The sequence below is a fragment of the Delphinus delphis genome, chromosome 7 (assembly GCF_949987515.2).
Source record: "Delphinus delphis chromosome 7, mDelDel1.2, whole genome shotgun sequence".
Classification (NCBI taxonomy): domain Eukaryota; kingdom Metazoa; phylum Chordata; class Mammalia; order Artiodactyla; family Delphinidae; genus Delphinus; species Delphinus delphis.
The window spans coordinates 113983987-114267154 of record NC_082689.1 but is presented as its reverse complement, the minus strand read 5'-3'; the positions used below and the strand labels follow the sequence as shown (position 1 = coordinate 114267154).

Below are 283168 nucleotides of genomic sequence, written 5' to 3'. Positions count from 1 at the left end.
CATTCCCAGACAGTGGAAGAGTTTTTTACAATGAGCGCAGATCACTTTTATAATCCAAAATACAGAAAAAAAAAAAAAATTACTGACCTGAGCAACTGTTTCAGCACCACCCTTTCTAGTTTTTGGTCCATGGGTGGGACCCCAAGGCCCTGGCTGATGCCAGGATGGCTGAAGACAGGTAGACTTCTGCCCCACAGAATGCAATTCGCTCTCATTGCCTTCGCATTTATGTGCTTCACAGAATTTGGGATTTGCAGGAGTTATGGCAGTAATTTCTTAGTCCGACACAGACACAAGATCATAATCATAATAGGTGAGTTTTTATAAAGGATGAGACCGTGTACCAGGCTCTGGGCTGGGCACTGTGTGGGGGGTGGGGGTGGGGTTCCCTCTTTTCACCCTCACAGCCATCCTTTGCAGTAGGTACTGTGATCTGCCCATTTGACAGATGAAGAAGCTGCGGCACAGTGAGATATTGCCACTAAAAGTCTCTGAACTTATTTTTAAAACAAACGAAAGTTGCAAAAGGAAAAAGGAACCTAACACTGCTGGTGGGAATGTAAATTAGTGTAGCCACTATGGAAAACAGTATGGAGGTTCCTCAGAAAACTAAAAATAGAATTACCTTATGACCCAGCAGTCCCACTCCTGGGCACATATCTGTAGAAAACCATAATTGGAAAAGATACATGCACCCCAATGTTCATAGCAGGACTATTTACAACAGCCAAGACATGGAAATAACCTAAATGTCCATCAACAGATGAATGGATAAGGAAGATGTGGCACATATATACAATGGAATACCACTCAGCCATAAAAAAGAATGAAATAATGCCATTTGCAGCAACATGGATGGCCCTAGAGATTATCATACTAAGTGAAGTAAGTCAGACAAAGACAAATATCATATGATATCTCTAATATGTGGAATGTAAAAAAATGACACAAATGGATTTATTTACAAAACAGAAATAGAAGACATAGAAAATAACATGGTTACCAAAGGGGAAAGGGGGAGGGATAAATTAGGGGTTTGCGATTAACATATACACACTACTATATATAAAATAGATGGGGCTTCCCTGGTGGCGCAGTGGTTGAGAATCACCTGCCGATGCAGGGGACACGGGTTCGTGCCCCAGTCCGGGAAGATCCCACATGACGCGGAGCGGCTGGGCCCGTGAGCCATGGCCGCTGAGCCTGCGCATCTGGAGCCTGTGCTCCGCAACGGGAAAGGCCACAACAGCGAGAGGCCCGCGTACCGCCAAAAAAAAAAATAGATGAACAACGAGAACCTACTGTATAGCATAGGAAACTATATTCAATATCTTGTAATAACCTATAATGGAAAAGAATTTGAAAAAGAATATATATTTATGTATAACTGAATCACTTTGCTGTACACCTGAAACTAGCACAACATTGTAAATCAACTGTACTTCAACTTTTTTTAAATGGTTAAAAAAAAACCCTCTAAGCGTAGGTATCAACCAATACGGTATTGATCTGATGCTGAGTACTTAGGATCTGTGTTGATATCTTTTAGTCAGTCATGTGTTTCTTTTGAAAATTGTTTAAGACAATGGTTTTCAAAATGTGGTCCCCAGACAAGCATCACATCATTACTGTCACTAGGGAACTTGGACATGCACATTCTCTGGCCCCGCCCCAGATGGACGGAAGCAGAAACTCTGTGGGTGGCGTCCAGCAAGCTGTGTTTTAACAAGCCCTCCAGGGGATTCGGATGCACCCAAAATTTGAGAACCTTGGTTTAGGCTTGAATTTAAAAGACAGTAAACCGTTCATTGTCCCTGACTGAATTCTCATGGGATCTCTCAGAGCTAAGTAATTCCTCCAGACACTTGGAGCTAGAGATTAGTTCCATGCTTCTCACACTTGAAGATGCACAGAAACCTCTGTGGGGCTAGCTGGGCCCCACCCCCAGAGACTCTGATTCAGCAGGTCTGGGGTGGGGCCTGAGAATTTGCATTCCTGACGAGTTCCCAGGCCCTGCAGGTGCTGCTGATGGGGGGGAGGGGGCAGGGGGAACACCCGGAGGACGACTGAAGGAGTGAGTGCCCAGGGAGGACCTTGGCAAATTCAGACAGATCTCTTTTTACTTTTTTTTTTTTTTTTTTTTTTTTTTTTTTGCGGTACGCGGGCCTCTCAGTGTTGTGGCCTCTCCCGTTGCGGAGCACAGGCTCCGGACGCGCAAGCTCAGCGGCCATGGCTCACGGGCCCAGCCGCTCCGCGGCATGTGGGATCTTCCCGGACCGGGGCACGAACCCGCATCCCCTGCATTGGCAGGCGGACTCTCAACCACTGTGCCACCAGGGAAGCCCCCTTTTTACTTTTTGAATTAAGAAACTGAGATTTCTAACTGTGAGACTGCTGCAAAATAAGATCTGATTCAGGCACATCCAGCTAGAAGTGCATCCGGGACACAAAGTGAAGGGTCGGGAGGTTCCTTCTCTGCAGGCTCCTTTTTGACAGCCCTGCATGTCCCTTTGAGGCTGGCTTCCCTGCCCATCTCAGACTCCCTTGGGGGAGGGAAGGCATATCCGGGAGACTGTTCTCTGGTGCAAAGGGCCGGGGGAAGATGGTTTAGGGGACTGTTGTGGAGCATCTGCGAACAGCCGGGAAATAACAGGTCCACACGGGCCTTCCTAGTCACTCCTGCACACAGACTGCAGCTGAAAAGCAGATAGAAATGCCTCCTTCCTGCAGGAAGGGCCACGCAGGATCCTCCCGTGGGATACAGGAGTGTGCCGAGGACAGCGCCTAAATGACTTGCTAAGATCGCACAGCGGGGCCTGTGCTGAGTAGGCCTAGGAGTCAAGAGAAGAGTGATGTGAAAAGAGAAGAGCCATTCATGGAAGACCTACGAGGTGTTAGATGCTGAGACCTTGGTCCTATCTTTGAGGAAGACCAGAACTGAGGTTGCTGCATGGCTGTGTATCACAGGTGATGGAACAGAGGTCAGCATACAGGAGGGGGTCTAAGGCGGGGGGTGGGCAGTGGGCAGGGGACACAGGCCTCTTGGAAACAACGCAGCTGAGCCTGGTTAGATGAAGAGGACAGAGCAGGGGATGATAAACAGGACAGGTGCCCTGATGGGATCTTGATCCTCTGAGAGGATCACAGCATTTTCCGTGGCTGGAGGAGAGTGGGCGGTGGAGCCACTGGCTCTTGCACTGATGCTGTGGGGCCTGGACCAACACAGGGCTGGGCAGTCCGAGAGGATGGCTGACACAGGAGTGATGCTCATAGAACAGGAGGGAAGGGGGCAGCACAACTTCTAAAAGAATGACATAGCCGTTGATGACATGACAAAGACTAGTTAGAACCAATTAGATCCAAGATGGCGGAGGGTCAGCTTCCAGTAGACCTTGAGCCTCATTATAAGCTCATTGTAATGCATTAGCTAAATGACACACCCACGGGCGCCACGACAGTTCCGAGGCCAAATACAAAGGGCCAAAAAGTGGGCGGTGGCCACATTCCTGGAAATCTCCACCCCTTCCCAAAAATAGCTGGACAAATCCTGCCACGCATTAGCCTATGAAATTACGCAGCCCATAAAAACTAACCACCCTATGGTTTGGGGTCTCTTGCCTTCTGAGATGGCCCACCCTCTGTCTGTGGAGTGTGTTTCTCTCTAAATAAATCCACTTCTTACTATCACTTTGCCTCTCAAGGAATTCTTTCTGTGCTGAGACATAAAGAACCTGAGCTTCAGTAATTTCTGAGACCATGTGTGTGATCTCAATTAAAAGACAGTGGGTTCAAGTTCCAATCTGGGTTGTGTCATTTCACTTAGGGGGAAAAGTCTGAAGGACTTGGGAATTAATTGGATGTGGAGCAGGGAGGAAAGGAGGGGCATCAGGGGAAGTCTTGGATCCACTAATCATTCTGTGTGTACTTATTAAGCTCCTGCTGCATACTAGACCCTGGATGACAGCACTGGATTTCTACACTGGAAGATTCCAGAACTGCAGTCTGGTCCAGGGATGTGGCTAGGGGACTCATCTTCAAGCAAACACAGTTTTATTTGAATATCCTGTTTATTTGGGGTTGGAAAGAGTGCAGGTAACGAAGATAGCAGACGTCTAGACTCTCCCAAATCAACCCAAGTAGGACCTCCACTAGGTCCTAGGGATTCCAAGAAGATTGAAATGTTCTCCCTGCCCTTAACAGCCTCACAGTTTAGTAAGAGAGAAGTACCAACAGATAATTAAAATGTAATGTGTCGAGTATGTCGAAGAGACACACACATCACGGCAGGAGAGTCTGTTGGAGAGTTAGCTAATCCACTGGGAGAGGAAGAGTGATCCAAGAAGACTTCCTGGAGGAAGCGACACTGGAGTTAGTTTTACAGCTTTCTGCTCAGGGCCTCCAGGTGTGGGGCTTGGCTGAGGGTGGGCCATTCACTGAGGTGGAGAATGCCGAAAGAGGAGCAGGTTGGGGAGAAGGGTGTCAAGTTCAGGTACGGACAGGTTGAATCTGAGGCTGCTGTGGAACTCCAAGAAGTGATGCCCAGGAGGTATTGGATACATGGGTCTGGACTGCCACTGTTCCCATTTTATAGATGGGAAAGTTCAGGCTCAGACTGGTTAAGGACACTGCTGACAGTGACACGGCTGGATAATGGCAGACTTGGGCTTCAAATCCAAGCAGAGTGGCGCCGAAGGCCAGGCAGCTGTGCTGTGGCCCTGCGGGGGTCACCCTCGACAAACGCTTGGTGGCCTAATCAGCTGACCCATGGGTCTGGAAAGGCCTTTCAGAGAGTTTCTGAAGATGATCAACAGAAGGGAGAGGAGTTAATTGATCAGAACCAGAGGGCAAAAAAAAATACTCCTATTAGAATGAGCTCACACTCTCTTGTCTGATTTCCTTTCGATGGTGAGATAAGAAGGAAAATGGCAGAATTTCAAGTTCCACCCAAACCACCAGGAATCCTTCCCAGTACCCAGCAGCCACAGCCTTCGCCCCCCACGTCGCCCGCCCACCAGCACTGCACCTTCAGGGCGCCCCCAGCCCCACCCTCTGTGCCGTGAGCGAGAGCCAGCAGCACCTCAGAGAAAGGCCCAGGAGGCTCTCCCAACCAGCTGCACCGGAGGAGGTGGGCGGAGAGCTTTGCGTCGCCCCGTCACTTCCGTTTGGAGGAGAGGGAAACTGAGGCCCGCGTCACGGGGACTTGGGTCCCCAGCCAACATGGCTCCGGTTATGGGCGTATGTGACTGACACATACGCCCATAACTGGAGCCATGCGGTCCAGCGAGAAGGGCGATTCAGGAGGCGGGCGCAGTCTTAGTCAGGACCTTGGCCAGGTCATGTGGACTGAATGATCCCCTCTCAGAGAACGTTTAGCCTCCCCCCAATTAACATTAAATTTCCTTTTTTTTGTTTGTTTTTTGGCCACACCGTGTGGCACGTGGGATCCTCGTTCCCCGACCAGGGATCTAACCCGTACCCCCTGCAGTGGAGGCACAGATTCTTAACCACTGGACCGCCAGGGAAGTCCCGACGTTAAATTTTTAACAAAAACCAAATTGTTCTTTTCCCCACTACCGCACTATGAGATTTTTTTCGCCTCCATTTTTGCTGGTGGTCTCGGTCTTATTAAACAGTAGTGCTCTCAGGGGACCCTGTTTGGGGCTGGCATGTGGGCCACTCACCCCTTGTGTTCAGAAAGGCTGCTTTCTTTACAGGACGCAGCTTTACAGGAAGCTCTTGGGAGCTCCTGCTCTGTGCACTTGCCAAACACAGAGCCCTCATCCTACCACAGTCAGGGCAGGGTGGCCAGCGTCCAGCAACCAGGTTGCAAAGGGAGGGTTGGGGATGAGCAATTGCCTTGACAACGGGAGCCCGTTACCCATGCTCACATCCTCTATCTGACAACGCACGGCATCACCCTGAGCATCCCCAGATCCTGATTCAGAGGCCGGGCAGGGGCTTTGGGTTGGCCCCTGCCCCCCAAGTCCCCAGGGTTATTTTAACGTGCTCCCCTTGGCACCCTCCTGCCCTGTGAGACCAGCCTCCCTTGCTCTCCCCTGTCCCTTAGCTTGGGTTCCTGACCCTGAGATGAAGCTGCAAGTGCAAATACTTTACCTGGCACGTCTAGAAAACACCAGCACGGGGGAGGTTTTCCTATGCCAGAGCTGCCATGACAAAGTACCACAAACTGGGAGGTTAAAACAATAGGAATGTGTGGGCTCACGGTTTTGGAGGCCAGAAGTCCAAAATCAAGGTGTCAGCAGGGTGGGTTCCTTCTGAGGGCTAAGCTTCTGGTGGTTTGCTGGCAGTCTATGGCATCCCTTGGCTTGTGGGAGCATCACCCCCATCTCGGCCTTCACCCTCACATGGTGTTTCTCCTATGTGTGTGTGTGTCTCTGTCCAAATTCCCCCTTTTTATAAAGACACAGTCATATTGGATTAGGGCCCATATAAATGACCTCATCGTAACTAATTACATCTGCAGCGACCCTATTCCAAGTAAGGTCCCATTCTGAGGGACTGGGGGTTGGGACTTCAACATGTGAGTTTTGTGGGGGGAAATAAGTCAGCCCATAACAGGGAAGAAGACGTGAAATGGGGGAGGGAAGGAAGCCGACACAGAGCGTACTGTCCCGCAGTTTTCCACTGTGGGCAGCTAGTAGCCTGTGGGGACTCGGGAGGCGGTGTGGATCCCAGGCGTGCGGGTGCTGAGGGACTCACACACCAGCTCGCATTTATCCTTGGTGGAGGCTGCTCCCAAGGGACAGAATTCCTGGGGGTTTCCGGCTGCTGTGCAAGCAGAGGTCCCCAGTGTCCAGACGGACCCCCAGGCCGAGAGTCAGGGGTGCTGGACATCAGGCTGAGGGGGGCGTGCCGCAGATGGGGAGGGTGAAGGGATGCACTGACATGTCCCCACCCCTGCCCCAACTCCCAAAGCCTTCCCGGTCACCAAGTCCGTGAACACAACTTAGGGGTCTGGACGGTCACACCTGGTCCTCAGCAGCCTCACCAGGATCTGATGCACAGCCACCGTCTACTACGGCCAGAGCCAGTGCTCACATTTCTTCGAGGGAAACCACACCGGGATGTTACGGGGGAGGGGCCGTGGTGAAGGCTGACACCGACTCACCAAGCCTTGTTCTTACTACACGTCAGCCCGGTCCGGCCTCACTCCCTGGACGCCCCATCCTGGCCGCGCCTGCCATGTGCCTCGGGAAGGCAGGCAGGGGAGGCACCGGAGGGGCCCCGTCTTCCAGATGAGGCTCCCCGGGCAGCAGGCAGCGGACCAGGCCCCAGGCCCCGGGGTGCCGCCATCTCATTCGAGCTCCATCCTGGCATCAGCCTGTGCTGGACCCATGCCCACCAGAGCAGAAGCAGGGCGGGGAAACTGAGGCACCGCTGCAGAGACGATCCCGTTCCAGTTCTACCCATTCATTCTAGATGTGGAAACAGAGGCCCTCGGAGAGAAGAAAACTTCTCACACTGACTCCATCGTGAGTTATGAATGCCGTAGCTAATAATCAAACCCTTCAGATCTACTGAACTGGCCCCGGCATATTAAGTGCTCGTTAGAAATGTTCTGATTTTATCATCATGGCAACCCGTAGGTAAGTGTTATTTACTGTCTCTGTGTGACAGATGTGCAAACCGAGGCCCAGATGAACTTGGCCAAGTGTGGCTCTGAGCTTCTGGGGGGATTTCACTCTGCGGACAGGGCCACCCCAGGATGAGCCATGCTGCTCTGGCACGGTGGGGAGCCCCAGACCACGCCGGCTTCCCACATTCCACCTTGGCTCGGACCCAGCAACGGGAACAGACAGGGAGCACCCCGGGGCCTGTCTGCCGCGGGATCAAAGCACCAGGGTGGGAGGCTGCAGGCGCTGGTGTGCAGATCAGAGCAGGGTGGCGGCCTCTGGGCCAGGGAGGCCCCAAAGCGGCTGGCAGAGAGCCTCGCCCACGCCAGGCCCCTATCTCACTCGGTCCCCCAGGAGAGGGCCTGGGAGGAGACAGGGAGGCCACAGCAGGCCTCTTCCAGGAGTTCTGCTTGCCCGGTGGAAACCCAGCTCCCAAGCTTCTAACTGAACCCTGCCCCACGCCCTTCTGGGCGGCCAGCAAAGTGTGGCAGCGCGCACGCATGCGTCCACGAGCAAACGCTGACCTCTCCTTGAAATGGAGCTGCGGGAAACAAAAGCACAGCCGGACACCTGCAGTCAGAGATCACTGGCCCCTCTGGCCTCGCTCTCCCGGTGTCCCCTCACCAACCACACCCCAACAGTCACCTGGTGAAGGAGGCTAGGGGTCTGTGCTTTTCTAAAAACTTTGTTTCATTTTTTCCGAGTTTTATTGAGACACATGACATTGTATTAGTTTCAGGTGTACTACACGCTGATTTGATACATGTAGATGTTGCAAAACTGATCCCCACGATAAGTTTAGCTAACATCCGTCACCTTGCAGAGTCACAGAATAGCTTTTCTTGTGATGAGAACTTTTAAGATCTACTCTCTTATCAACTTTCAAATATACAATACAGTCTTGTTAACTATGGTCACCATGCGGCACTTTACATCCCCTGCTGTACAGGACTTCTTATCTCATAAGTGGAAGTTTGTACCTCTTGACCACCCATCTCACCTGGTCCCCACTGCCCACCTCTGGCAACCACCAATCTGTTCTCTGTTTCCAAGAGTTCACTTTTTTGAGATTCTACATATAAGTGAGATCATGCAGTATTTGTCTTTCTCTGTCTGACTTATTTCACTAAGCATAATGCCCTCAAGATCTATCCATGTTGTCACTAATGGCCGGATTGCCTTTTGATGGCTGAATAATATTCCATTATATCTATAAATATCACATTTATATATGTGAGTATATACATATACACACACATATACATCTAGCACATTTTCATTATCCATTCATCCATCGATGGTCACTTAGGTTGCTTCCATGTCTTGGCTATTGTGAATAGTGCTGCTATGAACACTGGGGTTGTTTCCATGTCTTAACTATTGTGAATAACATGGCAACGAACAGGAGGGTGCAGGCATCTCGTCCACATAGTGTTTTTCTGTTTCCTTAAGATGTATTCCCAGAGATGGGATTGCTGGGTCATATGGTGGTCTGGAATTTTTTGAGGAACCTCCATGGGATCCTCTGCTTCGCAGCAGGGAAAAAACTCTTTCCTCTATAACATTCAGGGCCAATAAAGTACACGTGCCAAACAGAGCGTCAGAGCAGAAGGGGCTAAGAGATTACCCCTGCCCCGAGTGGAAGGAGGGGTCCAAGGCCACATGGACACCCAGTGGTAGAACCAGGTCTGGCCACCATGTCCTGACCCCAGCCCGTACCCTGTCCATGCCTGCATTTGTTTTCTACTACTGCCACGACAAATCGTCACAAACTTAGTTCTTAGAAGGACACAAGTTTATTATCTCACCATTTTGTAGACCAGAAGTCGAGGACAGGTCTCATCAGATGATGGAATTTTTTTTTTTTTTTTGCAGTACACGGGCCTCTCACTGTTGTGGCCTTTCGTGTTGCGGAGCACAGGCTCCGGACGCGCAGGCTCAGCGGCCATGGCTCACGGACCCAGCCACTCCGCGGCATGTGGGTTCTTCCTGGACCAGGGCATGTTTCATCAGATGAAAATCAAAAAGACAGCAGGGTGGCATCCCATCCTGGCAGGTCCAGGGGAGAATCTGTTCGCTGCTCATTCAGGCTGTTGGTGGAACTCAGTTCCTTGTGGTTGTAGGACTAGGGTCCCCGTTTTCCTGCTGGCTGAGAACTGAGAGCAGTTTCTATCAGACTCCTTGCCTCGTGGCACCCTTCCTGTGATTTCACAGCCAGCCACGGCCAGTGGACCCCTGCTCGGTGCATCTCTCTGACCCACTCATTGGCCTCCTCTTCCCCTTGGAAGGACTCACGTGTTGAGGCTGGGGCCACCTGGATAATAATGCAGGGGAATCTCCCCATCTCAAGGCCCTTAACTTAACCATTGCTGCAAAGTCTCTGTTGCCACGTAAGGTGACATAAGCACAGGTCCAGGGTATTAAGTCGTGGATATCTTTGGGGAGGGGCATTATTCTATCTACTGCATCACCCTGCTCACTTTCAAGGGGACCAAAAACATAAAAAAGACGAAAAAAGAGTGGACCGCCAGCCTCGCCAAGCAGTTTCCTGCAGCCACACCGGACAGGCAGAGTACACGGTGGGGGGGCGATGGGGGGGAAAGAGCTGTCACTCAGCCACCCAAGCCAGGCTCCGCCCACATGTGCCCACCCTCCCCACTTTCCCCACCTGCTAGCCTGCTTGCTGTGATCCAGCGAATGGGCTTTTCCATCACGAAAGAACTACATGAGCATGAAAGTTTGGAAAATACAAAACAAGTACAAGAAAAAAAGAAAAAACAGTCCCCCAAATAACCACGGTTAACAAGCTGCTTACTAAGTCCAGCCTTTTATACTAAGCATGGGGTGACACTTTAAGACTAGAGTGATAATCATATTATACAAATAAAATTGTATTTTGCTTTTTTCACACAGCATTCTCTTAGCTGTATCTTTGCCACATTGAAATAAACTATTTGCAAAACCTTTTCCATTGCCTACCTAATATTCCATTATGTGGATGAACAGACTACAGCTTACTTAATGATCCCCCCCAATGTGGGACATTTAGGTTGTGGTCATTATAAATGACATTTTGATGAACATCTTTTGCATAAAGCCTCTCCCAGATCTGAGAAGCATTTTCCAAAAGAAGGGTTGTTGGGTCTGAGAGCATGAGCCCACTTAAATGTTTAAAATGAGCTGGGCTTGGGGAATTCCCTGGCGGTCCAGCGGTTAGGACTGGTGCGCTTTCACTGCCAGGGTCCAGGTTCAATCCCTGGTCCAGGAAATAAGATCCTGCAAGCTGCACGGCACGCCCCCCACCCCCCAAAAAAGAGCTGAGCTGAATTAAACGCCCTCAAATTTTTCTTTTGTTTCTCTCTCCCTCTTCCACAAGCATCGCTGCTAAGCCATATCTCTCCAGTTTTTCTTCACGGGATGGGTTTTCTGAAGCTCAAAAATCGAAGATCACATTTCGCCAGTTTCTTCTCCTTCTTCCAGGGTGGTGAGGTCTTATCTTTTCAAATTCTGATCCTGCATATTTCAATATGTATGTCTAAAATATAAGGACTCTTAAAAAAATAACCCCAATACATTATCACCTCCAAAGAATCAATAATAATTTCTTATATTAATAATTCTAACACCAGGGCTCAAATTTTCCCTATTGTCTTACTTTTAGCCCTTTTGGTTTGATATTAGTTCAAATCAGGGTTCACATAAGGTTCATCATTGCAACTGGATGTTATGTCTCTAAAATCTTTTCTAATTTATAGCTCCTTCTCCAACTGTTTTTTCTTCCTTGCAATTTATTTGTTGAAGAAACTGCATCGTTTGTCCTGCAGTTTCCCGTGGTCTGGATTGCATCTCATTGGTGGTGTTTAGCATGTACCTCTGTCCCCTACATTTCTGCTAAATCACAGTTAGATTCAGACGTTTGATCAGACATAGGTTTGATTTTTTTTTAGCAAGAGTACTTCATAGGTAAGACTGTCTATTTTTTTCAGGAAGTACAAGGTGTTTACTGTTGGGATGTCTTTCTTTTTGCCATGCATCAATTCACTAGGGGGTATGAAATAGTGATATCCTGATTATGCCACTCCTTCCTTGTTTATCAGGCTGGAATGCTCCTAAAAAGAGAAACTTCATATATATATGTATATTCAATCTGTCCTCACATGGAGATATTTGGATTGTTTCCAATATTTTGATATTATGAGTAATGCTGCTAGTAATAGTCTTCTGCATATGCCCTTTTGTACTGTGCCTGAGGTAGATGCCTGAAAGTAAGATGTATAGGTCAAAGGGGTAAACGCATATGAGATTTTGCTAGATATTCCAAATTTCCCTCCGTCAGAGTAGTCCATTTTGCATTTCCATAAGAGTGCCTATTTCTCTACAGTAGAGCCTCACTGACAGAATAAGATGTCAAACTTTGGGTCTTTGTCAGTCTGATAGGTGAGAAACAGTCCCTTGTCTAGTTTTAATTTCTAGTTATCCCAGTACAGCTTATGAGAAAGCACCTCTTTCACCCACTCATTCCTGATGCTACCTTTATCGAAACTGAAATTTCCATACGCAATCAGGTCTGTTTCTGGATTTTGTATTCCATCCCATTGGCTTATCTTTTTATCCACTCATCGATACCAAATTGTTTTAATTATAGATACTTTTTAAAAGTTGAAGTATAGTTGATTTACAATGTCATGTTAGTTTCAGGTGTACAGCATAGTGATTCAGTTATACATATATCTATTCTTTTTCACATTGTTTTCCCTTATAGATTATTACAAAATATTGAGTATAGCTCCCTGTGCTATACACTAGGTCCTTGTTGGTTCTCTATTTTATATATGTTTTATATATATGTTATATATATATAACATATATAAAATATATCTCTCTATATATAGAGATAGAGATAGAGATAATATATATCTCTATTTTATATATGTTTTATATATATGTTAATCCCAAACTCCTAATTTATCTCCTTCCTTTTCTCCTTTGGTAACCATAAGTTTGTTTTCTATGTCTGTGAGTCTCTTTCTGTTTTGTAAATAAGTTCATTTGTAGCTTTTTTCCTTTTAGATTCCACATACAAGTGATATAATATGATATTTGTCTTCGTCTGGCTTACTTCACTTAGTATGATAATCTATAGAGACTTTCCATTATGTTTTAAGGTCTGATAGTTCTGCCTGTACCCCCTCCCATTGCTTTTCATTTTCAGGGTTTTTCCTTGTCTAGGCCTGCTCCCCACACCCGCCAAGGAAAGATGGTATTTTTATTTGGATCGCAGTGACTTATACACTAACCTAGGGAGAACTAACTCCTTTACGATGCTGAATGCTGAATCTTCCTAACCAAGAACACATATCTTTCTGTCTGTTCAAGTCTACTTTCATGCGTTTCAATAGTGCTTGACAGTTTTTCACATACAGGTTTTGAACAGTTCTTTTTACATTTACTCCTAGCCAGTTTATACCTTGTTCCTCTTTGCTATCACAATCTTGCTAGCTTCCGTTTTATTTTCTGACTGGTTTTGCTTATTTATATGAAAACTTTTGACTTGTATGTTAATTTGGGGGGGAAAGACTTGCTATCTCATACACCCTGTGGGTTAGCCTCAGCTACGGACCAACTCGCGCCTGCGCGAGCCAGCTTCCTGCCTCCACTTTGCTGACACCCTCTGCCACGCGGCCTGACCCTGGGTGGCCCCCGAACCATCTCCCTCCTTCTTGGATTGATTCAGAGTCAGTGGGAGCTTGCCTCTCCCCGGCTGACTTCTGACATACGAAGCTCCCCAAGCAACCCAGGCACAAAATAAAACTCTGACACCAAACATTTAAAAAGACAAGTCGAGAGAATTCCCTGGCGGTCCAGTGGTTAGGACACAGCGCTCCCAAGGTAGAGGGCATGGGTTCGATCCCTGGTCAGGGAACTGAGATCCCGCCGCAAGGCCAAAAAAAAAAGACAAGTTGAAACATTGAAAGAAATAATGGATAAAAACAGAGGAGGTATCACCGGGGAGAAATGATGTGTATGCATTTGGGAAGATTTGAGGGTGAATGTTCCCAAATGCATACCATCATTTTTTTTTAGCAGAGGTTTTCTTAGAAGCCCACATGATTTACATTTATTTATCTACTTATTTATTTATGGCTGTGTTGGGTCTTTGTTTCTGTGCGAGGGCTTTCTCTAGTTGCAGCGAGCGGGGGCCACTCTTCATCACGGTGCGCGGGCCTCTCACTATCGCGGCCTCTCTTGTTGCTGAGCACAGGCTCCAGACGCACAGGCTCAGTAGTTGTGGCTCACGGGCCCAGTTGCTCCGCGGCATGTGGGATCTTCCCAGACCAGGACTCGAACCCGTCTCCCCTGCATTAGCAGGCAGATTCTCAACCACTGCGCCACCAGGGAAACCTGTGAACGTTCTTTCACTGAAGCCCATAAGTAACCTACACATCATCTTCTTTCTGCTGGAGAGAATGGAGTGGATGGAACCCCAGGAGGTGGATGCCTTGGAAACCAGCCATCTTCCACACTGAGTTTCCATTGCTTCCTGGTAACTCCTTAGAGAAGCGACTAATTTAAGTTAAATTCAATACACTATGGGCAGGGAGTGCCTATCCTTAAGATCAACGTGTGGGTCAGTCCAGTATCTTGTAAAGATTTCATCACATTTTAATTAGGAGTCTTTAATAATTTCTCTTTTTTACATATAAAATATTTTTTATATACATCCAACAAATCATCACCACAATCAAGATAATGATCTAGATTCACCCACAAGTCTCCTTATGCCCTGCCTCTTTGTTACCCATTCCTCCGTCCCCAATTCCTCTGTCCCTAAGCAGACACTGATCTGATTTTTTTTTTAACTGAAGCATAGTTAATTTACTATGTTGTGTTAGTTTCAGGTGTACAGCACAGTGATTACGTTATACGTATATATATTCTTTTTCAGATTCTTTTCCCTTAAGGCTTATTACAAAATATTGACTATAATTCCCTATGCTACACAGTAAGTCCTTGTTGGTTATCTATTTTATATATAGCAGTCTGCATATGTCAATCCCAACCTCCCAATTTATCCTTTCCCCACCCCTTTCCCTTTTGGTAACCATAAGCTTGTTTTCTATGTCTGTGAGTCTGTTCATGTTTTGTATATAAGTTCATTTGTATCAAATAATTTCTTTTTAAATTGTCTTAAAATAGTGTCTTTCGTTATTATGTGATTGGTGAGGGCTACTGACATTCCTTAGAACCACTGATGTCTGTGAGATGATGCTACCTCTTTCACTTCGGTTAAGAAACCCACAAGGGGACTTCCCTGGTGGCACAGTGGTTAAGAATCCGCCTACCAATGCAGGGGACACGGGTTTGATCCCTGGTCCGGGAAGATCCCACATGCCACGGAGCAACTAAGCCCATGAGCCACAACCACTGAGCCTGCACTCTGGAGCCCGCGGGCCACAACTACTGAAGCCCGCGTGTCTAGAGCCCATGCTCTGCAACAAGAGAAGCCACCGCAATGAGAAGCCTGCGTACCACAATGAAGAGCAGTCCCGGCTCGCCACAACTAGAGAAAGCCCGCGCGCAGCAACGAAGACCCAACGCAGCCAGAAAAGAAAAAAGAAAAAGAAAAAAAAAGAAACCCACAAGGCATCTTGAGAAAAGTTCTTTCAAGGGCTGGCCCTGAGATGGAAGGAAGCCTGACCAACATTTGCTGGATCTCTGAGCCCTGCTGATTTTGCTGCCTGCTCTCCACCCCAATGCCCTTCCATTCTCTCCCCTCCCAGGACGACTGCATCAATGTCCCTTGGTCCCTTTCCCCAGGTCTTTCCTTTCCTAATCTACCCTGCACTTGGAAATCTTTCAGAGCCCTTACTGCTCTGAGGCAACACAGGGGCCAGTGGGAGTACCACCCAGACAGGGATTAGAAGGTAGAAAAAAGCAAGGGCTGTATCTCCTTCATCTTTTCCTCTCTGAAGTTCATGGTACATGGTAGAAGCTCAACAGAGCCGAATGAATGAATACATGTGTGTTCATGAATGTACCCACTAGCCAAAGAGTTTTGGTCCTTCCACACTTGACTCCCTCCCCACTGTGTCCTCTAGGGTAGCCCTAAGAGGGAAAAGGATTTTCGCTGGTTGCTTCTGTGGGAAGGGCTTCCAAACATCTCCCAACTTTGCACAAATCCCCTGTGTGAGTCTCTGTATTGCTTCATCCCACAACGTTGTCTGGGAAGGGGTTGAAGATTTGGGCTATAAATCAGAAATGATTGCTGGTCTTTGGCCCGCCTGGCATCCTCCCTCTGTGTACCTGTCCTCCTATTGGTGCCTCTTCAGGTGCCATCGTTATGTTGCTTAGTTCTCCTATAGAAGCTGGTTCTTTGGAGAAGATCTGGTAAGTTTATTCACCGTGGTAAGGAGTATCCCCTAGCAAGGGTCTGTGTCAGCCCTCTCAGGTGTATCTGCACTGTAATGACAGACACAGCCTAAAGTCATGGGACTCGCTCTTGACTTCACAGTGTCACTGGTCCCAGAGAGCCTGTTGGGAGGTAGACTGGGATGGAAGGAGCGGGCGAGACTGAGGGCCATCTCAGGACCCCTGGAAGAGTAACACAGGATCAATCTCCTTTGGGCATTGGCCCTTGTTCTTCTGACGCCTTCTTAGCCACGGCCCACCCCTCACTTACTAAATCATCTTGTGTCCTTCAGTTGTCGCCAAATCTGCGTGTCTCCTGATGAAAGTGCAGATTCCTTGAGGGTAGGAATTGGGTGTCTCACTTCTTTCTAGTGTGTCAAAGTGCTAGCTCCTGGGCTTTGTGGCCAAGCCACAAAATGACATACCTGGCGGGCTACCTCAGAGCCCTTTTCTAGTCTTTTCTGTCTCTTCTCTGTGTGGCGGATTGTGTGTTTCCAAAAGTAGCCCCAGCACCGTTTCTGCCCCCACATGCTCTTCAGAATCTTGCCTTTTCCCATCGAGAAGCAAAGTCTAGTTTTCCTGCCCTTGCATCTAGGCAGAACTTTGGGTCTCAATGAAAAGCATGCAGCCAAGTGATGCTGGGTGACTTCCAAAGTTTCCTAAAAAGCGATAGGGTTTCTGCCTGGCTATCTTTTGTGATGCCTACCCTGGGAACCCAGCTACCACTACGCTGTGAGGAAGCCCACACTAGTCTCAGTACTGAGACCACATGGAGAGGTCCAGACCAAAAGGAACTGAGGCCCGCAGCCCCCAGCCGGCATGTACAGCAGGCAGTGTGAGGGGGCAAGTCTTCAGATGACCCCAGCGCCAGCCTTGGAGTCTTCCAGCTGAGGTCCCCACACTGTGAAGGGGAGACAAACCGGCCTCATGATGCTCTGTCCAAAACCCTGACCCACAGGATCTTTGTGCATAATTAATGGTTGTTTTACACCGTTGAGTTTGAGGGTGATTTGCTACACAACCCTAGTAACTGGAACACTGTGCAAAGATGCACAAGCCACTTCTCTTTGCGCCTGGCTTTTCTTGTCAACAGGTTTCTTTTATAGAAAGAAAAGAGAGAATCGGAGCACTGCTTCCCCCTCTTCCCTCCCCTCACTGACTCTCCCTCAGCCCTTCTATTCCCGCCCCCCACCCCAGCTTTATTGGGGTAGAATCGGTGTATCAAAATTGTACCTACTTAATGTGTACAATTTGGCGAGTTTGGACATATGCATACACTCATATTGCCATCGCCACGATCCAGATAACAAATATGCCCATCACCCCCCAAGTTTCCTTGTGTCCCTTTCTTTTCTGTGTGGTAAGAACACTTACCAAGGGATCTACACTCTTACACTTTTAAAATAATTAACTAATTAATTTTTGGCCGCGTTGGGTCTTCGTTGCTGTGCGCGGGCTTCTCATTGCGGTGGCTCCTCTTGTTGTGGAGCACAGGCTCTAGGTGCACGGGCTTCAGTAGTTACAGCACACAGGTTCAGTAGTTGTGGCTCGCAGGCTCTAGAGTGCAAGCTCAGTAGTTGTGGCGCATGGGCTTAGTTACTCCACAGCATGCGGGATCCTCCCGGACCAGGGCTCGAACCCGCGTCCGCTGCATTGGCAGGTGGATTCTTAACCATTGTGCCACCAGGGAAGTCCCTTCCTTCTTTTTTAAGGACGTTATTCCATAGTATGTTTACACCACAGTTTCTTTATGCATTTCATCTGATCACGTACATTTGGGTCGTTCCCCTATTTTGATTACTGGGAGTAACGCTGCGATGAACATAGGAGTGCGGATATCTTTTCAAGGTCCTAATTGCAATCTTTTTGGATACATACCCCAAAGTGAGATTGCTGGATCATATTCTATTTTTAATTTTTTGAGAGACCACCATACTATTTTTCATAATGGTTACACTATTTTGTACCATTTTAATTTTACTCAACATTACTTGTGCACTGACATTCCCACTGTCAGCGCACTAGGGTTCCATCTTTTCTACTGCCTCGCCAACACTTGCTAACGTTTGTTTTTTTGATGATAGCCACCCTAACAGGTGTGAGGCGATATCACCTTGTGGGTATTTTTGTTTTTTTTTTCCGGCTGAGCAGCATGTGGGATCTTAGTTCCCTGACCAGGGATCAAACCTGTGGCCCTTGCATTGGAAGCATGAGGAGTCTTCACCACTGGACCACCAGGAGGTCCCTTGCCTTGTGGTTTTGATTTGCATTTCCTGGATGGTGAGTGATGTTGAGCATCTTTTTGTATAACTGTTGGCCATCAGTATGTCTTCTTTGGTGAAATGTATATTCAGGCCCTTTGCCCATTTTTTAATCAGGTTATTTGTATTTTTGCTATTGAGTTTTAGGAGTCCCTTACATATTTTGGAAATGAACTCCTCGTCAGTATATGGTTTGCAAGTATTTTCTCCCATTCCATACGCTGCTTTTCCACACTGTGGATTGCTTCCTTTGCTGTGCAGAAGCTTTTTTGCTTAAAGTAGTGCCATGCATCGATTTTTGGTTTTTTTGATCCTTCAGTCCGTCTTCCTATCAGTGCAGCCTCACTTCCTCAGGGAAGCCTTCTCGGCGCCCCCAACTGCTGCCTCCTGCTAGTTCAGGTCACCCATCGTAAGCTCTTAGAGCACTTGGTATTTTTTCTTTACCCAGTTTGCGATTATGTATTTGTCTGTGGTTATTCATGAAACATTAAGCTCCATGAGGGGAAGGATCTCGTTCATTCCACTCACTGTGAGGTCACATCACTTAGAATGGTACCCGGCACGCAGAAAATTGCTGACTGAACGAACTGGCACTCCCCCAAGGTCATACATTTAGCTCTAGACCTGGGGCCAGGACCTTGTGTCCAGTGTTCACGTCTCTGCTCTGCCAGTTTGCCTCCACTCCAAAACTTGTTGTTTTCGTTCAGTGCCCAGACTTCTGACCATCTAGAGATCAAGGCGTGACGTTTACACTCTCTCCTCAAACCAAAAGATTCCATCTTCTTCTCAACAGCCACCTTCTTGCCAAAATAAGCCAGGAAAGGTTATGAGAGTGCCTGGATTCCAGCAGGAGTGGAGCGGGTCTGAGAAGAAAAACAGAGAAAAGGAACTATCCCCAAATGTCGATTTGTTTAAACTTCTTCGCCAACTTAACAACACAAGGAAACCAACAGAGACAAGCTTGTAATGAAGTAATCAGCCAACGCTGCTAATATTCCAGTAACATGAAATGATTCTGCACATTTCATGGGGTAGATATGAATGGGGTCACTAAAATATGGCCAAGGAAGGGAGGGAGAGTTTACTTTTTCTGTCTCCTTAGTCTGTGTCTGAAAGCTCAGCAGGAATTTAAACAAATAGCATGGAGGAATGGTGAATCTGATCAGATTTAAAGAGAAAGTCCCTTCCAAACTTCTCTTCCCTTTAATAAATACATTGAGTTCTGCAAGTTTTGCTTTTGTAAAAACACTGCAGGTTTTTTTTTCCCCCCAAATCTGGAGAGCCTATTTGAGAAATTGCATCAAATTGTTGTGATAGTGTTCTGCATATATATATATTTCTAGATCAAGAAGAAATTGTTCTGTCATGTAAATGAATGTAAGGAGAATAAAAGGAAGGTAGGTAATAGGGAAGATAATGCTCCCTCTTTGATTAAAAAGTGAAAAATAAAGTTAGAGGAGGGTTAATGGCAAATGGAGAGAGCTACTGAGAAAAAGGGATTACATCAGTAAGATAGGCTGGTGAACGGAGGGTAGAATTGGGCCTCTGAGAACTTGGTCCCCCTGCATTCTAGACAAGATCTAACCGTAGGAAGAAGGGCTGAAGGGAGAGAGCTGCTCTCACCCCCACCCCCTACAGGGTGAATTTAGTTGAGCTAATGGTTCAACTCAACCTACTGAACTCGTGCAAGATGGCAGTTCAGTGCTCTGGCCTTGGACAAGTTCCTTCACTTCTTTAAGCCTCATCCTTCTCACCTGTAAAATGGGGGAGAAGAAAACCTACTTCACAGAGTTTTGTAGGTTAAATAATGTAAAAGAAATATAACGCGTCACCCAGCACATCGTAAGTGCTCCACAGACGTTAGAGAGAAAAACAAAAAACCTCCCTCAGTGAGGCACTCTTTGGGGGAGGACCCTCAGCCCTAGAGAGGCTGGGGGCCAGCGATGGTTGGGGGACGCTTCAGCCAGCTGCCCCCCGCCGCGCTTCTCCAAGAGGGGCAGCTCGGTGCTGGGCTGCGGTGCGGCCTGAGGGCCCAGGGCTCGTCACCTAGTTTGCTTAAGCAAGTTCTTTCACACACACACCCATACACACTTTGGCCCGAAAATTCAGTGAGGTTTTTTCTTCCTTCTTCCTCTGTTGTTGTTGGGTTCTGATTACTTCCATCTGGTTGCGGCAGCTTGACTGGAGTCTCTAAAAACAAAACAAAACAAACAAAAACCCTTCCTACCAAACACACAGGCACCGAACCTAGAAGGCTGCTTCGCTTCTCACCAGCAGGCGCCCAGAGGGCGACTCGCGCAAGTCGCGGCGGGGGGTGCGCAGGCCGCACCCCGGCACCTGCGCTCGCCGCTGGCCGCCAGAGGGTCGGCGCAGAAACAGCCCCCCTAGAGCCAGCCTCCCTCCCCGCCGCCCTCCCGTCCCCCGCTTCCGCCCCGGCGCCCGGAGAAGCGGGCGCACTGGGAACGGCGACCCGGGCATCTCCCGGCAGAGGGGAAGAGGGAGGCGGGGAGGGCGGGGGATTTCAGAGATTGAAAACAGAGCCTTCCCTGCGCCTCGGCTCCGGAGCTCATCTGACTTGAGTTAGCGACGCAACCCCCCCGCCCCCGCCCCCAGCGCCTTAAAAAAAGTGCTGGAGACTGGCGCGCTCCTTCGTTCCCTGCTCGAACTTTCTTCGTAGGTGTGCTCTCTCTCCCAGGCGCTGGGGAGGAGGGTCCTCGGCCGCCCCTCCCCTCCGGGTCCCTCGGGTCCCCTCCGGGCGGGGGCGCGCGGCGCGGGCGGGGGCCCGGCGCCCGGTGTGCTGCGGCCGTGCGCGCGGGGGCGCTGCGCCGTGCGGGCGCGCGGCGGGCTGGAGCGCGGGAGTGCCGCAGCTCGCCAGCCGAGGCAGCAAGGCTCCGCGGACTTTTTTTCAAACTCCCATCAATGAGTCTTCGAGGAGGAGCGGGAGGCGGTGGCGGCGGCGGCGGACGCGAAGGAAGGCGAGGAAGAGCCGGAGGAGCGGGAGGAAGGAGCGCGGGCCGCGCGGCGCGCCGGGGCCTCGGGGAGCTGCTCGCTCGCCGGCGGTAGGGTGGCCCGGCCCCCGCCCGCCTCTCGGTCCCCTCCCCTGCCTGGCCCGCCCCGCCCCGGCCGGACTGAGTCCCGGCACACGGCAGCCCGCGGCGGCTCGCCGCGCCAGCCAAGTTGGGATGGGGGCCCGCAGGCACCGCTCGGCGCCCCGGAGGCCACCTGCGTGCTAGAGGCAAACTTTTGTCTCCCTCGGTAAAGTGGCTTTGGCCTTCTTTTGCTTGCTTTTCGTCGCGAAGTGCCCCCTACTCCGGCCGACCCCGGGCCGAGGGGATGCTGCGCCGTCTCGGAGGGTCCCTCGGCCGGGTATCCGCGCCACGGCATGGGGATCCGGGCACCGGGCTAGCGGGCGGCCCGGGTACGGGTTCCGGCCAAGCCGGGCGGGGACGTAAGGGGGGTCCGGGGAACTCGTGGCCGGGGGGCGATTTTGCATCTCCCTTCCCACCTGGGGGAAAGAGTCAGTCTTCTTGGGGTGCGCAGCGAGCCGGCCTCCACCCCGTCTCCACAGCCCGGGGCTGTTTTCTCGGGAGGTGGGGGTAGCGCCGGAGGCTGGGGTGCGGCTAAGCTCCAGAGGTGGGCGGTGGGAGTGTGTCTCCGGGTAGTGTGCCGGGGGTGGAGGGGCTGCAGCCACAGCCGCTGCGAACTTCTAACTGCACTTCTCGGCGCAGCCCGTCCCGAGCCCTGCCTTTCTTTCTTTCTCGCTCCTTCCTCCCCCTCGTCAGGCCCTGTTGCCCCCTCCCCCTCGGTCAGGCTCTTCCCTCCGGCCTCCCTCCTCGCTTCTCTCCTCCGCCTCTATTGCCCTCCGCCCCGAGAGCCGCTTGACTTCCCGGAGGGATCCGCGCGTAATCCCTCGCCCTTTCCTCGGGTCCCCCCAACCCCGCACTTTCTTCCCCGCCCCCACTCATCTTCCCCCCCCCACCCCCGGCAATCTCTCAACAAGTATATTTGCTGAGGAATTTGAAAAATCCACTACTGCAACTTGATCTGTGTGTGATGGATGGGGAGAGGCGCGGAGAGAGTTGGGCGCCAATCCTATTAAGGGTTTAGAAAGGGGAGCGTTTTCCCCGGACGGGGGCGGGGGGGGCGTGTAGAGGGGGGAGGAGGAAGGGGCGCGTGCTTGTGTGTGTGAGTGTGAGCGCGCCCGCCGCGTCGGGGAGCTGGAAGTCCACCCATCTCGGCGCCGTTTCAGCCCAGCAGTAATTGCTGTCATTTCCTAGGAAACCCGACTTTTTCTGCGCGGGGAGCTCGGGATGGAGCCCGCGCGCTTCACCCCGGGTGACCAGCCGCAGGGACGCTCGTAGGCTTTGGGTCTCCCCCAGGGGGCCTTCCTCCACTCTCCTCTCTTTTGTGTCATTTTGATGTGGTTTTCCGAGTTGATCCCGGCTGGAAAAGTAGACCTTTCCCTGGAGTCTGGTGCCGGGCCCCGGGGGTCCTTCCTGCGCTCCTCTGCCCTCTGGCCCGGGCATCCCGGGCGGTGCTCGGCCTGCAGCGCGGACTTTGCAGCCCAATGGCCGCGGCCGCGTCCTGGGCCCCCGCCCCGCCGCCCCCGCCGGGCGTGTGAAGGTTTAATCCCTACAGCTCCAGATAAAGGAGCAGTTGTAAAACGCTCATATGCTGTTTGCTGACGAGGCTCAGGGGGATGTTGGAGAATTTGAAAGTAAACGTTTCTCTCGCAAGCGGCATAAAATAGTGTTTAAGCAAATATTGTATTGGAGTGCTCAGGGGGCTCGGTGCCAGAAAGGAAAGTAAATAAACGGTGAAATCCAAAATGTACAGCCGTGGAAAGCCACGGAATAGGCGGGCTCGCCACCGGTGCCCCCATGAGACCTGTTTGCTCTAGCCACCTCGCCTGCGAGACCCCTCCCCGCCCATTTCCTTACCTTGCCTGGGGGTTTCCTTCCCTCGGTGGCTTCCCTGTGTGGGCGCCTGGGAGCGGCTTTGCACTTGGCTCTGCCGGGAAAGAAGTCATTGTGTGGCTCCTGGGCTGGTCTCCCCAGGGCCAGGGAGGGCACCCTGACTATGCCTGGCTGCTTTGAGTTTTGGTGCCCTTTAGGCTCTCCCCAACTTCTGGTCCGCCCTGGGGCAGGATTTCTAGACTATAGCCTCTAGGCCACTGCAGCCACATCCCTGCGGAACCTCCCTGGTCCCCTTTCTTCCTTCATCTTTCTTGCTTTCGTTTTCCCAGACTTCGTGCTTCCCCCTTACAGCTGAGGGTTACAGGAAATCATGGAGATGGTCTCCCCCAGATTTTAGGTCCCACTCAAACCTAGACGCATGGAGAGTTGTCACTTGTCAGAGCGTTTCAGAGTTAGTTCAAGTTTGTGATATTTAGGGTGGTTTGTATTTGCCCTTTGCTGGGAGAAATACGCTCATTTCATGAGGTTAGTTAGTGATTCTAGGGGGATTTAAACTAAGACAGTGGAGGTGAGGGGCCCACTCGGCCAGGAAATAGCCCTCAGGTGACCCGGCGGTCTCTTGCTTTGGCATCTGAGTGACAGATTATAGTCAGAGCAGTCTGTTTTCAAAGTCAGTGGGCGAGGATACCAATGGGAGGGAGAGAAACACTTCCAAAGCAGGGCTGAGCTCACCGGAACAAGGCTGGACTGGCTGTTAGGGATGTTTTTTTATCTTCTGTGGGGATTGTTTGGAGGGGAATTTGCACAGGGTTCAGACTACTTCAGCAGGGCCTCCCAGGCTGCTTCCAAATTCACACTGACCCTGCCCGTGGCCTTGGAGGGGACTCTTGGCTTGGCCCACCTTGAAGGGTGTGTGGGGTTAGAGAGGCCCTTCTGGCCGGGCGGCCTTAGAAAGGCGGGCCCGTCCATGTTCTCAGGGATGCTCCAACCCACCTGTGGGGAACAGAGAAAATCCTTTGAGTCGCCTGGTTGGAAGAGGGGCCGCAGGGCCGCTGGTCAGCGACTCCTTGCCCGGCTGCAGGGGCCTTGGGGGCTGTGTACTGTAGCTGGCTTGTTTGCACTGCAGACTGAAAGATACACAAATACTTCATGCTTTGTGTACTCCCACACGTGCCCTGTACACAGTGCAGCCCCTAGGGCTGGATTAGCCAACCCGGGGATTCAGCAGGCAGACTGACAAAATTGAATATTTGCCTAATAAACGCCCTTCTTCCAGCAGGGCCTCTCTTGACCACCCGGGGAAGGGCGGGGGGACCGTCACCCCACAGATGTCAGCGATTCCCTCCAACTGGGACCAGGAGGTTGTCATGCACACTTTGAAAGGCTGTGTGACCCCTACACACCCAGCTGCCTTGTTCAAGCACAAAACCCAAGTCCCACATCCTTGTGGACTCAAGGGGTAGGGCAGCCTGCCTTTTCCTTGGGCAAGTGTGTGTTCAGCCGGGTTTCCTTTCATCTGAATGACGCTCGCTCCTGCTGGTGACGCTGGCTCCGGGGAGGTGGAGCCACCTGCCCTGCTTCTTTAGGATGGGGACGGGTTCTACCTGTGCCTGGGCCTGTTTCCCGGTACGCGGGGACAGCCAGGCCAGGCCAGGTGGACCTAGCTGTGGACCACTGCAGCTGTTCCTGCTGGACCCTTTGAAATGGAACCCTGGGGAAGCAGCTCCCCGTCCCCCTTCTTCTTTTCAGTAAGTGTCAGAGGCTCGCACACGTGAAACACGTGAAGAATGCCAGAGAGAGAAACTGTATTCTCAGATTCCAGAAAATACAGAGGCCGCATGGGTGATTGTACTAGCCACCCGAATAGGCAGCAATTTCAGTGAACAAGGCTCGCTGGCTTCTAAAGAAGGCTCCCGGGAAGGGAGGCTTCTCTGTAATTGTAGCCTCAGGCTTGTTTAAAAGACGCTTTGGGAAGGGGTCCTGTTTGTTGTTAGGCAGTGTCTTTTGGTAAAGAGCAGCAGCTTCGTGGGTTTTAAATAAATACTTGCCACCAGATTCAATACTATTACGTACTCCAAAATGAATTTGAGTGTTTGCTGTGGACTGTAAAGGATTTAAAAAAAAAATCATTGATCATTGTTAGATTTTGAGGGTGACCAAAACATCCTTAACCTACAAAACTATGTTTAACCCCCTGGGAAAATGCAGCAGCGATACCAGCAGACTTTCTGCATGTTTAGTATATTTTCCCCAATTCCTTCGTCAACAAAAGCATCCTCAATGTAGTGGTTTGTGTTTTGATTCTGGCTTCTTAAAAAAAACACACATGGGGGAAAATAACTCACTTAAGATGTGACCAAAGAATTCATATTAAACTGTTGCTGAGATTTTTGGTTTCAAGTGAAAAAGTTAATGTGGTTTTATGTGTGTGTATGTGTGTCGTTTAAAAAAAAAAAAAAGGTTGCTGGGAAGTGTGTTTTAACTGTGAGTGCCCTGTTTCAGGCATTAGCATAAGAAAAAAGTTTTAGTGCATTTCCTATTGTCTTGAATGAAGAGTTTCAGCAAAGGGAGGGGAAGCAGCAAAAGGGTGATGGTGCATTGAGATTCTTCGGCAGCCCGGGCTCGTCATCTGCCCCAGAAATCTGTGATCGGAGAGCACTTTTATCTCACTTTTCCATTCTCCGGCCTTTTTCACACGTTCACTTTTTGTCAAGGTTTATTGATTATGTTTTCTTCTCTGCAAATCTGTGCAAAATTTAATGAACCAAACACAGCAGTGAGATAAAGGGGGCTTTTTATTCATTAGCAAGGGATTGATTTCCCCCCTTGGGCCGAGGGCCCCCTGGCCGCCCTCTAGTGAGTGGAGGGGGTGGGAGGAGGCGGTGGCCCTGCTCCGGGCTGAGGCGGGGCTTCCCCGCAGACCGGCCCCGGCTCAGCCCGGGACTCCCGGCCCCGGCGAACATCAGAAGCTTCCTGATGGGTGTTCCGGGCCAGCCCCAGCCGCTGCCGCTGCAGACGCCGGCCTCGAGCTCGGGGGCCGGGCTCCTCCGCGATCGGGGCTCCCTGGGCTTGGGGGCGGGTGGAGGCGGGGGATACTTGTCTTCCCCACCCTGACAAACCTCTCGAGTGCCTGGGCCTTCCCGGGGACACAGTTAAGTATGGCCCTTCCTCCAGCCCCGACTCTCAGACCTGTAATTAAGCAAAGCCCCTGGTGTGATTATGCTTTGCTGACTCGGCTGGGTTTGGAGCCGCTTCCCTCCACGGAACAGGGTGAACTTTAGCTCTTTGCAGAGGCTTCCTGGGCAGACTGCACATCTGTCTGTCTGTCTGTCTGTCTCCCCTACTCCCCCATCTCCCTTCTTCTCTGCCCGCTTTGTCTTCTTCCCTTCTTTCTTTCCCCCTTTCTTTTCTCTCGCCCCCTCTCTCTCCCGCCCCTCCCCTCCCCGCCCTGGGTCTTCCTTCTCTCCTCCCTCCTGTCTTTTCGCTCTTTCCCTCCCTCTCCTCCCCGCCCATCTCCTCTTTCCTTGGGCATCTTTTTCTTTCGCTCCCCCTCCTCCCCCCTTCCTCGCCCAGCCCCCCTCCAGTTTCTGCCCCGCGGAGGGCTGGCCGGGAGGCCTCCGGGGACGCGGCGTGCCCAGGCCGTGGGGACCGTGTCCGCGTCTGGGGACCCCTCTGCGCTCCGAGAGCCCGCGCGCCGGCCGCGCCGCGTCCCTCCCACCTGCCCGCCCGCCCGGTTTGTGGCGCGCGAACAATGGCCACATTGTCCCGGCCGCGCACCGGCCGCCCCGGCGAGTGGCGGCAGGCGGGACCCTGCTCGTGGCGGCTCGGGAAGAAAGCCAGCGGCCCAGATCCAGATCGGCCGCCTTTGTCGCCGGGTGGGAGACCGCAGCGCCCGGGGGAGCCGGCGCCCACCTGGGGAAGGCGCTTCTCCAAAGGGCGCCCTCCCTGCCCTTGGCCGCTGGTCCTCCCTGCCCCTTCCCCGTGGCTCCCCTCCCCCTTCTCCGAGAAGGGATTCGTTCGACTTTAGGTGACAGTTTGCAGAGTGAATTGAGAGCATTTCGCTAGAGCCAGGAGAAGAGGGGCCATGTTACGGAACTTTTGGCGGCATCCGAAACTTTTTCTGTAAGGAATCTGCGCTGGTGCCGAAGGCCCCCTTTTGCCCTGACCCCCACCTTCCCCACCGAGGCAGGAAAGGAATGGTAGTCTCTCAGAACAGTATCCCCCCCTCAACCCATTCGCCTTGACCTGTAGGGATTCAAGACCTCTTAGCGCTTAGAAAAAGAAGGATCTTTGAATGCTTAGGATGTTAAAAGAGCATCCGTCCCTGCGTCCGAGCAGACGCTTAGCAATGCTCCTTTGTGTGCTGGACAATGCAATAAGTCAGCCCGACTTTTGAGCCACGTTTATAAGGAACTGTAAGGGCCGCTCAAGTACACTTGTGCTAAGTTGAATTGATTGAAATTTAATGGCGGTTAGTGGCGATGAATGGTAATGATTTCCCAGCGTATCTTTGGCATACTTGACATTAATAACAGTGTGTGTGTACCCGCACCGGGAGCCTGCCACACACGTGAGGCGGTAGCATTATTCATTTCCGGAGGTGCCAGTCCTTTGCCTCCTTCCTCTCCTGAAATCCTTTTCCTTCTCACCATAATTCAGTTGTTCAGATGATTTTTTAAAAACAGCAAAGGAAAAGAAGGAAAGAAGAATCTTTCTGCATTGAGTTCGTACATCATTTCAACATAATTTTGTGCTCATGATTTTTTTTCAATTCCTACGTAAATCAGCTTCTCATATACCAAATATGATGAATTTGTTTTAGCTGCCATCATGAATTAATGTTATGCAAATAGAAGCTTTGCAGGTGAAATGATTTACTTAATAATTTCAACTTCTAATATTTAAACTCATTCATTATGTTGGGAGTTTAAAAAAAAACAAGTCCATATTTTTAAACCTGCGTTGGGGGAGATTGCTATGCAAGTATTTGCAGTGTAGGCAGGCCTTGAAGGCCAGAAAATAGCTCTTCATGTGTTGATTCTTTCTTGGAGAACCTATAGTTCACCACGCGGTGGCTTAAGAAGCAGGGGTTAGAAGTCTTAACAAGTGCCGTCTGGGGGTGGGATGACACAAATGCATTGAAATAAATCCACGGTGACCATCACGGTGATATACCCCCAGGACTGAACATGCTCTGCTCTGGGAACTAAGAAGGGCTTCGCTTTTGAACTGGTCTTGACTGAGCCTGGTGGGAAGGGTGAAGGGGCTCCGATGCCCCCTGCCCTCATCTTTGTCATTTGCTGGTTGAGACCATCTTAAGAGCACGTCTTTAATGCCTGCCCATGAAGGTAGCAGAGATATAAAGAGTTGGGCAGAGGACTGCCACTCCCCGCCCCCGAAATGCTAGGAAGACTTTCTTATGTGTGTCATCTTTTCAGGATGCTTTCTTCTGGAAAAAGTTGAGGAAGAGAGTAAAAGGGATGAATACATGCCCTGTGATAAGTAATGAGCCGAGGCCCTTGGGGTTACATCTGGGAGAGTGACACCATCACTCAAGAGCTGGGTGACCCTGTGCCAGTCGGTTGGCCTCTCTGTGGAGGGGGAGGGAGCTAGGCAGATGTGATCTCTCAGATCCTCCGGCTTCACCAGCCTGGGAGCCAGCACACCCGGCCTCTCAAGACGTCAGGCCAGGCGGGGTGGCGGGACCAGGGTCTGGGCAAAGTGGGGGTTCTGGGTCTTTGCCTCTGCTTCTGGGGAGAGTGAAGTGAGGCCCTCTCAAGGAATCTGCCCCCGCTTCCCATCTCCCCCTGTCTGTCACCCTGCCTAGTCAGCTGTAGTGCTCGGGGCAGGTCCTGGATGTGGTCACGGGGGAGCGGGGATAGAGTGGACTAGGGGACGTTGGTGGAGGTGGGGGAAGCACTCGGCAGTGCCTTTTCAGACTCTCCTGAAATATGTCTCGGATCTCTGACTATCGATAAGGGTCGGGTTTTGACTTGCTGTCTCCAAAAATTGAGGTCATCGTGATCGGACGATGGGTTGAAGGTTCATCACTCAGCCGTTTCTGCAGACGGCAGTGGGTTGTGTGCGGTTGATACATTGTGTGTCCAGGCAGCGACAGCGTATTTGGGGCTGGCCCTCGCCGTCTGCGGAGATCAAGGTGAGGGGATGTCGCTGGCGCTCGCTGGCTGAGGGTGCCTCGTTTCTGTAGGGAAAGAAGGAATCTGACTCAGCAGTTACTCAGGAACTGTCAGGTGTGCTGATGGTAGGATGGCAGGCTTTGAATGTAACTCAGATGTCTTCATCTTTAGAAGATGTCACACACGTGATGTCATATGTTACTCACACGCGTGATGTAGTATGTTAGGCTGCTCTTCCAGTTAAGTGTGAATGTGGTGTGTGTGATATCTCTGTTTATGCTGATGGACGTATATACCAGGAAGTCTTTTAACTACCAGGTCTCTTTATGAATTAGATATTTTTCTCCTAAGATGCACTTAAACAAAAAGAGAAATAGCATAAGAGAGTGAAGTCAGAACTGGAAATGAGCTATAGCGGCAAATTTAAGAAAGCCTCCAGCGGGCTTCCAGCCAGGGATTCAGATGGAAAGCTGGGAAAATATGCAGATTCTCGGGCCCCCACGGAGACCCTATTGAATGTGAATTCTTATGGAGGGGACCCTGACATCCGCCTTTTATCAAGACTTTTTAGGGTGTGGTGATGGGAATTTAGTGATTTCTCTCTGTGATGTCCTTCACTTCCTCTGATTTTTGCATTAACAAAGGGAGAACGTTTGCTTCTTTAAGCCTGGATGGATAACTCAGGATTTAGACTTTCCAGCTATTTGCTGGACTGGAGGTTGGGGCACACAAACTAGCTGAGAATTGAGCTGCTTCTCCTCCAGAACAGCACAGAGAAGTGGGCTCTCTTTCTGAGACTGTCAGGTGGCTCTGGCAGTCCCCTGGTTTGCTGTGACCCCAGGAGAAACCACAGAGCAGCGAGCTTATTAAATCAGCACCTTCGTTTCTGTGCCCTGGGTTCTTGGCCGGAGGGTCCCTAGGATCGCTCCTTTGTTTTTTCCTGTATAAGAAACTACCTGTGCATCGTGATGGCTGTCTCACTGCTTCAGTGACCAGAAGTCAGTCCCTCTTTGGGTCCAGTTCTGTGTTGCAGAGTTTTTTCAGATCTTTGGGAAGTGTGACCCCCACTGAGGTTTGACCGAAAGGCTTACCTGTGGTGTCTTTAGGGTTCCTGAGAAGGACAGGAAGGATGAGTGAGGGGCTGGTGCAGGCTGTCATGCCTCCCAGCCGCGATGGCCTCAGGCCTGGAGCTGCAGGAAGTCTGCCTTGAGGAAGAGGGGCTGGTGGAGTGGCCTGATCTCTCCTTTGCCCAGGTCCACCGTGAGGGAAGCTTGTGGCTGAGGTGATCCGCGGTGGTGGCTGGCATCTCGCCCCCCGCTCACAGCATCCGCTGCCTGCATCCTAGCCTTGGCATCAGCATATTTCGAGAACATCCCGTCTCCTCACTAGGACTTGAGTCTCCTTCAGAGTGAGAAGGCAAGAGAGATTCCAGAAGGAGTCTCTGACGAGTACAGGGCAGCTGGGTCATCAGGGAGGGCGTGGCTTCTCAGCTTAGAGTGGGCGTCCTGACAGCTGCCTTCCAGGTGTGTCTTAGTGTGAGACGGGGCTCTGAGTGGGAGCCTGGCGTGGCCCTCGCTCAAGGGCAGGGTCCTGGGGGTGGTGGCCTTTCCTGTCCCTGAGGTCCAACTGGCCTTGGAGACTTGGGCTCTTGGGGGAGCATTGCGATGTGTACTGTCCTAGCCTGCACACTGTTGGCTTTCTGTTAATATTTCAAGTGCACGTGGGCAAGGACTTCAGGAGGGACTGGAAAAGGACCACTTCCACACAATTGAAGCTGGGCCTTGTGGACTCACCCCGTCCACTCTGCCCTGGGTTCCGACTGCGGCCGCTTGGAGGCATTGGGCTGATGGGGAAGTGCGGTCTTCTTTCCACGTTAGCTCAGTTCCTCTGCTCGGTCTAGACCCCCAAGGGCAGATTGAGGGCACACTGCCCGGCGGCACCCCTGGCACTAGGAGCCCAGTGGGAAGTGCAATGAAGGCTGGTGGCATTTCCATCTCCCCTGAATCTCTGGTGTCCAGCATCTGGGTGCCAGATCGGGCCCTCAGTCCCGGGACCCTCGGGCCCCCAGGGCCCAGCCTAGCTGTTTTACCAAGAACAGCTAAGGCCCCACGCTCTAGGGCGGTGCTCCTTCATTGACACCCCTCTTCCCATCCTCCAGGGACCCCCGTTGAGCAGGCGGTCGCTGGTGGGCAGGAAAGATGGAGGTGCCATCAGGCTGAGGGCCCCTTTGGAATCTTTTTTTAAAAAATAAAATTTATTTATTTATTTATTTACTTCTGGCTGCGTTGGGTCTTCGTTGCTGCGTGCGGGCTTTCTCTAGTTGCGGCGAGCGGGGGCTGCTCTTTGTTGCGGTGCGCGAGCTTCTCATTGCGGTGGCTTCTCTTGTTGCAGAGCACGGGCTCTAGGTGCGCGGCTTCAGTAGTTGTGGCACGCGGGCTCAGTAGTTGTGGCTCGCGGGCTCTAGAGTGCAGCCTTGGTAATTGTGGTACACAGGCCCAGTTGCTCCGCGGCATGTGGGATCTTCCTGGACCAGGGCTTGAACCCGTGCCCTTGCATTGGCAGGTGGACTCCCAAGCACTGTGCCACCACAGAAGACCCTATCTCCTCAAGGGTCTTATTTTATTCTCTTTATTACGTTGTTGGGCATTTAGGGTTTTTTCTAGTATTTGTTATTGTAGATAACACTGGAATAGACATCTTTGTGTGTAAATGTTTACCTGAGATTCTAATCATTTCCCTAGAATAGTTTTTTTTTTAAATATTTATTTTAAAATTTATTTTGGTTGCGTCGGGTCTTAGTGCGACAGGCGGGCTCTTGGTTGTGGCATGCATGCGGGATCTAGTTCCCCGACCAGGGATGGAACCCGAGCCCCCTGCGTTGGGAGTGTGGAGTCTTACCCACTGGACCACCAGGGAAGTCCCTAGGATAGATTCCTAAAAGTGGAATAACTTGGTAGAAGTATTTGGACAGCTGTTCTTGAGGCCCTCAGTAGGGTTTAGAGGATTTCCATTAGTAGTTTTCTAGCTTTTGGGGAGAGATGTGAGATGTTAGATTGAGGTTCTCAGAACAGCTATGTAGAAATCAACGTAGAGCAATTAGTTGCGTGCCTTCTGCCTGCCCGGTGACTTGCAAAATATGGCCTCATTCTGCAGATGGGTGAACTGAGTCTCAGAGACATCGGATAATCCCTGCGTTTCCCTGAACAGTGGGAGGAAGAGCCCTGGGCAGAGGCTGGTGCCCCGACCAGGACCCTCTCCCAGAGCTGGCTTCTGAGTGCTTCCCTGACCCACCCTGTGCAAATGCTACGGCACTGATTCTCAGCCATGGCTGTTTGTTCCTCAGGGGATATTCCCCCATGTCTGGAGACGGTTTTTGCTGTCATAACTGGTGGTGGGGGGTTGCTCCTGAGATCTAGTGGGTGGAGGCCAGGGATGCTGCTTAGCGGCCCGCAAGGCACAGGGCATCCCCCGTGACACAGGATGGTCCAGCCCAAATGTGCCGATGCTGCGACTGAGTGACCCTGGGTGGAGGTCACCGGCAAGGCCTGCTGTAGTGTTCCCCTCCAGGGCTGACACAGCAGGATGCTGCGGCCGCGGCTTCGGAGCAGGCAGAGGTGCTTTTTCACACCTCACTCTCTCACCAGGCTAGAAATCTTCAACCTTCTTTTCTGTGCCCTGAATTTGAAACAGTGTGGCAGTTGCCATCAAGAGGAGTTCCTTGTGCAATCCATCAGTCAATCAGCTAGCACTTACTGGAGCATCTGTTACGGGCCTGGCATGTGTTAAGCTCACTGCCATAGGCTCACACCTTGCTAACTTGGTTAGGAGCTGGCGGCCATCGAAATCCCAGCAGATTTCTCCAGTGTGCATCTGTCCTCCTCCTGTATCCTCCATGTCTAGCAGGAGGCTACTTTAGGAGAGCCAAGAATTGGCTGGTGTGACCTCAAAGGCAGTTACCTAGGAATATGAACCGGGAGCAGATACTGCTGTCATCTGAGAGAACCTGTCTGCTTTCCTGGCTTCAGGCTAAGTTTCCTACTTAACAATGAATTTTGTACCGGCTCTTCCTGGCTAGTCAGGGATCATAGAGTCCTGGGTCCTAATAGTGAAAAGCCCAGGGGTGGAGGCCATTGGCAGTGGCTCATTTATTTAACCAAACAGTCGTGCCTGAGTAAGTCCGGGAAGGCTTCCTGTAAGAGGCCAGTGTCACTTGGAGGATGAAGTGTAGGGTGGGGACCCAGCAGGATACAGAGGGGCCCTTTATGAGAGCCTGGGATGCTTTGAGGGGGTGGCTTTGTGATCCCAAGGATGGCTCCACCAACTTATTGTCAGCCGTGGTTTATCTTCATCCAGGACATGAGGTATAAACATGCAGGGGACTCGGGTTCTTTCTGGGACTGGAACATTTGGGATCTGATGTGCAACAAAGTGATTATCACCTTTGCCCTTTCATTTTCCTCCTTTTGGGTTTGGGCCAACTTCATTTCTCAAGTTATTTTTTTTCTAACAGTTAGGCTTTTCCCTCTTTTGTGGAAAAGAGGGAATTCCCAGCAAATATGCACATACCTCTTCTCATCCCACCAACCCTTGCCCATCTGTAGGCAAGGATATGGTGTCTGACCCTGCCTCCACCTATTCTTGACCTGCTCCCTGAAGATAACTCCCGCTCAGGGTCTGTTGGAGGGAGTGATGGTTGGAAAAGGAATGAGAGGGCTTCCCTGGTGGCGCAGTGGTTAAGAATCCATCTGCCAATGCAGGGGATACGGGTTCGAGCCCTGGTCCAGGAAGATCCCACGTGCCGTGGAACAACTAAGCCCATGCGCCACAACTACTGAGCCTGTGATCTAGAGTCCGTGAGCCACAACTACTGAGCCCATGTGCCGCAACTACTGAAGCCTGCGCACCTAGAGCCTGTGCTCCGCAACAAGGGAAGCCACCACAATGAGAAGCCCGTGTACCACAACGAAGAGCAGCCCCTGCTCTCTGCAACTAGAGAAAACCCGCGTGCAGCAATGAAGACCCAATGCAGCCAAAAATAAATAAAATAAATAAATTAAAAAAAAAAAAAAGGATGAGGGCTTCCCTGGTGGCGCAGTGGTTGAGAGTCCGCCCGCTGATGCAGGGGACACGGGTTCGTGCCCCAGTCTGGGAAGATCCCACATGCCGCGGAGCGGCTGGGCCCGTAAGCCATGGCCGCTGAGCCTGCGCGTCCGGAGCCTGTGCTCCGCAACAGGAGAGACCACAACTGTGAGAGGCCCGCGTACAACAACAACAACAACAAAAAAAAGGGATGTAAAGATGAACCTGGTTTTCAGAACGCTCCTGACTATGATCCTCAGGAACACTTTCAGTGATTTAAGAGTAGTAGTTGTCATGCATCCCACCATCCATCCATCCGTCCATCCATCCATCCATCCATCCATCCATCCATCCATCCATCCATCCACCCACCCACCCACCCATCCATCCATCCATTATTTATCATCCACTCGCCCATCCATCTTCCACCCATCCATCTATTGATCTGTCATCATCCATTAGCCATCGACTGTCCATCCTTCATCATACATCCACCCACCCATCCATCCATCCATCATCTGTCCATCCATCCATCACCATCCATCCACCCATCCATTATCCATCATCCATTGATCCATTTATCATACATCTATTCATCCATTGAACCATCTATCTTCTATTCATCCATTATTCATCCAGCCATCATCTTCCACCATCCATCCATCCATCCATTTATCATACATCTGTTCATCCATTCATCCATCCATCTTCTATCCATCCATCATTCATCCATCTTCTGTCCATTCATCCATCCTCTATCCATTCATTCATCCATCCGTCCATCGACTACAGGAATTTTAAAGGCCTTTGCTGTTGGTCCTTGGCATACCCTTCCTCTCCTATCCATGGAGCCAGTAACTCAAGGGTCACATCCTCTGTGGAATCATTCCTGTCTCAGACCTAGGCTTCCGCTTGTCCCTGGGGTTTCCCTTACCTATAACACTCATTGATACTGTCTCGCCATTGCCTTTTATTTGTGCTTAGTAATTGTTTGTTGATCAATGGATTCTAGGAAATTTCTCAATGGGAGAAAATGGCATTTGTTCAGTTTCCTTTGACAACTCTCTAAAGAAATATGAGCCCACCAAGCGGTCTCCAGATCGGCTTCCTTAAGGCAGCAAGAGTGCTTGTTTATAAAATTAGTTTGTAATACGTCAGAGTTGTATTTTATATAATCCAGGCATGTGTTATAGTTCATTTGGGCCCCCTACATAATCTCTGTGTACGATGTTTTTATAATCACTCTGAGGGGTTTTTGGTGGGAGACAGGGTGTTTTAGCGGTTAAGGCGTTGGAAATGTAGTGAGGTAACCGGGGATCTAGTCTGGCTTTGCCTGGAGGGTAATAGGAGACCTTGGGTGAGCCATTGTCGCCCTCTGAGCCTCTCTCGGTTTATTCCTTGTCCATCAAATGAGACGGTTGGAATAGATCATTTCAAGCAACCTTTAAGCCATGATATTCAGGGCCTAGGATCACAGTTTCTCTACTTTAGCAATTAGAGAGGGTTGAATTTGGGGTTTTTAGACTCACGGATGGTCACATCACTGATTTGCTTGAATAAGGAAGCAGCCCTTGGCCTTGACATTCCCATAGGAGGTTCTCCGTCTCTAAGCACCATGATGGTCTCTGGTGGCAGGGCCTTAGAGACCGTGCACTGTTTTAGCCCCGTCACCATGGGTTGTGCTGGGATAACAGCCCCATGCAGTAGGAATCATCATGTGCATTTTAAAGATGCTGTGGAGGTTGTCTGGTTTTACTGGGCTTGCCCGAGGTCCCAAAGCAACAACAGTCAGGGTCAGTTTCCCATTCATGGGGGGCTCTGCCGTATCCTCGGAGGGCAGAGCAGGGCACAGTCTTTGTCTCTGCAGAGACCCCTCTGTCTGGGAGGCCCGTCCGCAGTCCTGATAGTGGGAATATATGCATGGTCCTTTCATCGGTCCCCCCCTGCCTCTTGCATCTCCCGAGCCAAGAGGTGGTCCTTTCTGTGGAGTCCGGCTCGCTGAGCGGGGGCAGTGAGCCTCTTCCCTGGGCTGGTTTTTCCCCAGAGAGCACCCCCTTTCCAGGGCAAGTCTGGGCTCTCCACGTTCCACACGACGCAGCTTGGCATCCCTTTGGTGCCGTGGCCAGCACTCCGGAGGGGGACCGTCCAGATGGGAGCTAGCTGCTCCAGCTGTGGTGCAGCCGTGTGGGGGGGCGGGGGAACGGGTGCATCAGCCCTTAGTCTGGAAGGTTCAGGGGAGCAGGGGCTTCGGATAGGGCACACGAGACAGACTGCGCATCCCAGCTCTGTGGCTCCGTTTTCTCATCTGTAAAGTGAGGATATCTGTGGACCCATATCCTGGGGGTTTAATGAGGACAAAAGGGTTTATATGTATCAAGTCCCTGGTACATAGCATGAAATCTTTTATTTTATTGAAACATAGTTGGTTTATGATGTTGTGTTAGTTTCAGGTGTACAGCGAAGTGACTCAGTTATACATGTATATATGTATATCTCTATTCTTTTTCAGAGTCTTCTCCATTATAGATTCTCATAAGGTATTGAGTATAATTCCCTTTGCTGTACAGTAGGGCCTTGTTGGTTATCTGATTTATATACAGTAGTGTGTATCTGTTAATCCCAAACTCCTAATTTATCCCTCCCCCACCTTCCCCTTTGGTAACCATAAGTTTGTTTTCTATGTCTGTGAGTCTCTTTCCATTTTGTAAATAAGTCCATTTGTATAGTTTATTTTAGATTCCAAGTATCAATATAAGTGACATTAGATGGTATTTGTCTTTCTCTGTCTGACTTAACCTCACTTAGGATGATACTATCTAGAGCCATCCATGTTGCTGCAGATGGCATTATTTCATTGTTTTTTTTAATGGCTGAGTAATATTCCATGGTATATATGTACCACATCTTCTTTATCCATTAATCTGTCCATGGACATTTAGGTTGCTTCCAGGTCTTGGCTGTGAAATCTTGACTACTGTTAAGAAGGCAGTTCAACGGGCACCATATTTTTGGCAGCTACATCCTACTAGCAACTCATTTAAGCTCCAGTCAACCCAGATCCCCGTTCTCATTTGCACGTGCTGCTAGTTTAAACCAGAGCCCCCAGCACAGTTTCTGCTAAAAGACCTCTTGACAGGGGCAGAGCCTGTGCTTACCAGCACCTGGACACTTTTTGTGCCCTTGTTTCTGACTGGGAAAGCAATCAGTTCGTTAGCAGGGGGAGTTTCTGAGAGGTGCCTGGTTGTGTCCTGTCTGAGACCAATGAGGCCCCCCCTGGACCTTACCTTCAGGCCGCCTGAGGGTGATGACGCAGCCCCGCGTCTGTCCTGCCGTGCTCCAGGGAGGTCTTTCCAAAGCAGGGCTCTTGGCCAGATCCCTTCACAAGCCGGGACAGTGGCCATGCTCTTCAGCTGATGGACCTGCTCAAGGTTGCAGGTAGTTGCTGCTCAGAGAACATGTGGCTTCACGAGGCCACTGACCACTGGGCTCCCACAGGGCAGCCAGCCCCCTATGGCCCCTCAGGGGTACTCTGCCCGACAGGACAGCTGGAGTGAGGCTCCCTATAGCCTAAAATAGTCTTCTCCCCGTTCTCACCCCGGCTCAGGGCTCTTGATGGCCCCAATATGAAAACAACAGATTTGTTCTGGATTTATCAAACATTTTGTTTTGCTTTTTGGTCTACTTAATTCTAGTCTGTTTTTCTGTTCCTATCCTTACCTCCCTCAGTATTTTACAGATTTGAGATTGTATGGTTTATAGCAGGGGTCCCCAACCCTTGGGCCAGAGATTGGTACCGGCCCGTGGCCTGTTAGAAAGTGGGCCGCACAGCAGGAGGTGAGCGGCGGGTGAGCCAGCAGCGCTTCGTCTGTACTCACAGCCGCTCCCCATCATTCGCATTACCGCCTGAGCTCTACCTCCTGTCAGCATTATGGTGAGTTGTATAATGATTTCATTACATATTACAATGTAATAATAATAATAGAAATAAAGTGCACAATAAATGAAATGCACTTGAATCATCCTAACCACCCACCCCCCCGCCCCGCCCCGGTCCATGGAAAAATTGTCTTTCATGAAATCGGTCCCTGGAGCCAAAAAGATTGGGGAGTGCTGCTTTATAGTTTTGACCCTGTAATTTTTACTTAATACCTTTTGTAAGCATTTGTTGTAGGCTCTATCAGAGTGTTTGTGCTTGATCCCCCTCTTTTGGGCATAGTTATTTTTTCACTATCATAAGTAACTCTTCTAAAAACACCTTTGTATATAAATGCTCTAAGTTTCTTAGTCTACTTAACTTTCCTTTTAAAAAAACAACACAAATAGATCATTTGTAAACTAATTGTGAAGAAAGATTTAAAAAGAAGGAAGTTGAAGCCACCATGACCTCGGGTTTCTGCTCCCCACATTTCCTGTGGGGACCCCCAGCACCTTGGTGGATGATTTTCAAGACTTTTCTACGTATGTTCACTAATATTTTCTACACTCAGGGAATCACATCACAATGCTGTTTTATCGTGTTTTTTTTTTAATTAATTTATTTTATTTTGGGCGGCATTGGGTTTTTGTTGCTGCGTGCGGGCTTTCTCTAGTTGCGGTGAGCGGGGGCTACTCTTCGTTGCGGTGCGCAGGCTTCTCATTGCGGTGGCTTCTCTTGTTGTGGAGCACGGGCTCTAGGCATGTGGCCTTCAGTAGGTGTGGCACGCAGGCTCAGTAGTTGTGGCGTGTGGGCTCTAGAGCACAGGCTCAGTAGTTGTGGCGCACAGGCTTAGTTGCTCTGCGGCATGTGGGATCTTCCCGGACCAGGGCTCGAACCTGTGTCCCCTGCATTGGCAGGTGGATTCTTAACCACTGCGCCACCAGGGAAGCCCCACACATGTTGTTGTATAATCTAGTTTTTCACTCACCACCACATTTGTGTGTATGTTTTCCTGCAGATGTAAATCTTTGACTGTAACTGATGGCAGTCTTTGGATAAATTTCTAGAGGTAGAATTCCAGATCAGAGGTGAGGTCATATTTAAACTCTTTTCTCCTGTTTTTAGGTAGGTGGTTAAAAAATGTAACTGCCCAGAGGTGGGTTCTTATTTTTTCTTTTCTGATACTAATAAAAGTAATATATATATATTTGTTATTCCGATTCAAAACTATACCAGTAAGAAAAATATCAGTTTTTTCTGATACAAACGTAATACAAATAAAAAAGCTTAAACATTCAGAAGCGTATAATGTGGAGAGAGGAGGTACCCCCAAATCCTATTCCCTAGAGATAACCACCAATTATGGGTATACGTGAGTTTCCAGTGTTTTTCAACTGACATAGACCAATATTTTATTGTCATTAATTTTTACACAAATGGGAACATACTACTAGTAGTGTTCAACCACTTGCTTTCTTTGTACTCACTTAACAATACTCCTTGGTGTTCTTTCTACAACTGTCCGTGATACAATAACCTTACTCATTTTATTTTTTACTAATCATTATTTACACCTATCCATTCATTGAACAGTCGCGTATTCACATGGTTAATAATCTCAAAAGGCATAAAGGGTTATCTATACACATATATAAAGTCTTTCTAGCTCTGCCGTAGCCCCGCCGCCCACATAGGTTTCCCACGGCCAGTCGGTGATCCTGGGTTTTGTGTGTATCCTTCCAGAAATAAGTTTTCTGCAAGTTGCATGTAAATGACTAGATAATCTTTTTCCCCCTTTTTATACCTAAATGGAAGCATAGGATGCGACCTGTACTGTAACCTGCCTTTTCACTCACCACCCAATGTGAGCACGTAAAGAGTTTCCCATTCCTTAGGTTAAGGAGGTATACCTTTTTTTTTTTTTTTAAATCTAGTTCCTGTTGATGGACACTGTAAACAGTGTTATTTTAATTTTATTTTTAAAATTTTTTTATTGATTTATTTATTTTTGCGTTGAGTCTTTGTTGCTGCGCGTGGGCTTTCTCTAGTTGCAGCGAGCAGGGGCTACTCTTCGTTGCGGTGCGTGGGCTTCTCATTGCGGTGGCTCCTCTTGTTGCGGAGCACGGGCTCTAGGCGCACAGCCTTCAGTAGCTGTGGCACACAGGCTTCAGTAGTTGTGGCACGTGGGCTCAGTAGTTGTGGCTCGCGGGCTCTAGAGCGCAGGCTCAGTAGTTGTGGCGCATGGGCTTAGTTGCTCCGCGGCATGTGGGATCTTCTCGGACCAGGGCTTGAACCTGTGTCCCCTGCATTGGCAGGTGGATTCTTAATCACTGCGCCACCAGGGAAGCCCAACAGTGTTATTAATACATTGAATAACCTTATAATAACGTCATTTCACACACATGAGTATATCTTTGTAGATGACTTCCCAGAAATGAAAGTTCTGGGCATAGAGGTGAGAGTATTTGTAACTCAGGTAGATATTGCCAACTCACTTTCCATAGAAGTTTACATTTCCACCAGCAACCAGTGAGTGCATATTTCCCCATATCCACCCCAGTAGAATGTTAGAATCAAACGTTTTGATCTTTGCCAATCTGATAGTTGGAAGAAAAGCTACGTCTCAGTGGAGTTTTTTTAAAATGTAAAATTTGATAAGTTTTGACTTATGTCTGCAAACCACAATCACGATAGCGGCCATATCCATCATCCCCGTAAGTGTCTTCCTGCCCCTTTGTAATCTGTCCCTCCCACCTGCTCTCCTTCCTCGGGCAACCACTGATCTGTGTTTGGTCACTATAGACCTGTTTGCCTTTTCTGGAGTTAAATGGAACTGTACAGGTTGTGTGCTTTTTTTTTTTTTTTGGTGTGTCTCTTTCACTCAGTGCAGTTACTTTGGGATTCATCCATGTTGCACAGCGCAATGGTCCATCCTTTTTATTGCTGAGTAGTCTTCCATCATATGGATGTACCCTAATTTGTTTATCCAGATGCCTGTTGATGGACATTTGGGTTGTTTCCAGTTTTGGGCTATCACACATAAGGCTGCTACGAACATTTTGCACAAGTCATTGTGCGGCCATATGCATTCTTTTCTCTTGGGTAAATCCTGAGGGGTGGGACTTCTGGCTCAGAGGGTAGGTGTGTCATGAGGTAGGTATGACTGACTTTTCAAGAAACAGTAAAACTGTTTAACAGAAAGAATTGTACAATTTTATATTCGCACCAGCAGCATATGAGAATCCCAGTTTTACTGCATCCTTGCCAACTCTTGGAATGGTCAATCTTTTGAATTTTAGCTATTTAAAAAAAAAAACCAAATTGTTTATTTTCACTCACATATAGATAGGCCTCTTTTTTTTAACCATACTATTCAACCATTTAAAGTGTACAATTCGATGGTTTTTTGTATGTTACATTATTTTGTAATTGTAGTAAAATGTATGTAATATAAAATTTGCTACTTTAACCATTTTAAGGGTACAATCCAGTGGCATTAATTACATTCACAATGTTGTGCGATCATCACCACTATCTATTTCCAAAACTCTTTCATCACCCCAAGCAGAAACTCTGTACCCATTAGGCAGTAACTGTCCATTCTGCACCCCCATCCCTGGAACTTCTACCTTTTTTTTTAAATTGAAGTATAGTTGATGTACAGTATTACACAAGTTACAGGGGTACAATATGGTGATTCACAATTTTTTAAGGTTATACTCCAGTTATAGTTATTATAAAATATTGGCTATATTCCCCTTGTACAATATATCCTTGAAGCTTATTTTATACCTAAGAATTTGTACCTTTTAATCCCCTACCCCTATTCTACTTTCTGTCTCTATGAATTGCCTATTCTAGATATCTTATGTAAGCAGAATCATATAATATTTGTCCTTTTGTGTCTGGCTTCTTACACTTAGCATAATGGTTTTTTTTTAATGTTTTTTGTTTTTTTTTTTTAGAAGACGTTGGGATATGAGTTTTATTAATTTATTTATGCTGTGTTGGGTCTTCGTTCCTGTGCGAGGGCTTTCTCTAGCTGTGGCAAGCGGAGGCTACCCTTCATCGTGGTGCGCGGGCCTCTCACTATCGTGGCCTCTCTTGTGGAGCACAGGCTCCAGACGCGCAGAGCATAATGTTTTAAAGGTTCATCCTCATTGTAGCATGTGTCAGAACTTCATTCCTTTTTAAGGCTGAAGAGTATTCCATTGGATTGGATGTATAGACCACATTTCGTTTATCCATTCATCTGTTAATGGACACTTGGGCTGTTTCCAACTTTTGGCTAGTCTGAATACACTGCTGTGAATATTGGGGTACAAGTGAATTTTAGCTATCTTAATGGGTGTGTGGTAGTACCTCATTGTAGTTTTAATTTACATTTTCCTAATGAATGGTGTGCTTTTAAAAAAAATTTATTTATATATTTTTGGCTGTGTTGGGTCTTCGTTGCTGCACACGGGCTTTCTTTAGTTGCGGCGAGCGGGGGCTACTCTTCGTTGCGGTGCACGGGCTTCTCATTGCGGTGGCTTCTCTTGTTGCAGAGCATGGGCTCTAGGCGTGCGGGCTCCAGTAGTTGTGGCACGAGGGCGCAGTAGCTGTGGCTCACGGGCTCTAGAGTGCAGGCTCAGTAGTTGTGGCACATGGGCTTAGGTGCTCCGCGGCGCCTGGGATCTTCCTGGATCAGGGCTGGAACCCGTGTTCCCTGCATTGGCAAGCGGATTCTTAACCACTGCGCCACCAGGGGAGTCCTGGTGTTGTGCTTTGGTGTGCTCTATTGCCATCTGCATTTCTTCTTGGTATAGTATCTGATTTACCCTGGCAGCTCCCTTTTTTTTAAACCTTGGTTTGTTTTTTAATTATTCAGTTTTGAGAGTTCCTTATATATTCTGGCTACCAACTTTCTTATCAGTTTATATGCTTTGCAAATATATTCTCCAAGTCTGTGGCTTATCTTTTCATTCTCTTAACAATGTCTTCTGTAGAGTTAAATATTTTAATTTTGATGAACTCCACTTTATATATAGATCATGCTTTTGGTGTCGTATCCAAAGAATCTTTGCCTAGACCGAAGCCACAAAGGTTTTCTCCTGTGTTTTCCTTTCAGAAGTATTAAAGTTTTAGGTCTGCGATCCGTATTGAGTTCCTATGTATACAGTACGAAGTATGGCCCACAGTTACTGATTTATTTACAGACACATCTCGTTTTACTGTGCTTTGCTTTATTGCACTTCACAAATATTGTGGTTTTTACAAATTGAAGGTTTGTGGTGACCCTGCATCAAGCAAGTCTATTGGTGTCCTTTTTCCAACAGCATTTGCTCACTTTGTGTGTCTGTCACATTTTGGTAATTCTTGAAATATTGCAAACTTTTTCATTATTATTATATTCGTTTGATGCTCTACGATCAGTGATCTGTGATATTACTATTGCAAAAAGAATATGATTTGCTCAAGGTTCAGATGATGGTTACACTTTTTAGCAATAAAGCATTATTATTATTTTTTTTTGCGGTACGCGGGCCTCTCACTGTCGTGGCCTCTCCCGTTGTGGAGCACAGGCTCCGGACGCGCAGGCTCAGCGGCCATGGCTCACGGGCCCAGCCGCTCCGCGGCATGTGGGTTCTTCCCGGACCGGGGCATGAACCCGCGTCCCCTGCATCGGCAGGCGGACTCTCAACCACTGCGCCACCAGGGAAGCCCCAGCAATAAAGTATTTTTTAATTGAGGTATGTATGTTGTTTTTTTAGACAATGCAATTGAACACTTAATAGACTACAGGATAGTGTAGGCATAGCTTTCATATGCACTGGGAAACAGAAAATTTGTGTTGACTTGCTTTATTGCGATATTTGCTTTATTGTGGTGGTCTGGAACCAAACCCGCAAGAGCTCCAAGGTCGGCCTATATATATTTATTTGCAGATGGCTATCTAATTGCTCCAGTACCATTTGTTCAAAAGATTATTCTTTCTGCACGAAGTTGCCTTTGCACCATTATAAAAAAAAATCTGTTTCCCGTATATTTGTGGGCTTATTTCTGGACTTTCTGTTTGGTTACTTTGATCTATTTGTCTGTATTGGCTCCGACACCATACTTTCTTGGTCACTGAGCTTTATAATAAGTCTTGAAATCAGGCAGTTTAGCCCTGCAACTTTGTTCTTCTTTTTTTTAATGTTGTTTTGACTATTTTAGACCCTTTGCATTTTCATGTGAGTTTCTCCAAAAATCCTGCTTTTCAGATTTTGCCTGAGAGTATGATGAATATAGATAAATTTGGAGAAAATAACAATACTGAGTAATCTGACCCATGAACAAGGCGTGTCCCTCCATTAGTTTAGGTCTTTTTTAAATTCAGCAGTGTTTTATAACCTTCAGCGTACAGGCATTGTATGTCTTTTTCAGATTTATCCTGAGATATTTTATGCAATTTGAAGCTGTTACAGTGATATTTTAAAATTTCAATTGGCTAGTATTTAGAGATATAAATGACTTGTGTGTATTGTTCTTTTATCCTCTTTTGTAGATGTTATCAGATTTTGTGCATAAATGATCACATCATCTGCAAATAAACACAGTTGTATTTCTTTCTTTACCATCTGGATGCCTTTTATTTAGTTATTTTGCCCTCTTTTACTGGCTGTAGACCCTCCAGTACAGTGTTGACTAGCGGTGGTAACAGCAGACATCCTTGTCTTCTTTTTTTTTTTTTTGCTGTACGCGGGCCTCTCAGTGTCGTGGCCTCTCCCGTTGTGGAGCACAGGCTCAGGACGCGCAGGCTCAGCGGCCATGGCTCACGGGCCCAGCCACTCCACGGCATGTGGGATCTTCCCGGACCGGGGCACGAACCCGTGTCCCCTGCATCGGCAGGCGGACTCTCAACCACTGCGCCACCAGGGAAGCCCCTTGTCTTGTTTTTGATCTCGGACGGGATAATATGGTGAATCACATTGATTGGCTTTCAAACCAATTCTTTCAGTTTTTACTTCCTGTATTTTGAGGCTCTGTTGTTAGGTGCATACATGTTTAGGATTGTTATTTCCTCTTTATGAGCTCACTCCTTTGTTATTATGAGTGACTTTTTTTTTTTTTATGAATTTTTTTTTTGGCTGCGTTGGGTCTTTGTTGCTGCATGTGGGCCTTCTCCAGTTGCAGCAAGCAGGGGCCACTCTTTGTTGCGATGCACAGCCTTCTCATTGTGGTGGATTTTTTTGTTGTGGATCACAGGATCTAGGGATGCGGGCTTCAGTTATTGTGGCACGTGGGCTTCAGTAGTTGTGGCGCACAGGCTCTAGAGCGCAGGCTCAGTAGTTGTGGCACACCGGCTTAGTTGCGCTGCAGCATGTGGGATCTTCCCGGACCAGGGACCGAACTCATGTCCCCTGTATGGGCAGGCGGATTCTTAACCCCTGTGCCACCAGCAAAGTCCTTAGTGGCTTTCTTTTTTTTTTTTTTTTTTTCTTTTCTGAGTGGCTTTCTTGATCTCAGGTAATAATCTTCACTCTGGCTGTTTCTTTTTTTTTTTCTTTTTTTTTTTCAGTTTTTCTTTGCATTTGTAGTTTTCATCAAATTTGGTACATTCTTAGCCATTATTTCTTCAAATATTTCTTCTTTCCACTCTCTCTTCTCCATTTCTTCTTTGGGGACTCAAATTACACATATATTAGGCAGCTTGAAATTGTCCCATAGACCACATGCTCTTTTCTTTTCTTTTGTAATTCTCTGCTTTTCATATTGGTTAATTTCTATTGCCGTTTCTTCAAGTTCATGAACCTTTTTTGTGCAGTGTCTAATCTGCCACTAATTGCTTCCAGTGTATTTTACATCTCTAGAAGTTGGATTGGGTCTTTTTATATCTTTAGTATCTCAGGTTAACTTTTAGAACATTTGAAATCCAGTTATAATAACTCTTTGAAGGCTCTTGTCTGCAAGTTCTAATGTCTGTGTCTGCTCTGGTTCAGTTTTGATTAATTGATTATTTTCCTCATTATGGGTTGTATTTTTGTGGGTTTTATTTTTCATGCCTGGTTATTTTTTTTAAAAATTTTTATTTATTTTTTTAAAAGCATTAAAAAATTATTTATTTATTTATTTTTGGCTGCTTTGGGTCTTCTTTGCTGCGCACAGGCTTCCTCTAGTTGCGGCGAGCTGGGGCTACTCTTCGTTGTGATGCGGGGGCTTCTCATTGCAGTGGCTTCTTGCGGAGCACGGGCTCTAGGCATGAGGGCTTCAGTAGTTGTGGTGCACGGGCTCACTAGTTGTGGTGCACGGGTTTAGTTGCTCCGCGGCCTGTGGTATCTTCCCCGACCAGGGCACAAACCCGTGTCCCCTGCATTGGCAGGCGGGTTCTTAACCACTGCGCCACCAGGGAAGTCCCCATGCCTGGTTATTTTTGATGGATGCTAGATATTGTAAATTTTATCTTGTTCAGTATTCAATATTTTTGTTGTCCTATAAATATTTTTGAGCTTTCTCTGAGACATGGTTGATTTACTTGGAAGATTTAACCTTGCTTTTAAGATTAGTTAGATGGGACCAGAGCCCAGGGCTAATTATTCCTCGCTATTGAGGCAAAATCCTTCTGAATTCTCCACCCAATACCCTGTGACTTTTGAGGTTCTCCAGTCTGGCTGGTGGGAACAGGCAGTGGCCCTCTGTGTGCTGGGCACTGTCCCTCTCATCCTTTCCTCTGCATCCCTGGCCCTGGGACAGAACTGCATGTGCTGGTTGTATTCTGCAGTGATTCCAGGGGGACCCCTGCCGATCTCTGCGGTTGTCTCTCGGCATTCTGTCGTGCAATCTCTTGCTGCCTTGGTCTCCCTGCATTTCAGCTCTGTCTCCTCAGGTCAGGGGACCCACCAGGTCCGCTTGGGTTCCCTTCCCTGCCCTGCACCCTGGGGCATTCTAGTTAGCGCTCCCCGCCTTGTGTATTTATGGCTCTCAGGACGACTTTCCCTTTGTTGTCTGCTGTTCAGTGTCTTGAAAACCATGGTCTCAAATGTTTTGTCTGGCTATTTGGTGGTTTCGGGTAGGACCCTAAATCTAGTTCCTGTTATTCCATCTTGGCTGGAAGCAGAAAGGTTGATTTGTGTTTTTCTCCCTCGGAGGACCTTTCCCATTTTAAATGGCATAGAGAATTCCACGGCACGGATAATCCTTACCCTGAATATGCTCATGGCCTGACCTGAGAGTCTGGCTTGACCAGAGGGTGGCTGGCGAAGGGCCTGGTGCCGGGAGGGGCAGGGGCACCTCCCTTCTCATCCTGGCCGGTCCCGCCTGGGGCCAGCGAGGCCTCTGAGAACATTTGTGTGGGCCGGAGGCTTGTGTTTCACTGCTAGCACCACACACAATCTCGGCAGCCTGTCCAAGGGCTGTGTGCACAGTTGAGCGTGGGAGCTGCGTCGGGGCAGAAAAACCCCAGAGCGCTCCGGCTAGCCAACAGAGGCTCTCGTTCAAGATGTTGTCATGGGGAGAAAGTAGGGAACGGAAGTGGGAAGGGCCTGGTGTGGACCACGCAGGCTGGGAGGCCTGGCCCTCCCCCGCCCGGGCCTCTCGGGCCTGGCCGCGGCACCTGGGCTGGGCTTCCCCCTCTCCTGTGATGGAGAGCTGATTCCTAGGCACAGAGGTTCGGCCTGGGCCCCTGGCCTGACCGCGCACTCAGGAGATGGGACACTGGGGCCAGGCCCAGGGCGCAGACCCAGGGCCCCCTTGAACATCGGAACTCGGCCGCAGCGGTGATGGAAAATGTCTGCTGGGCCTCAGCCTCGGGCAGGGCGGCCGGAGGAGGCTGTAAATCAGGCAGCCGGCCGTCAGCTGCCTCCACCTTCCTTGGCCTGTGGAGAGGGCCGCGGGCAGGCCCTGGGGAGCCCATCGTCTGAAGGCTGGGCTAGGCCGGCTGTGGCCACTCTGCGGGGCCGGAAGCCCAGAGGGAGGGGCAGAGTGAGGCTGCGGGCCCTGGTCCTGCCACTCTGGTCCTCTCATTGTGCAGAAGGGGAAGCCGAGGCCGGCCATTGGCAGTGGCCTGTCCAGAGACAGCCTGACCCAGGGCTGGGTGCCGCTGGCCTTCCCTCTCCTGTGGAGCAAAGGGAAAGAAAGAGACACAGTGACTCGGGACTGGGCTCTTTCAGGGCCTGATCTCACATGAATCGCCCCATCCCCCACCCCGTGGCAGGTTCCTTCTTTGCTCATCAAGGTGCCATCGCTATGTGCGGCCACGCGGCCAGAGGGTGCGGGCGGAACTGGGCATTCCCGCATCTGCACCGTCGGGTGAGTGGCCCACCGGATGGCACCTTGAGCGAGTGAGGGGCCTCAGTCCTGGGGGCTGCCTCTGGTGATCGCAGAGGCCCTCCGGCAGCCTTCCTTCCTGGGCCCTGTCGGGTCAGCCCCTGAAGGGCAGGGTGATTCATGCTTGCTCTGTGCTTTTGGGCAAGGCCCTTGCCTCTCTGGTCCTCAGTTGTGCATCTGTCAAGCGAAGGGGATATGACCATCTCAGGGCCTACACCAGCTCTCAAACTCTTGGAAGCTCCCTTTGCCCTGGGGTGTGAGCTGTCCTTGGGATGTCCGGCTGGGGAGTAGCCCTGGAGTGGGCTCGGAGGAGGGCCTGAGGCCTCCCAGAGGACATCATTGTGCCTTTGAGGCGGTGCCTGAAAGTCTGGACCTCCAAGGATCAGAAGGGCCGAGGCTTCCCCAGGGTGACCTCTGGAGGCTGTGTTGGGAGATTTGGGGGGATTTTTCCCCTTTGGCACTTGTGTGTGTGTCAGAGGGCTGTCTTCAGGTTATTCTGCGCAGGTGACCACACTTGAATTGTCACCTGTGGTCCTTGGTGACTTGTCCCCGTGAGCCCCTAACAGCCCCCGCTGCCTCCCCGCTAGCTGGGCCAGCCCCCCACCCCGCGATGCCTCAGTCAGCTCTTAGACCACTGCGGAGTCAATCTTTCCTTCTCGGCGCTTTCTCAGACCTCACCTCGGTCTCTTTCTGCTCTGTTCTCATGCCCTGAAGTTGTGTGTTTGCCTCTTTGCAAAAGCAAACCAAAACAAACTGCCCCAATGTTTCCAGGTCCTTCTGGAAACCTGCCAACTCGTTCCTCTTCATGAGACACACTTTCCTCCTCTAAACCCTGTCCTGGGAAGTTCTGACCCCGAATGCCCTGTTGTGCAATCCTGAGGGGCTGGTCCAGCGCAGGGAGAGTGGGGCCGGAGGGGGCGGGGCTGTCTAGACTGGGCTGCACCTTGGCTTTGCTGCAGCCAGTACTGTTGCCAGACATTTCTTCCCATCGATTGCTGGTCTGGATCTTGGTACAGTTTCACAGCTGTTCAAAATAAAGGAGTTGGGTGACAGGAGAAAGGCAGATCCCCAAGCAGGAAGCAGGACTCATGTAGCCATCTTCGGGCTGGAGTCCGCATGAGGTGGGAGAGTCTGGGGACTGACCGGGAGGGAGGATGTCTGGGCTGGGGCTGTAGCGTTGGGCTTGTGGGGCTCTGGAGCCAGGGAGTGGGCATCGGGACCAGCATGTCCTCATCACGAAGCCCTTGTCCCTGGCCACGGTGCCCCATGTGGCCCCAGCTTGGGACGGCTGCCCCCTCCCAGCCGGCTCTAGCCAGGGCCAGTCTGAAACCCAACGGCGAGGGCTGCAGCGGGGTAGAGAGGCTGGAGGGTACGGCAGCACCTGCTCTCAGCTGGGAGCCCCCTCCCCTTCCCCCCAGCCCCCTCCCTTTTTCTTCTCCTTCTCCACCCATTTGTCCGTCCATCCATCCAGTGAACACTATTGAACGCCACTGGGAGCCAGCATTGTGCCCAGCTTTGGGGACGTTGACTTAGACCTGGTTCTTTCCCCCTGGTGGTGAGGCTGGGGTTGGGGAGGACCCTCAGGATGTCAGGGGGCAGAGGCTGTGCTGGTGGGGGCTTCCCATGAGATGAGCTGTCGAGGGCCTGTGGCTGGTCCAGACTCAGCACCGAGCCCAGACCTCCCGGCTCCATCATTGCCCTGTCCCTACCTCAGGGGAGCAGAGCCCAGACCCTCTTGGGCCGTGGGTTCCCCATCTGGAGAGTGAAGGTGGGGGTCAGAGGCACCGAGGGCCCTGGCTCTGACGTGAGGTCCTAAGCTGATGCCGCGGGGCCGGAGGGATCTGAGGAGGAAAGGCTTCCTGAGCTGGGGGCTGGGAAGGGCTTGGGGGCCACGGTTGGAGTTTGACTGGATGGAGAGAAGGGCAGGGCGTTCCAGATGGCAGAGTGCTGGGACAGAGCCCTGGAAGGTTCTGGAGCCTGGCATGGGAGGTCCGGGGTCTGGCCCTGACGCCTTCTCTGGTCTCATGACTCAGTGCACCCAGATGCTAACCTATTGCTCCAACTGGACCGGCCTTGGGATCCGTGGATATACCTGCACCGCTGGCCCAGCTGGCCATGCCCCCCCTGGCGCCTCACCCGCCCGTCCCCCCCCAGGACAGACTCCTATCTGACTGTCACACTTTTGGTTGACTAACTGGGTCTCAGATCTCTGTGTCCCCTTCACCTGGCCAGAGCATTGGCTGTCATCAGCCTCGGCTGAGGGAAGGAAGGAAGGAGTGGGGGGAGGGGAGAGGAGGTGATCATTTTGTAACGTACAGAAACATTCAATCACTGTGTTGTGCACCTGAAACTCACATAGTGCTGTAGGTCAATTATACTTAAATAAATTAACTTTTAAGTAATAAATAAATAAAGTAGACGTTACATCCTGGGGACTACTGCTTACCGTGACAGGCTGTAGTTAACCACAGTGTACTCTACACCTGAAAGATGCTGAGAGAGTATATCTCAAAAAGAAACAAAATATGTAACTATGTGGTGTTTGCTACCTAGACTTCTCGTGATCATTGCACGGTACATACACATACCAAAATCAAATCATTATGTTGTGTACCTTAAGTTAACACAGTGTTATATGTCAGTTATAATATGTCTCCATGAAATGAGAGTGGGGAGGGAGGGAGGGAAGGAGGGAAACATTTGTTGGGTTGAGAGGGTTTGAAGGCCTGGGACCCACTGGGCCAGGGCTGCTGTTAGAAAAAGGCTGAGGGGAAGAAAAGGAACCTTCTCGTTGAGGATCCAGGTTACGAAGGTCGAGGACGGCTTGTCCTGGGCCGGAGTGAGGAGGGGTGCTCAGGGCCGCAAGGCTGGGCATCCCGGGGGCACTCGGGGGTCCCGCTGCTGTCTGGCCCCTGGGGGGGGATGGGGGTGGGGGAGAGAGCCCTCCAGGGAAGAGCCAGGAGGGGCTGGCTCAGAGCGAGGGGACCGCCTTCTGATTACAGCCTCTGGACAGAATGACGAGGGGCCACGCTGTGTCACCGGCATGTGCCATCTTGTCCCCGGAGGAGACTCTGCGGACTTTGGGGCCTGCCTTTGCTCAAGGATCGGAGGCTGGATTTGGCGTGTCAGTCACGTGTCTGTGGGGTATGGCTGCGAGTGGCAAGTTGGGGCCAAAACCCAGAATCGTATTAAAAGGTTTGGGGGCAGGTTCTCTTCTCAGAGGGTTTTGTCAGCAAGGGGGCCTTTTATGTTTTCCCCAGCCGGCCAGGGCTTTGCAAAGCCCGTCTCCTCTGTCCGTGGAGATAATCACAGAGACCTGGGAGGGCATCTTACTCTGAAAACTTTCCTGTCAGGTCCCAAGAAAAGCCACACTGGTGATACAGACCCTGAGTGTCCCCCAGACCTTTCCTGCTGGCTGGAAGTCTCCTGGGGCCTCTTGTGTTGTCACCTGGATGTGTCCACCATCCTCAGAGCTTCAAGGAGGACAGCCCCTGTGTTCTGATGGCACCTGGCACAGAAAGACGTGCAGATGAGGTGCCAGAGCCGGTGTGTGGCTTGCGGTGCCCGGACTTTGGTGTCAGTCAGGTAGGGCAGAGCCTCGGCCGAGGTATGCGGTGGCCGCCCTCCACGATGGCCACCTTCCACGGAGCCACCTAAGGACATGCGAGGAAGGGCTGTCACAGGCTCGGGAGATGCCTGGAGGAGACCCAGGCTGCTCCTCCCAAGTTGTCAAAAGCAGGCTTCTTACCTCCAGAACCCAAGACTGTTAGGTGTGCCCCAGGAATTGGCTGATAACCCAGACATATTACATGTGTTAATGAGAATGTTTACTTTTTTTTTTTTAAGAACTGACACTTTTAGGTTAGCTTTTTCATGACGTCACCCTCATTTACTTGTACCTCCACCCAGATTGGGAGTGAGGGGTGGGTCCCAGCCGGGCATCAGGTGGGCACGAAGCTTCAGGCCCTCCTGGGGAGAGCCCGGCCAGCCTGTTGTGCCCTGGGAGGGGGCAGGGAGAGGCCAGGACGGCTCCCTGGAGTTTGCTTTCTGCGGCTCCCCTTGTGCACAGACTCTGCAGACAGAAAGGGCCATGGCCCTTTTGGAGAAAGTCTGGGAGAAGCCACTTAGTCTGGGGCTTTCCGGGATCTTAAAAGCTCGAGGTGCTATTTTGAAAGCTCTGTGAAGTCCTCCGCTAAAGAAACTTGTTTTATGCTGACCCAGCATTTCTAAAACTCACCGCATGTGGAGCTGTTGTTCCCCTGAGAGGTTTTAGGTGTGTCTCCGATCAGAGGCTTCTGAGTTAGCCCTGGTCTGTCTGCCTTTGTGTCTCTTGAGGCAATGACGCGCTGTCACGTTGATTCATTGCTTCTTGCTGCAGACGCCCAGCGGAAGAGCTGAGGGTCCTCCATCTAGTGTGTGGTGAGCGCTGCCTTGCTTCCAGCACTGAGGCCCCTGCCATCCACAAGGCCCGGGCTAGTGTCCACCCTGCCAGGGGTCTTTCCTTGAACCTTCTTCTGCCCTTGGGACAGAGGGTTCATCTCTGCCAGTCCCACCCTCTTCCCAGACATCCCAGCCTGGGACCACCGGGCCTTTCCCAGGTGCCCTTGGGGTCCAAGGCCCCACTCACACCCTGAACCCAGTCCTGGATGCTGTGGAGTAGGTGACCTTTTGCCTATACCCCTGGGGACAGAGTCCCCTTCACCGCACGGCCCACTGCTGGCTTTTAGCCTTTGAGTGAGGCCTGTCCCAATGGCCGCGTTGAGGTTTTGGGAGTATTTTTATGGTACTTTAGAAAGCTTCAGAATTTGCAGGTTTCGAATCTTGTGGTGGGGCTTGGGGTCATCTTGGAGATAAAAGTGGAGTTTCCTTCAGTGTGGCAATAACGCTGTGACTACCCTACGCTTACAACACCCCTGGTTCCTACCTGCCAAGACTCCTTGTGCTTGGAGACCCAGTGTCAATGCTGCCTCTCCCAGGAAGCCTCCCCTGACAGCCCAGGCTGCTGGCTCCTGCAGTGCCCACTCACCTCTGTGTCTTCCTTTTGCAGGGAATCTGTGAGGCCAGAACATTGAGGACCCCGGGGGGTGGGGGGTGGGGGACCGGCCTGAGTAGCCGCCCGCCCATCGGGGCGGGGGCGGGGGGTGCCTGACCCTTCCCCTCACCTGTGCTGTCAGTGAGCACTCCAGCCGTCCTGCCTCTGTCGGGGCCATCAGGGCTTGTCTGGGGAACACACAGGGGGTTCCGCATGATGAGATGGGTCCGGTTGGCCCAGCGAAGCTCCGGCTGCCTGAGGGGCAGCGTGGAGATGAGTCGGAGTTCACGACGTGTGTCGGATACCACGGTCTCCTTTGTTTTTGAAATTCGCTGCTTGATTTCCTTCTGGCGTGTTCCAGTGCAGGGCATGAGATAGGAGATGTCGGTGCAGAGGGAGAATTGGGAATTGAAAAAGCAGCAGGAAAAAGCCTCCTGGAATCCAGACAGCGTTTGTGTCACAGTGATAACTAACGCCTGTTTTCCAAACAAGAGTCCCTCTGTGGACGAGGCCTCGGGGGTGTCTGGGCCCCCTGCTGAGCGCCTCTCGAGTGGCCGATGGGGGTTTCCTTACATCCCATGTGGAGGGTTCAGAGGTTCACGCTGGCGAGGCCGGGCTGGGGTGAGTTATTCCTTCTGCTCCTCGGCATGTCTGCAGCCGGCCGACCCTTCCCAACCCCGTAGCCTTCAGTCCCGCTGTGGCGCCTCAGTCTGGACCTATCAGCCTCACCGGGAAACGCAGCGGGAGGCATGGCCCTTCCCACCCCCTGGCGGTGTGCGGGCGGCCAGCAGGCCCCCGCCAAGCACGTGCCCACCTGACGGGGATCCCCGGGACCTCACTTGGGGAGGAATGTCCCCCAGCCTGTCAAGAGCGGATTCAGAGAGAAGCCCTGGGGTAGGTAGGAGGGCACGGAGGCTGCCCTCAGCGGAGAAGACAAGACGGTGGTCAGGAGGGACCCCGTCTCAGAAATGGGAGCGAGGGTCCCTTCCCCTGTAGCACACTGTGCTGTGTTCACTGTAAGTCTGAGAAAGCCAAGGAGGTGGCGAGGGCCGTGGAGGAGCGTCTCTGTGCTCGGGCTGGTCTGGTGGGATCCTGGCTCTGCTCTTCAAGACTTCGTGCCTCAGTTTCTGCATCTGTAAAGTGGGGATGTTATAGTGCTTCCCCCACTATAGCACCCGGGCAGGGTGATTTTCACGAGTCACTTAGCGTGACATGACAGAGTCGGTGTCTGAAAAAAAAACAACCAATGTCCATCATCATCGTATTATTATCGGGAAAGATTCCAGCGATATTCCTGGGGCTGATTCTAGGGGCTCCAGTCACAGGAACTCGCCGTGTGAGGCCTGTTCCCAGGTCTGCGGTGTCCCTGGGTGGGAGCTGTGACCGAGAGGCAGGTGCATCCTCCCACGAGAAGGTGGGGGGGGCCGGAGGGAGGCCGGGGCCTTTGGAGTCACACCAAGGCCTCACCCACAGGAACTCGGGCACCTGTCTCCTCACCTGTGTGCAGTGGGGGTACTCATGGGCTTCGGCAAGAGTGAGGTGCGGAAATGGCCGCAAGGCCTGATGAGCATACAGCTGGCTCCAAGTAAGGGCAGCGCATCTTTCCCTCTGTCTGCAGTGGGCCTGGGGCTCTGTGGGAGCTGACTTGCTTGGAGGGGTGCAGACCAGGGCCCCTGAGCACGTACGTGGCTGTGGCCCTGTGGGCTCAGAGCTTTCCCAAGTCAGAGCGGAGTCTGAGGCCAGGACCTTGGGTGCACTGAGCAGGGCGCGGGGCACAGAGGGACGACAGCCTGCACCCCAGCCCCGTCCGGCACCGGGGGCCGGGCACGTTCGGCGGGATGTTTTTATTCCCGATCGGCCTCCGAGGAGACATCTCCCCTCTCCCTGTCTGCTGCTGCAGAGAGGGTCACACAATTATGGGTCTCCTCATTTCCAAACCAACTGGGAAATTAAGTCGCATCTTCGTCAGAGCGCTGTTAGTAATTTCCAAGGAAGGAGTAATTGAAAAGAAACGTTTTAATACCCTCAGCAAACTGGCATGGGGACACGGGAGCCAGGGGGCTTCTCCCCACCTCCCCACGGTCCCCCACCCCCCGCTGGCCTGTTCTCCAGCAGCCCCAGCCTCAGCCCTGGCTCCGTCCAGCAACCTGCCCGACCTTCAAGTTCTTGTCTGTTCCCTGCTTCTTGTTCTCCATCTGGAAAAGGAGGTTGTGCGGGACCGCTCCCCGTGGGCGCCGGGAGGTGACGTCGCTGGAAGCCGGGGCTCCGTCAGGCACGTCCAGAGCCTCCGTGCTCGGTGGGGTGGCTGCGATTCTCCTGTCGGCCCCGGCACCCTGGCTGCCTCCGCGCCTCCAGGCTCAGCCCGTGCCCATCGCCTCCCGACCCTCTCGGAACCCAGACCCACCCAGGCTGTTCTCCACTAAAGTCTTTTTACTTTGATCTGCACCGCGTACTGGCGTATTGTTTTATTAGAAGCTGTGGCACCTCTGGTGATAGAGTGGCAGTAGCGTTCCTAACTCGCGCCTTTCTTGGGCATCCGCTGGGGGCCAGGCTCTGGGCTTGGTGCTCCTGGGCAGTGGGTGCATTTATCCCCATTCTACAGAGGGAGGCACTGAGGTTCAGAGAAGTGAAGTGGCTGGTGGAGCTGGGCTTCCTGGCGAGGCCCACCGAGCTTGGCCTGTGGAGCCTTCTCCCCACGGGAGGGCAGGGAGCTCTCTCTGGTCCTATGTGCGCGTGAGAAGATGCACACGTTCAGACTGCCAGAGGGCAGAGGCCACGAAACCCGCTTCTCTGCTGCTGCTCTGCGCAGATCGTGACTTGAGCTGACTTTGGTGTCAGGCTGACCTGGTCACTTAGTGTGGCCTGAGCATTCTGTGTCCCTCTGTGCTTTCCTGTCCCTGCCTATGGGACAGAGGTCCTTGTTCTTGCCTCATAGGCTTGTCATGAAGATGAAACAACAGTCGGCACTTGGATTGAAGGGTTGGGTGGATGGATCTGTCGATGGAGGAATGAAGGGAAGTCAGGAGAAGCTCCTGGGCCTTTAGACTTGCACTCAGCACTGCCGCTTCCTTGGTAAAGTGGGCGAAAGCCAGCACGCCCCCTACTCATCAGCAAGCCTGCAGCCAATGCTGGGCAGTCGGCACTGCCCGAGTCCAGGGGGCTCTTTCTTCTGCAGAGTGGAAGTTTCCAGGGCTCCCTGGGGCCTGGGGACACCCCCAGAACCTCAGGGCCCTGTGCATTTAGGCCCTTGACTGGGAATTCGTCTCTGCATGAAGCCCCCTCCGGGTCCTAGAGACCTGGGCCGGCCTCTCAGCTAGGCTGGGGGACCGTCTGCACCTGTCCCCCTGCTGCCGAGGCAAGTGCACCCGTGGGGCCGGAACTCCAGAGCTTGCCTTCTAGCAGCGATTTCCCCGAGTTACGGAAGGCAAGCTCAGAGGCTCGCCCCTTGGGGTGCTCCCGTGTGTGTGCACCAAGCGTGTGCCCCGTGTGCTTCTGTGTGAGGGCATGTCTGTTTCATCCGCATGTTGTGTGTGACTGTGGGTATTTATCAATGTGCGAGTGTGTCTGTTATCACGTGTTTTTGTGAGTGCGTCCATTGCAGGTGAGTGCATTTCTGATTGTGCGTGGATTTGGCGTTTGTAGAAGTTTGAGTGCACACAGTGTGTGTGTGTGTGTGTGTGTGTGTGTGTGTGTGTGTGTGTGTGTGCGCGCGCGCGCGCACAGACATAAATGCACAGACCCTAGACGTCATCCCCCGCAGAGGGAGGGAGTGGCCCGGAGCAGTCTGAATTGAAGCCAGCTTGGCCAGGGTGCTGGGTGGTGGTGGGTCTTGGAGAGCTGGCAGGATGGGGCGCGCAGGACTTGGCCTTTGACATCGGATCCGATGCCTGATTTGGGGTGGGGTTGACTGAACCGAGTACTGTGGGGTCTGTGAGTCGCTGGGGCCGGTAAGCCTTGCCTGCGCAGGAGCCCTTCCTACCCTGGGCCGAGAGGCTCTACCGCCCACTCCCAGCCCCGAGTCGCCTGCAGGCAGAGGCCTTTCCAACTCAAGCAGGCTCGGCTCCCAGGCCGAGGCCCCTGGTGGACCCCAGCAGCTCGTTCTGTTTCCCGGTCGGGGCCAAGTTCACACGGACTGCGATGGGTGGTGCTCCCAGGAACTGTGCGACTTTGCAGCCCCACGAGAGGCTCGCCGACCCTCAGCTTCCATCTCCCAGCCCCGCTCCCCTCCGCAGACACACACCCTCTGTGCTGCTGGTCACTGGCTTCCCCGGCCTCCTCCCCTCCTGGCCTTGGCCTGGCCAGCTCCTCCTGCTGGCACGCCTCCCCGCCCCGTCGGCTCCCATCCTGGACATCGCTCTGTCCGGTACTGCTGCTGGGCCGCCGGTCCGTCTCCCCAGCTGGACGAGGGGTGTGCTGAGGGTGGGAGCAGCCCTGTCTGGGTCCTGCCTTGGGTGCCTGGTGCAGATGTAAGGCACTCGGGGGCGTTGGTGAGTGACCAGGCGACCCGGGACAGTGCCCTGCATTTGGGATGTTAGTGCTGGGGGGCGGCTAGGTGCTGCCTGATGGGCAGGTGGTTTGAGGCAGGAGCGATGCGGGGCGGGACCTGGGTGCAAAGTCCTGTGGTCTTGGGACCCTCAGTTTCCTCATCTTGCAAGTGGGCCTGGGAGCCCTCCGAGTGTCGTGTGGATCTGGAAAGGTTGCCAGTGGGAAACGCCCAGCCGTGTGCTGGGTGCCTGCGGGTGGCTCTGATTATAGTAGTGGTAATTGGGGCGCGGCCATCAGCGCTGGCCCCATCTGCCTGACAGATGGAAAGAGACCTCCTCTGTAGGCCCACCACACCCATCCACCTCCCACCTGCTGAGTCTGAGTTAATGTTTGGAGCCCAGGCATTGGTGCTGACATGTATCTCGGCCCTGCTCGCCCAGGCCCAGAGCCTACCAGGAGCCCTCGTCTGGCCCGGCCACCTGGGCTCCCTGGCGGCGAATCAGAGCGTGTCTTTGGAGAGCACGCCCGAGCGAGCCCAAGGGCAGCCGTGCGATCCCAGCGCGGGTGCTGCTTTTGGGTGCTGCCTGAGGCCCGGCTCCCCCACCGGGACTAAGCGTCTCCACATGTGCTCTGCACGAAGGGTGGGCTGGCGCACAGGGTGGCAGCCAGCGGCCCCGGGGCCAGCGCTCAGGCAGGGGGACCAATCCTGCACTGCCCTTCCCCGCATACGTCTGCCGGTCAGGGAATGTTTGGGTGCTCCCTGGGTTCGGCACCCTGCTGGACTCAGGAGAGAGGCCGTGCAGCGGGACACACGAGACTCGGGGCCCTCTCTGGCTTTGGCCCTCGCCTGCTCTGACCTCGGGCAGGCGGCTCCATATATCTGAGCCTGGCCCTCCACATTTGTAAGGTGACCAGGTGAAGCTGGCTGGTTTCCAAGGGCCCTTCCTTCCGACTCAGAGTCCTTGGGTAAATCAAGGGCCATGCCCTTTCTTGAAGACATTTGCAGCCTCCTGAGGAGACAGGACATGTGCCACTGGGGGCCGCATGCTCTGAAAGAGCTGCTTCAGCGAGTGGCTCAGACACTGCGCCGGCTGGGGGGCCGTGAGTCTTCAGGCAGGTGCCCGGGGCTGCCTTGGGGGTCCTTCTGCCCGTCCCAGCGGAGAGCGGCCCGGTGCAGCCCTTCTGTGCGTTCAGCTGCTTGGCCAAGCGCGGGGTCTCTTTCGTTCCAGAGGGCTGAGTTTGCCAGGTCGCCCCAAAGGTAGGAGGAGAGAGGAAGCTGGGCTCAGAGTGGGCGGTGTGGCCCCGTCCCCTACCTCCTCGTCCCCTCCGCATCGCTCGTGGACTGCACACTCCGGGGCTTGCACTCTTACACAGCTGTCTCCGTCTGGGTCTCTCTGCTGCCGGCCTCCCTTGCTTCCTGAGAGACCCGCGTCACTCCCTTCCTTAGAAGCCGCGTTGCCCACTTGCACAGGTGAGGGTTTGTTGCCTGTGCCAGGGCAGTTTGACTGGGGGGCTGTTGGACCCCCTGCAGGAGAAGGACCCCCACCAAGGACTGCTGGGAAAAGTGCTGTGATTGATTAGCAATGTCTGCCTTGGGCCAGGAGCGGGGTTGGCGCTGCCGGTCTTGTTCACACCTTAGTCCGGGATAATGTTCAAACTCTTGGTAACACCCAAGGCTTCCCTCCTCCACTCCTTTCCCAGCTCCCAGAGACTGAGGTTCTTTTCTGCAGTTAATTACTGGTTTCCTTGTTTTTTGCTTCCACTAAGCAAAGCCTTTGGAGGGTACAGACACATTCATTTGGTATCCACGGGGGCTGGTGTGACACCCAGCAGCCAGGGGGCACTCAGTAAATGGCAGGGGCATGTTTTAGTAGAAATGGCTCATTCTCAGTCCCCAGGAACACCCACAGTGGCCAGTTCCAGGCTGAGTGGCTGGAAGGGGCTGCACTGATGCCCTGAGGTTTGGCCGTGGGCTCAGAGGCTCCCAGCTCCGGGGCATCTGTCACCTGGCTCGTGGTGGGGAGAGGAGAGTAATGTCTCTGCTGTGGATAAATGGTCTGGAGTATATTTTTAATAATTATAAATGAACAACCCAGGCTCAAAGTGGAAAGTTCAGGAAAGTATACATGAAGAAGATAAAAGGCCCCTACAGTGCCTTTATTCAGCAGTGACGCGTGGTGACAGATCTGTTTCCTTCCAGAACCTGCCCCCCAACCCCCTGCAGTAGGTGACATCGGTGAAAGCATCCTGCTTCGTGTGCAACTTTGCAGCCCAGGTTTTTTCACTCGGTATTTTAACATAAGCCCTTCTCGCGGCATTAAATAAGTCTGTAAATATGATTTTCAGTGACTAATATTCCATTGTTTGGACATGCTGGGATTACTTAACCAGCCCCTTATTTGGGGCCATTTGGAATTGTCTTCACTGTTTTGGCCTTCTGCATTTTCCTGTGGCAAGCAACTTTGTAGGAAGAGCTGTTGAGGTCTCTCTGTGGGGAGATTAACTCGAAGGGGAACAGGTGGGTCAGAGTGCAGATGCTATGAAGGCCTGAGTGAGATTTTTAGGGTACTTTGGGGGAAAGGGCGAGCGAGAGAAGGTCCTAGAGTGTATGCCCATAGAGTTGGTTCCAGGATTAGTGTAGCGGGGTGCACCGAGGCGGGGCACTGTTCTGAGACTCTGCTTTTCTGGAAAGGGAAGGCAAGGCCTGTAGCTTGAGTGGAGAAGAGTCCCGGCGTCCCTGGCGTTGTGTGGCATCCTGTTGCCTGGGGTCATGGCTTGGGCAGGGTGCCGCCTGTCAGGTGAGAAAGTAGGTGTGTCTCATCCAGGCTGCTAAGCTCCATGTGCTGCCGGATGCCCCGCTGGCCCCTCTGCTTCTCCACCTCCCTCTGCACTCACCCAGGGGGTGCGCTCTGGGCCAGGCACTAGAGAGGGATGTTGATCACCATTCATGCCTTGTGCATACCCTCTGGGAGCCTCTCCTGTCCAGGGCCTGCTCCCAGTTGGCAGGGGGTGGGGCAAGTGGCCGCGTCCGCAGAACTGCAGGTGCCGTGAACACTGTGATGCTGGTGGCGCAGCCTAGGGGCTCAGAGCTGCGCATCCACCTTTGTGGTGGAGAAGCTGAGTTTGGACTGGATGTGGGAGGCTGGGCTCCTGACCAGAGGGGCCTCACCCTGCTCCCTGGCCCCCAGCAGCCACCGCCCTTCCCTGAGGAGCATCCTGATTCCGAGTTGAGGAGGAAGCTCCCTAACACAAGCTGACGATTTAGAAAAGCACCCCAGCCTCCACTGAAGCTGGGGGTGGGGCTGAGGGCGCCGCTGCTGTCTGCCCAGCTCCTGGCCCGGAGACACCCTGTACCAGCAGCCCCTCAAGACATGTCTGAAAGATGAGTGACAGATGCATAGGTGAAAAATCTGGCAGCTGTTGGGTGCATTTGAGGTAAAAACTATACCTCTTTTTTTTTGTAACTGCCTTGTTGAGATATACTTCATCTACCATTCACCCGTTTAAAGCACATAATTCCATAGTTTTTAGCTGTGCACCTGAAACTAACACAACACTGTAAATCAACTACACTTCAATAAAAAAAATTTAAAAGAAAAAATAAAAATGAATAAAAAATTTAAAAAATAGTTCTTAGGTTATTCATAGAGTTGTACAACGATCACCACTATTCATCTTTATGACATTTTCCTCACCCCAAAAAGAAACCCCACACCCAGTGAGTAGTCAGCCCCCCATCCCCTGGCAACCATTAATCTACTTTCGATGATGACACCCTTTGGTGTGTATTTAGGTGCAGGAATTCCTAGATAAGGGGTCAAATACTGATAACCCTTAGGTTAGGCCTTTACTGTGTTTTAAAACTCAGGAAACCTGAACTAAAAATCCTATCCCTCGCTCTGTTGAGAGTCTGGTACCCTGGGCCCTCACCCTCCCATGGGAAGAGTCAGCCAGAGGGGAGCAGCGGTGGTCTGCCCTCCACAGTGGGCCTCCTGTTAGCCACAAGCCTCACCACTCGCTACTGCGTCTTATTTGCCTCTCTGCATGACCCGGTAGGCATGGCAAGCGGGGGAATCCTTGCTCTAGACCCAGGTCCTTGCCAGGCTTAAAATCTCTTTTCCCAAGGGTGGGTCTGTGCAGAAGTTGAAGGAACCACCCTCCACTGCCATCTCTATGCCTGGACACACAGCCCCTCGCCAGGACCGGCGGGCACGGGCGCGGGGTTCTGAGGAGGGACCTTGCTGTCCAGCCCGCCTCACCTTCCATGACGGGCATTCCATGCACTGAATCAAGCCACATGTAGACAGGCGCCTACTCAGCATCTCACGCTGTTTAACCTGCTGTGATGGAAGCTGCGGCAATTACGTTTTAATTGAGATGCACGCTGCTTCAGCAGACTTGAGACAGCTACAGCTATTGCTAATTAATTTTCTTCCGAAATGACAGCATTTAATAATTTTGCTCCGTGACGCTCATGTCATGGATGTAGTTTACCTCTCTGGGTGCCGTCCGGTGGTTTCTACCCAGAGGTGGCTGGGGGCGTTCTCCTGTGCCCACGCGGTGGCTCCAGACGTGAGCAGCCGGTCGTGCCCCACAGGTGGGCAGTTCCTGGTCCTCGGGGCATGGGGGCACCTTGCTCCCCTCACCCCTCAGCACAGAGACCAGGGCCTCTGCCAGCCCCTGATCCTCTGAGGCAGGAGGGCAAAGTGATGGAGTGCCTGGGATCTGGAACGTCCCGTATGTAGACTTGGGTTTTAACTGTGGACTTGGGCAAGTGGCCCTCAGCTGCTTCACCTGTAAACGGGAATAATGGTGCTTCTCCTCGAGGTGACCAGGAGGCTGCACAGACCCCGTGTGAGCCACTGGCCCAGAGCGTGGGCCTTGTGGGCATGGGCTATGGCTCTGGCTGAGACGGGGACACTGCCGACTGTGGAACAGCCGCCTGGAACTCTTCCCATGGGCCCCTGACACTCCTTTTCCCCCGGCACTCGACTCATGGGCCTTTTTTAATGCTGTCGCCTAGGCAGGTACGAATTCTGTCCTGGGCTCAGCTCTGCCTGGGGCCTCAAACTGTCCTGTTAGTGAGACAGGAACCCCGCAAGCCCTCTGAGATGGGACTGAACCAGGTGCTAGCTTTTGTAGTAATGGCAGCTCCTGAGCCCAGGCCAGCACCAGCAGCTGCCAGGCAGGTGGGAGGTGGCACGGTGTGGGGAGAAGGCAATGGCATTGAGCACCTGCTGGGCACCTGTCTTGACACATGTGGACACATTTAATCCTCCCAGTGTGGAGTGGTTTATGTTATACCCAATTTCCAGGTGGGGGAAGCTGAGGCTCCGAGAGGGGTTACGCAGCTGGTGCGAGGTGCTATTATTAGCTTTGGAATCCAGTTCTGTCTGACTCAAGCCTGAGTGTTTCCACTCTGTCACCTGTTAAGGGGAGGCCTGCAGCCTCCAGCCCTGGGAGGGACCGGCTGAGGTCAGGTAGGACAGGTGTTGAGAAGGTAGGACAGGTGTGTGCATGTGAAGGAGGTAGTCAGTGTTTGTGGAACCCAGGGCTCTGGTCTGGGACCATCTCTGGCAGTGGGTCATGGAGACGCTGGTGAAAGCTGGGGTCCCCCTCCCAGCAAACACTCCGGGGCCATCTTCACACCTTGTATTCTAGTTGTGGGGCTCCCCCATCTGCCTCACCAGGCACCCGCTGTGCTGCTGTGTTGCCTGTGCTCTGTGACTCGTCCTGGAGGGCCTGGGGCTGTGTCCTGGGGGCCCCGCTGACACAGGCTGGGTGGTGGGAGGGCTGGGGGATGTGGGAATGGACACCCAGGCACCCCCAGGGCAGGTCAGAGTGGGTGTAGGCCTCCTGGCTCTTTCATTTCCTTGACCCCCACCCCCATCCCAGTCCTGAGCCCTGGATGTGCTGTGAGGGAGGCGCCGCTGCTGGGAGGGGGAGGGGAGTTCTGGGCCGACCCTGCTGTGCAGCACCAGGGAAGTGTCTTCCCCTCTCTGGGCTTGAGATCCCCACCTGGAAGATGAGGGTTTGGTGAGAGGCTCCCCTTCAGCTGGAAAGTACTAGGTAGAGGACTGGGAGTGTGGTATCAAAGATAGCGGAGTCATGGCGGGGGGTGGGGGAGAGGGAGGGGGGCAGAGGCAGATGAAGGAGCTGTAAGCGGAAGTACGTTCTAGAATGGAGGGACCCGGGCATTCCCTTCTTCAGAAAACTCAGAGGAGGCCTCTTCGTGTAATACGTTCTAGAATGGGAGAGACCTGGGCATTCCCTCCTTCAGAAAACTCGAAGGAGGCCTTTTCCATGAGCCCACCCAGCCGAGGGGTCGTGCAAGGGTTCAGAAAGGACCAAGATGCAGTCCTGGCCCCTGGGGGCTGCTCTGGGAGGGCTGGTCCCAGGTTGGTCCTGGAGGCCTGGCTGCTGCCCGCCAGCTGCCCCGGGAAGGCTGCTCACTCGCCCCAGCGTGCAGGTGGCTGGAGTGGGTGGGTCTTTTTTCCCTGTGCTCCCAGCAGACCCCTGGGCCTGCCCCCTGCCCTAGACCTGTGTGCATGGGGTGGGGGTGGGGTCTGATTGGGATGGGGAGCTGCAGCCCAGTGAGTCTTGGGTGGCTGCTGGGTCCTGTGGACGGAGAGTGAGACGCAAGGGGCCTGGCCAAGACCCCAGACTCACCGCTGGGCTCTGATCCCCCGATCCAGCCACCTGTGCGTCAGCAGGAAATGGCCGGCTTGGGGCCGTGGAGGCTGGGGTGGGCGCGTGGTGGGCAGGCATCTTGGTAGCCCTTCTCCCAGAAGGGGCAGAAGGGTTACTGGGGGCGGGAGGGAAGGGTGCTCTGGGGCAGCCCTTGTGCGGCGGGCAGGGGGCCTTGGAGGCCGCACCGGGAGCCCTGAGCAAGGAGGGTCCCTTCTGCCCCAGAACCTGGGGCCTCTCCCACCCAGAAACCCCCTCCTGTCTCAGCTGTGAAGCTTCTTTCTTTAGAGGGACCGCACCTGGCCCCCTCCCCAGCAGTTGCAGAAGCAGTGCTGGCTGGGAGGGCCCGGGGGTCCCACGCTGGGGGCGGCTCTGTCGGGTGTGTCTGTGTGTGAATGTGAATGAGTGTGTGACTGCAGGTCCACGTGCAGGTGTGTATAAGTGCGCCAGCATGAACCAGTGTGTAAGTGTGTGTGACTTTGTGAGTGTGTGTGCTTAAGGATCGTGTGAGTGTGTGTAAGCGTGTGTGAGAGTTGCTGGGGGAGTTTATGAGTCTGTGTGCATGCGTGTGAGTGTGTGCTGGCGGGGCTGGGGGCAGGGGTCCCGTGCCCCCCGCTCTCCGCCCGGGTCCTGGCCCCGTCGCGGCTGTGGGGCTGCTGCATCTCCCGGAGCGTGGGTTGCAGACGGGGGCGGGGCCTGCAGGCCCCCTGAGCCCCGTGGGTCTGCAGGCCCGTGCCCTGCACGGCCAGTGAGGGGCAGGGCAGGGGAGCACAGTGGTGGCTGGAGATACAATGTGGGGTCTCAAGCAGACGTTTCCTCCAAGTGGACCCGCTGTCTGGGGGACGCGGGGGAGTGCATCTGGGCTTCAGCTTGGGGCACCTGAGCCCAGGGTGAGCGGGGCATAGAGCACAGAGACTCTCGGAGGGGGCAGGCAGGCCCACCTGGCTGACTGATGGGTCCCCTCCTGCAGCCTCGCGGCCTCCTGAGCCAGCTGGTCCCCGTCCTCAGAGACCGGGGCTGGCGTGGGCTGTCCTGGCCTCCCCTCCTGGCCTTCTCCCCGTCCTGGCCTCCTCCCTGTCCTGGCCTCCTCTCCATCCTGGCCTCCCTCCTGGCCTCCCCGTCCTGGCCTCCTCCCCTCCTGGCCTCCCCTCCTGGCCTCCTCCCTGTCCTGGCCTCCCCTCCGTCCCGGCCTCCCTCCTGGCCTCCTCTCCATCCTGGCCTCCCTCCTGGCCTCCCCTCCTGGCCTCCTCCCTGTCCTGGCCTCCCCTCCGTCCCGGCCTCCCTCCTGGCCTCCTCCCCATCCTGGCCTCCCCTCCTGGCCTCCTCCCCCGTCGTGGGGCACTGGTTTCAGCCTCCCAGCTTCCTGGCTGTCGTCTCCTGGCCACGTCCCACCCCTCCTGTGACTCAAACTGCTCCCCTGTTTGTCCTGACTCAGTCGCAGGAGCTCATGCTGCCGCCCACACAGCCAGAGAAGATAATTAAGGGAGCGAAGTGGGTTATCTGCCAGGTTCCCAGGGCAGGTGATAGAGGTGGGGGCTGCGCGGAGCCCTGGTCTCCGTGGCCTGTTTCAGGAGAGTGGAGGCAGGGCAGCAACAATAATAATCATCGTTGGCATCTGGCATCTACTGAGGGCTTTCTCTGAGCCAGGGGTACCATGTTATCGAGCTCACTGTGTACAGAGACGTTAGCCAGCTCACCAAGGACACACAGCGAACTAGGGGCAGGGCTGGGGTATGACCCTAACCGCTGGGCTGCATCCCAGACCTGGAACCACCGCCTCTGTTCTCCTGCCCACACCTGTTGGAGCGCAGGTTGGTGCTGTCTGGGGTCAGCGTGTGTTTGTGTGTGTATGTTGTGTCACGGGTGTGTTTGTGTTTAGGCAAGTGGGGAAAGAAAACAACACCCGCATCCTTTCTCAGCCCCGTAGACATCACTGCATGGGGAAGGAATGTGGATTCGGCAAAACATTTATTTCTCCGTAGTACGTAAATATCTTGGGGTTTCTCAGTTCTCAGAAAGGCATCTATTACTCAGGTCTTACTTAGCATCATGAAAGGGGAAGCCTGGTGTGGACACACACACGCGCACACATGCACACACGCACACACCCTTTAGCCGCTGGAAAGCAGACGCTCCTTGGATTTGGATGAGGCAGGCGTGTTGAGACCAAGGTCTAATTGCTGGGCTCCGGCTGGGAGGTTGGCAGCCACCAGCCTTGTGTCATCTTCCGTTCCTTCTTTCTGTTAAGCAGACGGCCGTCTCTACGGACACGCAGGGCCTGGTGGGCTGTCCCATTGCTGGATGGGAAAGAAGGAAGGGTGGGAGAAGAAGGGAGAAAAGAAAGAGGAAAAAAAAGGAATGAAAGAGAGTAAGGAAGATAAGGGAGAGGGATAAAGAGAGAGACAGATTGACTGCTCAAAGCAGACGCTGCAGGTCTTTCCAGGGGCGTGGGGGTGGCTGTCACTCACTCCACCTCTCCAGCAGGAAGATGGATTTCCCCGCAGGCGTGTGTCCCGGGATCCAAGGGGGATGACGAACGCGGAGGCCCTGGTGCCCTAGGAATAGATGGAGTTACTGACGGATACAGATAGGAAACCTCAGCTCGGAGAGGTGAAGCCTCCTGCCGAGGTCCCCCAGCTGGTAGGTGGCAATGCTGGGCCTCATCTGCCTGGCCCTGGCCAAGCTGTCCCCTCCCACTAGGAGGACACTGTTCCCCTGATTCAGATCCCCGTAACCCTCTCCGATGGTCCCTCTCCGGTGAGCCTTCCCCATGCTCTGGGCGGGATGGCCCTGCCCGTCCTTCACCAGGAGTTACCGTGACAGTGACCATGACAGTGACACTCGCTGGTGGACCTGCCCTTCAATCCACCCTCACAACTGGATACCTCCTAAAGGGCTCAGAAACTGCAAGGCCAGGGGCTTGGCCCAGTAGAGGTAAAGTGAAGGGGCTTGTGGGGGACCCAAAGGCCATCTAGAATATGCCATTGGTTGCCAAGTGTCAAGGAGCATTGGTATCAGGATGCAAAGCTTCACCGTATAAACGCATGTTAATCCTGTCTCCCCTTTGCTCAAAGCCTTCAATGACTCCCAGTTCCTTCCGTGTCAAATCCAGACTCTGGCCCCTGTTCTCCTTCTGTGCAGCCTGGTCCCTGGCTGTCCCCTGCCACCTGCACTTCTCAGCACCTGTCTTACCTTTCCTACCTGTTGTGGGTGTTGCCTTGCCGTGAGTGCTCCGAGGATAGGCTTCAGGGCTGGCAGGCTCCAGGGACCCTTTTTCTGTCCCCAGGGCCTGGCCCACAGACCCCAAATATGCCGGGAACAGAGCCAGCAGCCAGACCTTGGCTCTCTCTTAGCTCTTCCCCAGGCCCTGGGAGCTGAGCCCAAGGGGCCGGAGGTCAGGCTCCCCTGCAGGCTTGTCTCTGAGCGCCCCTGATGTCTCCCCATGCCCGCCCTGCTCAGACGCTCCTTCCCTTCCCTCGGTTCCAGCAAGTAAACCCGAGCCCGAGGGGGCTTGGAGGGTGCACGGAAGTACTGGAGATGTGGAAACAGGGGCCTGGAGCGGAATGTGAGTTCTCCAGGCGGTCGTGGCAGAGAGGTTCCCAGGGCCCGGTTCCTCTCTCCCAGTGAAGCACACGGTATCAGGCTCTGGAGGCTTTTCTGACGTGTTTCTGAGCAATGTTACGTCTCCGGAGGCTGGCGAGGTGACCCCCGCACCCCCCCAGCCCACAGCTGTCAGGCTGTCTGCTGACCGCAGCGAGGCATCCTTGCTGTCCGGGCCTGGACCTGGCTCCGCCCCCTCCCGATGCACCCGAGTCCTGAGTGGCTGCAACGTGTCCCCCACACGTCTCTTTACTCCCCATTGGCTCTTGGCAGAAGCCTCTCTCTGCCACGTTTCCTCGTCTGGGAAAGGAGCCACTAGCTGTGCCCACGCCTGGGGCTGTTGGGAGATTGGGGTGGGAGATTAAAAGTCGAGCACCCAGCAGGAGCCAGGCCCTCCCAGCTTCCAGGGCCTGTGTGGAGGGGCCAGGCGTGCGGGACACCACCTGTGGGCGGTGGGTGTGATGAGTTCCCAGGGAAACAGGGCTGAGACTTTGGAGCCAAACCTGACCACACTGGCACTGGCTCTGCAGCTCTGGGCAGTTTACTGTTGACCTCTCTGAACCTCAGTTTACTCATCTCTAAAATGGGGATCAGAACAGAACCCTCGTCGTGGGCGTCAAGACGCAAACCAGCGACGTGGAAGGGGCTCTTATGCGGGAAGGAGCTCAGTAGCTACGAATCCCCCAACTCAGTTTTCCTCTGGATCTCTTAAAGGTGTGGCCATTTTAGCCAAACCTCTTGGAACCGAAAAACAGGACCCAGACAGGTAGCCTCTTGGCGGTGGGATTTCAGACCCTGGGGGTGGGGCGGATCCTGGGGAGTTCAGGAAAGGCGGTACCTGTCAGAAGCAGCAGTCCTGCCTGAACCTGGAGGCCTGGGTCGGAGGCATGATGTCACCCGGGCATGGCGCTGGATCTTTCTGGCAGTTTCTTACCTGTGAAGGAGGCTGACGGCCTCGGCCTTGCTGGTGCCTGGTCGCTATGGATGGGTGGGCGCTTGGCTGCTGGTGGCAAGAAAACGGTTTCATTGTTGGCGGTTCCTCTTTTACCCTTAATGATTCTCTTGTTCTACGAGGAGTGGGCATGCGGCCCCCAAGTCATTATCCCCCTTGGGGTCCCCTCGTCAGGTTTGGGAGATAAGGCATGTCCGGTCCCCTTTGAGGAAGGAAGCTGGGGTTTTTGTATAATATCAGCTCCCGCCGGCTCTTCCCCAAATCTTCTCCACTTGGCTTTTTCTGGATCTCCCGCTCGGTTTCTGGCCCCTTCCACGCCCAGCACTCTGTGGCCATTGTCTCTCCTGGTGGGAAGGTAGGCAGGGGTCCAGAGGGTCCACCTCCACCTCGGAGGGTCTCAGCACAGGCTCCCCCGACCTGGCCGCACTCCAGCCCTCGTGGGGCCTTGGTCACGGGCAAGGATGGTTCAGTGGCTCTGGCTTGGGTGCTCTGGGCCACAGGAGAAGCAAAGCAGTTGGCACAGTTCTGGGCTTTTAAACGTTTCCTTTGGGGATGACTGGAGTGGGCCCTTGGTGGGAGGGGAGCTGCAGGGGAAGACTGAGGTTTTGAAGACCGTTTTCACAGTATTTCTGATAAATTCATCTTGGGGCTGCCCAAGACTTGGGGCCCGCCTGGAGGTTTCCAGCCCAGTTTCCTGGCCTCTGAAGGAGAGGGGCCTCACTTAGGATGGGAAGCCAGACGCCCTGGTGGATGCTGGACCCCGTGGGGGCTGTGAATGGAAAGTGCCGAGACCCCCAGGCTGCGTCTCCTGCCTGGCTTCTCCCTGTCCTAGTGTCTCCTCTGTAAGCGGAAGGTGGTGATGATTCAGAGTGAAGTTGTAGGAAGGGAAGCTTGCTCTGGTGGCCCTTGAAGGGACCTCCTCTCTGCCGGCAGAGGAGCTGGGCGGGCAGACCGTCCTCCTTTGCCCTGCTGCCATCGGGGCACTGGGAGCAGTAGCCCCCTTTCTGAGGCCTGGGAGGCCACGCCTCCTCAAAACTGGTCACTTGCCGAGATTACTCCTACACCCCTATCCTTCGTGGTTAGAAGCAAGGCTAGATTTGTAACGTCTCCCGGCATTTTCTCTATTTTCATTACTAAATAGCATTTTAACGGAAAAAGCAGTATGACTTTACATTAAGGAACATTGCCAGAACCCAGCATGACCCCAAGTCCCATCATCCTAACACAAGAGTTTTTTTCCTATATATTGTCTCCAGTTTATTCTCCAGTTGGAGTTATGGGATACATTCAAGTTTGCTGTATTTTCACCTCCCGCACGATCTCAAACATTTCTGTCTTCATAACAGTGACCTAAAATAGCTGCAACACTCTTCCACTGTGTTGCTAAAATACAATGTATTAGAAACGATCTCCCTCCTGTTAACATGGAGGTGGCTGCCAGGGCTTTGCAAGCGTGGATGGGGGGACATGTTGCACGTGGTCTGGTCCGCGGCAGGCCAGGGGCTTAGCAGATGCTTTCCTGCAGGTGGTGGGCTTTTAGCAGTCAGGCTGGCTGCAGTTCTGCTCCCTGGTACACCCTAAAGCCACACGCCACCCAGCAGGTCTCCTTTGCTTTAAGTGCCTTCTGCTTGTGAGGCGCTGTCTAGATGTTTCGTAGTCGTGAAATCACGATCATTCGTAACAGCCCTGGAACATCAAATTCTTGGCTCCGTTTTCCATCAAGCGATTCTAAAGTAAGGAGGAGCTGGGTCACGTGCCCCCAGTTTCCGGCAAGAGGCCGACCCGGGCTTTGGATCCGGTGCTTCACGGCACTGCCTGTCCTTTGGTGAGCTTCCCACCCCCGGGGGGTGATCTCGCAGAGGCTGGATCATGAAGTGTCTAGAGTACTTTAGATCAGGGTTTCTCTGCCCTGGCTGGGTAATTCTCTGTTGTAGGCGGCTGTCCTGATCACTGCAGGGTGTTTAGCAACATCCCTGGCCTCTACCCACTAGCAGCTAGTAGCACAGTTTGGAAACAACAAAAAATGTCTCTGGGTGTTGCCAGTCATCCCCTGGGGGTCAAATTCACCCCCAGTTTCTCAGCTGCTGGAGAGGATTCCTGAGTCGGATGGGAGGTTGGTGACTGGATCTCTGAGGACCTCTGGGACCTTGTGGGGCTCCCCACATGGTGGGATCCCTTGGTGGACTCTGTCCGCATCTGTAGTGGTTGATTGGAGAGACTGGGTATGGTGACATTGTGGAAGGAGTCGTGGGACCCAGGTTCAGAAGTGCCTCTTCTACGTGTGGACCCAAAGTCCAGACGCAAAGCCTCCCAATCATGCGATGTGCCCTGGGGCGGGTACCCTGCTCCCAGTAATGACGGTGGGTGACAGTCCTGTGACCGGGGGCACCTAACCCTTTACCTTCTCTGTGGCTTCTGGCCATTTTGGAGGACTCGCCTCATTTGAGGAACCTTGCGTGTCACCCTGGTCTCTGACAATGGGCTGGGACGTCCTGGAGCATCTTCCCGGGGGCGGTGCTGTCAGGAGTCCAGAGCCGAGCCCACCCGTGGCACCTCGACTCACACATCAGGCCGGGGTGGGGGGGGCGGCACTGGCAGGGAGACTGTGATTTGCGGGGCTGCGAGTAGACTTGGGCTTTAAAGAGTCCTCTCATTTCCTCTCCGGAAGCCTTCAAAAGGCCCTGGGAACAAAAGGAGCTTGATTGAGTGTCCCTTGGAGAGCTTCATCGAGAGGGGGGGAAGAACAAGCAGCACACACTACAAAGCCACTTCATTCTGCGTATGGTGTCATGCCAAGAAGCACTGAAGTGCGGGGACAAGCAGAGAGGCATGCTCTTTTTATCAAGAGAGTGTGGATTGGCGGTTAGAGCCGAGGACAGCCATCAGCAAACTGTGCAGGGATTTTGGCACCCCTCACTCCTCTCCAGCCTCCTCCCTCCAGCCTGCTCCATTCCTGTTCCCTTCTACTTAGAGACATTAACTTTTTATATGACAGTCACTTAAGGCCTGACCTTATCCCAGGGCACTTTGCATTTCAATAGGCTGTTCTTGAAAAATGGAAAAGCTTCAAATAAGTGAGTCTCTAATGGTAGAATTTCAGGTAGTGAGTAGGAGGTGACTTTTTTTTTTTAGCCAGAGAAGTGACTCTCTAATGGTAGAATTTCAGGCAGTGAGTTCTGTCAGACACCTTCTAGGCTGCATCTTTCTGTCAGACTCTCAGGGACAGTTAAATAACCTTAACAGCCATCGACTGTGTGGCAGGCAGTAGTAGGGGACGGTTTAGAAGACGGCTGACTTCAGAACGCTGGGTTTATTACTCTGATGGCTCCCACTCATTGCATATTTGTAGGACACTGACCATGTGTTGGGCAGTGTGTCAGGGGCTGGGAGCAAATGTCAAAGAGCCAGACCACCCGGAGAGATGGTTAAGCAGACTGGAAGTGTCTCCCGAGCGCTGTGTGATGTGGGAACCCTGGAGGCCCTCCTGGGGGAGGTGGTGCTGGCCTTAGGCTTCAAGGTGTAAATAGGAGTTCATTGGGCAGGGGTGGGGAGAGCATGATCGCAGAGGCTGACAGGCAGTGTCTGGGGGTTGCAGACTTCTGGAAACACCACAGTGTGAAGGACGAGGTCTGAGTTGGTGGGAACAAGGCTGAAGAGGTAGGGAGGGCATGGGCCTTGGGGGTTCCCTGTGCCCAGATGTGCAGTTTTCCACAGGCTCTGAGGGTCAGTACTCACCCTCTGCTGGACACTGGCCTCAGGCTTCCCTCTCGCTGCCCAGACACTGCCCTCCATCTGCTTTAGCAGACCTTTCTGGACCTCGCCTGTCCTCCCTTTAAAGATGCTTATACACCTGTTCCTCCAGCAAGCCCTCCCTGACCTCCCTCAGGTTAGCCCAGGCCCCCTGTGGCCTCCTGAGCTAGTCTATCAGGAAGCGTATTCTCATTGTCACTGTCTGTTTCGTTTCAGCCCTGTCCCCCCTTGGCTGGGCGCTCTGGGAGAGCAGTGCTGTGTTTAATTCACCTTTGCGATCAAGGTCACAGCCCAGGCTTGCCACACAGTGGGCCCTTGGGAAATGGTGATCTCACTCTTGTCCTGAGCCTTGGAGCCCTGGGACTTCCCTGGCCTCCCTGAGTGGGCATGTGCTCAGGCTGCAGCCCACCTACCTAGGGCTGGGTGGGTGTCAGGTTCCAGGCCTGAGGGCCCAGACAACCGGTTAGGGCTGTGATGTGTGACGGCCAGGGGACGGGAAGGCAGTGTGCGGGCATGTGGTCTCCCAGGCGTGCAGGAAGCCCAGGAGAGGTGGGGACTGGCTGGGCAGGGTCCCGGCCCCACCTGGGACAGCTTAGCAGGTGTGCAAAGCTGCCAGCCGAAGGCGGGACACTCCTGTTGGCTTCAGTGGCCAGGGTGGTGCTGGCACAGCCTGGGGAAAACCCGTGGCTGAGTCTGGCAGAGACACCGATGGAAGAGCTGGGTGCGGGCATCGCCTGGGCCATGTGGGGAAGGCCGTGGCCGGGCAAGTCAGAGCAGCGTGCTGCGCAGGCTGAAGCAGGAGATGCCGGCCCACCCACTGGCCTGGTTTCCCCCAGAGCCTTGAGGGCAGAGCAGCTGCCCTAGATCTGCAGCCAGCCCTTCCCAACCTGCTCTGCTCCCTACCCCAGGCCCAGCACCACCTGCAGAGAGGGAGACCTCAGGCCTAGGAGATTGTTGGTGCTCAGTATACAATTGCTGGTCCGTGGATGCAGGTGGCTGCGGTCTGTTTACTTGTGTCCTGTCTGTGCTCCCCACGTGCCCAAATTCCTGTTTCTACCCAATTGTGGCATGACATGACACTCCCCGGGGGGTCCTGCCTGCCCATCTCGCTGGTGGGGCGCTGAGCCCAGAGATGGGGGGACACTTACCCAGAGCTGCACAGCGAGCGAGTCACGGTACTCAGGGGAGTGATGTGGCCAGCTGAGGCCAGCCAGCTGAGGCATGAACTGCTAAGGAGCCTCGTGATAGTTCCTTTGCATCGTTGGCAAGGAAGGGGCTGCTCTGTGTATGAGCTGCCTGGGCAGGGGACGTTACCAGGTGACCTCTGGAGGCTTTTCTTGGTGCTGGACTCTGGGATCAGAGGAAGATGTGCTTTGGGTCCTAGAGGGGCTCCTTGCCTGGCAGCCTCGTGATTCCAAGGGTCCTCAGCAGGCCTAAAGCAGGGAAATCAGACCAAGGTCCTCTCCACCTCTGGACAAGTTTAGCCTCTTCCTGCAGCCAGCCCAGAGCTGCCCCTGCCACCCAGCTGGGGGCCAGCGCGGCCCAGGCCACTGCTCAGGAGAGCCTCTGTGACTTTGGTCGCTTGCGCCGAGATGTTTGGACAGATTTGTCCAGGGTCTGCAACAGCCCCACCCCCGCCATCCCAGACCTGGGCCGAGGCCGGGGTCCCCCTGCACCTAGGGGCCGTGGTTTGGGTTATGATTAGAAGGACATGGGAAAGCCACCCGTACCGTGCCTCTGACTCCAAAATGCCATTCCCCAGCCTACAGTTCCACTGGGAGCAAAGAGCTCCTTGGGATGCGTAACGGCTCAGAAAGCAACTTTTAACCAACAAACACTCAATTTTTTATTTGTCTTGAAAACGGTGTGCGCTTACAGCACAGGAGGTAAGTTTCCATACACTTGGGTCCTCGGCACTGTCCATGGCAAAGCCTTCCCTCCCAAGGGTTTATGCGTTAAGGGAAGGGGTGCAGTTCATATGCCAGTAGCGGTTTTGCCCTCAAGAGCTTTTCCATCACTGAGCTGGCAAACACTGCCTGTGACAGGCATTAGGGGCTGCTGACAGCCCCCCTCCTGGCCTCACAGCCAGCCTGTGCTGTCGTCCACCTCCCCTGTGCTGCTGGGTCCCAAGAGCCCCCCCAGAGCCTTGTGGGCAACGGGGCTTGAGGTGAGGCTAGGAGAAGAGGAAGGTTCTCTCAGTTTGTGTGTTGAGTCGTCATCAAACGTGGAGTAAGCCTTTGTCCGGGGCCGGCATAACGGGCGTGGGCACGGCAGTGGTACTCAGAGTGCAGCCACATTGGGACTTCCCTGGCGGTCTAGTGGTTTAGACTCCACGCTTCCAATGCAGGGGTGCAGGTTCGATCCCTGGTCGGGGAGCTAAGATCCCACAGGCTGCGTGGCCAAAAGAAAAAAAATAAAAGAATACAGTGACGCGGGAGTTTGCCCTTGGGGGGCACAAGGCAGAACTGGCCTGGTGGGGGGCTGGCAGGGCAGGCTCTGGGGAAGTAGCATTGCAGGCAGAGCTGGAAGTGTGTTAAACTGGGCGATTTCGGGGTGGACCTAGGGGGTGGTGAGCCTGGAGGGGTGGACGGGGGCAGATCCCGGAGTGGGGCCTTGGTGCCATGCAGAGTATTTGGACCTTGTTATGCAGCCACTTCCCCGCCTTTCTGGTCCTCTTCCCGCCTCAGAGCCTCCTTTGGGGGGTTTCTCCACTCACTGGGTCTCTGTCCTTGACTCCCGCCCGTCCCCAGGCTCGGATGAAGGGGCCCTGGCAGGGGCCTTGGTGCCGGTGATGCCCGTACGCCAGGCCTGTTCCTGCCGTGCCCTCCACCACCGGGCCCCTGCGGGTGGGCACCTCCCCGGCCTGCAGCCTGCCCAGGGCCGTCTGTTTTTCCTCCTTGGGGCAGAGGCAGAGCTTGTTTCTCCCCCGCCGCCGCTCAGGAATCGCGCCTCAGAAGCACACAATGCAGCTGTTAAAATATCTGGGTCTGGCCTGGCGGCTGCACAGCAAACCCCTTGTTCACCTCGCAGACAGCGCGCCCAGGGGCCGAGCTGGGCCTGCCTCTGCTGGCCGCCTGCTGGGGGGGTGGGGCGGGGAGAGACCCCGGGCCTTGCTCGGGACTTCTGCTGCTTTGGGCCTGTCCACGGAGGAAGGGGACAGACAGCAGCATTTGGAATCGGCAGGACGGCACGTTCCAGAGAGATGCCAGCCTGAGCGTTTGCACGTTAGAGCCCAGAGGCCCAGACACCTGTGGTGGGGCGTCAGGATGGAGAGGAAGGGGGGCCACGGGCTGCCTTGTCCAGTCTCGGACAGGCCTGCTGCCGGTGCCGGGGCTCCTGGGTCAGGTCTTCCTGCCCCAGTTGGCAGACAGGTGGGTGGTCTCGCTGGGGCTGCAGTTAGGATAACGTGGTGGGCATTTGAGTCGGAACCCCTGTATATGCCAGGCCCTGTGTTCTTAATCCTCTCCATGAGGGACACGCCATTGTCATCCCCATTTTACAGATGAGGAAACTGAGGCTTGGGGGGACTCAGTTCTTATTCATCGCTCTAGGTAGCGCTGGAATGCGAACGTGGACCTTTCTCCAGAGTCTGCCCTCCCCGTGTGCCCCCCCCCCCCCCGAAGGTGCCGGCTGCTGCTGACGTGTGCAGGGGGTGTTGTCAAAGTCTCAGAAGCAGCACCAAGAGGTGGGTTGGCTCTGACTAGGGTTCAGGTGGGAGGGCGTTAGGCAGGCTTCCCAAGGTTTAAAGCGTGGCTTCCTTGCGTAGAGCAGGGAGGAGAGAATGTTCTGGGCAGGAAAGCAATGGGACAGAGGCAGGGGGATGGAGATGACCTGGTATTTTCAGGGAGTGAAACCACGTGCAAGGGAGTGGAAGCTGCAATGCCATCTGAAGGGTGAGCTCTTACCCACACCCTTCCGGAAAGAAAAAGCCTCTTGCCCAGCTCTGGGCCCCCTGACGCCCATCTCCCCTTATCTGAGCCTGGCTGCTGCATTTCCCATCGTTGGGGCCTCCCTGGCTGCTGTTCTGGCCCAGCAAGTCAGTGCATTGGGGTCATGATCTGTTTTCCGGCGCACCAGCAAGCCCAGGGGCTGGGCACATGAGGGAGCTTTCCTACTTGGAAAAATACATTCAAGGAACGATAAAGAAGCAGGTGCCCCGCTAGGAGAGTGGTTTCTGCATGGTGCCCGCCTCTGGCCACAGCGGGTAGAGGGGAGGCCTTTGACCTGAAGCTCCTGGAAGCAGCTGGGGTTGTGGCAGCCAGGCTGGCTGGCTGGCGCGGCAGAGGTGTGTCCGAGACTCCAGAGGCACAACTCCTCACTAAACCTCGGTCTCCCCCAATCCTGTCTTCCTTGGAAAAGGGTGCCCACTTGTAGGGGTTCGCCTGCCTGGCCAGCCTTGGGCCAAGCCCCATTGGGGACCCTATGTTTGCAGAGCCACTGCTGCAGGGTGTTCATGGCCCTGCGGGGAAGCTTGACCGCCTTCTTAACCATGCTGAGAGTAGGGAGGATGCTCTGTGTTACAGGGGAGGGGACGGAGGCTCAGAGAGGGAAAGCCGTGTGGCTGGACACACCACTGATGTGGACCGCGCTGGCCCAAGCATCAGCGTCTCTCACTCTGGAGAGGAAAATACACACATTTTAAAAGAAGATTATTTTGTCCCTGGCCGTGAAGGGCAAGCAGAGCGTCCCCAGCTTGGCGCCGTCCTGGGGAGCCCTCCCCTCACCCCCGTCCCGGTCCCTTCAGGATGGGAAAGCGAGTGTCAGTTTGATCCAGGGGGTCTGAGCCGAAGCCCATGTCTGGCTCCCTCATGCCTTCAGCATGACGGGCTAGGACGCCCTTTGCTTTCCCGTGGCTGCCCTGGCACTGTGGTGCTGGACGGCTGTCCCTAGGGTCTGGAGCGCCCTTTAGAATGTCCATTTTCTAGGTGGCAACACTGAGGTGACGGGAGATGGAAAGACTCAGTCATCATCCACTCAGGGAGGATGTTGACGAGTCCTCGGGACCTTGGGGCCATGAGAGAGAGAGTCTGCTGCCATCTTTTTAGTTACAGTGTCGTTATAATTATCATTACCAGAACTTCCCTGGTGGTGCAGTGATTACGAATCCGCCTGCCAATGCAGGGAATACGGGTTCAAGCCCTGGTCCGGGGAGATCCCACATGCCGTGGAGTAACTAAGCCCATGTGCCACAACTACTGAGCCTGCGCTCTAGAGCCCGCAAGCCACAACTACTGAGCCCATGTGCCACAACTACTGAAGCCCGTGCACCTAGAGCCTGTGCTCCGCAACAAGAGAAGCCCCCGCTCGCCGCAACTAGAGAAAGCCCGCGTGCAGCAATGAAGACCCAACGCAGCCAAAAAAAAATAATTAATTAATTTTTAAAAACCCCATTTTTAATTATTACCTTTTATCAGCGTCGCATTGGCGACGCATCTTTCACTCCAGGAACTTTCACGTGTTTTATCTCATTTGATCACAAAAATAAGTCTATGATCAAGGCTGGCCGGGTGTTTATTATGTGTATGTGTATCCAGGGTGTGTGTGTGTGTGTCTGTATCTCTCTACACATACGTGTGTGTGTGTGTGCGTGCATGTGGTGTGTGCATCTGTATGTGACTTTGTGTGCACTTGTGGGTGGCCCTGTATGAACGTGTGACAGTGTGTATATGTGTGCCCACGCTCACACAGGTGACTGTGTACATGGTCGTGGTTGTTGCTGTAGGTTGTGTGTGCTCTTCGTGTGTGCCCACGCGTGTGGGGCCCAGGCAGTGTGCCGCACGGGTGAGATCAGACAGGAGGTGAGAACACCAGGGCCCCGAGGTGGCCAGGATCGCTGGGAAGCGAGGTTTCACCTCTCTCCCAGAGGCTGATTTCGCCTGGGGAAGCTGCTCTCATTCCTGTGACTCGCTCATCAGGAGAGCTCAAAGCAGCCAGGTGGTAGGATTGCAGGGTTCAGAGCGATTTGGTCATTCTCCTCTGATTATCTTTTTTAATTAATTAATTTATTTAATTTATTTATTTTTGGCTGCGTTGGGTCTTTGTTGCCACGCGTGGGCTTTCTATAGTTGTGGTGAGTGGGGGCTACTCTTCGTTGCGGAGCACGGGCTCTAGGCGCTCAGGCTTCAGTAGTTGTGGTGTGTGGTTCAGTAGTTGTGGCTTGCAGGCTCTAGAGCGCAGGCTCAGTAGTCGTGGTGCACAGGCTTAGCTGCTCCGCGGCATATGGGATCTTCCCAGACCAGGGCTCGAACCCGCGTCCCCTGCATTGGCAGGCGGACTCTTAACCACTGAGCCAGCAGGGAAGCCCTCTGATTATTAATTTCTTCTTCAAGCCCGTCCTTTCACTCCAAGTTCTTCATCTTTGCTGTGCTGTGGCCCCCTCCTCAGAATAATGCTGTAAATGCATAGGATAAAATGCATAGGATTGGGAGGGATAAATTAGGAGTTTGGGATTAACATATACACACTACTATATTTACAATAACCAACAAGGACCTACCGAGACCCTGGGCGGCAGGGGTGCTGTGTGCAGCTCCAAATGGAAGGGAGCTTCTCCTGGCTGCAGGTCCGGTGTCCCCCCTTTCCCGGGCAGAAGCCCAGGAGCGTGGCCTCCCGGGTAACGTGGAGGTGTTGACTCTCTCCTTGCCCCGTGGGCGCTGTGCTCTCAGCCCCTCTTGTTCTGGAACCTTTTGTGGAGCCCATGGGCAGTCCCCCAGCATATCCCACAGGCCGCCAGCTGAGGTCTGGGGACCCGAGGCCCCGCTCTGCTGTCCCCAGCTGGGCTTCCTGGGACCCTGGGCGCCTGGTGTTTACCCAGAAATTGTGCTAATTCCGGTAATTCCTGTGACTTACACGCAGCCTCTCGGCTCTGTCTGCTGCTTTCCTCTCCTGGAAGGGAGGGGGAGGGGGAGGGCCGTGGCTGATCTGTGGAAAACGAGGCCTGTGACGCAGTGGTCCCTGCAGGGGACACCCCGCTCCCCGATTGGGTCAGCTCCCCATGGGCGCTCGTGGAAGCCCAGGCACTCCCGGGCCCACTGCTGTCTGAATACATCCCCTCCCTGCTACTCTGTCCACCTGGTCCTGGGGTGGCCTCGCTCTGAGGCTTCGGGCAGCATTCCAGCCAGAGGACCTGGCTCTAGACCTGGGCCCTCTCCCTCCATTGGAGAGTGGCTTTGGGCAGCTCACCTCTTCCTCTGTAAGAATCGGGAGGATGCCATTCCCTCTGACAACGTGGCGGGGGGGGATGCTGGCGTGAGGCAGCTGAACCTCTTTTTGGCCCTGGCATCCCTGATGCTAAAGTTCAAGGATTCTGAGTTGCTGGCCTCAATTTCCCATCTGCCTTCAGGGATGCTTCCCAGCAGCCTGGGTTTGGTCACTTGGGCCGACCCTGTGGGTGCCTTGAGTCCTGTCCTGGTTTCTGGTCCTTCAAGCCTGCTGCCCTCCAGATGCTGGCCTGGTTCCCTGGACCCATCCTGTCCCATCAGCAAGGGGTCTGAGCACGTGCTCAGCTGGACTTGGGGACCCAGGGGCGCGAGGCCTGGCCCTGGCCTGGAGGAGGTCATGGTTGAGCGGGGAGCCAGGTGGGTACATAGCAGGTTTTGGCCAGGCTATGTGAGAGGTGCCAGACCCGGGGGAAGGACACCCAGTTCGTTTGGGGTGGAAGCCAGCTCCCGGCCTTCTGCAGTGTGAGGCACGAAGCTGATTGTCCGTAAAGAATTCTGCAATGAGGAGTTAGGGGAAGAATGTACAATTGCCAACTCCTCCCCCCGCATCCTGGTCAGCCTCAGTGGACGGTGCCACCCGCAGGGGCATGGCGTTGGCAGGCGGTCCTGGACAGAGCCTCAGCTTTTGCCTATCCATCGGCTGGTGGTCCCTGTCCACCAGTCTCGCTTCCTTGGGTGCAGCACTAGGACAGGGCCTGTGTCGAATCCTCCTGGGCTTCTGGCATAGGGTTCCTCACACTCAACAGGCACCTCGATGATGCCAGGGAATTCAGTGCAAATCCCTTTGCACTGCAGGGTCCTCACTCGAAGGACAGCTCTCTGTGATGCTCCAGTGTACAGCTTTGGGGCCAGACAGCCTGGGTTCAAGGTCTGGCACAGCCACTTTTAAGCTGTGTGTCTTTGGACAAGTTATCAACCTCTCTGAGCATTGGTTTCTTCCTATGTAAAGTGTCGTGAGGATTAAATGAACTCACTCTTGCAAAGAGCTTGGCACCTGGTAAATGCTTGTTCAAGGTTTGTCGTTCCAGCTATCATTTTGATTTTTGTCCTTACTTCCAAATTCAAGGTGTGTTTCAAAGTTGAGCCTAAATTCCTTCACCTGAGCTTCTTGGGAAGAAAACCCAGATTGTTCACAAAATCACTCGTATTTCCAAGAGCTGTGATTTCCTGCCTCAGAGGTGCACAGTCCTTGCCCGGCATTCCTGAGCTGTTGCTCCGTGCCAGCCTGAGTGGGGAGCAGCTCCGGACCTGGTGGTGATGATGAATACAGATGGGGGTGGTGGGATGCTGTAGGGATCTGGAAGCAGAAGTGACCTTGATTGGGGAGGAGCTGGGGGGCTTCCCAGAGGAGGTGACGTCTGAGTGGCATCTTGAAGGAAGAGTAGGAGTCCATCACACAGAAAAGGGTGAAGGGTTTCTGTTGGGTGTTCCAGGGTCAGGGCTGGCTGCTTGTGAAGGGTGCGGGGGGGTGGGGGGAGATGAGACTGCAGGTAGACGCAGGAAGGCTTTGCCTGAAGGCCCCAGGGGCTCAGCGAGGCCTTGGCCAGATTTGGTTTGGGGAAGGTGCCTGGCTGTAGGGTAGAGGGGGACCTGGAGGGGGACCAGAGGTGGCGTGAAGGTGCCCAGGACCCAGAAGGGAAGGATGCCTGGCAGAGCAGCCAGCTGGGAGAGGCCCCGCAGGCCAGGTGCTTTGCGGGTGAACTGATGGGAATCGCAGCTGATCAGATGGGGGGGGTGAGGATGGGGTGGGACGGTGGCCCAAAGTGCCGGCCAGGTGGATGGGAGGGTGGCCCCTGCGGCCAGGCTAAGGGGGCAGAGAAGGTGGAGCAGGCGTGGCCCAGGGGCTGTTGCTGGTGGCCGCTCAGCCAGCCAGCCTCTTACAGCGCAGATTATACAAATAGGCTTAAAGGATCAGCTGGCGATCCCGAAATCTCCAAGCCAGAGGAAACCTTATAACTCACCAGAATTCTCAGGGAGATTTCCCTGTCCCTCATCTATCTTGGGTTTTCTGGGCAGGGGTTTTGAAAGACTGGAAACCATACAGTCTGGTGGGTGAGGTAAATCCGGGAGGTCCAGAGCTTGGGCTGTTCGCTTAGCAGGCTGGCCAGGCTGCAGCCACCTCTGGCTTCACACCCATCACTCTGGTATACTCCCGCTTTTTGCTTAGAAAACCATGAGAGTATCGTGCAGACTTTTAAAAGGTGAGGTTCTGGGGCCTGCAGGTGTAAGATTTGCAGCCGCCGGGGATGGAGCTGACCATCGCCTTTGGTTTCTGCCACCCGCGATCCACGGGCTCTGCCCAGAACCGTCTCCTCCCACCAGCGTGCAGACCCACCTGCCTTCCTTCTGAAACAGCAGCTGATCTTCTTTTCATGGCAAAGGTTCCTGATTAAATGTCTGTGCCTCTGTCTCTCCCTGAGCCCACCTGGGCCCTGGTCACCACCGTGCAGCGCCGGGGCCTCTTAGAGCCTGTGATGGAGATAATCCTTCCTGGCATTTCTTGCTTGGGTTGGACTCCTGGCCTCACGCTCTCCTGGTGATTTTACTTTCTCTTCCTTCCTGCTCCTTCATCCCTGCTCACTTCCTTGGCTGGTTTCTCTTCTCCCTCCTGGAAATGTTGGAACGCCCCGTGTCTCGTTCTGGAACTTTCTCTACTTCTTCCCTCCGCCCTCTCCCTTGGAGATCTTGCCCTGTGGCTGCCATATTCCCATCTCTAGCCTCTGCCTCTCCCCAAGCTCTGCCTTGCATTTCCAACAGTCTTGCTTATCTTTAAAAAAAATTTTTTTAAACCTTTTTATTTTCTGTTGGAGGAGAGTTGATTAACAATGTTGTGATAGTTTCAGGTGTACACTAAAGTGATGCAGTTATACATAATACATGTATCTATTCTTTTTCAAATTCTTTTCCTATTTGGGTGGTTATCTAGTATTGAACAGAGTTCCCTGTGCTACACAGTAGGCCTTTGTTGGTGATCCATTTTAAATACAGCCGTGTGTACATGTCAATCCCAAACTCCCTAAGTACCCCTTCCCCCCACCATTCCTCCCTGGTAACCATAGGTTCGTTCTCTACGTCTGTGAGTCTATTTCTGCTTTGTAAATAAGTTCATTTGTATCATTTTATAGATTCCACATATAAGCAATACCTTTCTCTTTACGTGATATTTCTTTTTCTCTGTCTGACTTACTTCACTCACTATGACATTCTCCAGGAATATTACTCAGCCATTAAAAAGAATGAAATAATGCCATTTGCAAACAAGTTTTATTGAAGTATAGTTGATGTACAACATTGTGTTAATTTCTGCTGTACAGCAAAGTTATTCAGTTTTACATATATATTCTTTTCACATTCTTTTCCATTATGGTTTATCACAGGTTATTGAATAGAGTTCCCTGTGCTCTACAGTAGGTCCTTCCTATTTCAGTCTTAATAGGTGTCTCAGACTTAACACGGCCCAGACCCAGCTCCTGGTTTTTGCCCCCGAACCTGCTTCTCACCCACTGTGCTCCATCCCAGCAAACAGCCCCACCGTGCAATCGTCCAAGCGCTCAGCGGAAAATCGGAGCCATCTTTGACACTACCCCCATTCTTTTAAGAAAATTGGCTTTCGGATGTCTGTTCCGTAATATTTGATACAAATTCTGAATTAGCAGCATCTGTCCATGATGAGGCATCAGTTAGTAAAACGCTTGCTTGTGGCCCACTAGCCAGCTGGAGATGGAGCGTTACCTGGGCCCCGCATCCCCCGGGTTCCTCTCTCGTAACCCACGACGACTCCGCTTTCTAGCACACCCCACATCCAGGCCCGAGCAAGGCCTGTGGACTCTGCCTTCAGAGCCACTGTCCTTTTAACTCAGACAACCAATATCTCCCCAGGTCACTGCAGTCGTGCGCCATCCCCCAGATCTGCCCTCCGTACACTGGCAGAGCGACCCCTTTGTACTGTGAGTCCTGTCGCACCCCCCTTCTGCTCAAAACCCTCCAGGGCTGGCACTCACCTTCCTGCTGCTCCTTCAACAAGCCAGCCTCCTCCCTGCCAGGCCCGCGGCTCCCGCCCCTGCCCTCTGGCTGCCGTGGGCTCCCTCAGACCCTCATGTGGCATCTCATCCCTTCCTCAGAGAAGCAGGCCAGCAGCCCCCCTGCCCTTCCCACCCCGCTCTATCCTGCCCCTCTGCTTTCTCTCCTTCTCTCTCACTAATGAGAGACAAAATATACATGTATCTTCCCCCTTTACTTATTATGTCTCCCAAGTAGGATGTAAACTCTGTGGGTTGTATCTTCGGCACCAGGCACAATGCTTGATGCATAACAGGGGCTTGAAGAGCTGTTGACTGAATGTGTGCGAGTGTGTAAATGGTGAAAACTCTGTGGAATGCAGGAATGAACGAATGAATGAAAGAACGAACGAACATACACGTGAGTAAGTGAAAGGTGGAGCCGGTGAGCTGCAAAGAAACGGGAGAGTGAGGGCTTTCCTCTGAGGACCGCCAAGTCGCGGTTTCTGTATTGATTTTTCTCGTCCTGTGAGGCTGAGATGAGGGGCATTGCTTGCTGACCTCATTTCTCAAGGTGGTTCTTGCTAGTCGCCACGCACAGTACTAGGAACTTGTTGCTTAGATTTGAAAAATCGGGGGTAACAGGCAGTGAAAAACGCTCGGCTGTGGTCCGTGAGGTCGTTCAGAAGACCAGATGAATCTCAGAACGAAGAATTCTCAAAATTAATTAAACCCTCCTTCGCAATGATCAGAGAAGGAGCGCGTGGCGGCAGCGGGTGGGAATCTGCGTCGGCGCGTCCCGGCTGGGTCTGGGGGCCGCGTTGGTGAGTGTCTTTGTCTCCTCCTCCAGGGCTGCCACCCAGGACTATGCGTGGCTAGGATGGAGACGTCCGCCTCAGCCACGGCCACGGACAAGAAAGAAGCCAAAAGTGGGATCCTGGAGGGCGTCGCTTTTCCCGACCCCGGCAGGAAGGCCTCGGCCCTCGCGGTGGCCACTGCGGCGGCCGCGGTAGCCACCCAAGGAGGTACTTTCTGTTCTGCATGGTTGGCAGGGGGTGTTTTTCATGAGCCCGTTCGGACTGAATGAGACGGGAGGCCGATGTCATCGGGCAGCCATGCGGGGTTTATGGGGGAGCAAGAGGGCGCCCCAGCTTTGGGGACCCCAGGCACTGGGATGGATGCCTGTGGGTGGATCTCGAAGGTCCAGCCACTCCCAATCGGGGGGTTTGGGCATCTCAGGCTCCAGCAGGAGAAGGGGAGGGGAGGCAAGGGAGGCTCGAGGCTGTGGGGCAGCCCTGGGGTGCGTTCTGTCGGCACAGATGTGCCAAAGAGGCTGCTGGTTGCCTCCGGCCTGCCAAGGGCTATTTTGGAAAGTAATTGTCTCGTGATCCTTTCTGGCTGTAATTAGAGGGTCAGGTACAGAATTTAGCATCCTTAGGTGAATTTCTGGCCAACTTAATTATAACAGAAGGACCCCCCGAGCCACAGCCTCTCATTTTACTGCCCCGAAGAGAAATAGTCTCTGGTTGCCACTGGTCCGTGCCAGCATCCCGTTGGGAAAGCTTGGCGGGAAGACGAGACCTCCCCTTGTGTCTGCGCGGTCCATCTGGAGGCCACAAAACTATTTCTGTCTCCGAGGAATGGAGAGACTTAGATTTCTTTTCTTCCCCTTTTTATTCAAGTGCATTTAGTCATGCCCTGTTGCTCTCGCCGCTGAAGCACAGCTCCCAGAGCAGGGGGGGAAATGCGCCTTCGCCGGGGTGGGGTGTGAGTGCCGGCCGCGCCACTCACATGTTGATGTCTGCAGGTCGCGGGGGGCTTTGTTCAAGTGCAGACCCCCAGTCGGTGAGTCAGGGCGAGGCTGAGTTTCTGAAATTCTGACCAGCGCTCGGATGATGCTGGGACAGCCAGTCCACAGGCCGTGCTGGGTGCAGCTTAGGGCCAGAGTGCAGGGATTCGGAAAGACACTCAGAGCGGGTAGGAGTCATTGTTTCCGAGAGCGAACTGGAGGCCCTCTGGTTCATTGTTACTACACTGTTTCTATTCCCCCCACCACCACCCGTGATTCTCAGTTGGAGGTCATTATGAGGATGTGCGGCCCAAGCCAGGACGGGGCGAGCCCAGGCCAACCTTCGGGTATTAGGACTCCTGCTCTGCGTGACACCCCTTGACCCCCGTCCCTGCTAGGAGCCGGGCTCTCTAGGCCCTCCCTCTGTGAGGGTGGAGGAAGGAGCCAAAGCCCAGGGTGGACCACGTGCAGGTGGTGTCGGGAGTCAGGGGATGGAAGGCCCAGGGTGGGGGTCTGGCGGTGGTCCCAGGGCTGGCTTGTCCCGGGCCTGGCTGGGTCTGCACGTGGTCTGTTCCTTCTCCTGGGTCAGGGCCCACCCTGGCCTGTGGCGACACCTCAAGCCGTCCTTCTGCCTGATGCAGAGGCGCCTGGGCCTCTGAGGCCTGAGTGGCCTCGGTGCCTCTCTGACCCGCCCCCTGGGCCCTCAGCTGTCCCTGCCTCGGCCTCTCGCTAGCCCGGACCCTAACCCTCTCTGGAGCCATCAGTGCATCGTGAGCTGCCACGCAGCCCAATTCACTGCCACGTCCCGTAGCCAAGAGCAGACTCGTGGTCATTAGAGAGAAATGAGGGCATGATTGGGAAGGAAGTCCTCTAGCATCAGACCTGGCTGTCAGCAATGGGGCAGTAATCTCAGATGCTTGAGGGGGTCTTGGTCTGGGGGGGCAGGCCACGGGCCTACAGCTTGGTGTGCAGCCGCTCCCTGGAGGTACCTGACCTCGCTCTACTGGCCCCCCAAGGATGCGGTCCTGCCCACCCCGCAGGCCCCGTCCCCTCCTTGCCCGACCCCAGAGGAGCGCTTGACTGGTGAGGTTCCTACACTGGGTGGATGTGGCCCTCAGCCCAGTCGCCCAGGACAGGTGGCACGTTGTCGTCAGAGCGAGTTAGGTACGTCCCTTGCTCCCTGTAGCACTCTCTGGACAGCTCATTTGGGAAGGGCCGTCCTGCAGTCAGGGCAGAGCAGGTGGCATCTGGAGCGGGTCCCCTGGGGCTGGGGGACCGTGACGTCCGCGTTCTGCGGGTGGGGCAAGGTAGGCCGGTGGTGCAGCCCCGAGTCGCTGGCCTGGGTCCCCGTTCCAGCCCAGGCCCGGTCCCGGTGGGGCAGGCCGTTCCCTCCTCTGGGCCTCGTGTTCCTAATCTGTGTTGTGGGGACGTTTGGCAGATGTGATTCCAAGTCTGTGTGATGTCGTGACGTCGGATCTTACCCCTGGGGGCAGAGGTGCTGTGAGCAAGCCTCCTCTTTTACGCAGCAAACCGGAGTCCCAGACAGCCCCAAGGAGCCTCTGCTGTGGGCCCCTCTGCCCGCAGGGGCGTAGGCCTGTGGACAGGTGCGATGTGGTGCCCGGCAGCACAAGGGGGTTCGTGCATGTCCCCCACACGGAGGTCCTCCCAGGGCCAGGATGTTTGCACTCTGCCCTGGAGCTCAGCACTCGGCACCAGGCCTGGCAGGAGGCAGTGCCTGAGGGTCCCCTGTGGCCCTGAGTGACGTCAGGGGAAGGTGGCCTTGGTAAGGCGCTGGCCAGAGGCGGGGGGAGCTCAGCCCGCCGGCGTGGGGCTGGTGGGAAGGGCAGGGAGGCTGCACAGAGGCCTGGGAGAGGGGCAGTGCTGCCCGGTGCATGCTGGGCTGGGGCAGGGGTGCGGGGAGCTGAGAGCTGCCTGTCCAGGGCCCTGTCCCTGAGTTGTTTCTGGAAAAGATGGGGTAACCGTCCTGGTCTGCGAGGCCTGTTTGCTGAGGCAGGGGCAGGACTGAGCTCATTCCCTGTGGCTGAGCGGGTGACCACTCACTCGGACACCTGGCCCTCCTGACACCCAGTTTATCCCTTCCGAGTCCACAAGATCGTCCCCATGATTCCGCACCGTGGTTTGCAGCTTTCCCGGAAGGAAAGGATGGCTTACGCAAGCTCAGTGTTCCAGGGCCTGTTACACATCTGTCCAGAGTAGGGGGAGTCCTGTCTGAGGATGTCGGGGGCATGTGGTAAGGAATGCAAAAGGGCCAGACCCTGTGAACTGGTGAGGCAGTGATCACCCACCTCTGCAAGGTGCCCAGAGGTGGGAGGTACCCTGTCTTGCAGGCCAGCTTCTGACCCCTCATCTGCCCCCTGCCAAGTGCCACTGGTTCCGGGAGCTTCAATCCCATCCCTGGAATTGTAGGACTTTGGTTCTAAGACTGAGCATACCTTTAGGCAGAAAGATTTCATTTCTACATTATTTGTAACTGTGAACATTTGGAAACAACCGAAGTGTTCAGTGATAGGGGATTGATTAATCAAATCAATTATGGGACGGCTGTTGAATGGAACATTATGTAGACCCTGAAAATGTTAATCAAGACTTTATCATAAGGGGGGATGTGTCTGTATTCTGATATTAAAGTGTGAAAAAGCAGGATGCAAATTATATCTCACCTCTGTTGTTACCAACCAGGGTTCTTGGCCTTCCCCAATCAACTGAAATTGACTAGAGGCCAGACAGGAAATTCAGGCAAGGCTTTATCGGGGCCCTGCTGTAGCAGGGAGCGGGGAGCGAGAAAAAGCAACAGGTTCCCTTGCTTGCTGTGGGGGCGAGCTTGTTCCTTATATGGAGTGAGGGTAGGGGTCTTCCAGGGGTCCGGCTGGGGTGGCTTAGGTGCTCTGCCCACCCCCTTGGTGGTGCTGCGTGCAGGGGGCATGCGCAGGACCCTCCTGCTGCTCCCAGCTCTTCAGAAGGGGCAGTTGGGTTTCTTTGGTCTTTTTGTATCTTGTTGTCCATGATTTGCCCCAGCTGGGCATGCACGCAGTTACTTTTAGTCCCTTACAGTTTCTTTGTATCTGTTGCTCCAGGAGACGTCTGTCCAGGTGCAGGCACTGCAGCAAAGGGTCCCAGGTCCCAGGTCCCAGCCTGTCCATCCCAACTTTATAGTTCACAGAGGTGCCCTTACCAGTGGTTGTCCAGATGTTGGGACTCGGGGTGGTGTACATTGCACATAGGAAACGCATCCCTTTGGTTCCTAAGGACCTTCAGCCTTCTGGAACCCACTATTAGAATGTCAGTGAAGGGAACTGCCTGGCGGTCCGGTGATGAGGGCTCAGCGCTTTCACTGCTGGGGCCCCGGCTTCGATCCCTGGTCAGGGAACTAAGATTCCCCCAAGCCGCGTGGCGTGGCCAAAAAAAAAACAAGTAAGTCTGAGAGGCAGAGGTGCGCCGGACCCAGACTGTGCCGACTTGGGAGAGCCAAGTGTACACTCTCTCCTTCTGTCTCTGCCATCTGTGACCTTAGGTAGGTCACTTGACCTTGCCGTGGTCGGAGTATTTGCACCATGAAAATTGGCAAACCCATGGACATATATACACTACCAAGCATAAAGTGGATAGCTAGTGGGAAGCAGCCGCGTAGCACAGGGAGATCAGCTCGGTGCTTTGTGACCACCTGGAGGGGGGATAGGGAGGGTGGGAGGGAGGGATACGCAGGAGGGAAGAGATATGAGAACATGTGTATATGTATAACTGATTCACTTTGTTATAAAGCAGAAACTAACACACCATTTTAAAGCAATTATGCTCCAATAAAGATGTTAAAAAAAAAAAATTGGCAAACCCTACGCATCAGGGCTGCCTCAGCCCCCTCTCCTCTCCCAGAGCCTGTTGTTAAATTCCCCCCAGCGCATGACCGATCATATCTGGAGACTCACTCAGCTTCCTTGGCCCTGTTTGGAATGAGAAAGGGAGTGAGGGTCCAGAGCGAGGAGGTGGGCGATGAAGGAGGTGGGCGTCCCTGGTGGCAAAGCTTGGAAAGGACACGCAGGGTGTCCTGGGTGTCGGGCTGGGGGGGGGGGGGTGGCCGGCACGTCTAATTCATGGGCGGTCAGAGCCTCTCCGTGTGTAGGTGGGACCGAGATGAGGTGGGGCAGGGACTTGCCCAAGGCCGCCTGCTGCTTCCACAGAGAGCGGGGTCTGGGGCTCAGGGCTCCTGCCTCTCCCACGCTGAGCATCTCCTTCCTGAATCTGCTTTGAGATCATGATTTTAGATTGTTCGTGGGTGATTTGGGTCTTAAAGCCCAGCCTGCCGGTACCGTGTGTGGGCGTCCAGCCTCCGCACCAGCCCTGGACAGGTCTCATCTGTCACCATCCTTGTCATTCCAACAGGCTAAGAGCGCCTGCTCCCCTCCAGCTCTTGGAGGTCTGGGGCTGTGACTTCTTTGCAGGAGGACCTTTTTAAAAGTCTCCTGGCTCGCCCGGCCTCATGAGGCTAGACGTGGTCGGGGCTGGGTGTTTCCACCGAGAGTCCCTACCTACCTGGCCATGATGTGCATCAGAAACACCTTTGCATTGCAGGGCTGTACCCAAGGGACAAACGGTCCTGTGGCCAGACCAGATGGCAGAAGCCTTGGCCGGTGGGGGCTTTCCCAGCCTCTTGAGCTGTTGTGCTAACACTTGGGAGGCCATCAAGCAAACTTTAAAAACACATTTTGACCCAGAGCTATTTTTCCCTTTAATTTTTCACATGGCGTAATTTTAAAGGTAATTTGATTCAGATGTTTCTCATTTTTCTTACACTGAAACTTCCCTAATGCTGTTGTATTTCCCTCTTCAACAGTGGATTTTCTTTCCAAAAATATTTCCGAACCTCTCTGTGTGCTTCAGCTGAGCACAGAGACCAGCCACCCCACGCCTCCAGGGTGGGACCATCAGAGGGGCTGGAGCCATAAAGCTCAGAGCTGTGTCTCACCCCAGTGAGCTTTCCTTGTCCCCGAAGTCAAGACAGGCTTTAGCAGTCCTATGACGCATCTGTGGTGAGTGCCCACCACGTCCTGGCCAGGGTGCTCCCAGGGTGGCCCCTTCATCAGCACCATCAGCATCCTCGGGACTTGGGCCCCACCCCAGACCTCCTGAAGCAGAGCCTGGGAGTGGGGCCTGGTGAGCCTGGGTGATTCTGATCACTCTTAAATGTTGGGCCCTCTGTGCCCTAGCAGTGGGAGGCACGGCAAGTCTTTCTACATGAAAAGTGGGACTTACACGCAGAGCGGCTGTGCAGAAATTACAGGCGACGTACAGCGTGCTCACACCTGCTTGGCATGGGCCTCTGGCGGGTAGGAGCTGCCTCTCTCCTTGTAGACAGTGTGGAGTCATAGTCAGAAGCAGCCCAGCCTCTGGATCCAGACCACCTGCTTAAGGCCCAGCTCTGCTGACCTCAGGCAGGTCTGTGCCTCAGTTTCCACATCTGTAAAATGGGCACAGTAGCGCTACCTGCTTCATAGCATTGTGGGAATTACCTGAGTTAGCACGTGTAAGGTGCCGGGTGCAAAGTGAGCTCCAAGTTACGTGTTTGCTTTATTAACTATCACCAGTTTTCCTTCCCTAGGTCTGCAGGCTCTGCCTGACTTAGAAAGCCTCTCCTTCTCTGGTAACCCTCAGTAGTGGACCTCCTGAGGCCGGGCAGGTGGCGGGAAGCCTAGATTTCTGGTGTCTTCCTACTCGAGAAGGCGGAGGGAGTGCTGGGCTGGAAATCAGATGTGGGTGGTTCCTGTCCTGCTTGGCTCCCGTGGGGGGTCCTGGATCGGTGACCTTAGTGCGTCCCCGGCCTCATGAACTCAGCCTTGTGCACTGGAGGGTAGGACCGGATCAGAGGATGCTGAAGCTTGGCCTCACCGTAGAGTCTTGTGAGGAGACTGTAATAAATGCAGACTCCCAGGCTGCCCAGACCTGCTGAAACAGAACCTCCCGTGCCGGGGCCTGGGCATGTGTATGTTTTACAGGCTTCCCAGGTCATTGGCCATGGCATGGACAAGACCGCTGGAGGTGGTGAACTGGTGGGAGTTGCAGCTGGTAGTCCTGGCAGGGTGGAGCCCTGCATGGCTGTCAGCACGGCCCTCCCTTGCTACCTAAGGCCTCCGTATCACTAAGCTCCCCCTGGCCACCCCTTCGCCTTGTTCCCTGGCTGTTGGCTTCTTGGAAAGTTTCTTCAAAGTACATTTTTGCTCAGAGGGGAGGCATCCACCTCTGTCTCAGAATGCTGTGCAAATGCCAGAATATGGAGATCAGGTGGTGGGTGTTCTCGCTGTGACGCTCAGGCCAGGAAATGCCAAGCCACAAAGCCCCCACCCTGCCCTGTCCTCCTTCAGTATCTCAGTCCCTGGTGAGCCTCCCCCGTCCCCCACCCCGCCCCGATGCCACTGTGGCAGGGTGCTGTTTGTTCACCGCTGCATCCCCAGCAAGGCAGACACACAGTAAGTGATTGCTGAGTGAGGGGAGTGAGGCTGGTGCCGTCACGCCAGCTGTGTGCCCATGGGCTGGGGTGGCCGGCTGCCTCTGCTGCCCTGAGGTCCCCTGGGACGGGGGTCCTTCGGGCCTGGCCTGCTCCTGGGCCCCGGCTCCCCTCCCGAGGCTCCCTGGACGGCAGGGAACTTGCTGTGTGGGCCAAGCCTCCTTGGCCACCTGAGCTGCCCAGCTGGGCCACACACTTGCTTTGGGCCCGAGGATGCACTCACGTGTGACTAAGTGGACAATTACTCTTATTTAAGTGATTTTCAGGATGGCTGTCGGTGCCGCTTCTGAGCTTGTTTTAAAGGCCCAGCCACACGGAACAACCGGTTCCCATAAGGCTTTTCCAGAAAGCGGAGCTCAGTTATCTGTGACAGCTCTGCACAGCCAGGAAGCAGGGTACAGCACAGTCGCCTGGGCATTTTCAGGGTGGGTTCTGAATGACTTTTTGTTTTAAATGGAAGTGTAGTTGACTTACAATACTGTGTTAGTTTCAGCTGTACAGCAAAGTGATGCAGTTATACACATACGTATATATAACTCTTCTCAGATTTTTCTCCACTATAGATTATTACAAGATACTGAATATAGTTCCCTGTGCTACACAGTAGGGCTTTGTGGTTTATCTATTTTGTATACAGTAGTGTGTATCTGTTAATCTCCAATTTCAAACTTATTCCCCCTCCCTCAAAATGACTCTTGATGACGATCTGGACGGTCTCTGGTGCCAGGGGCGTCCTGGAGGGTCGGGGTACCTGGGTAGAGGGTGAGGACTGGAGCTTCCTTCTGGCCACGATGGGGTGAAATGGGACCGCCTTTGAGAGTGGCTGGCAGAGCGCCTGCGTGGAGACCAAGTAAGCGTTGGGGGCGTGGATCGGAACCGGCTTTCCTCTTGCGCACGGTGGCCTCATGCTCGGCACTGAGACCTCGTGCTCTAGAAGCCGTTCAGAGCGGCCGCCACCCCGTGTCAGGCGGGACGCCCGCTTGCCCCGGTGCAGCAGGCTTCTCCACTGCCCCCCACCCCCCCTCTTGCCCTCGGCGTTCGAGGCCGGCCCGGGGTCTGTGCTCTGGCCGCTGCTCCTTGGCTCATGTTCGCACTTCGGACCCGCATCGCTGTGCCGTCTGCTGGCACGTGAGCTGCCCTGGCAGCATGAAGGCGTCCCAGGCACTGCTGTGGCTTCTGGTCTTGTTTGTCCCCGGGACATGGGCCCCGCCTCGAAGACGCAGCTTCATTTCTCCTGGCTTATTTGCATGTTAAACTGTTGCAGGTTTGGGGAAAGCTTCAGAGTCGTTTCCAGCGATGGAGCTGGAAGAAGCTTTAGCGATCATCTGGTTCGAATCCGTTCATTTTACAGATGCGGAGACTGAGGTCCAGACACTTGAAGCACAAAGGGTCAGCAAGGGGCACCATTGGGACTGGAAACCGATTTCCCAGGCGCTGCCTATGGGTTGCGGGGGGAACCCAGCTGCTCCCCAGCCCTGCCCTCCTTCTGGCCGCAACCCCAGCTTCCCAAAAGGACGGTATTTATGTTAGAAACATTCTTCTGATGTTTGGTTCTGTCAAAACTAATTTTAGCATTTCTAAAGCTTGGTGAAAATACAGCCTCATTACTTTGATGTCAGCGCCTAGTTTACTATTAGTATATTCTGGGGTTTATCATTTTAGGCATGTTTAACATGGCTGCACCAGGCACGCACTATTAAATCTGGCTTATTTTACATTCCTGTCCGGAATTATTTATTTGTAACAATTTCCTCTCTATCAGAAGACACAGCTAATGCTGCGTTTTAATGTGTTATTTACACACAAAATAACCTATTTGCAACTCAGTATGTGCCGGAGGGAGGATGGATGGGTCCCGGTTTCCTGCGTTCTGTTATATCGGAGTTTAACAATCTGGTTTGCTAATAGAACCATTTATCACTGGTGTGGGGAGGATAATTTATTTTATGTTTGTGGCCAGGTCTCACGGCATCTGATCTCGGGAACATTTGGAAGAAATGAGGGCAGGCCTGGTGTTCGGGGTGCCTGTGTGACCCCTGGCCTTCCTGAGGTGGCCGGGGGCCTCGGGGTTCCCTCAGCTCACGTGTACCTCCCACGGGTGGTTCTGGAGCTCCGATCAGAAATGTGGTGGCAGAGCCACTGCCTCTGCCCTCTAGGGGCCCCGGGGTGAATCCTGCCCAGGGAGGCTCCTGGGGATGCGGCGTGAGAGCCGGGCCCGTAGGGATGCTCGGGGTTTCTCCAGGTGGGAAGAGGAAAGCGGGGTGGTCGTTGGTGGGGGAGCAGCATCAGAGCGGCTCCTCAGGGGCGCAAGGGCTTGGGGGGTCAGCGAGCTGGCCCACTTGCCTCTACTTTGGGGTGGGTGGCCTGAGCGGGGCTGCAGCCTCGGTGGCAGGTGGAGTGCTTAGACCTCCCTCTGCTCCCCAGGGCATCAGGGAGCCAGCCACAGACGCTGAAGGCAGGTCCCCGCTGTGTCAGATTGGCAGAGCTGGCTCGGAAGCTCAGCCTGCAGTGGGAAGGAGTCTTAGGCAGAGCGGCTGGTGGCAAGGGGTCCAGCAGCCAGGCGTGGCGGGATGGGCAGTGGCATCTGGGGACCAGGCGAGGAGGAGGCCTTCTGGCCACCCTGGCGTTAGACCCAGGGCTGGCCGGGGCACCCAGGTGGGTGTGTGGCCACTGGACCACGCGGGCTGAGGTCCTGTGGCTCCATCAGGGGTGCCCCCCTTTCGGCACACTGATGGGTGAGGGGGGGGAAAGCGGTGCATCTGAATGCGGACACCAGAAGGGGCAGGTGGGGATGGGGTGAGAAGAGTCAAGAAGCAGGAGCCGTAGCGCTTGTCACTAAGAGCTTGGCCCATGGAGAAGCCAGACGCCTCGACTCTCGGCGCTGATGCGGCACTTGCCTGATGCCTGGGTGATCAGGAAAACTGCAGGGAAGGGGAGGCCCTGAAAGGGCCCTGCAGGCTGAGTCGGCCCTGGTAAGGCCACGGCCTGAAGCTGTGTGCCTTGTCTCAGCTGGGGTCCTGCTGGGAGCAGCTGCACACTCAGATCAGATGGCTGGGGAGAGGTTACCAGAGTGGTGTTTGCAAAGTGTGGCGGGGCTTAGAGCCAGCCACGGGGCTGGTGCACGGAGCACATAGCTCTGGGGCGGCCGGCGTGGTTTGGGGCCGAAGCTCAGGCTCGGACAGATGAGGTCTGAATCTCATCTGCTCTGCTGCTTTCCAGTTGGGTATCTTCTGCTGACCTGAACCCTGGTCTCCTCATCTTAAAAACAGACAAAGTACTTATCTTTTGAGGGCTGCAGGACAGATAACCAGTGTAAAGTGCTTAGATAGTACTTGGCATATGGTAGACATTCTGTAGGTAGTAGTTGCTATTAGTGTTTTTATTGCTGTTATTAGGATTATTCTAGAACTATTTCCCAGAGTAGCACGAACGCTTCCAGTAGGTATCTGAGAGTGAAGGGATGAAGGAATGAATGCACCGGTATCTGAGCAGAGTCTTCACAGGAGGGGCAGTTTGCCCGTGATGTGCAAGGGGGATGGCATTCTAGCTGGAGGAATAGCATGTGCAAAGGTCCTGGGGTCTGAGATGGGCTCGGGGTGGCTGGGCCCGGCAGCCCCTTGGGGGAGGGGCTCCCTTCACTCCCCAGCAAAAGTCTCTGCATTGGGGCAGGGAAGCTCTGTGATGCTGTGTCCAGAGGCCCCGGCTCCGTCTGTGTCCTTCAGCTGCTGCATAGCTGTGCGTGGACGCTGGAGATCCAGCCTGGCCTGACCCTGGACCCCCCTCCGGGTTCAGCCAGCCTCTCCTCCAGGGCAGGCAGGGAGGGAGGGGGCCGGAGGGGCTCCATCTTGAGAAACTGCCCTTGGCTCTTTCCCTGTGCCTGTGTGCTGGCTGGCACTGCTCCCAGCAGGCGTGGACCACCGGCTTGTGTTTGTGGGGAGTGGGGCGTCTGAAGCCCTGACACCAGACAGAGCAAGGCTCGTTTCCACATCTGACTTTGCACCCCATTTGAGCAGCCACATTTGAGAGGAGGGTTTGGGTCTGGTGTGGTGCTGGCGGTGGACAGCAGGCTTGAGCTTTGCGATCCCGGCTGTCCTGGAAATGAAGTCTCGTGCGTGCAGAGCAGGTGTGATGGCGGGCAAGGCAGGGTCGCGCCCTCTACTCCCCACCCTTAGTGTCACCTTGCCTCTGGGTTCGTGCAGAGGCCCACGTGGTCATTCATTCTTCTTTGTGACCTAGGTTCCCTGGTGCCAGTATCCTCCCCGGGGACAGCCTGTGGGCACCGGAGTACCAGGGCTGGGGCAGCTGAGTAGGGGTAGAAGAGGGTCATAAAGGGAAGCACAAATTACCAAAGATACACTTTGCTGCCTCTGCGAGTTCTGAGACTGGGCGCAGGTGGGACCTTTGTCCCGTTTCTGGTCCTGAGTCTGCCCATCGGTCACATTTCTCCAGACTGTGTTGGTGCCAAGGAAAACAACAGGTGCCTTCAGTCAGGTATGAGCGTGGGCTGCCCTTGCCTGATGTGTGAAGTGGGGGTGACAGGGCTCACCTGGGTCTGCATGTGGGCGACAGGGGGCTGCTGTCATTATTCTCACGGGATGGTGACCTCACCTGCAGAAACTCCTGGCTGTGCCATTAGCGGCCAGGGCGGTGTGGTGCTTTCCAGCTGACCTCTGCCCACAGTGGTGCCCTTATGCCAGGCCCCCAGCTCTGCCAGCTCTGGGCTAACTATGGGATGGAAAACAGGGAGAGAGGCCCTAGCAGTTCCGCTCCTAGGTATCTACCTAAGAGAATTGTTTTTGTTTTTGTTTTTTTGGTGGTACGTGGGCCTCTCACTGTTGTGGCCTCTCCCGTTGCGGAGCACAGGCTCCGGACGCGCAGGCTCAGCGGCCATGGCTCACGGGCCCAGCCGCTCCGCGGCATGTGGGATCTTCCCGGACCGGGGCACGAACCCGTGTCCCCTGCATCGGCAGGCGGACTCTCAACCACTGCACCACCAGGGAAGCCCTACCCAAGAGAATTGAAAGCATGTGTTCGTACAAACCCTGAGAAAACCATAATGCAAAAGGACACACGTTCCCCAATGTTCATTGCAGCGCTATTTACAATAGCCAGGACAGGGAAACAACCTAAATGTTCAACGACAGATGAATGGATAAAAAAGATGTGGTACATGGAATACAATGGAATATTACTTGGCCATAAAAAGGAACGATATTGTGTCATTTGTAGAGATGTGGATGGACCTAGAGTCTGTCATATAGAGTGAAGTAAGCCAGAAGGAGAAAACCAAACATTGTGTATTAATGAATATATGTGGAATCTAGAAAAATGGTACAGATGAACCTATTTGCAGGGCAGGAATAGAAATGCAGCCATAGAGAACAGACGTGTGGACACTGGGGGAAGGGGAGGGTGGAACGAATTGAGAGATTAAATTTGACATAAATACACTACCATGTGTAAAATAGCTAGCTAATGGGAACCTGCTGTATAGCACAGGGCGCTCAGCTCAGTGCTCGGTGACGAGCTACATGGGCAGGATGTGGGGTGGGGTGGAAGGGAGGTCCAAGAGGGAGGGGATAGGTGTATACACATAGCTGATTCACTTCATTGTACAGCAGAAACTAACACAACATTGTAAAGCAATTGTACTCCAATAAAAAAAAACCTTGCATATAAATGCTTATGGCAACATTATTCGTAACAGCCCAAAATGGACATAAATGTCTGTTAGCTAATGAATGGATAAAATGTTGTCTATCCACACAATGGAATATTATTTGGCCATGAAAAGGAATGAAATACCGATACATGCCTCAACACGGACGAACCTTGCTAATATTGTGCTCAGTGAAAGAAGCCAGATGCAGAAGGCTGGGTATCGTAAGGTTTCCTTTGCGTTAAGTGTTCCGAATGATCAAATCCGTAGAGACGGAAGACAGATGAGTGGGCGCCAAGGGCGGAGGGGAGGAGGGAACGGGAGTGGCTGCTGATGGGTGCGGAGCTCCTTCTGGGGCGACGAGGTGCTCCGGAATTAGAGAGAGGTGAGGGTTGCACAGCACGGTGATTATACTAAAAACCACTGAGCTGTCTGCTTTAAAAGGGTGAATTTTATGGTATGTGAATTACATCTCGGTTTTAAAAGAGAAGGAAGGAAGGAAGGGAGGGAGGAGGTGAGGAAGGAGGTAAAAGGGGGCGAGGGGGGCCTGGGGCACCTGGGACCGACCTTGTTGTGGCCCCGAAGCCCCGGCGTGAGTCCCTGGGCTGCGTGAGCACCGCTGCCCCTCAGGCAGGACCCCGGTTTCCCTGGCCGATGAGCAGCCTCCCCAGCCAATTCTGTAGGCTCCAGAAGCTCTAAAGTCACTGGAGTGGAAGGACGGTGTTTAATGACAAAGTAAATAATTACATTAAGGGGGTGAGTACGGAAGGGAGCTGAGTAAATCACTTTAGAAGGGGTACCAGCCTCCAGCTCACTTCTGGTCCTTTATCACCGCATGACGGCCTCCCTCGGACTCCGGATAATTGACCGTGGCCGGGCTGCGGGCTCTGCAGCAGCGCGGGCCGGGGGCCTGGCGCGGCTGGGAGAGGTGGCTTACCAGCATGCCAGGGTGACCCGGCAGCCCTCCTCCTGCTTTGGGTGGAGGAGCCCCGGGGTCCGTGTCCTGCTGGAGATCAGACGCTTGGCTGGGAAGAGCCAACTTCTTCTGAGCTTCCGAGTGGGAGGGGCTCAGGGGCCACCTGGTCCACTGAGGCCCAGAGTCGGGGAGCGGTCTGGCTGAGGCCACACAGCGAGCACAGGGTGGACCACGGTAAGCTGCCGACCTGGGACCCCCAGGCCAGGATGCTGTCCCTGCCCCAGGGTGGGGCTCCCGGGAGGGGTGGGTGCTCAGTGTGTGGGGTCCCACACCCTCTTCAGGGAAGCACCACAGAGGGCAAGTGCCAGATGTATTGCAGTTGCTGGGAAGCGGGAGGTGTGGCCGGGGTCGGCATGATGAAGGTTCTGGGGTCCAGCACACCCTGCAGCCTCCCCTGGCCTGGCCTGGCACCCCAGTTGGACCCCTCCCTTCACTGTGTTCCCTCTACCCCGTGGCCTCAGTCTGTCCTCAGTGAGTCCCTCCTTCCACTCCCCAGCCCCCTGCCCGCCCCTCAGGCCGGCTCTCAGCCTGGGGCCATGGAAGATGGACGGGAGGCCGGCCTTAATGCTGAGCCCCAACGGGGCCATGTGTGATGTCTGAAGATCTAGGAAATGGCGGTACCCTGGCCTGGAGCGATGACTTCTCCAGTGGGGACCGCATCAGGATGCTTGGTGGCAAGTGACAGAAACCCACTCAGACCCTCCAGAACTAGCTGCGCCTGAGGCCCCAGTGATGTCGCTGGGACACTGGCCCTTTCTCCCCCGGCTCTTGGTGGGATGGATGGACTGGTGTGTGATGGGGTCAGAGCTGTGACTTTTCAGGCAGCAAGTTTCCCGGTCATTCTGTCCGGGACCTCCTCCTGGGGCTGCCCCTGGAGTGACCAGGCCTGTCCCCAGCCCCTCATTGCCCTTTTGAGCCCCCCATGGGGGAATGCAGGGTACCCCTGAGAGTTGCCAGGTGAGAGCCTTAGAGAGGAAAAGCCAGAAGTTTCCGGGGGCGGCATCACTAAGGAGAGGTCCTCCAGGAAGGAGGGGCCTGTGGGGGAGGGCTCCGAGAAGGGGACAAGAGCGGAGGCCTGGGCTGGGGGTGAGATAGCGCACATGGAGGACGGGGACCAGGGTGCCTACTTGCCAGCGGCTTTCACGCGAAGGGGTGGAAGGAGAGATGCAGTTGGCAAGGGAGCTTTGTAAGCTGTGGGGAGCCTTGGAGGTGCCTCAGAGGAATCTGGACTCTGGATAGCAGGGAGCCATTGAAGGCCCTTGAGCAGGGGAGCACGGTTTCGAATAAACTTGCTTTTTTGGCTTGTTAACTTATGTCCTGTGGCTTGAAGCCGGCGCAAGGGAAATGCAGGCGATTGGGCTCGATGTCCCTGCTCTGCAGATCACGCTTCTTCCTTCTTTCCTCTCTCCCTCCCTGCCTTACTCCTGTCTTCCCGCATGCGTTCACTGAGGGCCTAGTGTGTCCCGGACGATGTTATGGTCACTGTATCTCAGCAGAGAACACTCAGGCAAGGTCCACTTTTCCTGGGGGAGACAGTCTAGTTGGGCAAGACAGGCAGGTCCTCCCATGAAAGGCCACACCGCCGAGAACCGGAAATAGGGACCCTGGCTTTGGGGAGGCGGGGGTGGGGGGAGGTGGTGTTTCCCAGGAGGGTTAAGGCCGCCGCCTCTTGCAGGTGAGCTGCTGAGACAGCATGGAGACGGCTTCCTCTGCCGGGGGAGGCCGGGGTGAGAAGAGACTGGGGGGCCGGCTCAGGCTGTCCCCGTGCCGAGGGACAGCGTCTGTCACAGCCGGTCCAGCCATCCCTGCGTTGGGAGCAGGGCTGGAGTGGAGCCCGGGGATCCAGACGCCCTGGGTCCAAGCCGCTGTGGCGTCCCGGTCTTTCACCCGGCAGCGGGCTCGCCCTGCCTGGTGGGGCCGTGGTCAGGACGGGACCCCTCCTCTGGGGACTCTGGAGAGGCTGGCCGCAGTGCCAGCGCGGGGGACCACAGGCTCATCTCTCTGTTTCTGCGGTCACCGTGCCCACAGCGGGTCCTCTGTTCCTTGGCTGTGATGATGCCTCTGGGTGACATCCGTGAGGGGGTTCTGAAGAATTCTTAGTGTGCCGGGAATGGAAGGCGTTAGAACTCTCCCATCAGTGCTTGGAGCAGCCCTGACCAAGTGTCCCGGCAGGGCTGTAGGTGGTCAGAGATGGTTTTTGTGCCCGCATCCCCAAGGAAGAGTCAGAAGCTCCTGGGATCTTAAAAAAAAAAAATAGTAATAAAACAGAAAACAGAGTCGGTGTTTCCCTGTGCTGTGTTCTGGGCGCTCCATTGCTTTGGGGCTGGGGTGGCCTTTGCAAGTTCTTCCCAGAGGAGGTGTGGGCGGGGTGGGCACCACCTGTGGATGCGGCCACAGGTCCTTGAGCTCCGCCGTCCGAGAAACATCCCAGCTGCGCCACAGGGAGCAGCCTGAGCCCCTCAGCTGGCTGTGTCTTGAGAGAACCAAGCCCAGGGGCAGACTGAGACTCTGGGCCCTGCTTGTTGCAAGAACTTAATGGCTGGGTGGCTGCCTGGGGCAGATGGACGCCACCTCGCACGTCTGCTGGACCAGCCTCTTGCCAGTGGCCTTACACGTACAGCTGCATTAGGCCCTTTATCCTCAGCTGCCTCAGGCCCTCCATCCTCAGCTGCATCAGGCCCTCCTTCCTCAGATGCCCCCTCCCCACCCCGGCCCCCACTGCCAGTCTCTTGAGTGCAGGCTTATCCGCACCAGATCGCCAGGCTGTGCCAGCCCCGTAGGCTGCCTCATCCTGAGGAGAAGGTCACCCCGGCCTCCCAAGCCCATCCAGGGAACGTCTCGGGCTGCGCCTCGGGTGTGAGGTCACTTGCATGCATGGCTCTCATCCTCAGAAGCTCTGAGATGGGGTTCCAGTGCACGTGGTTTACTGAGAGGTTAAGGAGGGGCTGGGACGTGAGACAGGACGGGTATGGGGTACCTTAGCCAGCCACTACCACTAGGAACTACTGGGGTTTCATCCCTCAGGGAAACCCCGGGGCCCCTCGTGACCTATCCCACCCAAAGGGAAGGGAGCTGAGGTCTGTTTAAACACCAGCTCCTGTCACTTCCGGCCTCGCGTGCAATGGGGCAAAACGGGCTTTGGAGGTAGAGAAAACACTCAGACGGTTAACTCCAGGGGCTGGTGATGGGAAGCTGGGTGCGTGCATCACAGTGGTAGGAGCGTGGGGACGTGAGTGGGCGGCACAAAGCGTCGGCCACACGGAGACAGAAGTGGTGGGTACTCACAGGTCGTGACTTTTGTGGGGTCAGGAATCCTTTTCCGTGTCCCCCTCTGATTTCACAGAGGTGAATTCTGATGGCTTAGGGATGGATAAGTGTGGAGCTACAGACTCCCCAGGGAGAGGCAGCAGCTGGGCTGTTATCAGACATCAGTGCCTCAGTGGGAATGAGTTTATCAGATTCTGTGTTGAGGGAACAGGGTTTGATGGGGATGAGCCCAGGAGGACAGGAAAGAGGCTGCTGGTCGGAGAAGGGGCCGGAAACGGGCCTGAGGGACCTGAAGGTCCCCCGTGGTGCATCTTTGAGACAAGGCCCTGGGGACCATCAATGCCAGAAGACCAGAGCGCCAGCCTGGCCTGGAATGGAGGGGACCCGAGACCCCAAGCCCCAGGGATGAGCCTGATTTATAACCAGTCACTAAAAATATACACAGTGAAATGAAAACTGCCGCCACTGAGCAGGCTCATGCTGGCCGTTGTAAAGATAAGTAACGGCAGTTATAAGGCCACTTAAACCCTTGCCTTTGGGGTGTGAAGGGGTCTCTGCAGACAGTACATCTTTATCAAGAAACGTTTACTCATAAAAAACCACCAGGAAGCGGGAGAGAAGGTGGCTCAGCCACAGGGCTTTTCTGCCTTTATGGAGCCGCAGCCCATCGGGAACCAGAGCCACAAATCACCGTGTCCAGAGGTGGGGGTGGGAGTGAGTTAACCCTGACCTCAGCCTTCCAGACAGTGACCCAGCCCCCACCTGCATCGGTGCAGGGGACCGCAGTCGTCCGCATTGGCTCCCTGGCACCACGGGCCAAGTGCAAGCTCTGTGGGCACGCATGGCCCCTGCCCACCTCTCCAGCCTTGTAATGTCCTTCCCACATGCCGGCCTCTGTGTGGCTCTCCCTCTTCCCGGATGCCTTCCTCTGCTCATCTGCCAGGGCCTCCTGCTGTCCTTTGCACATGCCTCGTGGTCCCCTAGACACCCACTCCTGTACCAGATGCAGGTGGGTCGGGGAGCAGAGCCGCTGTGAGTGACACAGGACCAGGGCTGTGATGGGACCAGCCCCCACCGAGCTGCAGGAGCCATGGAGTTTCTGGACGGCTCTGGCCTCTGTATCTGGTGCCCGGCCCAAGTTGCTGTAGGTCAGTGGGGTCTGCAGTGGGGAGAACGTGGCTGTGGGGACAGAGCTCATGTCACCTTTTGTGAGCTCCCAGCCTCGGGCTGGACGGATGCAGGGGAGCTGCAGAGGCAGCCTGCCCCTTGCAGCTGTTTCCACATCGGGCCTGGGAGCTGGACCAGCCGTCTCTGCCCACGTCGCCAGGGCAAGCCAAGGATCAGGGTGCGTGCTGCCCTTTATCGTGGGTCCCCAAACTTTTTGATCCCTTAAATATGACTGAGGACCCCAAAGAACTTCTGTGGGTGTGGTTTATATCTCTTGATATTTACCTTGCTAGAAATGTCACATGAGAAAAAATGTGTATATTTTAATTTTTAATTCATTTGAAAATAACAGTGGTAAATCCATTCTTTTTATGAAAAATAACTATTTTCTAAAATTTTAAAAAATTGGTGAGATGAATGGGATGTTTCTTTTGTAAATCTCTTTAATGTCGGGCTTAGTGGAAGACAGCTGGACTCTCACACCTGCTCCTGCGTTTTGTCTGTTGCGACATGTTGTTTTGGTTGAAATGTGAGAGGACATCTGGCCTCACATAAGGCATAGAGTTGGAAAGCGGAGGGATATTTTTAAAGCCTTTTCAGCTAATTGTAGATAGTCTTCTCTGATATTACACCAAAACTTGACACGTGGGTGTTCCTGAAATGTTACTTGCGATGTGGCATCTGAAACCATCTCGAAGCCCTTTCCGTATTCTGTTTGTTAAAGTCCACTGGTCTGCCTTGCACTTGGAAGGGATATTTTTTACCCAGGCATCATTTTGTATCATCACGCTTTCGTCCTTTGGAAATATTGGCTCACGGAGTCGTGAGGCTATCCAAACGTACAGACAGAGATGAGAGAGAAAGACACATCACTTCTTGGTATTATTATGAAAATGCCGTGACTTTGCCCCTGCCCTGAAAGAGGACCACTGCTTTACAGCATCCTTCCTACTAATTTCACGCACGTTTTGCTGTGGCCAGCCCTGAGATGGAGTCACGCTGAGAAGGGAATTCTCGGAAATGAAGTGTCAGCTTAGCGATGCTGCCGCGGGGGTCTCTCCCTGAAGCTCCCCCATGCCCCTTGGTGCCACCTGCCCTCTGGCTGCACCTTCTCTCTTCCCCTTCATTCCTGACTGTCTGTGCTCCCTGGCTAAGCGCATGTCCATCGGGACCTTGCCCCATCTCTCCACCCAGATGGTGCCCAATCCAGTGGGGGGTCTTCATCCCTCCTCTTCTGCTTTCACAGTCTCACCAGCTCCCTCCCCTGGACCCTGGCCCTGGACATCCCTGCCGGTTTTCCTGCCCGCCCCCCCTTGACCCAAGGTCCCAGGGGCGTGTCCTCAGCCTCTCCTCTTGTCATGGGGGGGGTGGTCCCGCCTTTTCAGTCATCTCTGCTCCATGACACCCGCACTCACCCCACTGGCTCCAGACCTGCTTACCACTGGCCCACCCGACATCTCGCCTGTCCTTAGGCCCCGTGTATCCTGGGCTGAATGCGTAATGCTCCCTCTCCACCCACACCTGGACCCCCGCTCCCCCCACTGGGGGAGGCCCCTGCCTGCCCTCCTCTGAGAGTCCAGCATCATTTACTTCTCACTTGTACATGATGGAAAATTAAGGGACCTATGCCCCAGATGGCGCAAGATGCAGCGTGCCGCGGGCCCTACTGCGGATGGACTTTCCTTAAAGCCTCTGTGTCCACTGGGACACAGGAGGCCCAGAGGGGTCCCCAGACTCGCCCACCAGGTCACCACGAGCAAGGGGAAGACTGGAATTTGATGGGGTCCTGAGCCCGGACCCGTGCTCCTCCCCTGCTTCATGCCCTCCCAGGCTTCATATCCTTGGTTCAAGGGACCGCTTGGCTCCGTGCCCGTGCCTGGCAGAGGCCAGAGCTGCCTGAGCCTTAGGGCCCAGCGCCTGGCAGCAAGGAGGCAGCAAGAGCCAGAGAACTCCAAGGAGTGCCAGCATCCTCCCTGGAGCAGCAGTACCTCCTGTGAGGCCGGCAGCGGGTGGTGGAGGTGACAGCACCTGTCCTGAGTCTGGTAACATGGCTGCCACCTGCAGTCAGGATTGTTTTTCTCCATCCGAGAAGACATCTCTAAGAAGAAAATAGCTCTGCAATCCCTGAGCAGACTCCGGGCAGGCGTGTGTAGGTGCCAGGGGCCCAAAGCAGAGATAAGAGTGTGTGCTGACCTTTTCAGCTGGCCGGGTTCTCAGCTGGCGCTCAGTGGGCCCTGACATCAGGTAGGTCCTTACAGGGGAGGGGGTCTCGGCACGTCGGGAGCCAGGGTGTCGCTCTACTGCAAGACCAGCAGGGTCCACTAAGATGCTGTGCCCACCTCTCCCTGCCCCCCCTTACTCCCCCCTGCACCCCCAGCCCAAACACAAAGGCCTTCTGAGCCTCCTGACTTTGGGCTCCCAGGCAAGTCTCTGCAAGGGACCCCTCCCACCTCCCACCCACCCCCAGTGTCTTCCTCTGGGCCACCTGCCTCTCCAGATCTCAAGGCTCTTTCAAGGCCAAGTTCAGTTAGTCCATTCTGTTTAATTCAAAAAGCATTTGGATGTTTACGGAAGGCCTACTGGTTAGCCTGTTGCCAAGGCCACCCGGCTCTTAGGTGGTACAGCCAGGACTTGAACTTGAGTCTGTCTGAGCCCTAAGGGCAGGACTGTCTTCCTTCCCACTGCTGCTGCCCTACTCCTGTCTTCTGCTGATAGCCTGCTTATCTGGAGCAGTCACAACCCCCTGCCCTCTTTAACGTATACCCACTTATGTCTGATGGATGTAAACCTGTTAAATTGTTTCAAGACCAAGAGTCCGGGGCACCGAGGAAGGAAGGGCCTCTTCTGTGGATGAATTATACACTACTTGGCGCAAGGCCTCTGAGGCTTAGGTCTGGGGGCTCAGGGGCTTCTTGTCTCTTTCTGGGCTCCTGGCTGCAGTTGATAGACAGTTGCCCTGAGAGGTGAGTGACCTCCTGATGGGTGCAGTTTGTTCCACACTTAAAAAGTACCGACAGTAGATAATTCAGTGTGACAGAACGCTAGTAATTGGGTCTAGCGTTTGTGTCTTCTCTCCACCCCCTCTATTTTTCCCCCTTTGCCAGTCCTCTGCCAGGGGCTGAACCCCGACGGCAGGCACAGAGAATTCTCCGTGAGCCTCGGCCTCAAGAACAGCAAATCTGAGGGGCTCTGTGACAGGCAGTTTCTTCATCTGGTTGCAGGCATTCATCAGTGTGCAGATACCCCACCATCCAAACCTCAGGGAGCTCACCAGCCAGGAGGAGGGACTCGCAAGCACAGGGCTGGCATCTCAGGATGGTAAGGGCTTCAAGAGAGGTCAGCTCTAGATGCTTCTTCCCGTCCCTGGGGGAAGAGAGGCCGGGAAGGCTTCCTGGAGGTAGGCATGCCTGCGCTGGGCGTTGAGGGATGAATAAGAGTTCCCTAGGCAGAAAAGCAGGGCGTAGAAAAAGAACATGAGCACAGTCAGAGGTTAGGGTGTGAATCCGGGAACCGTTGATGGTTTTGCTGAGGGGACCTTCTTCAGCAGCTTCTCCTGAAGCATCGTACCCTAGAAAGACCAGGGTTGACCAAGGCAGGCGAAGGAAAGATTCCAGGAGGTCCCTTTTGCCTTCTGTCTGGTTTTCTCAGCTGTGTCTGTGTTCCCTCTGGCTCCCTGAGAATCAGGGCAGTGGAATGAGGGGTTTTTGGACCGGTTTCCCTTCCCCTCACCCACCCAGACCCTGCTTTCTCATCTAATGTGAACCCTCAGCTGTTGCCCTCATATTTGCTGAATTCACAGCGCCTGGGCTCTGGGGCCCTGTTAGGGGAACTGTGAGCTTTCATCCTGGTTGGATACCCTGGAAGCCTGAGAGGGTTAAACCGCCAAGCCAGCTGGGGAGCATCAGTCCCCTCTCCTGGCGATAACGTCAGAGGCTGACGCCGGGGACGACAGAGCTGCCTAGAGGCTCTCTCTGGGGTGGACTCCGGCCGGGACCCCGTAGGTAGGCTGGCTGCGGATGTACGGGCCCCTGGACGCCCACGGGGATGGCCAGCATATGGATCCTGGTGGCCTGTGTGTCTGGTTTCTTCTCTGGGAATTCCTTCCACGGTGGCCAAAACTTCAGTGGGGAAGGAGAGGGTGTGGCTGCTGGAGGAGGGGGCTCCTCCTTCTGGCGGGGAGGGACTGGCTTTTCCTTAAACAGACACTCAGCATCCCCTCGGCGAGGGGCCCATGTCTCTTAAGCAGCGGAGAGAAGCAGGGAGGATGGGCTGCCCTGTGGCTCTGGGGACCTGGAGGAGGCGGTGCTCCGTCCGACCCGGCCTGCAGGGGCAGCAGTCCTTCAGTTGGCTGAAGTGCCTGTTTTCTCAATCTGTCTGTGATCGGGAGGCCTTCCGACGGGGCTGCCGGGTACCGACTCAGGGACTAGTGCGTGGCCTCCCCGTGGTTTCATATGCCTCGCCGAGACCCGGGAGCCCACCTCTCCCGGGGAAATGGGAAAAGTGTGTGCGGGGCCCAGAGCACCAGGCCCGGCCATGCCGCCACCAGGATGTGACGGGGACAGCGTTTCCTGGGGGCGCCTGTGCCGGGCAGGCTCCCGCGGATGCAAAGGGGTGGACGCGCCCGGTGGTTCAGTGGCTCCTGGGCTTCGTGGATTGAGTTTCTTCCACCTGGTACGTGATGTGTTTTTCTGCGTTGACTGGAGGTTGGGAAGAAATGTCCAAATTAGGGATGGGCCTGTGGCTTAGCCGAGCAGCAAAGTGAGTGAACTTCCACTGTGGAAGAAATGTCAGATCCCAAGAAGGAAATCCCAGCTTTGGGGAGGGTGTTTGGTCTGGCCTAGGCTGTCAGACCCACAGAGGGGCTGGTAAACTAGGGTCCGGTGGGGCACCCGACCCCAGACCCAGCCTTACAGGTGTGTGGTGGGGCCCACCTGGACACCTGGCTGAGAGCCGGGCATGAGGATGAGCGGGGAAGCTTGGGGGGGCCAGGGAGGGCAGGCACACTCTGGAGGGGATGCCTGGCCCCCTCCGCCTTCCTTCATTCTTCCTTCTTCATTAAGTGCATGGTAGGCTGGCTTGCGTCCCTTTTGTCCGCTCTGTCCCCACCAGCCCTGTACGAGGTTGCCCGAGTCTGTGCAGTGACCCCCAGAGGCAGGTGCAATCCCATTTTACAGACGGGGCAGCCGAGGTTCTTCAGTGTCAGGTGACCTGCCCCCCCGGACAATGCTGGGACGCGGTCAAGCCGAGCCGAGCCTGCGCTGAGCCCCCATCCGCGCGCGGTACCCAGTGGGGTTTTCGGGCTCTGACTCCACGGTTCAGAGGGGAGAGTTGCCTCGGGGAAGTGGGCTGCTGGTCCGTCGGTGTTCGCTGTGTCCCATGCCTCCGACTTGGAGAGGAGGCTGCTGTGGCTCAGACCTGGCCTCGTCCAAGTTCTTTTTTATTTTTTAAAATTCTTTGGCTGTGCCTCGCGGCATGTGGGATCTTAATTGCCTGGCTAGGGGTTGAACGTACGCCCCCTGCAAAGGAAGCGCAGCGTCTTAGCTACCGGACCGCCAGGGAAATCCCTTGTTCAAGTTCTTGCTCTGCTGCTGACCAGCTGGATGGGACTTGGAGCACGTAGCTTCGCCTCTCTGGGCCTCAGGGTCCCACCTGCAAAGCCCCCACCTGCTGGGGGCCCGGATTATCGTAGGCTGTTATCAGCGAAGCAGTTGGAACAGTGCCTGGCAGGCGACACGCTCACAGAAGTGTGTGGGTGAGAACAGCCTTCCAGAGGGAGCACCCTGGTCTCTCATAGATCAGGCCGTGGGCGCAGTGCTAACCCTGCACACAGTAGGTGCTCCGGGCAGTGCCGGGAACAGGCGTGGACTGTGGCTCAGGGCACATGGACAGAATGGATTTGGAAGCATGTTAGCAAGCAGCCTGGTGGGCCGAGGGCTCCAGAACCTCTGTGTCCCCGCCAGCTTCGGAGCCTTGCCCCCTTCATGGGAACTCTTTGCACCCACTTGCCACAATTAATCTGAGAGACATGGCGACCCCCGCCTTCCCTTAGTACATGGCTGAAGGTCATACGGGCAGCACACAGGGCTGCTTCTGCAAATTACATGTTTGCCTTTTTTTTTTTTTTTTTTTTTTGGCTGTGCCTCGCGTCTTGAGGGATCTCAGTTCCCTGATCAGGGATTGAACCTGGGCCCCGGCAGTGGAAGTGCTGTGTCCTAACCACGGGACCGCCAGGGAATTCCCAGACATGTTTACCATTTTTCTGATTATTAAAGCAATCTGAAAATTTGATTAATGCAGAAAAGCACAATGAACGTGATCACACTCTTCCTTGATTCTCCCTCCCTTCACTCAAGTGTTAGCATATTTTTTTCCCAGTTCTTCTCATTTCTTTTTTCAGTGTTAGGTTCAGTGAAGGAAATTTTAAAAACAAGTCCTTGGGCTTTTGGGACTCAAAGCTTCAGAGGAAATGTAGAATGCAACCCAAAGGACGAATTTCCTGTCTGATTTTATTTTCAATAGACACCAAATCCATCTGCCGCCCCTTCTTTTACCCTGGCTCTTCTGCAGGCCCCCCGACTTACCCCCTCGCCCAGTGGGCCTGTCCGCAGAGTGGTCCCCAAGAGACAGCACAAAAGGGTGTTGGGGGAGACACCTGGCAGGTGTGCCCAGCGTTTGCCGTGAGCGGCAGGTGAAGGATGGGCAGGCATCCCTCCTGGGACGCCCGCTTCCGCCCCTGCTGGTGGCCCGTGTTCCCAGGATGAGGCAGCGTTTGGCATGCAGCGGGCTGCACCCCGTCTTTGGTATGCCGTTTTGTCCCTGGACTCAATGAGTTCTGCAGGGACGCGCCACTGTAGCTAAAGATCATTTACCTGAATTGCTTTTTAATTTCTGCCATGGGGAGCTGCCCCTGGCGCAGTATAATTACACGGTAATTTACAGCAATCCCAAATCTATAAATTTGGCCATGCCGGGTTGGGGGAAGGGACCAGAGCTATGTGAGGGCTGGGGGCAGAGGACCGCCCTCCCCCCACCATTGTTAAATTAGCCTCCGTTTCTGGGTGCAGGTTCCAGGTGCTGGGTGAGCATGGAAGAGGCAGAGAGGGATGCTTCTTGCCCAGTAGATGCTGAAGTTTCCTTTAACACCAAGGACGAGTTCGTCTTGCGCCGGCCTGTGGGAGCGGACATGTGTGTGATTTCACCTCTCTTCTGATCTGCCCGCGTGGAGCAGTTTTGCTGCGGGGCCTGGGGAGGTGGGTGGCCGGGGGCCGTCTGTGAAACACATGGCATTGGAAGGCAGGGTTCAGAAGGCTCCCCTGATTCTTTTAGCACAAACCCTCCCCGCATCCCGCCGCCGCAGGCTCAGGAGAGGAGAGATGGTGCTCGGGGCGGGGCGCAGGGGATTCTGGGGGGTCACCCGGACACTCCTCCTGGCTGGGGGCTGATGGAGTTGGTGGCAGCCCTACGAGGGTGGAGGGGACAGTGCCGAGGCCGCAGGAGAAGTGAGGGGCTTTCCTCTCTGCACCCACCTTGTGAGACCCACCTTCTGTGCCCACGGAAGGATGTACACGTGTGGTGGCCCTTAGTTTTCCGTGTCGTCGGGTAATTTGCTCCTTTCCGCTGAAACCACCCACAGAGCAAAATACCCATATTTTCTTTGCACAAAGGCAGTTTGTTAATCAACAGAATTCCATGGTGAATTAACTTTATATAATAAGGAAAAACTAGGCTTTTCTGATTTATTGGTTATAGAAGTCTAAATGTTTGTATCTTGGCTGTTTTATACTGGGATGACGGGTTTTTTTTTTAATTAATTAATTAATTAATTAATTTTTTTGCGGTACGTGGGCCTCTCACTGCTGTGGCCTCTCCCGTTGCGGAGCACAGGCTCCGGACGCGCAGGCTCAGCGGCCATGGCTCACGGGCCCAGCCGCCCCGTGGTATGTGGGATCTTCCCGGACCGGGGCACGAACCCGTGTCCCCTGCATCGGCAGGCGGACTCTCAACCACTGCGCCACCAGCGAAGCCCTGGGATGACGGTTTTTTTTTAATAGCAGTGGGAGGCCATAGCCGTAGCCAAAAAGCCGTGGAGCTTAGGTTCAGAGAGGTTGAGTCACTTACCCCACATCATACAGCTGGTGGGAGGAGATAAGGCATCTGAATAACTCACCTACCCCCAGTTCACTGCCAGGCTGTCCAGTTGGAGCGATGGGAGGAGCAAGGAGCAAACAAGAATTCATCTTTTCCTGGAACCGGAGGCAGGCGGTGGGGGCAGCGGGTAAGTGTCTGTCTTGATGGTTCTCGGCAGAGCTGGTTGTATGGTGGTGCCCCCGGGGTGCCCTCCCCGCAAGGATATGCAGCCCCTGTCTCACACCAGGCGTTGCCCCTCTCCCCCAGGAGGCTGGTGGTCCTCAGGCTTGGCTCTTCTGCCCATGAGCGCTGGGCCTCAGAGGTGGCGGAACCGTGGCTGCGGAGGGACCCTCCAAATACTCCAGCCTGTGCCCCTCACTCTCTCTGGCTGGAAACCCTTTCCTGCCCCCTCGGTCTACACCATCACCTCTGCAGCTAGCCCTGAGGGGGTGTTCTAGTTGCTCTTTGAGGGTCTGAGCCCACCTGGGGGGCTTGGCTGTGAGCTAAGACGTCCCCACGGCATGATGTCCAAACCACAGGGAGTCGTCAGGACTCGAATCCCCCTTGTCAGCGACACCACTGAGAGGGACGTCCCCACGGCGTTTCTCACGGTGGAGCCCACAGGCCTGTGGCCCCATAGTGTGACGCGAGGGTTGGGGGAGAATTAAAGACCCCGCTTAGAGTCGGAGAGAATTTACTGCTTTTGAAGGAGGCTGCTCATCCCTCAGGTTAGAAGCGGAAGCCCACGGGATAGAGCCCCTGACCTGGCCCTGTCCGCCTCTGCAGCCACTCACCTGCAGTAGCGCCCTAAGGCACCCATCCCATCTTTTGCCTGCCGCCTCCTGGAAGCCCTCCCCGATTGCAGCCCTCCCCCACTTGCCCCCTTCCCGGTGCGTCCCTTTGCCCTCAGAGCCCTGTGGTGTCCCCTCCCGCAGGGGTGTGTTCTGGCTGGGAGATGTCTGGATAACCGGGCGGAGGACCACAGGGATGCCCCCTTCCCTTGTCTGCTCTGGTTCACAGCTGTCCCCTGCACGAGCCTGGGCAGCTCAGAGCTTTGCACTCTGGCTGTGGCCCAGCAGTGACCTGGCGACAGCAGGATGAGGGGGCTGAGAAGCCCACGGGCTCTTGTGGTTGGGCACTACAAGAGGCGGCTGCCTTTGTTATGACAGAGCAGGGCCTTGGGCCACGGCCAGCCTCTGTCCAGACAGCTGTGATGCTTATGGCCAGCCCGGCGGGCGGGTTGGGTGGGAGCCCGTGGCCGAGCTGGCTGGGGATGCAGAGACACCGCTGGGGATGCAGGGGGCGTGGTCTCCATCAGGTCACGTCCACTCCCGCCTCCCGATTCAGGAGCTTCTGGGCCACCTCGTACCTCTGTTGTCTGCACGTGGAGTTTTCTTGCGTGGGGGCCTCCGAACTCTGTCAGCTCCCTTGGGGGCTGCTTGCCTGGGGGCAGCGTGTCTCCATACCGAGGAGCCCCCCGAACTGGACTGGTGAGGGGACGAGTCCACCCGCGTGGGGTCATCTTGAGGGTGATTTGGGCTGGTGGAGATTTTTGTCCTGTGTCCAGTCTCTAGCCTCGAGTCCCTGCAAAAGATGGGAATCCCCTGTATTCCTGTTTACACATTACACACCCGAGACCCAGAGAGGGCAGGTGCTCCGGGTCACGTGGGTGGGAGAGGCGAATTTGGACCCAAGCCCGTAGGATTTCAGAGCCCATGGCCCCTCCAGGTCACCCCAGGGAACGATTTGAGAATCGGGCAGTTAATTCTCTCTGTGGTTATGTAATGCCCCAGTGATAACCTTTTGAGCCCATTTCAGATCAGCACCACGCCCCCTCCCCATTCCCCTCCCTCCCTCAGACGCTGGCACGTCCTTCCCCGTGACCTCCTTGGAGCTGTGTCTGCCCACACCTCAGCTTCCAGGACCAGTGGGGTCCCACCATCTCGCTTTCTCATCCTGAGTCCATGAGGGACCCCTGTGTCCCCAGCCTCCAGAACAGTGCCTAGCACTGTGCATGTCCATAAATGTTGTCAGGTTAATCAGTGATCAGATGAGTGCTTCAGGGACTCGTCCAGAGCCAGCCCAGAAATGCAAACCTCTGGCCCTGTTGTCCTGCCCCATCGCCACCCTCTTTCAGGCTGGTGGGATGGCCCACATGCAAGTTTCTGCTGATCCTTCTTCCTCAGTGGTGAACCCAGCCTGCCTGAGCCAGGGCTTCTGCTTGGAGAGGGTGATGGAGAATCGGGGGGGGTCACACTCTCTGGGATGGCCACTCTCAAAACCCAGAAAATATTACAGGTGTTGGCAAGGACATGGAGAGATTGGAACCTTAGTGCATTGCTGGTGGGAATGTAAAATGGTGCAGACACTGTGGAAAACAGTCTGACAGGTCCTCAAAAGATTAAACCTAGGGCTTCCCTGGTGGCGCAGTGGTTGAGAGTCCACCTGGCGATGCAGGGGACACAGGTTCGTGCCCCGGTCCGGGAAGATCCCACATGCCGCGGAGCGGCTGGGCCCGTGAGCCATGGCCGCTGAGCCTGCGCGTCCGGAGCCTGTGCTCCGCAATGGGAGAGGCCACAACAGTGAGAGGCCCGCGTACCGCAAAAAAAAAAAAAAAAAAAAAAAAAAAGAGATTAAACCTAGAATTATATGATCTGGCACTGCCACTCCTGGGTATATACCCAAAAGAAATGTAAGCTCTGTATACCCATGTCCATAGCGGCATTAACCACAGTAGCCAAAAGGTGGAAGCGATCCGGGTGTCTGTAGACAGATGAATAGATCACAGAGTGTGGTCTGTAACATACAATAGAGTATTACTCAGCCTCGAAAAGGGAGGAAACCCTGACACAGTCTACTCTCTGGATGAGCCTTGAGGACATTATGGTGAATGAAATCACGCAGTCACAAGAGGACAGATACTTCATGATTCCACTTATACGAGGTCCCCAGAGGAGTCACATTCACAGAGGCGGAAAGTAAAAGGGTGGGTGCCAGGGGCTGGGGGAGGGGCACCGATGAGTTATTGTTTCATGGGGTAGAGTTGCAGCTTGGGGCTCTGAAAAGAGTTCTAGAGATGGGTGGTGGTGACGGTGGCACAAAGTCAGTGTACTTAACGCCACTGAACTGTACGCCCTGAAAAGCAGTTAAAAGGAGACATTTCGTGCTGTGTGTATGTTAGCACAATTTTCAAAATTAAATAATAATCAAGAGAAACGATGAGTGGGGAGCCAGGTCCGAAGACCCATGGACTTAAAAAGAATTTATTCTACTGAAGCCTAGTTGATTTACAATGTTGTGTTAGTTTCTGCTGTACAGAAAAGTGACTCGTTTATACCTATATGTACATTCTTTTTCATGTTCTTTTCCATTATGGTTCATCATAGGATGTTGAATATAGTTCCCTGTGCTCTAGAGCAGGACCTTGTTGTGTATCTATTCTCTATACAATAGTTTGCATCTGCTCAACCTAAACTCCCACTCCATCCCTCCCTCCCCCACACCCCCCCCCCTTGCCAACCACAAGTCCGTTCCCTACGCAATTCTCAGGGACTTTTAAAGCTGGGGCAAACATGGGGCCCCGATCCACCTACCAACCTTGTTTTACAGACGAGGACAGCCGGCTGGGACCCTGCCCTGGCTTTCCCGAGGAAGTGTTCTTTGGGACTCGAGGCCACTGTTCCAGGAGAGCAGCCCCTGTCTGACACCCCTTGCCTTGAGACTTCCATGACATTGGAGCTCTCAACCCCAGACAGACGACGCTAAGGGCGGGGCCGGTGGAAAATATGTTGGTTTGAGAAATTTAAATCTGATTTTTCTTTTTTTCTTCTCTGTGAAAAGAATTAAAATCCAGAAGAAGCTTATTACAGGCGGGCTGAGGTTATTTTGGGAAGCAGCAATTAACGGTTTTATACTTTTCCTCTCCTTTTTGCCCTTGCTGCCCGCACAGGTCTGGGAAGCTATTAAACCTTCACCCAGCCTGCAGCCCAGAGGAGTCTGTCCTGCCCCGTTTCTCCTCCACGTGCACGCCTTGGGAAAGAAAAGAAAGTTCCATTCCTATTAATTACAGCCTAATCCTCTCAGTAAGCACTTGGTGAATATGTTCGGAGCTGAGGTTTAAAGCCCTCTTCTGAACAGAAGAGTAAAATGAAAGGAAGCATGTATTTGGTCAGACGCTGTAATTTGCCACGTCATCCGCTTCTCTTGTTGCTAAAATGGATGCTCTGCTGAGGCCGCGACTTCCAGCTGCCCCAGGTCACTGTCCACGGTCACACCCTCTCCGGGAGGTCACCTCGCCCCTCCAGGCTGAGGCTGGCTGGGCTTGGGAGAGGCAGGCAGCATACACACACACACACACACACACACACACACACGCACTCACACGGTGTCACATGCGTGTGGATGAGGACAGCAGGGTGGTAGTTCAGTAAACTAGCTCTTTCTATGTGGGCACGTTGTGGGAGTCTCTGAGTGTATTTCTGACCGCGGTTTGTGTCTCTTTTTTTCTGGCCGCGAGGCATGTGGGATCTTAGTTCCCTGACCAGGGATCGAACTTGCGCCCCCTGTTTTGGAAGCGCGGAGTCTTAACCACTGGACCACCAGGGAAGTCCGGTGGTCTGTGTTTTTATGAGGCCAATTGACTCAATGATGCTTCAGTGATTAAGCCCTCAGGCCCGGGAGTTGGACAGACTTGGGTTGAGCCTCAGCCCGTTCGCTTCCTGGCTTTGTTCTGCAAGCAGAACGAGCCCCCAGCCTCAGCTTCCCGTCTGTAAATGGGGATCACAAAGTGTTGACCTCATAGGACGCTTGGTAACTGTCTTCCACGAGGTCTGATCCGTGTCGGTCAATATCATCCTCATTCTCTACACTTGCGTGATGCCCAGGGTCCCATTGCTTCCCTGGGTGCCTCGTGGCTGGGGACGGGGACGAGGGCCTGGGGTGGAGGACGGCCTGCCCCCTCCAGGCTGGCTTCAGGAGGGGGCCGTGTGGGCTGGAGAGCCTGCATTCCGGCCAGGACCCTTTCCTGGGGGGCCTCCTTCCCGGGGGCTTTTGGGTGCCCAGAGGCAAGCGCGGGGCCCTTTGAGCCAGCCCTGTGCTGGGCACTTGGAAGGAAGGGGTGTGGCGGGCGGTAGGCACGTGTGTCGGGGAAGGGCGCGGCGTGCCTGTGTGTGCCCTTGTGCACACTTGCTTACAAGAGGTAGCTTTCGAGCGGAAGTGCTTTGGGTGAAAATTGTGGCAGGTTTGGAGGTCAGTGTTTGCTGTCGCCTGGGGGGAGTCCGGTTGTGGCGGTGGCCTTTCCGATCAGCCACGGACCCTGGGCAGGTCACAAGCCATCTCCATTCTCAGTCCGAGTACCTGCCTGCCATCCAGGAGGACAAGTGTCAGGCTGGCTTCTAGGTGCAGCCACGTGGGCCGTGCAGTGCCACCTCAGGGAGCTGGTGTCGCTCCTGTGTCTCCTGTCTGACTTAATGGCTTAGCTCCCTCTGCCCTTGGAGGGTCCCACCCTGGCCTCTGCCCCGCGCCATGCCTGAGGCCTTGGAAGGTCCCCAGCCCAGGGGTGTTGGATGCGCAGCGCGAGGCCACTCAGCGTGTGTGTGTGTGTGTGTGTGTGTGTGCGCGCACACGAGTTTGGGCTGCAAAGACATATGCAGACTACAGGCACCTGCCAGCCTGCACCCCATCCATGGGGGAGGGCCGCATGGTGCTGGCGACACGTGTGCAGCCCAGCGTGGACCTGGGGGCCCATTTCAACCCAGCAAGGCTGGCCGCGCTCAGGGCAGCCGGGGTGCAGCGGGCTTGTCTCCTGGGGCTCTTGTGGGCCAGGCCAGGGCCGTGTACTGCGGAGGGAACATGAAGGTGGGGGGCAAGTTCTCTCTCCAGGACCCTCCTGGCCAGGCCAGCCTGTGGGGCTGTGTCCTCGTGCCTGTGTGTCCCCATCACACTCTCTGCGTCTCAGGTAGCTGTCCCCACTGTCCTTCTCTGCATGCGTTGCAGTGCCTGCCGCTAGGTCTGCTTGTTTATCTGTGCCTGTCCTGCTGTCATTCTGTTTCTCTCATTCACTTCCTGTCCCTGTACCCCTCTCCATCCCCCGGTTTCACTGCCTCCTCTCTGCCTGTCTTTTCTCCTAGGCAGTCTTTGTTTCTCTCTTATTCCTTTTCTTTCTACCAGTCTCACTTCCTCTCTCACTCTGTTTGTCTCTGGCCCATTAAAAAAAAAATTATTTGTTTCCTTATTTATTTGGCTGTGCCGGATCTTAGCTGCCACATGCATATGGGATCTAGTTCCCTGACTAGGGATGGAACCCGGGCTCCACTCGACTGCCAGGGAAGTCCCTGTCTCTGACCCTTCTCTCCCCACATCTGCCTCTCTCTGCACGCGGAGGTCCGTCCTGAGTGGCGGTGGGCCCCATCACGATGCCTGGCCTTCCCTCCGCTGGGCCTCTCGAGCACACTTGAAGTTCCTTGAGGGCATTCAGTCCAGGCCCCTGGTAACTGTCCTGCTTGGGCAGTTGGCTGGCGCTCCTCCAAGGAGGACCACGGTGCAGTGACCTCACTGTGTTGGGGACGGGTGCCTGCCAGGATGCCAGCCTCGGCCAGGGCAGCCCCTGGATTTTCCTGAGAGACAGGCTGCATGCATCACCGCCCGACAGGCTCACACTCAGGATGGAAAGGCTTGGCTCAGAGTATTTTTAGTCTGTGCTTTTATTTTGGTCGGGGGTGGTATTGAGCAAAATAATAGTTTCCATTCGGAGAGCGTCTTCAGTGTTCCTGAACCCATGGAAAGAGCTTTGTGTGTATTGTCTCTGATTGTCACAGTCCCTGAGGATTCGTGTCACTGTCCTATGTGATGGTGGCAGAGAGAGGGATGGAAAGGAAGGTGGTACACGCGCTGGTGGCTGGGAGCTCAGATTTGAATCCCACTTGGACACTTACGAAGTCCTGAGTCTCCCCAGGCCTCGGCATCTTCATCTGTAAATGGGGTGAGTTGTGATTCTTGCCTCCCAGGGCTGATGTTGGAGGTCCCTGAGGCCATGCTTATAAAGTGCCAGCCTGTAGTAAGGATCCTCTAAATGCTGCCAGCATCGGGGAGATCGGAATATTGTTGCCCGAAGTGTGAGCCAGTGAAGGGACTGGTGGGATGGGCCCCTGCTGGGCCGAGTCCACCACGGTACCTGGGGTTGGATCACAGCCCCTATAGGCACCGCAGTGACTTCTTGTTGACTGGTTCTCCCAACCGACAGTGAAAAACCAGGCCATCCTGTGGCGTTTGCCTGGTGATGAGGGAATCACCGTGGATGGGGCCCCCGTTCGTGTCTGCCCGGTCCAGGGGCTCCAGGCCTCTCCTCCTCCACGGGGCTGATCCAGCCTGCGTGCTAAGGGAGCCAGCTCCAGGTGGCTGGGAGCGCAGACCTCCCTTGCCTTCTCCTCCAGGGCACTCGAGGTTGGACAGCAGCCGTCCCCTGGAATCGTGGCTGTTTGGGGATGGCCTTTGTGTCTGCACCGTGCGTCCACCTCTCAGGCCCCTCGGGCACCGCCCCTGCCTCCGGGGTGCGCCTGGCTGTGACTCTGTGCAGTGTGTTTGGGCAGCTGGAAAGTAAACGACTTGCCACTCTGAAGGGCAGCTCTGCCCCCCCCCCAGCTGTGTGACCTGGACAGGTCACTTCACCGTCTAAGCCTTGGGAGGGGGGACACCTGGGCTGAGTCAGGTGGCGGCTGGCCTGGGGAGAGGGGCCCTCCCTGGGGCAGCAGCCGGTTAGAGGCTCCTGAAGCTCTGTGTCCTAACGTCTGGAAAGATGGGGACAGATAGAAGAGATACCCTCTCCCCGAAGGCACGGTGACAGGACACTGTGTGTTCAGGCGGCAGGTCACAGAGAGGCTTGGGACCGGGAACCTGGGTTTGCAGCCCTGTCTGCTGTTCCATGTTTCCCACTCTGCAGGACCCAGGTCAGGGCTGTCATGAGATTGGCTGGATGTGCAGGTCCCCTCCTGTGTGCTGCTCCCCTCGGAGCCCTTTGCTCCCTGTGGACAGGGGTGTGCAGGCATCTGGCAGCCACTTTGTGCCGTGGAGGTCACCTCCCTCCAGGCTGCTGGTTGCCAGTGGGGAGCTGAGGACTGCCAAGGCCCCTGGGCTAGCAGAATCTTTCGGCTCTCGCTTCCTTCTCACTGGCGGGTAGGGAATATGCAGGCCATTTAGGGACACTCAGCATTTGAATTTCAGATGCTCTTTCAATAGAATCCACAAACCAAGATTTAGAATTCAGTTGGAAACCAATTCTCAGGCCTTCCAAAGCCGTCTTAGTCCTTCAAACTAGCAAGTAGCACGTAAGGGGTCTGTCTCTGGCCTGGCTGAGGTCAGCAGTGTGTTGGCCTACTTCTCGGTCGGATTCAACATGACTGTGAATGCCAGTGCACGGCTCTGGGGGTGCGCCCCCCCTCAGACCATCACACTCCGGGGTCCTCTGCAGAATGTACAATCATGTTCTAAAATGTAGATTTTAGTAAATATTATTCAGGTATGGTGAGGCCACCAGATAGGTAACAATTGTCACTAAAAGATAGTGTTATTCACAAACCAGAAGAGGAGGGGCCCACCGCACCCCACAGGGCCATGTGGGGGAGCACCGAGGCCCAGGGTCAGTCAGGAGGCAGAGGGGGTGGGGAGCTTGGGCAGGAGCCTCTGTGGTGGTGTTCGCGGGAAGGAGTTGGGTGAGGCAGGGTCAGTGGGCTTAGGATGGGCTAGTTTGAATCTCTCCAGTGGGCTCTGGTGTGTAGGGCTATCTCAGCCGTGGGGTACTTGGCTCTGGGGTGATTAGGGCAGAGAATTATTGCCTCCTGGGATGTAAGAACCAGATCCAAGAGGTGGTCTGGAGTATGGGCTCTGGACTGGCTGGCTTGCATATGAAAGGCACACTCCCCTGCCACCTTTGCAGTCTTTAAGAATTGACCAGCCCTGGAAGGGGCAATCTCTCCCCAGTCAGTGAGGCCCCAGATGGCAGAGCATCCGGAACACAGAAAATAAGAGAATATAGTTAACAGAAATAATCAGGAGCCGTGAGACGGGGTCCGGGTCACCACAGACCCCTCTGCTCACAGACCGTTTTCTGGCCTCCGTGGTATGTGGTTTCTGGTGGCTCTGCCCCTTGCCATGTGGTCATTGCTACAGGCGTACGAGTCGCCAGTCTCCTGTGGGGGATCTTTTGCATTGTCCTGGTTTCCTGGACTGGCAGATCGCGTGTGAGGAAGGACCTTGCCGTGCAGCCCTCACGTGGGCCTTTCAGTGACCCTGTGTGCCAGGTTTTCAGTTTACTACGTGTGACTGATCTCATCTTAATTTGCACCCCCTCATTCACATACTGGACATTGTGTTTTCTTCTCCCCAGGTTGGCCCATTCTTCCGTCTCCTTTGTTTAGCTTTCTATTGGATGTCTGCTTTCTTCTTCTTCTTTTTTTTTTAAGAGATACTAATCACTTCTTGTTTAGATGTGTTATAAATAATTTCTTCCAGTCTTTGATTGGCCATTATGTTTGTTTATGGTACGGTTTATCGGGACAAAGGTGTACGTTTTAGCATAGTTGAGTGTATCGTTCTTTTCCTGTGGCATGCGTTCCTATCTTAAGAGGTCTTTCCCTACCTTGAGGTCATAAAGATGTTCTCTGTTATTTTTTCTAAAAATTATGAAATTGTACATTTACATGTAGTTTTAAAAAACTAGCTGGAATAGTTTGGTCTTTGACGTGACATAAAGTATCAAATTTTGTTTTCTTTGTCTATGTGGATGGATAAGCAACTGTTCCAGTAGCAGTTACTGCATTTCCTAATTTGTAAATGCAAAAGCTATCCTGTGTGTTGCCCTTGTATACACGTGTGTCTGTTTCTGGCCTATCCTGTTGCGCTGGCCCATTCACTTCTCCATTTGCCATCCTATACTGTCTTAGTTACTGTAGCTTTATGTTAAGTGTAATATCTCATGGGATGAATCCCCTCATTTGTTCCTCTTTCAAATTGCCTTGGCTCTTCCTTGGCCTTTGTTCTACCATGAGAATTTTAGGATAATCTTTTTTTTAGATTTCCTGAAAAATCCCCATTGGAAATCCCCATTGGGATTTCAACCCCATTGATTGGGGTTGAAATGTTTTGATTGGTATTGAATTGAACCGATTTGATTAATTTGGGGAAGACGGCCATCTTTGTCATATTGAATTTTCCCCACCTAGGATCATAATCTTTACTGTTTCTTTTATAAGAAAGTCTTTTAATTGAGTTTTAGTTGTATCATAAAGCTCTTACATATTTTTTGTTAAGTTTTTTTCCCGAGTACCCTACAGTTTCGTTGCTTTTGTAAATGGTAAACGTATACTTGAAAATGACAGTTTCTGATTGTTTATTGCTGGAGTCTAGGAATGTAGTTGCATTTTGTATATTAATCCTGTTTCCAGCAATCTTGCTGACATCTTATTAAAGGTAAAGGTATCCATATAGATTTTATAGGTATTTTATTTAGTCTTGTTATTCACAAATTATGGAAGTCTTTTCCTTCCTTCCCAATTTTTACACCTTTTATTTCTTTTTTACACCTTACTGTGCTGTCTAGAATATCACTGTCCAACAGAAATACGATGTGAGCCATTTGTTTGATTTAAAAGTTTCTGGTGTCCACATTTTAAAAAGTAAAAAGAAATAGGTGGAATTAATTTTGATCATATATTTCATTTAACCCAATATACCTAAATATTAGCATGTTGACATGCAATCAATATAAAAAATGATTGAGATAGTTTATATTCTTTTTTATCCAAGTCTTCAAAATCCAGTGTGTGCTTTATACTCAGAGGACATCTTAGCTTGGACGAACCACATTTCAAGTGGTCAGTGGTTATTGTCTTGGACCCCAAGGTCTAGAATCTTCACTGTTGAACAGAAGTTTGGTGAGTGGGCATTTTTATCTTGTTTCCGACTTGAAAGAGAATGATTCTGAAGTATTACCATAAGAATAATATTTAATGGTTTTTGGTAGATTTCCTATATTAGGTTTAAAATTTCCTATTTAGTTAAGGCTCCATAATTGTGAAGGGAGGTTGAATTTTATCAATGCTTTTCTACAAATAATGAGACAGTGATAAAATGTCTTCTTTATTCTCTTATTGGATTGACTTTTTTTTTTTTTTTTTTTTTTTTGCGGTATGCGGGCCTCTCACTGTTGTGTTGTGGCCTCTCCCGTTGCGGAGCACAGGCTCCGGACGCGCAGGCTCAGTGGCCATGGCTCACGGGCCCAGCCGCTCCGCGGCATGTGGGATCTTCCCAGACCGGGGCACGAACCCGTGTCCCCTGAATCGGCAGGCGGACTCTCAACCACTGCGCCACCAGGGAAGCCCTGGATTGACTTTTATATTGACACATTTCTATTATTGTAATAGCATTAATTCTAGGGATGAACCCACTGGAGTTTACTTTGTTGGATTTAACTGGTAATATTTTCATTAAGATGTTTGAATCCGTGTTCATCAGTGAGATCAGCCTCTGAATTTACTTTTTTTCTGTTCTTATTTAGTTGAAGTATTCACCAGATTAGCCTTATAACATGCTAAGGACTATGATTCTCTCAAATATTTGTATATGTTAAGGATTTTCTGAATTATTTGTATATGTTAAAGTATTTGTATATATTTGCATATATTCACATTTGTGTATGTCAAATATCGGCTAAGGATTGTCCTCAAATATTTGCATTATGTTAAGGATTGTTCATTCCTGTGAGGTTTGGAAAAACCCAAACTGCAAAACTGCCTGGTTTTGTTGGTCTGTTAAGAGTTGTTTTTTTTTTAAACTGCTGATTCAGTTTGTTTAATGGTTAGAGGTAATTCCCATTTTTAATTTCTTTTTGTTTGTCTTCCATAAAATCAATCAATCCCTCTCTCTTTAGGAATGTGTCAGTTTCTCCTGTTACCAAATTCATTGACAGTGTCTCTAGTTATGTCCCTCCTTTTATTCCTAACGATGTTGATTGCTGCTTCTCTGTGTTTCGATGAACAGAGGTGTGTTGGCTTTATTAATCTTTTCCAGTTGCTCGATTCCCCTTGTTTGTTTTCTGTTTCATTGATTTCTTCTCCTATCCTGTATCCTGTTCCTTCCGTAGCTTTGCATCAGTGTTATTTTCCTAATTCCTGGAGTTGGGCCCCTAGATGACTGACTTTCATTCTTCCTATTTTTCTGCTCTCCCTGACATCAGCATGTATCTAAGTGCTGCTTCAACTCCATCGCAAGAGTTCTGATATGTTGCAATTTTGTTCTTTTCAAATACTTAATTTTTCTTCAGTTTTGGAAACTGTTTCATCCATCGTCTCTTCACATTATGCCTTTCCCACTGTTCTCTCTATTCTTTCCTTCTTGGTATGTTCCATGTGGTATCTGTTGACTCCTGCTTGTGGGTGTGTAGATGTGGTTTGTAATTTTGGATTGTACTCCAAGCCAAAGGAATGAATCTCTAATGGTGGGATTCCAGACTTGGTAGATTGTGAATAGAGATTTATCTGTCGGAAACCTCTGTGGCCTGAGTGAGGCTTTCTCCCTCCAGAGTGGTTTTCTGTCTAACTCTTCCACGTTCCTCAGGGGTGACACAGGAGTGGGATCAACTTTGTATTCTTTTCAGAGCTTGGGGGTTCCTGGATCATGGGGACTTCAGTTGGAGCTATCGCTCAGTAAGAAGGGAGGCAGGTTGTTACTAACACTCAGAGGAGACTTTTAAAATCTGCTGCCCATTTCCCAGGCAGAAGTGCAGGCACCCAGGCAGTCTTGAGGTGTCCCCGTGCTGTTGGGCATTGAAGGGTGTCCATCCCCCCCAAAGCTGTAGCCCTGCCAGTGACTTGACTGCACAGGGGTCTCCCGTCCTCTCCCTGCGAGGGTTGCTAAAACAGGACCAGTGGGTTGCAGAGATGCCCTGGGAACCCCCAGCACCAGCTCACCTGTTCCCGCTTCGGTCTCCAGATTCCCTCTTGGTGTTCTGCCCACCCCGTCCTTGTCCTCCAGCTCAGATGTGCATCTAAATAGATATTCATTATGTTTGTTGAGTTGGAGAGCTTACCTTGTCAAGTCTCTATGCTGTTTTTTTTTCATATGCAAAATGAAATGTAGGGAATGAAGTTGATGGAGAAAGAAACCCATGTTTTGGGAAAGGGCTGTAAATATTATCCACTCCAGGCAAAAGACCCATGAAGTGGTCGGTTTTCAGGAGAGGAAATCCTTGGCGTCTGCCTTATTCCCAAATCCACTGGCTAAGTCCAGGACTGACTAAGCCTTCTTGGACAGGGACCAAGGCCCCTACATGCCACACCATTTCGCTTCCTTGCAACCTCGTGCTGGGTCCTCCTTGCCGCTGCCCTGCTGAGTCATCTTTGCAGGTCACCTGACCGTTCTGTGAGCTTGTCCTTATCTAGAAAAAAATATTTTGGTGACCGTGATTCCCCTGACACTGAATTCACGGGCTTAAGGTGACCTTCAGTGGGATTCGGGGGGAGTATTACTGATTATGACTTCCTGAATTTCTTCCTTGTCTTCATTCATTCATAGAATATTTACTGAGCCCCTGTGTGTTAGGTGCCGTTCTCGGCATGGCACTCTTGAAAACTGCATTACTTTTGGCATGCCAGGGTCTGGAAAGTCAGAGGAGAGCTGGACTTGCCTTCCAAGCTAACCAGAATGTGGTGGGGACAGGGCTGTCCCCAGAGTCCCCGTGCAGAATAGCAAGAGTGCAGACACGGGCCAGCTGGCGTCTCCAGGTACTCAGCGGGGATGGCGTCCGTGATGAAGCCAGTTGGGAGGGAGTGTGAGTGTGAGTGTGTGTGTGTTGGAGTGTGAATGCGTGTGTGTTTGTGTTATTGCTGGGGTCTGGGAAAGATGAATGCAGCCCCTTCCCCTCGCTCCAGTTCACCTTTTATTGGGGACAGTTGGAGGTCTTTGGCTTTTTGTTAAGTTTTTAATTATCTCATTATCAGAAGTAGTGTATCTTTCACAATTCCAAATTCACTTGTTAAAGAAGGGTTTATGGTAAAAAAAAAAAATGTTCCTCTCCACCCTGTCTCCCCACCAGCCAACTGCTTCTGCTCCCTGGAGGCCACCGATGCCACCAGTTTCCCACACGTCCTTTGCGAGATATTCCCGACGTACACGTGTACAGAATACATATATTTGGGAATATTTATATACATGTGCCGATCTATAAATTACACACAGACATACATATATGTTTTTTAATGCAATTGTTGGCATCTAGCTATTTTGGCTTGACAATGTATCTTGGAAATTGGTCCATATCAGGCCTGAAGTGCTTCTTCATTTGTTTTTATGGCTGCTTGGTATTCCATTATATGGACAGACTATAATTTATTTAACAGGTCCCACTCTGATGGATATTTAGATTTCCAATCTTCTGCTGTTTTCGAACAATACTGCAAGAAATCGTCTTGTGCTTCACACATTTGAGAGTATGTGTAGGGTAGAATGCAGCATTACTGACTTTCTGAAGTAATAACCAGAGCTCCAAGTCAAGGCCCCCGGCATGCGGGTGGACTGGCCTTGGCCTCCTGAGCTTCCTATGGGCTGAACCTGCAGTTATAGGAATTTTCCTAAGACCTTCATTCACAGACATGCCAGGTATAGTTTTTGAAGGAGTGAATGACAATACTTACACCTCAGAGAAATTACAGTTAGTAGCAGTCCCAGGAAATAGTTTTGTCACTTTTACAGATTACCCGTGAATGAATTCCAAGAAGGGTATTCTGATTGTATTTCAAATGAAAGCATCGCAGGAGAGCTGCCTAATTAGACATTCCGTGGTCTGGGTAGAAATCTAGCCGAGGAGTCGTTCACTGTTGTAAAAGTCGGCTCGCTAAATTAAAGATGATATAGCCGATGGCATGAAAATAATGTGAGCATCAGATTTGGTGGAAACTTCATTTTTGACCTAACGTAAGACGTTTTTCCATAAGCGACCGTGTGCACCGGGGCAGACCTATAAATAAAGGCCTGGCTTCTGTTCTTCTGGCCCAGGATGTGGTGACCGTGAGTGATACCACTTCAGAAGCTTGTGTTAGGGACCGGCCTCTTTGCTGGGATGCTCTCGTCCCATCCTTCCGACAACCCTGTCGTCATCCCCACTTTACAGACAAACGGCTGTGGCTCAGGGGGTGTTACTACTTTTCTGAGGTCCCACGGCCAGGATTCATGGCCAGGACCCTGGTGGGGCTGTTGAGAGCTGAACCGTTCCCCTTGACTCCCCGGGACCCACCTGAGCTGCGAGGTGGCAGGTTTTGACCAGGATCTGTCTATACTTAGAGCTGTGCTGTCAATCAAAATAATTCTAAACAGGGCATCGGAGGTGCTGTCGAAGGCCATTAAGTCCCCTGTGTCGTCTAGAGAAACGTTTCAAGAAGGAAAACAGGCACCCTCCCTGCATTTGGGGTCCCCGCAGTGAAGTCGCAGGAGAGCTGTGATGCTGCGGGTGCCTTGTCGCCGGCCGAGGGCGTCAGAGGGGCTTCGGTGGGGGGAGGCCGGGCAGCCTGGCCCTGCCGCAGCCTGCAGCGTGGTCCCGGGCTGGGCCTGTGTCGCTGTCTGTTATCGGGGGGCTGGGGTCCGCTCTGATGTCACAGCGGAGCCCCAAGTAACTCCTGGCAGGCGGTGCTTGCGATTCCCCCAGCTCTAGATCCGCAGTCAGTACACTTGGACTGTCAAGGGCCAGAGAGTAAATACCTCAGTGTTTGCAGGCCATACCCACGGTCTCTCTCACAACTCACCCCTGCTGTTGATGGAAGAGCGGCCTGGACAGGCTGTAGCTGATGGAGCAGGACTGGGGTCCAGTCAGACAAGGGCGGGGGTTGATTTGTCCCTCAGGCTGGACTTTGCTAACCCCGCTCCAGGTGACGCATGACATTAGGCTGAATCTACATCGAACGAGAGAATCCAGCCCCACTTGGGTACAAACCCCACTTTCTATGTCTTTGAGGGTGCAGAACAATTTGGAGGGCCTCCGCCCTCTGTCCAGACACTCATGACCAAGTGCAGCGGGAGAGCACTCGCTGGGGGGCCAGAAGACCCATCTCGAATCGGTCGTGCAGCCTGGAGCAGCCTCTGCTGCTCTGAGCGTCACTTTCCCCACCTGCCAAATGGGAAGGTTGTCTGTGATTTCTCAGAGATGCCTGCCAGCTCCAAAATTAATATTCTCTTCCCTGGAAGTTGTAGTTTTAGTTCGTGTCTTTGGTCACCATGAGAAATAGGATAAGGTAATTTTGTGTTGTAACCTGTCCCCCGAAAGGCCCTTAACCTCTGGGGTACCCCATCTTTGCAGACCCTAAACCTTTAGTTGCCAATTGGGAGGGGCCATCCTTGGTGCTTCCTTGGCCCACGTCGTGTCGTGAAAGGAGGCACCTGTAACTTTCTGGTGAGGCATGTGTTAACCCCTCCTCTGCTGTCTACCTGGAATTGCCCCCTGTAGAGCCAGGAGGGATGAGCGAGTGAGACAAACAGGGGAAAAAGATACTTTGGAAGAGCAAACAGTGCCAAACTTTATCCTCGCTACTGCTTGTATTTTGGTTGTTCCGAGGGAAGATGTGCTGTACTAGGAGGGAACCTGCTCGCTTTCGCCCAAGGAGCTGCATCGGTCAGGCCCCATCCTGCGGCCACCGCTCAGCCAGGCCCGGGCACGCCCAAGCTGGCCCCGACCTCAGCTGACGCTCACGCACGAGCACACGGCAGTTGCCAGGTCGGCTGGGTTGGTGCCTCTGGTCTTGTCCTCGGACACCTCCCCCAGCCTTGGTGGCCTGGGGGCTGGAGGAGCGCTCCCTGGGAGAGCTGGAAAGGGAGCCCACAGGCATTGGGAGCTGCATTCACTTCTGGGGCTGACGTCTCTCGTTACACCGCTAATGAACTCGGGCCTTCACTGGGAGCTTCAGTTTCCCGATTCAAATCATGGGATGGGGGGCACCTGCCTGGAGACCTGTTTCCGTGGTAAATATTCATTATTTACTAGGCTCCACGCACTGTGCCAGAATGTATGTGTAACACGATAGATATTACTAGGTTTTCCTAATTGCCGGGCACCAGGCTGAGTATTACCCAGATCAGCTCATTTGGTCTTTACAACAACCTTCTCCATTTCATAGACTGGAAAACTGAGGCTTAGTGGTCTCTGAGGACACAGCTGGATCTGGGCCGGGCTGATTCCAGAGTGAGTGTCATTGGGTGACTCTGCCTTTCCCCGCTGGTCAGCAGCCGGCATCACAGGGCCCCGAGCATAGACTAGACCTGGCCGTGTGCTGTCATTCGAGGGGGGTGTACTGCTTAGATCCTCCCCAGTCAGCGGGTCATTTCTAGCTATGAGCTGTCTGCCTTCCACCTTCCTGAAAGCCCCTCGCCTGGGCGTCATTCTCTGGAGCTCTGGAAGAGCCACACTGTGGCCCTGGGCTCTGGACCCTCCACGCTGTGGCCACTGGAGGAGAAGGATTGGGTTCCGGTGCACAAAGGCTCTCAGAAGGGGTTTCATAAAACCCTCCACAGGCTTCAGCCCTGCCTGGCTGGGTCTGGAGGAGCCCTGGCATGTGCACTGTTAGGGAGGCTGCTCTCCATTGGCTCGTGCCCTTCCGGGCCCCTGGCCTCTGGGTGGCTTGGTGAGGCCACGTACGTTCTGGGTGTTGGCACCATCCTTGTTCTGCGGGGGCCCTGAGGGGCCAGCACCTCTACCAGGCCTTGCCAGCCCCTGTCACCCCAAGGCACCTGTCCTGCCCACTCGTTCCAGGCCCCTTGACCGTGCAAGGTCAGGAGGTGGGAACGGCAGCACCGTCGGACCCCCCCGAAGGGTCTGGCCCTAGCAGAGCCGAGGCCCAGGCTTGGATCCAGGCAGACGCCAGCTTGGACCTCAGCGCCCCTTTCAAAATAACTCCCTTGGGTGAGTCACCGCCTCTCTCTGAGACACGCTTTCCTCACCTAGAAATCGGTGTCGGTAACTCCTTCCCAGAGTTGCTGTGAAGATGGAGGGGTCTGTGTCCTCAGAGGGTGACAGTGGACCACGTGTCCAGCCCAGGCCTTGCATGGAGCCCACTCTCCGGAAGAAGTGTTTGTTCCCAGCTCTGATGCATGGGCCTTGTTCCTTGGAACAGGCCCAGGTTTCAGCTGTGTCTCTCCAGCTCCCAGTAGGGTCCTGACCCATGACAGAGCCCAGCCTGGTTTGGTTTAGTCTCCAGGTTTGGGGCGTGTCATGGTTAGACTGCCTTGTCTTCCTGTGTTTCTGGGGGACTCTGGGCCTGAAACAGAAGGGGCAAGTGGGCCACCCTAGGGCAGGCCGGCCCTGGAGTCAGGCAGGGTCAAGGTTAGCTCCTCTTAGGCCCTGTGGATATGATGCTGAGGGCCCACGATGCTGTTAGGGGCCCTTAAAAAATGTTTCAATTGTTTTTTAAATGAGAAGAGAGTAAATGACTAGAAACGAGTACGGAAGCCTGTGTTATATTCATCTTTAAACTGTACATGTGTAAAATAGAATTTTACAAATGAAGGGGCCCCCAGGGCAATAGTGCTCAGGGCCACGAGGGTAACCCCCTTCCCCGGATCCCTGCCCGGGGCTCTGAGGGTCAGGAGGAAGGGGAGCTGGTCAGAGGGAGAAGGGGGCGCACAGCCACGGGCATCCGGGTGGCGGGGTCCCCCCGGGTTCCAGCCGTGCAGAGGCAGCAACGGCTGCGAGTCTGGGCCCGCCGAGCCCCAGAACTCTGATTGGGAGGCAGCACGTGAGCGGTGAAAATCGCACCCGCCCTCCCGCAGCGAGCCGGGAGATTCTGGTGGTTGGATGCGTCTGCTGCCTGGGGGGCCGGGGTGCGGGTTCCTGTTTGGAGCCCGGGAGTTGATTTAATCCAGCCGAGGCTCAGAATGCGGCTGGCTCCCTGCCAGCGCCCCTCCCCTCAGCGCATGTGGTTCCAGAGCCCAGGAAGGGGGAAGACCCACAGGGGCCACAGCAGATGTCACAGTCCCCCGCAACGCGCTTCTCGTTTATCTTTTACTGACGGCAGGCGCTTAGGCAGGGGAAGAGGGAGAAGGCATGAACCATACAGGCTGCGTCTTGATGGAGCTTGTCGGGCGGCGCTGCAGCCGGCACCGTGCACACCTGAGCCCGTCTTCGACGCTCCTGGCCTCTGAACTTGGGAGGAAAGCTTTTCTCCGCCCTGGATGGCACTTACGGAGCTGCCCCTGGGACAGTCCTGGGAGGGGAGGCCCCGGCCCTGGCCTGTGGTTTGCACCAGCGAGGCCTGGGCCTCCTCCGTGAACAATCCTGTGATGTCTGGGGCTATGCCACCCTACCCCTCATCTCGTCACCCGGGAAACTGGCGTCCGGAGCAGTGATGCTCACATAGTGTGTTCACAGCGGTGTGGTACCCGACCCCCTGACACTGGTCTGGGCTTGTCTCCAGCCTTTCATTTTATTTTTGGGTTGAGACAGGGTATTTGGGACAGAGACGAGAACTTAGGTCTGTTTTTCATTGTTCATTCTATTCTTGGCAACTTTTGCCGAGGGACCTGGCAGAAAAGGGACGTTGGGGAGGGAAGAGTCGAAAGAAAAAGAAGTCTCCTTGGCTCCTTTGCCTTTTCTGCTAAAAATGGTGGCAGTTCTGTGTTTCCACTAAAAATAGCTAGTCCTCTGTCAAGGCCACCCACGCAGAGGATCTGGGGACTAGGGGAAATGAGACACGGGTCCTGGACGTCGCCTACCTGTGTGGAGAGGTCTGGAAGCTCACAGATAGACACGTACATGGGAGACAGGGCAGGATCTGGGAGTGGGCCAGGGTGCTGGCTCTGAAGACCTGAGCTGCACACCTGCCTGTGTGTGACAAGGACAGTACTGTACTGTCGCCAGCTATTCCTCGAAGTTCCTTTAAGAGGAAATGGGTGGCAGATGAACAGATAAACAAACTAGGTACAGACCTACAGCAGAATATTATTCAGCCTTAAAAAGGAAGGAAATTCTGACACATGCTACCTCGTGGACGAGCCTTGAGGACATTATACTAAGCAAAAGAAGCCAGTCATAAAAAGACAGATGTTGTATGATTCCACTTATATGAGTTACCCTAAATAGTCATTCACAGAGACAGAAAGTAGAGTGATGGTTGCCAAGGACCGGGAGGATGGGGGATGGGCAGTTAGTGTGTGATGGGGATGGAGTTTCAGTTCAGGAAGATGGTGGTGATGGTTGCACAAGAATGTGAATGTACTTAACCTCACCAATTGTGCACATAAAAGTTCCTGAAGTGGCAAATTCTATATTATGACGATTTTACAAGATTTTTAAAGAAGATTCAATGGGAGGTGACACCTCTCTTCCTCGTGACCGTCCCCCCCCCATGGAGAATGACTGAGATCGGGTTTTTATCTTTTATGCCAATTATGACTTGATAATTGGCTTCTTCTGCAGAGAAACTAAACTGACTCTCTTGGGTCACCAGGGCAGACGATGTGGGTGGCGAGGCCCAGAGCCGAGCCTCATGCACCCTGGCATTTAGGGATCCCCCAGTGGAATAGTGAAAGCTTCCACTGGACAAGCCCCACTCAGCGTTGTGGAAGTCTCATCTCTAAGAATGAATAGACGTCCAAGGTTTAACCAATATCTGGAGAAAGCCTGCTCCATGAAAGAGCAAAGTCAACATAAACCATGGGCAGAGTATTGTTCCAGGAGAAACAGAATCAAGAAGAAATGAAAATGTAAGTGACAAATAGAGCCTTCTCATTGGTGTTCTCAGAAAAACTGAGAAAGCATTGCATCCATAAAACAAGAACAGGATGCTATGAAATAAGAATTTTTAGAGAGCAGGAAAACAGCTTATTAAAAATTGAAGTATAGTTGATGTACAATGTTGTGATAGTTCCTGTTGTACAGCACAGTGATTTCAGTTATACATATATATATATATATTTTATATTCTCTTCCATTATGGTCTATCACAGGATATTGAATATAGTTCCCTGTGCTATACAGTAGGACTTTGTTGTTTATCCAGTCTATATATACTAGTTTGCATCTACTAACCGCAAACTCCCACTCCATCCCTCCCCCAGAAAAAACAGCTTTAGATGAACAATATGATGGTGGAAATAAAAAGTTCATTAAAGGAATGGACAGTGACTCATGGAAATATCATGGAAAGGAGAATAAACAGGCAAAGGCAAAGAGAAATAAGAGGGGAGTTGGGAAAGCTAGACTATTAAGGCAGGTGATTGAGCATATAACTAATGGAAGTTCCAGAAAGTGGAACAGAAAATGGATGAGAGAAAATTATAAAACAATTAATAGAAGAAAATTCCCCATATCAGAAGGGCAGAAATCCTTACATTAAAATACTCTTTTGTGTGCCTAGCACTTAAAAGAAAAAAAATCCCATTTCGACATGTCTTTGTGAAATTTCAGATAACCAAGAATAAAGAGACTTTCTAAAAATTTCTAGAGAATGGGAAAACAAAAGAACAGAAAGCCCAGGTGATCTACTCAGTTAGGAGGATGGTACCACCCTCTGGACCAGCAGCCTGTGTGGAAAGACCGTGCCTTTGTCCTGGCAGATAGGAGGAACGTTATCAATGAAACTCTCAGCCTACCTGTCACTCAGGGATGAGGGATGTTTTCAGTCATGCAGGAAGGACTCAGAGCTTTTCCCTTCCACACCTCTTTCTTAGACCATTCCTTAAAGATCCTCTGATAAGGGAGTAGGTGAAGGAAGGGAAGGGCTAGGACGCCAGCAGGGAGCCCCCAGAGGGAGTGATGCAAGGTCCACGCTGTGGCCACCTCCTGCATCATTGCAGAAGGGACCGGGGATGGAGGGTCCTGGGGAGCTGGGGAAAGGCATCGGTGGAGTCTACACACTGGAGGGGACTGCAGGTCGAGTCATCGCTCTACTGGGAGGAAAGGGTGGCCTCATCCGGAACGCTGCCTGGTAGGGGTCGGGTTTCCCACGACTCGAGTTGTCCTCCATAGAGATAACTGATCGGTCAGAAACACTGAGCTCGTGGGATAAAGAATCAAGACATGGTGTTTTAATATATTCCTTATAAGGGCCAGGTAACTGTCAGAAGAGGTAAAAGTAGAAAACATTTTAAAAGTTCAAAGTATAATAAATAGACGCCTCCAGACCACGGCGGGTGGAAGGGGGGGGAACGTCGCTGTTCATTATAAACCTTTCTGTGCTATTTGATTTGTTTTTTCATTGCATGCAGAATTGCTTAGATTTTTTTTAAGTTTAAAAAAGAATCGTCAAAATTAAAATGAAGCAATGTCAATGAGCCATGGTTTGCAGCAGGAACTTTCTGGGGTCAACTCAGGGAAGTCCGGACTGGGCTGTGGACCCACCGGCTTGAGCCCGTTGATGAAGCCCGGCTGTGCTTGGATTGAAGTGATCTCTCAAGTGGGGACTTTTCAGTTCTGGTATTTTGCCCTGTTTGGGTTACTCTTTGAGGAAACAAATATGCAGACATACAGCCAGTAGGTCTGGACAAGTTCAGAGGCGGTGGAATGGTAGTGGCCTTGCACTTGGGGAGGCCTAGCAGACACTGTCACCTGTGGCTTGGGCACCCAGCTCCTCTGGAATGCAGGCCTGCCCAGGAAGCCTTTGTCGGGGGCTCTTTAGGTCCTGAGAGGACCCACAGGTGAGGCAGGCCCAGTCCCCACCCTTGGGTGTGAGTCAAGGTGGAGTGGGAGGCCCCACCATGGAGGGCTTCCTGGAGGAGGGTGGCAAGTGCCCACCAGGCAGTGGGCAGTGGGCAAAACCACTGTGGTCCCTGCTTCCACAGAGTTCCTGTGCCCTTGGAGGGTGGGGAGGGTAGACAATACACAGGTAAAACACACATGAGACCATTTCAGCGAGAGCTGCTGGGAAGGAGATACAGAGAGCAGGGCAGGAGAGAGTAATCAGGGAAGGCCTCTCAGAGGAAGTGACATTTGAGAGCAGAGAGCCGTGGTGGAGCCTTAGGAAGACAGTTTGCAGAGAATCCAACTGCGGATGGGCAAGGAGGAACAGAGGCCAAGGGGGAGGGAAGTGGGGGTGTCCGGTTTGGGGGAGGGAAGTGGGGGTATCCGGTTCGGGGGAGGCTGGTCAGGTGGGAGAATATCATCACATCGTGCAGAAATACACGTTCCCACATGGAATCCCGACGGAGAAGGACAGATGGAGTCTGCTGTCCGTATTCCACCCAGGCTGATGTCAGGCAGGGGCAGACATGTGAGAGCCATTTCCTGTGCAGGGAGCATCCTCCTGGGCCCATTCGTGGGGCCAGCTCCGCACTGGGCCTGGCTGGGGCCACTTCAGGCCAGAGGAGGTGCTGAAATCCTACCCTGCCCCCTCCAGGCTGGGGTGCGCTGCCCTACTCCAGCCTTGGATGGCATGCCGTGTGGGCACCAATAAAGTCAACACAGGACGGAGGAATGCCACTGGGAGCCAGGGCCGGCGTTCCAGAGGCAGGGCCGCCCGTAAACGAGGCAGCTTTTCCGTGGTTGGCTTGAGGAAGGCCTCTCTGCCCACAGACATCTCTCCTGCCTGCCCCTCCCCAGCCCACTTGGGACTGAAGCCTGGAATTCCGCCATTAGAGGTTCATTCCTTTGGCTTGGAATACAAACATCCCAGTGAGGAGGTGATCCTTGAGCCATCACTGGTACTGAGCACCTTGTGTGCCTCAGCGGGGCATCAGGGCCTTTGCCATTCCACGGAACAGCTAGCCTGCACCCCCTGTGCCCCGGGGAGCTGTGCACTGTGCTTGTTCTGGGTGTGCAGAAATGCGTCAGTGTCTTGTGAGGGTATCGTGGGTGCTGAGAGAGAGGAGCAGCCAGGAGCAGGGGCAGCAGCCCTCCACCCGTCATGGCTGTGTGTGCCGTTCAGCTCATTAGGGAAAGTCAGTTACGTCACTGTGCTTGTCTGCATTTTACAAAAGGGGGAAATGAGGCTCGGGGAGGTTGTTACTTAAGCACGGCTGCACAACTTGAGCTCAGCCTGGGCTGCTGACTCCAGTGCTGAGCTCTCCCTACCATCCATCCTCACTTCTTTTCTGCCACTTCAGGCCAAGAAGCTTGATGATCGCCCTCCTCCCCCTTTCTGCTCCCTTTGCTTCCTTGGAGCTCCCCTTGTGACACAGCCCATGAGCGTTTGAGGGTGCAGGGATGCCTGCCTCAAGCATCTCAAGTAGATGCCTTTGTGGGCTCTGGCGGCTGTGCCTGGAGTCTGAGCTGTGGTTGTTGCCCAGCTCATCACCCACGGCCGCGCTTTTCCAGCTCCTTCATGCCGGGCCCCAGGTCAGGATTTGGGACACCCATGTGTGGCGGGTTTGGGAAGGCTGTTCCTGAGCCCTGAGGCAGGACGGTCCACAGAAAGTAAGTTGGGCTGGGGAGAGATTTGAACAGTTGGGGCTTCGCTCTGAAATGGACCTGCACCCTCCCTTGGGTCTCTACTGCCTGTAGGCTGTGCAGCGCCTGGCTGGCTTTGGCCTGGGACCAGGTACCGTGAGGGAACTGGCCTGATGGCCCACCGGCCACCCCCACTGCGCCAAGAATCCCCAGGCCTTCTGAGCTCCGGGGTACCGAGTCCCAAGCCCTGCCTGCCCCCCACTCTCCCAGTATTCTGCAGACCAGTGTTTCCTGGCTGCTTCTGTTGGCTTTCTAGTGTATTCCTCATTCTCGGGGGCATTGCAAGAAGCCTTGTGTGGCTAGAATGGGTTACAAATCCAGATAGGCAGGCCCCTGATGGGTGACTGGGACCTTGCCGACCTGGCTTCTTCTCAGGCCCAGAGGGAATGGCTCTCTTTGGGTTGAAATGGACCCAGGGGCCCTTTGATTTATGTCAAGGGGGGAGCTGCCTGGGCAGGCAGAGGTGTGGGCTGGGGGCTTGCGGGAGATGGGGCGGGTGGGGATGCTGAGAGGAAGAGCTCATTCCTCCATGCTTTTTGGCAGTGCTAGTCTGAAGACCAGGGGAATGTCTCATGATGTGTGTGCTCCAATCTGGGTGGGGCTGCGAATCTTGGTCTCTGAAGCCACTGTCCTTCCTCTGTGGGCACCTGCAAAAGATCAGGATCTAAGCTGAGTGGCTATGGAGGAGAGAAAAAAGGAGAGGTGAGGTGGGGTTAAGAGTCAAAGACAGAAAGGAGGAAATGCTCTGATTAGAGAGTTTCCATCCATCCACGTCCCTGTCTGCCCACCCACCCATCCATCCATCCACTCATCCATCCATCCACTCATCCATTCCTTCATCCATCCACTCATCCCTCCATCCCTCCATCCATCCGTCTATCCATTCATCCAGCCAGCCAGCCAGCCATCTACCTACCCCCATCCACCCACCCATCCATCCATCCATCCGCCCATCCCTCCATCCACCCACCCATCCCTCCATCCACCCACCCATCCATCCGTCCATCCATCCATCCATCCACCCATCCATCCATCCACTCATCCATCCACCCATCCCTCCATCCATCCACCCGTCCCTCCATCCATCTACTCATCCATCCGTCCATCCATCCATCCACCCATCCACCCATCCATCCATCCATCCACCCATCCATCCATCCACTCATCCATCCACCCATCCCTCCATCCATCCACCCGTCCCTCCATCCATCTGCTCATCCATCCGTCCATCCATCCATCCATCCATCCACCCATCCATCCATCCATCCACCCATCCATCCATCCACTCATCCATCCACCCATCCCTCCATCCATCCACCCGTCCCTCCATCCATCTACTCATCCATCCGTCCATCCATCCATCCATCCACCCATCCACTCATCCATTCATCCACCCATCCCTCCATCCATCCACCCATCCCTCCATCCATCCACCCATCCATCCATCCACTCATCCATCCACCCATCCCTCCATCCATCCACCCGTCCCTCCATCCATCCACCCATCCCGCCATCTATCCACCCATCCATCCATCCATCCATCCACCCATCCATCCATCCATCCATCCACCCACCCATCCACACATCCCTCCCTCCATCCATCCATCCATCCACCCACCCACCCACTTATCCAGCTCATTTTTATTGATCACCTGCTCTGTTCTGCTCATTTCCATCCAGGTCCCACCTCTCAGTGTAGCCTCCAGTGGACAGCCACCACCTCAGCGGCTTTTTTCAGTCTCTTTTTGCACTTACAACCTGACCATGACCCCTGGCCCTTGCAAGCCCTCCTTACTATTTTCTTATGATTCTCCTTGTTTCTCTTTGTGACCCCCTCAGAGACTGTAAGCCCCTTCACTCAGAGGCACGGTTGCTTCTAATTCTCTTGGCGCTCTCCCTGGAGCAGTCACTCGAAGCATCTTTCGTGGGTTGATGGAAGGGTTACTGCAGACACTTAAATTCCTTGAGATTGGGGTTGCCTGGCATTGGTGTAGAGTGGTGAAGGTGGGAAAGGAGTTCACACTTGCTGGTGCTCAGGGCAGGGGGTGGTACATACAGAGCACAGCATACTTGAGCCAGGGGAGAGTGGGATTGATTCCTGGGGCTGATGACCTCAGGTAAGTCACGTAACGTCCCTGAGGTTCATTGTCTTTATGGTCGAGAAACAAGATGTACACAATCTGTGCAATGAAATGGATGTACTCCACGTGGTACCTGCACGTGGCTGGTGGGTGATGCCTCCCCTCCCCCATGTCCATAGAGCCGAAGACTGATCAAGGCCTCCTTTGACAGCCCCACTCCACCTCGTCGAGTCGGGATGGGCAGAGCCAGACGAAGCTTTCTGAGGGCCCAGGACTCCTGGGCCAGGGCCAAGCTGTGAGCGGAGGTGGGCGGCTTCCCGGCTCCGCCCTCAACTCCTCCCCGGAGTCCCCCGGGCGGGATGGTGAAAGGGACACGCTGTTGAGTGACAGGACGGCTTGGGTTCCGCCTGGCGCCTTGTGTGGGCCCTCGAGCTGGGGCCTCCTGTGCAGCCCGGTGGCCAGCAGGCTGGCTCTTGGTACCTGGGAAGCGGCGGAGGTGAGCTCTGGCTCAGAAGACGTCAAGAAGGGGGGAGGGGGCCTCAGCCTTGGGGAAGGCACGCATTGCTGGGGCCCACAGGTGTTTTACAACCTGAATTCCCTCCGCCTCCTCCCGATTCCACTTATTACCCATTAAATAAGTTCTCATTTAGAAAGCATTTCTTAACGTAGGGCAGACTCCACCCCAAGGTACGGGTTTTGCAGTGGATTGTCGCCAGTGTGTTCCAGGCCCCGGCAGTGCCTCTGCACCAGGCGCAGTGCCTCTGCACCAGGCGCAGTCCCTCTGCACCAGGCACAGTCCCGGCTGGGCTTTGCCAAGGCACAGCAGGGTGGGGCGTCGCCTGCCCGCGCCCCAAGATGACCTGGCTGATAGCCTCGTTACAAACCTGCTCTTCATCCAACTCATAAAGGAGGTCGCCTGGCGCTGGGCAGCCTCCAGTTACTTGCTGTTTTCTGGGACCCTGCCCCTGGGTCCCTCAAACATCTGGCAACATCAGAGATGGGAGGGACCTTTTTCCTTTTTTACAAGCAAGGCCATTCAGGTCCTGGGGGTGCTACCCTGAGGTCATAATTGAGTTGGTTGCAAAAGCAGAAGCCAGGGCCTCCTGCCTGAGAGTCCAGAGTTTTCCCCACTTCATCCTTCCTTGGTCTTGGGATGTCAGGGCACCTGAATGTGGCCCCTTCCACCTCCTGCAGGAAGAAGCTGTTTCCTGAAACATGAGCTGGGAGGCTGTGTGGGATGAGTGAGTGAGTGACGAATGAAGACAGCTAAGCCTCAGAGCAAACAGCCCTATGGATGAGCTCCTTCTTTGTTATTAAAAAGTCATGCCTACTTTCTAGAACATGTGTAAACACTGCCGAAGCCCATACAGAAGTGCATGCCTCGCCGGCTCCCAGAAGTCTCTGCAGTGGCCGGCAGGCACGCGCCCTCCCCTGGCTGCAGGGTGGAGAACGGATGGGCTTGGCGGTGGGGACCCAAGAGGCCTGGGGAGTTGATTGAGGTCCCCCAGATGGATTGGTGGGAATGGACCAGGGCGGCGTCCGCTCTCCTTTCCTGACCTACAGTCCACACACGGCCAGGGATTTCTGGCTCCTTCATACCACAAAATGCCTCAAGGCACAGCTTGGGTCCCAGTGCCGCCGAGGAGCCGTGTGGCTCTCCTCGTCCCACCTTGCCTCACCTGGGCCCCTTCATCTGCACGGTGGGATCCCTCACCCTTTCCCTGCTTTCATCCTGGCCCTCAGATTCACTCAAGCCTCTGGCCCAGGCCCCGGAGCTCCCTGTGCTGGGCCAGCTGTCAGTGTCATGTATAAAAGCTCTAAAGGCTTCCCTTGGACTTGGCCCAAAGTCAGGATTCTGGGAGTGGGACTCGGCAGTGGTCCCCATGACCTGGAGTGGCGAGGGGCCCTTTGGAGAGGTGGCCGACTTGAAGGAGGAAGGGTGGAGCTTGCAGAGGGACCTGGGGCAGGCATTTCCGACAGCCGTCCTGGTGGGTCACAGATGCCGGGGCGGGAGGCCTGGAGGTAACCCGCTGGCCTTGGGAGAAGGTCCTGTGGAAGAGTCCCTCGTGTGCAGGCCGGGGCTCATCGCAGAGCCTGGGCCCAGCCGCACGGTTGACAGGGAGTCGTGGAGGGTCTAGAGCAGTGGAGGTGCCAGGCACCTGGGGAGAAGGAGTCGGGCTCCATAACTCGGTTTCCTGAGAGCTCGGATGAATTACCCCACCTCTAATACTGTGGGGGCTGATATCCCTACCTCACAGGATTGTTGTCAGAATTGGAGCTGATTTAATTACGGCCCCCGATGCAGTGCCCAGAGGCGGGAAGTGTGTAGTGCTGGTGGTGGTGATGTAACCCATGTGAGTGATTATCAAGGTTGGGGGCTGGACCACCAGGCCCTTAAAATCTTGGAGCCCCGAGACCCATGCCCCCAGGAGTAAAACTGTCATTTATTGTTCGGTGGCGGGTGATGGATGCTGGATTAAGGCTCTAAATCCCTCTGCTCTGCGTGCCATCCCAGGGTTGTCCGTGTTCAAGGCGCCGCTATCCTGCCAGGCTCCAAGGCTGCCTGTAAAACACTGCAGTGGGCATAGGCTGCCGTATGTAGTGGGTGCTAAAGTGAGTATAAAACACAAAAAGTACTGGCAGGCTGGCGGGAGAAGCTGGGGGTGCCCTCTGCCGTGTTTCCTTTGCCCGGGGCCTGGCTTCTCTGGGATTCAGCTCAAGGTGAAAAGAGCTGGGAGGTGGTCCTGGTGCCAGGCCGACGGCTGAGGCCAGCCACCCTGTAGCCATCTGGGCTCCTGTCAAGTCCTTTTGTTCACTTCCTTGCTTTTTAAGACCAAAAGGCAGTCTCATGTTTTCGTCTCTAAGCCCGTCCGGGTCTTGGGCCCCTTGGGGGACGTGGATGCAGTGGACTGCTGATACCACGGCGGGACTGATTGACTCTCCACGGCCCCGGTACTACTCTCCTGCCTGCCTGACCTTGGGGCACGGGGGCCTGCTAAGCTGAGCCCCTTTGTTAATACAGATTATAAAAGGCCTTAACCTGCGGGCCCCGCACAGCCCACCCTGGAAAGGTCCTTGGTTGCCCGCACGGTAAGCGCTAAGAGCCTCCTGAGCCGGCCTGTCCACCCTACAGACTCATTAGGGCTGGACCACAGAGGAATCGCAGAGCTAGGCAGGGATTGTGTCTGCAGGCTCCGCAGCTCGGCAGATGTCAGTGAGCTGATCGTTTGTCATTTTTTATTAATGAGTGAATGCCTGATTCATTATACATCTGAGGGGTGAGCCAACCCAGATAGGGGGAGGAACGTGGAGACGCACAGCCACCACGGAAGGGGTGACGTGGCCCCGTGTGTGAGTCTCTTCTTCCTCTTTCTCCCCAAAGGAAACAAGTAAGAAAAGGCGCCTGTCTTGGGCAGGCCAGGTGCGTGATGGCAAAGGGGAGGTGGCCAGATGGGATGGTCCCTTAGCCCAGGGGCTGCGGCTCTTGGGGAGCTCTCTGTGGCCACTTTCCCCTTCTCTCCCATTCAAAGCCCCCCGCTTTCCTGTGCCTTGGGGGTCAAGCAGGGGGAAGCCAGGCCCCCCAGGCCCGGGGCTCTAGATGGAGGAGAGGCTTAGAGAGCCCAGATGTCTGTGCGGGAGCCCTGCGAGGAGACCTGGAATGCACTTCGGGTGAGCTCTGGCCCCAAAGGCATTACTAAATGTTTGTGGGGTGAACACATGCCTGCGTGGAGATGCCTCCTAACAGAAGGATGCAGCTCTCCCGCCGCCCTGCCAGCCCTCACTCTGCGCCAGGTTTCCTGCTGGGTGCTGGGGACACAGCAGTCTTCGCTCTCCGGGAGCTCCTGGGAGTCTTGGGTTCTGTCTGTCCTGCCACCACGCCGGCTGTGGGATCTCAGGCACTCTGGTCTCCTTATCTGTAAGATATGCTGAGCAGTGTCTGCCCGGCTGCCTCTCCCGTGGGGTGGATCGGCCAGAGCTGCGAGAGCTGGAAGCCCTGGGCAGTGGCCCTGGGTCCGCCAGGAGCACCTGGCGTCCAGGTGAGCTAGCCAAGCGCGCCTGGCCCAGCAGGCGCGGACTGAGCTTTTGCTTCTCGGATCTGTGAGGAGATGCGTAGCATCTCACTCATCACTGCTTCACTGGTGCGCGTGCTGAGCGGGCACTCCGTGATTCTGGGCGAACGAGGGGGTCTCCAACAACCCCGGGGAAGTGGGAGGTGGGCCCTGCCCCCATCGGTCGCCCGTGGGTCTGAAGTGTGAGTGCTTCACAGGAGTGGCCACTTTCTAGCTGTTTTCACTGGTGTTTACAGTAGCTGCTTCCTCGGTTGCAAGATGATCAGAGCCCTGGAAACAGCCCTTGCTGCGGCTGGACCACCAGAGGACCTGGCGTAGACTACTCACAACTTGACCTCGTTAAATTTGAGGAAGGCTTCTTGCCCCCGGTCGGCAGGACAGTGAGAAGATAATGTGCCCATCGTGGGGTTGGGAGGGGCCTTGGGAGACCCCGGGAGCACGAGGGCTGCTTTGAGGTCCCCCGAGAAGGGCTGTCACAGACACTTCTGCTGCCCGCTCCACCCCCAGCCCCCAGCTGAGGACTGCCCGCCCCTGCTGCAGCACCCCCAGAGGACCAGCCCTGGCTGTGGAATCCACCCCCGACCATTTCTGCTTTGATGATGCGCCGTCTGCTTTGCTTCAAGCCCTAGGACGCAATAGACATAACAGACAGATCTTTATTCTGTTGTAATCAAATGCTTAATGGCTTTCAGTCGGCTTCATCATGGGGATTGTACTTTCTATTTTTAATTTTTTTAAATTAACTTTTATTGGAGTATAATTGATGTACAACGTTGTGTTAGTTTCAGGTGTGCAGCAAAGTGATTCAGTTATACGTATACGTATATCCACTCTTTATTTAGGTTCTTTTCCCATACAGGTCATTACAGAGTATTGAGTAGAGTTCCCTGTGCTGTACAGTAGGTCCTTCTTAGTTATCTGTTTTAGATATAGTAGTGTGTGTATGTCAATCCCAGTCTCCCAATTTATCCCTCCCCTCTCTTTGCCCTTCGGTAACCGTAAGTCTTTTCTACATCTGTGACTCTATTTCTGTTTTGTAAATAGGTTCATTTGTACCGTTTCTTTAGATTCCACATGTAGGTGATATCATATGACATTTGTCTTTCTCTGGGGATTGTACCTTTTATTTAATTATTAATTAATTAATTTTTTGTGGTACGCGGGCCTCTCACTGTTGTGGCCTCTCCCGCTGTGGAGCACAGGCTCCGGACGCGCAGGCTCAGCGGCCATGCCTCACGGGCCCAGCCGCTCCGCGGTATGTGGGATCCTCCCAGACCGGGGCACGAACCCACGTCTCCTGCATCTGCAGGCGGACTCCCAACCACTGCGCCACCAGGGAAGCCCTGTACTTTTAAAATAGAGGTTTCAGCTGCAGATATGCAGTATCCCAGCACATTGTGGGTTACCTGGAAAACTACTCACATGACATTATTCAGCATGGGAAAAATGCATCTGGGGTCCAAATCATTGATTTGCAAAATGCTGAACCTCAGGAACACAGCTCATTTGTAAGTGGGAACAGCCTGGATTCAGAATAAAATCAAGGGTCTGAGGTATCCTGTCCCACGCAGGCACAGACAAGCCACGAGAGGGCGAGGCCGGGGGAGCCCTGCCAGGAAGGCTCGTGCTCTGAGGAGGTGGGGTTGCGAGGGCCGAGGGCAGGAGGGAGGGTGTTGTGCTGGGACTGCAGGCACAGCGAAAAGGCCCATTCAGCAGCCAAATGGCCGGTTTGTGGGGAGAGCAGAGAAGTAGGCGCTTTCCCAGTGTGGTGACTAGATTTGGCCGTCATCTACTGGGCTTCAGTGGAGCCAGGGTCCAGGGTGAGGGGAACCCATTTCTGAGGCGGAGGCTCCGTGAGGGTGGAGTGGGGACAGGAGGCCAGCTGGGGGCCTGGGAGCTGCAGCAGTCCTCCCGCGGGGCCTGTACAGGCCACACGCCTGGGCAGGGCAGCTGCTTCCAGGGAACGTGGCCCCTGTAGGCGAGGGAGCACAGTGGCCACGGCTGTGGCTTTGTAGCCAGGTTGTTTTCCTCTTGCACTCTCTGGTATGGCTTCCTCGGGGCCAAGACAGCTCAAAATGATCCTCCGGGCCTGTGAGTCCTGTTCTGTGCTGACCCGGCTGTGTCTGTTTGTCTGGGAAAGAGAGGGAGGGGAGTGGTGGGCTTCCTGGAGGAGGGTCCCCTCTCTTACCCCTGAGCCGGGCATTAGACACAGCATGGCGTTCGGCCTCTCTGGGGCTCTTTTCAGTCACAGAAGGACATTTCTTTAAAGCCCTGTTAAGCTTGGTGGGAGAGGACCAGCTCAGAGTCATTGCTGCGTGTGGAAGGTCTGAATAAAGGGTAAGCAAACACCTCGGGAAGGGGTATCTGGGGATGGTTGGGGGCGCGGAGAGCAGCCCCGTCTGTGGGGTGCTATTCACGGTTGGGGCGGGAGCCGTCTCATTCTGGCCCCGGGGGGAAGAGAGGACACTGACGTCCTGCGGTCCTGCCCGCTCAGGCCACCTTGTTTCCGTCTGTGAGGAGCCTTTGAGGTGGGGGTGGGGAGGTGGGGCAGGCTAGGTTAAATCCAGCTTGGGCTTCTAGAATGTTCAGAGGCGGGACTGTAGGGCTTTGGGGCTCCAGAATGGCCACGTGCCCTACGTCAGGAAGCATCTCGCTGGATGAGCTCTGAGCACATAGCTTCTAGGCCAGTTCTCAGCTGTCTGGGGAGGACTGCCTGCCGGCCCTCACCACTGCTGCCGGATGCCGCGTGGTGTTCTCACCACCGGCAGGGAAGTGGCCGCTCTGGGCGAGGGCTCCGTCGGGACAAGGTCCGAGGCTCTGTTCCTTCAGCCTCCCTCCCGCCCCCCACTCCCGGACCTTGTGCTCCCTCGAGGCTGAGGCAACGTTTGGGTCACTTCCCTTGTTTTCTTTTTGTGGGCTTTGTGGTGCCATCTGAGCCCGTACCACCCAAGAAGGGGCCTGCTTTTTCGTTTTGCTGACCAGGAGGTTTGGGGATGAGCTTTCTGTGTAATCGACCGAGACAAACCTCTGACCCTTTGCATCTCCACCAGTCCCATCTGGTTTGGCCGTCTCCTGCACACCCTCCTGTCCCAGGAAGCAGCCTTGACTCAGCACAAGCCCTGCTCCTCGGAGTGTGGAAGAAGCGTGCAGGCCTGGGATCCGGAGGCCCTGGTGATGCCCGGCCTGCGAGGGGAGACCCGTCTGGGTGCGGGGCCTCGCTGGGGGCTCTGTTCCTGGGGCCAGTGGATGGCCATGTGCCCGGGGCAGGTCGGAAGAGGGGCCGGGGTTATGGGCACGTGGGCTGCCTCCAGCCTGCTGCCGTCTGCCCACGGGCAGCGCTGTCTGGACCTTCGTGAGGGATGCACTGGGTGTTTATGGTACGGGACTGACCTCTTCCTCCTTAGACTGAGGGCGATACACACAGTTCCTTCCCGATACCAGGGAGGACCGTGCAGGCCTGGGCTGTCTTCCTACCTTAGGCATGGGTCCCACAGCCTCCGCCTTCTGTGTAGGAATGTGTCTTGCTTTCGGGGCTCACGTATGCTCCTGAAGGCATATGGGGGAGGGCCCGGAGGGCTGGGGCAGGGCTGTAGTTCGGTTACACTCAGCGGGGGTCTCACCTGGCGGTGTGGAGTTGGGGACCTTCTAAAGGGGAGCGGGACCCAAGAGGGTTAGGGCGTGGGGAGGGGGTGGCTGGTTCCGGAGCCTCCCTCCTCCAGGTCAGTTCCTTCCTCCACTCCTTTCCAGTCCTGGGATAAATCTCTAGCCTCTTGTACTTCTGTTAATCCCTTTACTTAAGGCAGGATCTCCCTTTGGGGGACAGAATGGCCGCTTTTCATGATGCCTTGAGATCAAATGGGGGAAAGGGTACAGCATGGCTTTGGGGGTGGAAAGGACTGAAAAAGACAATGATATTGACACCTCCCCCCCAGGGGGCCCCTCCCCGCTGTTAACAGAAAATACAGAATCCTTCCACTGGCTCAGCACCTGGCAAGAGTCGGCAGGGTAGAGGCTTAGCAGGACCAGTGATGCTGGCAGACCTCCCCTGGCAGGTCCACAAGCTGTGTGTGATGGGCACTGCTTGTCCCAAGGTAACTGCCACGTCCCCCCTCCCTGTGGAAGGGAAACGAGGCGGGAGGAGTGAATTTCCGCAGCCTGGAAAGGACTCCACACTCAAAAGACAAACTCTGTTAGTGACATTTTAGCTGCTTGGGGTTGGTGTCATCCTCCCGTGACCTCTGTGTATGAAGGGCCACCCTGCCTGGGGTGGGGTCTCTGCTCCCTGGCTCTGTGGCTCCCAGTGCCCACAGGGAGCCAGGGAACCTTCCAGAGGTGGAAGGGGGACAGTGGCCTGCCGTCCAGTCTTTCACCACCTCGCTGGGCACCTTGGGCAAGTCACCTTCTCTTCCCAGGCCTCCATTTCCCTTCTTACCATCATGCCCTCTGGTCCACATGGACCCCTTAGGTCCCAGCCAGCTCCCTCTCCCTCTCTGGGGGTGGCAGAGTGGGGAGCCTGAGGCATCACAGCCCCCCAGCTCCGGACCCTTGCCCCGGGACAGCCCAGCCCTTGGAGGACCAGCAGGCAGGCAGCTTCTCCCAGCAGGAAGGTGCCTGCAGCTCCCAGGCTGGGAAGGGTCCCTGCAAGGAGGAGTACACGCTGCCCACAGCGGCAGCTGGATCCCCGCGGGCCAGGCAGCCTTTACATTAGCTGCTTTCCTGAACGCTCCCGAGCGCGCCAGCCGCTCGGGTAATCAATGATTCACGCGCCCCGCCTCCCTCCCGGCGGCCGCCTGATGTCCCCTCCCGCGGCTCCGTCCCGCGGCTCCGTCCCGCGGCTCCGTCCCCCCTCCCTCCCGGCCGGGTAAGTTGAAGGAGAAAGGCAGCTCTCCGGCGTCGCTTCAAGTGGAAATGAGGAGACGGCCGCTCTTGTTTGCACAGGCCTGGCCTGCAGCTTTCCCCGGCCCCGCCCTCCCTGGGTCGCCGCCCTCCAAGTTTGAAGCCTGGAGATTGAGCTGAGCCGAGGCCCGGCGAGCTGGCTGGGGGCGGGGAGGGGGGAGGGGGAGGGAATGAAAAGAGCTGGGAGGGGTGGGGGGACGCCCCCCCCCCCATGAGAAAGCAACGCGAAAGTGAAGTGACTCCTGCTTGGGGATGGGGAAGGGCTAGGTTGTCAGGGAGCCGGTGGAAGGGAAATTGACACTGTCAGTTGCCGGATTTCTTCCAGCCGCCCCCCACCCCCCACCCCCCGACAGCCAGCCGCTCAGACTCTCCCGGTGCCAGCGAGAACTCTGAACCCGGAGTTTGTTCTGAGACCTGGCAAAGCTGAGCGTCTGGGAGCTCAGACTCCGCCCCTGCAGTTCCCCGGTGGTCTTAGCAGCAAGGAGGACTCAGAGAAGCATCTTTATTGTCTGCGGAGCAGCTCCGAGTTACTTGGAAAAACATGTGGGTGTTAAAGCTGAGCTTTCCTGGGAAGATGCTGTGTTCGCATGAGGAATGAATTTGGGAAAAGTTGAGCTGAGGAGAGGAGGAAACAAAATTGCATTCAAAGAGAATGTTCTCGAGGCTTGGCAAAATCTGCAAGAGACTTTCTTTCATGGTCCTTTTTTAGCATCCTTTTGATTCTTCCTGCTTTTGGCTTCCTAAGAGTCCGTACTTGGCGTGGCCTTCAGGGCCCCAGGAAAGAGGCCCTCAGGCGTACTGAAACCGGGGGACATGTTCCAGTCGGGGTGACGGTGCCCCTGAGGCCTTGTGAACTGCTCCCTGGTGTAGGGGAACTCAGGGGAGGGACAAGCAGGGACAGAGGCCCCCTCAGCCCCTGTCATTGTGTGGGCTGGTCTCTGGGACATTTGTGTTTTCCCCTTTGCCAGGTGGAAACAAAGTTAGGTAGGGAGGTGAAGCCTTCCTGGTGGCTGCCTTTGGGGGATATGGTGATGCGACCCCATATCAAATCAGAGTGTGATTATGCTAAAGGAGAAGTGTCTGGAAACCCACAGGTAGTGGATAGTAGGGAAACAACCGCTGTCAGCTTGAAAGGTGCTTCTCAGCAGGGGTCCCCAACCCCTGGGCCATGGACCAGTACCCGTACGTGGCCTGTTAGGAAGCAGGCCGCACAGCAGGAGGTGAGCGGCGGGCGAGCCAGCAAAGCTTCGTCTGTATTTACAGCCGCTCCCCATTACGGCCAGAGCTCCACCTCCTGTCAGCATTATGGTGAGTTGTATAATGATTTCATTATATGTTACAATGTAATAATAATAGAAATAAGGTTCAGGGTAACTGTAATGAGTTTGAATCATCTTGACACCATCCCCCCCCACCCTGGTCCGGAAAAATTGTCTCCCACGAAACCCGTCCCTGGTGCCCGAAAGATTGGGGACCGTTGTTGCAGAGGGAGACCCTTCCCGGCAGAGGGAGCAGCATGTGGTCACCCTCCGAGGGGGCAGGAGGAGAGAGGAAAAGTCATCGTCCCTGGAAGGTGGTGAGGGGCCAGGGGAGGATGGAGATGAGGTGGGAGAGGAGATGAGCCCCCTGATGTCACAGCCCATGAGGGTTGGGACCCCGATCCTCAGGGCAGCGGAAGGACGTGCCCGGGTGTAGTGTGGGAACATCCCCCAGACTGCCACGGTGAGGCAGGGCTGGAGGGCCAGCAGCAGAAGGCCTCGGAGGGGACCGAGACAGGGCCTGGGAGAGATGAGGGTGGCCTGGCCTGGAGTTGGGTGGGGAGGGGTGCTTCTTCCTGCCGGCTGTTGGTGAGTCGGGGCAGCCTGCAGTCAGGGGGCTGGGCCCTGTGCATTTGAGTACAAAGTGCCATTCGGTAAAATGGACACAGCTCAGTCTTGCCTGTTTGTGGTTTTTAAACAAATTGTGATCCCTACTTTCCAAACAATTTAGGGTTTTTTTCCTAACCAGCCCCATTGCAAACTTTTGAAGCATGAAATGAATTTTGCTGGACCCCGCCAGTAGGGCCTTTCCCTAGATAATGGGTTTTATGAAATGGCTGTAATCCTCCCAGGTAATGAGCAAAAGCTACACTCCCCAGTTGGAGCCAGCATTCCTCTTCCTGATTTATGATATATTGGTAAAAATAGTAAACTGATAGCAGTCGCAAAATAGTCATCCATCACCAGGCGGTGTTGCTTCAAGTATAGGAAGGTTCCAGAAGGGGGATGCCGGTGAAGGAACAGTTTGGCAATCCCAAAGGCACAAAGCACCGGTGAAATCAAATCTATGCATTTGTACTTTGAAGTCGGAGGAATGGAGTGAAGAAGGAAGGGAATGCAAGCAAGCCCGTTCTCAAAGGTCAAGGGGCGTCCCCTCCTGGGCTCCGGACTGCAGGGCGTAAACGGCTCTCTCTGCTTGGTTTCCCAATTTCTAGTATGTTTAAGGATGTTGGGCTAATGTGTAGTGTTGTGTTTTAAAGCCAAGTCTATCAAAGGTCTAAGTGGCATCTGTGTATTTTTTTTTTTTTTTTTTTTTTTGCGGTACGCGGGCCTCTCACTGTTGTGGCCTCTCCCGTTGCGGAGCACAGGCTCCGGACGCGCAGGCTCAGTGGCCATGGCTCACGGGCCCAGCCGCTCCGCGGCATGTGGGATCTTCCCGGACCGGGACACGAACCCGTGTCCCCTGCATTGGCAAGCGGACTCTCAACCACTGCGCCACCAGGGAAGCCCGGCATCCGTGTATTTTAACTAGGGTTGGGGTACAGAGCCTCCAAGTGTTAGTTGGTGCCTGAGAGACTAATGTTCTTAGGGGAAAAGCTAGGTTTGGTTTGCAGCATTGTTTTCATGAAATTGCCTCTGTCTCAGTGAGTTATTTCATAGCTGTGGATTACTTGTGTCAGTGCAAGAGGAAAACGTGTCCTTCATTGGCTGAGTGAATGAATGGGAGAAATTGTGGGGATCCGTCTAGTGTCTAGGCAACACCTGTCCCCCACCCCGCCGCCCCGCCATTTTATAGCTGAGGAAACTGAGCCCTGGGAGAAGGGAGCAGCTTGGTTTGGGTCTTTTGCTTGAACTGGCGAGAGCGATTGAAGTGGGATGGACCCCGGCCAGGGTGCGATTCTCAGTGACATTGACCCGAACTGGAACTTCACAGGTGACACTGACCCACAGCTGTGTCAGCCTAGTCCCAGCCCCTCACTGGAGGGCAGGGTGTACAGTCGGCAGTACGGGCCCCTGTGCTGAGGCTGCGTGGGTGTCTCTGCCCCTCCCAGCCCCACGTGCCGGCTCCAGACCCTGCATCTGCCGGAGGGCCACCAGCTCCCTGTCGGAGCCCAGTGCCTGGATTCCCAGAGCCTCGCTCCAGAGGGCTACCATCCTCCCACCTTGAGCCTCCCCTTCCTACCGAGCTGGCAGCCAGCAGGCATGCAGTAAATGCCACCCGTGGGCACCTTTCAGTTCAGTGAGCAGCTGTCAGGTGCCAACACTGAAACCCAAGGTTCAGTAAGAGATGGTTGGAAAGGCAGAGGCCACTCGGGATTTGGGACAAGGCTGTCAACCCCTGTCCTTGAGGCCAGGACTCCTGAACTGTAGAAGGCAAATCCCAGGACCTGGAGAAACTGATTGGAAAGAGTGACTCATGGCTGCACTAGTCTTGAACGGGGGAACTAGGAGAACGAGGCAGCCCTACCCTCCGTCCTGTCCTCCAGGCCACGGCCCCTGGGCTGCCGCAGGGGCCCTGACACTGACACCCCTGGGAGCCTTCCTTATCCCAAGGTCATGGCTTTCTCCTCAAAGAGAGAACTGCGTCCCCCTGCATCCCCGGTGCCTGTGCTGAGCTGGCGTGCCCCTGTGAGCATTTGCATTGCGGATGCATGGGAGGGGCTGGTTCCTTGAAAACGGAGGTGAGACCTTCTCTCCGGGGGTCCTTGCAGGGCTGGAGATCCTGGCCCAGGCCTCCCCCACGCCCCCTCCTGCCATCGCCGCTGTGTCCTGACACCCGGCCAGCCACACCTGCCCAGGACAGAAACTTTTCTCTCCCTCTGTGCACCTGGGTTGTCCAAAGGTGAGGACTAATCACGGCCGATCTGTGCTCTTACAGGTGTGGGTTTGTGAAGGACGGCTTTTGTTCTACTAACCTCTAAATCTATTTAATACCTCTTCCTTGGTTGTCCATCATTATGACACATGATTTTCCAAAGGATTTACTATTAGTTAGCAGCACAGGGCTTTCTCCCTGGGGTCGCAGCTACTTGCAGTGAGAAAATGCATGTTCAATGTAGCAATTTGTCTTTATATATATATATATATTTATTGTAAGAGTAAATGAGTTATTGTTGGAGACTTCAATATTATTGCAAATTAGGTGCTGCACATGGTGCCGGGCCCATTTATTATGTTTTTCAACTCCCACGGCAAGCACACCCGTTCAGAAATGAGTGGAGAGTTCGGGCCCTTTCTGGAGGGAGCCCAGAGGGACGAGCAGGGTCTGGGCATGACATGGCACTGTGCCAGGGGTGAAAGAGATGGGGAGCCGCCTGCAGGGGCAGGGAGGGAGCGTGGAGGTCATCCTCATGCCAGGCGGTCGGCAGTGGGTAGCTGATGACCCGGGTCAGCAGACTGGAGCTTCCTCCATGTTGGCGGCAACGTGACCCCAGGCTTGGCGACAACATGACCCCAGGCTGTGACATCTGCCCTATGACCTGCTCCAGGTCCACGTGGGACGGTGGTCAAGGAGCTGAGGTGGAAGGTCTGGGCCCAGGGGGGACCCCTCAGCCGTGACCTCACTTCCGGGCTGGTGGTCCCCGCCGCGGAGGCTGCATCTGGGTTCTGACTTGGGATGAGCTTCTCACGGATGGGGTGGTGGCTTGACCCCTGCTGAGGTGCTGCTGGTGACCCTGTCCAATAGCCACCTGCCTGGTCTAGGGGTGGACACGGGGGCTTCAGGATGCTTAGAAGAGAGCTGGGCCCTTGTCCACCAGAGTTAAGTCCACAGGGCAGCGTGAGAGGGCCACGTGCCGTCACAGCCAAGGAGGGGTGGGCAGAGGCCCTGGTACGCAGCCGCTCCTCGAGGCTGGAGGCCCAGGGGAAGGCCGCCAAGCCAGTGGTCAGGGACACAACCTTCTGGAGACTGACCAGCCCAGATCGGAGTCCTGGCTGTGCGTCACCTCGTGTTTGCGTGACCACGGATCGGATGCTCAATTTTGCTCCAACCTGCAGTTTCTCTGCTGGAAAATGAGGCTGATGACCCATAGGTATCATTGGGATTCGCATCCCTGGACCCTTCAGCGTGGTACCAGCCCAGAGGAAGGCTCAAGATGTACTTGTTCAATTTACTCTTCCCTGGGCTTTTCTGTAAACGGGACGCTAAACCTTAAACATTAATTATTCACTTGATCTGGTTCCTACAGTAGTAACATGTGAACGGCAGACCAGAGGGATCTATCCACACTACCACCCAGACAGAGCCCGTGGTGAAATCTCGGACCACGCGCTTGCCATCTACTTCTGCGTCCACACATTATACACACACATCTGTCTTCTTTTTTACAAAACGGGATCTTGTCGTATTGGCTGCTTTGGAACCTTTTCATGGGCCAGGGCATCCTGCACACTTCATGACCCCTTGTCATTAAAATTCTGCAGCTGCTGTCCTCAAACTTTTTGGTCTCCAGACTCCTTTACGCTCTTAAAAATTGTTGAGAACTCCAAAGAGGTTTTTTGGAGGGGGTTGTATCTATTGATATTTACCATTTTCGAAATTCCAACTGAGAAATTTGAAAGATATTTTCAACTCATCTTAAAATAATAGTCACAAAGCCACTCCATGTTAATGAAAACAAGCCGTTTTCGTGAAAATATTTTCCAAAGCAACAAAAAAATTAGAAGAATGGCATTCTTTCCAATTTATCATACCTCTTAACTGTCTGGCTTAATAGAAGGTAGCTTTCTCTTAGGTTTTCTGCTTTTGATCTGTTCCATGAGCCTCTGGAAGCCGCCACTATCCACTTGTGAGAGAGCAAAAGAGTGAAAAAGATAACATCTTAGTCAAATATAAAACTAGTTTGACTTTGTGGAACCACTGAGAGAGCCTTGGGGTCCTCAGGGATCTTTAGACTGTGCTTTTTAATGCTTACAGAGTGTTTCGACCTTCACGCTTGAGGCTGGGCCGTGAGCATCCCGAGAGCGGTCAAAGGCTCCCTGGACCCCTCCTCTGAGTATTTGGCTGCATCTTTCTCCCCATTGCCTTAAAATGGGACTGACGTAAAACCTTTCTTGTTTGCAGAGTGTGTAACCACTGAGAGCATTTCACGCCTCCTTGGTCACCTTTGGTATAGTTGCCCGGGGTTCTCAGCCGGCCCAGAACCTCGCCCGTGTCGACTGCTGTGTCCAGAGGCTGATCCAGGAAGGAGCTGCTGCCCCCAACATCTGGCCACAGGGGAAGGCCCTCAGCTCCTGCCCATCCTCACCCCAGAGGGCTCCCGGCCTCAGGCTGCCGTCCCAGCTGGCACCCTGAGGGCCAGAGTGACGGCATTGAACCGCACAGGGCCTCTCTTCCAGAACCGCCCCTCAGGCCAACAGAGCCTAGTCTGTGAGGGCTCAGCGGGTCTGTGCGAGGGCCCCTGTTTGCCTTGGCATTTGTCTGATTTCTCGACTGGCCGGCCAGCCCTTTTCAGAAATTGGCTGGCGTGTTCTGAAACTTTATTTTTCGAAGAGAAAAATTCCTGGACCTGGAGCAGGGGGAAAAGAAAAAAAAAGTTAGGATAATAATCAAAATAACCAGTAGCCAAAGTAGAATAGTGAGGGTTTGGAAATACTGAAAGTCATCAGAGAACAGTGTAGCTCACCCATCAGGAGAGAGGCTCGTGGTGGGTGGGTGGGAGACGTGGCCCCCCATTTACGTGGAGCAAGGCTATGCCGACATCTCCCTGCGTCAGCGTTTGGGAAAAGACGGATGTGCCTGGAGGTGGCCGCACTCCTGTCTGTAAGCAGGGTCCACGTCGCACATCTGCAGGTGGCATCCATCATCCATGACCTGTCGCGTTTGTACTGGTGGTTTATGGTCTCTTGGCATGCGTTGTTTTCTCGGGGCTGAAATGTAGCACGCTAATGAGGTATCTCTCTGCTCAGGAGGACGCGGGTGGCTTGAAAGACGCCTAGGCAGCATGCTGCCGAGTTTGTCAACAGCTGCACACCATGGCAGCAGCTGTACCCGCAAAGAAGAAAAGGGAGTGGCGGGGGCAGGGGAAACTGGGAGGAGCTGCAGCGGGGCACAGTGGGGCTGGATGCCCGGGAACCTCAGCTCAGCCAAGGGTCTGCCTGGAGGTGACTTTCATTTGGGATGTTTGGGTCTGGGACCGTCGGCCCTGGGACCAGCGATCACTCGGAGGACTGTGGCTCGGGGGTGCCAGGACGACCTGGGTTTGGGTGCCAGCTTTCTGCCCTTTCAGCCTGAAACAGGCCCATTTCTTCATCCGTCAGGTGGGGAGAGGACACCCCCGTTTTGGGAGTTGGGAGGCTTAGCCGTGGCCTGGGGCTGTGCTGGACCCGTGGAGGCGGGGCCGCTGACTTTGTACTCGCAGGGCCTCCTGATCAGGGACCTGGGCGTGGGCAAGCGCCACCACCGTCAGCACCCAGTGTCTGAGCAGAGTGGAGGCTGCGGCGTCTGCAGCGGGCTACAGGCCCGACAGGCACAGGGTGGGCTCAGGGGCCCGGAGAGGTGGACCAAACCTGGGGGAAGCCTGAGGAAGGACCTCAGGCTGGGTGTCTTAGCCAGGGGACTGGTGCCCTGGGTGCCAGAGTGGCCGAGATGCTTCTCACTTGGAGGGAGGGCACACAGAAGGAAAGTGGCCCAGGCGGGGAAGGGGAGGGGCTTGGGAGGAATTCGAAAACAATTTGCAAGCCAGACAGAGAAAGACAAATATCATATGATATCGCTTTTATGTGAAATCTAAAAGAAAAAAGAAAAGAAAAAGACCCACAAATGAACTATTTCCAAAACAGAAACCGACTCACAGACACAGAAAACAAACTCATGGTTACCAAAGGGGAAGGGGGTGGGGGGATAAATTAGGAGGCTGGGATTGACATATGCACACCACTGTGCATAATGTAGGGAGCCAACAGGGACCTACTGTGTGGCACAGGGAACTGTACTCAATGTTATGTAAAAAACCTGTAAGAGAAGAGAACTTATGTATAATATATATATAAACTGAATCGCTGTGCTGTGCACCTGAAACTTACACAATGTTGTAAATCAACTATACTTCAATAAAAAAATTATTTTAAAAGAGAGACACTGTATCCTTGGACTAGAAGAGCCTTGATAGACGCACCATGTCCTGGGTGAACCCCTCCCTGCTTGTAGCAACAACAGCAATAATAATAATAGCCGCTCCTGTTCATGCACCACTAGCCATGGCCCAAGCCCTCTGCAGACACCGTCTTTTTTCTTGTCCTCACACCCAACCTGTGTTATTACCTATAAATTCTGTGCAGTCACAGTCCACATCCCAGGAGGATTCTAATGGAATTCTGCAAGCTGATTGTAAAATTCACATGGAAGAGGAAATCACCCCAGAGAACCAGGACTGTTCTGTCCAGAAAGACAAAAAAGTATAATTGGGAGTTCAGGCTGTTTTTAACAAGGACGGCTGTTCAAATCAGCAGAGAAGAATGGATTGTTCTGTTGGTAGAATTAAGACAATGGGTTAGAGAGAGAAAACAATTAAATCCGTACCCCCTACTCTTTACAAAAATACATTAAAATGGATTCAAGATATGAATTTGTTTTTAAAAATCCAACTTATGTAAGTGAACTTCTCCATTCACCCCGGCACTTTGGCTGCCATGGGAAGCCTTACACAAGACACAGATGTGAAAGCCGTAAAGGAAAAGATGGATACATCTGACTATATCAAAAATGCGTACCTTTTCCCTGACCTTTTTATTATGAGAATTTTCAAACATTCAACAGTGCTGAAAGAACTTTACATGAAAATCCCAGCCCTAGTTCTGCTGTGAACGTGTTCCTCTCCTGGACCATGTATCTGTCTGTCCATCTGTGCCCCTTTCCTACCTCTGTTCCATCTGATGTTTGAGGCATCTCAAAGTAGATTTCCGCCATCAGTGAAATTGTAAACTTTTGTATGAAAAAGATGCCATAAACAAAGTTAAGAGACGTGGCAGCCTGGGAGAAAACATGCCACACACAATTGAAGGGCAGGAACGTTCCCTTCATGAAACAGAGAAAAAGATGGTCCCACTTTTCTAAAACTTGGATAAAACATAGGGATAGTTAATTACTAGAAGAGGAAATGTCAATGTAATTCGAATAAAAGGAAAACCCCTGAACCTTCTTAGCATTTAGGGAATAGATCTCAAATTGGCAAAGACTTAGAAGTCGGCCAATTTTGAAGGAAGGGCAGGATGCGTGGAAACAGCACTCTCTCCATTGCTGGTACAGTGTCAGCTGGCTGTGGGGCTGGCGGTGTGTGGCAGTGGCTAATGACAGTTTCCCTTCTCAGGGTCTACCCTGGAGGAACAGCTGCCCATGGACCCCATGAGTCCTGCACAGAAAGGTCCCTTATAGCATTGTTTATAGTAACCAAAGATTGCAAACCACCTAAGCAATACAGAAATGGTTAAACAAACGACGGCGTTTCCATTTTGAGGACTCATACACAGCAGTTAAAAGTGAATGAGATCTCTTCCTTCCGACATGGGCTGACCTCCAAGAAGCATTGCTAATTGAACCATAAACAGAATACATCTCTTACTTGTTCAGTGAAAAGGAGAGAAACTTGGAAAGATAACAGCCAACCTTTACTGGGTCCTTGCGGTTTCAGGCTCTTTCTGTCATCTCTGTTCCTCAATATGTCTATGTCGTACTATTCTTCCCATTTTACAGATGAAGACAGTGAGGTGAGGTTTGCCAGGATCACATCTGAACTTGCCTGCCTGCAAAGCTGTTGCTCTTTCTACAGCGCCTTTGCTTTGTCCAGACCTGAAAATATGGTACCTGCACAGAGCAATGGATCAGGAAATTGAATTCCCTCCCCACCCCCAGTTTTCAGACCTTGCTATTCATTCAAATACTGCAATATCTAAAAACCTATACAGCTGCAGATCAGACACAGCATTTAGGTGCCAGCTGGAGAAGGCAGGGGGCACGTCATGGGCAGTACACTTTGCAGAGGGACTAGCGTCTGGGGGCAGTTCCTCCTCCTTCAGGGCTGGCCGGAACTTACCTAGGATGCCTTACCGGCTGAGCAAGCATCTCTGCTGGAGAAAACAAACTCCTCAGGGTGGTGTCATGGAAGGCCACTCCCCCTAGTGTCCCGCAGGGCATGCCCTGACCCGAGGGGCTCACAGAACACCAAGCTGGGTTCAAAGCCTTGATCCCACAGCCAGCCTCTCCCTAAAGCTCATCAGAACACTCCCGCTGCAAAGATGCATGAGATCGAATGTCGTCAGAGGAACATGTTAAAGTCGCTTCACTGGGTTTCAAACATTCACCAGAGAAAGAAGTGAGGGACGACAGATGGGAGGGGGCTTGTCTCCTGAGGGTTTGTAGCAGAGGGATGGCGTGATGGAGGGATGCAGGGGCAGCCCAGCTGGCAGAGGTGGTGCCTTCTCAGGAGTGGCCTTGCCCCGCTCTGTAGGATGGGTCTGGCCAGCTCTGCTGGCCCCAGCTGAGGCAGGCTCTGGAAGGTACCCGGGGGCAGTCGGGGGCAGGCCAGCATCAGGGCAAGCAGCCAGGTTCCAGCAGAGCGGTGACTCGCTCAGCAGAGGCTGATGCTTCAGGGCCCTGTTCGCACGGCCCCCTCCATGGCCTTATGATGAAGCATAGACTCATTATTTGGTCTCTTTCTTAAAGAGCCCCCTCCACCTCAGCTATATAAGCTTCAGACCCCCTGGAGCCTGGACCTGTCACTCACACGGCAGGCAGCAGTGGGTTGAAGGGCAGGAGGTCTGAGAAGCCTGGCAGGAGTGGGCCTGGGGCCTGGGAGGGGCTTGGCCTTGGCCCTGGGTCCGCAGGTGATGCATCTGCCCCAGGCTTGATCCAAGCCCCCCCGGGGTGACCATGGGGGCCGCTTCCCCCGCAGACCCAGAATGGGAGGCCCTTGCTGCCCACTTGTCCATCATACCGTGTTAGTCTGAGCTTCCTGAGACTGGCCTCCAGACCTGGGGGATGTCCGTGTCCTTTATTGGTTTCTCCGGGGCTTGAACGTAGACACCTGAGAAAGCCTTTGAGTAAAACTCCTTTGATGAAGTTTAAAAATGACCACACATCCTTCAAAAGAGTTATGAGGATATAACATACATACAGCAAACAGCACACGTCTCTTTTTTTCTTTTTTTTAAATTGAAGTATAGTTGGTTTACAATGTCATGTTAGCTTCAGATGTACAGCAGAGTGATTCCGTTATACATACATATATATCTATTTTTTTCAGATTCTTTTCCCTTATAGGTTATTATAAAATATTGAGTGTTGTTTCCTGTGCTATACAGTAGGTCCTTGTTGTTTATCTATTTTATATATAGTGGTGTGTATATGTTAATCGCAACCTCCTAATTTATCCCTCCCCCTGCCCCCCTTTCCCCTCAGGTAACCATAAGTTTGTTTTCTGTGTCTGTGAGTCTGTTTCTGTTTTGTAGATAAATTCATTTGCATCATTTTTTTTTTAGATTCCACATATAAGCGATATCATATGATATTTATCTTTCTCTGTTGGGCTTACTTCACTTCGTATGATCCCTTCTATGTCCATTCATGTTGCTGCAAGTGACATTATTTCATTCCTTTTTAGGGCAAAGAGCACACATTTTAAGTGTACAGTGTGGTGAAATTTTGTCATTTGAACACATCTATGTAACCAGCATCCAGATCACAAAACAGAGCAAGCCAGCATCCGGGAGCCCCTGCACCACTCCTAGTCTCTACCCACCGGGGCGACCCTGCTCTTCTCTGCTAGCATCTCTTGGCTCTGCTGGCTTTCGTTCTTTATGTAAATGGAATTATGCACCGTGTGCACTTTTGTGTCTGGCGTCGTCTTTATGTTTGGGGGATTTGTTCATGTTGTTACCTGTCGTTGTGGTTTGTTCATTCTCATTGGCGAATAGTATTGGTTCCTTTTTGGTGAATACAGTTGACATACACTGATCTGTTCCAGTCTCGATGGACATTTGGGTTGTTTCCAATTGGGGGCCGTTCTGTGCTGCGTGTGAACACCCTTGTATGGTCTCGATGGGCGTATGTGTGCATTTCTGCTGGGAACCTACCTAGGAGTAAAACTGGGATCTTAGGTATGTGTGCGGTCAGCTTTAATAATTTTTTTACTGCTGATCTTCCGAAATCGTTGTACCAGCTGCCTCCGTTTTGATACTGGAATTTGCTATTAAAAGGTGGTTGTTGTTTTTTTAAATTATCTGTATTAACATCTAGGAAAAACCGTTCGGATAGAGATGGATCCATTACAGTGTTGGCTGAGCCTGTGAGTCCCTGATGGGAAATTAAAGAATCGTGAACTTCAGAAAATAGAGCTGGGTGAATATTCACTTACACACTGACCCAACCACTCACATCTTTGTTCTTCCCCCAGCCACAAATATTCACTGTGGCCTCCTCCCTCCTAAGAAAGAAAAAAAGAAAGACAGAATCCTTTGTACAGTCAAATGTGTTCGTTATTTCTTGTGGCCAGTAAAGGCTCTGACCAAGTAAGCCCATCTCTTTATACAGTGAGGTCCATGCCGAGCTGCCTAAGCAGAATCATGGGTGCAGTAAAGTCACTTGTAAAGTATTGCAAGACTTGGCTGAATAAAGGGGAAAGTTTAAATAAATTGATGCCCGTCTATGGAACGAGACGGCATGAATCCGCTAAAATGATATTTATGCAGAATCTTAATGATAATATAAAAAACTAAAAGCAGAATATAGTATTATGTACACCATATGAAACATATTTTTAAAACTCATATTCTGTAGCAGAAAGAAAAGAAGCAAACTTGGTTTAATTTTTTTAGTTTTAAAAAAAACTTTCTGGGCTTCCCTGGTGGCGCGGTGGTTGAGAGTCCGCCTGCCGATGCAGGGGACACGGGTTCGTGCCCCGGTCTGGGAGGATCCCACGTGCCGCGGAGTGGCTGGGCCCGTGAGCCATGGCCGCTGAGCCTGCGCATCCGGAGCCTGTGCTCCGCAATGGGAGAGGCCACAGCAGTGAGAGGCCCGCGTACCAAAAAAAAAAAAAAAAAAAAAAAAAAAAACTTTCTTCTACTTGACACCCTCTGAGCTCCCGGATTCTGTATCCTTTCTGCCCTGTCGGCACTGCCGCCGTGTCCGGGTGCATCCACGGAGGGGCTGTGTGCATGCGTGTGCGTGCGTGCACACTGGGCACTGCACCGGGTCGCCTCCTGGATCTCAGCGGTGCATGTGGTTCGTCGCCCAGCCAGGGCAGGAACTTCACTTTCTGTGGCTTCTGTGTGCACCCCGTGCCCGGACCTGTGCCTTTCCACGGCCGGCTTTGGCTTAGGTGAGAGGCCTTTGGCCAGGCATTGCCCAGCCTGGAGGAGTTTGCAGAACAATGGGGGAAACGGATATGGTATTAGGGAATCTCTTAGTGGAAAAGACCAGGTGTCAGGAAGGCCTGGAGGGTCAGTGCAGCCGTGTCTGGAGCGGGGGTGTGCCTGACTCTGGCCGGTGAATGGCAGGAGGTGGTCAGGTGTGCCAGGTGGAGGTGGAGAGAGAGGCCTGTCCGGAGGCTGCCACAGGGTCTCTCCAGGTGGGGTCGATCCAGGGTGAGCCTGGATCCCAGTGTTGTGTGGGGAGAGCTGGCCTAGGAAGGCTGTGTAGACGATGGACAGCACCCCACGTTCACCAGTCTGCCCCAGCTGCAGCCCTGCCACAATCTGGGCTCCTGGGCAGTTCTCAGGCTGGACTCACTTAATGGCCAGGCTGTAACCCTGCAGTAACTGTTACTACTTAGCAACCGCTTAGGAATTACTTGGTTACTCATAATTACTATTTAGGAGTTTGTGGACCAAAACCCGTCGTCGATTGCAATGCAGTGTGTTAAACCCTGTTTGCAGGCTCCTGCTCTAATGAGGAGCTTTGAACCCACCAGAGCCACCCTGCCACGTGACGGGGACCCTTCAGCCAGCAGAGCAAACCAGTAATTTTCTTCAGCATTTAGCTGAACTTCCACAGTTGGCTGTATTTCAGCAGTGAGGATTTTAAATGCCGGTTAAAATGCCCATATGGAGAAATGTGTGTGCATTTCAAATGTGTCAATTTCGTATGCGAATTGTGCAGGAGTCCAAGGCTGGGAGTAAATTGGAGTGTCCAGGGATGCCGTCCAGCACCCCGTGACCTGCCTGCACGCACAGTCTTGATCAGGCAGGATGTGCCTGACTTTCTAACCTTCATCCCACTGGGGGCTCTTACGGGGAAGGAAAGGGTTTCTTTAAGGACCCTGAGCATGAGGGATGGGAAAGCAGAGGGTGTTTTTCTCTGCAGACAGGCAGCACCGAGGGGCTGCCAGCTGAGGGTCCACTGTCCACACGCTTGGTTTCCTCCCAGTGTTTTATATGAATGTCTAGCACCTGGCCACGGGGGTTCTACTTGTTGGGAATTTTAATTAGAGAATTGGACAGACTTAATTACCTTCCATTCAGATCTAAAGCAAGGGGATGGATTCATTCTTCCTCATCTTTCCCAGCCTGGGCAGGGCCACCTTATCCAGGTCCGGTCTCTGCGGCTTTACCCTGTCGTCTCAAATCTCCCCTTCCTGCCCTGGGCCCCCAGCTCCGCCCTCAGGAGGGGAAACCAGGTCACCCTGTGGTTATTAACAAACAAACACAAGCCTTGTTTGGCCCCACTAAAAGGCAGAGCTTGTGGGTTTGTGTCCATGCCCTGGGATACCCCGGACAGCAGGGATCCTCCAGAAAAAGCAGGCGGGCGTTGCGTTAGGACAAGTGAGACGTCTGCATACGAGAGAGATCATCAATGGCTAGATTATGTCTTTCTCGCGCGGAATTTGATTTGTACGGCTTTTGAAAAAAAATTGTTGTTTTTTTTTTTAAATCTAGGGTGCTGAATCATTGTTTTTCGACATCATTGTTGTATGCAAGACCCAGCTCGGCTACCACCTAGGTAGAAATAGAGATGTTTCTACCCCAAGGAGAAAATTTTGAAATGAGTCATTCTGTGTAGCCATCCTTAAAGGGCAGCATCTCTTGGTGGAAAAAGCTACTCGTGTTAACATAGTAACACGGCCTCTCGGAGCCTCCGTTTCTGCATCTGTAAAATGGGGGGTGAGGCACTAACCATATAGGATGTTTAATCCAGTTATCTGCGCGAGCCTCTCTGTGCACAGAGGTCCCATTAATGTTATTACTTTTTCACTGGAGACCTTGCATGTGACGCTTTCAGGAAAAACAGCTCAATTCGGAGCTTCTGGGCCCTACTTCCCAATGCCCGGTCATTTACCCATGCCACACCCAGAAGTGCCGAGGCCGGTACAGTGTCCAGCAAGAGGAAGGCTCGCCCCTCCTCCCACCCCAGGGCACCCCTAGGCATGGGAGGGCAGGTAGGAGGAGAAAGGGAGGGCGGAAGGAGCTGGCAGCACAACCGTGCTGAGTGCTGAGGGAGAGCAGGGCCCCTGACGACCCAGCATCTAAAGAGAGCTCGCAGCGGGCCAGGTCCGTGGAGATGGGTGGTCACGATGGACTGGTAAGTCCCGACATCGTTGGTCGATTCCAGAGGACACTGCTGTTCAAGTACAGGGTGCGGGAAATCAAACAGCTCAACTGACTTCAGGGGTCTTACTTGACTGTGAGTCTACGGCGGTCTCTGGATGGACAGTTTGGCCTGGGGCGGGGGCGGGGGTCACTCACTTCTGGAGGAAGGGGTGTGTGATGGCCCCGGAGCCCGTTGCAGGAGTTTCACTTTCAGAAGCAGCCCAGGGCACGGCGAAGGGTGGGCGAGGTCGGGCATCACGGGGCAGGAGCTCCCCGTGGGTCACCAGGATGCCTCACCCACCAGGAAGGGGCGAGGGTGGCAAAAGCGGAAGCAGGAGAGTGGTGTTCAGGGCGGGGCCACCCAGCTAGCAGGCAAGGTGGGGCCTAGGCTCCGCTCTGGTCTCCTGGTGAAATGCAGGCGGTCCCTGAAATTCCCTTGAAGCTCCGTGAACATGTTAAACACAGTTGGAGGGTTGGAGACAGAGCTGGGCAGAGGGCAGGGGCTGCAGTCCCAGGGCAGAGCTGTCAGGCCCCTGAGGCAAGGCCCGGCCCAGCCGTCCTTGTGGGTGAAGGGTCCGCATACCCCCCGCCTTGTCTGTCATCTCCCTTGGCTGTCTGTCCCTAGTCAGACAGTGGGACATCACCGCCTTCCGAGATGTTCCCTCGTGGGTCCCACAGACGTTCTGGGTGTTACTCTCCACCCTCCAGGACTGACACACCTGGTCTGGCCTCACGCCTGGGCTCACACTTGCTCTTATCTGGGTGTTTACTTTTTCTTTTTCTAAGTCAGGTTTATTAAGGTGTGATTTACATACGGTAGCATTCACCCTTGAGGTGTACAGTTCCATGAATCTTAACAAAGGCATATAGTCATGTAATCCCCAGCACAATCAAGATATACAACAGTTCTCTCCCCCCAGAATGTTTCATCCTGTCCCTTTGCAGTCTCTCCCCTGCCTCACCCACAGCCCCTGGCAACCTCTGTTATGTTTTCTGTCCCTGTAATTTTGCTTTTCCCAGAACATCATGTAAATGGCATCATATAAAGTATGTTTAGCTGGGATTTTGGAGAGAGAATGAACAGGGTCCCTTCAGTCCCTGGAAGGGGGTCAGCCTTCTATCTGCACCTGCTCTAACGAGAACGTGCAGACTCTAGTCAGGCCTACGAGGAGATCACCTGGAAGACCGGCCTCGCTGCAGAGGGAGTTGTGACATTGGCAGAGATTCGTTGAGCATTGGCTACGTTCCCTCCTTAAATCCCCGCAAGAGTCCTAGGAGGATCGGTATCGTTATGACTCGGTATCTAGGAGACAGAGGCTCAGAGAGGTTCAGTAATTCACTAAAGTTGCACAGCTGAGATGTGAGCTCAATTCTGTCATCTTCGCTAGTTTGTGTGGTTCTTGAGCCAAGCCTTGGACAGATGTTACTTACTAGTGACAGGTAAGGCTCTGGCACCTGATGGGTGGTGGTGGGTAGCGAGGCGCCTGGACCCACGTCTCTAGTCCCTGTCTAGGGCCGGGGGGCTTCCTTCCAGGTGAAATAATTTGTGCCTCGGACCCTCCCTAGGAGACGCGCGTGCTGAGGCATGACTTGGGCAGGGGAATTTGCACCCTGCTGCAAGCCCCTCTGTGTTCTGTGTTGTACATTTGCAAGACTGTCGCCTGAGGTTCTGCAGGGGGGAGGGGGTGCCCCAGGGACCATGGGCAGCTCCCAGCAGGCAGCCCCTCGCCGGGCTCGTAGCCACACAGCGCAGATGGGGTCACATTCACCCCCCTGCCCGGGCCCGGCCAGGCCGGGCCGCACCAGACAGGGGAGAGGGTGCCCACCTTGGAGAAGGCAGGGGCCAGGGCTGTGGGAGAGCGAGGTCTCCCGCGCAGATGGCAGCGTGGATGCATACGGTGCCAGAGGCTGCCCCGCTGCACATGCTGGCCAAGGGGAGGGCTCAGGGAAAGGACAATATCGCCGTCCGGGGACCAAGTGCCACTAAACCTTATGGGTAATGGGTTTTCCATCCCCTGGGTAATAGGAGACACCAAACAATGAGGACATTACTTAGTGAGTCCCTCACCTCCGTGGCCCCATTCAGCAGACTCGGAGGAAGGACATTGCCCAGCATTGAGCCGTGTGTGGATTTAATGGGGTTTCCAGCTAAACCTTTCATCAAATTTACGGCTGTGCCTGTCTCCTGACCTTCCCGCTCTCCCACATTCTTTTCGGAAATGAAGCTGTGTGCAGGCTGGGTGGTGTCGCTTCCCCGGCGTCAGAGATATACAGCTGTGGACCTGGGTTGAGATGGTGGATTTAATCAGGTTGGGTCCCACAGTGCACCTGTCCCTAAGCCAGGTGACATTAGAAGAGCCGCCGGGGTTCAGCTGACCTGCACAGAGCCAGCGAGTTCTTACCCTGCCAGCCACACACCCAGGCCCAAACCTGGCCCACCTCCCTGCTGGAGCGAGGCCTGACATCTGCTCACCCCACTGGCCTGGAGGAGGGGTCACTGCACCAGATTCTCCCAAGAACCCCCAGCCTCCAAGTTGCTGCCACTGGCACGGGGCTCCCGGACTCACTTCTTCAGCCCTCCCGTGCTGCTCCTCAGCGCCCTCTCTGCCCATTTCTTCCCCTAAACGCTCCTCCTACCTTTCTGCCCATCCAAATCCGACTGCCCTTCAACTGCCTGCTCAAACATCACCACCTCCAGGAAGCCTTCACTGATTGCCCTTTCCCCAGCAGGAAAGTTCTCCTTTCTGGGAACTGCGGGGGCACCATAGGCACTGCCTCTGTGGGGCACGCTGCCTGTCAGAATCTGCAGCCCCGAGTGGACTGTGGGCCTTGAGGGCAGGCCTGTCTCTCTGTATCCACTTGCCGCTGGGCCTGGTCCACAGAAGGCACCCATTATTGTGGACACCGTCCCTGTCATTGCCATAAGGCCTTATGATCAGACCCCTGCCCCAGAGAGTGGGGATGAGGATGTGGTCGGGCTTTGTGAATGCCCCACCGCGAACGGGGCAGGCGTCAGGCCCGCAGACGGCCCCTCCTCACTGGCGGGGCACCAGCCTCTGTGTGTCTAGACTCTGAAATAACCGGCCCCGCGGGAGGTACCCCTGCACCTGTCTGCTCCAGCCTGGAAACACCGACCAGGCCTCTGACTGGCCTGGCCGCCCTCCCTCCCATCCCTGGACAGGGCAGGCAGCTTTTCCTGCTCCTCTCTGCTCTCTTCGGGGGCAGCGTGTGTTTTCCCGGCCCTTCCCTTTCTGACCCCGTGTTTGTCTGACTGGCTGCCTAAGAGGCCTGTGGCGGAGGCCATAGCAACAGGCAGCGTCCAGCGCCCACTTGGACAAACACAGCACGCGAGGCGGCTGCTGGCACAGGGTGGTGTCTAGCAGGTGGGCAGAGTGACTCAGGCTTGAGGCCTCGGCGGGGGATTCAAAATCAGATCGTCTCCACTCCCTGGAAGCCTAGGGAGCTTTGAGTTGGAAGCACCAAACTCTCCTCGGACATGTGAGGGACGTGCGCGCAGACGTGGGCCGTGGTCGTTACAGTCAAGTAACCTCTGTTAGTACAAAGGACCATGGGTTAAAACTGGACTTTTCTCCCTCTGTAGCTCTAAGAGAAGGAAAAAGGGAAAGCACACCTGTTTACTGAGCACCTATTATATGCCAGATCTTTCTGCGCCCATCAGCCTGTGCTCTTCAGGCCAACCTCACGGAGGGGGAATTCCTGGTCCCATTTTACCAAAGAGTTTAGGAAGGGGAGGGCCACGGTCTGACCTGTACCGGGGAAAGGTCACACTGGCCTTCCTAATGGGCGGGGCAGAGTGCTGAGGCCAGGAGACTGCTTAGGGGAGCTGCGACTTAGACAAGCAATAACGAGGACTGGGGCAGGGCTGGGGTAGGTGACAGATGTGCTGGCCCCGAGCCACGTCCAGTGTGTGGACTCGGGCAGGGAGGAATCCAGGACACCAGCTGAACGGATGGCGGTGCCTTCACCAAGATGGGGGGCCCTGTGAGAGAGGGTGCATGGGGAGGAGATGCCGAGCTCTTTCTTTGTTGGATGTGTCACCTCCACGATGCCCAGGGCTCGTGCGAGGGATGGACAGAGTGATCCCATACTCAGAAGAGAGGTGTGGGCCCAAGATGCAGCTCCAGAAACACATGGTGAGAGACAGGCGCCCAGCACACCAATGTGTTTTCTCTGTAGGTGCCAGGGACCCTCCAGGACAAGGTCCGGCTTCTCAAACGAACCTTGAAGCTGGTCCCAAAGGATCCCTGTGGTCATTGAAATCAGGTGCCTAGAAGCCCTGTCTGAACACTCCTCCATCGCAAGTGGTGGGCAGTGCCGGCCACAGGGGCCCCTGTGCGAGGGAGCATCTGTGAATGCAGCCCAGGGGCAACCTGGGAATATCCACGCATAGTGAATCTGGATTGATGCTCAGCAAGTTAGATCAGTTCCAGCCAGAGCACCAAGCCTGTGGTTATAACCCTCTTAACAGCGTCCTTTTCCTTGCTGCACTGGGTGTTGTCATTCCGAGTGGCTCGTGTGATCAACGGTGGGGAGAGCTGTGCGTGGCCGCTCACGGGTGCTGGCAAAGCCCAGGTCGGCCCGTTTGAGGTTAGCCTTGAGTCAACTTGAGCCATGTACTTGGGAGCCTCTCAAAGGACACGGGTACACACAGATCATTATGAGGCTAATCAGAAGTTTGGGTATTTAGTGGGCTGTGTACACAGCAAACATTGTTGGCAAGGGCCCTTCTCCCACAGAGGCCATTATTCCGGAGCGGGGTGCTGTTTGCCTGGTTTTGTCTGGACCACGATTTGCATCCACTTGATGGATTGTCAGGGTCGGGGGGTCTCTTCCTGGGGAAACAGTGGAGTGGCTGCTGAGTAAACCCTTGAGCGGAAGGGGAGCGTTAATACCAGCGTTTGCCCAGGTCCTCCAGCGGGCTGGGCTCCTGGCGCGGTGCTCCATCAATATGACAGGCGGCTCCGAAGCTTTGGATGTGCGTTCACAAGCCCCTTTTATTGCTCGCTCAGACAGGGACCCAGGAAGTCTACTCCCGGGCAGGGAGAGGCCGGACAGCAGCGGCTCAGACGCAGCGAACAGGACCTGGCCTGCGGGCTCTTGGTGTGTGGACAGCTCTGGGGGCTGCGGCTCAGTTCAAGTTTGCAGAGTGGTCTGGAGTGGCCTTCCTCCAGTCCAGCCCCGTAGGCCCCCCTAAGCCCCTGCCCTGTCACCTGCCTTCATCTGTCTGGCGGGCTGCTGTCAAGAGCCTCCAGAGGGGGGTGGGGCAGGGGTGGGAGCCGGGGGCTTTGCTCACTGTGGGGAAGCCCCCACCCCCGACCCCCCTCCGCCGGGATAAACACTTTCAGTTCCAAAATGCCCTGCCATCCAGCGCTGTGCTGTCTTTTTTGGCGAGGCAAGAGGTGTTAGGGGTTTCATTTTGGGTGTTTTTCTGGGACATCTGTGACGCCTGGTGGTGGTTCGTTCTCCTCTTAATGGGACATCGTGGCCGAGCATTAGGAGTGAGACCCGAAGTTTTATCACTTATTTTTCATTGCCTTTTCTCCTCTTCAGACACAAAAGACTTCGACCCTAAGATTCAGGGCAGGGCGGGCAGCAGACACAGACCACAAGGCCACGCTCCCCTAGGCAGCCTGCTGTTCAATATAGATGTGCCTGCATTTGGGTTTGGTTTGGGTGTGGAGGGTGGTAAGATTTTTTAAATGACAATTTACATTCAGAACCATCAGGGATTTTCTTTCATCACAGTCAGAACTGTGTGATACAAGTTGTTTATCATCAATGATGCCCATTTTCTGGAACGGGCTTCTATTCAGAGTTGCCACTTGTTAGGGGTCCAGCTCAGGGCTACAAGTCACCACTGGAATCTGGGCTCCACTGCGGGGCTCAAGGTGACCCAGACGAGCCAGTAGTAGAGAGCGACCTCGGTAGTGGATCCTTCTTTCCAGAGACCCCAAGCGTTCCTGGGCCTGTCAGTTAGCAGACTTCATGGTCCTCCTTCTCTCCACTTACTGGTAAATGGACGCAGTTGAGCTGCCAGCCCAGCACCAGGTGGGGACCAAGTCTCCTTGTCGCTGGGGTGGGGAGGGTACAGTGAAGAGGGGCCAGGCTAGGTGGCTGTGAGGTCATTAGGTCGGGGCCCCAGGGGAACAGAAGAGCGCAACTTATACCTGTCCCCAGGGGGCCACAAAGAAAATGTCTCTTCTCATGCAGCCCTTTTCTGGTCCTGCCTATCACAAAAGCCTGCTGAGTAAAGACCAAGGTATGTGGGGGCTAGTTTAGCCTGTTACGATGTCCCAAGGGAGTTTAAACGGCTTTTTCTTTGCATCTCATCTGTCCTACCACCTTGTCAGCCACCTGAACCAGTCCTTAGAAGGTGGTCGGCAGGTAGAGGTGGAGAAAGAATACTGCCCACCTCACAGGCTGCAGGTTTCCTCACCCGAGGAGGGAATGAGAAATCAAAACACCACGAGAATGTAAAAGCTAAAACGACAAGACTTTTTGAGAAAAATGGTCTTCAGGATCCAGGCCAGGCACAAGATTTGGAAACCAAAAGCATGACTTGCAAAAGGACAAAAAACAAACAATAAATTGGACCTCACCAAAAATTTAAAAGTTTGCTCTTCAAAAGACCCCGTGAAGAGGATGAAAGCTATGGACGGGGAGAAAATATTTGCAGACCACGTCTCTGACAAAGGACTGTTACCTAGAACATATAAAGTGCTCTCAAAACTCGACAGTAACAAAAGAAACAATCCAATTAGAAACTGGGCAAAAGGCATCTCACCAAAGTGAATGTATATAGATGGCAAATAAGCACGAGGTACGCTAGCTAAGAGCGCAGTGAGATTTCACTGCCCATCTATCAGAACAGTTAAGATAAAAAGTTAGTGACAACCCCAAATGCTGGTGAGGTTTTAGAGCAACTGGATCCACTGCTTGCTGAAGGGAAGGTAAAGTGGTGCAGCCACTCGAGAGGAGGGTCTGGCCGTTTCCTACCAGATTAACCGTGTACATACCATATGATCCAGCCATTGCACGCTTGCGCATTTATCCCAGAGAAGTGAAATTTTAGCTTCATGCAAACACCTGTGTCTGAATGTTTTTAGCAGCTTTATTTGTAATAACGCCAACAAACCAGGTGCCCTTCAGTGGGTGAATCAAGTGTGGTCCATCGTACCATGGAATACTACTCAGCAATCAAAAGGATCACTCTCTTGATATTCACGCTAACTTTGATGAATCTCTGGGAAAGGATGCTGAGTGAAAGAGCCCATCCTCAAAGGTTACAAACTGTACGATTCCATTTAGGCAAAATTTTTGAAATGACAAACTGTTAGTGATGGAGAACAGTCGAGTGGTTGTCAGGGTGAAGGACAGATGTGAGGGTGGGAGGGAGGTGGGCGTGGTTGTAAAAGGGCACATGAATGATCCTTGTGGTATTGGGGCCATTCACCGAGGTGGTGGATACACCAGCCTGTGCGTGTGTGTGTGCACACACACGCAGGAGTACCAGTAAAACTGGGAGAATCAGAAGATGGAGGGATGGTATCATATTCAACATCAGACTCCTGGAATGGGGCCCCCTCTTTCCCCCGCACCCCCATGGATGACCAGCACCAGACCCCACTGAGGCCCCGTCCCCTCCCGACCCTGCAGGACTGTCTTCCTCCTGGCCTCTTGCTTGACTCTGCAAATTCTAGTTACCTCCTTGGACTGCTTAACCCAACAGTCCACGTGGGCGTTTATTAAAGTGTTGTCCTGTTGTGTGTGTCTTCCCCAGCCCACCCCACTGAGGGTTGAGGGGAGGGAAGGGAAGATTTGACCTCTTGACTCTAGTCGCAGTGACCTCAACTTGGCTTTGACCTCTTGAACGTTCTCCTGCCTCACAAGGGGGAAGTTTGTTTCAGGAGAGGTTTCAGCAGGTGGAGGGTGGGCTGGAGCCCCGCCCCCCACCCAGGTCTGGGAGGGCTGAGGTCTGGGTCGTGGACCCACATGGTCCATTCAGTGTTGGTTTTGTGACACAGGGAGCCAGGAGGGCCTTGTGGGGTGTTGGGCAGTGCACAGGCCTCTATTTGCACGTTGGGGAAGTGGGTGCGTGAAGCCTGCTGTGTGCATCGCAGCCAGCAAGGGGACGGCAGGGGGAGGGTTCTAGTGCTGGTCTAGAACTAGACCACTAGTGCTAGCGGCAGCTTCCTACCGCCTCCTGACCTGGGTCCTGGCACCTGAGAGCTTTCTCTTGCTGCTTGCCTGGTGGCAGGCCAGGGCTCCAGGAAGTAACCCCTGAAACCCACAGCTGTGCCTCACGAGTGGCTGTGGCAGAACTGGTGTATCAGTGCCCAGCTCCCTCACCCTCGGTCCCGTCTACACTGCTCCCAGAGCGTCCCTGCCGTGTTAAGCCTGGCTTCCTGGGGGGTAGGGAGTGTGCTGGTGCCCTGGTTAACCTCCTTCCCTTGCTTGTCCCTGGTGTCGTACAGGTGGCCTGTCACCTCCAAAATAAACCCCGTGGACTCACGTCCTTGTCTCTGGGTCGACTTCTGGGGTACCCAGACGAGATGGGGTTGGTACTGCTTCTCCAGCAGGCACTGTGGACTTGAAGCCAGGTGGGGTAGCCCACCACTAACAGTGGGGTGGGCCTATCCGCCATGCCTCGGTCTCTCCTCCTCGTGTGCAAAACGGGGACCATGACCCCTGCCTAGCCCAGCTCCTGCCACCCGCTCACATAGTTGATTTTATTATTATTATTCTTTTGGCTGCGTAGCATGTGGGATCTTAGTTCCTGACCAGGGATTGAACCTGCACCCCTGAAGTGGCAGCGTGGAGTCTTAACCACTGGACCACCAGGGAAGTCCAGTGACTAGTTTTTTAACTAAGGTGTCTTAGAGGGATCGGCTCAGATATCTCAGTAGCCCAGCCTGTCCCCAAGTAGTTTGGGAGGAAGGCTGAGTTGCCACAGCTTCTAGAAGCTTCTTTTTCATGTTTCTATTTTAATTTTTGCTGGTGGACGGAAGTAGGGGGGAAAGGCGGGCTCAAGGCAAATTCAGCCCCCCAAGAAAGGAAGAGTAGTTTTCAAAACGCGGTGGGCCTGCCCCTCGGCTTCCTTGGCCCGCCCGGGGTATGTGTGTGGCTCGGGACAATTAGGGTTCTTGCTGGGTGCCCATAGCCCCCCGCCGCCGCTGCAGCCGCCGGCCGCCGAGCCTGTCTTGAAGGATATTCTGAGAACCAGCTCCTTTCTGGGAGCGTTTATAAGAGATTTCTCATGGCTCAGTTCCCCTATAGAAAAGTGGGGATTGTAAGTCTTGCATAGCTCAAGAAAGAAAGTGAACGGAGTGAGTCAGGGCCAGGCAAGAATAAGTTGACAGTATTCATGGCAGCGTCTTGGGAGGAATTACCCAAAAAAGAAAGAAGAAAAGCTGAACACAAAACCAACCGAAAAGCAAAAAAAAGAAAACTTGCAGCAGACTAAGAAAAGATGGACAGGACACATCCAAACTCCCGGACCCAAGCCGTCGAACAAGGGGGCAGACATTTTTGTGGGTCTCTGGATGCCCTCGGCCTCCTTAGCCCAGGCCTTTGTGGGCCCCGTCTGGGGGAATATTCAGCAAAGCTGTTTCTTTTGCATAAACCCAAGTAATGACTGAGCCTAAGGGGAGAGGAATTGTGTGGGGCTGACAGCAGAGTGATTTAACGAGGGGCCACGTGACCCCCTGCACCTTCCGGCGTCCCCTGCAGAATAAATTCCCGTCCTTGCTCGGCGCTGCCTGCATGTTAATCACCGCAGAAGGCTGAGGCCCGAGGGAGGCCCATTGTGGGGACAGAAGTCTTGAAAGGGGTGGCCGGGGTCCTCCTGGGGCTATGCAACAGCTCGAGCTGAGTTGGGGGCATCACTCAAGTTTCCTTTCTCTTGACCGCTGAAAACCCGACTTGCCAGCAAGGGTGTGGGTCTTACTTTTGAGCTTCATTTGCCCTCCTGGTTCTTCCCGAGCATTTGCTTGCTTCCCACATCTGTGTGCTTTCTTTTTTTATTTATTAAAAAAAATTTTTTTAATCGAAGTATAGCTGATTTACAATGTGTTAATTTCTGCTGTACAGCAAAGTGACTCAGTTATATATTATTTTATTATATATTATATAATATATTATACATATTATATATAATATACATTATATATAATATATGTATTATATACATATATATACATATATATTATATTTATATTATATTATATTATATATTATATTATTTTCCATGATGGTTTATCCCAGGAGATTGGATATAGTTCCCTGTGGTCTACAGTAGGACCTTTTTGTTTATCCGTTCTAAATGCTTTCTTTTCTTTTCTTTTTTTTTTAATTTATTTTTTAAATATATTGGTTTTTGGCTGTGTTGGGTCTTTGTTGCTGTGTGCAGGCTTTCTCTAGTTGCAGAGAGCGGGGGCTACTCTTTGTTGTGGAGCATGGGCTCTATGAGCGCAGGCTTCAGTAGTTGTGGCACGCTGGCTCAGCAGTTGTGGCTCGGGGACTCTAGAGTGCAGGCTCAGTAGTTGTGGTGCATGGGCTTAGTTGCTCCGCGGCATGTGGGATCTTCCCGGACCAGGGCTCAAACCCGTGTCCCCTGCATTAGCAGGCAGATTCTTAACCACTGCCCCACCAGGGGAGTCCCTCTAAACGCTTTCCGATTGCAACTCATTTTCCTTATTTTTTAAATGCAATCTTGGTGGCAGATATCCGGCCTTTTAGGAAGGAGAGCTTCTTGGTGCCCACATGATGGCTGGGTTGGCCAGGGCTAGGTTTTAACTGTGCCCTGGAGGCCTTTACTAGCGCTTAGAAGCACCTGCTCTGTTCCCTCTCCTGCATTCTGTTCCCTTCCCTCTGTTTCTAGAGCACCAGTGCTGCTGGGTCAACCGTTACTGCTAGGGGGTAGGGGCTAGGGGCACCGATCTCCATGGTGCTAACCTATGGATCGGGTAGGGATTGGCGGGGGAGGAATTTCAGCATCATCAAGAGACCGAAAATGAGAGAAGATGGCTAGGGGGCATCAGCTGGTTTCAAGCCCACACAGAGAAATCCACACTCCCTCATTTTGCCTCTTTCCTCCAGAATAAGCCCAGTCCTGCTTTCTCGGCCTCGGTGGGCCCCTCCCTAAGGGCGCGGCTGACAGTCAGGGAGGGACTTCCCGGCAGGGGCTCCGGCCCCTGAGTCTGTGGACCTCTCACAACCCCCACCCGAGGCTGCCCTGGGTCTCTGTCTGCTGCAATGCCCACGGTTCTCTCCTCTTGGGAAACTGGGAGGAAAAGGACAACAGTAACGATGAAAAAAACCCTGGAAACGCAAACTTGGCTATAAATATGGAGCAGAAAAGTTTTGCTTGGACTCGGCACTGAGTGGTCCAGTGTTGGGAGGGGGAGAGGGGAAGTTAAGCATTTTCTTTTCAGAACTGGGATGAAAATCTAATCAAGAAGAAATATGCGTTTCTGACTAAGTGTCCGCGAGACAGGATGGGCCTCAAGGAAGTGGAGGTCTGGGAGGCCAAACACACACCCCTTGCTTTCCTCTTTGTAAAATAAATGATTGGATCCCTCTGTGACTGCTGAGGTTTTCCAACAGTGACTTGTCGATATATGCAAAAGGCTCTGAGGTCAGTACTCCTTGTCTCTCTCCTGGTGGGACAGATGGGGCTCTGCCCTCCTGTGATCCGGATGAGGAAACTGAGGCCAGGAGAGAGCACATGAGCGATGGCAGGAGGCTGAACCGTGGGCAGGTTCTAGGGATGTGGTTCAACCTAAGAACCTAGCTAAGAGTTACAATGTCTGCTTTTTTCCCCGTCTCCACCTCTCCCTCCCTGTGAGAGTCTGGACAGGTGGGTTCCCAGATACACCTGGTCCTGTACCTCTCAGCATCAGCTGTGGCTCAGATTTCTCCCTCCCTTCCTCCCATCCCCCTCCCAGCCCTCCCTCTCCGTCCCCCACTGAGGACCGCCCCCCCCCCCCCCCCCGGAGGCAGCCGCCACCCCACCGCAGACCTAGTCCCAGACCTCATGGAGCTGAGGCGGCTCAGTGGGAGAGTCTCTGGGGAGTCACGGGGCTGTTTGGGGTCCAGAGGGGCCCTGTCTTCCCCACCCGAGCTGGTGTGGGGCGGGCAGGGGAGTCCTGAGAGCGGGAGTGTCAGCCAGGCTGACCAAGTTGGGGCAGGGCGTGTATTTACAGAGGCAAGGGAGGTGGCCTTCCTTTTTGAAGAATGAGACTTTCAGGGCGGGCTTTAAGGTGCCATGGTGACAGCGTCAGTTTCCAGGGCAAAATTGCACTCCAAACCGATGGCATTTTGTCCCCTTCCATCCTAGGTGGCCTGTGATCAGGAGGGAGGGAGCCTGCACCTGGGGGCTGTCCTGTGAGCAGAGGCCCCAGAAACAGGAGACCAGGACTCTCCTCTGTTACGATACCCCCAAACACCCCAAACGAGGGTGCTTCTCCCACAAGCACCTCTCCCACTGGTGCATCCAGAGTTGCTGATCTCGTCAGCCGCAGCCTCAGGGGAGGAAGCTCCCTGAGTTTATTTCCTGGGAGCGGAAATAGGGCTCCATCCTTTCGCTCCTCAATCTTTCTCCCGGCCCGGAATATTTTGGAAAAAACAAACAACAACAACAAAGGAAATGAGCTGTCAGCCTTTGCCATTAGCATCTGTGATCTCTGGAAGGCAGGTGACGGCTGGAAACTTTAGTTTCCCTGTCGATACAGTGAGTGGGTTTGACTGATAATCTCTTAGGTTGAACTGATAATATCTTTGATCCTATACATGTATACTTTGATTTTGTCTTTAGGGTCCTCAAATTTTACGAGGCTTTTCTCACTCAGTTTCATGAAGTCGTCTGGTAATTCCACCCAGTGGAGTGGCATTTTGTCTTCAACGGCAACGTCATATCCAATTAGACTGGTCCTTGTGCTGAGCCTTGGGATTTCTACCTTTCCAGCCTCCGCTGTTCAGAAAAGTAAATGCAGTATTATTTTCCCAATGAGGATCCCTTTACCTGTCGCGTTTTCTTACTGTCAATGCACGATGCACTTCCCGTACACACCCCCTGCTTCCAAATGAGAGTAAAATGGAACGGCATGTTGCACTGCTAGAGTAGATTTAAAAAAAAAAAAGATTATGATAAAGAAAATCATTCCATTCCTGTGAGTTTGGGATTATATTTTCCCTAGACATTTGCCGTGTTTACAGAGGAAAAGAAATGTCTCTGTAAACATAGACTGTATTTACAGTGAAAAATAAATATCGACATAAATGTCAAGCTTTTAAAACTGGAGCACTGGCGGAAGTCCATGCACGTGGATGGACCCGAGGGCTTCCCTGACGCGGGCGATGCGTTCTCAGATTTGCTCTTAACTCTGGGGGGTTTGTCTTCCTTTCCCCAGCGCCAAGCCCGGCTTTAGGGAGGGGAAGATGAACAGTGATGGAGCTTGATATTTCACACAGAGAGCCTCATTTTCTCACCACCCTGGTACTACTACTAGTCTTTAGATGAGGCAGCGGAGGCTTAGAGAGGGAAAGCAACTTGCCCCGAATCACACAGCCAGCAGTCGGTGTAGCCGGCTGTCTCCCCAGCCCAGACGGAAGGGCGAGCGGCCGGACCAGCGCATGCTCGTGCCCTTCTAACCCAGATCCAGGGCAACAGCCAGCTTGCGGCACCTCCAGAGATGGGGCCGAATGGAAGGGTGTGTCTGGTGAGCAGGGCCTCTCTCCGCTCCCTCGGCCTGGGATACCCAGCTGTGTACACGTTTGTATCTTTTCACTGAACTCCGGGGCCTTAACTGGAACCTCTTCCAGCCGGCAGGCCACCTACACACCCCCCGCGACAGCTCTTGCCTGCGGCTCACTGTGAGTGAAATTGCAGCTGGGCCTCATTTGTGCCTTTGAGTTTTACAAGCGGTCATCTTGGTGGGAGATGGGTTTTGCAGATCCCTGTAATACAGAAGCAAACCCCCTGGAATAGGAGGGAAAACACATTTCTCACTTTAGGGGTTTGCTTCTGTTTTTGGAAATGTGTCCTCTCTCTTTCTGACAGACAGACAGACACACACACACATGCACACGCATATGCACACACGCACACGCACACACACTATTCCTCAGGCTGCAGCTGTGGAAGGCAGGCACCAGAGGATGGATTGGTTCCGCCCCCCCTTCCCTGCCCTGAGCATGTTCCTGGCTGGACCAGCGTGGGACCATCACCCTCCTGGGTCCTGGAAGGCCTCTTTGGCTGTGTGACTGCAACTGGCAGTAAACTGAGAGCGATTGTGTGGCCATAGCAGACACAGGGGAGGCTGGGCGCTTGCAGCCCGGGGACCCGCTTTCCGCCCAGGCCCGGCTTGGACCTGGACATAACAGGGCCTCGGTTTCCCATGTGCTCGACAGGAATGCCAGGGCCCATGTTGCCTCTCTCTTGTGGCGGCTGTGAGGGTTAAGTGAGGTCCTGGATGAAAATATGCCTTAGAAATGAGTCTGCCTGGGGAGCATAAATGCAGGCTGTTTTCCTTACTGGTGTCCAGCCCAGGTGTGGGCCCGCAGTGAAAAGTCAGCGCTTCTGGGAGGGCCAGGGACCCTTTGTGGGGTTGGTGCCCCGACTCTGTGTCTGCCTTGTTGAACGCCAGCTGCTGAGCTGCAGCTCCTGATTTCTTGCATCTGGGCTGATGCCCGAGCGTGTGGGGCCACCCTGAGAACTGTGGGCCAAGCGTGCTTCGCTTTGGGTTCCAAGTAGGGCTGGGCAGAAGCTTCTGGGGAGCTGGATGAAGGCGGCCTCTTTGCTGCCCCCGCTGCCACTCGAATCCCTTCCCCCGTGTCCTGCTGCTGCTGCTGCTGACTTTTCCTTTCCTGTCTTTTCTCGCTCCTTCTTTAACTGACTATAACCCTTCACCGGTGCTCTCAGACTTCAGTGTGCAGACGAATCACCCCCAGGATCTTGCTGAATTTAGCTTCTGAATCCGTAGGTCAGCGTGGAGCGCAGGAGGCTTCATTGTCAACACACACCAGCTGACACCACGGCTGCCAGTGCAGTGCGTTGGACCACACCTTGAGGAGCAGGGCCCAAGACAGGCGATTTCCAAGTATTAACGTCACTTCTAATTGGCAAACCCAATCGTCATGGTGTCCGTGAACTCAAAGCAACTCACCCACTAGCTTGGTGACCCTGCACACAGGACCTGAGCGAGCGCAGCCTTGGTCTCCTGTCTGTGCAGTCGGGAGGATCAACCCAGTCCCAGGAGCGTTGTGCGGATGAAACAAGATGAGAGGACATTGCCTACGGCCTTGGAGGCTTTGGATGAAAATTAATTGCTGTCCGTCTTTTGACTCAGCCCCAGGTAGAATAGCCACGAGATATGGGTGGCTATCGTTGTATCAAAAAAGTGGAAGGTGTGTTGGCTGGTTTGCCCAGGATGGTGGAGGAGGCCCCGGGGGAGATCCCCGCACCTGCTGACCCCCAAGTTCAAGTTCAGCATCGTGCCTTGAGAGTGATGAGTAAAGACCCCTCAGAGCATCTGTCTTATCACTCAAATCCCTTTGGACTTTTCTAGAGTTTGAAATCACTTTTACGTTTCTTTTTGAGGTCACAAAAACCCCAGAGGCTTTTTGCCTGACGAATATCCATCTCAGCTTTGGGGGTTTGCACCAGTGAGTTCCTCTTCACACATCCACACGCTTACCCTCACCCCCACTCAAATCTGTAAACAGTTTTTAAATGTGTATTTTCTTTCAAAATAAAGCCACTAAAGCTTTACCAAGATGAGCCGCTGACATGAAATCCACATTTGGCAAACCTCTGTCATCTCTGTTTTACTGAGTGTAGACTATTATAAATTAAGTGAAGTCACTATGGGGTTTTTCCCCCCCAAAATGGTTATGGAAGTTGAGCTGCTCCCAAGTAAAAGATAAATTATGGCTGGATGTAAAGAGACATCATTTAAAAAGTGTCAGGATACAATTGGGTTCTTAAAAACCACGCAGAGCTGCTAAATTCACAGGAAAATTGAGTGGTGAGGGATTGCCCGGGGTGACAGCATCCTTGGCATTGATTTATCCCATCTGTTTGGCCAACCCATTACTTCAGGGCTCAGGTGGAGACGCAGCATCCTCCAGGAGGGTCTTCATGGCCCCAGCCCCCAGCTAGAGCCTCTGCTGAGCACCGGAGAGCAAGGGTCTGCCCAGACCCCCTGGAGGAGGGTAATGTGTGCGGAACCTTACTTCACCCATATTTTGTATTGGAGTCTAGTTGATTGACAAGGTTGTGTTAATTTCTGCTGTACAACAGAGTGACTCAGTTATACATATATGTACATTCTTTTTCATATCCTTTTCCATTATAGCTTATCACAGGATATTGACTATAGTTCCTTGCGCTCTATAGTAGGACCTTTTCGTTTAGCCATCCTATATATAATAGTTTGCCTCTGCTCATCCCAAACCCCCAATCCTTCCCTCCCCCACCCCCTCCCCCTTGGCAACCAAGTCTGTTCTCTGTGTCTGTGAATCTGTTTCTGTTTTATAGATTCATTTGTGTCATATTTTAGATTCCACATATAAGTGATATCATGTGGTATTCATCTTTCTTTTTCTGACTTACTTCACTCTGCATAATGATCTCTAGGTCCATTAATGTTGCTGCAAATGGCGTTATTTCATTCTTTTTTATGGCTGAGTAATATTCCATTGTATATATGTACCACATCTTCTTTATCCATTCATCTGTTGGTGGACATTTAGGTTGTGTCCATGTCTTGGCTACTGTGAATAGTGCTGCTATGAACATGGGGGTGGTGTGTGCACTTATCTTTCTGAATTATACTGTTGTCTGGGTTTATGCCCAGGAGTGGGATTGCTGGATCATGTGGTAACTCTATTTTTAGTTTTTTGAGGAACCTCCATACTGTTCTCCACAGTTGGCTGCACCAGTTTACATTCCCACCAACAGCGAAGGAGGGGAACCCCACTTCAGAAAGGGGACGTCAACCACGAGCATGCCGCTTATTATTTATGATCAAATCCTTGTGGTATCATCTTGAAGGCTGATTTGAGGCCGAATCGAACCACTTCTGCCTCAGTAAACTTTTAGGCTGCCCACAATCATTTGGTATTGTAAGTTCTACCGTGATCAAAATCTCTGTGCCCGCACTTTTCACCACTTAGGTTTTTACCCTGGAGTAGAGGAAAGAGGTGGGGTTGCCTAGTCGAAGGGTACGATTCTTGAGATGTATTTCCAAATTATTTCTAGCAGTCATTTCCAACATAGTGCCTCGAAATGCCCTCTCTAGCGTTGCGTATTCTCATTAAGAAAAAAATCTTGCTAATTATTTTAGGTCGGAAATAGTATTATTTAATTTTCAGGACACCAAGACGTTTTTGTCTTTACTTTTCAAAAACAAAAGAAGAAAGTCCTTGCTTAAGAAAGCTTTGAAGGTTGTAGAGACCCAGCTTGGTGGAGTCTTGCTGGAGCCCGCTCACGCCAGCTCAAGGGAGCCAGTTCTGTACGTTTCCCAACTCCCGGTTCAGTGATCACTCCTTGGTAGCTTGAATTCAGCCACGGTGAGAGCCTTTACACTGCAGAAATTGGCACATGTTGCAAACCAGGCCTCCCCTCACTCCAAGAACTGGTTGCTAACACTATCAGCACTGCAGCCATTTAACATGTGGTTAGAGAGGGCTTGCTGAGAAAACACACGATAGCAAGAAAAGCCTGCTGTCTAGTTAGAGAAGGAGGAGTCTGGTTAATAGCAGTGGACATTCTGCAGTCAAGGCTGGATCTTTGCAGCCCGCCTAGTCCCCACGTGGGAGAGAACGCGTTCCCTTCAGGCTTGAGTATTCAAGGAAGGAAGATTTAGAGCTTAAGCCAGATCTCCGAGAGCCCGCAAAACACGGACGAAGGAGGAGTGACGAGTGAGAGGCGCGGCCTGCTGGAGGGGCTGTCAGGAGGCCCTCATTCCTTGTCATGGGTGAAGGCTCACGTTAAAATCCCAGCTGGTGCCGTGCACCTGGGCTATGACATCAGCCAGGGCCCCTCGAGGGTCCATGCTGCCCACCCTCCAACGTCCCTCTCGGGGCTGGACCTTGGTGACGGGATGCTGTGTGTTTCTCGGTCGTGGCATCTGGTTCCTATTGCGCCAGAGGTTGGGGTTCACCGTCTGTAGTCTGCAGCCCTCATGATTTCAAAGGCAAGGCTTAATTGGTCCCCAGTGCTGGGCTTTTTTCCGTCTCCCAAGGAGAAATGCGTTCTGTTGTCATGATGGATGGAAGAGGACAGGTGCAGCTTGCGAGTATATTTGGAAGTTGCAGAAGGGGTTCATTTTGAGACTCTGTGTGTAAGGCACGGTTCAAGCTGGGGCCCGGGAAAGGAAGTGAGACCCAAGAAATGGACGGCAGAGGAGGGATTTCTTGAGGCCAGCTCTCTGTGGCAGAACTGGGGCCAGACAGCCAGGGGGAAGTATTCACGTTTGGGCTTGGTTTGGTTTAAACAGGCAATTCGGGGTCACTTTAAGCTGGCCCCTGGCCTCTTGGTGCTGGGTGCTGTGTGCTGGCAGCTCTCCCCGTCAGAGGCCTCAGTGATGGAGCTGGGATCCAGCTCTTGGGTCTGGCCGTTCCCAGAATCTTCTGCCCTCGAACCGTTGACTTTGGCCCGGGAAGACAGGTTGGCTGAGGATGGGTCCCCCAGCCCTGGCTGGTCTTTAGGTTCCTTTCCTTTCTTCACGTCTGCACGTTGTCTTCACGGGCAGGGGACGCAGAGTCTGTCCACCCTGGAGAAACCCAGAGCCTGCTCCGTAGAGGCCCCAGAGCTGGCAGTAATGCAGGGGGAGGGGAGACATCCACGGCCCCGTGATGCTCCTGCTTTCTGCCCACTTCTTGCCTATCTGCCCCAAATTTGCTCTTCCCAAAGGGTCCAGAGGGTTTATGACAGAAGAACCCACGGGAGAGGGCAGGAAGGAGACGGGTGTGACCGAGAGGGTGTTGGTGGGCCAGGGAAGCGGGGGCTCGCTGAGTGGGGGCGTCTGTAGGGGTGGTGGGAAGGGAGGGTGGGGAGCATTGGAGGGCAAGGTGCACGGCAGCCTCGACTGTGACACAGGGGCGGGAGGGAGCCGTCCTCCGCCCACCTCAGTGTCGGGGGTGCGTTCACCCGTGAGGAGAGCCATGGGCAACGGGCACAGCTCTGTGAGTGGTGCCAGGAGTGACCATGAGGATGGATGGCGGCCCTGCCTGCCTTGAGATCCGATGCTTCTGGAAAGTGAGCCTTTCAGGAACACCAAGCTCCGTCCCTACCCGGAGGACACCGAGACACCGAGACGGTTGAACGCGCTTCCTGTAGGTGGAAGCCATTCGTCCGTTCGTTCCTCCTCACCCCCTGAACACTGACCTTGCCTTCCACGCAGATGCTTATTTCAAACGCGACCCCTTCAGACTGGAAGGGCAAGGGGCCTGGGCTCTGAGGGCAGGTCCCTTCCTGGCTCTGCTTGTGACCTCGTGACCTCTGGGTTTTGGTTCTCGAACCATCCAGTACAGAACCACACGCCCGCCCAGCACCTCCTGGGTGCAGGACGGGGTGTCGTGTGAAGGTGCACAGCTGTTCTCAAGGCCCACGGCCCCTTGGAATCCCCCGGGGAGCTTTCAAAAATGCTGATGTCTGGGAGCCCGCCCCAGAGGCTCTGTTGGCCAGAGCTGGGCTGGGCACTGGCGTTTATAATTCCCTGGTGTTTCGAATATGCTTGTAGACCCTGCGATCCCCTGAGGCTGAGGAACAGGGGGCAGAGGGGTGATGGCCTCCCTGCTGTCTGCCCCTCTGTCTGGGCCCTGGCCCCGCGGGGAGGGTGGGGTCTGCGGCCGGCCAGGAGGGGGCCCGGGAAGGATGGAAAGTGCCCGCACTGCAGGCTCTCCCTCAGCCATTAAAGTTTATCGTTGTCGCAGACAGTGATTGAAAAAGGCTTTTTGCAGGACTGCAACGTGAGCAATGAAACTTGCCAGCTGATACAGACACAGGGCACTTATCTCATAAAAATATCCTCCGTGTCAAAAGGTTTCAGTAAATGTGGCTGGAAGTATTAGCTGTTGTTTCTGCCAGCCTCAGGCTCCCCCAGGGCCCCCACGAGGGGCTATAAAAGGGGGCTCAGTTCCTGCAAAGGAGGAGGGAGGGAAAGAAGGAGAAGGGGAGGGGAAGCTCAGCCCTGCCTGCTGCTGGCAGGGAAAGCGCCGGCTCCTCGGTAGCCCCGCCGTTTAATCGGGTAGGTGCTCTCTGCTCTCCCTTGTGTATCCTCCAGTTGCCAACTTCGGGGGTGACAGGGCCGCTCCCCCAGGGGCAAGTGTGCTGACAGCCAGCTAGGCCGTGAAGTTCCATTTGTGTGAGCTCGCTGACCTCCCCCAGTGACCCTACACCAGAAGGAAGTTACATAGGCTGAGCCTCCGAGAGGTTAAGCACTTTGCCCAAAGTCACATAGCTAGAAAGTTGCAGAGCTGGGATTAGGAGACCAAAACCCTCCTCTTTTCTGGACACCTAGAGCCAGGGATGAGTTCTCACTCTGTTTGGAAGCTGGGTCACTGCCAGAGGCCCAGGCTGCTCTGGCCAGGACTCTGCCCACCGCCCCGGGGCTGCTCCAGGGCCTGGGCTTGTGGTGCAAATCAGGCTGAGGAAAGATTACCTGTCTGCCTCTGGGGGTCTCTTCGGTGGGAACACAGGTTTTCAAGGCGGGCTCAGGAGAGACCCATCATGATGCTGAACACACTCTGTGGTGTAGGGGCTTGACTCAGGTGTGGCTGTCTCCTGGGGTCACCAGGGACTGCTGAGGAGTGGGCTGCATCCACCCCCATCCCAGTCCGAGTTTCTATCCAGGTGTCAGTGCACCAGCACATTCTGCCCCCCGTCTTCCCCTTGCTGGGCTCCAGTTACCTCCTGAGCCCACTGCTGGCTTGGATGGAGGTGTGCGGTCCAGAGAAGGGCCGGGACTTCTCTCTGAGAAGGCAGCTGCGCTAACCGTGGGCAGGGCCCCTCACCGCCCAGCCTCCCAAATCGGCATCCACTGGGAGCCAGGTCAGGCCCTGGGCTCGGGCAGCACAGAGGCAGCGGGAGAGCCTGGGCGCGTGGGTCCAGTAGGAGGTCAGGGGCTTGGGCATGACGGGGGCTCCTGAGCCCTGACCCAGGGGAGGCGAGGGTCCTGTCTGCATGTGGGTTTTCCTTCTCCTGGCCCGCACCCACGCGTGGGTGATGAGGCCCGCTGGACCCTGGGGTCAGCCCTGCTCCCGGACAGGATGCCAGGCAGGCTGGGTCCAGAGCAGAGCACCCAGGACCCAGGCCAGCAGCTCACAGGCTTGGCTTCAGCGTCAGAAAGCCCGAGGGGCCGGGTGAGCAAGAGACAGCTCGGACAGCCTAGCTTCCGGACTCCGGCTCTGTGCCACCCGACCCCCCCACCCCCGCCGCCTGTCTTTACACACTTGCCTTGTACGACTTTCTCACTGAGGGTTCCAGCCACCACCCAGATCACAGCCTCTTCCAAGAGCTGTCCCCCAGCTCAGGCCTCATTTCTACAACTAGTCCCTGGATGTGCCCTCCCTGCCGTCCTCACGGTCCATGGGCATCTCAAACTCAGCTGGTCGGAAACCACCCATTTTCTGGCTCTCAAAGCAGCCTTTCTCTCCCATGTCTCCTCGCATAGTTGGGGACACCACCACCCATCTCAGCCCCAGGATGCTCGACTGGACCTGTCTCACTCTTCACTCACCCCCGCACCCTGCAGCCTGCACTGGCTGTGACCTGTCCCCTCTCTGCCCCCCGCTGCCATCCCTCCAAGGTTAGGTCTGCTGCTCAGTCCGTCTCCTGGCCTCCGGCATCATCCTATACACAGCCCATCCTCCGCGCCCTTGGATGTCAAATGCAGATCTGACCCCGTGGCTCCCATGAAGAAAACCTCCTGCTGTCTCGCCATGACCAGCAGGCTAATGTCAGTGTCCTTTTTAAAAAAATTTATTTTATTGGAGTATAGTTGATTTACAATGTTGTCTTAGTTTCAAGCGTACAGCACAGTGAATCACATATATATATATATTCTTTTTTAAAAATTCTTTTCTATTATGGTTTATCACAGGATATTGAATATAGTTCCCCGTGCTCTACAGTAGGACCTTGTTGTTTATCCATCCTCTGTATAAGAGTTTGCATCTGCTCACCCCAAACTCTCAGTCCATTCTCCCCACCCCCTCTCCCCCTTGGCAACCACAAGTCTGTTCTTCTATGTCTGTGAGTCAGTTTCTGTTTTGTAGGTAAGTGTCAGAGTTTAGATTCCACATATGTGATATCATATGGTATTTCTCTCTCTCTTTCTGACTTACTTCACTTGCTATGATAATTTCTAGGTCCATCCATGTTGCTACAAATGGCCAAATTTCACTTTTTTATGGCTGAGTAATAGTCCATTGTATATATGTGCCACATTTTCTTTATCCATTCATCTGTCGATGGACATTTAGGTTGTTTCCATGTCTTGGCTGTTGTGAATAGTGCTGCTATGAACATAGGGGTGCATGTATCTTTTTGAATTACAGTTTTCTCCAGATGTACGCCCAGGAGTGGGATTGCAGGATCATATGGCAGCTCTATTTTGAGTTTTTTGAGGAGCCTCCATACTGTTCTCCATAGTGACTGCACCAATTTATAATGCCCAGTGAGTGTCCTTAACATCCTGTAAGGCATGCCATGCCCAGCCCCCCACCACCACCACTCCCCTGCTGTTGATGCTGTGACAACACCAAGCACTCCTGCTGCTTCTCATCTCTGTGCCTTCCTGGTCCCCTCCTCGCTCACCTGTCACCTGTTGCCTTGAATGTCTCCCACTGGCTGGCAGATCCTTGAGATCAGGGCTGCTGCGTTTTCCTTCCCGCATCTCCAGGACAGAGCCTGGGCCCAGGAGCTGAAGACGTGTCATATGGTGGAGAAGACAGAACGGGGAGCTGGACTCCCTCAAGGACTCTGAGTGGACGTGGCCTCCCTTGGGAAGGCCACGGGGAGTGCCTTTTCTGCGGCCAGGGACTTGAGCTTCTCCGTTTGTCCAGCCACACTGTCGTAAGGAAGCAGTCACGACATGGGCAGAGTGCAAGGGTGGCTAAGCCTTAGGCTCTAGAATCGCAGACAGGGGTTGAAATTCTTTCCTGTCTGTGACTCGCTGTGTGATCTTAGACAAGTTATGTACTCTTCAAGCCTCAGTTTTCTCATCTGTAGAATGGGGGCAGTCATAGTGCCCCCTCCCCCACATAGGGTTGATGTAAGGGAAAATAAACATGAATGTCAAGTGCACAGAATTATGCCTGGAGTGGCACTCAAAACTGATTTTGCAAGTGTACGTCATTCAACTGATACTCATTTGAGTTTTTACCACTGGACTTCTGGGCGTGGAAAAACAACATTATTACTACAGTGAACAGTACAGACATGGGGTGCGCGGTGGCCAGAAGGCCGGTGTGGATGGCACGTCGTGGCCTCGTTTCCGTGTGGGACCCCACATGATCACCTGCCCCCCGGCACTGTGGGGTGAGCAGGGACCATCCATAGTGGGCTGTCGCCCCGTGTTGATGAGGGAGGCCCTCAGGTCCTGGTCTGGTGGTCTGTCCACTCAGCTTCGGCCTGAGTGGTTGGCCAAGGGAGCAGGGGTGCCCAGCTCCATGGCATCTGCTCTGGAGCGGTGGTTTGGGGCAAACCAACGTTATCCCTTCTTATCCCGAGCTCCTGGCTCGGGCTGCTGTTGGTCTGGCCTGGAGGTAGATTTGGGGTGGGGGGTTTTGGTCTGAGAATCTTATTTTGCCCGGAAAGGAAGGGGAATCAGCCGCCAGGAAGCTCACTGCAGTGCTCAGCTTATGGCTGGTGGCGCAGACTGCCTGCAGGGGGCGGGGGCTCAGCTTAGTGCCAGAGTGCCCTCCTCCTCTGACCTGAAAGGACATCTCCAACCGGTGGGGGACAGTCGGCTTGTGCTAACAATCTGACCCCCGGCAGAGTGGCTGCGAGGGTCCCCCGGCCCCAGTCCTCTGTGTCTCCACGAACCCCAGGATGTCAGTCCTTATTGGAAATAAACACACCCTCCGCCTTTTGGCCAACTAGGTGATGAGGGTCCCACAGGTAGGTCACCTGGAGGTGCCTCCCAGACTCAGGAAGCCCCCCTGGTGCTCCCAACCCAGCCGGGCCCCCTCGCCTCTGCCCGAACGTGGCCCTGTTGTCCCCCACCCCACTTTAAGCTCCACTTGCCCTCCTAGCTGCCCGGCCGGCCCCGCCCTGTCCGTTGTATCCCTACTGCATGTGGCTCTTCCAGAGCGCCCTCTGGAGAGAGTGTGAAATACCCGAGGGCCCTGGAGAAGGGCTGTGGATTTCACGGCTCCAAGCCTGTGAAGCTGATGCTCAGAAGAGTGAAAACACACACATCCATTCACAGCAGGAGGACGGCTGCTGGGTTGTGCACCTCATTTACACCCACTTTGCGCACGGGGATGCTGGCTCCTCCCAGGCCACCTGCTGGTCCTCATGCTGGTGGGCAGCAGCAGTTGATGGAAGAGCTCCCAGCTGTAGCCATAGCGACAGCTTCTCCACAGCGCACAAGTACCGGCCTGGCCTTGGGAGGGGAGGGCGTCCACCTATTTACCTCTGGGTGCCTCCAGGGCCACTGATGACACCTGCAGTCTCCCCGGGCTGTGGATTCTTCTTTCCAGCGGTCCTGTCCCATCCTCGATCCTGCAGGGCATCTGGTCCACCCCTGCCGTGGGACCTTTGCCTATCGGAGCCATTTGTAATGCTAACAGGCAGTTGGGGTCTCCCAGCGGCCCCCCAGGCCTGCGGCAGGGTTGATGGCAGGGCCCTCAGCCACCCTGTCCCTTGGCAGGTGTGCAGGGGTGCCCCTCCTAATCACAGGCTGCGTTTTAATTTATTTTAATTTATGCAGACGGGGGAGGGATGCTGGCAGGAGTCACAGACATCCATCACCCCATCTCCCAGCACAGTCAGTTGTCAGCGGGGCCTTAAAGATAATACACTTTCTGTTTAGGGCAGTTACTTCATCTTGACAAACTCCTGTGTTAAGCAGGGCTCTTAGAGGGGCCATGATTAATCAGCACAAAACCAGGTGGGTGCCTTTTCTGAACTGTAGTTGCCCCTGGGGACCCGGGCTGGGCCCTTTGCCACCCTCGCCGCCCTGTTTACACTCGCAGCATACTGAGAGCGCGCACCCTGCGAAGGCTGTGAGGCACCGAGCCGTGGCAAGGGAGGGGCCCATTTGTAACGCCGGTCAGCACACTTCCAAGCCTGGCAGAATGATCCATGGGGGTGATTAGCAGGCCCCAGGAACACAGCTGGGGAAAACAGATAACCCCCTCTCGTGGGTCCCTCCCGGACTCGCCCCCAAGACTTTGCTGGATCCTTGGGTAGCACTTAGAAGCAGCTGCGGGAAATACTTCCATTTTGGGTCGGGGGGGGGTTCAGACCACTTTTGGAAAGGCCACCGACAAAGTGCAAAGACCACGTTCAGCCCCGCGACTCTGCCCTCCCGGGTCACCTGTGCCCCGCTCCTCCATCACACACCGTGGTTCTGGTCACACTGAAGCCCCCGCCCCAGGCCGCCTGGGCCTCCTCCTTGGCTCACGTCGTATCTTCATGGTCCCAGAAGAGCTCTCACTGCCCTGTCACGGCCGTAAGGACGTGGCTGGAGTTTCCCTGGGTGGCTGTGACACTGATTAGCTGTGTGACTGACCCCGGCCAGGCTCCTGAACCTCTCTGTGCCTCAGTTCCCTCACCTGTAAAATGGAGATGATGCTGATGCAATCCTTATCAAACGCTATGCAGATTAAATCACACTCAGGAAGCCTCCAGCATGTAGGAAGCCTGGTGCATTTGCTGTTAGAACAACTTTCGATTTCAGTCTCTGAGGAGGGCCCCAGCTGATGAGCTGACCCTTTGTCCGGCTTTTCCTATGACTACTGTTCTAATACTACCACGTCCGCTACGATGGCTCTGTCTAATGCTGCCCTGCCTGGTGCTGCCGTCCTGTCCTCCTGTGTCTAACACTGCTTCGTCTGCTACCCATCTGTGCCGCACGACTTTCTCTCCTGTTAATTTATGCAGAACATGGGCAGCTATGGGCCCCCTTCTTATCCTCAAGTCTCTTTTCCAGGAGTGAGAAGATTCCCTCATTCGTTCCCCCCTCATTTATTCACGCCCTCCCGCCGTGCCAGGCACCCGACTCTGGCTTGGGGGAAATGGTCCAGAGGGCATATATTCTGCCTGATTTGGGGAGGGGGCAGGAGAACAGGAAACATCACAGGCACATGTGATCTTGATCCGACCAGGGTTCTTAGACTCGGTAATCAATAGAAATTGTCTAGAGGCCAGACAGGAGATCCAGGCAAGGCTTTATTGGGGCCCCTGCTGCAGCGGGGGGGGAGCCAGAACAAGTAGCAAGCTCCCTTTGCTCTTCCCCAAGGTGGGGCGGGCTGGTTCCTTATATGGGGTGAGGGTAGGGGTGTGTCCAGGGGTCCGGCTGGAGGGGTGGCTTAGGTGGTCTGCCCACCCCCTTGGGGGGGTTGAGTGCAGGGGGCATGCGCGCAGGACCCCGTTTTTGCTCCGGACACCTTGTTTTTGCTCCCAGCTCTTCAGAAGTGTTGGTTGCGTTTTTGGTCTTTTTGTATCTTGTTGTCCCTAATTTGCCTGACTACACATGCGCATAGTTACTTTTAGTCCCTTATAGTTTCTTTGTATCTGTTGCTCCAGGAGACCTTTGTCCAGGTGCAGGCATTGCAGCAAAGGGTCCCAGGTCCCAGGTCCCAGCCTGTCTCAGACTGGATTTGTTTGGGGCAGCATGCGTTGGCCTGATAAGCAGGAGATGGGCTTGGTGGGAGGAGAAGAGTGAGCGTGGGTGGTGGGCTGGGAGCTCTCTGAGGTCTGCAGAGGTCCGGCTGATCCTGGGGGTGGGGTCAGAGGAGTGCCAGGCCAGGCCCTGGACTCCATTCTGCCTGTGACAGCAGGAGCTGGGGGCCACCTCCCAAGCAATGGGATCCCTCCTCTGGGTCCCCTTGGCTGGGTGAAGCTGGACCCACAGAGCAGGGCCGTTGCCCACAGCACCTTGAATGGGACGAAGAGGCCAGACTGCTCTGGGATTTGTAGCAAGGGCAGCTCTGGCTTCTCCATCCGCCAAACACGTTGTGTGTGGGAGTTTGCCCCTAGATGTTAAACCCTGTTTGTTTTAAAGGAAGTACACTCCGTCTGCTTTTAATTCACACACTTAGTTCATCAGAATATTGTTTTGCAAGAGGTTTTTTTGGTGTCCGGGAAGCCTTTGGAGTTTTTCCCTGCCTGTCCTCTAGGAAGAGTTTCCTTCTAGGAAACAAGATTCTGGGCCCTGCTCAGGGCCAGTGGGTCGGGTCATGAGGCCGTGTTTTCTGTGTTTGTTTCTCCACCAGCAAAATCAGAGGAATGGGCTTTTCCTGGGGTTCCACGGATGGGGTACAGTCCTGCAGGGTGGACGTCCAGTGTCCCCTGGACGCAGTAGTGGAAGGTCGTGGGCCAGCGTGTAGGGAGGGACGGCGGGAATGGCATATGCTGGGACCATCATTCAGACAGTTGGGTCCAGAATCACGCAGAGCCGGTGCTCCCCAGGGAGCCAGGCTTCTGGAGGTGTTACGGGACTCAGCCAGTGTTTGTTCACAGCCCTGCCTGCACCGCTGCCTGCGTGTGCTTTGCTTTCTGGGGACCCTCGTAATTGTCATAGGCTCTCAGGAGTCCAGTTGCCCACTGCCTTGTTTGAGAATGCCTGCCCAAGCCAGCGGGAGAGGCACTGTGCAGCAATCCAGGGCAGAATTCAGGGAGGCGCTGCAGGCTTGCTCTGCTCGGCCCTGCGGGTCAAGGGCGTGGAAGGAGTTTGGGATGAACATAGACACACGACTGTATATAAAATAGACAACCAACAAGGACCTACTGTATAGCACAGGGAACTCTACTCAATATCTTGCAATAACCTGTAGTGGAAGAAAATGTAAAAAAAGAATATGTGTGTGTGTGTGTGTGTGTGTGTGTGTGTGATTGAATCACTTTGCTGTACACCTGAAACTAATGCAACATTGTAACTCAACTATATTTCAGTAAAAAATTTAAAAAGTAGATAATGTGGATATATTGTATACCATAGGGAAATTATAGCCATTATCTTGTAATAACATTTAAAGGAGTATCATCTGGAAAAACACTGAATCCGTATGCTGTGCACCTGAAGCTAATAAAATATTGTAAATCTTCTATACTTCCATAAAAACATTTAATAACTAAATAAAGTCAATAGATTAAAAAAAACGATAAACAAGCAAAAAAGGGTGTGGAAGGAATGAGCCTGGGAGCACTTGTGACTTAAACGGATGCAAGCAAAGGAGAAACGAAGGGAAGATTAACTGCTTGTCAGGCGGCTAATTTGAGGACCAAATAAATAGAAGTCTGCAGGGAGCTCAGATCCAGAAGCAAGGAAGGACTGAGGTTTGGGAGCGCGCTCATCACCATAATGTATCGATGAGACTTTGCTTCACCCAGACTGGAACTCAAAAGCAAAGTCCAGTAATGATACCTGGTTAGGCCTGGGTCATTCAGTAAGGTGACCACGAGCTATGCTGGCGGTCCTGCACTTCATATGGAGCCGATTCGAATTGAGATGCGCTGTCAATGAAATACATAACTGACCTGGAAGACTTAGTACAAATAAAAGGAAGTAAAATATCAGGTTAATGATTTGCATGTTGAAAGGATAATATTTCTGATAGACTGGGCCAAGGATATTGTATTATGAAAATTATTACCTGTTTCTTTCTAGTGTGTTTTTAATGAGGCTACTAGAACATTTAAAGTAACATAGGTGGCCTGCATCACACATCTGTGAGGCCAGGGCTGTCCTTGACAGGAGGACAGCAGAGGAGACTCGTTTTAGGTAGAGGAGGTTTGAAGGGAAAGAACCCTGTTGAGTCAGGTATAATCATCGGGACCATTCTGACAACGGTCTCCGAGGAGTGGTCCTTAGGGGTCTGCTTCAGTGAGGGAATGAAAAGCATTTGGGTTTTTTGTTATTGTCGTTTTTTGCTTTTATTTATTGTATTTTTGGCTGCCTGGGGTCTCAGTTGCGGCACATGGGATCTTTCATTGAGGCACACGGGCGTTTCCCTAGTTGTGGCTCGCGGGCTCCAGGGCGCGTGGGCTCTGTAGTTGTGGCACACGGGCTTAGTTGCCCCACGGCATGTGGGATCTTAGTTCCCTGATAAGGGATCGAACCCGCGTCTCCTGCATTGGAAGGTGGATTCTTAACCACGGGACTGCCAGGGAAATCCGAAAAGCATTTGTAACGAGCCGTCCACGGCAGGAAAGTGAGTGCCGCCCACAGAGCTTGGAGGTGCTTGGAGGCTGTTCTCACAGCAGATTCCACTGCCTGGTTTGGAACCTCGCTGGCTGGCTTTGTCAGGCTCTGCCTTAGAACACGCCCTGGAGTCAGGGGGTCTTGGCCAGCCTGGGGAAGCATCACCAGAGCCTGGTGGGGACGAGATGCTGTGGCCTGCTTGAGATCCACAGTAGAGTGACCCCAGGCTCTCTTGGTGCTCTCGGGAGGGTGGGAGTCAAGGCCAAAGCACAGACTGGGCGGATCTTTTGCTGGAGCTCTGTAGGAAAGGGCAGATGCTGGGAGGGAAGCAGAGTAGCAGGTGACACCCCGGGGACCCATGGGGAAGAGGCAGAGGAGTGGCATAGGCGTCCTCCTGAAAGGGCTCAATGCCCCCGTGACAAGTGGGCTTTTCAGACAATGACAGGACAGCATCGAAGCTGCCAGCTGACGGGGCTGCTGGTGCAAGCTGGCAGGTAAGTCAAGGGCATGTCCCAGCAGGTGAGCCCGTGCAGCATGGGGTCCACACTGGGAAGCTTGCATCTGTCCTGGGCCACCCGGCCCGCCCCAGCCTCTGGAACAGGTGGAAGGAGCACGGGGACCGGTCACTCCTCTCCAGACCCCGGGCTGGATTCGTGCTTTCTGCAAGGCTCCTTAGAGGGCTGCAGGGGACACCTTTGGAGCCACAGGCCCCTGGGTCTCAAATCTATTGTAGATTTGGGGGTTCTGCATATATTGTCTTCTTTGGGACAGATTCTGTGGCCAAGACAATTTTCAAATTTAATCGGGCTTGACCTTCTCCAAAGTTTCTTTTGATCTTAAGAGTCTGTAATGTGGGACCCCACTGGTCTACCCCGACAGGCAGGCTACTCCTCCCTTCTCTACGACAGCAGAGATCTCCCCAGGGTTCCCCTGGAGATCCCCCCAATCTCCCAGCCCTCAATGAAGGGGCAGGAGGTCTGTGGAGATGGCCAGGTTGGCACTGCTGGGGACCCACTCTGCGCCTGGCCTGCACAGGCTCTGACATGTTAGCTGGTCTCTGCTTCGTGCCTGCCTCTGACCTCCGTCCTGTCACCACCACCATTTTACAGATGAGGAGCCCAAGGCACCGGAAGGTTAAGTGCATCAGCAGTGGGGCCGCTGGGCCAGGGCGTCAGCTGCAGCCTCACTGCTGTTCACCACAACCCCGAGGCCTCTGGCGCAGGTCCTCTTGGCCTCCTGTGGCCTGTTTCCCTCAGCTTACCACCGCCCTCTGCAGGTGTCTCGGTCAGCGCAGGCTGTGTAACAAGAACACCAGAGATTGGTGGGGGGCTTAAACAACTGACATTTATTGCTCACAGTTCTGGAGGCTGGGAAATCAGAGATCAAGGCGCCAGCAGATTCAGTGTCTGGTGACATCCCACTGCCCGACTTATAAACTGCCCACGTCCCACTGTGTCCTCACACAGTGGAAGGGGACACGGTGTCCCTTTTATAAGAGCACTAATCCCATCGTGAGGGCTCCACCCCCATGACCTCATCACCTCCCAAAGGCCCCGCCTCCAAATACCATCATATCAGGCGTTAGGATTTCAACATGAGAATTTAGGGTTGACGAAAACATTCAGTCTATAGCGGAGAGAGACAGGTCCCAAGACTGCCCGGGCTTCCTTGCGGTGCGGGCCACGTGGCATTTGCGTCTGGCCTCTCCCCGGGGAGTCTGGTCCAGCCGTGGACTGTGCACGCCTCTCTGCCTGCCCACCCCACCCTCCAGACCAGCCTCAGGGCCCTCCCCTCCGTGGAGTGGCTCGTGCTGGCCCAGCCCAGCTATTTTGTCCTATTTTGTCAAGCAGCACCTTGGAAAGGCCAGCCCGTGGCTGTGCTGTGGGCCCAGCCACCGCCCTGGTCCTGCCAAGCCCTGTGTGGGCCTGGGCCTCCGCCCGCCGGACACCCGCCAGCTTGTAGTGTTGGAATTTCCTGTCTGATGTTAATTTCCCCCCACTAGTTTTCCCCCCAAAGTGAGACAAAAACTCTTTTTAATTGCATGCTCTGGAGTGCCAGTCAGGATATTATTATTCTTATTAAGTGTTTCCTGTGGGGCAGTGCCCAGGCATGGGGAAGGCTCTGGATGCAGCCTGTCGCGGGGCTTATTACTGGGGATAATGGTGCCATTTGCATAAGGCCTGGCCACTGGGAAGGAAGCTGTCCCTGGACTTGTCTGCACTGTCCTGCCTCCCAGCTCGGATGCTTCGGCCATTACTTGGTTCCCACTGGGAGAAGCCGTGGCCATGTAAGTCCACACGTCTGAAGGGCTGGCCTTTGAAACTGCCCAGGTTTGAAAGTGGACTGAGAACCCACAGTGAAGGGAGGTGTGCACGGGGGCCTCCACGTGGTTTCTTCAGCCCTGCGTGCACCTTTGTGCTTGTACTTGGAAAAGCACAGTCGCTGGGTTGCATTCCTCATGAGCCTCCGGCCATATTCAGAAGCCCTGGTAAATGGGGCAGCGTGGTGGTCCCCGGGGTTCAGATGTCACACCCAGGGCCATCTCTCTCATCAACCATGTCGAGTTTCTACAGCTGCAAATGTTCTCCAGCCAGGACAATGCATAGTAGGCAGAAACGTGAGAAGTAATCTCTTACTTAACTGGTGCCAGTGGGAATTCTGGGGCTACAGCGGTAAAACGGATAATCTAGGCCCATCGTTTTCCAAGGGTGGTCCCTGGCAAGCTTGGTCAGCATCGCCTGGGCACGTTTTATAAATGAAGATTCTCAGGCCTGTCCCAGGCCCACGGAGGCTGAAACTCTGGGAGTGGGGCCCAGCCGTGGGGTTTTAACAAAGCCTGCAGGTGATTCTCAGGTCTGAAAAGCACTGATGTTAGCGCCGAAGTAGGTGCCTCATAGGTGTGTCTCTTGTTATGTGTATCGCATCCTTGAATCCCTGAGAGGGTCCCAGAGAGGCATCCCTCATCCTGAATATACGGCAGAGGCCACGTGGTTTGGGCCAGCATCCACACTGCACACAGCTCCGTGCCAGGGCACTAGTGAGTCCTCTGGACTCTGTCCACACTGCCTCCCAGCCTGAAGGACCCAGCATCCTCTCCAGCTCTCCCAGTCCTGGCCCCTTGAGGGCCCAGCTGCAAAACCACCTCCTCCAGGGAGCCTTCCCGGCCGCTCTGGGTCCCACGGAAATGACCCTTCCCTGACTCTGAGGCTGTTCTGACAGCTGTGCCCGTGGACCCCGCTGAATCCCACGGGGCCAGCCTCTCCAGCTTTGCAGGCGGCCTCCACCGAGGTGCCCGGTGCACTACCTGTGGGCAGGAACGCTGTTCCTCGCTCTCTGGAGCTTCCAGGGCCCTCGAGCAGGGTCCCCCTATTTGGACAGAGTAGGGGAAGCCGTTGCGCCATGGGTGTGACTTTCACCTTCCGGGCTGTGATGGGCCAGAGCTGAGAGCTCCACGCGGCGTGGTGTGTAGCTCCAGTCTGGATACCCGAGAAAGCTGAGGAGCTGGACCCGTGGGGCCTGCAGCCGGTGCAAGTCAAGGCCGTTCTAGAGGGGTCATGTGCCGACCTTCATCGTGTCCCTGGGTCAGACCTGCGTGCTGCGGGAGGGAGCATCCAGTCTCTTCTTTGGAGCTGGTGCCGGCATCTCTGGAATCTTCCGGGAAGGCGTGAGCGCCGCCTCCCCCAAGGGCGAGGTCCTGGGATCTCCACAGGGATGGGAGCGGGTGTGGGATTCCAGAGGAGCCCCGCTTCAATGGCTGAAACGTCGACCTTAGCTGTGCACAGGCCACGAGCTAGTGTCCAGTAACCGCTCGAGGGCTGGTGGACCTCCCGGGTTCACTGGGGCACAAGGTAACGGTGCGGCTCGCCATCCCTTCCCTACACCGTCAGTGCTTCTTCTCTTGCCAAGCATCTTCACCTTCTCGTTCCCTGAAGAGTTAAACAGTTTAACTGACCAAGCTGGGCATTCAGGGTGGAATGGAGACTAGCGACCTTCTCTCTGTTGGGAGAGTCCTCCCCAGAGGTGCACTTGTCCGGACCGTCGATTCCCCCCTCGCTTCCGGGAGGGGAGAGCGGGCTTTGATGCCAGGAAACTGGGTCATCTGAACCGCCGCCCCCCAGCACAGGGGAGCCATCCCCTGCCTGGGACCGCTCGGCCTCGGGCTTCTTGGCCACTGCCTTTCCCGGGAGCGGAGTGGCTGCTACAGCACAGGATGACGTGGCTGGCTGAAGGCACATGAGGAAAGGATGGATACGATTCTCCAAAGCTGCCTTTTAAACAAAATTCACAACGCTGTTCATTGGAGCCATCCGGCCACCTGCGAATTCCCTCCGGTGTTTGTTTCACCTAGGGCAGCACGGCACAGGTTCTAGGGAATGAACGGCAGGGAGCCCTGGAGTTTGCAGCAGCCGGCCTGAGCCTCCTGCCAGTGAGCCGTGTGGCAATGGGGTGGCTTCAGCAGGGATAAAATCGTAGAAGAATGTTCCCTCGGTGCCCCGAAGCCCATGGCCCGTCATTTCTGCCTGTCCCCACTCTGTAACGCCACGGTTCCCGTCGCGGGCATGTTCAGCAATGGGCAGCGCATCTGAGATCCAGCTGGATGCATCTCGGGGTCTCTTACCCCAAGAATTACAGAAAAGGTCCCTCCGTGATGCTTGTTCACCTCTCCTGAGATTCACAGTGATGGGGAAGGGGGCTCCTACTTGCCGCGCTCCTGCTCTGTGCAGACACTGTCATAGGCTGCCCAAGAGTTGGGTGTGTGTCATCCCATTTTACAGATGAAGACTGAGGCTCGGAGCCCTTGTCCCTTGTTAGCAAATGACAAAACTGGGGTTCACACCCAGATCTGTCTGGATTTATGGCTCACATGCTTTCTGCTCCTATCCCAAGCTCCTTAGGCCGTGGGGACAGGTCATCCCTTTAGGACTGTCCTCTGACTGATGGGCAACTCAGGGGTAAGGCGGATTTCAGTGAGCTGTCAAGTTCACTATGCTTGACTTCAAGCCTTCTCGTCTGCCATTTTTTTCTCCTTCTCCTCCACACTAGCCCCTTCTCCAAAGATACAGATTTTTCTTGCTGCCTGGGTCCTTCAGTTAGGGGGAAGTGACCTGGTAAGTCATCTGTGAATTTTTCACATTAGTGTGAATTTGTGACTTCCCCAAGGTCCATTTGCTTTTAAGAAAAAGAGTGAAACAGTTGCACAGGATATTTCTTAAGATGCAAGGAATTATAGAGGACAAGAATGTGATCAATTAGTCATGAAAGGGGAGTCCCAAGCAGAAATGGGGGGACAAGAAGCCCTTTCCTGGTCCCCAGAGCCATGCCTCCATCTCAGCTCCATCTCGGCACCCAGCAGATTGTCCCTGACGCAGCCCCAGCCGCAGCCTCCTGCATAGCCACCCCGGGACATGGTCAGCTGCCCGAGAAGGACAGGGATCGGTGCCCTGCCCTGGCCCCTGGCCTCCTGCCCAGGGCCCCACGGGCTGCGCTCAGATGTGTTTGTGCCTCATTGTAACTCAGCCCTGTATCGGGCTAGGACCAGGCCTCCTTCTAGAGACTCCCGCCTGCACCTCCCTCGGTCAGTGCCAGGGCTGGACAACTCTTCTCGCAGACACCCATCTCTTCCCTGGTCCCAGGCCTGGAGCCCGTGTGCTCTGAGCTCATTCCCTGCTATGGTATTTTTTTTTTTTTTTTGGCTGCGTTGGGTCTTAGTTGCGGCACGCGGGATCTTTGTTGTGGCATGAGGGCTCATTGCGGCATGCGGACTTCTTTCTAGTTGTGGCGTGCAGGCTCAGTAGTTGTGGCTCGTGGGCTCTGTAGTTGCAGCACGAGGGCTCCAGAGCACATGGGCCCTGTAGTTGTGCTGCATGGACTTTCTAGTTGTGGCCCGTGTGCTCAGTAGTTGCAGCATTTGGGTTTAGTTGCCCTGTGGCATGTGGGATCTTAGTTCCCTGACTAGGAATCGAACCCCCGTCCCCTGCATTGGAAGACGGATTCTTAACCGCTGGACCGCCAGGGAAGTCACCTTGCTGTAGTCTTGATGGGAATGGCCACATAACTGGAACCCATGCTGATCTCTAGGGACTGGACAGCCCGGAGGGCTGGGGTGCCCCCAACACGTCCCAGGAGATGGTTGCTTCCCCCGGGCCGGCCCCTCTGTGTATGTCTCTGAGCCCAGTCCTCAGGGCAGCATCTCCACGTGGTAGCAACACATGACTTCATCCAAGGAGAATTCCTCCAGCTGCTGCCCTGGCTGCCTGGTCGTGTTCTGATGACCCGGTTTTCCTGATTCTTTGTCGGAACCCTCTGCTGCCACTCCCACCCCCACCCCATCCCGTCAGTCCGTAAGTCGCCAGGGTTGTCATTAACGGGGCATCCGCTAGAGCCAGCCTTCCAGGGGAAGGTCCCCCTTGTCCCCTTTCAGTGTCCTGCTTACTCACACAGTGAGATCCTTATACCAAGGACAGTCCTCACACAAACGTGCCCTCACCCCTGGGACCACCAGCCAAGGAGCATTTAGCATGTAAACCTTAGTGCAGAAAAATCCTGGGGTTTAAAAAAGAAAAGCCATCACGCCACCATCGTCAGCTTGTTAAACTTTTGGTCTTTCTGTGTAGGATCAAAACCAAATGTGCATTTTTTTCAGAGGGGGCAGGGAGATCCATAGAAAATTCCCATCTTAGAGTTTCCTCCTCAGAAACTTAAAAAGAGAGCCATTTCTTTGAAATGGCATATGGGGGTGTGTGTGTGTGTGTGTGTGTGTGTGTGTGTGTGTGTGTGTGTGTGTGTGTGTGTGTGTGTGTGTGTGTGTGTTCCCCCCCATCATGCTGAAAGGACATGATTTACTTTGGATTTTTTTTTTACTTAAAAAAAGAGGCCACAATGAAAACAGCGTGTGCACGGGTCCCATTCAGAACGTTTCTGGAAGGCCGGCCGCCTTGTTCTTTCCGTTCATCTTCGTTATGTTCCTTGGGTGCCGCTGCTGGCCTCTGGGTGGCGTGCTGTCTCGCAGAAGGTCCAGAGTGGGACCTCTGCCTCCTTGGCCTGCCCGATCGACTCTGGGCAGAGCATTCCCCGCTGAATGTTTCCATCAGGGCCGTGGGGGCCGGCAGGGGTCCATGCTGGTCTGAGAGGGTCCTGAGTCTTCAGATTAGCCAGCGTCACCCTTCATCCCTCAGTTTACCTGTGGTGCAAAGCTGGTCCCAGAGACGGTTGGCTTAGGTGATGGGGCCAGGGGCTGAGCGGATTCAGCAGGGCCGCTAGGTCAGTGAGTTGTGCAGACAGGACCATAAAGAGGAAGCAGTGCCCAGCACATGCCCCCTGCCCCCCCCACCACCCGTGACCTGCTCAGGACCCCTCCTAAAGCCTCACTGAGTCACCATCTGGGACAAGCATGGCTCTTCCCCGGGGAGCGGGTGACCTTTCACAAACAGCAGGATCTGGGAGGAAGGCGCTTGGAGATCATCTAATCCCCGTTGTACGAAAGGATAATGTGAGACCCAGACAGGGGACAGAATGTCCCCGAAGTCCCAGGGCCGCCGGGTGGCAGGGCTCTCCTGGGATTCCTGGCTAACGCATGCCCGGCCTCCCTCAGCCTGACTCTATTCGTGCGGCCTTTTGAAAAGTTTCATCAGAGCACGTGACTCCCTACCCAGAACCCCCCGGGGGCCTCCCAAATCTCCCAGAAAACAATCCCGAAGTCTTTCCCAGAGCCTGCTGCCCGGGCTTATAGGACCTCCTAGCCCACCCCTCTGTTCCAGCCCAGGTGGCCTTGTGCTGAAATCACCAAGCTCTTCCCCCGACCAGGCTCTGGGCCTTCGCGTGGCCTCGCCCCACCAGGCTCTGGGCCTTTGCGCAGCCTCCCCCCACCAGGCTCTGGGCCTTCGCGCGGCCTCCCCCCAACCAGGCTCTGGGCCTTTGCACGGCCTCCCCCCACCAGGCTCTGGGCCTTTGCACGGCCTCCCCCTACCAGGCTCTGGGCCTTTGCGCTGACCTCCCCCCACCAGGCTCTGGGCCTTTGCACGGCCTCCCCCTACCAGGCTCTGGGCCTTTGCACGGCCTCCCCCCACCAGGCTCTGGGCCTTTGCGCGGCCTCCCCCCACCAGGCTCTGGGCCTTTGCGCTGGCCTCGCCCCACCAGGCGCACCCTCTCTCGGAGAGCCCTGACTTCTCCAGCGTCGCCCAAGCCCCCTCTGTTTCCCTACCCGACTCGGTTTCCTTCCTGATGTGAGGGTATTAATGTATTTCTGGTTTGCTCCTGTGCCCTCTTCCAGCAATGTCTACAGCTCTGTGGCGGCAGCTTTGTGACCGCCCTGCCAGGAGCTGGAGCAGTGCTGCTACACAGCAAGCACTTGATACAGGCGGATGAGTGAACGAATGAATGAATGGCTGTTCCTACAGTGACTGTGCCCAGAGGTAGCCCCCCCTGACGTGAATGGTCCGGTGGTTCTCTGAGGTGGGCAGAGGGGTCCAGACAGCAGGTCCCCGGGTTGGACTCTGCCTGATGGGAGGCATGGCGCCCCATCCTGGACCAACACTGGGAGCTGCTGGATAGGAAGTGAGCACGCACTCAGGCTCTGTTTGCTGAGGGCCAGCTTTGTGCAGGCGCTGTGCTCCAGGAAAGCACACGGGGATGAGGGCAGAGAGACAGTGAAACCAGCGGTCACCAGCGGCCTGATCGTGGCTCACCTAGAGGTACAGACATGCCACTCTGAGCCTTGATGTTCTTTCCTGAAAAATGGGGATAAGGACAGGGTTAGTGGCCAAACTAAACGAGACGCTATAAGCAAAGCCCCACGAGGCAGCTGACGTCACTAAGGATGAGCACCGAGGCACGTCCCCTCCTGACCCAGCTGGGGACTGCCACACTCCAGCTGCCGGCCGACCCGACACATCCCTGCCCGGATGGGAGGAACCACTGACACGAGTTCCCAGGCTCGTCCTGAGGATCCCAAGCCAGTGAGGGTGGGGTGCAGGTGTGTGGCCAGAGCCCCTGCTGCCTGCTCGTTCCATGGGTGTCAGCCATCCTGGGAGCAGCAGGGCGGAGGGAAGTCCTGCCCTGCGGCCCTGACTTGAGAAAGAGGAAGCCGTTGCCCCCGTAAGCTCACAGGCTGCACCCCAGCACCTGGCAGAAGGGAGAGGGCAGCCCCAGCTGCAGCAGGACCCTGCAGGCGGCTGTCCCTTATGCCGGGAAGCCCCAGGGTCCTCCTCCCCAACCTCTCGTGCGTGCACACACACGCACACATGCACACACACGCACACACACGCACAGCCTGGTCTTGTGCAGCAGCCTGGTGACCTCGGTGCCATGTCCGCTTCATGTTTGCCAGGTCAGCTACCATGAGCGCTTCCTTCCTGGGGGTTTTATTGCTCTTTAGACCTGGATGAAGTTGCATTACTTCTGAGAAGAGCACTGCTATAGCTGGTGGGGCAGAGGGGAAGGTCTGGGCTCTTGGGGCCTCAGGGGACCCCCTTCAACCTCTGCAGGTTCGAGATCAGGGGAAGGAGCATCCCAGGGCGCTGGAGAATGATCGGTGGAAAGACTAGGAATTCTGGGGTGAGTGCAGCCTGAGCTTGCAGTGAAGACCCAGGAGTTGCTGTTTGCAAGCACTGAGAGCAGGGCCCAGTGCTGTGTGAGCGCTTGTTAAATGTGACACATAAGCAAGGTCGGGACAGAAAGACCCCGGGATCACCCTTGCACTCAGGGAGCCTCGGAGTGTTTGTTGGGGTGGTATAGAGGGAAAAGCCCATGCCCAGCCATCCAGGGCCTTGGATTCCCCTCCTGGCTCTGTTGTCTTTCAGCTTATGACTTTGGGCTGAAATCACCCTTGGCCTCCATTTCCTCATCTGTGAAATGGGCACAGTAACACCTACCCTGGCTGCCTCAGGCGGCTTTTGGATATGCAGGGAAACAGAAATAGACAAAAGCAAACGATGTTTATTTTGTTAACAATACTGTAATCTGGTCTGCCTGGCTGCATTTAAAAAAAAAAAAACAGAAACAAAAAAAAACATAAAGGCTCTTTCCTGCAGGTCTGGGGAGGTGAGTACTGCTTCCCTGCTGACTCCCCTGGGGATTTGGGGAAGTCCACTTTGTCTCCCAGGCTGTAAGCAGGCGAGCAGGCCTTCCGCCCTCCCCAGGGTCTGCAGGGAGCAGAGGGTGACTTGTCCCCTGCCCCACAGCCAGTAAATGGATTATGGACTGCGGGGCTCCAAACATTAGTAATAATTGTCATCAGCAGCAGTAACACGTACAGAGTGCTTCTTATGTGCACAAGCACCTCTCGGCAGGAATGTTTTATCTTCAGGGCAACCCTAAGAGTAGTTGGTGTTACTTGTTTCTGGATGGACACAGGGAGATGCAGAGGTAACGGAGTTTGCCTGAAGCCAGGCAGCTGGTGCGCAGCAGCTTTGACTCCCAGAGGGTGGCCGGTCCTCCTGTCACCGTTTTCAGAGTCACAGCTGCACGCCCAGCCTCACCTCCTCAGAGGACACGGGCCTAAGGGGAGAAGAGGTGGTCATTCCCACAATCACCAGCCCCGGAAGGGAGCGCCCGACTGCACGGATGGGGCAACGCACCAGTGTCAGGTCTCCTCGGAGCCCAAGATTTGTGGAGTCAGGGTTTGGCAAATTGATTTAATCAGAGTGAGAGGATTTGCTTTCTTTATTCCCAGTCACCGTGGAGGGTGTCAGGATTGTGGAATTAGGAAGATAAAATTGAATATGTAAAAATTCAGGTTAAACATCAGGAGGAAGGTTTCCTCTTGTTAAAAATTCATAAGCGATGAACCCAAGTGTCCATTGGCAGGTGAATGGATAACCCAAATGTGGTATATCTATACAATGAATATTATTCAGCCTTAAAAAAGGAAATTCTACTAAGCCATAAAACAGAATGAAATAATGCCTTTTGCAGCGTTATGGATGGACCTAGAGATTATCATACAAAGTGAAGTAAGTCAGACAGAGAAAGACAAATACCACATGATATCACATATGTGGAATCTAAAATACGATATAAATGAACTTATCTGTGAAACAGACTCACAGACATAGAGAACAGACTGGTGGTTGCCAAGGGGGTGGGGTGTGGGGCAGGGATGTATTGGGGGTTTGGGGTTAGTAGATAAAAATTGTTACCTATAGGTGGATAACCAACAAGGTCCTACTGTAGAGCACAGGGAACTATATTCAATATCCTGTGATAAACTATAATGGAAAAGAATAGAAAAAAGAATATATATATATGTATAACTGAATCACTTTACTGTACAGCAGAAACTAACACAATTGTAAATCAACTGTAGTTCAATAAAAATATATTAAAGAAAAAAAGGAAATTCAACACATGCCACAGTGGATGAACCCTGGGGACGTTAAGTGAAATCAGCCAGCCACAAGACAACAGATACTGTGTGATTCCACTCATACTAGGTCCCCAGAGGAGTCAAATCCATAGAGACGGAAAGGAGAGTGGTGGTCGCCAGGGGCCGGGGGAGGGGGAGAGGGAGTTGGTGTTTAATGGGGACAGTTTCAGTTGGGGACGATGGAAAGAGTTCTGGGGATGCATGGTGGTAGCACACTCAACTGTACACTTAACCATGGTTTAAAATGGTAAATTTTATGTTATGTGTATTTGACCACAATCAAAAAGGAATTTGTAGCGCTTACAATACCAGGATCTGCTGCACAGACACAGTCGGCAACATCATCCGTGTGCATTTACCACCATAGGCCTGGCAGTCAGCTGACCTGTATGTGTGGAAAACGAACCCACCAGATTTCTTTAACCTCTTGAGTAATTCAGACTCAACAGTCAGCCTCACTGGCCTGTGGTCCTCAGCCTGAGCAAGAGCTGACTGAGAAATCTTAGCCCTTTTCCCCATGTAACTACTTTTTAAAGAGCCTTGTTTTCCTAAGGCCTATAATTTTGCTTGCCTCCAGGGTACCCAGGAATTTTTTTTTTTTTTAAATTAGCAAAGAGCCTCCTTACAAGCGTCATGATCTGCACAGGCCAAGTGCAGACAGGAGGCTGACGCACTCTGGCAACCAGGTCTCTTGTGTCGGCATGGGCATCCCGGGGGCCAACGCACTTGGGGTCCGTAATGCATATTGAGAGCTGGAGCATTCACAGACCCACAGAAGTGTCCGCTGTGGGCTGCCCGCAGGACGGGGCTCTGTGGCACTTGGCCTGCCTGAAGGCTGGCTGCAGCCGGGAGCTGGCCCTGCCTCCACAGACAGTTCTAGGTCAGTGTCTCCAGCGTGGGGGGCCGCAGCGTCCGGAGGCCTGTGCCCCGGGGCTGCGGGCGCCACACCCGGCCAAGGCCAGGACGGGCAGAAGCCTGTCGGCTCTGTCAGCCCTGATTTGTGGCCAAGTCTGTCATCTCCCCGAGTTCAAAGAGCGCTTAGCTGCTTGTCTTTGTCAAGAGCGCAGCTGGGGGTCTTTTATGTGAAGGATGTAGGGTTCCCGGGCTGACTTTGATTATTTATTCATCCCCCTTTGTGGGTGTGTGATAGCCAGGCACCCCGGAGCCCCCCTGTCCTGAGCGCTGTTGCTCTGAAATTCATTGAGCTTTAAAGCCCTTTGAAAAGTGCTTTTCGAGGGAGGGGAAAAGTTTTTGAAGTCCTGTTTCTCTCTCCCCTCGCAGTGCCGACTCATCTCCTGCCACCGTTCCACGCCCCCTTCCCGATTGACATGCGACACCAGGAGGGAAGGTACCATTACGAGCCTCACTCTGTGCACGGTGTGCACGGGTAAGTCCGCCCGCCGCCCCAGCCTCCGTCCCTCTGGTCCGAGCTCCTGATCAGCGTCGTCCACCTCTGTCATCCTGGAGTGCGCTGACCCGGTGTGAAGGGGGACTGTGGGGTGTGAACCCCAGCTCCCCTCTGGTTACCTGAGAAGGAAGCGCACCCATCTGCCACATCACGGCTTCCAAGGATGCAGGGGGTCCTGGTGTGTCCACAAGCGCCCTGAGGCTCTTCCCCCATCCAGGCAGTGAGGACGCCCTGCAGACCAAAGTCCCCATATAAGTACCGTGACTTTGGATCGACGTTGTCCCAACATAATCATTCATAGTGCCCCGCCCCCCTTTCATGCTCTCAAGTATCCCAGTTTGGACAGTGAATTACAGGGTAACCCTACTGATAAGGACACGCTCAAGGTTATTCTTTGGGGCCTTTCCTACTCCCTGCTCTAACAACCCCCCCCCCCCAGTGAAGGCTTGTGTCCCCTGTGTGTCTCTCTCCAGACCTGTTCCTGCCCCTCTCCACTCCCACCCAGGGTCTCGGAGCCCGTAGCTGATGTCACTTTTCTTGGTCTTTATGACTCCAAGACTTGACCCCTTGCTACCTCATCCATTTTGCTTCCAGGAGAGAGGCTGAATCCTTCACCCCACCCCCTGTATCTCCACTGCGCCCCACACCCGCCTCTCGACCCAGACACCCAACCTGTCCATACCAAGCTGCCATTATGGTTCTAGCCCACCTGTACCTGGGTCTCAGCCCCTACTGCCCCACCTGCCTGGAACGGCCCCTCCTCCTGACCACCTCCTCCAGAGTCCCGAAGCCTCAGCTCAGGGGCCACCTCCTCTTGGGAGCCCACCCTGAGTGGGGGTCCTTCCCTGGATTCCTACCACACTGTAGCATTGGAATGAGGTGTCTTCACACTCTGTCCAGCGGGCTCTGAGCTTTGCTCTGAGAGCCATCGACACCCTCCATGCATTCCACCCATTGAAGACAGACCCCCACTCCCTCTCCCAGCTCCCGCTGGAGTAAAGTCAGTCAAAACTCACTGAGACCCCACTATACTCAAAGCCCTGTGCCTGAGAGGGGGGCAGGTGACTCCTATTTTGGGGCACCCGCTGCTCACCCCAGACAAGGCAAATCTGGGACTTCTGTGTGCTTTTTCAAGAGGTCTTGTATGTTGCAATAATCTCAGACATAAAACATTTGCAAAAATAGTGCAAAGACTTCCCGTATACCCTCACCCAGTTCCTCAAATGTTCACTTCTTACATAACCAGAGACTGGTCCAGTGTTATTAACTAAGTCATAAATCTTATCTAAATTTGGTCAGTTGCCTGTGGATGTCCTTTTTTTATCTATGTTCAGGATTTAGCCCTTACATTTAGTTGTCATAACTCCTTTGTCATCTTTAATCCAGGACATGGCTCAGTCTCTCTTGCCTTTCATGACCTTGACACTTTTTCTTTTCCATTATGGTTTATCACAGGGTATTGACTATAGTTCCCTGTGCTATACAGTAGGACCTTGTTGTTTATCCATTCTCTATATACTAGTTTGCATCTGCTAACCCCAAACTCCCACTCCATCCTTCCCCACCCCCTCCCCCTTGGCAACCACAAGTCTGTTCTCTATGTCTGTGAGTCTGTTTCTGTGTCGTAGATAAGTTCATTTGTGTCATATTTTAGATTCCACATATAAGTGATATCATATGGTATTTGGCTTTCTCTGTCTGACTTACTTCACTAAGTATGACAGTCTCTTGGTCCATCCGTGTTGCTGCTGATGGCACTATTTCATTCTTTTTTATGGCTGAGTAATATTCCGTTGTATATATGTATCACATCTTCTTTATCCACTCATCTGTTGATGGGCACTTAGGTTGCTTCTGTGTCTCAGCTATTGTAACCAGTGCTGCTATGACCATTGGGGTGCATATTAGAGTTTTGTCCGGAAATATGCCCAGGAGTGGGATTGCTGGATCATATGGCAACTCTCTTTTCAGTTTTTTGAGGAACCTTCATGCCGTTCTTTGAAGTGGCTGCACAAATTTACATATGACCTTGAGACTTGAAGAGGAAAGGCCAGTTACTGTATAAAATGTCCTCGATTTGGGTTTGCCTGGTGTTGCCTCCTGATAAATTCAGACGATGCACTGGGGGGATACTCCCATAGAAGTGGTGCTGTGCCCTCTTAGTGCATCATGTCGGGGCCTATGACGACCATACTTCTCATCCCTGGAGATGGCTAACTTTGATCATTTGCTTACGGTGACGTCCGCTGGGTTTCTCCACTTTAAAGTTCATCCCTTTGTAATTACAAGTTCCTTGTGGGACAATACTTGGGTAATATGTAAATTCCTATTTCTCATCATATTTTCCCCTACTCACTTGAACATCCGTTGTTGATTCTTGCCCAAAACAGTAACGTCTAGTATTTGCCAAATGATGATTTTCTATTTCCGTGATTCCTTCCACATTTATTAATTGGAATTCTACCGTAAGGAGGAGCCGTCCCTTCTCCCCCATTTCTCTATTTATTTGATCATTTATCTGTGTCAAATCAATGTGTGGATGTTTGTCTTCTTCTGTGAGTTATACTGTATTGCTGTCACTATTTATTGTGTTGTTCAAACTGTCCCAGATTTGTGCATTGGGAGTCCCCTCAAGTTGTCCCCTGTGACATGTTGGGATCTTTGCGTTTTATTTTGGTGCATGTAGCTGGTTCTCACTTGACTAGGACCTGCGGCTGATAGGCCTGTGTCCCCCTGGTGGGTGGTGGGGCCGTTTCCGCCCTCTGCCCACCTCCCACACTTCTCCAGCTGCAGGTGGCTGAGACCACAGCTCAGGCGGCTTCTGGAAGGTGCATACTCTTAAGAGCTGGTAGCAGCTCACCCCAAAATTGCTCAGTTGGTAGCATCTGAGAATCCTATGAGTATCAAGGGAGCTGAGTCCCTTTCCAGGAAGGGGTTGGAGTGGCTGATTTTCTGCTTGAGAACTGTTTGGCTGGTTCCATGACACAGATCCTGAGCACGGCAGGCCTGCAGCGAAGTGCTCCTCGCAAGGGGCCCTGTGCTGGTCAGAGACATGCACACTGCTGAGAGCTCCCTGGAGGAGCGTGCAGGCAGGTGTGCATCACTGCAGGGGAGCATCCTGGCTCCCATGTCCCCACATACCTAGGGGCAACGACAGAGATGTAAGAAGACGTCACCATTGACGACTGCCGTTTCTTGAAATAACTCTGACCTTGTGGACAGGCTCTGCTGTAAACACTTCCTGTGTTCATCTTACTTAATCCTCTCAACCCTAAAAGATATGCATTTCATGTCAGCCCCATGTTACAGATGCAGGAACTGAGGCAGCACAGAGAGGTTAAATAATTCATCCTTAGGGCCCCCACTGAGGGAGTGAGAGAGTTTGAAATCTAATTACTGCCTCCTGAGCCCTGGCCCTCGGCCACATGCTGGCTTCGCTCTTGGGAGCACACGTATGACCACAGGTCCCCTGCATGGGTCCAGACGATTCCTTCATGAAAGCTCATCTAGCCCTTTGTTAGGGCACTGCCCCCAAACCTCTGGACGGGCCGCCTCCCCTGGGAGCCTGCTAGCAATGCAGAGTCTCAGGCTGCAGCCCAGACTTGCTGAGTCAGAGACTCTAGGATAGGCCCACCGTTTGTTTGGGGGTTTTTTTGTTTTGTTTTTTTAAATATATTTATTTATTTATTTTTGGCTGCGTTGGGTCTTCGTTGTTGCACGCGGGCTTTCTCTAGTTGTGGCGAGCAGGGGCTACTCTTCGTTGCGGTGCACGGGCTTCTCATTGCGGTGGCTTCTCTCGTTGCAGAGCACGGGCTCTAGGCGTGCAGGCTTCAGTAGTTGTGGCCCGTGGGCTCAGTAGTTGTGGCTCGTGGGCTCTAGAGCCCAGGCTCAGTAGTTGTGGCACACGGGCTTAGTTGCTCTGCGGCATGTGGGATCTTCTGGACCAGGGATTGAACCCGTGTCCCCTGCATCGGCAGGCAGATTCTCAACCAGTGCGCCACCAGGGAAGCCCTCACACATTACACACATTACACACATCACACACACATTACAGGCTCGAGATGCTCCGGCTGCAGGCAGGACCTTGGCACTGAGTCAGGGGCCCTCAGTACTGTCACTCCCCGAGCTAGTAGAGAGCTGTGGCCGGGAGGTGGCCCCCACCCCGAAGTTTTCTCCAGGCTCTGCCATTCCCCAGGTCAGGACTGGACACAGGCCATGTCCCATCCCGGGGCCTGCTTCCCTCCTGGCCAGTGAAGGACAGAGAATGGGTGGGGCACCCAGAGAAGCAGGAAGTGGAGGTGGCAGGCAGCAGGGGAGGGCTGGCTCGGCCAGCAGGCCTGTGGAAATGGCCTTGTCACTCACTGGCCTGGATGGCTCTTTACTTGTAGGGCTGTCTCCTGCTGCTGTAACTGCCTGTCTCCAACTTGGTGGCTTAAAACGATGCAGATGTACCCTCAGAGAGCTGTGGGGGACAGAAGTCAGAAGTCAGTCTTCTGGGCCTAAAATCACGGTGTTGGCAGGGCTGGTTTCCTCCTGGAAGCTTCTGGCTCCTGGTGAGAATCCATTTCCTTGCCTTTTGCAGCTTCTGGAGGCTGCCTGTGATCCCTGCCCCTCACCACACCGCCTTTTTGCCTCCTGCTTCTTTCTCACATCTACTTCTTCCTCATCTGCAGGAGTTTCCTCCCTCTGGCTCTCTTATAAGGATGGCAGTGATTGCTTCTAGGGCCCTGAAATCCAGGACCACCTTCTTGTCTCACAATCATTAACTCAATTCCATCTACAAAGTCCGTTTTCCCATAGAAGGTGGCATTCAGAGGTTCCCGGATTAGAACACGGACATCTCTGCATGTCATTATTCGGCTCATGTGTGATCACCAAGCCCCAGTGCCAAGTCTGGCATCACCCAGCAGAAGACAATAAAAGGTGTCAATCATTTGTGCAGGGCCTGCAGGGGCCAGGCTCTGCACTGCAGCCTGGTCGTGTGCTGTTAGGTGCCCCTCCTGATGGCGCCGTGACATGGGGCTGTAGTATGCATCTTACCGATGCAGAGGCTGAGGCCCAGAGGGGTGCACTGACCCTCCCAGGTCACCCTTGCATGGTAGGCCTGCCTGCTTCCGCTCCAGTGTTGAGGGGCCCAGCACCCCAGCCCCCCAGGCCCCAAAGCCCGCCTCTGGCTGGGGTGCGCTCCCAGCAACTCTACATTATCCTGGAGGCCGTTGGCTCCTGCCCGGGCCACAGGAGGGACACAGCACGTGTTCAGGGCTAACCTCGGGCCCTGGAAAGCCCACCCCTTCATCCCCCCAGGTGGGTGCCCCAGGTGGGAAACAGGATAAAGCCTGGGAGGAAAACGGGCCCCCTGGCTGTGGCTTCGGTGGTCAGTGTGGTCGGAGCCTGGCGCAGCGCCCGAGTCCTCAAGCCCCTGCTGTAGCCACTCCTCCTCGCCGGCGCCAAACACGTCTAATCACGCAGACATTGCGCAGCAAATGACGTGCGGTGTCGTCTCCCGTCCTGTCGCCAGAGCCTCTGCGACTGCTGGCGCCCGGGGCCACTGCCCATTGGCTCGCCTGGCCGCGGTGGGCGTGACTCCGGGCGGAGCGCTCCGCCCCCGGCCCTGCCCGGGCACCTGGGCTTGAACCCCAGCGCTGGACGCAGCAGCCTTGGGATGTGACTACCTGACCAGCCTGAACGGATGAACCTCTTTTCTCATCTGTGAAAGCTTATGATAATAGTAGCTACCCCATCTACCGAGTTATTTGGAAAATGGGGTGATAGGAAGAGCGCGTTTAGAACAGTTTGGAAACATGCAGTAGGTGTTAAGGAGGATTGTGATTACTGTCGTTATTAGAGAAGGAGGTTCATTGTGGCAGAAGCAGGCCGTGGCGTGACCTTGGAAGAGGATGCTGTCTGGGGGCCGTGCTGCGGGAAGGTGGAGAATGGGGATGGCGGGAGGAGGAGTTTCTTTTCCCCCCAGTTGAGGAATTTGGACTTTACCCTTTTGGCAACCAGGAGCAGAGGGGGAGTGGACCGGTTCATTTTCAGGGTAACCATAGGAGCTGTTGAAGGAGGGTCGTGGGAAGGACACCGGCTACAGCTGTCGCTGTGGTTGGGACAGAGGAGGAGCCGGGCCAGGGCTGCCCGCACACCGGCCGACAGGCAGCTACACGGGGGCGGAGCAGGCGGTGGGTCCAGGGTGTGGAAACCCACCCCGTACCTCCCATCTGGACGGCTCCCTATTAGACATCCACCCCGCAGCCCTCTCCAGAGCTACCTTCCTGGAGGTGCAAACCCACCACCGGCCTTGCATGGCTTACTAATGCTCAGATGGTTCCAGAAGGGTAAATGACACTGGATTCGTGGAGCGGCACCTGTCACCTGCATAAATCACAGGTGATGGGGAGACAGATGGTTGGGGGATGTTCTTGCTGGTCAGGTGTGGTTTTCCTGTGACCCTGCCCCTCCGTGGGGACGTGCTCCTGAGTCTCCGAGAGTCCGTTCTCAAGGGCGGGGGAGAATGTCCTGCAGTCTCTCCATCACCTGGTAACCGCTAGCAGGGAACAGCTCTTTGGATCCCCTCCTGCCCCTGCCCCTTGGAAACAGGCTCAGCGGGTAACGTGGGGACCAAGGCTGAGGCGGGGCACGGTAGGGCCCTCAGCTGGAGCCCCCCTACCTCCTTGGTGTGTGCGGGAGTCAGGGCTGCCTTGGGCCAGGACCAACTCACGTGTTTGCAGGGAGGGTAGAAGCTTGTGTTCCTGGTGCAGGAGACTGGGTAGATCTCAACCCCTCACCCTGCTTGTGAGGTCCTTCCCATCCGAGCCCTGCCCTGGGGCTTCAGAGAGGACCAATTCCAACTGCTCGCAGCCCAGAAGGGTTAGAGACACCAACTCGTGGAGCAGTTCTCAAACCTGGCTGAAAATCTGAACTAGGGTGTGTCTGAAAGATGCACATTCCCAGGCCCCGACCCCAGAAGTTCTGGCTCTTTCAGGCTAAGGCAAGGCCTGGGAATATGCCTGTTTATAGACACCCACAGGCCAGAGTTAGGGGCCACCCTGCTTATTTTATACCCAAGAAAGCGGGCCCAGAGCTGTGTTTTGGTTGTCCAGAGTCAGAGCTCGCAGGCTTTTAGCCCATTCTCTCCATGATAACAACTCTGCAGTATGGGTGTTAAACATCCCCTGGTTCCGCCTCATCACCCACTCACAGATGCCCACGAGTTGACCTAAATCTCTTCATATTCTCAGTCTGCGGAAGGAGGTGTGCGTGCTGGAGGGGGGTGGGGGTGGGGGAAGGGGATGGCCACAGCATCTGAACCGTAGGGAGGACAGTCCCCCGCCGCTCTCCACTTGCCAGTCTCCATACCTGACCTCTGACATACACGACCCCCAGCACCTGCCTGGATTCTGGACCTGAAGGTCACCCGATCCTGAGCTGTAATTGGCGAGCAGTGCTCCAGCCGTCACAGCCAAGGCCACCCTGCACGGAGAAGGAAGGGGGCAGGGCTCTTGCTGGGACAGATGGCTCCGGGACTTAGCCATCAGTTCTTGAAAAGTCCACACGTACTTTAAAGTCCCAGGTACTTTAAGGAGTGCCAGCTGGTGGGTGTGAAGGCCTCCGCTTCCCACCATCTTCTGGCCACTCCGTCACGCGTGTACATTGTCCCCCCCCACCCCCATCAGAGCTGTTCAGGATGGCCGGACCCTACCTCGTCCTGGCGACTGCATATCAGTGGGAATGGTCCTCCCCGCTTCCCTCAAGAAGGTAGTTTCTTGGCTGTTGCTGGCTGAGCTCATGAACGGTCAGGTCTGAGGGGATTTGAAGATGGCTTTTGCCAAGGTCGGTGTTCCATCAGAACGGCACCGGCTCGTCGTGAGAGTAATAAACACGCAGTCGGCTCGGCTTGCAACTCACCTGCGTCGTCCTGGGCCCCTGACGGCTCTGTCCTCAGCCAGCCACCGAGGGGAGCAGAAAGATACGTGAAGATTTTCTTCTTGATTCTTGGCCCAACACGCCAGGTTCACGGTTCAGAGAGGACTGGCTTTGTTTGTGTTTCGAGAAGACCGTTCTCTGCCCTCTGCAAACGTGCGTGCTTTTGTCAAGCGACAGATGGAAGAAAGGAGGAAACTTCCAAAGGGCATGTTTGTCCGCCTGGATCCCGGGCCAAGATGCTGGGGGGGCTCCTGGTCGCCCACCAGGGGCCTTGTCCTCCCCTGCCTCGGCCCACACTGCCTCTCCGTCTCCAGGGAGCGCTCCTTAAAAGCCATGTGGCTGACCGCATCTTCAGAGGAACTGCTCGGCAGGTGGATAGGGAGCCCAGAAAAGCCCAGGACTGTGCAGTTTGTAGGGCAGCTCGCCCTCCTCCCTCGGCTGTCTGAGGGCCGAGTGACAGATAGACGTGGAGCCTTGGCTCCCGGTGATGGGCGTGGCCCTCAGAGAGACCTCCAGGCACGTCCCCTCCTGTCTCTGGGCGGCAGGATGCTGGGCTCAGACTAACTGAGATGCAGCCACGGCAGCCTGTGTCCAGCCCTCTGGATTATGTCACCTGACCCTCATCAACACCACATAGAAAGGCAGCATGTCACTCCCGCTGGATATGTGGGGAAACTGAGGCATGGCGAGTGTGACCGCTGTCTCCAGGGACATTCTGCTAGTAAGTAGCACAGCAGGGACTTGAACCCGGGTAGCTTGACCCTAGAGGGCTCTTCTCCGCCCCGACCCCTCTACAGAAGCCTCTCTCCTCTGAGAGCTTCAGATCCCCAGCTCCAGGATCGTGCTCAGCGGCGTGGGTCGGACAGCTCATTTATAATGGAATCCGTCCGTAAAAGTTTAATGAGGAGCATGTCTGATAGGCGGCCCACTCTTTGATGTTTGCTGAACGGCGCCCTCGCAGAAGGGTTGCTGCGTGACTCTGGGCTTTGCAGAGCGCCCGTGTGGTCAGCCGAGGGCAGGAGGGGCCCGGGAGTGAAGCAAATCTTGATGTGCAGAAATGAGGCAGACCTACAGCAGGGGAGGGTGCACAGAGCAGGCGTGGGGAGGCACTGCCCGGTGGAAAGGTCCTACAGGGTTGAGAGGTGATCTTTCTGGTTCCCCTCCGGACCCGCTGGGCCCCGGTCATCTCGGGCAGTTCCCATCCCACACCCGCAGGATGTAGGAGAACAGGGTGGGGCCAAGGTTCAAGTCCTATGCCATCTATATACCCTTGACATCCTTGGGCTGGCTGTTAACCTCCAGAGCCTCGGTTTCCCCATCTCTAAAATGGAGACAAAACAGTAAGCCCACATGGGGCGCTTGTGAGAATTAGGTGAGTGAGTGAGTATAAAGCACAGAAGACAGGTCCTGGTGCCCAGTGATTGCTGGACAATGGCTTGCTCTTTCCACTCTCCTTTTGACACCAGAAGGAAACCCACATTTCATTCCAGGCACTCTGCTGGGTGCTGGGCAGATGATATTAGATCCAGTCCTCTCAATGCCCTGTAAGGTGGGTGATATTCTCCCCCATTCATAGAGCAGAAAATTGGAGCTTTCCAGAATTTAAGGGCTTGCCAAGATCACTCAGCCAGAAAGTGAGATCTGACCCTCAAGCCTGAGCTCTTCTCTATGCTGTGATTATCCTTGGAGAGGAAGAGGCATCTCATTGTAGGTCTTAGGGCTACGCTGTGTTATCTTTGCTATAATCAATCCAAAGGAGTTAATCACTAACAGTAAAATTTCAGGTGTTGGTGGACAGATTGGCCTTTGTGGGGGTGGGGGGTCTTTTCCCACTCTCCAAGTCCATGTCATTCACTCCGGGTGGAAGCTGCTGCCGGTGCCCAGAATGCATCCATTTATTGAGCCTAATTCATTCTTGCTGGATTTTTCTGTGTCCCAAGTGCTGTCACTCGGGGTCACTCCTGCCAGCCTTGGTCCGCACTGGCTGAGAGAATTCGTGAGCAGTGCCCTGCCCCTGAGTCCTGTTGCAGCCATTCTCCAAGCCTCCATCAATGCAGCCAGCATTGCTACACCAATTATGTGCCCTAGGGCCCCCGGGGAAGAAATATGTCTGGCACCATGTGAGCTCCTTCCTTCATTTTCCCCTTCCAGGAGCTGTATTTCTGAAATGTGAACTTGACCTGTCCCACACAAGCAAAGTAGCGTTTACTTGTTGCTTCACTCAGTGGGGAAGTTCTTAGCACTTGTTCATTTCACGACACTCACCCAGTGCCTGTGATGTGCCAGCCTTGCACCGGGGATATGGTCCAAGGAGGTGTAGTCTGGGTACTCACAGACAGCTCGTGGCCTGGGAGGGGGAGTGGGGGAAATCAAGCGGTTACAGAGTGGTGTGCAGGTGGGAGAGGAGGGGTCGGGGGAACCCAGAGCACCAGGAAACCAGGAGCGGAAAGCATGTGTCAGCAGGAAGGCACGGAGGCCTGCCTCTGCCCATCCCACTGTTAGCCCCAGAGTTGCCCTTGTTCCAGTGAGGGGCCTCGACTCCCAGACGCTTTTCGAAGTACACACTAATGGACACCAAAGCTGGGTAGAAATTGATAGCCCACCCCCCTCTAAGAAGACGAGATGTCTTATCTAAACTATTTGGGATTATCCATCTCATTTTGACAGGCATCCAGGAAAGGAAATTCCTCACACCACGTTGGCTGGCCAGGCCAGAGTGGAAGAATTCTCACCGTGGAGGAGGTTCCCTGCGTGTAGCCCACCCTCCGCCCAGGCCTGTTCTCCTTGCTTAAGCTCAGACCCCTAGGGAAGCCTAACAAAGCCCCTCCCCCAACCCCAAGACCAAGTGTCTCACTCCCATCCGTGGCTCCCCCTCCAGCGCCCTGCATTTTGCCCTGTGATGGGACCGTCCCCATAAAGCCGTGACTTTCTGGAAGATTCTTCTCAGCTGTGCTCAGCCAAGGGTGTCTGCTCTTACAGATGCAGGACCCACATACCCGGAGGCTAGCTCACACCTCAGGTACCTGGACGGGGGATGGCTAATCGGTGCGGCTCCCCAGACAGGTGGTTGGAGCCCACCACCTCCCCTCCACCCCCCAGCTCTGCACAAGTCATCCCTTTGCTAGGAGAAAAGGCTCCTTGATAACTTACTCTTGTTTTTTCTGCTTTTTTGGATTTGTATGTTTGAAAACACTGATCACATTCCCATCCTTGTGCTCCGAGAAGAAGAAAGTGTGATAAAGGGTGGGTGACTGAATTAACCCCCGTTGCCTGTGTGGCTAGAGCTTAACCAAGTCCATCTGTATGGCCTCCTTTGTAGGTGCAATTTTATAACCTAATTTCCCTACCAAAACATCAGTGTTTACTTAGTAAGAAATCTGCTCTTCATCAGCTGGACACAGCGATTTCTTTATTATGGGTCTGCCCTGCTCGGGGAGTGACAGCTGAGAGCTGGTGCTCAGCTAGGTCTGGCGGAACGTGCATGTCTGGGATAGGGACGGGGTGAGTGGAGGGTCGGAAGGATTGCATGTGTATACAGATGTGTGTCGGCCACAGAGCAGGGTTAGGGTTAGGGTTAGGGTTAGGGTCTGGGGCTGGCTGGGAGGGAACCTGGCAGCAGAGTCGGCTGGGAGGGAACCTGGCAGCAGAGTTGGCTGGGAGGGAACCTGGCAGCAGAGAGTTGGAGCGGCCAAGATGAGCCCACTGGGTGACCCCGGAGACAACCACTGGACCCTCAAACCCTTCTGGCAGCCCACACAGGTTCTCCACAACAGCCCTGCGGTCTCTCCACTCCCCACCCCAGAACCCCGTCCGCTCGGCCAGCTTCTTACCAGAGGCCAGCTTCTACCCATCCATCCTTTTTAAAAATCTGATCTTATTACACTGAAGACATACAAAAGGATAGTAAATGCATGGTTACGATGTAAAGAGTATTAATGACCATTGTCCCCTGCTCTGCCTGGGAACAGGGGATGTGCCGGCACCTTTGAGGCCCTGTGTGGCCCTCCAGGGTCCTGCCCCGGGACTCCCCCTCCACCACCTTCTGGGACTTGGAGTTATCACCCCCTGCGTCTGTAACAGTTGTACCTGATATCTAACTCTTGTAATAATACATTGTTTGGGTTTGCTCTGTGTGCTTTATATAAATAGAGCAATTCTATTCTATATAAATAGAATCATTGCAGATGGATTCTTGGGGAACCTGGTTTTCACAGGTCATGGAATGTTCCAGGGAATCATCCCATTGGTGCGTGGGGCTCTTAATTCGTTAATCCTCACTGCTCTGAAGCAGTCTGGACCGACAGGCACCTGGGATGCGTCTGTGCTTTTGCTCTTTTGAACATCACTGCAGTGAAAGCTCTAGCACCATCCTCCGGGACTCACGTACCACCCATTCCTTAGAATAAATGTGTGTTTGAGAATGAAATTGCTGAGTCATGGGGGAGTCACGTTTTAACCCTCCTCGATGTTGCCAGATTTTTTGCCGAGCCACTCCCACCAGCAGTGTTTGAGGGCTCAGCCTGCTCTGCACCCTTGTTATCAGGGTGGTGTCATCCACATTTTAATTTTTGCTTAAATGGCATCTCCTGTGATTCGATTTATTTCCCATATCACTGATGATGCTGACTACATCCTTTCATATGTTTCTTGGCCAATAATGTTTCCTGCTCGTGAAATGCCTGTTCAGCTATTTTGCCCATTTTTCTATGGAGTTGTCTTTTTCCTATTGATTTGACTAAGCTTTTTATATATTAAGGCTACTCATTTTGTGGTTGGTTATCTCTGGTGCAAATACCCTCTCCCAGTCTGTGCACAGTCTCTTTGCTCCCATGATGAAGTGTTGGGTGACGGGAAGGTCCTGTTAAAACCCGGCTCAGGTTACCAACATTTGCTTCATGGTTTTCCCCACGTGCTCTCCCCCCACCCAGCTGTCTGGTCTGACCTTCAGCCCTAGGACTCTGCTACCTATTCCCCGATTTGACCCACCCTTTTTTCAGCTATTCTCCTGTCTCAAAACACCAAGCCTGCACCACTCACTGCCTCCTTTCCATTCCTCTGTAAGAGTCGAGGCCCAGCTCAGATGCCACCTCCTGCAGGAAGCCTTCTCAGATTGCCCCAGCAGAGTGAATGAATCCTTTCCTTCCCACCCCTCTCTCTGCTCCAGCACCTTGTATACTGTTTGTAGGCTGCAGTCAGTGTCCATGCTCCCTCCCTGATCCCAGAGGTCCCAGCATGGTGATTTTGTTTTATTGAAGTATAGTTGATTTACAGTATTGTGTTAGTTTCACGTGTAAAGCAAAGTGATTTGGTTACATATATGTCTTTTTCAGATTATTTTCCATTATAGGTTATTACAAGATGTTGAATATAGTTCCCTGTGTATGCAGTAGGACCTTGTTGTTCATCTATTTTATGTATATCAGTGTGTATCTGTTAATCCCAAATTCCTAATTTATCCCTCCCCCACCTTTCCTCTTTGCTAACCATAAGTTTGTTTTCTGTGTCTGTGAGTCTGTTTCTGTTTTGTAGGTAAGTTCATTTGTATCATTTTTTTAGATTACACATATAAGCAGTATCATATGGTATTTGTCTTTCCCTGTCTGACTTACTTCACTTAGCATGATCATTTCTAGGTCCATCATGTTGCTGCAAATGGCCTTATTTCATTCTTTTTTATGGCTGAGTAGTATTCTGTTGTATATATGTGACACATCTTCTTTATCCATTCATCCGTTGATGGACATTTAGTTTGCTTCCATGTCTTGGCTCTTATACATAGTCCAGCGTTTGTGATTTTGTGGGGGTGTCTTTTTCCGAACAGCTTGTCATCACCACGGCCTCATGGACACTCATGCCCTTTGCTGAGATCTGTGCTTGGGAGGGGGGCTTCAAAGGCAGCGGGATGTCAGGGTTGACCAGACACCCCTCGTTCAGCACGTGTCAGTCAGGTTGGCAGCCACCTGCCCCACTTCCTGGGAGCAGGGTCCTGGCCGAGTCTTCCTCCGACCTCCGGCTCCCCACCCAGCATCGTCAGAGGCCCATACTCTGAGGCTGGCAGAGGGAATGATGCGTGACCACAGGAACAAAATCCGTGAATGGCCGGCTGCTTTGGTCTAGCTCCTGTTGACAGGTGTCCTTTTTGCTGGTTTTCAGAGCCTCACCACGTGGACAGGGTGCAGCCCAGATGCACCAGAATGTGCAGGTTGGTCTCTGATTTGGGGAGAGGCAATTCTCCAGTGATTTCCAAGAGGATTCACTGTACCTCTCTTTACAGTTGCAAACCCCCTTAGTATATTTTGAAAAGGACTTGATTTCTGGAACTTTTAAAATTAATGTGTGAAACAAGGTGGTAAGCAACCTTGCCAAGGTACAGTTTCATATACAAAAAAAAAGGAGACAAGCAAGAAACAACAAAACCAACAAACAAAAGCCTTGAAGAGGGGACTTCCCTGGTAGCGCAGTGGTTAGGAATCCGCCTGCCAATGCAGGGCACACGGGTTTGAGCTCTGGTCCAGGAAGATTCCACATGCTGCAGAGCAACTAAGCCCGTGTGCCACAACTATTGAGCCTGTGCTCTAGAGCCCGCGAGCCACAACTACTGAGCCAGCGTGCCACAACTACTGAATCCCACGCGCCTAGAGCCCGTGCTCCGCAACAAGAGAAGCCACTGCAACGAGAAGCCCGCGCACCGCAATGAAGAGTAGCCCCTGCTCGCCGCAACTAGAGAAAGCCCGCGCGCAGCAACAAAGACCCAACACAGCCAGAAATAAATAAATAAGTTTATTTTAAAAAAAGCCTTGGAGAGGAGATTGAACTCCACCCAGCGGGGCGCGATGGAGCTCTGTTCCTATCTGCTCGTAGGCCAAGGGCAGCGGCCTTGCCATGCAAGGGTGCCTGTGAAAGCAAACACGTGCCCGCCCTGCCTCCCGGGTGCTGAGGAGCCCCAGTTTGGGGAAGAGCAGCAAGGCCAGCTTTGGGGAATTCATTTGCTTTCTGGCACATCAGTGGGCCCGAGGCCACCTGCCCGGTGTGTCTGTGAAAGTGCATGCTTGGCCCTGAGCGGCTTGGCAACAGCAGAGGGTCCTGGCCTCCCCACGCTGAGCCCGCCGACCCCGCCCATGGCCCTGGGATCCTGGTGGGTGGTACATCTCAGCCCAAAGGCAGGACCGGTGCGTGCGAGCACACGGTCCCCAGCGTGGGCAGGGTGGGTGTGTTGGGGTGTGTGCAGGGCATGCTCAGCTAAGCTAAGGGAGGCTGGTGACCGTGTAATCTGGGCGGCTGTCGGGAAGGCACGCTCCAGTGCCCTGTGATGGTGCCCTGTGACGTGGGGGATGGGACCTAGTGCTCCGGTGCCCTCCCAGCCTGGAGGGGAGCTCCTCCCTCTTCCTTGCCCACTGGCCACTGATGTAGCACCCACTGGGGGGTGCAGGGCTCCTCCAGGAAGTAACACGCCGGCCCTGTTCCCCGTAGACCTGACCTTCTCGGAAGAAATGTGACAGTAATGACCGCAGTTCCTGCTGTGTCCCAAAGGCCTCCTCCACCCAAGCACAATAGGCACAACACACCTTCCTGGCTCCTAATGAGTTACCGCAAACTCCGTGGCTTAAAACAACAGAAATGTATCCTCTCACTGTTCTGGAGATCAGAGCCCAAACAGTATCACTGGATCGAAATCAAGATGTCAGCAGGGCTGTGCTCCCAAAGCAGGCTCTGGGGGAGAGTCGCTTCCTGGCCTTTTCCACCCTCTGGGGGCGGCTGGCACTCCTTGGCTTGTGGCCGCATCCCTCCGGCCTCCGCCCCACAGTTACAGCCTGCGCCTGGGGCTGCCTCTCCAGAGGGGAGACAGACCCCATGTGAGCTCATCGCCACATGACCAGCCAAGATGGACGTGCCCAGGGTCCAGGGAAGGAGCCATCCTCTGTGTCCGGGACAGGGTGGGGATGAAGAGGAGAAGTAGAGGAGTGGAGAAACAGGCAGGCGTCCAGGGCCAGCGCTGTGAGAAGTGAGTGAGGCAGGGCGCAGGACCAGAGAGGGGGCCGCCAGGGGCATGCGGGATGTAGCGGGGCACGGGTGCTGGACCTCGCAGGTGTGTGGTCTCCTGCTGCCACGAGGGCCGTGGGTCACCTCTAGGCCAAGTGAGGAGAGGGTGATGCCCAGGGCCCTGGACCAGGCGAGGAGAGGGTGATGCCCAGGGCCCTAGGCCAGGCGAGGAGAAGGTGATGCCCAGGGCCCTAGGCCAGGCGAGGAGAGGGTGATGCCCAGGGCCCTAGGCCAGGCGAGGAGAGGGTGATGCCCAGGGCCCTGGACCAGGCGAGGAGAGGGTGATGCCCAGGGCCCTGGACCAGGCGAGGAGAGGGTGATGCCCAGGGCGCTAGCCCAGGCGAGGAGAGGGTGATGCCCAGGGCCCTGGACCAGGCGAGGAGAGGGTGATGCCCAGCGCCCGGGTCTCAGTGTTCTGGTCCTGCTGTTCCCACCGACCTCGCTGTGGCTGTCCCAACTGTCGCTTTGGGTGTCAGTCATGCTGTCTGTGAAATGGGATGTGAAGGCCTTATTCCTGCCTGTTCTGGCCCTACTGCCCCGCACAAGAAAAGGTCTTTGAACAAAGCCTCCAGAAGGAGTGCCTCTGGGTGGCCAAGGGTGCTTCTTCCCAGCCGCTGACCCGGCGCAGGAGATCCTGCCCTGACAGCTCGTGCTGAGTCTGGGTGAGTCAGCACCGCATTGTTCTCCCTCCTCTCCAAACAGGCGCAGTGGGTGGGGGCCAGGGGCACGAATCCCTGCACATCTGTCCCCTCCTCTCCCCGAATTAAGGAGCACATTGGTTCCTGCCCCCGCGCCTTGGCTCAGGCTGTGCTGGGGGTCAGATGCCCCCCAACTCTTCCCATCAGTGAAGGCTCACTCTGCCCCCCCAGCCCACCCCCAAGCCTGGCGGAAGCCAACGCCCTCTAGCAACGCACCCCATCGGGCCAGCGCCCAGGGATGGTGCCCGTCCTCAAGGGTCTAGGCGTGCTCGCTCAGGCCCAGCCAGCTCAGGCTGAGATACACAGGGACGTGCAGGGTTCCCAGCGCCCTGGCTTGCCCTTTCATCTGCCTGCAAAACTTTTGTGCCAGCACATGGGAAGGGGCCTGGGGCTGAATGCTGGGGGACGCAGGCTGGGGCCACTCCGCCACCCTCTGACTTCCCTCCATTTGCTCATCTGTTAAATCTAAGAAAAGAGACGGTGGGCACAGCCCGAGCACCTACTAGGCACCCAGGAGCGCAGCATGCACTTTCCACACTGAGCTCCTTCCCTCTCCCAGCCGCCCCATCCTGCCAGCCAGGGGGCGGATAGCACGACTGAGGCCCACAAGCAGGGACAGAGCCGCAATTCACACCCAGAGTCCAGGCTCTGCCCGCCTGTGTGAGCAGCTCCCCTCCACCTGCGCCCCTGCCCCCAGGGTCCAGCTGAGGCCGTGTCTGCAGAGGGACACCAGGCTGGGCTTGTCAGGGGCAGAAACAGCTGTGGCGGGAGCTTGCCTGTCCGTGCGTACGCTCTTGGGGACGTCAGAAGGCTGAGTCTGCCTTCCCAGAGTCAGAAAGGCGCTCGGCCCCTTAAAGCTCTGCAACCTCGGGCGAGGCTCCTAACGGCCCCGAGCCTCGGGTTTCCTCCTCTTTGCAATGGGGGCAATACGACCTGCCTTGCGGAGTTGCTGGACATGCCGCACGCCATTGGCGTCCAGCGAATGTTGACCACGTGTTCAGGAATAGCGTCCCCGGCAGCACCCACTTAGGCTGGAACGGCAACTGGCCAGCTAGGTCTGCACTTGCTTGGTCCCTTTTCCTCCTTTCTTCGCCCGGCTGGTGGCCTAGCCCTGAAATCTTGTCCGGGGGGTCGGCAGGGCCCTCCCAAGAGGGAGGGAGGGAGGGAAACAGGAAAGAACCTGCTAAGGAGAGGCCCTTTGCTGGGCTTGCCTCCAGGGAGAAGGACACACACACACACACGTGCACGCATACACACACACACACACAAACGGAAGGGCCAGCACAGCTGCCCGTGCCGCCCAGCAGCTATGGACAGGATGCCTGCAGGCCAGAGGGTGCACAGGCCCAAGGAACTACGGATCCGGTCTGCCTTGCGGGAAGCCGGGCCGCTGGATCACTCCGGGCAGGGGAAGGCTGATTAGTCAAGGCTCGCCTTGACAGGCCCTGGCAGTTGCCTAAGACAGAAAAAGTCAGCTGAAACTGGTTGAAACAAACAAACAAATGCATTGGCTCAGAGAACTGAAAAGGCCGAGGGTACCAGCTTCTGGCAAAGCCAGATCCCTCTCCAGGGGCTCAATTCAAAAAACTGGTTCCACGGCGTTCAGCTCTGATGTTTGTGTATCATCTCTGTTCCTGGCCTCTCCCTTCAGGGCCCCCAGTGGCTCCACCCACACAGCAACCTCTGTGGACAGAGCATACTTCTTTCCCAAAGATTTCAGCCAAAGGGGCTGTCTGGGGGCACATGCCCATCTCTGATGGTGCCCAGGGATATGGAACGTCTGATCGTCAGGGCACAGGCTACATGTCGCCCACCCACAGCAGAAGAAGGGAAGTGGGTCCAACACAGATCGCCCACCCAGCAGCAGATTGGGCTCTGCTGCTTCCCCCAAGATATAACCTTCAAACACACGTTCTTATGCTCTAGCCTTTCCCTGCACTTGCTGCTTCCTTTATTTGCAATGTGCTCATGAGCTCCTATTCATCCTTCAGAGCCCAGCTCAAGGTCACCTCTGAGGAACCTTCAGACAGAGTTAGGGAATTTGTTCCTCTGCTGGAATCTTTAAACTGATTTGTTTGTGCCTCTTCCACTTGGGCTCTGAGCTCCCTACAGGTCGCTGGGAACAGAGCAAGGGCTTGGGGCAATTTTCTTGGGAAGATTAACAAATATGGGAAGAAACAGTTGATAGAGTCAGGCTCAGACGAGCTCAGAGCTGGACCGAAGGGTAGAAGGCAATGCATAAAGGTAGTGTCCAAACCGAGCAGCCTGCAGAAAGGCTGACTTTGCCGGTCCGGTTGACTGAGGCCTGCAAGCGTGTGAGTATAAACACGTGTGTGCCTACAGCCCGGGAGAATGTGACCATCTTTTAAAATGAGCTCACACATCTGGTCCCTCCTCCCATCCTCAAGGTCCCTTCCTTGAGTCTCTGCCCAGTTGCCAGAATTCAAGGCCTGGATGGGCCACGGCTAAGACCAGGGTCGGGATCCCGCAGCCCACAGCGTGGAAATGGAAGAAGAAAGGGAGGCTGTGGCTGAGGGGTGGCCTGAAGCAGCAGCTCTGATTTCACAGCATCTGCCTTGCCTGGTAGGTCCGATGGCACTGTTCTTGGTTCCCCAGCACTGATAGCACCGCCTGTGTGGGGACTGTCTGTCAGGCGGGATGGGGCAAGCGTCCAAGAAAGAGCAGCTCTGGTCCCTGAAGGACCAGCCTTGAAGGGTGGCTGTGTTGCTGTGAGTTCAGGGCTGCTGGGAAGGCCCCTGGTCCCTCGGATGCATTCCTAATGCTTCGAATTCTGCCATTTGAGATTCATTCCTTCGGCTTTGTTTGGTCTGTTAAAATGACAGTCTCCTGGAACATTTGTGACCCTGGAGCCTATCAGTCCTTCACAACACAGTGTGAGGGAGAGGCTCCGTCTCCCTCCTGAAAGCTGACTTGATTGTGCGTGGTGATGGGATGGGAGTGGGGGTGAGGATAGAGGGAGCTGGAGCGGGGCGGGGGATGGGGGGGTGAGTTCTTTTCTTCTCCAGTGCCGCCGCCACCTCCCTGATCCTGCACCCGCCAGAGCCCCGCTCGCTCACAAAACGTCGCAGTCGTCAAGAGCACCCGCTTCTCTGCCAGGGGACGGGCCCAGGTACAGGCTCGGGTCCAGACCCGCCTGGATTGGTTGTGGTTCCGAGACTTGCTCTCTGAGTGACCTTCGGCAAGGGACCTAGCCTTTCTGAGAGTGTTCTCATCTGTAAAATGGGCATAAGGTGCCTACTTTGTGGATTTCTGAATTTAGATTAGTAAACGAAATACATGCATGTGACCCCGTGGCAGCTGGCACCCAGTCTTACGGAAATGCCAGGTCAGGGCACAGCTGAGCGGTGCCATGCAGAGGGGACATCTAAGGAGGCTTCCCAGAGGAGGTGTCTCAACAGTCGTCTGTAGCTGTGTTAATGGGCCTGTTGTCTTGGGTCCCGCAGGCCCAGGTCAGCAGACACTGCGCACCCCGAGCTGGCTTGTTGCTGAAAAGGGAGGGAAGGGGCTTAGTGCTGTGAACCCCCTACCATGTGCCCAGCGCTGGTCTTTGTCTACCTCCTGGAGAGGCACCAGAGAGGAACAGCATCCTGGCCGCGGCCACCCAGCTAAGTGGGAAGGATCGGGGTTGGCCCTGTCCCACTGCTTCCGGACGCCGACCTGGGTCCCCCTGGACAGGCTCCAGAACCCAGCTGTGCTCTGCGTTGCCAGGACTCACCTTTGCTTCTGTCCCCCCTGGGAGGCTCTGCTGGCCCAGACCCCACTCCCAGGCCTGGAACCGGAAGGGCAGGGGCTGTTCTGTGCACCCTTTCATCAGCTCTGTTGTTACCTAACCCACCTCACGGCCATCCCCTGTCGAATCTGCTTAGGGGCAGGCAGTGGCCTCTCCAAGCTTCTGCTGTGTCACACCAAGGGGACAAGGAGTCCCCGACTGTTCCCTGTTGGGGCAGGGAGAGCCTGGGCTGAGGGCGGCACCGTCCCGGCAGTGAGGCAGCTTGGGTTGAGTCCCGGCCTGCGTCTCTGGCCACACGGCTTGTGGGGTGACCTCCGTCTCTGGACCCAGAGCCCTCGTGGGTGAGGTGCATTGTTGGTGCCAGAGTTTTCACGTCTCCTCCCAGCGGCCATCAGGCTGGCCATCATCACGGGCTGCTGTTCTGAAGTCAGCATCCCTGTGGGGAGGGGCGTGGCCTGGAAGAACCTCGAGCTCCTCTCCCTTTCCTTGGAGAATAATGTGATGGCAAGGGGATAACAGAGGTCACTCTCCTCCAAAGGGTGGTGGCAGAGGTGTAGAGATAAAAGTCCCAGCTTTTCAGCATGGGGACTCGGCCCCCACCTGCCACCTCCGGGCCCAGCTGCTGAGGCTGCACTGATTCCGGCCCCGCCAGGCAGCCCCACAGCGGGGTGCACGTTGCCATGACAAGACCCCCTCCAGCCTCCTGTTTGGCCGGTGGGATGGGAGTCGCCTTGGACAGACCAGGGCCACCGTGTACCCTCCATGTGTTCCTTTAAATCCCCACATAATCACTGGCTTGCCTTGTGGGGCCTTAGCTGTGGTCCTTGCACCCCACAGGGTGACGTGTTGCTAGGGAGGCCCGGCCAGGCCACTTAGGGCCACCAGCTTCAGTAACGCCAGGCTGCCCTGCCCTCGAACCTGGCCAGCATCCTGTGGGCCCTGAAACCTACCCTGCCTTGAGTGCCCAGTGGTGGACCAAGGCTCTCGGGGCAGGAGACGCATCGCTTACTCACTCTTCTCCCCTGTGGCCTCTGTGGCCCAAAGCGGAGCCACTGCTTTGGTCCCTGGCACCCAGTGCAGTTTCCTCACAGGTGGCCTGGCCTCTAATGGCGGCTTGTGAGTGAGGATAGCTGGAGGCTGTGACTGATGGCAGAGGCTCCCTTCTGCCAGGCTCAGTGCCTGGTTCACAGATGTGTCACCATCACTGGCTCTGAAGATACCTCTGAACACCTGCGGGATAACAGTTGCCTGCCAGATGCTCGATGCAGCGGTGCCTGGGACACGCCCTGCTCCCTGGTTGCCTGGGAAACACACCTGCCCACCTAAGATGGGAACCATGCCCCCCAGGGGGAGCAGAGACCTCATGTCAGGGGAAGGGGTTTCAGGGAGAGCACCACTGACCACCGGGGTCCCTTGACCCAGGCTTGCAGGGAAGAGAAGGAATTGCCCTGACGAGGTATAGGGTACAGGTAGGCCAAGAATTGGCATGGCTGAAAACACCACAGCGTGGAAGTGCCCCGGCGGGTCCATTGGATCAGCACATCCGTTGCAATTACATCTGCAAAAGCTCGAAAATAAAGTAGCAGAATGCATACACCCAGGCCTGTAGAGCGGCCTCTGAGCACGGAGCTTGTGTAACCCAGATGTTAAGACATCTGGATGTCACCTGTTTGGGTCCTGGTTCGCACTGTGTCATAAGCGCAGTTTTCATGCCCTGTTGCACATAATCAGTAATTAGCTCTGGTGTGCTCCAGCCCATGGACAAGTCATGCCCTCTCTGAAGTAACCGGTTCTCACAGCACTTTTTCACACATCCGACGTCAAGGTTTTGAGGGCTTCCCAGGCACATCTGGATTTTGCCCTCAAAGTGTGGTACTAATGCTGTAATAACAACTCTCACTTATTGACTGGTGGCTGTCTCAGGCACCATTTGGGGGAATTTCATCCTCATGGCAACCCTAGGAAATGGGCACTGTTGTTATCCCCATTTTACAGATGAGGAAACTGAGGCTTGGTGAGGTTAAGTTACTTGCTCAGAGTAACTGAGCTGATGAAGGCTCAGGTTCTTTTTTAAAATTTTTATTGAAATATAGTTCATTTACAATGTTCTATCAGTTTCAGGTGTACAGCAAAGTGACTCAGTTATATATATATATATATATATTTTCTTTTTTTTTAGATTCTTTTTCATTATAGTTTATTACAAGATATTGAGTATAGTTCCCTGTGCTATACACTGGGTCCTTGTTGTTTATTTATTTTATGTATAGTAGAGTGTATCTGTTAATCCCAAACTCCTAATTTATCCCTCCCCTTACTTTTCCTCTTTGGTAACCATAAGTTTGTTTTCTATGTCTGTGAGTCTATTTCTATTTTGTAAATAAGTTTATTCGTATCATTTTTTTAGATTTCAAATTTAAGTGACATCATATGGTATTTGTCTTTGTCTGATTTACTTCACTTAGTATGATAATCTCTAGGGCCATCCATGTTGCTGCAAATGGAATTATTTCTTTATTTTTTATGGCTGAGTAATATTCCGTTCTATATATGTACCACATCTGCTTTATCCATTCATCTGTCAATGACATTTAGGTTGTTTCCATGTCCTGGCTGTTGTAAATAGTGCTGCTATGAATATTGAGGTGCGTGTACCTTTTCAAATTAGTGTTTTCTCTGGATATATGCCCAGGAGTGGGATCGCTGGGTCATATGGTAGCTCTGTTTTTAGTTTTTTAAGGAACCTCCATACTGTTCTCCATAGTGACTGAGATTCTAATGCAGGTTGGTCTGATTTGAACACATATTCTTTGCACTGTGTCAAGTCACAGAGAGGCCCCTATTTTCTGAAAAATCGAAAATGAAATCTTTAGATTTGGTTCCAGTGACTTAGTGGTGCTTTCACAGCAGCTCCCCCCAGTCTGATTTTTACTTTAATATGGGCAAGTTTTGGAGTAGATGACCTCAAAATACCCTTGTAACTAACATGCTAACAGCTGCTTGGAGGCCCCCGGGGAGCAGGCCTGTCCTTCTGTTGAGCTGAGCAGGGCTGACCATAGAAATGGGCCGCGGCCACACCAGCCCTAGCCCAGGGGACCACGCCAGCTGCGTGCCCGATGGTCAGTGGGCGTCAGAGAAGGGATACTCTGGGAACATGAGAAGGAGTTCCATGTAAGGAAAGCTGGAACGGTATTCCAAAATTTTCATGACGGCTCAGCGTTTCCAAAGGCTCCTTGAATCCTGAGCTTTTCTTTTACAGCCGATCCCGTGGCTGAGTGCTTCACTGCAGGGATTGTCCCACGGAAGCCCCAAATTCTCCATCTTTCAGGGCATCTCCTGATTTCTCTTTTCCTCAGTTCTGTTAGGAAGATGAGCTCTTTGTATCTTCCCCCTGGTGTTAGTGTTTTCATGGCCTGTTTTCATACCAGTTGGTAGGATGCGGGCATGCGTCCATTTCGGAGACTTACTTGTTAATGCGTCTGCTCCTGAGCGGGCACCGGGGAAGCAGTGACGACGACTCGCAGAGAGGTGTGTGGCCTGCCGAGCTTGTGGTCCAGCACATCCAGCTCTGTGTGTGCAGAATTCCATCACCAACATGAGACGGGTGGGTGGGCTGCTGCACCAGCCCCGGGAGCTTTCCATCTGCATTTCCTGGCTAGTGTATGAGATTTGAGACTCTGTATGAGGGTGACCAGGGAATGTTGGCGAATAAATAAAGGTGCAGCCGCCCGTTTGGTTCTGCTCCTTAACGGGGTTCCCTGGGCATCCTCCTGGGTGGGCCACACCTTCTTAAAATGTTCCCCTTTGTCTCTGCAGGCCTCCCGCCCTGAGTGGCAGCCCGGTCATCTCGGATATCTCATTGATCCGACTTTCCCCACACCCTGCCGGCCCTGGGGAGTCCCCCTTCAACGCCCCACACCCGTACGTGAGCTCCCACATGGAGCAGTACCTCTGCGCTGTGCACGGCAGCCCCACGCACCCCGCCATCTCTGCGGCCAGGGGCCTCAGCCCTGCGGACGGTGAGTCGGGAGGGCCTGGGGCAGCAGGGTGGGGGGAGGGATGCTAACTCTAATGCTGGTCATTCCTCAGCTGCTGTCCGTGGGATGGTCAGTGGCTGGCCTTCCTCCCTGCCCCCCATCAACAGTAGGTCTTTCGATAAATGAGTGGTCCAAGACAAGGGAACCAGGGGTGCATTGGTTTTTGCGCTCATTAAAGAACTATTCGTAGGACTTCCCAGGTGGCGCAGTGGTTAAGAATCCGCCTGCTGATGCAGGGGACACAGGTTCGAGCCCTGGTCCGGGAAGCTACCACATGCCACGGAGCACCTAAGCCCGTGCGCCATAACCACTGAGCCTGCGCTCTAGAGCCCGTGAGCCACAACTACTGAGCCCACGTGCCACAACTACTGAGCCTGTGCTCTAGAGCCCACGAGCGACAACTACTGAGCCCATGTGCCACAACTACTGAGGCTGCGCTCTAGAGCCCACGAGCCACAGCTACTGAGCCTGTGCTCTAGAGCCCATGAGCGACAACTACTGAGCCCACGTGCCACAACTACTGAAGCCCACGTGCCTAGAGCCCATGCTCCACAACAAGAGAAGCCACCACAATGAGAAGCCCGTGCACCACAACCAAGAGTAGCCGCCACTCACTGCAACTAGAGAAAGCCTGCACGCAGCAGCGAAGACCCAACACAGCCAAAAATGAATAATAAATAAATAAATTTATGGAAAAAAGCACTATTCATAAACAGCCTTGGCATGCAAATTACATAATAAGAATGGTGACATCTGTTTATTCATGGAGGTCCTATCTTAGGTGAGAATTACTTGGTTGCAAGATGCCAAAGTCTGCAGAAGCTGGTGTTAAGCAGAGTAGGTGTTGTATCGGGGTGTCTCAGGGCCCCCCCCCAGAGCAGAACGAAGGCAGAGCTGGGCAGGTTTCTGTCGACATCTCTGGCAGGTCAACGCATGGCCTCTAAACGGGACCCCAGCCCCAAGGCTCCGGGGTGACCACCAGTGACTTTGTGTCCCTCCTGAGAGGATACTGAGTGGCCCAGCTCAGTCAGATGGCAACCCTGTTCAATTCATTTGAGACAGAAAAGGGCAGAGTCACAAAGAAAAACCAGACAAGGTGAATGGCTGCAGCCGTGAGACATGAAGATGGCCAGCCAGGATGGGGCCATTCAGAAATGGCCCTTCACCACTGCTCCTGGCCCTGAACTCTGCGTGGGCCCCTGAGTGGCCGCGACCAATCCAGGACGCGCCAAAGGGTGTGACACATCCACACAGAGCCCGTGTCTCCTGGGAAGTGGACCGGAGCTCCCCAGCCTCTCCTGGCAGTGCAGGCCAGGGTCCAAGACACTGCTCCTGCCTTGAAGTTCACATGTGGTGCAGCGGGCGGCATGGTGCCCTCAGGAAGATACATGTACGTCCTAAGCCCTGAACCCGAGAGCATGGCCTCATGTGGAAAAAGGCTCTCTGCCGATGTGATTAAGTTGGCGATTCTGAGTTGAAGAGATCATCCTGGATTATCCTTAAATCCAATGACAAGTGTCCTTATAAGGGACACATAGATAAGAAGACAACGCAAAGATGGGAGTGATGTGGCCACAAGCCAAGGAAGCTGGCAACTCCCAGAAGCTGGAATAGGCAAGAAACAGGTTTTCCCCTAAAGCCTCCAGAGTGGGTGGCCCCGCTGACACCTTGATTTTGGACTTCTGGCCTCAAGACCTGAGGGAGAATAAAAATGCATTTTCGCAGCAGTTAGCAAGCCTGTACTAACTTGTTACAGCAGCCCGAGGAAACTAATACACACGGAGATGGGGCGGTCCCCTCGAGGCCTGCGTCAGGGAGGGCCCTGAGAGACGTCTGTAGCAGGGTCGAGGAGCAGAGGCAGGGTCCGCCAGACCAGACTCTGTGTGTGTGTGTGTGTGTGTGTGTGTGTGTGTGTGTGTGAACAATGGGCCCTCAAGGAAGGCTTCAGCGAAGAGGCACAAGCAAGAAGGGGGAGGGGAGGGCATTTCAGGCACAGGCAGGCCAGGCAGAGGCCGCGGGGCTGCAGGCTAGGGCTGTCCCTAGAGGATAGAGCGGGAGAGGGAGAGGAGGAAGGGGAGGGTGATGGCTTCCACGGACCAGCTGCTTCCTTCTGCCCGGACTGTGTGTATCTCCTTTGACACCTGCCAAGACTAATAGCAAGGAGGCCAATTCCCGGGCTCTGGATTCAAACTCCCTGCTGTGTGGCCTTGGGCAACATCTTTATCTCTTTAAGTGCCAGAGTCCTCATCTGCTGAGGGGATCAGCTCATGGTGTGATGCTAGTGGAACCAGAGAGTGGATGTTATCCCCTCAGCCCTGTGACTGCACCCACCCAGTGGAACGCCCAGCACAACGTTGGCTGATGATACCTTTTTTGTTTTGCGGTACGTGGGCCTCTCACTGCTGTGGCATCTCCCGTTGCGGAGCACAGGCTCCGGACGCGCAGGCTCAGCGGCCATGGCTCACGGACCTAGCCGCTCCGCGGCATGTGGATCCTCCCGGACCAGGGCACGAACCCGCGTCCCGTGCATTGGCAGGCGGACTCTCAACCACTGCGCCACCAGGGAAGCCCTGTCATTTTTAATAGTAATTTGACTGGTGGGTATTATTACCCCCATTTTACAGATGGAAAACTGAGCCAGCTCAGAGAGGTGGCACCTTCTTAATTTTGCACACCTGGTAAAAGCCAGGACCCCTGAGGGGTATGTTTGGCTTCCAAGCCCCGCTTTAACTAACACCACACCCCTGAGTGCCAGGCCCCCTCAAGGTACTCTGAAGTTCATCCTCCCGGCCTCTTTGCTAAGCCCCGGCAGGGCTGAGTGCGGGACTGGAGGTGGACCGCCCGCCCAGGTTCTGACAGGTGGCCAGGGCGGGCGAGCGCTCGCCTGCCATCCCACTTCGAGTGCTGGGTGAGTCTGACCTGGCGCCCAGCTGTCTGGCCACCCTGGCACCTCCGACTTCATCTTCTTTTTCCTTTGGAGACTGTGCCGGACCACGGACCCTGGAGCTCTGGGCATCTGTGGGGCTGGGAGAAGGAAGCAGTTGTTTACGGCTTTGAGCAAGTGGAGGAATGTGCAGGCTGGGATCTGGCTGCCCCATCAGCAGAAACAGCCCCGCCCCAGCCTGACCAGGGACGGCGGGGGAGGGGGACCCAGGGACCCAGAGGGCAGGGGAGGGCTGCAGGGCCCGGAGGGGCCTCCTCGGGCCAGGTGCATGTTTCTCTTCTTTCTGGCCGGGTTCTGACAGTTTCTTCCTCTCCCTCCCTCCTGCCCGCAGTTGCCCACGAACACCTGAAGGAGAGGGGGCTGCTTGGCCTCCCCCCTTCAAGCACCAACCCCTCAGACTATTACCACCAGATGCCCCTCATGGCAGGCCACCCCACGCCATATGGGGACCTGCTGATGCAGAGCGGGGGTGCGGCCAGTGCACCCCATCTCCATGACTACCTCAATCCAGTGGATGGTGAGTGCTGGGCCAGGGTGGGTGTGGCGAGCAGGACAGGGGCTCACGGCCCCCCGGAGGCCGAAGAAGGTGCTTGTTGCTCCTTTTGTGGTGGGGGGAGCCCAGTGGAGGAATCTGGGGTTTACCCCAATCCCTGCCATGACTGCTGTCCTTGGGGGACTGCGTCTGAACAACATGCACAAAAACTTAGTGAGTCATCACGGGCCAGGAAGTGTTGTAGGAACTGCAGTCACTCCAGGGAACAAAAGGGACTCATCTCTGCCTTCATGGAACTTACTTACAGCTTAGTGGGGAGAGACGAACAATTCAGGAATGGGGTTAGGAGCACTGGGTGGATGAGGGTGCCATCTTGAAAGAGGAAATCAAGAAATCCTCACTGAGAAGATGATATTCAAGCAAAGAACTGAAAGGGATGAGCCATGCAGAAATAAGCCAAAGAGTGATACAGGCAGGAGAGACAGCAAGCGCAAAGGGCCTGAGGCCGCAGTGGGCCTGCTGGGATCAAGAAAAGCCCGGGAGGCCAGTGTACCTGGTACCCAGTGAGTGAAGGGGCAGTAGGGTAAGGCCAGAGTTCAGGGGCTGGCTGTGCTGGTCGGTCAAGGCTTGGTGAAACTGGCTTTCACGCAGAGTGAGTTGGGGCCCGTGGAGGGGGTCGGACAGAGGAGGAATGAGACCTGACTTATTCTTTTTTTTTTTTTTTTAACATCTTTATTGGGGTATAATTGCTTTACAATGGTGTGTTAGTTTCTGCTTTATAACAAAGTGAATCAGTTATACATATACATATGTTCCCATATCTCTTCTCTCTTGCGTCTCCCTCCCTCCCACCCTCCCTATCCCACCCCTCCAGGCGGTCACAAAGCACTGAGCCGATATCCCTGTGCCATGCGGCTGCTTCCTACTAGCTATCTACCTTACGTTTGTTAGTGTACATATGTCCATGCCTCTCTCTCGCCCTGTCACAGCTCACCCTTCCCCCTCCCCATATCCTCAAGTCCGTTCTCCAGTAGGTCTGTGTCTTTATTCCTGTCTTACCCCTAGGTTCTTCATGACATTTTTTTTTCTTAAATTCCATATATATGTGTTAGCATACGGTATTTGTCTTTTTCTTTCTGACTTACTTCACTCTGTATGACAGACTCTAGGTCTATCCACCTCATTACAAATAGCTCAATTTCGTTTCTTTTTATGGCTGAGTAATATCCCATTGTATATATGTGCCACATCTTCTTTATCCATTCATCCGATGATGGGCACTTAGGTTGTTTCCATCTCCGGGCTATTGTAAATAGAGCTGCAGTGAACATTTTGGTACATGACTCTTTTTGAATTTTGGTTTTCTCAGGGTATATGCCCAGTAGTGGGATTGCTGGGTCATATGGTAGTTCTATTTGTAGTTTTTTAAGGAACCTCCGTACTGTTCTCCATAGTGGCTGAACCAATTCACATTCCCACCAGCAGTACAAGAGTGTTCGCTTTTCTCCACACCCTCTCCAGCATTTATTGTTTCTAGATTTTTTGATGATGGCCATTCTGACTGGTGTGAGATGATATCTCATTGTAGTTTTGATTTGCATTTCCCTAATGATTAATGATGTTGAGCATTCTTTCATGTGTTTGTTGGCAGTCTGTATATCTTCTTTGGAGAAATGTCTATTTAGGTCTTCTGCCCATTTTTGGATTGGGTTGTTTGTTTTTTTGTTATTGAGCTGCATGAGCTGTAAATTTTGGAAATTAATTCTTTGTCAGTTGCTTCATTTGCAAATATTTTCTCCCATTCTGAGGGTTGTCTTTTGGTCTTGTTTATGGTTTCCTTTGCTGTGCAAAAGCTTTGAAGTTTCATTAGGTCCCATTTGTTTATTTTTGTTTTTATTTCCATTTCTCTCGGAGGTGGGTCCAAAAGGATCTTGCTGTGATTTATGTCATAGAGTGTTCTGCCTATGTTTTCCTCTAAGAGTTTGATAGTTTCTGGCCTTACATTTAGGTCTTTAATCCATTTTGAGCTTATTTTTGTGTATGGTGTTAGGGAGTGATCTAATCTCATACTTTTACATGTACCTGTCCAGTTTTCCCAGCACCACTTATTGAAGAGGCTGTCCTTTCTCCACTGTACATTCCTGCCTCCTTTATCAAAGATAAGGTGACCATATGTGCGTGGGTTTATCTCTGGGCTCTCTATCCTTTTCCATTGATCTATCTTTCTGTTTTTGTGCCAGTACCATACTGTCTTGATTACTGTAGCTTTGTAGTATAGTCTGAAGTCAGGGAGCCTGATTCCTCCAGCTCTGTTTTTCGTTCTCAAGATTGCTTTGGCTATTCGGGGTCTTTTGTGTTTCCATACAAATTGTGAAATTTTTTGTTCTAGTTCTGTGAAAAATGCCAGTGGTAGTTTGATAGAGATTGCATTGAATCTATAGATTGCTTTGGGTAGTAGAGGCATTTTCACAATGTTCATTCTTCCAATCCAAGAACATGTTATATCTCTCCATCTATTTGTATCATCTTTAATTTCTTTCAGCAATGTCTTATAATTTTCTGCATACAAGACCTGACTTATTCTTAAAAGGAATTCCATTCTGGCTGCTGGTCGGAGCACAGCTTTAGGGGCAAGGTGGAAGCAGGCCGTCCAGCTGGCAGAGGTGGGAGGAGCGGTCATGTTTCAGATGGATTTTGAAGGAAGAGCCACAAGATTTGTTCCTAGATGGGATGTTGAATCAGGGAGGAAGAAGGGCATTGAGGACAACACTGGGGCCTCAGGCCTGAGTAGTTGGAGAACAGAGTTGTCAGTAACTGAGCCGGGGCCTGCAGGCTGGGCACGTTTGGGGGCGCGGCCAGTCGGGCGTTCTGGGGAGAAGAGGTGCCTGGTGCCCATGAGGTACCAAGTCCCCCGCCCACCCCCAGCCATCCTCACAGCTGCTTTTACAGGGGCAACTGCACCCTAACCACGAGCCAGCCCCTGGGGTCAGATGGAGCCGCCTCCCCAGTGAGTGCTGCTCCACCTGCCGGTCCTGGAGCTCATCCCAGAGACCCCCAGGGATCCAGGCCAGGCAGCAGGGCCGGAAGCCACAGCGAGGGGCCGGCAGGCGGCTCCTGCAGATTTATCCTCCTCAAGCCCTTTTTCACTCCCTGGTGGCAGGGAGTAGACAGAGACCTGCAGGAGACCTGCTGGGTTGCAGGCAGTCCCGTGGGGCCAGGCAGGGCTGCAAGACTTGGGGGGGCCCCTGCACCCCTCAGCCACCTCCTGTCCCCCAGTCCTCCGCCCTGGGCGTCCAGTCCACACCAGCCACTGCAACTCCACCTTATCGGCTGGATCAAAGCCAAGCCCCTCCTTTCCTAAGGCCTGGCTGAGATCTCACCTCCTCCAGGAAGTCCCTCTGGATGCCCCCTCCCTCCCCTCCTTTCCTTGTGACCAACCAGGATTCTTGACCTCCTCTATCAACAGAAATTGACTAGAGGCCAGACAAGAAATTCAGGCGAGGCTTTATGGGGGCTCCTGCTGCAGCTGGGTGGGGGGAGGGCGAAAACAACTAACAATTCGCTCCCTAAGGCAGGGGAAGGGAGCTGGTTCCTTATATGGGGTGAGGATGGGGGTGTGTCGGGGGAGGGGTGGCTTAGGTGCTCTGCCCACCCCTTTGGTGGTGCTGAGTGCAGGGGGCATGCGCAGGACATGCTTTTGCTCCAGGCTCCTCAGAAGTGGCAGTTGGGTTTTTGGTCTTTCTGTATCTTCTTGTCCATAATTTGCCCCAACTGCGCATATACACCAGTTGTTTTTAGTCCCTTATAGATTCTCTGTACTTTGTTGCTCAAGAAGATGTTTGCCCAGGTGCAAGCACTGCGGCAAAGGGTCCCAGGTCCCACCTGTCTCACCGTCTCTCTGCCCTGCTCACCTCACACTTACAGGGGCCACCTCAAGTGGTCCCTGAGCACCACTCCCCTGCAGCGTTCCCTGCCCTCCCCCACAGGAGTGTCACTGGGGAGGAGCATGGCAGTCCTCCCAATGCCAGCTCTGTGGGTTTTGTCCCATGTCACCCTCAGCCTGCCCTGAAGGGAACCCGCAGCACGACCAAATGATGCCACCAGAATCTGGTCCCTGGGTCTGTCTCGCCCCTGTGTCTTCCCCAGGATGGTGTTTCGTCCAGGATGGGCACACAGTGTAGGGGTGCAGTGAGGCCTCTCGGCCCCCTGAGTGCATAAATCTACATGCTTTTGTCTCTCCTCCCCATAACAGCCCTGCAGGTGCCCCCCACAGGGAGCGGGAGGGCCCTGGGGAGGACACGTGCGCTTGCTACTCAGACAACAGCGACAATACAGGGCATAAAGGTTGCTGCCATTGTCCAAACATCAGATTCCCCAGGCGATGTCTGCCTTCCAAGGCCTTGGGCTGGGTGGCACCAGGCCATCTGGGCAGACACAGAGAAGCCACGGCCGAGGGGTCTGGTCAGGCAGGTGTCCCCAGAGGGCGGGAGAGGCCGAGTCAGCACGTGTGAGCACCCGCTGTGTGCACGTGTGAGAGCATCCGGGTGAGGTCTGCCTGTGTGCCATGGCTTTATGCTCACTCCCCGGGTGACTCCCCTCAGCCCCCTTCCGAGGCCAGAATTACCGTCCCTGCCGTAAGATGGGCTCCCTGGGGTTCCCAGCATCCAGGGAGTTGCCCAGGCCTCAAGTCAGGGTTCCAGGCCCCGCTCCGTCTGTCACCAGCATCACGGGCTCTCCCTCATGCACACCGCCCCAGGCAGCACAGCACATCTGAGGGGCCCCGTGAGCCATGGCCTCGGGGAGAGCCCAGTGGGCAGAGCAGCTGGGCTGGAGCCAGCGTGCTGCAGGGATGGTGGTGCTGCGGGCAGGTCTAGGCCACGCCAGCTTGAGCTGCGTCCTCTCTGGGACAGCTGGTGCTGCTGGGACCCGGTGGGGCCTGGACGGTGATGCCCTGCATGCTGTGTGAGCGTGGCTCGGTGCCAGGTTTACAGTCAGTGCTGCCTGCGTGCTGGTTTCCATCTCTTTCCACCGGTATCCTTGCCCTCTTTCAAATCTACCACCTTCTGCAGGGTTTTGTCTGCCGATTGTCGGCACCACCGTCCACCCCATGTTTGGGCCCCATGCCACACCTCCTCCTGGACACCTTTTCCTCACCACCAGCCCACCCCCCCAGGCCAGCCCACCCGAGACCTGCCAAGTCTGCCTTCGCAGCACCCCCGCTGGCCGTCCAGTCCTGTGCCAGCCAGCTCCCAGCTCAGCCTCCCTCCGCCCCTCCCATCACCCTCGGGGTGAAACCCAGACTCTACCACATGGCCAGCAGCCTTCCCTCCAGCCTGTCTCTCCCCATCTGCGCCCCTGCACCTGTCCACCATCCCCGCAGGCTGGCCTCGTTCCGTCCTGCACCGGGTCCCAGGACTCAGGTCAGCCAGCACTTCTCCCGGGCCACCACCCGCATCAGCTCCCCTTGGGCTCTGCATCTCCCTCCGCCCACCTGCGGGACCCGAGGGGCCCCAGCTGTAACTGGCTGGCCCTCTGTCTTCACAAACCCAGAGCCCCACAGGTCCAGGAGCACCTGCCAAGGAGCAGGGCTCTGTGTTTGTGGGGGGAGGGAGGGAGGGAGCAGCAGTCACAAAAGAACCTGGGGTAGAAACATGCAAACGAATCCGAAGAGACTGTGCGAGGCCAGCAGCTGTCGGCCTGCAGGGAGCCTGGAAGGGGACAGGCAGCTTTGCTCTGGGGCGCTCGGCGTTTGGCAGCATCTGGGCTGAGCATCTGAGACACGGGGGTCGGGCGGTCTTGAGGAAGTGGGCTCACCAGTGGGCGTGGGAGCCGCCCTGATGAATTCAGCACAGCCCCCGACATCCTGTCTTTGCCTTGGTCTTGAGGGTGTGATGGGCTTCAGGCGCAGAGTGGAGCTTCACCACCTCCAGCCTTGGTTTGGACGGACACATGGGTTTCTCGGGCTGAGATGGGGGTTGGTGGTGACCCGGGGATTTTCACAAACCCCTGTGAACATCAGGAACGGGTGGTTTCTTTTCCTTTGTTCCCATCACTTACCTCCAAGGAAATCAGAGTGAAGTCCAGCATGAATTCCTGTATTTGCCGTTACTTAGTTTTTTTCCAAACCAGTTTCAGCCAGAACTTTTGCGTCCGCTATTTAAAGTTTTAGGCATTTCTGCGCAGCTCCGATGCCTACGTGGCCCCGAGAGACTCGGGCCCAGGCCTGCGCCCGGCTGAGCCCAGATCTGCCTCTGGGTGTGGGGTGGGGGGGGTCCCTGGCCCCTCCCCTCCTGTGAACCGTGGGAACTGGGAAGCCCACCAGCTCTGGTGTTTTCGGCTGGTCCCAGCTGCACGGGTCTGGGGAGAGATGCTCCCGGGAAGCCTCTGTCCACCCCACGGAGGTGTGAGTGGGTCTTCCAGTCAAGTTTCTTTGTGCTCAGACTCTCACAGGGAAAGGTGTGCAGGCCTGGGGCCCGGGCAGCGGGGCTCATGGGACCACCTGGGAAAGGGCCCTGAGGCTCTGAGGACATGTGTGTTCACGTGAGGAAGCTGCCCATAAACATGATGGGGACACGTAAGCTCTCTGCCCGTGCAGGGGCCCTGAGAGTTTGTGCGGAGTTGGGGAGACTCCGTGTGTGTGTCTCTTCGCTCTCTCTTTTTCGTGCACACACACACACCCTACCTACATACCACATACACACCCACACCGTAAACACGCACACAGCATACACACGCACACTCACTCTCCTCATTCATTCATGAATGAGGGTATTTACTGAGCACCTACTACGTGCCAGGCATGGTGCCAGGTGCTAGCAACAGAGCATTCCAAGCCCCGCTCTGGCGGTGCCCCAGGGGGCCTGCTCTGTGGAAGCTTCCTGTCCCGAGGCCGCCCCGCCTACTCAGCCTGTTTCCTCAGCACCTGCACTTCACATTCCAAGAGGAGGCAGAGCCATGGGGGAGAGAACATCCCAGGGGTGATGAGTGTCAAGCTGGGGTGTGGAGACCAGGGGCACCCGGCTGTGAGGAGGCCTGGGGAGAGGGTGTCAGGAAGGCCACCCAGGTCCACATCCGGCAGAGCAGTGTCCCCAGCCCACCCGCTGGCAAACCACCAGCAGTTTTACCTTAGCCAAGTGCCACCTACACGATAACTTATTTAGTCTTATATTTTTAACAGACTCACCTTAAAATAGAACTTTATTTTTTTTTCTGAAGTGGGAAACCCCATAATATCTGGGGAAGATGTCCCCGTCTGTGTCTCCGTGATGCCTAAACAATCTCCTTTGGGTCGTGTGTGTGTCCTACGCTGGGGAAGATGCCACAGCCTTAGCGGCAAGGCTGGAGTTGGAGGGGTTCGTGCTGAATGGAAAAGCCAAGCCCTCCATCCCCCGCAGAGCACAGGGCCGGGCTGTGGGCGGGACAAGGGGCATCTCCAGCAGAAGCCGCCCTCCCTCTCCCGGGAGCCTCCTGGCCTCCAGGTGGTCAGTGAAGGCCCATTGCCCCTGTTCTTTAAGGAGGCTGATTTATAGCCAGAAGAGTGAGGAGTGATGTGGCTTTGGAAGGTGATAGATAACCAGTCCGGGAGTCCGAGGTTATTCTGCCTAGTGGTCCTCTAGACAGTAGGGAGGTCGCTGCTTGTCACTGGGGCCCTAAAATGGAATTTTCTCGCGTGATGCCGTTGAGTATTGGTGATTTAACGGCGGAGCCGCAGCCGCCACCCCACGCCCCACCACGCTGAGGAGCTTGAAATGTTTCCGAGTGAAACGTCTGCTTACAGCCCATATTTCCTACGAGCTGTGTATTTTATTGTCGTATTGACACTCATTTCACTCGGATGTCACCTCCGTTCTGACACCCGTTCCTTATGCTGCCTGCGGGTCCGGGGAGGTCTCAGGAACCAGTTACACCGATCACGCCACTGAGAGGCAGGGGAGCTGACGGAGGGGCTGCCAGAGGCCCCCTTCTGGGAGGGCGTCCGCACCCAGCCTGCCGACAGGAGGGACACGGGGGGCAGGGTGCTGAGGGCAGGCTCAGGCCAGATGGTGTGTCCGGCTCATCTGGCAAGCCAGCCCAGAGTCTCGTGAGACACGCGTCATGAAGTCACTTTCCAGGTGAGCAGCCTCGAGCCCAGAGCCCTAAGTTGCTTTGTCTCCATCATAGGCCTGGGAAATGTGCTTGTAGGCCTCAGCCCCACGCCTCTGGGCTCCAGAGCCTTGGTGCTTTCTACTCCCGCGCAAGAGCGGGTGTGAACAGCCAAGTGTGGGCCAGGTCCAGTCCTCAGGCTGGATTTCCTTAGAGCATCTCCTTAGTGAGTCCAGAAAGTCCGGGCGAGGGGCTGGGCCGTGCAGGAATGCTCCCTAAGCAGTGGGGGTCAGGGCGCACAAGCCCTGCCACGAGGCTGTGCCCTGCCGGCCCCGGGGAAGGCGCGTCCCGGCCCCGGGCCCACAGGAGGCCCATCCGGAATGGTGGGCGCTACGCTGCTCGGTAGTCTGTAGTGACCCTGAGGTGGGCGCTCTGGGCCCATCTTCTGGGTGAGGAAACAGCCCAGAGAGGTCCAGCAACTCGCCCAAAGATACCCAGTTAGAGCTGGCAGGCAGGGTCAGAACCTGCGTCTGCCCGGGTCCCGGGCCTGTTTCTGTATCTCCTGCCCTTTCCAACTATCCCAGGGCAAGAGATTCCCCCGCCCCCACGAGCAGTCTGGGGTAACCTGGGGTAACCCTGCTTTGGTGGTGTCTAGCAATCCTGCCCAGAGCCACAGGTACCACTGTCACCTCCCACCAAGATGCTGAGCTCCAGGAGACGGGGCTGAGCATCCTTGCTTGCAGCTCCCCCAGCATCAAGGCCTGTGCCTGGCAAACAGGCTGCTGCAGGAGGGCCTGGTGGGTGTGTGAACTAACGCGCGAAGGAGCAAAAGAAAGAACTAGCGGACAAAACAGCATCCAGGTCAGGTGGCGTCTGGCGTTTGCCCAGGTGAGGGCAGGCAGGTGGCTGGTCACCCAGCGGCTGTCGGCTCTCAGAAAGGGGGCATCCACAGATGAATGGACATGACGCGTCTGCCAATCCTGGTCATAAATCACAGGAGAAGCCACAGGAAATGAGTGCCAGGCTTTTCTTTCTATTTAGTAATTTATCAAGGGAAGAGGCGCATTAATAAACATATTTCCCTTGAGGGGAGGGAATAACAGAGATGAATATCACTGTCAGATCTGGCCTGTTTCATCTTGTTAGGGGCGCACGAGAGGGTGGGAATCCAAATATTAGTAGCAAAATCTTTTTTTGAGTGCATTGCAAAGATGTGTGTGTATTTCTTACTTTGTATGATATTACATCTACCCCCCATCTTGTATTTTCCCATTTACCACACAGTTCATAAGTAACAGGAGTCTTTTAGAAGGTTCACTTTTATATCTCAGAGTTGCCTTTAAAGTGAGGACGAACAAGGAGTGAACTCAGTAGATAAGAATTAAGAAGCTTGGAGGACACCTGGGTAGGCGGATGAGTGTTTAGGGACAGATGTCCTCCACTGTGGCTCAGTCGTCTTCTCTAGATTTGCTGTCCTTTTCTCCATGATTAGCTCTCAGCTCACCCTGCTCACCAAAGAGTCCTCCTGGCCCCTAAGGGAAGCCGTGTTCATTCACAGTTTCATTCTGGAAGATCTGCTGGGTTCGAGGCACTGTCCATGGTGCTGCCCCTGTGTACTCAGGACACACCTACCATGCTGCCCCCATTTGCAGATGGGCAAAGAGAGGCTCAGCAGGCTGAGCAATGCACCCCAGGGCAGCCAGTAAGTGTCAGGCTGTCTGTGTGCCCCCACTGGGGTGTGTGTGTGTGTGTGTGTGTGTCCCCGTCCTGGGCCCCTGCACCCAGGAGAGACCTCCCCTGATAGCTACCCTCCCCACCTGAGCAGAGGCAGTGCGGCGGCGGTTCTGGTGTCCACCTGCCTGCTTTCCAATCATTCTCTACTTCCCCCGGCCGCGTGGCCTTGGCCAAGCTACTTGTCTTCTCCTTTGTAAGATGAGGCTCATAATGGTTCCTTCTTTATAAGACAGTTGTGAAGATTAAATGGCTTTATACTTGAAAATGCTTAGAACAGCCCCGAGCATCCGCGGGGCACTCAGTAAATACTGACTTTGGGTGGCTGAGCGTCCACTGCCCCTTGACACACCACGCCTCTGCCCCACGCCCGGCTTTTGGCATCTCCGGTTGGACTCACCACCGAGCCAGCCGGATCCCAGTGCTGGGATATAACGGTGAGCAGGGTGACCGAGTCCCTAGTTCACAGAGGCGGGAGAAACAGAAGCAACCAGACATACACAAGCAGGTATGAACTCCCCTGAGCCGCACCTATCCACAGAGAGGGGACCGTGGTGCCCTGAGAGTGTCCCGGGGGACCTGCCCAACTCCAGGATGTTAGCGATGGTTTCCTGGGGAAAGTGGTGACCCTGCTGAGCGCAGAGCACTGCAGACAGAAGAAGCAGTATGTGCAAAGGCCCTGTGCAGGAGGCTGGAGAGGGAGTCAGGGGCACCCACGGAGCCACCGGGTAAGCCACACTGAGGACTTGTGCCTTTTTCCTAATAGCAGTGGGAGCTCTGGAAAGGTTTGGGGTGGGCAAATGCAAAGACATGATCTGATTTGGCCGCAGTGAGGAATGTGTATCAGACAGCAGTTAACTAAGGGCCCCGGGATGCCCCAAGCAAGTGGGGGGCTGGGCTGGTGGAAGTGGGAGATGCAACTGTGAAGGAGGTGGGGGGGGGGGTGTCAGACCAACTCCCGGGTCCCCCGCTCTGCTGCTCTATGGGTGGCGGGCGCCCGCCGAGCCCAGCCCTACAGGAGGTAGGGCTGGGCTGAACTGTGGTTGCCCTTCAGACGCAGGAGGCCAGGTAGGCAGCTGGCTGTCAGGAAGTTCACTATCAGAGCCGCTAAAGTGAGGATTTAAAAGCTGTTTGTGCTGAGAGCGTCTTCCTGGCCCTGCCTCTCCCCACCTCTCTGAAGGTACACTCAGGACAGAGAAAAACCACACAGCAGGGCTTCTTTGGACCTTGGTTCAAATCCTGCCCTTGAGCAAGTCGCTGACGTCCCCAAGCCTCGTTTTCTTATCTGCACAGCTGGGTTTGCATTTCGGGGGGCAGTGATGGCCGTTCATTGCAACAGTGGGTCTGAATGTCACTAAGGGGTGGCTGTCGCTGGGTTATTCTGTGCACCAGAATTCAGAAGCAGGGACTTATCCAAACACCACACCAAAGGGACACACGCCGTCTCTAGTTGCTCATGGGCCAGGGCACATCTCTGTGGTCCGGGATGCTTGTTCAGAAGGGTGGTCGTGTCTGCAGCACAGCCCAAGCGCTGGCTGGGGAGGGGCTGCTCCGTCGGACCCTGTGAGGCAGAATGAGGTTGTGCGACATTGTGTCCCTAGGCGTGTGGGCTGGGGTCCTTCCCACCGCAAGACAAAGGTGGTGACACGGCCTGAGTGTGTCACCTGCTGGCCTGGGTGCCAGCCATGCTCCCAGGCCCCTCTGCGGGGCAGAATGAGCTGGTGTTCACCGAATGGGAGCACCTTCCGTGAACCCACCATAGCTCTGCTTGCTAAAAGATCTGTAAGCCCCAGGCCTCAGAACCCAACAGAATCAACGGCAGGCCAAAAACAAAGATGTTCAAGGAAAAGAATACCCTGAGTAACTCAACTTTTTCTCCCAGCTGGGAGCTTTCCTACAAGTGCTTCATCCTTTCCGGTTGAAAACAAAGTCTATGATTACACGCGTGCACTTGTACAGACATACGTACAGGGTACCCACCCGGGGCAGCTGGTCTTGGACCCAGCATCCTTCATCCACAAAGGAGATGGTTAGGAAAGAAGACCCCAGAATCCCCTTCCAGCCGGAGGATTCTGGTGGCCCAGTCTTAAAGGGGCTTCCCAGATTTTCCAGCCGAGGATGGGGTCGGGGGAGGGCTGGGCGTGGTTGACCCCCAGGGCAGGGGGCAGTGGGCAGGGGCTCGACCGAGGCTGCTTCTGGTGGTGGTAGTGGGCTTTCTAGGGGGTCGGTTGGTCCTGGGAATGCGGGCCCAGAGAGTCACAGGGTATCACTCCTGCCCTCAGTTCTCCTGCAGTGGTGGAGACAGCACACTGACTCACAACCCCGCAGCCAGGACATCCTGCGTCTCCCTGGAGGAGGGGACCTATGGGGTCTGGGCAGGGCTGAGCAGGCAGGAGGGAGAAAGGCGGGCATCACGAGCCCGGGAACCGCTGAGTGCAGGTGTGGGTGCCGAGGCGCTCTTCAGCACAGCCCTGCAGGTCGGCACTTGGGGACCCTTTACAAAGAGGAAACGGGCCCAAGGAGGGTCTGGACGGGGTGGGAACCTTGGCATGTGGATTCCTGTCCAGCGATGTGGTCACACCATTTCTCGGCTGCTGTGTGCCCAGAGGGGAGACCAGAACCCTGGTTGGGAGAGGAGGGGCTGTCGGGAGGAGCGGTCTGGGGCCCCTGGTCCTGAGGAGCGGGGAGCCCGGTCTGGGGGCAGGCCCTCCTCCCTCCCTGCAGCTCCGTGTGTATGTATGGGGAGGGGGAGAGCGCACCCACAGGCAGTTGGGTAGGGCACCAGGCGTGTGCGTGCGTGCATGCATGTTTAAGGCAACAGGTCCCCGAGGCCCAGGCGACTCCAGAAGGGAAGGACCTCGGTGTTGGAGAGCCGTCTGCGTGCTGCCAGGCTGCCTTTTGCCATGGCATCCTCTGTCCTCCCCACCCCAGACCGGCCAGGAGTCTAGGGCCTCTGCTTGGCGAACGTCCATTCAGGGCATTTTGGGGCGATCCTGGTCGCAACGTGATCCGCGACCCTGGAGCACGTGGCTCTTTTCCCTCTCCTTCCTGTGGAAAAGTCACCCGCTGGGATGCTCTACAGCAATAAAAAAGGCGCTGGTTCCTGCCACACACAGCTGCGTGGAGAAACCTCACCGATAATGTTGGACAAAAGAAGCTGTTTGAGAAAAAGCATTGATAATTCCATTTATGTAATAGGCAAATACGCAAAACAGGCAACGCTAAGCTGAGGATGAGAGACCAGTCTGGTGGCTGCCCCTGGGAGGGTCCGGAAGGGGCAGAGGGGCTGCTGGGCGCTGGCCGGGCCGTGCTTCTTGGCCCGCTGCTGGCTTCACTGGTGGGTTCCCTATGTGAGAGGCCACCAAGCAGGTCACCTACGGTTTGTGACTTGGCTGTTGTGCCTCAGGCGTTGCTGGACCCGGTCTCGGCCTCTGTGTGCCTAGCAGGACAGGCACTAACACAGATCCTCAGCACACCAGGTGTGGACCAGGCCCATCATACAGATGAGCAAACTGAGGCCGAGAGAGGCCTGTGCCCCAGAGCCGCCAGCTGGACAGGGGCAGATCCGCAGTGCCCATCAGACTGTCCCCCCCCAGTCCCCTTCCCCCGTCACATCACCCCCACAAGTGCGGTCCTGCTGACGCGCCTTGGCTTGGCTGTCCTGCAGTGTCGCGTTTCTCCAGCCCCCGGGTGACGCCCCGCCTGAGCCGCAAGCGGGCGCTGTCCATCTCCCCGCTCTCGGATGCCAGCCTTGACCTGCAGCGCATGATCCGGACCTCGCCCAACTCGCTGGTGGCCTATATCAACAACTCGAGAAGCAGCTCGGCTGCCAGCGGCTCCTACGGGCACCTGTCGGCCGGCACTCTCAGGTGAGCCTAGCCCGCGAGCCGGGGCCAGGCTGGGGCCCAGTGGAGAGGGTCCACACTGGCATCCCGGGAGAAACACAGGACTTGTTTTTGGTGTTTTTTTTAATTGAAATATAGTTGATCTACAGTGTCGTGTTAGTTTCTGCTGTACAGCAAAGGGACTCAGTTATACACGTATATACATTCTTTTTCATATTCTTTTCCACATGGTTTATCACAGGATATGGAATCGAGCTCCCTGTGCTCTACAGTAGGACCTTGTTGTTTATAGGACTTGTAAGTCAGTCTACTTGCGAATATTCTAGGAATTCAAAACCAGTAGTGATGACATTGAAACATGCCAACATTTGGGTGCATCTTCATGGGCCTCTTTTTCACCCACCAAATGATTTTTTAGTAACCCTTATCGGGCCTGTCGTGAAAAATTCCATCATGAAGTCAAAGGGGACTTTCCTAGTGTTTCAGCAGTGTCACTGACCAGCACTGGACTGCTGCAGCTCTGACACTGGCTTGGCCTGCACGTCTCTGGGCCGGCAGACGTCTCGCTCTGTGGTCACAGCACACGCAGACCTCACCATCACCTCCCGCCCCGTCCCCTCTGTGCAGCCCTTGACTGTTCAGAGGACTCAGACCCCAGCCAGCTTGGCTGAAACCCATGTCCTTACACTGGCCCTCCTGAAAGAGGCCAGGGTTAGAGGAGCTTAGGAATGCCAAGAGAGCTCAGCCCAAGGACCCGGAGATAAGGGATGATAACAATTATATCAGTTATCTTTTGCTATGTGACAAAAAAAACAAAAACAAAAAAAAACCCCGCAGTATCAAACAGTAAGCAGTTAGCCTCTCGCAGCATTTCCAAGGGTCAGGAGCATGAGACTGGCGTAGCTTCAGGTCTCTCACGAGGCTGCAGTCCAGATGTCGGCCAGGGCCGTGGTCACCTGGAGACTTGACTGGGCCTGGATGTCTGTTTTCAGGATGGCTGGCCCTTGGGCCTGTTGGCACAAGCTCTAGTTGCTCTTCACGGGAGCCCCTCCACATGCTGCTTGAGCGTCCTCACAACATGGTGGCTGGCTCCCCCTCCCCCACCCCCAGAGGGAGTGACCCCAGAGAGCAAGGAGGAAGCCCCGGCATCTTCTGTGGCTTAGCCTCGGAGGGCACCATTTCTCCCTCAGTGTCCTGTTCTGGAAAGAGTGGCCTGCATGCAGGTGGCGTGGTAGAGCTCAGAAGACAGAGGACCGTGGGAACCGGAGGGCTCGGGACACACTTCCTGGACGAGGGGGCATTAGAACGGGGTTCAAATAGTCAGCATCAGCGATGCAGGGGCGCATCTCAGGCGACAGAGCAGTGAAGGGCCAGGGACAGAGGCTGCGTCCTGGGGCAGGGCCTGGGGGCTACGCACAGAAGTGGAGGCCTGAGACAGCCGGCAGTGGGGAGCCACGGGTGCTTGAGTGGGAAAAGCCACGGTGACGGGGCAGTCAGCAGCGTGCCCATCCAGATCTCCGGGCAGTGTCCTGTCTGTCCAGGAAGCGTGAGCCTCACAGAGTCCTGCCCCCACCTCACCCCACCCCTCTCCATCACCTTGTCTGCCCTTCTCTGCAGCCCGGCCTTCACCTTCCCCCACCCCATCAACCCCGTGGCCTACCAGCAGATCCTGAGCCAGCAGCGGGGCCTGGGCTCGGCCTTCGGACACACGCCACCCCTGATCCAGCCCTCGCCCACCTTCCTGGCCCAGCAGCCCATGGCCTTCACCTCCATCAATGCCACGTCCACGCAGCTCAGTAGCAGCAGCAACTGTCTGAGTGATGCCAACCAGGTAGGTGGGGGTGGGGGGCGGGGGGCCACCAGGCACTCATCTGCACCGAGCAAAGGCCAATCATGGCCATCTCATGCCAGGAACATGTGGAAGGACTCTGGGCACGGGTCTGGCTGGCACCGTACCTCTGGGCAGAGGCCACGTGATCAAACGGGCCTCAGGCTGGATCCCCAGTCAGGAGGCCAGGGCTGGGTCCTCACACTGCCCTCGCTCACCATGGGCCAGCACCCAGCCTCAGTTCTTTGGCTGACTGTCCAATAAGCATAACGACTAAATGGAGAAACCCTAGTATTCAGTCAGGCATCATACAGGGACCTCATACACAGCATGTAACATGGATGGCTGAAACAGGTAATTAATATTGTACGGCTTAGTTTGAGAGCATGAGTTTACCCAAGGCCATCTTATTCGACCTTCCCAACGGGCTTTTGACATGCCCGGGCCGGCTCACAAGCGCTGGGCATGCTCGGTGCCATGAGCATTTGATGAATGAACAAAGTCCTGTTTTGCAGATGAGAAAATGCAGTTGGAGTCCTAGAGACAGTATCAGATAGTAGGAAGGGCGCAGGCCTCAGAATCAGATCGTGTTTTGAACCCTGACTTACCTGAAAGCTCTTTCAGCCTGAGCTCACACCCCTGCAGAGTGGGGCTGCCACCGGTATTGGGTCACTGAGCCTGGGTCCACCTGGATCCTGGTTAGCGCTCACGATGACCATCCTTGAGGTGAAGCAGCTGCCCAGGCCACCCAGCTGGCAGGGCAGAGGTGACCACGTGCTGGGGAGGAAAGACCAGAGGCCGTGCGGTCTAGGAGTGGCCCTCTTCTAGAAAGTTCTCCCCAGGGCTCCAGGCGGCCACCTAGCACCTCCCCCAGACGGTGGCTGTCGGCTTTTGTCACATCCCCTGACACCGCAACTCTAACCCGCTTGTCCTGAGGAACCAAGCTCTTCTGTCCCGCTCGCTGGACTGGCCGGCCCTGTTGTCCTCAGACCCAGAGCCGCCCCTGCCTGGGAGGGCTGAGAAGTTGAGGCCGCTGAGTCGGGCGCGGGGTCCCCAGCATTTCTCAAAGAGAGGGTCTCTGCTCCATCTCCATTGTGGGGGGGGAGCTGCGTGGTAGGGAGGAGGGTGCTGGTGGGCCCGGCCCTGGGCTCCCCGGGCTGTGCCCCAGGCCAGAGGACCAAGCTGTGCAGTGACTCAGTTTCTGAAACTGCAAACACAAGTGTTGGCCTGGACGGCCTAGTGCGGAGGGTCCAGGGTAAAGCCCAAGCAGAACTTTGGGGTGCCCCCCTGTGTTCCCCTCTCCCAGAGCAAGCAGAGCAGCGAGTCAGCCGTCAGCAGCAGCGTCAACCCCCTCGTCATTCACAAGCGCAGCAAGGTCAAGACCGAGGCCGAGGGCCTGCGACCAGCCTCGCCTCTGACCCTGACGCAGGTAACCTGCTGGCCGTCCTGGCCGGGCTCGAACTGGGGCCGGGCCTCGTCTCCTGGGGCAGCTGCCTTGGGGCCGTGACCCTGTTGAGAGTGGGTAATGGACGGCAGCCTGCATGAATGAATGAATGAGTGAGTGAGTGAGTGGACCAGAGAGGGCAGGGCAGGCACGCCAGGAAGCTCAGGGAGGACCAGAACTGTGTCCCCAGCTCCCCGCACACACCTCACATGTGCTCATCAAATGCCTACCTGAGGGGGAGGGGGGAGGGGGGAGGGAGGGAGGGCTGCAGCTGTCTGTCCCTGCAGCACAAGCCCCAGGCCAACTGAGTTGCTCACGGCCCCTGAATGGCTCAGGCCCCCTGCGTCTGCGCCCTCTCCCTGGAAATCTGAACCCCACCCTATTCCCTGAATAGTAGGACTCACATGTGCCCAGACACCACCACCACCACCACCACCCAGCTTCTAGGTCACTTTGTCTCCTGCACTGCACAGTAACCTTTGGAGAGGTGGCACTTCGGGCACAGTGCCTGCTTTGGCTCTGCGTCACCGGGTTTGCCTAGGGCCTGGTGCGCAGTGGCTGAGAGAGAATATTTTCTAAGGACTCAACGCACATTTGAGGCGGTGAGTGTTACAGTGCCTGGGAGGGGAGGGGGGACAGTTGCTGGCGGGAAGGCAAGGAACAGAGCATCCGCAGCCCAGAATGAGCCTGTTGTGGGGCTGAGACCCTAGTGCATGTGTCTTTCTTTGGAGATCCTGCCACTTATTCCAACACCAAGCCAACAGGCACACAGCCCCAGCTCCAGGGGAGGGGACGGCATGCATGCTGACCTCTGGGGCAGGCCTCTCGTGGCAGCCTGGTCTCCACCCATTACTACGGAATCCACAGCTATGACACCACGGGTCCTCGGGGCCTCTGGTCCCCGTCTCCCCTACATCTGCCGGACCATCCTTTATCAAACCTGTAAACCATAGGGCGTGCTCCAGGCACTTAAGTTTTATGAAATATTGGGTTCTGTTATTGTCAGGCAAACAGAGAGGTTGGTGACAAATTCTTCTCCCCTCACTGACACCAGAGCATCTCTGCGTGATGCATGGTTTCCACGTGGCTGGCCATCATCAGGGGCTGTTGAAATTGATGAGGACGGTGAGTGTCCACGGGAGATAAACTCACTGGAGCCGTGGGGCCAGGGCTGCGGGGAGGCGCCCAGTGCCAGGGAGTCCCCCGCCCAGCCCCCTCAACCCGGGGGGCTGCGCAGAGCCCACCCTCCTGCCCAGCTCCGCTCCTACCTCGTGTCATGGAAGGACAGACGTTTATCATGCGGAGGTTGTCACCGTGTCACTTAGTGTCCTGACTCTGACCTGACTCCTTGGCTCCCTGACTCATTTGCAAGGTGGACGGGCTTGCTTTCTCTTGGCAGCAAATGCAACAGAACGGATCCCTTCTCAGCTTCCGCCCTCAGGTTCCTGGGCTGGGGTGCTGCTTGGCTGGAGGCCCAGGCCCACCCCCTGCCCCTGCACTCTCCTCGGATCACGTCCATGTGGCAGCTTCTTCCTGTCTTCTCTGAAATAAGCAGGGCAGGCAGCTTGAGGAGTAATACGTCTATTTCCAGATTTTCTGCAAGTGCAGAGGCATTAGGAGGCCCCAGCCCTCCCAGGGCTAGACGGCTAGAGATGCGGGAAAGAGGCATTCCTGCCCCTCCTTTTAATGTGGACCCAGTACTGCCCGGGGACTTACTGGACAACACGTCATTTTCCTTTTCCAGAACACGGGCATTAATTGTAAGGTGCTCTGGGAGACGACACTCAGAACCCACCTCCTGGAGAGCCCTCTGCAGCCCCAGTGGAAAGCCAGTCTGGGGTGCAAGTCTGCACCGGCCACGGGGGGTGGGTCACGAGGCCAGTTTCTGCTCCGAGAAATGGACTCAACTTCAGGAGGGAGGCTGAGATGGAGGCTGCAGCCTCCGCTTCATTGAGCCCCTGTAGCCTTTGGGAACTGCGGTGCCTGTCTCTGGGGAGAGGGTGTCTGTCTCCCCTTAGCCTGAGCTATAAATGCTTTCCCCAGAGGCTCTTCTGAAAGACAGACATTCCTGCCATTTTACAAATAGTTTAGAAGTAAAGCAGGTCCCCCTAACGTCTGCCCCTTTGCCTGGCTTTGCTCTGAGCCCGACCCACAGGCTAGGGGATACTGGGGAGGCCTCAGCCTGCTCTGGAGGGCCTCGCCGGGCCTTCTTCCCAGCCTGGCCATCTATGCCTCTCCCCGTGTCCCCGCTCCTGATACCACTCAGCCTGTCCTGTGTGCCCGGCTTGGAAGCTGCCCCCGGCCAGCTCTGTTGGCATCAGCTGGGATGGGGGGCCTTGTGGGGTTGACCCTCAGTCTGTTGCTGGTTCGGGAAGAAAAGCCTTTGTCCTCTTTGAAAGGAATTTCGGGTGCCTGTGATCAATGGAAGGCCCATCTCAGGGGCCTTTCCTTTACCTTGAAACGGGCATACATGGGCCCCATCGTGGCTGGGAGACATGAGCCCAGATGTGGGCGGCCACAAACTCACTGTGTCCTGGAGGGAGCCGGTCGGCATCTGCTGGAACGTCAGGGTGCCCAGCTGTCATACCAGAATACAAACACCCACATTTTAGGGCTGTCACAGGGAAGCCCGATGCTGGGAAAGTATGTGAGTGCCATGTGTGCCCTTGGGAGGAGGGGACAGTAGAGGGTGAGGCCAGGCCAATGCGTGTGGAGTTTCCTCTTGCCTCCAGACAGGAGCTGACCCCGCACACACTCTAAATACAAATGCCTGCCGCCCCCCTGAGCCTGTGGGGCCTGCCCCAGCTCTCCCCAGGGAAACCCCACCAGATACGCAAAAGTCACTGCCCTCCTGTCTCCTGTTCTCCTTGCCATGGCCGTTGACCCAGGACTGATGGGACTCCGTGTTGAGGGCCAGCCAGCATGTGTGCATGCTTGTGTGTTCATGCGTGTGATGTGCATGTGAGCACGGGCGTGGCCCCGCCTAGACCAGCCCACGGGTCCTCAGCACAGCCTTCACGGGGCTGATAGTGACCTTTCCTTGGGGCCAGGTGGCTGAATGTGGCTCATGTGTGTGTGCTCTGCACCCCCACCCCAGGAGCAGCTGGCTGACCTCAAGGAGGACCTGGACCGGGATGACTGTAAACAAGAGGCTGAGGTGGTCATCTACGAGACCAGCTGCCGCTGGGAGGGCTGCACCAAGGAGTACGACACCCAGGAGCAGCTGGTGCATGTAAGCCCCCGAGCGGCCCAGCCCAGGCCCCGACTAGAGAGAAGGGGCCCCGGAGATGCCTGGGCCACCTCCTGCGCGGGTGGAAGGCGTGATTACTTACGGAGGCCGTGCTTGTTTCTAAAAGGGGACTTATAAATACGTATGTAGTACAAGAGATTAACAAAAATAATGGAAAATTAGAAGGAAAGAAACAATAAAATGAAGCCCAAAGTAAAGGTAGTATTAAAAACCAAGTGCTCAGGGCTTCCCTGGTGGTGCAGTGGTTGAGAGTCCGCCTGCCAATGCAGGGGACGCAGGTTCGTGCCCCGGTCTGGGAGGATCTCACATGCCGTGGAGCGGCTGGGCCCGTGAGCCATGGCCACTGAGCCTGTGCGTCCGGAGCCTATGCTCCGCAATGGGAGAGGCCACAGCAGTGAGAGGCCCGCATACTGCAAAAAAAAAAAAAAAAAACCAAGTGCTCTGAGCTTGGTCTTCTTTTATTTTTATTTTTTTCTGGAGCTTCCTGGCAGCCAATGCAAAGAAGGAAGTAAGATTAGGTAAGCCAGCCAGCATCCACAAGATAACAACAAACCTGACCCTGAAACCTGAAAGAAGTTTCTCCCATGGAGGGAGGAGTTGGTCATTTCCTCTTGGAGACCATGCACAGATACCCAGTGTACGTGGGTGCAGCTGGGTGTTTATACCCATACAGGGAGGGGACTGCTGTATGATGCCTGGGTACTGACGGATCAGGAGATCAGAGAAGGCCGTGGGAGCTGGGTGTGCCCTTCAGGGTCTGCCTGTAAACTTTCTACAACAGCAGCCACTGTGGGCTCACTCATGCAGTGCAAACAGCAGGAACAGGAGCTCAAGGTAGGAGGTGCCTGGCTTCCAACCTGGCTCCACCACAGCTAGCCAAGTGGTTCTGAACAAGTGACTGAACCTCTGTGAGCCTCGGGTTTTTTCTCCTGTAAATAGAGGTGAAGCCCACTCTACAGAGGAGTGAAGGTTGACCATGATACCAGCATAAGCACTTAGCAGAGAGCAACCCTCCGTACACGGGTATTCCCTCCTGGCTTCTCCTCCCTGTTCCCCAGGCCGGCCCCGAGTGGTTCCCTCTTCTCCGTCCAGAAAAGAACTTAAAGTCAAGATAAACCTCCCCCAACCCCAACACACACTCCTTGGTGAGTGAGTGTCTATAAAGATGAATCTACACCAAGCTGGAAGCTCAAATGCTGGGTAGATCCCCACTCGGCAACTCTCTTACATTTTAACCAATTTAATTGTAAAACTGAGTTAGCTACCTGACATTTTTTTAATATTTTAAAAATTATGTAAGTATTATATAAACATGTTCTCTTTATAATCAAATTGAGCACTATGGAAGTATATAAAATGTAGAGTAAAAATCCCTCTACCCTCTCCTTTCTCACCACCAAAGACAAGCATTGTCCAGAGTTGAGCGTGAATCCTCCGGATGGCTTCTGTTCACACACACACGCGCACGCGCGCACACACACACACACACACACACACGCTGGTCACACCCAGGAGCCATCCCACAAGAGCCACGTCCTCCCTAGCTCTGTGAAATCAACATTTAAGACACCACCCACTCCCCCTGCTTCCTTTTCTTGTGGGCTTGCTCTCAAAGACTGTAGGTTTCTTTGGTGTTGAGGTTTTTCTCCCCCAATTTTCACCCAGGGGACTGGAATTTCTCAGCAAACCCATTGCTGCTGACGTCAAGCCTGTAAAGCATGGTCTTATCTCATCCTCCTGGGACTCAAACATAATTTTTCAACCAAGTGCTCTGAGCTAGAGTTCACATACATATCTTTTTTTTTTTTTTGGAGCTTCCTGGCCGCCAATGCAAAGAGGGAAATAAGATTAGTTCAGCCAGCCAGCGCCTGCAAGATATTAACACCTCTTTGGGTTAAACAAGTCTTGAGGTGGAGTAGGGGCCACTGGAGCTGTGAGCTTTGGGACAAATCAGATAGATGAAAGGGGGATAAAAGAAGATCTGGAGCCGGAGGGGTTGCAGGCAGAGAGGTGGAGGGGAGGATGTAAAAGATGCCCAGGAAGGAGTGGTCAGCCCTAAAGAGTGGGGAGGGGATTCCTCAAGTAAAGGCAGGGGCTCCAGACGTGGGAAGAAGGGCTCCAGCTGCAGGCTCCTGCCTGGGTCCTGGGGCTGTGGGTGACTGTCTGCACCTGGCCCTGAAAGGAGCAGGTTCCTGTGTTGGGGTGTGGGGAGCAGGCTGGTCTGCTCAGCTCCGTCTCTCTCTCTGCTCCCTGGGAAGATGGATGGCCTGGGCACGCATGCGAACTGGAGCCCCTAGTCAATTATTAACAATTTGTTGCTAAGCAAACCAATAAGAAAAAAATGAAAGGTATTGTCAGGAAGCATTTTTATCATTTGAAAGGCTTTCAAAATGGAAAGTGAGGCTAATATAGTAAGATTTCCCTGGAAGTTCAAAGCGCCATAGATTTTGCTTGCTCTGATGTCGGCATTTGGATGCATGATGGTCCAGCCTGTCACCCAGGGCGCGAGGGCCCAGCGGTTTTCTGTCCTGCGGGGAGAAGATGCTGCTGGACCCCAGATGCTCAGCTCCGGCACAGCCTTGTAGGTTGCAAAGGTCTACAGAAGCGCCGTGCAATAGAAAGACACCGCCAGCCCCAGTGCCAGCCCCACAGGTAGTCTTACATTAGCTAGGGGCACGTTTAAGCAGAGTGAAAGGAAACAGGTAAAATTAATTGGATTCATGTATCAATATTTTGTTTAACCCAAAATACCTAATATTATCCTTTCTGCATGCAGTCAATATATCACAAAATTATTGAGATATTTTACATCCTTTTTTCATTCTCAGTCTTTGAAACAGGTGTGTGGTTTATACTTACAGCCCATCCTGGTCGGGAGCAACCACCTTTCAGGGGTGCAACAGCCACAAGCGGAGAATGGCCACCAAATGGGACAGTGTGGGTCCAGATATGGTGGCAGAGATGCCACCATTCCCACTCCCCAGTTAAACAGACAACCTGAAAGATTAAGGACATAAAGGTCCTGAGGCCCCACCCACGTATCAACACATCCCAAAGCTCAGAAGTAGTAAGAGCCCTGCTCCAGTGAGGACTGCAGCCTTCAGTTAAATCATGAAAGCAAGTAACAAAACCAAATGTCCCACTCAGGGCGGCTTGCTTTGCTACCTGTGACAGAAAACCTCCGTGGCCTGTTGCTGCCCATCAAAGGGAGAAACTGCCCCCGGGGGGCGCACAGGTGATGGGCCCAGGGCAGAGGCCAGAAGGTGTGGGTGCAGGGGCTGAGAGAAAGAGAAAAATTCTCCCCATGCTCCTGACCCAGGGCAGTGCTGGCTGGGGTGGGTCTGAGGCCCACTCGTCCAGGGAAGGCTTTCTGGCCATGCACTTCCCAGCTGCGCCCGGGATGCCCCCCCGCTCCGAGCACCGAGGGCCCCCCCCACCACTGCAGGATCAGCTGGATGTCTTGGGCTGTCCCGCCTTGCCTTCCTGGGCCGTTTTGTCCCCCGGGCAGCATCACACACTGCCCAGGGCACACGGTCAGGGTTAGACTCTAGCTCCCTCCTGGGCAGGCTACTTTCACAACCTGGGCTTTTGTGAAAAGGGGACAAAGCTGTCATCTCATGGGTCACTGTCAAAAAGAGAGACGAGGATGCATTTATGTTTCTGTTACGATAAGAATGTTAGGGACCTCCCTGGCGGTCCGGTGGTTAGGGCTCGGTGCTCTCACTGCCGGGGCCAGGCTTCAACCCCTGGTCGGGGAGCTAAGATCCCACAAGCCTCGTGGCCTAAAAGAGAAACAAAAATATTATTTAAAAATTTCTGGAGCCATAGGGACAAGCTTGGGAGCGGCTGCTCGTGCCCCCACTGTGTGCATGTCTGCCCCGCCGCAGCTAATGAGTGCCTACTGTTTGCAGCCTGGAAGTATCATCATAACCATCAGTTCTCCATAGACCAGAGCCTAGAGCCCAGACTGGTGTCTTTGACCATCATGGAGGGTCACTTTGATGACTAATTGGAAGATGCAGCCCAGATAACTCACGAGGAGGCGTGGCCGGCACCTGGATGCTGGCCCATGCGGCGGCTGGTCTGCATAGACCAGGTGGGGTCTGGAGGGGTGGGTGGACGGGCTCACCCTTCCCCGTGGGCTTCTTCCCGGCAGCACATCAACAACGAGCACATCCACGGGGAGAAGAAGGAGTTCGTGTGTCGCTGGCAGGCCTGCACGCGGGAGCAGAAGCCCTTCAAGGCGCAGTACATGCTGGTGGTGCACATGCGCAGACACACGGGCGAGAAGCCCCACAAGTGCACGGTGAGTGGCCGCGGGCCGGCCCATCGATGGGGCTGGTGTGGGCAAACCTGGTGAACAGCGTTGGGACAGGCCTTGCCAACAGGGTGTCCTGTCTGCCCCTGCCCAGTCTTGGGTCCTGGGGGCCCTTCTGTCTGTCTGCTGCCCCAGATCTTCGCTTACTCTCCCTGTGGGGCAGTGTGTGCATCTCGGTACCTGCGGGGGGTGGGGGGCGTGCTGGTGTCTCTGTGGTTGTGTCTGTGTTACTAGGAGCCCCACGGCGCAGCTGTGCCCTCACCCGACTGGGTGACCCTGGGCAGGGGGCCAGCTTGGTGGCTCGCTGCAACCTGTCCTCTGCACAGAAAAGAGTTTCACTGGAGAGTCACAGATTGAGCGATGACGGGTTAAAAGTCACTTTGGTTGAGTTTTTTTTAAAAGTGGGAACGCAGTGATAAGACCTTTTAGACAGTCTCCCTTATGGAGTCAACAGGATTTGTGACGCTATTGGGTTGGCCAAAAAGTTCGGGGAAAACCTAAACGAACTTTTTGGCCAGCCCAATATTTGGTGAGACCTTTATTTTAATTTAATTTTATTTATTTTTGTATACAGCAGGTTCCTATTAGTTATCCATTTTATATATATTAGTGTATACATGTCAATCCCAATCTCCCAGTTCATCACAGCACCACCCCTCCCCCGCCACTTTCCCCCCTTGGTATCCATACGTTTGTTGTCTACATTTGTGTCCCTATTTCTGCGCTGCAAACCGGTTCGTCTGTGCCATTTCTCTAGGTTCCACATATATGCGTTAATATAGGTGAGACCCTTTTTTAACACACAGGAATTGCTCCCTCTTTCAAAGAGCGGTGGCCCTGTGATGCACTCCTGTGGCTGTGACAGAGGCCTCTGGGAACTGCTCTTTATGAATTACCGTATTTCATAGATTCTGAGACACACACTTCATTCTCATTTTAATGACTCTGAAATCAGTCTGTCTTAAAATCGGTGGTGTCCAGGATTCAATGAAATACACTACCTTTGTTGGCAAGGTTTTGGTTTTTTTTAATTGAGATAGAATTCACATACCATAAAGTTCACCCTTTTTTAAAAAAATGTACAATTCAGTGATTTTAAGCGAATTCACAAACTTGTGCAGCCTTCACCACTAGCTAATTTCAGGACATTTTCAACACCTCCCCAAAAGAAACCCCATACCCACCAGCAATCACCCCCGTGCCCCCCTCCCCTGCATCCCCTGACCACCACTAATTTGCTTTCTGTCTCTATCAACGTGCTTCTTCTGGGCAGTTCATAAAAATGGAATCATACAATGTGTAGCCTCTGTGTCTTCTCCTTCACTTAGCATGTTTTCAAGGTTCCTCCGTGTAGTATCATGTATGAGTATTTCATTTCTTTTTGTGGCTAAATAATACTCCACTGTGGACAGATCACAGTTTTTTATGCATTAATCAGTTGGTGGCTATTTGCATTGTTTTCACTTTTTGGCTATTAACACTGCTATGAACATTCACGTTTTTGTGTGGTTATGTTTTCAGTTTCTTACGTATATACCTAAGAGTGGGTCATAGAGTCATAGAGTGGGTCATTGCTGGGTCATAGAGTAACTCTATGTTGAACTTTTTGAGGACCTGCCAGACTCTTTTCCAAACAGGTGACAGTATTTTACATTCCCACCAGCCATGGGTGAGGGTTCTGATTTCTCCACATCCACACCAAAACTTGTAGTTACCTGCCTTTCAGTTACCTAGTCATCCTAGTGTGTGTGAAGTTGCATCTCATTGTGGTTTTGATTCGCATTTCCCTAATGACAGATGATTTTGAGCATCTTTTCGTGTGCTTATTGGCCATTTGTATATCTTCTTTGGAGAAATGTCTACTCCAATATTTTGCCCACTTTTAAATTGAGTTATTTGTCTTTCTGTTGTTGAATTGTAGTAATTTTACTAGAGCCCGATTTGCAAATAGTTTCTCACGTTCTGTATGTTTTCTTTTGATTTTCTTCATGGTTTCCTTTGAAGCATAAAAGTTTTAAATTTTCTCAAAGTCCAATGTTTTCTTTGCTTGTGCTTTTGGTGACGTATCTAAGAAACCACTGCCTAATCCAAGGTCACAAAGATTTATCCCTATATTTTCTTCTGTGAGTTTTATAGTTAATAAGTATAGTTTTATTTATATAAATATATACGTGTATACATTTAGTAAGGTAGTTCTTCCATTTAGGTCCTTAATCCATTTTGAGTTAATTTTTGTAGAGGGTGTGAGATAAGGGTCCAAATTCGTTCTTTCGCATGTTGTTACACAGTTGTCCCAACCCCATTTGTTGAAGAGACTATATTTTCCCCATTGAATGGTCTCGACACCCTTGTTGAAACCCAGTTGACCCTAAATGTATGAGTTTATCGCTTAACTCTCAGTTCTCTTCTGTTGATCGATACATCTGTCCTTATGCCAGTACCACACAATGTCTTTTTTTTTAATTGATGTACAGTTGATTTACAATAGTGTTAATTTCTGCTGTACAGCAAAGTGACTCAGTCATACACATATATACATTCTTTTTTATGTTCTTTTCTATGATGGTTTATCCCAGGAGATTGGATATAGTTCCCTGTGCTATACAGTAGCTTGATTACCATAATTTTGTTGTAAGTTTTGAAATCGGCAAGTGTCGGTCTTCCAAATTTGTCCTCCTTTTGCAAGATTGTTCTGGCTCTTCTGGATCTTTTGCAGCAAGTTATTTTCTTAACACCCCGAGTGGTAGCAAACCATAGCCCTCTGATATGAGCTGTGAACTGCAGAAACGAATAAAAGGCATTGGAGCCAAGTGTGCCCAGTCAAACTGGTCAGGAGTAAAGGGGAGGATGTGAAGAATGAGACAGTTCCTGTTGGGGTTTACGTGTTATTCTGGGGGCAATTTTCACAGCTACACTGGATGCAGTTGCGGTGTGTTTGGAATAGGTGCCCCCTGCAGTGATCCTTCCTCCCTCCCTCCCTTCCTGCCCCTGTCTCTGGCTCCCTCTTTTCTTCCTTTCCTAAAATGTTTACTGAGCGCTGCACATGTTTCTCTTCGTCAGGCGCTAAGTCCTAGGAACACAGAAATGAACAAGACCCAGAAAGTACCTGCTCTCCGGGAGCTTGTATCCTAGTGGGAAGGCCAGATAACAAAATGATTAAGATAATTATAAACTGTGTTAGGGAGTATAAAGGGAAAAGGGTGGTATTATAATTAAGAAAATCAGAGAACTGCTCTCGGAGGAGATGACCTCAAAGATTGAGAGGGAGTGGGCCAAGCCAATGCCGGGGTGGGTGGGGGTGGGAAGGAGGTTCCAGCTAGAGGGGACAGTGTTCGCAAAGGCCACTCGCCGGGAAGAGCTCAGCGGGGTCGGGGAGCAGAAGGGACCGAGGGCAAGGATGGCCAGCTCCCTCAGGGACGCAGAGGACCCTGGATTTTATTCTCAGCACATTCAATGCACAGAACAGTTCTAATCAGGCAGTGGCGTTGGGAAACGGTTGACGAGAACATTTACAGAGTTTGTGATCATATGGGAAGAGTCTTTACAATGTGCTGTTGATTTTAACGAGCAGAATAAGTAACTGAACGCTTGAGATGTTCCCGATTTGGGTTTGAAAAACGTGCGGGGATGAACTGCAGAGTCCCCAGAGTGAGACTTGCCTGGGTGTCGGCTGTCCCTGGGCCGTGGACGGTGTCATTTTCCTGTCCCTTCCACGTTTTTGCCACGTGTCATTTATATAATCAGGAAGGAAGGTAATGCTGTCGCTGAGATCCGTGCGCCTGGCTGCACGTGCGGGGCAGAGCGGGCCCCCGGGTCAGGCTCCCTGCGGTGGATATGGGGCGCCCTCACTGACTGAACCCGCCTCTTCCCAGTTTGAGGGCTGCTCGAAGGCCTACTCCCGCCTGGAGAACCTGAAGACGCACCTGCGCTCCCACACAGGGGAGAAGCCGTACGTGTGTGAGCATGAGGGCTGCAACAAAGCCTTCTCAAATGCCTCGGACCGCGCCAAGCACCAGAACCGCACCCATTCCAACGAGGTACCCGGCCCCAGGGAGGCGGGCAGCGGGCACGTGCGTGAATGCATCACCCTCATCCCACGGCTTCTAGGCACCCGTAGGCCATTCGGTGGCCAGGTGCCACTTCCCTCCGCCCCCTGGTGTGGGGACTCAGCATGCAGCGGCAGCCCTGTCCCCCCCACCACAGGCTGGCAGCGCGGATGACACGCTCCAGCCGCTCGTGCCGCCCGGGCCTGCGGAGCTGTCGGTCCCTCCCCGCGTGGAGCACAGAGCAGCCTCTGTCTCTCCAGGTAGCCAGAACCCCAGGCAGGGCTGAGGGAGCCCAGGGAGGAAAGTCGGGTGGGAGCTCATGGTGGCTCTGTACCCGCCTTCCGGTCCCCGCCCAGCCATTCAACTGCTATCACTCAGGTAGACTCAGGAAAGGATGTTTCTAAACGTTTTGATACATTTTGAACCCCGAAGGGACTTGCTCCAGTGCTGGTAGGAAGTTCGAGGACTTCCCAAAGGTATCTGAACCCCTCAGAGTGTCTAAAGACAAGAGCTAGCCTTGGATAGGGGTGTGTGTGGGTATGTGTGTTTGCAAGCATGTATGTGCATGTGTGTGGATGTGGATGTATGTATTATGTGTGTGGGTGTGTGAATATGTATTTGCAAGTATATGTACACGTATGGGTGTTTACATACGTGTGTGTGTGAGTTTACGTGGATGTGTGTGCTTGTGTGTGTACCTGTGTGCGCGTATGCATGTAGACAGAGTATATGTGGATGTCACTTGTGTGTGTGTATGAGCTCAGGACCGAGGTTCAGAAACCCTGGGTTTTCATCCCACTCCTGGGTGACTTGGGGGCAGTGTCTTTGCCTCTCTGAAACTGTCTTTCCTCGTGAGACAGAGCAGGTGTTCGTGCTGTGTCACAGACGTATAACGAGGTAATACACTCTCTACTGATACCAAAATGCCCAGCGCCTCAATCGCTATGCGGATCACACCAGGCACTGTGTGTCCCCTCCCTCTACAGGCTCTGATCCATGTCCCTGGTCCGTGGTGGGGGCCCCCTTAACCACAGGCTTACCTGCAGGAAAAGGTGGCAGGCGAAGCCGGCGGGGCGGGGCTCCTGCGGGGCGGGACTCCTGTGGGCGGGACTCCTGCGGGGCGGGGCTGACGTGGCTCCATCCATGGGCCCAGCGCCTTCCGACAGTGCCGCCAGCTCTGCTCTGCCGAAGGACGCGGCTCCGGGAGGACGGACGGTGCTCCCACGCGGAGTCTGCCTTCCTATCCCATCCGTAACGCCTCTTCTCTTCCAGAAACCCTACATCTGCAAGATCCCAGGCTGCACCAAGAGGTACACAGACCCCAGCTCCCTCCGGAAGCACGTGAAAACAGTCCACGGCCCAGATGCTCACGTCACCAAGAAGCAGCGCAACGACGTGCACCTCCGCACCCCCTTGCTCAGGGAGAACGGGGACAGCGAGGCCGGCGCCGAGCCTGTCCGGGGCTCCGAGGAGAGCGCCGAGGCCAGCAGCACCAGCCAGGCCGTGGAGGACTGCCTGCACGTCAAAGCCATCAAGACCGAGCGCTCCGGGGTAAGCAGGGCTGCGCAGCAGAGGCCTGGTCCATACCCCGCCCCCAGGAGGCCGTGCCCAGCGGCACCAGGGGCGCAAGGATGTCCCTCCTCTCTCCAGCTCAGCTGGCTCCCATCACCACCTTGGGCCCCCATGGAACCTGTGCCAGGTCCCATCCTGCTGGGCAGGCCGTGGGTGATGGGGATGCCTCCCCCGACGCGGTCAGTTTGCAGGGGGTGGGGCGGTACCCGGTGTCTGCCTTTCCAACCAGTACCCGCCGCCGCCGCAGCTGCCCCCGCCCCTCTGTCCTGTCTCTGCGTCCTTGCCCCTCTGGCCTGCACCCCTTTTGTTCTAACCACCTGTTCTTTGTCTCCACCTCTTTCTCCTGACTGTACCTCCCCTAAGGATAGACGGTACTGAGGTGAGCGGAGCAGCGGGGTGGGCTCTGGGCGCGCTGGCGTGAGTGAGGGGGGCTGGGGCGCTTGTCCAGGCTCCTTACGGCCGGGAAGGCAGGTTCGGGTACGTAGACCGCAGGCACCGCAGGTGGGGCCGTCGGAACAGCTCGAGGCTGGCAGCAGGGGGTCAAGCTTGCAGGCACAGGAGGAAGCGGTGGGGTCCAAGCCCAAGTGAGGGTCAGGGCAGGGTGGAGGTGTGAATCTGGACTGCGGAGCAGGGCGGGCCTGACCTACAGAAGGCCTTGAGTGCCGAGGTGAGGGGTGTGGGCCGTGCTGTGTGCAGCTCCCCTGGAAAGGTCTGGAATTTGGGAGCCTTCAGGTTAGAAATGAACCAAGGATGCTGCATCCCAGGTGAGCCTCATTTGGGCTCAGATCCCAGGTCACGGTGGAGGGAGCCCAGTTTCTGTGGGGTTCCACCCCGTACATGTGTGCCACCAGCTCTCGCCTCAATTCACCCTGTTGCAGAGGGAGGGCTGGTTTGGGGTGGCCACTCAGGTCAAGGGTGAGGGCTGTGTCCAGCAGCTGCACCCTCCGCGGTCAACCCTTCCCTTTCTAGCAACCCACCTCCAGCCTGCTGGGCAGACGGCAGGTAGCAGGCCTTCACTGTTTCTTACTTCATCGAGTGGCCCACCCCCATCGCTGTTGTTGGGGTGCTTGAGTCTCCTCCTTCCTGTCAATTTCACGCGGCTGCGGCAGCCTCTGTAGGGCTCAGCTTCATAGGGTCCACATACTGAAAGCTCTGCAGGCAGAGAGCTCGGCCCAGACGCTGGCTGGGAAAGCTTAGGAGCATAGCAGGGGGCTAGGGCGGGTGGGTGGTGGGTGCCTGGCGATTACCCGCTGCCTTCTACTCACCGGGTGGTCTCCATCCATCCACCGACTCTCTCCAGGAGTCAGGTCGGGTCCCGCTTACAGCTGGGAAAGTCGAGGTTCAGAGCAGTGGTGCTTTGAAAGCTCCTCCGTACGGCAGCGTCCTGCCCCCGGGTGTGCAAGGGTGCAGCGTGGGTGGCGGGGCCGGTGGGTGCTCGCACCCTCTGAGTCTGTGCCTTCTCACCACGCTCCCCACAGCTGTGTCAGTCCAGCCCCGGGGCCCAGTCTTCCTGCAGCAGCGAGCCCTCTCCTCTGGGCAGTGCCCCCAACAATGACAGCGGTGTGGAGATGCCGGGGACAGGGCCCGGGAGCCTGGCAGACCTGACGGCTCTGGAGGACCCACCGCCGGGGGCCGACGCCTCCGCCCTGGCCACCCCCTCTGCCGGTGGCCTGCAGCTGCGCAAACACATGACCACCGTGCACCGGTTCGAGCAGCTCAAGAGGGAGAAGCTCAAGTCGCTCAAGGATTCCTGCTCATGGGCCGGGCCGGCTCCACACACCCGGAACTCCAAGCTGCCCCCCCTGCCGGCAAGTGGTGAGTGGGGGCCCCGGGCGTGCAGGTGGGGTGGGAGGGAGCCCAGGGCAGCACGATGAGGTTCATACCCACCACGCACCATGTGCCCTGGAGAAGATGGATCTTACAAGCCCATTGCACAGGTCAGGGAATTGAGGCTCAGAGAGGTGAAAGTGCTTTGCTCAGATCGGTGGCAGAGCTGAGGCTCAGCCCAGGCCTGAGTGGCTCCGAAGCCCATGCTCCTCCGGCTACACCATGCTGCATCCCCATAAGCCCCAAGGCAGGCAGGCCCAGCTCAGCCCTTGCTCTCCTCGTGAGCCATGCACTTGCCTACCGGGCACCTGCCGCGCACACCACGGCAAAGGGCTCGGCAGGACAGGGACACGTTCCAGGTCCCTGTGGTTAGAAGGCCAAGTTACGAGATGCCGAATAAGCAAGGAGCGCCGAGGACAGAGCTCAGTGTAGCTCGAGAGAAAGCAGGGCAGCTGGGGAGGCGCAGGGAGGGCGTCACGGAGGGGGCAGCCCTGTGCTCAGCCTCGGGAAGCATTGGCCAGACTTTGAGGTGGAAGATGTCTTCACCAGGCATTTCTTGAGTGCCACTGTGCCAGGCTGCGTGCCGGGCGCCAGACACCTTGGGGCACTGAGCCTCCACACTGCCCTCCAGGGCCCAGTGTGCACCGTGGCACTGAGTTATTAAGAGGAGACCCTGAGAGGCACCACCCTGCTCCTCCTTGAAGGGGGGATTCGTTGCCCCAGCTGTCGAGGGAACTGCCGGCAGATGGCCTTCAACTCCCCACCTCCTGCAGAGATTGCCTGGGGTGCTGACAGCTGCCTCACCCAAGGTCACCCTTCCCGGCATGGCCCACGTCCAGGGATAGATCTCTGCAGGGCTGTAGAGTCTGCTCAAGGCCCAGAGCTGCCTGTGAGATGAGCCGCAGCTGGCGGTGGGCCTGCGTTGCAGCTGTCTTCTCCCTAACCACTCTGCTGCCTCTCCACACCACCCCGCCGTGGCTGTGGGTCTCAGGACAGTCCCCCTAAACAGCCTGCTGGGTAAACTCAGTCCCAGGGGAGCCCACATGGCAGCGCCCATCCGTGGATGGTGGGGATGCAGGGAGGCTGTGGCCAGGGCCCTCCTGGGCTCTTGGGGATAACCCAGTGCTACGGAGAGGCACATCCCATCCACAGCTGGAGAAACTGAGGATGGGACCTAATGAGAACGCAGGACCAGCCGGGCAGTGCTGGATTGGGATCGGGCCTACTAACTTCCACTAGCTGCCCTGGCTATGAGTGCCACCGTTTGCTAACTGTCCCTTCTTTTCTTCCTCTTGAGAAATCATTGGCTGGGTTCCTTCTGGGTGCCAGGTCCCGTTCCAGGGCTCTGGGCCCGGCAGCCTCAGCGCGGCCCAAGCAGGCAGTGTACCGCCCATTGTCCCCAGTCCCCGGCGCTGAACCCTCTCCTCTCCCGCAGGCTCCGTGCTGGAAAACTTCAGAGGCGGCGGCGGGCCAGCGGGGCTGCTGCCCAACCCGCGGCTGTCCGATCTGTCCGCCGGCGAGGTGACCGTGCTGAGCCACCTGCAGGAGCGCCGCGACAGCTCCACCAGCACGGTCAGCTCGGCCTACACCGTGAGCCGCCGCTCCTCGGGCATCTCCCCCTACTTCTCCAGCCGCCGCTCCAGCGAGGCCTCGCCCCTGGGCGCCGGCCACGCACACCCCGCCAGCTCCGCCGACTCCTATGACCCCATCTCCACCGACGCGTCGCGGCGCTCCAGCGAGGCCAGCCAGTATGGCGGCAGCGGTGGTGGCGGCCCGGGGCTGCTCCAGCTCACACCCGCCCAGCAGTACAGCCTGCGGGCCAAGTACGCGGCAGCCACGGGCGGGCCGCCCCCCACCCCGTTGCCCGGCCTGGAGCGCGCTAGCCTGCGGACCCGGCTGGCGCTCCTGGATGCACCCGAGCGCATGCTGCCCGCTGCTTGCCCGCACCCGATCGGGCCTCGGCGGGGCAGCGATGGGCCGCACTACGGGCCAGTGGGGCCGGCGCCCTCCTTCCCCCATGAGGCGCCGGGTGGTGGGGCGCGGAGGGCCAGCGATCCCGGGAGGCGACCCGACGCCCTGGCGCCCCCGCGGGTGCAGCGCTTCCACAGCGCCCACGACGTGACCCCGGCAGCTCTGCCGCTGCCCTGCGCCCAGGGCCGAGGCCTCCGTCTGCAGAGCCACGCGAGCGCCGACGGCGGCCTGGCCCGAGGCCCCTACTCGCCCCGGCCGCCCAGTATTAGCGAGAACGCAGTGATGGAGGCCTTGGCGGTGGGGGCGGACGGCGTGGGCCCCGAGGTCAGCCTCGGGCTGCCGGAGGACGACCTTGTACTGCCCGACGACGTGGTGCAGTACATCAAGGCGCATGCCGGTGGCACCCTGGAGGAGAGCGCCCCAAAGGTGTACCCCCCGGAGCGCACCTGCTTCTCCGAGAACCCCAAACTGCCCAGCCCCGGGCTGCACGGCCGGCACACGATAGCGGCCGCAGACTCCAACGTGGGCCCCTCTGCCCCTGTGCTGGGAGGCTGCCCACTGGGTTACGTGGCCCCCTCCAGCCTGAACAAAAACAGCATGCCTGTGCAGTGGAACGAGGTGAGCTCCGGCACCGTGGACGCCCTGGCCAGCCAGGGGAAGCCTCCGCCCTTCCCACAGGGCCACCTGGCGGTGGTGCCACAGAAGCCAGCCTTCAGCCAGTACCCAGGCTACAGTCAGCAGGGCCTGCAGCTCAGCCCCGGGGTCCTGGACAGCTCGCAGCCACACCTGCAGCCCTGCGGTGGAGCGCCCTCCGCGCCCAGGGTAAACTACATGCAGCAGCTGCGGCAGCCAGGGGCGGGTGGCCAGTGTTCCAACATGGCGGCTGCTGTGAGCGCCCACCCTGGCTACGGCCAAGCCCATCCCCAGCTGAGCCCCCTGGGTGGGGCCCCGCACCAGTTCCCCCGGTCCTGCAGCAACCTGGCGGCCAAGCCAGGCCACCTGGGGCTCCCCCAGCAGATGGAAGTTGTCCCTGATCCCGCCATGATGGGCAGCAGCCACAGGGAACTTGACATCCCCAGTTCCAGCCTGGCTAGGATGCCACCACCTCACCTAGCCCAGAGCTACCCACAGCAGAGCCATCACCTGGCCACAGCCATGAGCCAGGAGGGCTACTGCCAAGGCCCCAGCCTTGTGCCTTCCCACCAGCCTGGCTTCGTGGGGCCTCAGCAGGGCCCGACAGGGGCGGCCGGATCGAGCTTCGGCCTAGTGCAACCCCGGCCACCCGCAGAGCCCGGCCCTGCTGGCCGCCGCCGTGGGGTGCGTGCGGGGCAGCAGCTGGCCTATGCCAGGGCCTCTGGCCACGCCATGGCTGCCCTGTCAGCCGACCAGGAGATGGCAGAGTCTGTGCCCAAGGGGACGATGGGCGGCGTGTTGGCCCTGACTCCCCAGGCACCCCCCCAGGATGCGGGCGGGGCCCAGGACCGCAGCATGCTTTACTATTACGGCCAGATCCACATGTACGAGCAGAACGGAGGCCTGGAGAACCAGGCCAGCTGCCAGGCCATGCGGCCCCAGCCTCCGCAGCCCCAGGCCCTGCCCTCGCCAGGGCTCAACCAGGTGTCCAGCACTGTGGACTCCCAGCTACTCGAGGCCCCCCAGATTGATTTTGATGCCATCATGGATGACGGCGATCACTCCAGCTTGCTCTCGGGGGCCCTGAGCCCCAGTCTCCTCCACGGCTTTTCCCAGAGCTCCTCCCGCCTCACCACCCCACGCAACTCCCTGACTCTGCCCTCCATCCCTGCGGGCATCAGCAACATGGCGGTTGGGGACATGAGCTCCATGCTCACCAGCCTGGCCGAGGAGAGCAAGTTCCTCAACATGATGACCTAAGGCCCCGGCGCCTGGCGCTGTGCGGACCCCGAGGGACCAGCGCTTCCCAGAGCGCGGGCCTTTCGTCCGTTTCATCTTTTTCCCCCAAAAGTATTAAATAGGTCTGAGGGAGTTTGGCCAGTGGCTGGTTCAGACCACAGAGGCTTTAAGGGCAGGTTTACGTGCGTCCTGTCTGGTCTTCTTTTAGATTATCTGTCGGAACTCTGAAAAAAGCCTCAACAGAAAAGGCAAGGCAGGAATGCAAAACTCGTTTACACAGCGCTTCGCAGCCTTTGGTGTTTATAGGACCACTCTGTTCCGGCTTTGTCACCTCTGTCGTCTGGCTAATGAGGGATTACGTTGGCCCAGGGCTTTCCAAGCACACGTGGAAAGAGGAGAGAGGAACCACATTTGGATTTGAATCTGAAAGCCATACTAGGTATTCTAATCCAGGAAGATAAGTTTCTTGTTCCAGTACCTGCAAAGTAAAGGAATTCATGCCCACCGGAATTCTTCCATGAAGCTTAATTCTTGAGGCCTCTAACATCCCTTGCCAGGGAGTGGGAAAAAAATCTTACCTGGATGATTTGGAAGCACATCCTGATTCCAGGTTTGGTAGAGCAGGCATGTCTACCCCGCAAAGCTAAGTTTACAGCTGGCCGACTGTCCAGGTGTGTGTGGATGAATGAAGTATGGAAGTATCACCCGAAAAAAGGAAAGAAAACAGTGTAATACTCAGGGCAAGCCCAGAAGCTACCCTGGCCTCTCCAGACCATGTTTACAGTGTTCATGCGTGTAGAATGTAGCCCTTCCTGAAAAGAACACATTTCTAAATACCTCGGGGCTGCCGGAGCTGCTGTGGGTGAGCTGAAGGTGAGCCAAGGTGAGCCAAGGTGTGATGGCCAAGGTGAGCTGAAGCGTGGCCTGGGACCTGGGTAGTGAGCGCACCAGGGGCCCAGCTTCAGGCTGCCCTGGAGGTCTCCCAGTAGGACGAGGAAGTCGCGTGTTTACCCAAGCCTGTTTCTCCAATGCACTATGCACCCACTTGACCATGGATAAACCCCAGGGCTTGACAGCAACCTCCGCCCAAGTTCCTCCAGGCCATGCTGTCCGCTCGCCAGCAGCCCAGTGACCAACCCCCTAGCTACCGCATGCAGTCGCGGTGTCTTCTGGATTCCCTTCCCGCCGCCCTCCTGTTCATTTCACAGAGAACGATGATATGCATGGTGTTCTCAGTGGGCGTGGGAGGGTGAAGGGGTTGATTCTTGGGACTCTGAGGGACCATCACTGAATTCTCCTATTCAGTGTTGGCCAAGCCCCACCTGGAAATGGAATTTGCAACTGGCGTCAGAAGACATTGTTCCCGAATATACAGTAGGGTAAATAGGTGCATCCTCCCTGCCACACACATGTACAAACACCGCACACCTTTCCCATGTTGAATTCGTGGCAACCTTGCCAAATCCACCTGCACCACTATGAACCTGGAACCGATTATGACCCTGACTTCAACCAGGACAGGGCCGAAACCTCACCTGGGACTCTGCATCCCAGAACAGCAAATGCTTTGTCAGCGTCCAAAGACAAGGCCAACTTCAAACGACAGCCCTGGGACACCTCCAAGGCTCTGGGCTCTGTGTGGTGGTCTTTCCCCGCGCTAGGATTTCACTAGCTGTTCCCAGCTTGTATATTGTCTGTACAGAAGACAGCATCCCTGAAAATACTGTAGGTGAGTCATCCGGTCAGATTTATATGTCCAAAACATTTTTAGCTTTTTCTACATGCGATGAATTGAGATGACATACTCAACTTGTAAATAAGTCCTTTTGTACATTAAAAAAGTAATTTTTTCATAATTTATTTGGTCTATCTGCTTCTTCCTTGACAGTAGTTAATGAAAACCTGGGCCATAAATTCGGTGCATTTAAACGGAAACGAGGCTGTATTTTTTTCTCAGCAGCGTCAAAATTGACTATCCCGCCTTGGCCAGGAAATGTTTAAAGCTGGGACTTTCACTGCCTATTTGTTTGTTGTCTGGGGCGGGGGGCCGGGGTTTGACGTGGTACAGGGGTTGTCTGGCTGCTCTTTCAGCCCGCTGGACGGAACGTCTGTGTTGGTTTGCTGACATGAGGTGCAGCTGTGGTCCCAAGCCCCGCCTTGGACGAGCAGTCGGAAGAGCATGGTTGAGTCTTGGGGAGTGGGAAGAGGAAAACAGGCGGCCCCCTGTGCTCTCCCTGTGCTCTGGTGCAAAAGCAGAGTTAGAGGGAGCAGGTGTAACACCCAGATACCCAGCAACCAGCCTGGGGCGAAGGGGCCAGTGGGGAGCAGCCAGGTGCAGGACTCTGAGCCTTGGGGGGGCGGCCCTGGCAGGTACACAGGGGACCCGGGTCTGGAGAGCCAGCAGGCTGCCATCAACAGCGTTTCGGCTACTGCTCTGAGCCTCAGGGGGACTGGGGAGGGGGGCCGTAAGGCCTGGGATGAATTCTGGAGCTGGGAGGGGAGGGCGCAGGACCGGGTTGCCAGGGGTAGAAGGCAGCTTCTGTAGGGCCAGGGATGCTGTGCCTCTGCGCTCCCGGCCCGGGCCCCTTAGCGCGCTTCCCTCCAGGAGAGAAACCTTGGCACCCAGCTCGGAGAGTCAGGAAGCCAAAACCGCATGCGGCGCGTTCAGCTCAGCTATTTTTGTGGATGTCATGGATGCACGGAAGAAGCCTTCTCTGATAGTAAGTGTAGGACCGCCCCCCCCCACCCCCGCACCGAGGGAAACAATTCAAAGGTTTCCTTTCTGGGAGCGTCCCAGAGTCTTCACTGTGCATTAGGGGAAGCTTCACGTCTGTGGCCACATTTTCCTGGTGGAAAGACTACAGCCGACTCCCAGCCCCGGGGAGCCCCTCTCTTTGAGGGGGGAACTTAATTAGCTGATTGCATGCTCCAGAGGAGGAACTGAGCGTACCTGGCTGGGCCCTTTCCTCTGCTTCTCTCAAAGCCCATCCTCAGGCTTCGCATCTCCCCTGCTTCTTAACATGCTAAAAGTCCCCGGAAGCAGCTCTGCCCTGCTTTGGGGACGGGGGAGGCCAGGATGTTCAATGCTGCCTGAGACCGGATGGGCCACAGTATTAAGAAGCCCATAGAAGCCACTCAACTCAGCCACGCGCTCTGTCACGTAACCACAGCCACGGTCATGCTGCTTAAGAATACTCACGCAGCCTCAGCACCAGGTCACAGCATCTGTTTGGCTGATGAATCTGGGTCCGCTGGGATTTGACTGATCCCGGTTGGGCTGGGCTGGGCAGCTCAGCTGGGAGCAGCTCATCCAGCCGGCTTGGCCGTGCTCCACATGACCCTCATCTTCCTCCCTGGTCAGGAGGCCGGCCTGGGCATTGCCTTCTCGGGGAATGGCAGGAGCATGAGAAAGCAAGCAGAGAAGGTTCTGCCTCTGCACAGAATCAGGGCACCGTCCGTTTCCCCACATTCCTCTGGCAAAAGCAAGCCACGTGGCCAAACCCATCGTCAGCGACGGGACGTGTCCTCCTTCCACGGGCGTGAGGGGGAGAGAGTGCCTATTTCTCAGCAATAATACAGTCTCCCATGGTCCGCCCTCACAGCCTTATGTCCCTCCCACAAGCAGCATACACTCACGCAAGACCCCCAAAGTCTATCCAATCAGTCATTGGGCTCGACGTTTAAGATCGTGTGGTCTGTACCTGTTCTGGATGCATCTCTTCTTGACCCAGAGCCTCAAGAACTAGAGTTCATACACACACCCAGTGCACAGAGTGGACCAGAGCTAGAATCGCGGCAGTTGCCACTCCTGTCTCAGCCGCTGGTCCACAGCGTCTGAAGTCCTGCCGGGGAAACGTCGCCAGTGGCCCTACCCTGGGTCACCCTATTCCTGGGTGGAAGGTTCCCAAGTCTGTTGTGCTCTGGCGTCCACATCGGGGCGTTCTTTGTTTTCCATCTGCCTTCCCACTTGTACAGAGGGCATTGGAAAGTATACCTCCTTGGGTAGCAAAGTACTGTCCAACCCCTTTCTGCCCGAAGAAGGTTGGGAGCTTGAGGTCCTTTATGTGTCAAACACCCACACTGTACTCCACACTTACGATACATGTGCCCACGCAACTCCCTCAAACATGGCGGGTTTTGATATTTCATTCTAGTCCACCCTGTGCGTCAAAGCCACACCTGTAATTCCTTTGGCGACATGCCCCCTCTCTACATTGATTACTGACACCCCACATCAGGCTGTGTCTAGGCACCGCATTGTCACTGAAGGGATATTCAACAGTCACCTTATTCCTTTCAAGGACCACAAGACCAAAGGCATTAAAATCAAGAGCATACCCTAGGGCTTCCCTGGTGGCGCAGGGGTTGAGAGTCCACCTGCTGATGCAGGGGACGTGGGTTCGTGCCCCGGTCCGGGAGGATCCCACATGCCGCAGAGCGGCTGGGCCCGTGAGCCATGGCTGCTGAGCCCGCGTGTCCGGAGCCTGTGCTCCACAACGGGAGAGGCCACAACAGTGAGAGGCCCGTGTACTGCAAAAAAAAAAAAAAAAGAGCATACCCTAGACTTCGTCTTTACTCTGAGGCCGTGTCTCACCGGCACTGCCCTGGACTTGGTCTCTGTGCCCCAGGCCAGAGCTTCATCTGAAGATCTTGGAGCAGCAGGAGAAACAGGAAATAAGGAATCATTTCATTTTCTAAATTCTGCTTTACACTGGCTGGTTCCTTTCTGAACTCATCTCTTACTTTGGGTACCTTATCATTTACAGCTCAAAGAAGCTGCTGTTTATCATATTCTGCCTGGAAACCAGCCTGCCGAATTCCACGAATTCATAGAAATGTTTTCTCCCTCCCCAAAGAACATAGGCAGTCATTTTACCAACTATTTCTTCACCACATCACCCAGGTCACCATTTTTCTTGCCATGTCTCCAACCTCCTCTAAATGTCCTCACTGCCCAGTTCCAAAACTGTGCTCCATATTTTAGGACCTGTGACAGCAGCCTCCCATTCTGGGTACCAATTTCTGAATAAGCACCAGTAATGCTATCTAATAAAAACCACAAAAGTCCTGAAACATAAAACACCCAGCATTTATTTAGTTCAGGGGTCTGTGAGTCAGCTGAGGGTGTTGCCCTGGGTGGGCAGCTGAGGCAGCTCAGCTCTGCTCCTGGGCCTTCTCCCCTGGACCCAGAGCATTGTTTGGACATCACGTTGACGGCATAGGTTCAAAAGCGCAAGTGAAAATACAGGAGGCCACTTAAGACCTGGGCTTGGAACAGGAGGCAGGTCACATAACTGAGCCCCAAATCAATGGAAGAGGGAAATGCGCACCTCCTATAAAAGTATCGCAGGTCGGCATCTGAACAATAATCCAACCTCCCGCATCAGACCAGCTTCGATCATAATAAGACTGAATTGTAGCCTCCATCTCTCTCCTGACTATCTTAGTTAGCTCTAAATCCAAAAGGGAGGAGAGTGAGGTCATTCATTGTGGCCCAGCAACCAGTGACGTGCCAAAGTCAGCTTCTGAGCCGATGATGTGCATCTCTTCCCAACTCTGTATTCAGAGAGTTCATAGCGATCACTGACATTGGCCGTGTAGGGAGAATTCATACTATGGAAATCAGCAAACACGACCAACCAGGGCTTCCTGCCTTCAACCGCAGAGAGCTGGTCATTAAACATTTGCCAGTGTACCTAACAGCATGCTAAAGTCCTGTGAGTTGCCAACAGCCTGATATGTCCAGAGGTCTCTTCTCAGTTTCTACGTCCCCAAACCCATTTTGTGGGAAACTTTTGAGTCCAGAGTGCCATGGGCTTTCAGATGTTAAAAGTCATGCAATCTATCTATCTTATAATATTGCTTATATGTAGAATCTAGAAAAATGGCACCGATGAGCTTATCTGCAAGGCAGAAGTAGAGCCACAGGTGTAGAGAACAAACTTATGGACACCAAAGGGGGAAGGGGGGTGGGATGAATTGGGAGATTGGGATTGACATATATTCACTACTATATATAAAATAGATAACTAAGGAGAACCTGCTGTACAGCACAGGGAGCTCTACTCAGTGCCCTGTGGTGACCTACACGGGACGGAGAGCTAAAAGAGTGGATATACGTGTACGTATAGCTGATTCACTTTGCTGTACAGCAGAAACTAACACACCGTTGTAAAGCAACTCTACCCCAATTTGAAAAAAGAAAAAGTCACGCAATCTGTTGTTCAGAGGAAATTGACTAGCCGAGGTAAAGGACACCGATGAAAGTGGAGCTGATCCGCTGGTGGTGAGAGCAGGAGACCAGAGCCCACACTCCGTCCCCACCCCCACCCCCGGGTCGCCCCGCCAACCAGAGCAACACACACATGGGCCCACAGGGTGGAGTTTGAAAACCAAACCTCTAGTTCGGCCCCAAATGAATTGAGGCCCAGAAAAATGAGCACGTTCTAAACTTAGGATTAGGACTCCTGCTTCTAGAATCCCGGGAGGAGGCTGGCTACCCCAGCACCGATAGCACAGACATGGCCCATATGTACTATTCAGTCCTTTCCTTCTTTCTGGCTCTGATGGTCTGAGTTAGTCCTTTGAAGGAAAGAGCGGAGCCTGATCCAGCCCATGAGAGCCCATCAGTGGTTTTGATTAATTCTGCCGAGTTTAGTTCCAAATCTGGTGGTTCTGGAAAACTTCACAGAGGTGGAGTGAACCAAACCTTAAGAGATGAGTAGAAATTGGATCTTGTGAGCGGCCCTTGCAGAATGTATTTGAACGTGAGGCTATGTCTGCAGTCTACAAAGAATTCTGAACAGAGACCTGGAGCTGTAGAAACCTTGAGGTGTCCTTAAGAGGTACTGGGGTTTGTTTTTTAAGTGGATTGGGGGTTAGGGGAAGGGAGGAAGAAGCCTGTGACCTGGCAGCTGGGGACCCGAGGTTTTTGGGCCAGAGTCTCACCGTAGAACTAGTAGCTGTCTTGTGACTGTGAGCTGAGGGTCTCTGATGGGCCCTTCCAACTCCAAAATGCACTCCACTGGACTGCCTCGGTTCCAGAAAATCTATTACTGAAGCATGTTTCCTCTGGGTGCAAGCACTGAAGTCCACCGAAAAAGACGCCATGGTTACCCAGTTCATTCAAACGATGAAGGAATGCGTGGAGGAGCCCATGGCAACATTCTAAGCCCTCATCAACTGCTTCCTGAGCCACCTGGGGATTTCTTGCAGCTGGGTAGGCGTGGAAGACCTGCTACATGGTGGCAAACTGGTCTTCCTCCGTGCAGGGGACCCGCGTTCGCTCATTAGTTCAAGTTCAGAAACACATTCTCTGAACTCAGAGGTCATCTGAGGTTACTGAAAGGTGATCCGTCTTCAGCTGCTTCTTAATCTCCTCCGTCTTCTCCTCACTTCCTCCTTCTCCTCCTATTTCTTCTTCCCCTTCTTCCCCTTTCCCGTCTCTTCCTTCCTTCCTCCTTCCTTCCCTCCCCTCCCCCTCCCGCTCCCTCCCCCTCCTACTATTCCTCTTCCCTCCTTCCTGATGTTCCATTTTCTTCCTTTTTGCTTTTAGAGCAGAGCTTCTGACAATGGATTCTCTTCGTTTTCCACCACCTGAGAGCATCTATTTTACCCCTCCCCCGTCTTCTTCTTCTTCTTTTTCCTCTTCCCCTTTCCCTTCTCTTCCTCCCTTCCTCCTTCCTTCCTCCCTTCCCCACCCCTCAGCTGGTGAACACGAGCAAGAACAAGTGTATGAGACCAATGTGTGATTGGGTCACTACAGGTGGGGTGATGTGTGTGATGACGTCACACATAGGAAAGGCGTGATGGGCTTGAATCATGGAGCAGGGAGGGGACCCATAAAATCAGCAGAGTTTGAATGAGAAATAAGACCTGATCCAGGTTTTGAAGATGAATCGGAAGTCGCCTGAGGGGGTTGGAGACTCCTCATCAGAAACCATGGACGCCAGAGGTAACTGGGATATTTTTTAAATGCTGAAAGAAAAGAACTGTCAGCACAGAACTCTGTATCCATGAAAATATCCTTCGGGGACGAAGGGAAAATAGACACTCTCAGATGAAGGAAAATGAAGAGAATTCACTGTTCATAGATCTGTTCTAAACCGGAAAGGAAATGATACCAGAAGAAAACAGAACATCAGGGAAGAGGGAAGAGGAATAGAAATGGTATCTGGGTAAGCACAGTAGAGCATCCTTCCCTCCTGAGTCCTTTAAAATGTGTTTAACGGTTGAAGCAGAAAGTATACAACATTGTGTGATGGGGCTTTCAATGTATGTCAATGTCATAAGACAAATGTGTCATAAAGGAGGAGGTGGTTAAGGGACTTAAGGGGCTAATAACAACATTCCACTTGAAGTGGTAAAGTATCAATTGTCAGGACACAGAAGAGTTCAGCATGTATATTGTATTTCCTGATATAATCAATAAACAAGCATACTGCAAGGTGATGTATGCAGGAACATAATAGAGAAATTGAAACGGAATCGTTCCGATAGCCCAAAAGAAGGCAGGAACAGCAAAACAAAGACATCAAAGCATAAAATGGGGGAACTAAGGCCAAACATATCAACAATTACATAAAATAAAAGTGGTTTAAAAGCATCAATTAAAAGACAAAGAATCAGGGCTTCCCTGGTGGCACAGTGGTTGAGGGTCCGCCTGCCAATGCGGGGGACACGGGTTCATATCCCGGTCCGGGAAGATCCCACATGCCGCGGAGCGGCTGGGCCCATGAGCCATGGCCGCTAGGACTGCGCGTCCGGAGCCTGTGCTCCGCAACGGGAGAGGCCACAGTGGTGAGAGGCCCGCGTACCGCAAAAAAAAAGAAAAAAAGGAAAAAAAAGACGAAGAATCAAGTTGGAACACTCACCCTACTGGATTTTAAGACTAACTCTAAAACTGCCACAATCAAGACAGTGTGGTATTGGTGACAAGGAAGGCACAGATCAATGGAATGGAACAGAGCAGGGGTCTACAAACTACAACCCAAAGACCAAAGCTGCCCTGAGGCCTGTTTTATGACCTGTAAGCTCAGAATAGTTTTTATATTTTTAAAGGGCTGTTTTTTTCAAAAAAGCAGATGGCCATCAGATCTTAAAATATTTACTATGTGGCCCTTCTCAGAAAATGTTTAACCAATCCCTAGAATAGAGAATCCAGAAATAGGCCCACACAAATATGACCAATTAATTTTTGACAATGATGCAAAGACAATTCCATGGAGAAAGGGTAATCTTTTCAACCAATGGTATTGGAACAGCTGGATATCCATAGGCAAAAAAACCCCAGAGCCTTCATCTAAACCTCATACAAAAATTACCTCAAAATAAATATACAATATAAAACCATAACACTTCTGGGAAAAAGATCTTTGGGACTTGAGTTTGGCAAAGAGTCCTTATACACAACATGAAAAACATGAAAGAAAAAGAAAAAACTCAGAAACTGGACTTCATCAAAATGAAAAAGGTGTTCTCGGCAAGAGACACCGTTAAGAGAATGGAAGACAAGCCACAGGCTGGGGGAAAATGGTTTTCTCATCGCACACCCTAAGAGCATCGGAAGCGTTAGAGGGGTTTTTGCAAGGGCACCGCGCGTGCTAAGACTTGCATGTTAGGGGAATTCCCTGGTGATCCGGTGGTTAGGACTTGGCGCTCTCACCGCCGGGCGCCTGGGTTCAAATTCTGGTCCGGGAACTAAGATCGCGCAAGCAGTGCGGCCAAAAAAAAAAGACTTGAAGACTTGCATGTTGGAAACCTCGTCCAGCTTCAGGATGGGGAAGGGCTTGGCAGGATGTACAAGGCAACACCAGGAACCCAGGCACCGGACAGTTAGAGGCGACCAGGGAGGGATACATGAAGGTTGCAGGGGGACCCAAGGACTACTTAGGAGGTGAAATCCAGAGGACGTTGTGGAGGGTTCCATGTGAGGAGTGAGAGATGGGGACATTAGGAAACAGTCCCGGGTGTCTGACTCACCTGCCCCTGAGAGATGAGAATTGGGTGAGGGCCAGCATGACGGGTGAGGACGGGGTGGGGCAGGGCGGGGAGGGGGGCTCTGGGAGTTCAGATTTGCACATGTTGAGTTGGTGTGTTTTTGAGACATCCCAGAGAGAGCCCTGAGAGGTGTTAGGATTGATGGGTCTGGAGCTCACAGGAGGGGCAGTAGGCCATGATGCCAGCTTGTGAGCCAACCACGTGAAGGAGGTTGAGATTACCTGGGACACCATGGAGCCTCAGAGGGGAAGGGGCCCAAAGGGAGTCTTAGGAAACCCCAGCAATCAAGGGTCCAAACCAGGAGGCCGCGGCTGCCAGGGAGTCTAGAAGATACGGCAAGAGATGGAGCAGAAGAACCAGAGCTGGGGCCGGGGGAGGTACCCCAGAAGGCACGGAAGGAGCGTTTCCAAGGAGGGAGGGGCGACAACAGCGGCGAGCACCCCTGATCATCGCAAGGCTGGGCAGCCTTGCAGTCACCCTTGGCCTTTGCCTTTCTCTCACATCTCAGAATCCTTTTGGCTCTAACTTCAGAGAATATCCACAATCTGTTCACTTTTCACCACACCCCCCTGGGGCCCCTGTGGCGTGCTGGACTCCCCTAGTTCCAGCTCAGGAGAAATTCACCAGCCAGTTGCAAGACCCTATGACTCTGCCATGGAGGGAGCGTTTCACTGCGAAATGACTAGATCAGGGCTTTCTCTGCTCCCTCCGGAAGAGCCAGTCGACCAGCACTCCGTTCCACTGCTGTATCCCCATCCTATCGCAAGCCTCCCTGCTGCTCTACCTGCTTCCTCCACCATCTGCTAAGGCCTATCCTCATCCTCCAGTTGGAGCATCCTTCCAGATCATGTCAATTCTCTGCTTAGCACTGACCCTGAGCCCCTCTCCCACCCAGCCTGAGCACTACAGCCTGCAAGTCTCTCTATGACCTCGTTGTCTCACACACACACCCATCACTCTCCTTCACCCACCCTGGCCTCCTTGCTGTCCCACAGACACTGCTGGCACACTCTGGCTCACGGCCTTTGCACTGGCTGTTCCCACTGCTGGGAATGTCCTTCCCCAGATAGACACACTACTCACACTTTCAGGTCTTTGCTGTCCTGACCACCCTATGTAAAATCATACACCTGCTCCATCCCTGTCTCCTTACCTGCTGTATTCTTCCCCTGAGGCACAAATGAGGTCAAGCTCACAGTGTAATTTACACTTGCTGAGTGAACTCATTGGCTCTGGGAGCAGGAGCTGTGGTGATGTGTGAGCCGGGCAAGGAGACAGGGAGGTGGGGGAAGCAATGGGAGACAACTCTTTCAAGAAGGGTGCCAGCTGGACTTCCCTGGTAGCACAGAGGTTAAGAATCTGCCTGCCAATGCAGGGGACACAGGTTCGAGCCCTGGCCCGGGAAGATCCCACATGCAGCGGAGCCACTAAGCCCGCAAGCCAAAACTACTGAGCTCGCGTGCCGCAATTACTGAAGCCCATGCACCTAGAGTCCGTGCTCCGCAACAAGATAAGCCACCACAATGAGAAGCCCGCGCACCGCAACGAAGAGTAGCCCCTGCTCGCCGCAACTAGAGAAAGCCCGCGTGCAGCAACAGACCCACTGCAGCCAAAAATAAATAAATAAAGTAAAATTATTTTTATAAAAAGAAGAAGGGGCTTCCCTGGTGGCGCAGTGGTTGAGAGTCCGCCTGCCAATGCAGGGGACACGGGTTCGTGCCCCGGTCCGGGAAGATCCCACATGCCGTGGAGCGGCTGGGCCCGTGAGCCATGGCCGCTGAGCCTGCGCGTCCGGAGCCTGTGCTCCGCAACGGGAGAGGCCACAGCAGTGAGAGGCCCGCGTACCGCATCTATGTGATTTTTTTATGGGAGACTTAAGTGTGTTGGAGGCACACACTGAGAGGCACCCAGCTGAAGGGAGAGGCCACTAGACAAGGAGGAGTGGGCCAACTGGAGTGCATGGTGGGGATCCGACTGGATGGCCACAGGGCGGGAGGATTGGCCTCAGATGGCAGGAAGGTGATGTCTCTGTTGGAACAAGAGGGAAGGAAACAGGAGGGTAGCGGATGGAGGTGGGCTTGTAGGTTTGGCCCTGGGAAGAAAAAAGAGCTTCTATTCTTCCCTGGGATGTAGCAGTTGAAGTGGTCCACTGGGAGACCAGTGATCACAGGCTCAAGAAAAGAGGAAAATGGAACTTGCCTGGCGGTCCAGTGGTTAAGACTCTGTGCTCCCAATGCAGGGGGCATGGGTTTGATCCCTGGACAGGCTACTAAGATCCCACATGCAGCGTGGCCAAAAAGAAAAAGAAAAGAGGAGACTGTTTGGGATTGTTAGTCACTGGAGAGTGAGCCGTCCTTGAGGACACTTTGAGGGTGATCACCAGTTGATGGGGGGATCGCCTGCCCCGGGGTGGGGGTGGGTCTTGTTCCAGCGGGGCGGTGTCACTCAGGGGTCTGGAGAGAGCAAGCTGGGGTCACCAACACTGGCTCTGGCTGGGAAGACCTGACAATGGGGCGGTGGGCAGGGGGTTGGCAGCAGCGAGCCCTATGGAAACGAGGCCCCAGACACACATCGTGGGCCATTGTGACCAAAGAGCCAAAGATGTCACTTCCCTCCTACTTGGGCATTTGGATTCCAAGTGCCAGGTTGGGATTTGGGAACACAGCCTCCTTCAGGGAACTGTCTCTCTCCTTGAAAGAAACTGCCCTGGGGCCAGGGAGGCAGGACGGCTAACTGTGAGCTTTACACAGTGGTGGGGAAGGCCAGGAGGACACATTAGGCCTGCTGCCATTGTCCCTGCAGCTCAGCCGGCTGCTGGAGTGTGAGGCAACCCTCGCCCCATGCCCTTTATTGCCTCGGCTCTCTGGGAGTGCCACCAGGCCCTGCTTTACGAGCTGCCAGCACGGCTTCTATGAGCAGACCTGCTGTCAATAAGGGCTGTGTTTTATATCATGGACAGGACGATTTATGGGCCAACCAGCCCTCAGCAGACAACCATTCGGCCAGGGAGGAAAATGACCTAACACTTCAGAAATTTGGAAGCAGAAAACAGGGTGTGTGTGTGTGTGTGTGTGTGTGTGTGTGTGTGTGTTGCACGTGGAGCTACGTCTGTCTCCTCCACATGATCTGCCTGACTTACCAGGTACTGGCAAACAGGAACAGCTCCATTAAAGATGTTGGTTATAAAAATGAAATGAAATGACTCATTTCCTTCTGGCCTTTGCATCACACACTAACTATGAGGTTTCGGGGGAGAGAGGCAGGTAACCAGAAGGTGGTCAGATCCTGCCAAATCAACCTAGATTCCTTTCTCTCTAGGTAGGTCTGTCTTTCAACAGAGCGTATCAGAAAATCTCCCATGGGAGCATTTGCCCTATTTTATTGAAATATCTGTTCAGGTCTGTCTTCCCACCAGACCGTAAGCTCCTAGAAAGCAGGGCTGTGTCTCACTGGACTTTGCATTCTTGGTTCTTTTGGTTGCATCTGGCACAGAGTAGGCGCTGAAGTGGTCTACCAAGAGCCAACCATCCCCATTAGACAGTGAGCCTCTTGCCGGCAGGTGCCCTGTCTGGGTCAGCTCAGGCCCTGACTCATAGGAAGCACCCAGGAACGTAATTGCACTGGGATGCGCTGAACAAGCCAGAGAATTATGGGTCAAATGATTGTCCATCCACTTAAGTGGATTTCCACTGGTGGACTGCCATCTCAGATGACGCTGAGAATAAGAGTGGGGGGATGGCTTCAGGGCTCTTCCTTCTTGGTCTTTTTTCTGCCCCTTCCTCCTCCCACTGATCTCTGAGTGGCAGAGTGTCCCAGGCACAGTCCCCATCCCTTTCCTATATTTTCTCTCCTCAGGTATGCTCACAAAATTTCAAGACTTTAAATACCGTAGATGTGCTAATGACTCTTAAATGCATACCTCACCCACTAGGCTCTAATATTTAGCTGCCTGTTTGACATTCCCTTGGAAGCCTCATAGGCATCATCAATTGAATATTGCCCATCAGTCAGTTTGGGAAGTATTCATACCCAAACTTTCTTCTCCTCCAGGATTCCTCATCTCAGTAAACGACACCACCATTCACCAGTTGACTAAGGTGAAACGCAAGAGCCATCTGAGATGGTGAACTTTGTGTGTCAACTTGACTGGGCCATGGGGCGCTCAGTTATTTGATTAAATATTATTCTGCTTTATGTCTATGAGGTGTCTACAAGGGTGTTTCTGGATGAG

At 54.2% G+C, this 283168-nt stretch overlaps 1 protein-coding gene and 1 long non-coding RNA gene across 2 annotated transcripts; one reads left to right on the top strand and one right to left on the bottom strand.

Annotated features, from left to right (window-relative positions):
- Positions 1-66848: 66848 nt before the first annotated feature.
- LOC132428227 (uncharacterized) lies at positions 66849-68521 on the bottom strand. Its single transcript, XR_009520085.1, has 3 exons — positions 68036-68521; positions 67312-67398; positions 66849-67140 (listed from the first exon to the last, which is right to left on the bottom strand). It is a non-coding gene; the product is annotated as an uncharacterized lncRNA (long non-coding RNA).
- A 16722-nt stretch (positions 68522-85243) lies between these two features.
- GLI2 (GLI family zinc finger 2) lies at positions 85244-268959 on the top strand. Its single transcript, XM_060015748.1, has 13 exons — positions 85244-85388; positions 205140-205245; positions 229495-229697; positions 232991-233176; positions 246633-246834; positions 248428-248641; positions 249945-250067; positions 253180-253314; positions 257489-257638; positions 261523-261687; positions 262969-263247; positions 264747-265083; positions 266531-268959. The coding sequence occupies exons 1-13, from the start codon at positions 85244-85246 to the stop codon at positions 268957-268959; spliced, it is 4674 nt and encodes a 1557-aa protein (XP_059871731.1).
- The last annotated feature ends 14209 nt before the right edge of the window (positions 268960-283168 follow it).

Bases quoted from the DNA above. Each gene is read 5' to 3' on its own strand.
- GLI2 (XM_060015748.1), top strand. From the start codon at position 85,244: ATGGAGACGTCCGCCTCAGCCACGGCCACGGACAAGAAAGAAGCCAAA. The intron at 248,642-249,944 runs GTAGGTGGGGGT...CCCCTCTCCCAG, and splicing joins GTCTGAGTGATGCCAACCAG to AGCAAGCAGAGCAGCGAGTC. The intron at 263,248-264,746 runs GTAAGCAGGGCT...CGCTCCCCACAG, and splicing joins TCAAGACCGAGCGCTCCGGG to CTGTGTCAGTCCAGCCCCGG.